The 281821-nt window shown below is 40.7% G+C and overlaps 20 protein-coding genes and 1 pseudogene across 53 annotated transcripts; 8 read left to right on the top strand and 13 right to left on the bottom strand.

The window, feature by feature from the left end:
• The first annotated feature begins 2853 nt into the window (after positions 1-2853).
• Positions 2854-22877, top strand: rorc (RAR-related orphan receptor C). 2 transcript variants are annotated; one of them, XM_085177014.1, is made up of 13 exons: positions 2854-3135; positions 3245-3373; positions 7841-7870; positions 16712-16797; positions 18001-18142; positions 18238-18588; positions 18683-18784; positions 18872-18993; positions 19424-19556; positions 19657-19764; positions 19845-19955; positions 21086-21195; positions 21331-22877. In XM_085177014.1, exons 2-13 carry the CDS (start codon positions 3322-3324, stop codon positions 21493-21495), a joined length of 1512 nt encoding a protein of 503 aa, XP_085033140.1. In that variant the 5' UTR covers positions 2854-3135; positions 3245-3321; the 3' UTR covers positions 21496-22877. The 2 variants fall into 2 exon arrangements, with proteins under 2 accessions (XP_085033140.1, XP_085033142.1); XM_085177016.1 differs by lacking the exons at positions 2854-3135; positions 3245-3373; positions 7841-7870 and adding an exon at positions 8967-9476.
• A 5391-nt stretch (positions 22878-28268) lies between these two features.
• ecm1b (extracellular matrix protein 1b) lies at positions 28269-33784 on the top strand. Of its 3 annotated transcripts, none has more exons than XM_085177018.1 (11): positions 28269-28460; positions 28971-29027; positions 29459-29494; positions 29627-29665; positions 30215-30238; positions 30334-30602; positions 31299-31507; positions 32180-32453; positions 32541-32734; positions 32929-33016; positions 33169-33784. In XM_085177018.1, the coding sequence occupies exons 1-11, from the start codon at positions 28391-28393 to the stop codon at positions 33349-33351; spliced, it is 1443 nt and encodes a 480-aa protein (XP_085033144.1). In that variant the 5' UTR covers positions 28269-28390; the 3' UTR covers positions 33352-33784. The 3 variants fall into 3 exon arrangements, with proteins under 3 accessions (XP_085033144.1, XP_085033143.1, XP_085033145.1); XM_085177017.1 differs by having other exon boundaries at positions 28271-28460; positions 32171-32453; XM_085177019.1 differs by lacking the exon at positions 30215-30238 and having other exon boundaries at positions 28271-28460; positions 32171-32453.
• Positions 33785-37180: 3396 nt separating this feature from the next.
• pip5k1ab (phosphatidylinositol-4-phosphate 5-kinase, type I, alpha, b) lies at positions 37181-50545 on the top strand. 3 transcript variants are annotated; one of them, XM_085177013.1, is made up of 16 exons: positions 37181-37312; positions 40656-40690; positions 41282-41368; positions 41621-41751; positions 41845-41962; positions 42441-42593; positions 42731-43030; positions 44431-44666; positions 44777-44860; positions 44982-45030; positions 45226-45310; positions 45402-45572; positions 46171-46303; positions 46384-46446; positions 46571-46670; positions 46749-50545. In XM_085177013.1, the coding sequence occupies exons 1-16, from the start codon at positions 37267-37269 to the stop codon at positions 46749-46751; spliced, it is 1794 nt and encodes a 597-aa protein (XP_085033139.1). In that variant the 5' UTR covers positions 37181-37266; the 3' UTR covers positions 46752-50545. The 3 variants fall into 3 exon arrangements, with proteins under 3 accessions (XP_085033139.1, XP_085033138.1, XP_085033137.1); XM_085177012.1 differs by lacking the exon at positions 37181-37312 and adding an exon at positions 37319-39337; XM_085177011.1 differs by lacking the exon at positions 37181-37312 and adding an exon at positions 37319-39166.
• A 1392-nt stretch (positions 50546-51937) lies between these two features.
• On the top strand, positions 51938-57948 carry LOC146508278 (26S proteasome non-ATPase regulatory subunit 4-like). The gene is made up of 10 exons (XM_085177021.1): positions 51938-52132; positions 53012-53152; positions 53237-53351; positions 54532-54618; positions 55957-56025; positions 56134-56349; positions 56573-56681; positions 56787-56924; positions 57357-57412; positions 57506-57948. Exons 1-10 carry the CDS (start codon positions 52107-52109, stop codon positions 57674-57676), a joined length of 1128 nt encoding a protein of 375 aa, XP_085033147.1. The 5' UTR covers positions 51938-52106; the 3' UTR covers positions 57677-57948.
• A 96-nt stretch (positions 57949-58044) lies between these two features.
• znf687a (zinc finger protein 687a) lies at positions 58045-68914 on the top strand. The gene is made up of 11 exons (XM_085176997.1): positions 58045-58979; positions 61208-63162; positions 64069-64324; positions 64422-64585; positions 64697-64881; positions 64985-65161; positions 65250-65412; positions 65514-65738; positions 66498-66610; positions 67669-67771; positions 67852-68914. Exons 2-11 carry the CDS (start codon positions 61213-61215, stop codon positions 68482-68484), a joined length of 3969 nt encoding a protein of 1322 aa, XP_085033123.1. The 5' UTR covers positions 58045-58979; positions 61208-61212; the 3' UTR covers positions 68485-68914.
• otoa (otoancorin) lies at positions 66921-94871 on the bottom strand. 10 transcript variants are annotated; one of them, XM_085177008.1, is made up of 32 exons: positions 94457-94871; positions 94299-94375; positions 93331-93362; positions 89235-89261; positions 88412-88486; positions 88182-88249; positions 83819-83834; positions 82385-82433; positions 81295-81436; positions 80933-81010; positions 80638-80831; positions 80426-80559; positions 79904-80022; positions 79670-79806; positions 79207-79312; positions 78865-79080; positions 78615-78785; positions 78349-78489; positions 78136-78185; positions 75661-75781; positions 75454-75572; positions 75225-75366; positions 74935-75128; positions 74514-74604; positions 74228-74348; positions 73822-74003; positions 73169-73318; positions 72952-73094; positions 72352-72488; positions 72130-72227; positions 71523-71676; positions 66921-71220 (listed from the first exon to the last, which is right to left on the bottom strand). In XM_085177008.1, exons 1-32 carry the CDS (start codon positions 94538-94540, stop codon positions 71138-71140), a joined length of 3651 nt encoding a protein of 1216 aa, XP_085033134.1. In that variant the 5' UTR covers positions 94541-94871; the 3' UTR covers positions 66921-71137. The 10 variants fall into 10 exon arrangements, with proteins under 10 accessions (XP_085033134.1, XP_085033133.1, XP_085033127.1 ...); XM_085177007.1 differs by lacking the exons at positions 93331-93362; positions 94299-94375; positions 94457-94871 and adding an exon at positions 92305-93067; XM_085177001.1 differs by lacking the exons at positions 93331-93362; positions 94299-94375; positions 94457-94871 and adding an exon at positions 92212-93067.
• Positions 94872-94992: 121 nt separating this feature from the next.
• On the bottom strand, positions 94993-104460 carry il6r (interleukin 6 receptor). 2 transcript variants are annotated; one of them, XM_085177010.1, is made up of 11 exons: positions 104120-104460; positions 101422-102054; positions 100714-100837; positions 100145-100323; positions 99873-100042; positions 99592-99736; positions 98708-98880; positions 98470-98608; positions 97566-97595; positions 97072-97180; positions 94993-96915 (listed from the first exon to the last, which is right to left on the bottom strand). In XM_085177010.1, the coding sequence occupies exons 1-11, from the start codon at positions 104325-104327 to the stop codon at positions 96654-96656; spliced, it is 2172 nt and encodes a 723-aa protein (XP_085033136.1). In that variant the 5' UTR covers positions 104328-104460; the 3' UTR covers positions 94993-96653. The 2 variants fall into 2 exon arrangements, with proteins under 2 accessions (XP_085033136.1, XP_085033135.1); XM_085177009.1 differs by having other exon boundaries at positions 98470-98611; positions 104120-104455.
• Positions 104461-104755: 295 nt separating this feature from the next.
• atp8b2 (ATPase phospholipid transporting 8B2) lies at positions 104756-133733 on the bottom strand. Of its 2 annotated transcripts, XM_085177279.1 has the most exons (31): positions 133324-133733; positions 130610-130677; positions 127340-129782; positions 123596-123654; positions 123384-123497; positions 121553-121651; positions 121414-121475; positions 121210-121282; positions 120774-120844; positions 120581-120660; positions 120003-120161; positions 119836-119924; positions 119445-119641; positions 117661-117781; positions 117487-117574; positions 117361-117395; positions 117113-117272; positions 116811-116999; positions 115715-115830; positions 115315-115479; positions 114800-114911; positions 114163-114268; positions 113078-113342; positions 112738-112921; positions 110270-110493; positions 110101-110184; positions 109420-109665; positions 108124-108262; positions 107659-107789; positions 106271-106873; positions 104756-106129 (listed from the first exon to the last, which is right to left on the bottom strand). In XM_085177279.1, exons 3-31 carry the CDS (start codon positions 127449-127451, stop codon positions 106031-106033), a joined length of 4182 nt encoding a protein of 1393 aa, XP_085033405.1. In that variant the 5' UTR covers positions 127452-129782; positions 130610-130677; positions 133324-133733; the 3' UTR covers positions 104756-106030. The 2 variants fall into 2 exon arrangements, with proteins under 2 accessions (XP_085033405.1, XP_085033406.1); XM_085177280.1 differs by lacking the exon at positions 127340-129782 and having other exon boundaries at positions 133324-133732.
• A 2567-nt stretch (positions 133734-136300) lies between these two features.
• Positions 136301-142114, bottom strand: aqp10a (aquaporin 10a). Its single transcript, XM_085177288.1, has 6 exons — positions 141925-142114; positions 139726-139852; positions 139221-139358; positions 139020-139138; positions 138727-138944; positions 136301-137139 (listed from the first exon to the last, which is right to left on the bottom strand). The coding sequence occupies exons 1-6, from the start codon at positions 142006-142008 to the stop codon at positions 136956-136958; spliced, it is 870 nt and encodes a 289-aa protein (XP_085033414.1). The 5' UTR covers positions 142009-142114; the 3' UTR covers positions 136301-136955.
• A 1133-nt stretch (positions 142115-143247) lies between these two features.
• Positions 143248-150990, bottom strand: LOC146508284 (uncharacterized). Of its 5 annotated transcripts, XM_085177284.1 has the most exons (8): positions 149226-150667; positions 149040-149127; positions 146046-148831; positions 145753-145948; positions 145389-145487; positions 145040-145286; positions 144823-144939; positions 143248-143903 (listed from the first exon to the last, which is right to left on the bottom strand). In XM_085177284.1, the coding sequence occupies exons 3-8, from the start codon at positions 148469-148471 to the stop codon at positions 143740-143742; spliced, it is 3249 nt and encodes a 1082-aa protein (XP_085033410.1). In that variant the 5' UTR covers positions 148472-148831; positions 149040-149127; positions 149226-150667; the 3' UTR covers positions 143248-143739. The 5 variants fall into 5 exon arrangements, with proteins under 5 accessions (XP_085033410.1, XP_085033411.1, XP_085033407.1 ...); XM_085177285.1 differs by lacking the exons at positions 149040-149127; positions 149226-150667 and adding an exon at positions 150710-150990; XM_085177281.1 differs by lacking the exon at positions 149040-149127 and having other exon boundaries at positions 149839-150667.
• Positions 150991-151722: 732 nt separating this feature from the next.
• Positions 151723-156388, top strand: ltap1 (lipid transport auxiliary protein 1). The gene is made up of 7 exons (XM_085177289.1): positions 151723-152020; positions 153954-154055; positions 154135-154243; positions 154357-154410; positions 154506-154672; positions 155658-155716; positions 155829-156388. The coding sequence occupies exons 1-7, from the start codon at positions 151958-151960 to the stop codon at positions 156043-156045; spliced, it is 771 nt and encodes a 256-aa protein (XP_085033415.1). The 5' UTR covers positions 151723-151957; the 3' UTR covers positions 156046-156388.
• Positions 156389-157385: 997 nt separating this feature from the next.
• tuft1a (tuftelin 1a) lies at positions 157386-168078 on the bottom strand. The gene is made up of 12 exons (XM_085177287.1): positions 167891-168078; positions 162341-162421; positions 161015-161116; positions 160841-160927; positions 160543-160593; positions 160350-160433; positions 159538-159648; positions 159199-159422; positions 158996-159101; positions 158812-158895; positions 158545-158639; positions 157386-158431 (listed from the first exon to the last, which is right to left on the bottom strand). The coding sequence occupies exons 1-12, from the start codon at positions 167948-167950 to the stop codon at positions 158359-158361; spliced, it is 1158 nt and encodes a 385-aa protein (XP_085033413.1). The 5' UTR covers positions 167951-168078; the 3' UTR covers positions 157386-158358.
• Positions 168079-177938: 9860 nt separating this feature from the next.
• cgna (cingulin a) lies at positions 177939-196924 on the bottom strand. 4 transcript variants are annotated; one of them, XM_085176097.1, is made up of 21 exons: positions 196718-196924; positions 189931-190816; positions 189723-189793; positions 189535-189604; positions 189345-189440; positions 188199-188320; positions 187900-188011; positions 187461-187673; positions 185825-185973; positions 185589-185615; positions 183331-183451; positions 183033-183245; positions 182639-182860; positions 182294-182542; positions 181988-182158; positions 181558-181719; positions 181092-181265; positions 180819-180937; positions 179984-180092; positions 179709-179872; positions 177939-178265 (listed from the first exon to the last, which is right to left on the bottom strand). In XM_085176097.1, exons 2-21 carry the CDS (start codon positions 190813-190815, stop codon positions 178130-178132), a joined length of 3585 nt encoding a protein of 1194 aa, XP_085032223.1. In that variant the 5' UTR covers position 190816; positions 196718-196924; the 3' UTR covers positions 177939-178129. The 4 variants fall into 4 exon arrangements, with proteins under 4 accessions (XP_085032223.1, XP_085032221.1, XP_085032224.1 ...); XM_085176095.1 differs by having other exon boundaries at positions 189723-189820; XM_085176098.1 differs by lacking the exon at positions 185589-185615 and having other exon boundaries at positions 196718-196923.
• A 1420-nt stretch (positions 196925-198344) lies between these two features.
• she (Src homology 2 domain containing E) lies at positions 198345-205917 on the top strand. Its single transcript, XM_085176114.1, has 6 exons — positions 198345-199270; positions 199676-199802; positions 201122-201376; positions 201618-201993; positions 203515-203634; positions 204315-205917. Exons 1-6 carry the CDS (start codon positions 198824-198826, stop codon positions 204505-204507), a joined length of 1518 nt encoding a protein of 505 aa, XP_085032240.1. The 5' UTR covers positions 198345-198823; the 3' UTR covers positions 204508-205917.
• Positions 205918-209965: 4048 nt separating this feature from the next.
• chrnb2 (cholinergic receptor, nicotinic, beta 2) lies at positions 209966-238016 on the top strand. Of its 2 annotated transcripts, none has more exons than XM_085176110.1 (6): positions 209966-210310; positions 221190-221335; positions 222060-222104; positions 224969-225078; positions 226702-227827; positions 231186-238016. In XM_085176110.1, the coding sequence occupies exons 1-6, from the start codon at positions 210259-210261 to the stop codon at positions 231333-231335; spliced, it is 1629 nt and encodes a 542-aa protein (XP_085032236.1). In that variant the 5' UTR covers positions 209966-210258; the 3' UTR covers positions 231336-238016. The 2 variants fall into 2 exon arrangements, with proteins under 2 accessions (XP_085032236.1, XP_085032235.1); XM_085176109.1 differs by lacking the exon at positions 209966-210310 and adding an exon at positions 217127-221058.
• s100t (S100 calcium binding protein T) lies at positions 234387-234812 on the bottom strand. Its single transcript, XM_085176117.1, has 2 exons — positions 234651-234812; positions 234387-234551 (listed from the first exon to the last, which is right to left on the bottom strand). Exons 1-2 carry the CDS (start codon positions 234810-234812, stop codon positions 234387-234389), a joined length of 327 nt encoding a protein of 108 aa, XP_085032243.1.
• On the bottom strand, positions 237316-244633 carry LOC146508291 (protein S100-A16). Of its 2 annotated transcripts, XM_085176120.1 has the most exons (4): positions 244492-244568; positions 244279-244334; positions 237882-238003; positions 237316-237771 (listed from the first exon to the last, which is right to left on the bottom strand). In XM_085176120.1, the coding sequence occupies exons 3-4, from the start codon at positions 237999-238001 to the stop codon at positions 237616-237618; spliced, it is 276 nt and encodes a 91-aa protein (XP_085032246.1). In that variant the 5' UTR covers positions 238002-238003; positions 244279-244334; positions 244492-244568; the 3' UTR covers positions 237316-237615. The 2 variants fall into 2 exon arrangements, with proteins under 2 accessions (XP_085032246.1, XP_085032244.1); XM_085176118.1 differs by lacking the exon at positions 244279-244334 and having other exon boundaries at positions 244492-244633.
• Positions 244634-244798: 165 nt separating this feature from the next.
• On the bottom strand, positions 244799-247883 carry LOC146508292 (protein S100-A11-like; annotated as a pseudogene). The gene is made up of 3 exons (XR_014876947.1): positions 247863-247883; positions 246660-246818; positions 244799-245740 (listed from the first exon to the last, which is right to left on the bottom strand). The product of XR_014876947.1 is annotated as a protein S100-A11-like (transcript).
• Positions 247884-249910: 2027 nt separating this feature from the next.
• On the bottom strand, positions 249911-260958 carry pbxip1b (pre-B-cell leukemia homeobox interacting protein 1b). Of its 7 annotated transcripts, none has more exons than XM_085176106.1 (12): positions 260493-260958; positions 258649-258727; positions 256948-257023; positions 255940-256010; positions 255051-255444; positions 254069-254311; positions 253866-253889; positions 253198-253250; positions 252865-252978; positions 252625-252715; positions 250430-252281; positions 249911-250297 (listed from the first exon to the last, which is right to left on the bottom strand). In XM_085176106.1, exons 2-11 carry the CDS (start codon positions 258697-258699, stop codon positions 250753-250755), a joined length of 2646 nt encoding a protein of 881 aa, XP_085032232.1. In that variant the 5' UTR covers positions 258700-258727; positions 260493-260958; the 3' UTR covers positions 249911-250297; positions 250430-250752. The 7 variants fall into 7 exon arrangements, with proteins under 7 accessions (XP_085032232.1, XP_085032231.1, XP_085032229.1 ...); XM_085176105.1 differs by having other exon boundaries at positions 250430-252284; XM_085176103.1 differs by having other exon boundaries at positions 252481-252715.
• Positions 260959-261056: 98 nt separating this feature from the next.
• Positions 261057-262103, bottom strand: lenep (lens epithelial protein). Its single transcript, XM_085176121.1, has 2 exons — positions 261401-262103; positions 261057-261253 (listed from the first exon to the last, which is right to left on the bottom strand). Exon 1 carries the CDS (start codon positions 261728-261730, stop codon positions 261536-261538), a length of 195 nt encoding a protein of 64 aa, XP_085032247.1. The 5' UTR covers positions 261731-262103; the 3' UTR covers positions 261057-261253; positions 261401-261535.
• A 2282-nt stretch (positions 262104-264385) lies between these two features.
• shc1 (SHC (Src homology 2 domain containing) transforming protein 1) lies at positions 264386-278590 on the bottom strand. Of its 2 annotated transcripts, XM_085176107.1 has the most exons (12): positions 271677-278588; positions 271380-271450; positions 270826-270886; positions 269250-269369; positions 268136-268189; positions 267709-267760; positions 266885-267011; positions 266648-266795; positions 266365-266422; positions 266012-266128; positions 265200-265456; positions 264386-265098 (listed from the first exon to the last, which is right to left on the bottom strand). In XM_085176107.1, the coding sequence occupies exons 1-12, from the start codon at positions 272283-272285 to the stop codon at positions 264970-264972; spliced, it is 1803 nt and encodes a 600-aa protein (XP_085032233.1). In that variant the 5' UTR covers positions 272286-278588; the 3' UTR covers positions 264386-264969. The 2 variants fall into 2 exon arrangements, with proteins under 2 accessions (XP_085032233.1, XP_085032234.1); XM_085176108.1 differs by lacking the exon at positions 268136-268189 and having other exon boundaries at positions 271677-278590.
• Between the last annotated feature and the right edge of the window lie 3231 nt (positions 278591-281821).

Genomic DNA, 281821 nt, shown 5'->3' on the forward strand with positions numbered 1-281821 from the left:
GTATGTATATATATATATATATATATATATATATATATATAATATATATATATATATATATATATATATATATATATACTATACACACATATATATGAAGAACCACAGGTCATGAATCTTAAAATTCTTGGTCATTTTGGAGAATATTTTTAAACCTTTAAACAGAGTGCCTCTGTTGTAAAGAGGTTTTATGCACGACTGCAAAAAGTGACTGTTTAAAGGTAATATGAGAATAATTATTTTCAAGAAAACTTTTTTTTCTGTTCTGCTTTTTAGTAGATCCTGTCAAGTAAGTTTTTATGCAGCAGTCAATTAGTGGTTTAAGGTCTACAAGCCATACAGACTTTCAACTGCCTTTAACTTTAGTTCTCACACAGTTTGGTCGAATGTGTGGTTTCTGAGTGTATGGGCTCATCACAGTACAGGCCTGGTGGTCTTTTCAGGGCCCCTCATAGCTTTAACCTCAGTAAAATTGAGATGGAAATGCTACCAAAGTTTTTTAAAACCTTAATGGTGTGTGAGCATCTGTGTGTTTGTGTGTACGTGCGTATGTATGAGTGAGTACAGGACAAGTGAGCACCAGCAGTGTTTTTTTTTCCTTTCCCCTGAAGAGCCATGTGGTCAAGTTGGGTATGAGGAAGCGGGTGGAGGTGTTTCCACTTTCAGTTAAAAACCACCTGCAGCATGCTCTGTCCAGTAGCATTTTAGTCTTCAGTGCTTTTTTTTTGAGGGGCCACAGTTTCACAATCCCACGGCCTTGTCATGAAATGTTTTGGTAGCTCTGAAGAGGATTCAGTGTTTTAGTTCTCTAGTTCACAGGTAGATTCTCAAATACTTAGACATTAACACGTTTTCTCATAATTTAGTTTCAGCACACCCCCAACAATAGATTTTAGATCAAAGGTCAGTTCAGTTTTTATCTGCAATAAATAAAAAGCATGGCCCTGTTGGGTTGAGATCAGGTCATCAGGACATGGCCACTGAAGAATATCCCACTTCTGTGCTTGGAGAAACTCTTAGGGATGTTTCCTGGAAAAGTCTAATCTGGAAGTGGCTTGCACCTTGTGAAGCTGTTTTTCTTAATGATGGAAAGAATATTTTGATCATCCAGTCTTTCAGGTTTCTTGGTATTACTGAGCTGGCCAATGCATTCCTGCTGTTTGAGAATGAACCGGGGTTTTGATTTGGACAGCTAAAGATTTTTTTGTTTGCCCTCTTTTACTAGCATGGCATCTCTTTGTTCCAATGAGCAGCTATCAAAGCTAACAAAGTGACTTCAACACATGGGATCAACTCCAGATCCTGCCGAATCTGTTCATGGAATGACAAGGAACAGGCCTCACCTGGCCATGCAACTGCTGGTCAGTCAATTACCCCGTTGCTTTTGAGGCAAATGGGGGACTGTGTATAAAAATAAACAATTAATTCAAAAATTGCAGTTAAACCCCTTCAGTTAAAGTCTGCACATCGATTAAATCTTGATTGTTTGATTCAAAATAATCCACTGTGGTGGAGCACAGAGGCAAAACTAAAAATAAAAAAAAGAACAGTACAAAATTAAACCAAAAACAAACAAATCAAAATCCAAAAACGTAAGCATTTAAAGATGCTTTGTATTGTTCTTTGCTGCAGTTATTAGCAACATTTGAAATGAAAATACTCACGTCACAGGTTAGCTAGCCAACACATCACTTAACTGTTTTTACAGCACGTGTGTTTGTTTGCCTATTAGTTAAAGCGAGCCATGCAGCATTCACTCCCTCATTGCACCTCTGAATTATTTTTTTAAGTACTTTTAGCATAAAAGAATCAGAATCAGAGTCAACTTTAAACACAGGAACTTTAACCCCAACAGCCTTTGAGACTTAATCTGTAAATGCTGGTAAAAGTGAAAGGACTTGATAAGACCCTGAAGTGATTCTTGGTGACTTAGATGAACTCCAGTGTTTTGAGTGAGTGTTGGATTATGAGGATTATGATTTATTATTGCGAGTTAATTTTTGTAGTAAAATGAGTTTAAAATATAGCTGAACAAATGATTAGTAGTTTGACACGCATTTATTTATTTATTTTGATAATTAATATAATTAATATAATTAATAATATTAATAATTAGCAGCTCAGTTGTTGTGTACATAATAGTTCAACTTAGTTGTTAAAGTAGTTAGAACAAATTATAATTGACTGCTCAAAGACATGCTGATCTAAGGACATACTAAGATTTTTTTATTGACGTTTAAAAACATAGTTGTCGTGAAAGAAGTACGTCCTTACGAAGAATGAAAAGTGTCACTATCACGTGGCAAACATTAAATCAAGATAAGATTTTGCAGCCTGGGTTCATATGAGTTGTCTGCTACAGGCTACTTGAGTAAATGCACTCGGTTACAGTCTGTTTCCCTCCTGCCATGCACGTGTGTCTGCACCATGTCTGCAACCACTGTACGAGCCATGTCTTAGAGGAGGATTTACCACAATGATGTAAACCGAGAAGACGTATCGATTATTCATCGTTTTCTTTTTGTCCTCCCACCCGTGTTAAAATGGGGCATAAAATAACCCCTCCGTGTATGCCATACTGTATGGGCAGGGCCCTGCGAGTAATTCTAACAAAAATGACACCAACCCACGAAAAGGGATTTTTAATTTAAGGATGTTCCATTTCCATACAGACTGAAATCCAGCGTTTCCACCGCGCATTTTATTTTCTCGATTGGTGTGGCGGAAATTTGTGGCAGCAACATGGGATTATATTTCTCAACCGAGCACTTCAAAGCAAAACCCGATCCGGTGCTATTACGTAAGAGCCAGTGACATAACTCTCTCCAGCCTGGGACGGCTAGGGCGCACTGTGAGCGCAAAGGGAGGGGGGTGGCGGGCGCACGGCCGGCCGGTCCAGCTGCACTCTCCGCACTGCTGCTGCCACAGGGGGGAACGGGATTATTTCAAAAACAACCACACAAGAGGAGGAGTGCTGTTGAATAAGGGACCCTGACACACACAGAGAGAAAGAAAGAAGCCAAGGAAGATGACTGCCGATTTTGGGGAGCCACTGTGAAGACTCTTGAAGGAGGCGAGATGGCAGTGCACGTTTTCAAATGCCTGCGCCGGCCTGGGCGCTAGAGCGACCAACAGGTAGTATGAGTCTCGAGTTTTGCTTCGTCTCTTTCTGAGCACTGCAGTGTCAGCAGATAGAGTTGAAAACTGACTGACCTTACAGGAATTTGTGGTTTTTGTGCGCCAGAGTGCGTGAGTGAGAGAGCGAGTGAGTGAGGGGAGAGTGTGTGCAGGCCCACCCACTGGTGTTTTGACAGGAGAGTTATGGAATATGAAGAACCCGACGTGCCCTCCGCTGACACCCACATCAAGAGAGGTGAGATTTTCCCTCTCCAGGTTACATTTACACTGTGGCAGGTGCAGGAAAACTGAACTTTAAAGTCACAGCAAGAAAAATACAATTTGTTTGAATAGTTTCAGCTCACTAAACAGTGTGCCTTGACATTTTATGCCCTCATGTCCCTCGCTTATTTCCCAGCATGCCTTTGTGTGCCCACTCACTCCCATCCCCTCCTTTCCTCCTCACTTTTATCTCATCCTGTTGGCCTCTAGTGCACCAGCTGACTCCCTATCTCTCACTCTCTGTTCACTCTTAACTTCTCCCCCTTCACTCTCATCCATCTTTACCCTAATAAACCTCCTCATCCCTTTAACTGGGGTATGGTTAAGGTGCTGTGAGTGTGTAAGAATGGCAGTAAGCCGGAGTAATCCATGGGAATTAGCTCTAATTTTTGCCTCTATTACTGGCCAATGCCTTTCTGTTCAAAGCCTCTCCCAGGCCATAATCAAACTATTGGCAGTGACTGGAGATAAGACTGCCCCTCTGTCACAGAAACCCATAGCACACCTTTCCTACAGGATAGCAACACAGCTTGTCTGAAGTGCTGCAAAATTTATTTGTGTGTGTGTATGTGTGTGCCTCCATTTAATGCATGTAAGGAGCAAAGCAAATAAATAGATTCTTATTTCTAAAGAGGTGAAACAATAATGAGGCCTGACCCCTTTTCTCCAGTAAATGTATTAGGATCATAGCAGCAACAGTTTACATTCAAAGTCCTGAACTTTGTATTTTACCTGTGAAAATTTCACCACATATATATATATAGTTTTTGATTTTCTTGACTCAATATTTGCCACTAACATTGACAGATTGATACTTTTATCTACCCCCCAAACTCCCCCAGAAACATAACATAAACAATTTGCTGGTTACCCTAGATTACCTTTAGACCGCAATGCCAACAGTTTTAATTTGGAACCATTAGTGATTTAATAGCATTATGTAACCATTAGAAAGAAAGCGACCAGCAGGCAGGTCAGAGAGGAAACAGGCACAATTTAGTGTTCATTATAGATGTATTATAGATACACAATTATAATTTAAAATGTGTTTTCTTTATGTTGCAAAGTGTCAATGGTAATGGTAATCAAGGAAGGAAAATAGGGTAAGATTAAAGCTGAAAAAAGAAATGCCAGTATCAACAGGGACACTGAAACGGCTCTTAAAAGTTTTATGTCCTTCTGTTCTTCTTCTTCTTCTGGTTTTTATTTGCAAGTGACAATACAAACAAATAATTCCAGAGTGGTTTCCTTTGGAGATAGCTTGCCTTGGGTAAGTTAAAGTCATGTTGTGCAGAATTTAGTGTAAAAATGACAACGTTTGGGGTAAATTTGTTAAAATGATGCACAGCTGAAGCTTGAACATTATGTGCAGGATACCTAATGCATCTGGCCCTGGAGCTGATGCTTTATTCAGGTTAAACTAGAGTGTGGTTGCACTGTTTTATTTTCATATTTAGTTTCCGTACTGCTGAGACGGCTCTTCTTGACTTGATGAGAGTCTTGGTTTTAGCGGCTGTTGTGGGCGTCACTCACTTTTCTCAAGCAGTAGTTTTAGTCTTGCTCCACATTTGGGTTTTTTTCTCCTGTCTGTACAGTATAGGAAAAGAAAAAAACGAAACAAAACAATCTCCTTTTCATTATCCAATAAACGCCCATTTGTGGTGTCCCTCAGGGATCTATTGTAGGTCCGATTCATTTCACCGTAAATCATTCTGCAGCCATTTATGAACCAAAAACTGTCTTCACAGCAATGACAGTATATTATTCTTTTAACCAAAATGCATCTGGCCTTCTTCAGCCGTCTGCTATTTTCTTGGAAATCAATGCAGACAAGTCAAGAAATACTTTCTGTTCTAAAAGAACACTACCCTTGCAGCCGTCCTACTGATGTTTTCAGAAACTCTTTGAAGCCAACATGTTCAGATGACTCTTTTTACAGAGAGATTATCCACAATTTGTGACACTGTGAGTGCTACTCCTTTTTTGTCACTCTATACCTTACTTTTCTTAAACTCCTGCAAAGGTTTGCTTCACCAAATTGGTAGCGACTTTTATTTACAGACTTGTGATGAATTACTTACGGTGTACTTCTGAGCTACACGACTGTCCTAAAATTTTCAGCTGTGTAGATGTTTTGGGTTTAAGATTTTAGAGGAACTGCACGTGTTGGCACATTCCTCTTGAAACCTGGCGAACAGCTTAACCATCCAAATCAGACTTGCTTTTAACTTGATTTGTACATATTTCTTTTTGTTTCAGCATCTAGCATATATTCCTTTTCATATTTTATAGTTGTTATAGTACTATATGTTGTAATTTCTTTTACTTGTTTCAGTAATCTTCTTCTCAAATGTATGCTTTTCTTTTGCTTACTGATTAATCATTCTACCTAAACCTAATTTTTAAAAAGCCCTTTTTTAATCTTGTTTACTGTATTTGGCACCGGTCTTGGATGTTCACATGTTTTGTATGTTTTCTGTGCTAGATGGGTCGTGGTTTCTATTCAGACAAAATTGTCGCCTCCTCTCTGGGTTCAGTGGTCTTCGGTGCTGTTATGTAACACAGCAACTGTCACTTCAGCAGTGAGCTTAGATGTCAGTGCAGAGAGTGAGATTTTGCCTGATGGGTGGTGTTGATTTTTGTGCCTCCGCTGTCACTTTTGGGTGTGTGTAGATGGTTCATGGCCTGGCTAACAGGTGTGCCTTGCTAAATATGTACGTGCTGTGTCACATTTAGTTTTCACAGGTGCCATCGACCGCATGTTTATTTAATTCTGCTGCAGCAATATTTTAAACATTTAATACCATTGGTGACACATTTCAGGAATAACAGCGGTGCAAATAGGTGACGTCAATTCTCGCTAATTTCCGATCAGCGTGTCGGGGTTCAGCATTTTATTTATTTTTTTAAATCAGATTAGTCGCCCTTAAAATCATCTCCGTAAGGCGAGAAGCTGCTGTGCGTTTCTGTAAATGACTATTTAAGGAACGCAGGGGAAAGCATTGATGTAACACTAGTGTAAAAAACACTGAAAAAATTCAGGCCGTCCTCATTTGGAAATGATGCTCTAATAAATGTAGCTGATTTTTTTGTGTGTAATTAATCAGCCTTTTTTTAATCGATCACCTTTAAAACAGTTACTCTGTGAGTGTTGAAATTTTCTTTTCATTTTCCGTGCGTGCAGTGCTGCGCTTTCATTCCATATATTCTGCTTATGAAGCAAAACTGATTTGATGAGGGTAGGAAAACAGAGGAAACCACAAAGGGCCTGATCTGGCGCCAGACAAAGACCGGCTAGCTCTACGTCTTCCATTGATACTTATCTGCCCTGCATTCAAACCTCTGTCTAACACACACAGCCTCTCACACGCAAATACACAGAGAAAACGCACACATACCCTCACACACATGCGTATACATACACCCACAGCAGTAAACCCCCTGCTTAAGAACTGACCCTTAGTCGCTCTATCTGCACTTCAGACTTTCTCACAATTGCGGTCACAAAGGCAGACAAGAAAGAGGACCTATTGCTTCACAGACACCCACCTTCCTCTACCTTTATGTCCTGTGTGTGCGTGCGCTGAAACACCACACAAACATATCATAGACCCACACTAGTGTAAATAGGAATCCTCTAATTTAGCCTCTCCGCTCTCACTGAGGCTTCTTATCTGTCCACATGCTATTGTACACTAGAAAAGAAGCCAAAGAAAGTGCTGCCTTCTGCAAACCCCGTATCAAACTGCCATTTAGGAGCTGACAATGGCTACAGTGTAATTTTACTTTCCCTCTCATTTCAGTCTATTTGAAAGTCAGGATTTTACTTGTTGTTACAGTAGTAACATGCTCATTTGGATATTTGATTATGATTGGTGAGTACGATATGTATTTGAATGTCAAACGTGCTTTTGTAATCCATTCATTGCACTACGAATAGCTCCTATGTAGGTTTCAGTGGTATTTAAATTGTTCGCTTAAGTAAAAGTAGAGATACCGCACTCTAAACATGATCACTTCTTTTTTTAGTAGCAGATGTAAAGGGAACAATAAGCTAAGGTATCAAAGGTATTCATCAGCAATCAAAGAGTGTCTCATCTAACTTTTGTGATGTGGTTAGCTGTCATTTGTAACTCTTTTTTCTTAAAATGTTATACTGTACAACATTTATCTCAAAAATGAAGTAAATCAAATGCCTAATTTATTTTCCAGCGGCTATCACATTTTCAATTCAAAGAGATGGAAAACTATTGGTAAATGTTTACTCCTGGATTCAATATGAAGCTTAGACGCCACTGTGTAACGCCCACCATGTATTCATATGAGTAAACAGCAGGTTGAGTTTCTTTCACTAAAATGCGCTTTAGGATGCTCGTACAAAGCATAGACTCACAAAGTTGTTTAGTTTGAATCCACTAACTGCCTCTTTTCCTCCCTTTAGGAGGTGCCGTGTCCAAGAAGAGTCATTTGAGTAAGTTGTCTACATTTGTGTGTGTGTGTGTGTGCAGTAATAACTTTGCTTGTGTTTGTGCTAGATATTTGTGCATGCAATGTGGTTAACTTCATAGTTAGTGAACATGCAGCATGCACCTGTACAGCAAAACACACATACACACAGTGGTGTCGACGGGGACGGGGCCATTAGCAACACACTCTGCGCGCGGCGTGTCGCACCTGTGCTACCCCCCCTCACACAAACACACTCGCAGACAAACAGTGATGAAAATACCAACCACTTTGGCATCTGAATGCAGATGAAAGCGATAACATCTCGTCTTTTTTTAACTTTTTTGGTTTAACACCTTCTGCCACAACTTTAGCACACCTGTGGATGTTATCGAGAGTGAAGGTGCTGTGTGTAACACACCACCGACCTTCATATTAGGTGGCGTGATGATAAACCAACTGAGACTAAATAATAATGGTTTTCATTCATCACACGTACCCAAAACCAGAGAAGACAAGAAAGGAAGGGCAACGTTTGGGGGTCTTCTGTGGTTCTGTGTGGCGGGATGGAAGTGGAGGGAAATATGAGTGGAGAATGAAGAAGCTGCGGTGGATTGCAGCTGCGAGTGTTTACTTAAACGCAGCACTGAAGACATAAAATAGTCTGAAATACATTTTTCAGTTAAGTTGAAGATCTCACATAAAAAAAGAACAGATCTCAAAATACGTACTTTTTTTTTAGCTACATCATCCGAACAATTTTTAATAAAATGCAAACCTAACATTGAAACACATGCAGCATAATAATTAATTAATGTAATATTTAACTCGCAGGTACTTTTGAAACCTAATTGCTAATTGTATGAAAATGATAAATATGTAGATTTTTACTTGGAGCATTCTTCAGTGGAGGAGATCTGTAAGCTAACTCAGATAACCTGAATCAAGTGTGGTAAATATGCTACATGGAAAAATAAATAATTCTTTTAAAATGATTTTCTCTCTCTCTCTCTCATATACATATATATATATATATATATATGCATTATTTGAAAATATTTGAAATCTCCAAACTGAGTTTCACAATAACAGAAATGTAAGTTTGTGTGACTTACATATTTTTTTAAGTTCATCTCCAGTGATTCCTGTCTGCTGGTTTGACTTAAACTCTCTCATGGACAGTCTCAAAGGTGCTAGACATTATAAAGCATTTTTTGACATATGATACAGAGTGAGGGGGTGAAGGATAACAACAAAGGTATGAAGAAAAAGTACCTTGAGAAAAACGACAGGGCAGGGGACGGTCCCCCCTTCTTTGTCTTGATCTCTCTCTCTCTCTCACACACACACACACACACACACACACACAATCATGCACACGCAAACAAGGAAGGTGAGGCGGTGACTGACACTCAAAAGTCTGAATATGTATGCTGAAGCTGCAGTGAGCACCCGACCCAGCTTGATAAAGGACGAGCAAAAAAAGGAGCAAGATTAAAAGATATAGGTGGTTCCAAAAAAACGAGTGTGTGTCAAAAGAAAGACTATTCTTAGACAAAGTGAGAGGACAAGTGAGTTTGTGAAAGTGGGACAAACGTCTGACACAAGTGGAGGAGTGAGGATGATGCGAGGTAGGGATGAAGCTCTTCAGCGTGTGTGTGTGTGTGTGTGGGCACTTCAATCAAAGATATTTTTATCAATTAAATCAGTTACATGCTTTTTGATGACGTTTTTCTCCAAGCCTCCCATATTTCAAACTTTACGATTTTAAGGTAACGTTGCGACTGATGCCTCTGATGGTGCGCGAAATCGGTACCGTTCGATAATAACGTCACCTTTTGGTTAAAAGTAGCTGTGTCTTTTTAAACCTTCACCAAGTCGCCCTGAAATATCTGTGCTTTCATGCAGACTCAGACACCTGTGGCTTCAAACACATCAACTTTCTCAGGGTGTGTCATTAAGCTTTTTGTTCAGGTTTGCACTTTAGTTTCTGGTGTAATACTTCGTTGAACAGGAAAACGCCGCTCAAGTTTCAAGTGCCTTTATATTTCACAATTTTTGCTCGTGTGCTAACTAGAATTTTACAGCTTTACAAGTTTTATTGAATCCCACCGATGGATGTTTTTAGCAGCCTTGTAGAAAGCATGAAAACATACACGGGTGTTCCTGTGCTTATGGTTTTCAGCGAGTAAAGATTATCTAATCTGAGTCCCTCCATTGGCTGAATTTTGAGTACCTTCACACTGATTGATGTGTTTCAGTTTTACGGTTTGGCAATATGACTCAATTTTGAGCTTTCTTTGATGATTTTAAGATTTGAATCATGTCTCAGATATTTCTGCCCTCTGATACTCCCACATATACAGTATACCTCAGGCTAGGCTAATTCTGTAGAGTGAAAGGTTGTATAAAATGTATATTTCTGGAAATAATACCCATTCATAACATTGTAGTAACACCTTTTGTCAAGTCAAGTTTCCATTGTAAGTAATTCTTTTAATGAAGCCAGTGATTGGTGGAAGACCAGTGTGACCAGGTTATAATATAATATTTAAGATGTTGAGTTTTTATTTATTTTTAAAATCATATACACACACACACACACACACACACACACACAAACACATATATATATATATCATAATCAATCATCATAGTCTTGCACTTGAGTGCGGAAAACAGGATGTTTCACTACCGCAGTGCGTTGCTTTTAAATGGACCGACTCCAAGCACGTACAGGATGCAGAGGAAATGCTAAAAGTGTGATACTGAAAATGATTTCTCACACAAATAAGTCCCAGGTTACCTGAATAAAAATGGACAAAATACACAAAGAAGTGACAAGGGAGAAAAGGCAAAGGGAACAATGAAAATTGATTAATTTGTTTTTGCTGCTTACACACTTTTGCCGTTGCAACCTGCAAACACTTATAGACACACCAGCACATGCAAGCACAAACACGCACACACAGATGCGCAGCTGCTTTTTAGATGGCGGCTAGATGCAGCATATCTCTGCCCTGCAGCTGTGCTGTGGATACTGCCTGTGTGAACAAAACGAGAGCAGCCTCTGATGAAAAATAACTAACTAAATATATTTGTGTTATGACCACAACTGGGAGACAATGAATTATCTCTGGTGTTACACACTTGATTCCATCAGGCACACTTGAGATGGCTTTGTTGCTGTGTTTGGGGGGATTCCTGTGTAGATTGTTACACAGTTTCTTTATCAGAAAGGATTTCCTTGTTCCTCTGGGTGCAGAAGCCTGCAAAAGCACTTCCAAAGCAGCAGAAGCGGTTGGCTACAGATCAAAGCAGACATGAAAATGGCAGGTGACACATTCCCCCCCAAAATTTGGTAAATGAAATACTCAAGTCGAGCTGATTCATACCCTTTGCTACTGTCAAAACATTACCTCTTTCAGACACCTCCGAATTCAGGAGCAACTTCAAAGTCAAATATGTGAAATCTGATGCTAATTGGTGTTCAGATCTGCTTTGAAAAATTCCTCAGATAATCATCTCTCAGTAGGTTTTTCCATCTGTTTTTGTGTTATTGCAAATTAAGGAAACTCAGCGAGTTCTCGCATTTATTAAACAACCACAGTCTGGCTCTGAAACCTAAAAATACATTAGCAGAGAACTATTTCTGAGTGAAAATGTTTAGTCCAAAAAAGCTGTTAATTAATTTTATTCAGTTCCTGCTTATTTTGTATTTTCTTCTAAATCTTGGTTTCTTTTAATGGAAAAAAAAGTAACCTGATATTTTATTTTTATTTGTTTGGATTTGCGCTGCAAAGTATCGTGTGATAGGATGTGTAGCAAAACATTCATCTTTTATCTAATGTATTTAAATGCAGTACTACACATGCAGTTATTTGTTTAAAAAAAAAAAGCTGTGACAATCTGCTTTTTTTGTCATTTACAATTAGTTTTAAATGCAGCAGAAAAATAGTGGTTTTAAGCTAAAGTTCCAGAAGTCTCAAATTTTACTTCAGGACGACCTTAAATTAAAATCATTAAGTGTGTTTTTATGTATTAGAGATAATAACAGTACAAATAAAATTTAATTTAATTCGCCATGAGTCATATTAAAGTAAGCTGTTAAAGAATTTGTCTTCACTGGTGTTGTAAACTCAAAAAATGATCCTACATTAGGTCCAGCCCTCCTGTGCTGAGTGTTAATGTGCTGTATGAGGATAAACAATCTGTGCAAGTGTGTTTGTTTGTGGATGCAGTCTATATACAAAGCTTGTTTGCACTTTTGCTTGCGTATGTCTCAAAGGTAAGCTTCTGTCAGAGGAAAGATTGAGGTTTTTTTTTTTGTCCGTTTACAGTTCATAGAAAAAGCTGCTGACAAGGTAATTTCAGGCACAGAGAAGAAAGTGGCTGGTTAAACGCTGCAACAGTGGAGCTAGTACAGTTTTCACCCGTGAGTCTGTCTGCCTGTACGTATCATCATGGTAAAATGTGATTCTTTGCCCATAGTGTCACAACCGTGAGAGACACGGTCTCAGAACTGGCGTCTTTGTGAGGTCAAACTGAAGGCCGAGTTCAGAGATTTGGGGCAGTCCAATGTACTAGTTCGCTGATAGCGGCGATGTGAAAAAGGACGTGAGTTTCCACGATAAACCCCTGTCAAAAAGTCTTTTTAAATACCTGCAGTGACAGCGGTGCCGTTAGTGTTTTGACTTTACAAGTCCGTTTCTCTGTCTGTGTCACAGCATCGTGATTGAAAACCTTTACAGGTGAGAGCTCAGTTCAGAAGAAAGGCCTCGATTGATGGTGGTTATAGTCTGACTCAGGAGTGCTGACTAAAGGGAACTAAGAGTCGAGGGGCTACTCCCCATTGTCCCTCTTTTAGAACAATTTTATATCACAGTTGTTCTGATCCCATCATAAAACTGGTGCTGGTTCGCATCAGTATTCACACACACACACACACACACACACACACACACACACACACACACACACACACAAAAACAAAAAAAACTTGTGTCAGTTTTCACTTAAAACGTTGTGAGAGGACTAATTAATCTTTTTTTGATTTGAAATCCAGGAATAAAAAACTGTCCTTGATCTTTTCTTAATCCTTTTTATTTTTTCTAAATGATTTTGAAAACGTTCCTCATTTTGCAGTTTACTTTATAGCTTTGGAAATGTTTGAGAGTTTATTAATTTCATTATTATTATTTCTTTTTTTGGGGGGGGGGGGGGGGGGGGGGGGGAGGGGGTGGGGGGGGGGGGGGGGGGGGGGGGGGGGGGGGAGGCTTTTTTGCTTTTTCAGTTTCCCTAAAAAGAGATTTAATGCTTGCACCATTATTATTTTCTTTAATGACTGATATTTATTATCCAAATTTCACTGAAAAAGCCATTACAACTACCTTTGGTCGTCTCTGCTTACAGCTCTAAATGAAAGCCTATATATTATATTATATTTAATATATGATTTTTTATACTTTGACAGTAATCCTGCTTTGTCATTTAAGTTCTCAGTGAAAGATCTCAATACTGTTTTAAAGATCATCAGATCATCTCTGTGTGGCGGCATTTAGGTGTACAGTGCACTGTGTGCGGAAGCGTGGGAGGTGGCACGCTGTTGTTTGTACTGACAAATCAAAATATCTCCACCACTAGTGTACTTAAACCCCTACACTTGCAACAGCATGTGTTCAGGCAGTTTTTGAATAACCTTTCAGCAAACGGTTTTGTGTAAATGATCTCATTTCATTGTTCTCCATCATTAAGTGGTTGGTATAGGATTAGTTTCGCACTGTATGTCGTCACTTGTAGTTTTGTGATTGCTTACGTAAGGTGTTGCAGCCATGACTATCAAAAGAGACTTTTTTGAGTGGAAAAAATCTGTGTGGACTGCAGAAACATGTTTTAAAAGAAAACAGTAAAGTAAAGTAAATAGTACCAGGTTTAATTCTGACTAAACTTCGGCTAGATATGCTAATTATTTTTATTTTTTAAAATTTGGACCTCCACAACTAGGAGGACTCAGGTCATGACATTTATGTGTTTGAGGTGCTAAGTGATAGACAAAGACTAGGTATTAAAACATTTCTTTTTTTATTGGGTCTTTTTGGCTGCGCCGTGTTTTTACAGCTGGAGAATGTAAAGAATCGCTAACAACACTGATAAATAAAAAAACAAAATGCCAAAAAAAAAAATTAAAAATCAGATCAAACTGAAAAAGGTTACTGTTGCACCCAAAGGCCTTGTGGTTGCTTTACTGTTGCCAGTTGTGACAGCATTTTAGCATTTTTCTTTTTAACATACGTGTATTTGTAAAATCTTATTCAGTAGTGCAGATTCCCAGCAACAGTCGCCTCAAACCGCTTTATATTGCAAGGCAAAGACCAAAAAACCATTAGAGAGAAACCCAGATAATCACAAAACCCCCCTGTGAGCAAGCACTTGTTGAAAGGAAAAACTCCCTTTTAACAGGAAGAAACCTCTGGCAGGACCAAGATCAGGCAGGCGCAGCCATCTGCAGCGACTGGTGAAGGGTGATGGAAAAGAAATGAAGAGAAAGAGATAGGACAAAAGGCAAAATAACTATAGTTTAATTCCGTATTAGCATCTGTTGTAGCGACCCCTGAAGGGAATGATCAAAAGAAAAAGAAGAAGTCATCTAGTTTTTAATAAGGCCATCGAGAGTCACTGGAGCTTAAACAGATCAAACTGAAAAGGTTACTATTGCACCCGAAGGCCTTCCTGTTGTTTCACTGTTGCCAGTTGTGACAGCATTTTGGCATTTTTCTATTTAACAACATGTATTTGTAAAACAAGTGCTGTGTGTAGCTACAATTCGCACCAGAACGCAATCGCCTCGTGACTGGAAAAGACACGAATGGAAGAAATAATGGTGGCGCAGTATTTTTATCACTCTATCTCACACAACCATACAAACCATGCAAGCACGCACACCAGGAGATGCTGGGTTTGATTGTCTGTGCCTGTGGCTGGAGATAACCAGGTGAGACAAAAATGGCTATAAATCTGCTGATAGAGGGCTGTTTGGTGGCTGCCTGGTGTTTATTTCTGTTTGGCAGTCGGGCTTTTAAAGGCAGATTGATACTTGTTTCTCTGTGGCAACCAATAAAGATGTCCACAGTTGTGTTGGGCTCATTTAAGGTGAGCGCAGGTACGACTACATGGAAAGCTGTTGGAGGAGCGGTGTGCGTGATTGCCATGAGTTTGAGTATGAGATTGCATGTGTGAGATTGCATGTGTGAACAGCGAAAAGCTTGTGGGCCACGGTGGGATTTCCTGTTGTTTGAGGTTGACAATCAGAACTGAAATAACTAAAAAAACAGAGACCACTGATGTTCTCTCTGACTATCCAGCACTACCAACAGGAACACAATTTTAGTCACACAGCTCGGTCTCTTTTCTTCGTTCTCTTTTTTTTTACATGTGATATTCAGCTGGTGGCAAAGGCTGCTGTCAAGCCTTAATGGTTAATTTAAAGGGACAGAATAATGTGAAATGTTAAGCATCAGAGTTAACTGGTGAAATATTCTTATCATGGTCAATCATGAGGTTAATCAGACAGTTCCATTAGTAGAAGCTGCAGTCTTATCAGATTTGTGGCTCTATTATTTCAGCTCGATCGTACATGCCTTTTGCTCTGTGTCTATATTTATTTTATCTCCAGACTGGCTGTTCTCAGAAACCTTCTAGTGATCCCTGTGGCACCAAATAAAGAGGGCACACACTGACACACTAACACACACTCGTGAAAACAAATCTGACACAGTTATGCACGGAAACGTAAATACTCCCGTATATTGTCAAGTTGCAGCTATAAGAGCTCGTCTCGAAGAATGCAGGCACACTTTCTAATGAGAGACGATGGCGGGAAGAGATAGCAGCCTACATTATTTTAGGTTATTTGAGGCTGGCAATGCCTCTGCATCACCACACGGCCATAATGTGAAAGAAAAAAAGCGCACTTCCTTATGAGCTTCTCAAAAATATTTTGTCAAGGATCCGTGATACAATTCATCTTTTTTAATGAATCAAATGACATCCTGATTGTGACAGAAATCGCCACTAATCAAAAGACTGGGGGGGTGTGAGAGAGTTTCACAGTGCAGTGGCATGGGGGGAGGTGAGAGGGGATGGCCATTACTGGCAGTGATCAAGGAGAGTGCATTACTGGCAGCGATGTCCTTTATGAGCGAGATTAGAGAAGGATTCACAAAGAAAGAAATGACATGAAAGCAGGAAAGTCAGAGTGAAAGAGAAGTCACGCAACCACTTGAAAGCACTCTGAGGTTGACACCTTCATATTCGCCGCTTTTCTCCATTTGCAAATATTCCATGTCCTCAGAAGTCTCTCGGCTTATTGCATTTGAAGGTATTTTGTTCATTATTATTAAGGCAAGAGGTGCTTGAGAGGAAAATACCTTTGGTCTACTATGGTCACACAACAACTGATAGATGCTTAAGGGAAAGTACAGAATAAAGCAAAAGTTGTGGGAATCACTTTGCAGTTTAATTGTTTAGATAAAAATGTGCAGTGTCATTAGAATGACAGTTGGTATAGTTTTACTTACTGCGATGAGCTCTGTGCTGCAAATGTTATAAATGAATGATTAAAAATGCTTGCTTTTAATATTAATAACTCTTTATTCTGCTATTTTTTTGTTTTGTTTCCATCTATACTGTAGATGTGTGTGCATATACAAAGTCTGAACTACTGAGCTGACATTAGAGCAACAAAGGTCACGTTAAACTACACTGATCAAACTTAAAAAGTGCTGCATTTAAGAACTGTATTTTATTTTTTATAAAGTTAAAGGTTTTGGATTTAACAAACTTTTTCTGTCCTTCTGTGTTTGTTCAGCCCAGATTGAAGTTATCCCATGTAAAATCTGTGGTGATAAGTCCTCTGGAGTTCATTATGGAGTCATCACTTGTGAGGGCTGCAAGGTGAGATGGGCCACAGCAACCTCATTCCCACATCATACTGATCCTGACCTCATATCACTCCACTCATTATGAACCTACAGCCAGAAGCCTTTAAGGTTTATGCCACAGCTGCCTTAAATTAACAATGTCTGTAATTTACAAAAAAATCAGTTGTTATATTTCTGTAATGGTTCATCCATCAGTATGTGCAAGCTCTTTGATCAAAATTATATTTTTAATGCAAAAATATAATGAATGAACTTTATTACAAATAAGCAGAAAGGAAATGCACGTTCTTATTTTGTGATGAAGATGTCAAATTACAGTTTTTAACTTCCTAAACAGAAAGATTAGTTTTAGCAGTTGAACATTACTCTTGATTAACTTCTGACTTTCAGTGTGTTTATATCCACATTTGGATATAAAATCATGAATTCAGTCATTTGAGCTTTTTAAAATTTCTAATACATTTTTGTTTTTATAACACTTGGTTTAAATAATTTGTCAAGCAATGTGCAGGAAACAGGAAACACTTAGCTATGCTAGCATAAAACAAATCTAGTTATCAGTGTCTCTTAAGCGTAATAATTTAATATGTATTCATGTTATATGTTTAACTCATTAAAAAGTGTCTTGAAAATTTAGCCATGTGAATCTACAGAGTTACTTTTCTCGTCCAGGTGATTTTTATCTTTGAAGTTCTTGCTAGCAGGCTAACTGGTTTCAATCAATGAACATTTCATCTGTTTTTCTACAAGAAAGCAAGTCAATATTTCCCAATACTCTAGTTCCTAGAAGAATTCCTTTGACGATCGGTGACCAATAAATTTTCCCAATAGGAAAAAAAAATCTGGGACTGTTGTGGAGGGCCGCACCAAAAAACTGTTGAGCAAAACTAAGTTAATCTTATCGGTGCGGCCCTCCACAGCAGTCCCAGTTTCTCACTAACCTTTCACTATTACAGTTGGACTGTTGAATAGCAAGTTTTAGCTTATTTTAGATATTTTGTATCACTTATACCTGACAGACAACAGGAAATATGAGTTATACTGATTTAATTTAGAACTTGTCAGATGATAATAAAATAATTTGGCCACCAGAGAACATTTCTGCTCATTAACAAGAGCAAATAAAAAAAATTTCTCTTCTGACTTATGTGTAACTCAAAAATCACTATTTCCCAGTCAAAAATTGAGCTTTTGTTGGACTCTGCTAATCCCTCAGGGATTTTTCCGGCGCAGCCAGCTGCCTACCGTATCTTACTCCTGCTCCAGGCAAAGTAACTGCCAGATCGACCGGGCCAGCCGCAACCGCTGCCAGCACTGCCGTCTACAGAAGTGCCTGGCACAGGGCATGAGCAGAGATGGTGAGAGAAAGCACACATGTACTGGCAGGCAGACAAATCTATTTACTGTTAATTCGCAGCAGCTACTTAGTCATTTGTTGATTGTTTATTTCCAGCGGTGAAGTTTGGACGGATGTCCAAGCGTCAGCGCGACTCTCTGATCGCTGAAGTGGAAAGGCACCGACAGCAGCAGCAACAGCAGCTTCAGGGAGACGCCCAGACCGTGTTGTCCTACCCCACCAAGAACCGCCAGGACCGCTCCCCCCAGCTTCTTCAGCCCATGGCCCCGACCTACTCATACAGCGGAGATGCCGAGCTGTTGACCTACGCCGCTGATATTCACCCTTACCTGATGTGCTCCCCGAACGACTCACAGGTGCCTGCTATGATCTACCGCACCTCTGGGATCTCTCCCACCTCAAGATCCCAAGGGAGGGGAGACAACGCTGGTCATGCTGATATAAGAGGTGAGGCTCAGATGTGGGAACTCACTTCACCATGCAGGACAAATCCTCCTTTCTTTGTTACTTATTTGTCTCTCTTCTCTGTTCTTTATGCAAGGATTTGACTCCAGGCAGTCGTCTCACGATATGATGGGGATTCATCCTTATAGTGGTCTGGAGGATCCATACAGCCTGTATCCTCACTCCCTGCGAAACATAGGTGAGAAAATGAGCACAGTGAGCCAAACTAAACATGTAACTTTATCATATTTATAGTATTTATAAGTGCGTCTTCTTCTTTTTTTAGATGAACTGTGTGCCAGCATTGTGCGTTCCCACAGAGAGACCAGTCAGTACAGAGTGGAAGAGCTCCAAGCTCTCAGGTGGAAACTCTTCAGTAGAGAGGAGATCCAAGCATACCAGAGCAAAGTATGTGCACTGTTTTCTCTTCATTTTTTATTTTTATTTTTTAATTTTGCGATTTCTCCTTCATGTGTGCGAGCTTACTCAGACAGTCTCAAAACAAAACATGTCATTTCACATGCTTTACGTCTGAGGCTAGTTTTGTTTGATGAATCAAACAGGAAACTGAGAAAACGTCTTTCATCGCTTCCCCCTCCTCTTCTTTCTTTGATCTTTTTTTCAGTTGATCAGAGAGAAAACAGCAGGGTAAATTGAGTGATAAAATACAGTAACTTGAGCAGCAGACTGAATTGTTGGGACACTGAGGATGAGTTTTTATGAGACGAGTGAAATGTTTTGCCCTTTAGAGCCCATTTTAAACAATCTATGGTGAAAGAAAAGGATTAATGAGAAACAAACTGAGCTAACAGTCTTTCTGTCTGACTCTCTTTCCCAGTCAGTAGATGAAATGTGGCAGCACTGCGCTATCCGACTTACTGATGCCGTCCAGTTTGTGGTGGAGTTTGCAAAACACATCCCGGGTTTCCGTATGCTGAGCCAGAACGACCAGATCGCCCTTTTAAAGACTGGTGATTTTCCCTTTTCTAGAAGGATGTGCTTAAAACACAATATATATAACTGAACAGGTTTGATCTTATCTCTTCTGACCTGCCTTCCTACTCTTTTCAGGCTCCATGGAGGTGGTTCTGGTCAGAATGAGCCGGTTCTTTAACACAGAGAACAACACTGTGTTCTTTGATGGGAAGTTTGCTGGAACTGAGGTCTTCAAATCTTTGGGTGAGGATTTATCTGAAGGTGTGAAACCGTCTATCTAAACACCATAACTTATCAATGCTCAGTGGTTTCTTGTCTTGCAGCTTGTGGTGATTTAATCGCAGCAGTATTTGACTTCGCACATGGCATGTGTGCCCTAAAGCTGACTGAGCAACAGATTGCTCTCTTCAGTGCCCTGGTGCTCATCAACGCAGGTAAGCCCAGCTCGGTCTGTCTCACTCGTACTGCGTTTATTTTAAGCACATCAGGAAGGAAGCGGTCTTTTCTTTTCTCGTCCTCCATGATGGCGACACATGGTGCGGTCTTGGGTTCGGCCTTTATGTGTTCATTTGGCGTTCTCCCTGTGCCTGTGGGGACTTTGCCTTGATACTCTGACTTCTTCTCAAAGACATGACTGTTAGGGTTAATTGGCAATGGCGTCTATGAGTTAGTGTCATAAGTACCTTGAACTGGAAATGCAGTTACAAAAATGGGTGGATGTCATAGATGAATAAGCTTGACCTTACTGTCAGATGTGCATGAATAAATCTTGTAGGTTTATCATATTACTGCCCAAATATAGATGACAGATATGTTTTGTGTCTGTGTCTTATCCAGTTTGCCTCTTTTCCATTTTGTCTTGTGTAATTTTAATTCATTCTGTCCCATTAAGTTAACCTTTCTGCCTCCTAGTGGCCGTGAATAGACATAATTCAGTTAATAGGCCGCAGTGAATGAGGATGAACTGATGAATGAAGGAAAAGACACAGAAAAGGAAAAAACAAAAAAGACAAAGAGCACTTTACAAAAAGTGTTCTTAGGTGTTGTTGGGAAGGTGTGACAATGTTTCTGGCCTTTGAATGAAGTCCTTTCCTGTCTCGTTGTTGTTGTGTGAATTTTAGACCGAAATTAAAAGGAATCAAAGAGAATATTTTAACAATGTCCATTCAGAATAAGGGCATGATAAATATCTGGATCCTATCACCTCATCGCTTCAGTCCTTATTTTTACTGCTGTGCTTTATGGGTTCCACTGAAGATTTTAATGTCATTATATGTCTAAAGTATAGTATTGAAACAAACTTCTGAATGTATTTGTTAAAAAACTCTTTTATGATTTCAACCCTGCTATTTTTGCCTGCCAACACTGACTAAAGTTCACTGCTGAGAGCATCAGCCTGCTGCCAGGGACTTAACTTCCATGCAGCAAGTAATGCTGTCTACCCTGTTCTGCAAAATGCTTTACTTTATGATTTTTGTTATGTTTTTCACCTTTAAAGGGAACAACCTAATAAACAGCTTGAAAAAAACTCAATCCTTCTTTCATAAAACATCTTTGTGTTCAGATCGTCCGTGTCTGGAGGACAGGAGCAAAGTTCAAAGAGTTCAAAGAAGCGTGGAGTCGGGACTGATGCACATTCTGCACCGAGACAATCAAGAAAGTTTGATGCACAAGGTAAATTTCAGTCACCTGGCTGTTCAAACACTAAAATTAAAGGCTTGTGTGCTCCATGTTTCATATCTGTGAGTGCGCAAGCTTTCCTCGCTGCTGTAGAAAGCTGACGTCTAAATGCTTGTGTCCACCCTGCAGCTGCACCAGAGGATGGCGGTGTTGCGCTCGCTGTGCAGTCTGCACATGGAGAAGCTTCGCTGGTTTAGTCAGCGGTACCCGCTCACAGCTCACTCTCTGTTTCCTCCGCTCTACAAGGAGCTGTTCGCATCAGAGGCAGAGCTTCTGCCGGGGACCACTCACTGATGATCTACGAGAATATGCAAAAACAGTCGCGCACCAACGTACCGAGACTCCTATTAGTTTGAGTCTCATTACTTTCTGGCAGATTCTATTTTTCTAATAATAAAAAAACACACAATAATTGTAGCGTGTGTTAAGTGTTATATGACTTCCAGCAGAGCTTTTCTTTGTTAGATGATGTCAAGAAGAATTTTTTTTTTTGATAGCTTAAAATTATTTTGATGATGCCAGAGAAACATATATTTTGATGTTCTTCGAGAGCACATTGTCGGTGGAGTAAGAGCTTCATTTTCTCTCAGGTTGTGCTGTTGTGATTCTGTACAGTTGTAGCTTCTGTGTGTCATGGTGTCTTTCAGACATACAAATTCAAAAAGGCAGACCACTGTTCATCATTAGTTCAAACTTTTAAGTGTTAGTCCACAGAAAGTCTGTATTTCAAGCAGAAAACACCAAACTTCAGAGGGATTCAAATGTGACTTTATAAAGTTTGTATCTTCACCTTGTAGTGATTTCAAGTGGATTCTTGCTTGACTTTGTCAAAAAAAAAAAAAATACAATTTGCGCTATACAAGTTAAAGCTAAAGCCAACCAATGTGCTTTCAACAAACAACAATATCAAGCACTAAAAGCAATCATATGCAACTACAGATGTTGGTCTAAAAACAGAAATCCACTTTGTTTTTAGCTTCCATACTCATAATAGGGTTTAAGTTTTGCAATGCTCCTTAAGGATCATGCAATGCCCTGCTGAGCCTGTGCATGCTAGCTTGCACAAATTACATCCTGTTCCTGTTTCTTCTCGGTTGTTTTTGCCCTCAGGAGTATTTAATGCAGTACTGGTTTAATGCACCTGGATGCTGAGAAAGTCAATCATCTTGTCTCTTCACATCAGCAGCTTCAGTCACACCCGCCGGCCATGAAGAGCGGAAAGTGTCATTTAGATGCTGAATACTAAATTAAAAACTTGCCTCTTTGCGTCTGTATGTCTCCAGAGAAGTTTCTCCTCCTCAGGCTGGTGTCTGTCATAGACTGACCAATAAATACTACAAGGGCAGCAGTACCACTGATATGGTTCCCTTTAAATGAATCCTCACATGCTTTTATATTGTGTGAGCTGTTGCATTAAGTGTAGAGATAATACAAAAAGGTGCAAGCGTGTAAAGTAGAAATCTCGTCCCGTGTGTGCTAACTCTTCCTCCTTTTCCCCAGATGAACTTGTTTTGTTTTCTCTACATATCTTTGAATAAAGCGGCGGGTGAATGAGAAATGTTGAGATGTTTCTGCATTAAGTATGTCTGTATGTAATCCTCTCTGTCCCTGGAACAGCTGGCATTTCCCTCAAGATAATTTGCTGTAAACCTTCTAATAAACTGCTGAAGCTGTGACACCAAGCAGATGTTTCACTTTATTTGACTGCTTGTGAAATCACCATAAATATTTATGCAAAGAAAAATTAACCGAATTATAGGGAAATCCCTATCAAGTCAAACACCACAGTTTATTTGTTGCAGTCAAAGCTCTATAGCGAATATACTGAAAAACATCCAAATAAGTTGTCTCCAGCAAATTTTGGTAAATTTGCAGCTGCAGCAAAACAGAGGAAATATTAGTCATTGTGGGTGACTACCAGTGGTCTGTGGAAAGTTTTTTTGAGGTTGTCACACATCGACACACGCACACAACGGTTGCTAGCCAAGTTAGAGAGGAAGCAAATTAAAAGCTTCTAAATCCGTGGGATGTGATTAACCCAGCAAACAGATTTTATATTAAAGACAGCTCCAATCAAAGCTGCTCATGTTTTCTTTAATCACCTCCTGCATGCAGGTTTGGGCAACGAAACTACTTTTGTATGTAGTGGTCTTTGGTTTCTTTTAATATTCTGTTATGCAGAACAAAAGAATAAAAGGGTCCTTTTTGCCTTTGCTTAAATACCATTTCCACTCTTTTTCTTTTTTGCTTAGATGTTTGTAAGAAAACTGACTGTGTGGCTGGATTTTAGTAAGCGGAAGGAGAGTGGTTTAGTAGTTTATTACCTTAAAGGAATTTCCAGTTTCCACCAAGTTATTTCACTATTACAGATGAGTGGTACACATGACTCGAGGTCATGGGAAATAGGAATATTTGGTCCTAACTACTGTAAATCAAAACACTAGTTTACCATTAAACATAAAGGCAGTATTAATTATAGCAAAGATGTGCATGCTTACTCAAATAATTAACACAACAAAATACACTGCTCACAGGCTGCAACAAACAAAATAGATAACTGGGTGTCAGAGTTTGCAGAATTAAAGAAAACACGAGACGCTGACAACAGACTTCAAACTAATGGCGAACTGCTTTATTACTTCAAACATCAAAATCCAGAAATGCAAATCATGAGTGCCGCTATAGCTCACCAGGCTGTGCTGCAAAGTCTTGCAGAAGCCAAGTGGGTTCATACCCACACTTGGCCATTTGTTGCATATCATCTCCTAGTTTTTCTGTCCACTCACAACTGTAACATTATAATAAAAACCTAAAAGACCCCCCCAAAAAATACTCACATGGAGAGGATGCTGCAACAAAGGCCGAGGGGAAAGGAGGACTATTCACACAAAGTGGGTAATGAGGGAAGTGGAAATAGCTGAGCAAATGAGATACAGGTGTAGACAGTCCCGTGGGGGGAGTAACCTGAAATAACCGAAAGATAACTACTAAACACAGAGATGTGAACTCACACTGAAACACAATACAGAAAAAACACAAGGGAGGCTTCGAACACAAAGTCAAAGACAGAAATCCAAACACAAGAATATTACAAAAAAAAACCCTCATAACACACAAAACTTAAAACTCAAGTATTACCAAACCAAAGTTAAGAGGAACAAGCAGGACACTAAAAATGTAACAAACACAAAAATCTCCACACAGGGGAATAACTAAAGAACCAAAATAGAAACTCAAACTCGAAGACTTCAAAACAGAAAGCTGTCAGATAGACACCGACTCAGCTTATCAGCTAACATCAGCTGGCTGTTAAATCAGAATGAATAATGATTACTTTGATTTGTGTTATTTCTTACTCAGGTTTTCTCATTTTATCTTTTCTTTCTTAAATTCTACCATCTTGTCCTATGTTTTTATATCATTTGATTATTTTTGTTGCGCTTTGGTCGGCAGCCGTTGTTTTAAATGTGCTACAGAAATAACTTTGACTGACTGGATAAAGTCCCACTCCCAAGTCTTGGAAAGCAGATGGGTTTTTCAAATGTAGTAAAGCATCTAAGAAATAAACATTATCAGTCTGGGTATGTCTCTGTCTTTTTTTGCAAATGATAACATGTGAATCTGCCTGTGGAAGGGAGACATCTAGTTGCCCAAAGAGGAGCAGATTTGGGGTCATGAGTCTACGATTAGCGAGGTTTAATGACATGTTCCAGGAAATTTGAGTTGAGTATGTGTTCAGTAGTTATCAAAACAGCACCAAGAATGTCTGCAGTAGCTATTTGACCATAATTATTCTGGAAAACGGACAAATGAGTGATTTGGTGAAAGAGAAGAGTTATCTTCCTTGATGGAAGATAAAGTTGTGGGAATTCTGAAGTTTCATATGGGTAAGCTCGAGAATTATTTTGCCAGGTATTACACTGACTTACTGGTTTAGTAGATGTGAGTGCTTATAGGTTTGAGGACTCAAAACAAAGGATTTATTAAGTCAGGAAAAGGAGCGTGAGGTGGCCACAGATTAAAAAGCAGAGGCAGGAATGCTGAGCATCTGTTCCATCTGCACCATTTGGTCCCATCTTTCACGGCCTCCCTATCCTGTTTGGATCAATGATTCTTGTTCTTGGGGGGAAGAATGTGCATTTAGTTCTATGAGTACTGGGATGATAACACATTTGTTCTTTTTATACTTTTTCCTCTATACACATCAGTTAAAGACCTGAGTGTATACTTGGTAGTTGGCATGCACCATGTACACACTGGCTTTATGTGGAATTAGTAGCTTCATAGTCTGCCTCACATAACTTGAGTGATAAAACAGCAGGAAACTGTAATTTAGTCATTTGGATTATGTGTTGTGGGTGGGCTGGAGAGTCTTTTGTTCATGGGCACAGCTGCGTGAGAATGTTCTTGGAGGTGAAGAAGGATAAGAGACTTTATAATACTAACAGTCCTGTGTGCATGAGGGCATTTTTCTCAACTGAGCTCCCCTCCTAGGTCTCTTTTTTATTATTGTGAACTCTCTGATCTGCATCCAGTGTCTAAGTGCTCCAACTCCAGGAACCATGCAGAAAACAGACTGACCTGGTGTCTAGGCCTTAGTAAGCACCTCTGCACTGACACACCAGTGAAACAATGAGAGTGAGCAGTTAAGTGGTTTGGATGAGGTAACTGACTGGTACAGAGGACTGCTGTAGAGGACTAAAACAGAACATTTAAGAGTCAAATTAAAAAAGGAGGGCTGTTCTTTAATAAGGAACTAATTTAACTTTGAAATAATGCAGAAACAAACATAAGATAAATGCGACACCTTACTTAGAAAACATATCAAACACATTTTAGTGTCATTTAAAAAAAGACATCATAGCATGCTTGCTTGCAGGCTGCAGCACGCAAGACAGAACAGATGTCTGATCCAGGCTTCTGATTGGGTCCAGTGCCAACCCCAAAGGCTGGGCAGGGCGTGGGATTTTCAACAATATTATGATGTTTTTGCAGTGCTGTATATCTCATTTCCACTGACACATGACTTACCAAAAACTCCTTTTTACCAGAGAACCATTTACTGTTAGAGGCTGTCAAAGCAAAAAAAAGAAAGAAAATTGTTGCCTTTAATTTTCTTAAACATCCATGACAGGCTGTGATTTATCAGCGGGGTTTGTTTATTTTTCCATAACCCTGACCTCCAAGAGGAATTTCAGCTTTTTCGTATAGCTCCCGGCACTCACCAGCACCACCTTTAATACTCGTATTTGTTTGACTCAACAAAGCTGCAGCCAAAGCAGCAAAAGAAAAATACTCCTCCTGGGTAAACAACATATGTCCAATAGTCAGTATTAAAGTTTATTTGGACTGCAAAGGAGAACTGAAGGAGAATTGAACTGGCTGGAGAAGCTGTGTTACAGTCATTCTTTCATACACTGAGGCCATGATGACCCTGGACCTAATCTCTACAAATTACAGACATAACAAGGACAGCAAGGCTTTTCATATCTCTGTCATATAAAGTTAACCATCACATCACTGCATTACCTTGATACTGAATCCTGGTGTTATTTTATGAAGTGTCTATAATCATATTCCAACTTCTTTGATTTGATTCAATGCAATTCGATTTTGCAGCACCAAATCTAAACAGCAGCTGCCTCAACACACTTTATATTGTAAGGTAGAGATCCTACAGTAAGAGATTGAAAACGTCAACAATTAAATGCCTCCCTGTGAGCAAGTACTTGGCGATAGTGGGAAGGGAAAACTTCCATTTTACAGGAAGAAATATCTGGCAGGATTCTGGCTCAGGGAGAGGCCATGATCGTTTGGGGGTGAGGTGTGGGAGACGGGACAAGAATACACACTGTAACACAAAGTGAATGACAATGAAACACTCAGCAGCCTAGACCTACTGCATCTTAACTAAGGGAGGAGTCAGGGTCGCCTGATCCAGCCCGAACTATATGCTTTATTAAAAAGGAAAGTTTTAAGCCTAAGCTTAAAAGCAGAGAAGGTGTCTTTCTCCCAAATCTAGTGGGTGGTTCCACAGAAGAGGGACCCGAAAGCTGAAATCTCTTCCACCGAATCCTCTTGTAAATATGCCTCTAGTTGAGGAACTTTCTAAAAATGGTTGACTAAAAAGCAAACTCACACATCTATTACAATAAAACAAAAGTTGTGATGATCAGTTTAATCATCACAGAGATACATATTTAGCATTGTGTGTCTAGACAGGTCTCCACAAAGTCTGACAAATAAGCCTGATGACTGTGTTTGTGGTGTCGATGACAGCTATGAAAACTCATTCTCATGAGGCAGGAAGTCGCCATAATCCAGAGAATAAACTCTGGATGGAATTTGTCATTTATCAGGCAATAAGCAACACAATTACTGAGCTAGGAATGATTCACCTATTATTAAAATAAGGGTTACTCAGGCTCTGCTGCTTTCTAAAAAAAATAATTAAAAATATTTATTTTCAGTCAGCCAGCTTTAATGGGAGTATTGGCATTTATGGTCTCACACTGTGGTATTTCAATATAAACACAGTATATAGGTCAAGATAACATCAAGGCCAAGTAAACATCTGATACATGATGAGGACAAGCTTCTGATCCTTAAGAAAAACAGACTGTGTTGCATTAAGTTCTCGGTAGCCTTGAGAAATAGGACAGCATAAACATATTTTGTTTTAACACTTTCTAATTAACAAACTGTATTTTATACGTTATTTTACAAGACATATTTGTATTGTTATTCCAAGATTGCCTATGTTTTTGTTTGGTTTATTTTCGTTGAAAAGTTTTCTCTTTTCCTCTCCATGTTACGTTTTTAAGCAGGAAAAATGTTAAAGCTGAGCTTTTCCACATAAGGGTTCCATACATTCCCATTAAACAGCACCAGGAATTTGAACGCATCACCAATAGGTCATGTCAAAAAACTTCCTTCCCTCCCACCTTTTTTTCCGCTCCCTTAAATCCCACAACAATTGTAAAAAGTGTTTGTCCTGTTGCGGGCTTTTGCTCCTCAGACAGACAGCGCAGCGGCTTCTGTTGGACCAATTAACGGGCCCGTCTGTGCGCTGCCCCGCGGAGCGTGTTTTCCTGGGCGGCCTCTGCGCACTCTGCCAGGACAGTCAGCTGCAGCTGCAGAACATAAAGCACGCATAGCACGGCACGGCACGGACACGATCAGGTCCAAAATGGGTCCGACTTGGGCGCTAATCTGTTCCACCGCTTTGCTCTTGGTTTTACTGAGCTCAGCATCCGAAGGTTGGTACACTACTTTTTTGTTGCTTCCAACTAGAAATCCACGCAGGGAATTCTTGTTTGCTTCATGGCCGATTGCCCAGCTCCATGTTTGATCGCTCATGCTGCAGTGGGAACGTCTATTTTGCAGTGATCTGGTGCCAGGTAGACTTTTATACAAAGCAGTCTGCTCTGAGCACTTTGATTCAAGTTCTTCATTTCAGACATGTCTCACGTGTATTTCTATAGATTACACACAGATGCACGTATAAAATAACATTTTATTTATTTGTTTGTTTATAAAACTTCCAAAACTTCTCTTATTTTGTCCCACTCTACCTTTTACAGCACTTTACAGTTTTTTCCGATGAAGGATCTGACTTCTTCAATACTTCCATCATTTTTCGCTCTCAGTAGTAATAAACAAACAAACAAACAAACAAAAAAACATGCGTAGTTATGGTTATGTAACTTTGTCTCACTCTTTTTTCTCTCTCTCCGTCTCTCCTTTGTGTGCCGCCTGAAACATTATAGATGAGCGCTTTTTTGAGCAGCGCGAGGTCACCTTTGACATTCCCCAACTGATGCCAGGTGTGTGCGCGCGCATTCACATATTAGCGCAGCATCTCCACAGCTACCAATTATAACGTCACATGCTCATACTTGTATTTGGCCAGCTCTCACTTCAAGAGGAATGTTAGGGCTTTGAGATGAAAGTCTTTTTTTAACCGGTTTGTTTTATGATTGCAGTGAAATGTCTTCCGTGGTTAGAAGGTTAGAAAATGTACTGATAGTCTTGTTTTTCTTCTCTCTTTAGTGACATTCTAAACCCTGAAAGAGCCCACCACTCTTGTTTTAAGGTTATTTGTTGCCAGGTTGAGTTAGTTGTGGCCCAGTTTGAGTACAGAACTAAAATATAATTAAAAAAATATATAAAGCTGTGTCTTTCTGTCTGTTTTTGGTGTTTTACTTCATTTAAAATAATGTATATAAAAATTTGGTATTATGTTTTGTATCTTTAGAGATGCAGAAAGAGATGGACTTGAGAGATTACTTTGGTATGGGCACCGTTTATCTTCTTACCTCTAGTTATAATGTTTTGGCATAAATGCACTACATACCCCCCCCCCCCCCCCCCCCCCCCCCCCCAATTAAATTAATATATTTTGTGTTTTTTTCTGTTTTCCCAGATTCACAGCGGCCAGTGCAGCCTCAACCAAGGCAGAGAGGTGAGCAGATATTCACAGTAGTGTGCAATACCATGGAATGTCTTTAAGTAGTCTTCAGGAATACTTTTCCAGGCTTCTTAAAAGCACACTCAAAGCTTTTCTTTGTATTTTGGCTGCCTTTGGTCCATTCTCTGTTAAGAGTTTCTTCCAATTCTTTAAGGACACACTGCACACCATGCTGAGATATAGCTCCAGTTTTCAGCTATAGCTCTTTGTGAATCAGCTTATTAATGTAAAAATACAATTTTATGCCTTTTGAACTTTGTAATCTTTGTCATTTTTTGTAGAGCCTGTTTATACTTGAATGATTCCCAGGTCAATGATTAGTGGCATAATTTAAAATAAAAAAAGACTGGATTGTAATTGAGCGAAAAAGGCAGCTATGGTCCTAAGAAAAACTTCAGAAGGTCTGCAATTTGTTTTTCAAGTGGCTCAAAACTTTTGCACAGTACTGTACTTACCTACTCATAAGTACCACCTGGGTCAGGGAATCTTTTTTGCCTTCTCTTGTTTGATTTTAAAAAAAAAAATGTTATTTGTTTTTCTTAGGTTTCAGACCAAGACCAAGAGGACGTATGCATCTACTTTACTTACATTTTTTTAAAAACTTGCTCCTTCTGTACTACGTTCTACTGCTAAAAGTGCCGACTGTGGTCTTTCCCCTGTAGGCCCACCAACTGTTGGTCCCCGTTCTCTTCCGACAACTTATAACGTTCAGTTTCCTCTCGGTCGGCCAACGTCAGAGAATCTCCAAGCCATCTGTGGCTATAGCGACCTTCGTCCACGCTACCCATCATCCTACTTTCCTGACTCAGGCTACGGAGTTGACAAGTTGAGGGCCTCTGCTGTGAATAATGCAGAGGCCTGGCTGAGCACATGCTGCAAAGACAACCAGACGTGGGAGAGAGAAGTGACCCTGTGTTGCGCCACACAGGCTGTATGTTTTCACAATAGCTCTTATAGCTAATTCAGCAATACTTTTTTAGCTCTGCGTAAATATAAAGTGATGTCATGTTGACCTGTGTTTGTTGCTCAAGTTCCCCTTCTCTTACTTTTGCTGATGATTCATTTTTTTCAGAATAGGGAAGTAGTGTTTTCTTACTTCCATGTAATAAAAAACACAATTTGTGCTGTTTAGGAACAATGCACTAATAATATACAGTAACATATACAGTTTTTTATTGCACTCATATTCTTTTCATTTTTGAGTCTGTAAATGTAGAAAAAGCAGCATTTTGTTTTTCAACCACTTTATGAATTGGACCTGAACATAGTTGGAGCATGAAACATTCTTCATATTGCAGAGGTGATGGTACTTGGGTTTTGTTTTTTTAAAAACAAAGTTGAAAACCTTGAGCACTTTCAGTCGATAAGCCCGTTTAATCAGCCCAGGCAGACATAACAGGCGGGCAGGCCTTGGCACGAGCATCAGAACTATGTTGAATTCCTCAGTCAGCGTTACCTTAGCAGCTTCTTGTTTGTTTTCTAATTTGTCTCTTGACAACATAACTTCAGGTGGTGAATTTACTCAATAAGTAGCAGACAAGGTGCAGACTTCATGGTATTATTGAAGAATTTCATTCACACTGTGCACCATGACTGTCTGTGTTACTCTGTTTTGTGCTTACTCAAGTGGGAGCTGTCAGTTGAAAAGTACTGTGAGGAGGACCTTTCAATAAAGCATCCTTGGTATCACTGCTGTAAAATAAACGACAACAACAAAAGGCTCAACTGCTTCAGCAATGATGCTCCAAACCCAAACTACGGGCCAACACAGGAGCTGCCAGTGGAACCTCTTCCCTCTACCGCTGAATTCACCTTTAACCCGAACACTTGCCAGAGGTGTGTAGAAAAGCAAAAAAAAAAAAAAAATGATTATCAATATTTTTGCTCACTGGGATTAAAGAGGATAATACACTTGTTCTCCGTCAGTGTCAATAAACAGTACCAAGGTTAAACCATAAATACTTTGCTGCCTCAGCCACTAAAGGCAGTACTTTAAAGGTACATTAAGTAATTTTTTAGATCATTTAATAGAAAGAAAATATTGTACTCATAAATGTATATTGATTTGTGTGTAATTATGCCTTTCAACAAATTAATAATTCTTATAAACTTAGAATGAATCCATTAAAAATGCATAGCAGCAGGCACCATTTTTAATACAGCAGCTGAGATGGTTATCGCTACATTGCATTTATGTTTATGTATTAATCTAACAATACACTTTACAGCACATGATAGTACTAATGATTTTATTACTGTGGAAAGATGTTATTGTGCACTTGCTTATATTGATTTTGTTGGGCGTGCATCATCTGTCAAGTTCAAAAGTTTAATTGCAATGAAGAGAAGAGTCCTGTAGAAGAAGTAATGTCAGGGTTATCATTTAAGACAAAGAGAAAAAGTAGCTTCATATTGCAAAACACATTTCTGTTATGCTGAATGCATCCTGAGCCCGTAGGAGGCATGTCTGTGTCTGACCTTATGCCTCATGCATTGCAGGACACACAGCCCTGTTCCCATAGCCCTCATAGAAGGGAAGCCCAAGGAACTATCTACTCCCCGAGCTGCTGACATCAGCTTTCCTCCTGGACGACCCACCGCAGATACCATTGAATCCGTGTGTCACAACCAGAGGCTTCGCCCCGTCTACAGCATCAAGTGCCTCCCACGTTCAGGCTATGAAATGGTGGCTCTTCAGGCGAAGACCATTAATCTTATAGAGAAGGGATTCAAAAGTTGCTGCAAAAATAAGAAGACTAAACTCAACTGTGCTGACCAGAAGGTAAAGGAATAGCAGCTAAAAATACAAATTTTTGCTTAACTGAGTAGTTTCCATGTCGTGACACTTCATTCTTGCTCTTCATTTCAGTGGAGTGAGGAGCTGAACAAGTTCTGCTTGCGTGAGAACGGAGGACGGGTGAATTACCCCTGCTGTTTGAACCAAAGCGATAAATACAGCTGTTTCCAGCAGTTGTCTCCAGACCCGTATTATAATGTGACTTCTGCTCATGAGGAAGTGTCACTGAACAAGATATGTGACACTCACAAAACCATCAAGAAGAAGTAAGACACTATTTATTGCATTTTTTTCTTTGATCTGATCTTCCTATAATTTCTTTTTGTTTCTTTTGATGTTTTTTTTTTTTTCATTTTTTCTATTCATTTTTCTCTGTGAAATGTCAACACATTTGTTTAAGTATATAATCTGTGGGCAGTTTAACATGAGATGCATTGTCATCAATGTGACTGTGTTTTAGATTCCCTGTTGGGTTTCCTCTGAAGGACTTTGTGACACAATGCTGCCCCCTGCAGGAAGAAGAGAAGACCGCTTGCTCTGCGCGACTGGTAAGTCCCATTAAAAGCCATTAAAAGAGGAAGTTTATCTGCAAAAATAAGACAAATTGCAAAAAAAAAAGTTTGGCCTGGCAACATTTAAAATTTGAACAGAGTTCTGATTTCCCGCTGCTGTTCTGCCTTTGATCTCTCCATGACATCAGCTTGAAGAAATGTCACAGAAGCTGTGCGCATCAAAGAGGGCTGTTCCCACTACTGTCCGCCGCTGCTGCAAATCGTCCTCACAAGAGACTCCACAGTGCATCTCCAAAATTATCATGAGTGCCATCACCAAAGCAACCAACTTCTCAAGCCAGAAGAAGAGGAAAAGGTGCCCTATCTCCTAAGCTTGTATGGCCTTTCGCTGCTGACCACTGTCGCTGGGCTGTTCAGGATATTGGTGAGATAGCAGCAGACATGGCATTCGGTCACTGAACAGAAACGATTCATGCAACGCTTAAATGTTTGTAAGACAAAATGAAATGTAAAATGTTGACCGAGTTTTCTAGCTTCAACTACTGCCGGCATTCTGAGACCAAATGAGTATTTCTACCATTTATACTACACATACTTAAACAAGCATACTGTTACATGCATAGTTGCTAAAACAGACTATTGTCTAGGACACTGTACCACTATTTTTAGAGGCTGCTCTTTGCATACTTGATTATTAATTTCTTAATTCTTTTGGAAATTCAAGATCTTTTTTTTTCTCTTTTATGTGGTTTCTAGTTAAGATCTTCTCTGAAAAAGTGATAATAAACACATTTTTAAAATCTTCCTTTCTGTGTGGTTTACTGTGTGACACCTTGGATACAAGTCCATGCTGCTTTAACCACAGCCTTTATTTAACCCACACTGTGAAAATTCCCTTGTAACAGCAGCACAAGGTAGAAGTTGAAAGGATAAATTAGGGATGTATTAGAAAACAATAAAAAATAGAAAAAAAGACAAATGGTTTACAACAACAACAAAAAAAAACCTGCCTGGCCTGAGGATGAAGCCTGCCCTGCCTTCTCCTTCTAAATGAAGGTGGAAAAAAAACATTCTGTCCTGTGAATAGGGGTCTTGTTCCCTAGAATAGACCCCTCCCCTCGGGAACAATTATTTTTCACAGGACAGAGGTGGGTGCTCTGGTTTCATTTGCAGTTAATCTTTCCCTATAAAAGAGCAAATTACTATGCCAGCTGTCATCTGGACAGGTTGCCAGTCCATCACAGGGTTCATGCAGAAAGGCCCCAGCTGACCAAGAGGTTCATAAACTGCTTGAAAAAATTAAATACATAGACTGGATCATATGTTAGTGAAAAGATGCCACATTGTTTCATGAAAATTGTCAAACTTTAAACGGCTAATTTAAAGACTCCCCAGAAATACTGCAGGCCGTTTGCTGAAGTTTTGTCTCAGCAGCTCAAAATGGTGCTCAGTAGTTTGTATGGCTGATCCCAGGACTCCCTGCACCAACTGTAGGGTCTGACAGTTGGTCCAAGGATAGGTCAGACCCTGGAAGTGGTCTGAGGTCAGACCACTTCCAGGGTAACCACAGAAGCTCAGTGACCCTGAGACAAAGTGCATACACAGAAGAGGAACAATTTAACACCTTTAAACTCCGTCGAAGGTATACTTCAGTTCCAGTGGGTAGGTTAGGTTCAGAGTGTACATAAGTCCAAACAGCATAGCAGCTGCTAAGGCATAGTTATCCAAGTCCTGCAAGACTCTCTGGCCTTCAAAGACTATCCGGATGTCCTCGGGGCTGCCACTGGCATCTCTTGACTTTATGATGTAGATTCCCATGGTTATTTCCTCAATACAGTGGCTAGTATTCGGCCCCTTGAACCTTTCCACATTTTGTCACATTACAGCCACAAAGAGCCACAAACATGAATCAATTTTATTGTAATTCCACGTGAAAGACCAATACAAAGTGGTGTACATGTAAGAAGTGGAACGAAAATCATACATAATTCCAAACATTTTTTACAAATAAATAACTGAAAAGTGGGGTGTGCGTAATTATTCAGTCCCCTGAGTCAATACTTTGTAGAACCACCTTTTGCTGCAATTACAGCTGCCAGTCTTTTGGGGTATGTCTCTACCAGCTTTGCACATCTAGAGACTGAAATTCTTGCCCATTCTTCTTTGCAAAACAGCTCCAGCTCAGTCAGATTAGATGGACAGCGTTTGTGAACAGCAGTTTTCAGATCTTGCCACAGATTCTCGATTGGCTTTAGATCTGGACTTTGACTGGGCCATTCTAACACATGGATATGTTTAGTTTTAAACCATTTCATTGTTGCCCTGGCTTTATGTTTAGGGTCGTTGTCCTGCTGGAAGCTGAACCTCCGCCCCAGTCTCAAGTCTTTTGCAGACTCCAAGAGGTTTTCTTCCAAGATTGGCCTGTATTCGGCTCCATCCATCTTCCCATCAACTCTGACCAGCTTCCCTGTCCCTGCTGAAGAGAAGCACCCCCAGAGCATGATGCTGCCTCCACCATACTTGACAGTGGGGATGGTGTGTTCAGAGTGATGTGCAGTGTTAGTTTTCCGAGCTAAAACTCAGCGGAGATTTCAGCTGTGTGCTGGTGATTGGACATCAGCCGCTGATAAAGTGGGTTCACCTACAAAGTGCTCTGTAGGGAAACAAGCTCCAGCAGCTCTGCGCTCAGGAATCAAAGTATATTTACTTATCTTGTGCAGAATAATGCGCCGGCATTGCGTTATATCGAGCACCGGCTGTCCAGTTAAACTGTGACTATCACCAGGAAACGTGGGCGTGTTTCTTGAATTAGCAGCAGGTGTTAAACAGCTGACAGCTGACAGGTGAGCAGGGTGTATGCAGGTAACTCGAGGGCCCGTTGAGCTGATTGCTGGTGTCCTGAGGAAAATGTCAGCTCGTTATTTAACACAGAGACACAGCCAAAATCATCTAAGCCTTAGATGATTAAAAAGGTTTTTTTAAACCTAAGAACAAGAAATGGCAGATTCCCCAAAACTGCTGTAAAAAAACTATGTAATAATGTTTTTTTCCACTTTAAATCACTCAGTCTCACTCAGTCTTTTAAAAATACTTCAGCCTGAACAGTATATATTAAATATTAATTACAGTTTGGGGATTTTAACCCTTTAAAGGCCAGTATGTTTACATATCTCCATTGATTTTTATTTAATCCCCCCAGCCAAACAAAAACAATTTCCATAAAAAAAATTTCAAGATGCATTTGATCATTGTTTTTATTAGGCCCTGAGATGGGCCAATGATTAGCAGCGACATTCATTTTCATGCATTTCTATTTTTTCTGCAGTGTCAGATTTTCGTTTTACAAAAACCGATACTCCAGGTCCTAACAACAAAAAATTCCACCTTCCCAAAAACTATTATATAGTAATAATTTTTTTCCACTGACACAGTCTTTTAAAACTACTTCAGCCTGAATTATACGTTTAAAATATTAATTACAGATTTTGGATTTTAACCCTTTATAGAAGAATTTTAAATTTAAAAGAAATTCTCTGGCAAATATGGGATATATTCATTTAGCACAGCCAAATAGCATGAAATGGTTTCCCAATGTTGTCCCGATTCATTGTTTCATCCATTTTTCTTCTTATCAACAGAAAGTTTGCAGACATTGAAGCAGCAAACCACCAGCTTTGGCATCCGCTCTTTATTTTAAGGATGAGGACAAAGGCATGTCCTCTCTGTCATCACACAAGCCAGATTCACCTGACCAGTCTGGTAATCCATCTAAAAGTGGTGGTCCACAGGATGCCGATAAAAGCAGCCTTCGAACAGGTACAGATGGCACCTCAAAGTCTATCAGTGTCACCACCTGACTTACATGAAAGTCAAGTAAATACAAAAAGGAAGCAGACTGAATCAGGGCATCTTTGGAAACATCACTCCAAATCGCAGTCCTCCACCTGCAGAGCTACAGCGAACAAACAGAGCAAGAGGAGGCAGGAAAAGGGAAGCAGAGGTCATAAACCGGTGGAAATTAAACCTATTAGCTCCCCAAGAGGTTTTGACTTGTACCACGGGGCGGAGCTGTTTTATTTTAACAACAAGAGTCAGTCGAAGCCAGCCGACAACTTCTTTTTTGAGTAGTGTATATATTCAATTGCGGGCGCCTTTCTGTCGCACTACAGCAAACTGAAACCGTCCCACGTCCCTCCACTGGAGGCGCTGTGGTGCTGCTGCAGCAGCAACACGAGCATCAAAATTCAAGTGTCGGCTCTGTCTATGATGTTAACAGTCAGATCGTAATGGCGACTGCTGGAACAGCAGACATGGGATCAGCAGCCCCGACAGGTATCTAGCTATCAAATCTCATTCCTTCCGCGTCTCAAAACTAGCGTAAAAAGCTATATCTACAGTGTTTTAAAGCATTGAAAATGATGCAACGCTGGAGCTCTGGCTGTAATTGAGCCTTCGTTAGCCGTTAGCTAATTAGCATCGAGGTTTTCCACCAAAGAAATGAACCAATTTGTGGTTTGCTTGTTTAGCTGGCTCTTTAATAAATCCTTCTCGTGTTAAAACACAAGAAGATTTTGTGTGCAGGCCACTTGTAAATATGAGGAACAATCTATTGATTTTATAGCGCGCTATAAAGTAATTCCCGACACCACGTTGACCAAACTGTTTTGTTATCAAGCCGGCTGTCCTGTTGACGCTTTATGGTGTTTACACGCAAACGAAGCAGGTGAAGGCGAGTTGAGATTTTATAAATAAAGATCGCCGTTGCTTGGTAAATGAATGGGACGTGTGTAATATTCCGGGTGTTAAAAAAAAAAACCCTCCCCCCCCAAAAAAAAAATCAAGCATCTATGGGAAGTTAACGGTAACTGCTCTCACTCACGTCTTCCTCGCCTGTTAGATCCCGTTTCCTCTTCCTCTGAACGTTTTGTGATGTACATGGATAAAAGAAATCCGCTTTCACTTACCTAAAGGCTTCATTAAACACCTCCCAACTGTTACTGTACAAATATTTTCAGTTTAGGTGGTGTATTGTCTGTGTATTGATTTTCTGCATTCCTTTGTCACGCTTATCTAAGTCAATAAAGCAGCCTTAATTTATTTAACCACCTTTGTTTAGGATCACCGATATCAGACCTGTGCACTGCACATGAACTGGTTCCACTTGCTTCACGGATATAGATTGATCATGTGCTTTCAGAGACTTCTTTTTCCCCAAGATAATGCACGCAATGGGGAAGATGCATCTCTCTAATCCAGTTAGTTGTGCATCACTCATTAGCTTCCCTGTATATGTTGGAGTTGCGCTGCTCCTGGTAACCACCCAGTCTGAATCAGTGAATAAAAATAGTTGCTTTTTAAAGCGCTCCTGTGGCTCCCAGATGGCTGAAATCCAGGGACAGCACAAGCACAAGATGTAGCATTCAGGCTCACAGACACTTGAGTGACAGTAACTCACTGTGGTTTCCCTAATAGCTTTTATCAGCGTCGTTTCCAAATCAGGTCAAGAAACAGTATATTTGTGGACTCTTCAGAAATTACCTTAAAGAGTGTGTCCATGGTTCATGGTATTGCCGTGCAGGCTGTGGGCTGTGTGTAAACAAGGCTGGCAGGGACTTGTTTGGTACACAGAGAGGAACAGATGGTTTGCCTATTGTAGTGAGGCCTGCCGCTGATGAGCTAAAGTCATTGTTAGGGAACTGACTTAGTCTAATTACTATCCATAGTCTGCTGCACAATATATGCCATTAACTGGTTGTATATTGGCCTTAATAAATACAGATGGTAGTAATAATAACAATCATAGCTAAAACTGGGCCATCTGGGGTTACTACACATGCAAGTACGCATGATCCAAATTTAGTAACAGTCTATGTTATCTACCTTGAACAAAATTGTCCATTTCTAAGTTATTTTTGGCCTTTTTTAAACAATATTCTATTTTACATGTTGAGCACATTTAATCATGTTTGTTTTGTAAACGGTCCTGATGGTTTTCTTTTTACAATCAAAGAAAAGTAGTAGTTGCTTAACTGACGTAATTATTTAGGCCATGCTTCCTTTACTTCTGTGCACACCTACTTTAAATGAGTGTAGTGTGGCGCATGTACTCGGTTAAGCCAGTTAGCCTGACCTTGTCCTGCTCCGCAGATATCAGGACTCAGTTCTGGAGGAGAGCGTTGCGGCGAGGTATTCGCATGGGTGTGCTGTGTTTGTGACTGTGAGCAGCAACTGCATGAGTAGTGATGATATAGTGTGTTGTTTTACATAATGAGAGGGAATGTGGGCAGAGCGATGCTCATTGTTTCCCAGCAGATTGCAGTGTGTCCCTGCTAACTCAGGAGAGATGCATGGCATTCAGTGAGTCTGTGTAATTATACATACTCCTGCATTTCTTTGGTTGAAAATGTTCATTTTCTGTGTATTGCCAGGTTTAGATTTGATGGGCGTAGAAAGACAAATTTTCAGACTCACACTTGTTACTACAGGTGTAAAATCTAGTAGCCTTCAGTCTTTTTTGTGTGTATATTGACCTATGGTACTGCAGTGGAGGAGATGTTGCCATTGGTTACAGGCTAGAGGTGATTGCAGAGTGGGCGATGTAGTAAGTGTATACACCAAGTTTATATAAGGACAGGACACAGGAACTCATTCGCTTATTTTGTTGCACTTGAGTGCCTTTCTTACCAAACATCTGTATGCTGGGGTTTAATGACTTATCTTTGTTTAGCAATTAAGCAAAGGTCTTGGCTTGGTGCTTGCATTATTATTTTACAGGCATACAAACAGAAGCTGTTGTGTTTGGGGTTTCATGCAGGCATGAAAACCCTCCAGTGTTCCTTCATGTCTCCATGCTGCATTAGCTTGTTACATGGTGAAATAAACATTGAATTACACAGAATTGAACAGAATATCAGTCTCATAGATCTCTAGTCGGATAACAGAGTTTACTAAATGGCCTAATTTAAAGGGGACCTGTTACCTCATTTCCTGCTTCATATTTCATTCTTGGGCTACAAGAGTAGCTTTGCATGATTCACTGTTCAAAAACAAATCCCTATTTATCTTATACCAGGCCTTTGTGCAGCCCCTCAGTCCATCACCGTTCGAAACAAAGCATTTAAAGAGTTGTTAGGTTGCCGTTAGGAAACATCTGAGCATTCATGAGCATGCTGGAGTGGATCTCAGTTATAAAATCAAAGTTAGTTTGAGGCTTAAAGTAGGCTGGGACAGCAACAGCTAGAAATTGCACCATTTTTTGAAAGGAGGTGGTGATGTTGACACACATCCTGGGGGAACAGATGAATGTGGAGCAGCTAGCTCATGGGAGAAGTAGTTCCAGTTCACATACTGGGTGCAGCCGGTAGTAACTGTGGCCACATTTAGGTTTGGGTTCATCATCGGTCTTATAGTCATCCACCAGTGCTGGAAATAGCCTAATTAACCAGCACAGGGATTCATAAACAGTCCCTAACAAATTCGTCATTGGTCAAAGCCTTTCCAACTCAAACCCTTCAAATTTATTTCAAGCCTTGACTTTGAGTACTGACTGCATGGGTTGGGTTTCAGAGTCTCAACAAAGGAACTATACAGAGTTCTTACTCTATGTAGGATTTTCCTTGCAGGTTTTCGAGCACTTATCTTCCTCTCAATTTAACTTTTTCTGTTTTCTTTTTAGGGACCAGCAGCATTCGAAAAATGGCCCCCGCCGAGGTAACTATGGCAGATACTGTAAATGTAACTATTCTCAGCTCTAAGGGGAAAAGGAGAGCAGAGCAGGCTTATAGGGCTGAACTTTTTTTCATCCAGACATTTGCAGCTTGAGGCATCGGTCACTAAAAGTTTATTATGGAAGTGAGAGAGTGGCTCTTGTAACGCAGGAGAGCCACATTGTTGTTCCACAAAGCTCTACATAGATTAATGTTTATAAGTTTTCTTACTTTGAAATATGAATAGTTACTCATAATAATACTGTAGGTTCAGAAACAATTATGACATTTTTTTAGCGCCAATATCAATAAAAGGAGGAAGTGCAGAGGTAGTTTTTTGGTCAGGAATAGTAACATCAGGCTGATTGCTGTTTCATTAGTTTCCTGCCTTACAATTTGACCTTCCTCTGCAAGTTCAGTTACTTGTGAGCCCAGTTGATCGCTTGGTTAAGGTTGTCATGTGAAGCTGTTTATTCATCTGGCCTAAAGCTTGCATACTACAACAGCTAGCTCATTGTTTTCTGCGTTTACCAGCATAAACACACATCAAACTGTGTTTGATTTTCCTTTGACAGCTTTCTGCCTCTCTCCTCAGATGCCCGGCTCTTCAGGCATGAGTATGAAGAAGACCATTGGACACCGGGGCGTTGAGACTACCACAGGAGAAACTACTTACAAAAAAGTAAGGGCAGGGGTCGGGGTCAGTGACAACAGTGATTTGTTGACACCCGCAGCACTGAGCCGGAGGTGTTTACATCCAAGGTGTTTACAGTTCAGTGGGTTGGCCTGCATGTTTTGGTGTCTGTATTCTAAAATTAGTTTGGAAGTTCCTCTTGCTGGAAACCCAAGAATAGTGAGTGAAACAGCAGAAGTCACAGGGGTAAAATGCTGTTTGTTCCAGTGCTTACTCTCTTTTCCTCACTGACCTCCCTAGACTACGTCATCTGCCCTAAAGGGAGCAATCCAATTGGGCATCGCTCACACAGTTGGCAGCTTAAGTCAAAAGGCGGAGAGGGATGTTCTCATGCAGGACTTTGTAGTTGTTGAAAGCATCTTCTTCCCGAGGTTTGTGATACGAGTTGTTTGAATGCATGAGGTGAACGGTTATTTTTCCATTTTGCATAGTTTAATGGTTTATCTGTTTCTTGCTTTTTCCAGCGAAGGCAGTAACCTGACCCCTGCTCATCACTACAGTGACTTTCGCTTTAAGACCTATGCTCCTATCGCCTTTCGTTACTTCAGGGAACTGTTTGGCATTCGGCCAGATGACTACCTGGTCAGTATTAACCCCAAGGCTTATTCTGCCATGTTCACCACAGCTGTGTGTGAATCTCTACATGCTGCATATATATTCAGTGGTTTAAGCAAACACGATCCCCTTTTGGAGAAATAATCAACAATAGCTGAAGGTTTTCTCCTTCTTTTTTTTTTCTTCTCAAAAATGATGATGCTTTTGTCTGCATCTTCACCACATTTGCTGACACAGTGGGCATGGAGCTGCGCCATCTCAGACAGAATGATAAGCCGTGGTCCAAGTGCTTTTTGGCTCTGTTTTATTTTCCTCCTGACACTTTCTCTGCTGTCTGTTTTTACAGTCAGCACTAGAAATGCTGATAATCATGTCTCTGTAGTTTAAATCGATCAATTGTGCAATCAGGAGCCAGTGACCCATATATCTTACTTCAGAAACACAACATCTGTTTTATTTTTTTGCATTTCATATTAATGCGGGTTCATCTGTCTCTTTCTGGAAGTATTCTCTGTGTAATGAGCCGCTGATCGAGCTGTCGAACCCCGGAGCCAGCGGTTCCCTCTTCTACGTCTCCAGTGACGATGAGTTTATCATCAAGACTGTCCAACACAAAGAGGCAGAGTTTCTCCAGAAACTGCTGCCTGGATACTTCATGGTGAGTCTGGATAGAGTGGGAGGTAGGAGTTTGTTTAGAATGAGTGACTATTACTGCAACAATTCTCAGGTAAGGGGAGGTTTTTCTACTAATTTCAGTGTCTAATTTTGTTTTTGTCTGTTCCCTCTCCCTTTCAGAATATAAACCAAAACAAGCGCACCCTGCTGCCCAAGTTTTATGGACTGTATTGCGTTCAGGCAGGCGGTAAGAATATCCGTATTGTTGTGATGAACAATCTCCTGCCCAGAATCATCCCCATGCACCTCAAGTATGACCTGAAAGGCTCCACCTATAAGAGACGGGCTTCCCCTAAGGAGAGAGAGAAGGCCGTCCCCACTCACAAAGACCTGGACTTCATCCAGGACATGCCTGATGGCCTGCTGCTGGAAGCAGAAAACTACAATGCTCTGTGCAAGACTATACAGAGGGACTGCCTGGTGAGTTACAGAGATGTGGCGGTTTTGTATAGATTGTTTATTGAAGTACTGAGCACTAAAGTGTATGGAGAATGGCTTGGCAAGCTCAAATAGTACACCACCACTTTATATTGTTGTTATCCTCTTGCATAAAAGATACAAAAAATGATATTTCTCTACATACAGCATAAATGTGAAGAAATATCAAAGACTTTTTAGATTCATTTAGTTATTTTAGGCTATTTTTCCATATAATGAAAAGTCCTTACATTCTAAATGGCTTGACAGATTGTTCAGTACATGTAATGTCGACATGTAGCGCACTGGCACTTCATTAAACTTAATTTCCAATTTCTCCGAAGTCGATTAGTGGTTGTTGATAGTTGGTATTGGTTGTTGTTTGCTGTCAAGCTCCAGGATCATCAACAGACAAGTGTGTAGTGCTGGAAAAATGACTCAAGCTTGCATGACTCTGCAAACTAATACCTTATTTACTTTGAGGGATGGTATCTTTTGAAATGATGGGAGTAGACTGGTGCCAATCTGCACAGAATACCAGAATGTTCTGTATCATTTTTCCTTTTAATCAGCAGCTGCACATGGTTTATTGATTCGATCCATTTCCATTACCTCATTGTTCCGGGGTTTTCAGCCACCAGAGGTTCTGGCTTTCCACCAAAGAAAAATCATTAGGACTGTCATTTGTATTTTTGTTTGTTTGTTTTTTGCTTTTTTGATTTGGGTGTGTTATTTAGTTAAGTTTAAAATAGATTTTCTGATCAGATGACTTTTTTGTTGTGTCATGTAAAGCAGATTATTTGAGTTATATCTTTTCACCAAATGACTGTGACTAACATCTAAATATTTGAATGCAGTTTGAAAGTAAATCACAAAACCCAACTCAAAAGACTTTTAAGGATTCCAAAATAATTTTTAAATATTTTTTTATGTAAGAAATTACCTCTTGTGGTAAATACGTTGGAAAAAACTGTATTAGAGGGTTACCTAGGCAACTGGAGCCTTGAAAAATCTCACTTTGATCCCTGTGTAGATGGGATGTATTTCAACTTTGGGCTCAAACTTTGTTTCCAGGATCAAGATTAAATCAGAATCAGTCAATCAAATCAAAATTACAAATATTTTTGTTCTTAACTGTTGCTGGATTGAACACTTAGACCTGTTTTGTCATATTTTAAAACCCTGCTGCTGTAGCGTAAGGAAACAGCAGCAGGGTTTTTAAATGAGCATAATATACATGACAGCATGTCACATTTATTATTGTACACTCATATCATGTTTTATTGTAGTGTTGCCAAAGTCTTTGGCGCCTGTTGTGAAACAGTGTGTTTTTACGTTGATTTACAGTTGGTTGTTCCAGTCGTTGCCAGACGATTCTCATTGCACCTGTTTCTTTGTTGCAGCTCCTGCAGAGTTTCAAGATCATGGATTACAGTCTGTTGATGGGCATCCACAACATGGACCAGGCCAGCAGAGAAAAGGAGCGTAGTGGAGGCAGTTTGGTCGACAATACGGGGTCCGAAGGAGCAGTGACCCCAGATCAGCGGCGACCACAAGCCCAGAAAAGTCTGTATTGCACCGCCATGGAGTCCATCCAGGGGGAGGCTCGAGGGAAGGGAGCTTTGGATTCAGAAGATCAGTGAGTGTGACCATCAGCACACCTGTATCAGCCTGTATTTGCTTGCTGGGGAAATTGTAGCTGTGAAATAATGGTGAATGAAGCAGTGTGTTCTTTCTGTGACCTTGCAGCATGGGTGGTATTCCTGCTCGCAATAGCAAAGGAGAGAGGTTGCTGATCTACATCGGCATCATCGATATTCTCCAATCTTACAGGTATGTGTGTCAGAGCAGCAAAATCCACTCTTTATATATGCATTTGATGCTAATTCATAAGCAAGATTCACGCCACTTATGTAAGTTGCACTAAATAGTTTCATTATGTGATATTATTTAGGTTTATTAAGAAGTTGGAGCACTCCTGGAAGGCGCTGGTCCATGATGGGGTAAGTCGTACACTATACATCACAATATGTATTAATAGACTTTGATTGTAATTGTAGCTTGCATATTAACTGATTAGCTTGGACTACAAAGAATTATGACTGCTTTTTTTTCACTTTTAAGAGTTGGTGAATTAAAACAGAAATGCTGCTTTTTAAGGTCTGTCAGGTTTTAATGATCCTTTTCCTGTTACTTAGGACACAGTTTCAGTTCACAGACCTGGCTTCTATGCAGAGCGCTTCCAACAATTCATGTGCAACACAGTGTTCAAGAAAATTCCACGTATGTCTGTCTTTGTAATTTTACTGCATTGAGAGCAGAGGTGTGAAAAGTCCTGATGATTGCACTGATCATTTCCTGTTGTCCTCTTCAGTTAAACCATCACCATCCAAGAAAAGCCGTGGTGGAGGTCAGGCAGGGCTTAGGAGGGCGCCCACTCTTGGAGCACCCACACCGCTCTCCCACGTGACAGGACAGTCATCTGTGGATTCCAGACTAGTTTACCACTCCCATTTTAAAAGCACAGAGTCCGAGGCGGACAGCGGTAAGAGCCAAGAAGATGAGGTCACATTAAGTAGATCTGTGGTTAAGTAGAGTGGTCACTGATGTGGGAACAAGTTCAGGCCCCACATTTTTATCAAGAATTAAAAATGAAAGTGGTGGGGAAAAAAGTGAGATAAAGGTCAGCAGATAGCATCAGCAAACTACACATTGTAGTGACAATCAGTGACATTTGAAACACTAAAATTATGCTTCAAATGTCACTGAAATGTTTGGCGCTTTGTGTCATCTGACGTCACGCACACACACGTGCAAAGTCAGACCTGTTAGTTGTAGTTAACGTGAGCAGTGAGAGTCCATGTGTCTGTGCAGAATGTGATTGAGCCAATGTACAGTCACAGAGTCCTGCAGAAGCACACAGCTGTCGTGTGCTTTACTTCCCATCATAGAAGGCAAGAGAAAGGCAGTGCACAGCGTCAGCCTTGAAAAGACTAGTCAACTAGTTGCGCTCATCCCTATACTGTATCTGCAGCAGCTCCTTGCATTCCCAACAGGCTTAATTTTATTCTAAACTGCACTCAGCTTTGGATAAGATTGTTAAACTCTCTGTAATTACCATATTAATATCTTTTTTTCCTCAGGTGTGCAGTCAGGAAGGCCGGATCTGGTTCCTAGGACTCCTCCGCTGGTAGACAACCCTGCAGACTGTGAGGCCAATCTGTCCACCTCATCACAAGGCAGCACAGGAGTTGTCTCCACCTCTCCTCCCCTGCGGTAAAACCTCTCATCTTCCTTCTCGTGCTCACGCTGTATTTTTTCATCTCTTCTGGTCTGACTCTGACTTTCCTCTGCAGCTCTGTAGGCGTGGAAGTGCACAAATCGGCAAACACGGACTGTGACCAGGCTGTTTCCCACAGGTACAGAGCATAGCCAATGATAAGTCTGTTTAAAAAAACAAAATCAATAAATATGTTTGTTTGTTTTTTTTTAACTCCTTATGTTAGTCATTGTGTCTCATTGATTGCTTTTTCTGCTTTGCAGTTTGGGAGTAGAAGGGGCTGCAGATAATTCAGGAAACCTGTCTGGAAATGAAGATGTAGTCTCTCTGTCGGACATCGTCCCTGAGACCAACATCTGTTTCGTAAGTGTGTTCATTCGCTAGTATTTATGCATGGTGTCAGAAATACAAAACAGTCTGAATTACATTTTTTCTTTGCAGTAAAAACACTCCCAGCAATGAGAGACTTCTGGAAACGGCGAGGTGGGTAGAAGAAAGGCAAAATGAACTGGGGTCATCCACCGCAGACCCTCCATCGCTCCTCTGCTGTTTTGTGACCTCTGCAGTTTATACAGTAGCCCCCGAATAAAACAGCATGGTTTGCGACCGTGAGGAAAGCAGTGATTTGGACCATGTTGTGCGGTAGGCTCCAGACTTCCCCAGCCATCAGCACTGTCACTGTGTGTACATATTTGTCCACACCTATCCAAAACTGTCCGATACACACTCAGAAAAAGGCTTTCGGCCCTGAATTGAAGATTTCCCTTCATGTCCGTCTGCAGCGATGATATAATAAACAATATAATGAGTTGTATATTGTATTGAAAGAGAAATAACAAAAAAAGAGGTCATCTTCACTATCACCAGTTGATCGTGGAAGGCAGTCAAATTATCCCTTGAAGAGCCAGTCATCCTGCCCACTATCCACAGCATGAGGAGATGTGGGTAGGAGTGGGCAGGGACGGTTCAGCAGGAACACACACACACAAAAGCACATGAAGGGCATAGCCTACATAGGAGGAATGAATGTTACTGTGCGTTCGTGCACAGTCTAGGTGGGTTCACATTTCCGTGACTCCCACTCCGGCGTACCTGTTATTGCACATCCATCTCCCCTCAGCACTCTAAGCTATCCATGGCTCTCTCACCGCCATCGATAGAAATCCTTCAAATCAACACCTGCTGCTGTCGACTCTGTAGTCGTGTTTGCGTTTTTCTTTACTGATTGTACAGTATTCATTTAAAACAGCAGAGCGATGGGGTTTTAACCTGACCTGTATGGTCATTTTTTTCTTATAAGTTATTTTTCTGGAAGCCTCAGTGGTGCCACATAGATCTTCCCACTGCTGAATGTACATTGTAGTGTTTTTCCGCATATAAAAAAAAAAGTGTCTTATTTAGGGATGGGTATTGATAAGATTTTCACGATTCCGATTCCATTTTCGATTCTGTTTAACGATTCGATTCTTTATCAATTCTTTTTAAAAAAGGAGAACACTAAGGTCGATCAGCTTAGAACTTTGTTTTATATCTTCTCTTTGAACAAGATAGAAATTTAGGAGTAACATGGCCTTACAAACCCAGCAGTGAGATCTTAAGAGATCCACAGCCTACGGCTCTTCCATGGGGTGTCACAGGGTCCCCAGGAAAAGAAATTTAAAATTTAAAATAAATATTCTTCTGTAGCAATAACAAAGTATAACATAAATTATTCTGTAGCAATTACACAAGAATATCCAGTAATGTCCCTGCCTACAAATAAACACATTCACTTACCAAAACCGGTAGACTGCAGCGAGAACTGCCAGCGAGCTCCAGCCAGACTCTGTCTGTCTCTCTCCTCATGGTCACCTAAATGCACAGGTGGCAGGTTTTGTAATAAGGCAGATCGCGCTAACATAATATGCACTGTTAATGTACTCTGCCGCATTAACGGGAGAGGACGTGCAAACGTTACCGCTGCTGCTGGGTTGAGATTCACGAGTCCGGAGCGGAATTAAAAACACGACATTCATTTAAGGTCATCGCATGTTTTGTGAGCAAATGCTTTTGCATATTCGTAGTGTTTCCTCCCTTAAATGAAATATCTACTTTGCAAGTATTGCAAGTTGCCCTGTAGTCATCCGTTCTCGTAAAGTATAACCAAACCTTTGAGCGTTTGAGCCGCCATGTTTCCTGCTCCGCAACGTGGTGACGTCATTCGGGGCGACTGGAATCGATCAGGGAATCGTTTGCAAAAAAGGCAAACAATTCCAAGGAATTGAAACAGTGGGAACCGGTTCTCAACAAGAACCGGGTTTCGATACCCATCCCTAGGCTTATTACCATGGCACATCACATTTATACTAACCTGAACATCTCCCCTCTCTGTTTATGGCCGTATGTGCTGAAGTATAAGTGTAACAGCATTGCTAACCAGTAGATGCTGTTGAATTTAATTTAAAGTAGCCGTGCGTCATGTCTGTGCCTTTCCATGTTTGTCCCCTCCCCTTACATGCGATGAAAACTGACACTTTTTACAGGTGAGTGCACTGGTTACACAGAAACCTGCCTTATCACTACAGCGGAAGTCCTCAAACTGCCATTTATACGTCCCAACCAACCAGTGAGTCAGTTTTCAGACTTTCAGTTTTAAACTATTACAATCTCCTTTTTTTGGTTACGTCGGTCACTGCGGTTTTTCATCTCAGCCAATCACATCGCTCCCTGTCACATCATACATTGAAGGATATACCGGCCTCCTCATTTCTGCTGGTTACAGAAATGACACTTGCTCACGTCCACTCAGACCAATATTGTTAACGATAAGTAATTTTTGTATCGTGTTTTTATGAAGTCTTGCTCAGCTTCAATGTGGCTGTGTTTATTCTAAAAAAGTGATTTTTTTTTTTCTAACCCCAAGAGATATTTCTGATAGAGAAATCACTACAAAGTGACTGAAGGAAAACTTGAGACATCTCATTTAAAGAATCGTTATTTATGTTTGTTGAGCACATGTGGTCTATGCAGCAGAGAGGCTTGGGAAGAAATATGAGCTATGAATAGAGAAAGAAGGAAAATTACTCATGTTCATCAATGCACAGCTGACGATTTAAGTCTTTTTGTATTATAAGCAAGTCACCAAAGAGAAGAGCAGAGTAGACTGAAGATTTAGTGCAGTTAACGTGAGGCTGAGGGCGAGGGCTTTAGATTACTGCATGGACTGATGGTTTCTGTATGGTAATAACACTGGGCTGACCTGTGTTTAAGGATTTATTATTAAACTGGATGTATTTTGTTTTTCCTGACGTTGAAAGTTTTATCTGACGTAAAAACCAGAGCCTGATAACATTTCTTTGTCAATTATGTCTTCATTTCAAGATTTATCTCCACATTCCTGCGAAATTCATTAATTTGTGGTAGCGTTTAGAACCTTTTAGTTGTACTTGAAATGAAATAGTTCTGGTAGTTTGCTGAAATGTAAACTAATCACAGTTATAATACAAAAATGAAATGCCACAGCCAACAGAGTAAACACTCTGACAGTGTCTTCAGATCAGAATGAGTCCGGGTTTGATTTTGTGAGAGCTGCATTTTGATGTTTTTATGTGATGACTTCTTTAAATTGGTTGCACTGGTTAATTGCTGGCTGCGCACCAGTTTTGCTGGAGTAATGTACTACACCGTGACAAAAGGAAAAACCTCTTTTGGTGCTTCTAAGGCAGTATACTCAGTAGTAGACACTACAATGAATTTGAAGTAATGCAATATGAACCACAATCTGCCACTTTTCAGCTCTAAGAAGCATATTTATTGATACGACTGATTGCTGTAGGTTGAAGTGATGTGTTATGTACCTTTTTAGATGATTGTAAGTAAAGTGTATACTGACAGAAGGATGTCTGAAACTTTATAGCATGTGTTGCCTATAAAGGGAGACTGTTTGACAATTTCACTTTTTATATTTCATGTTTGGATTGTGATACGATAGATATATTCTCTCCATGATGATTTTCTCCATGCTTTTTTCTACATGAATGTGTTATACGGCTCCTGAGCCTCCGTTGCTGGTTGTCCTATATGCTTCGATTACTATATTTTTACTGTGTACAAAATGTGTATATGTACATATGAGTCACGGAAATGCCTTCTCATGCGATATGTGCTGCCTGTCCCTCCGGCCATGTTTCAGTTATGTGGTGGTGGTGGTGATGTTTTCATGTCTGATTTTAAATGAATAAACACATTTTGTAAGTCTTCATTTTGGTTGGTTGTTGTTGTTTTTAAATCTGAGCATCGCAGTGAATGCTGCAGTTACTAAAATTGATTTCCTGTTTTGCACCCTATTATATCACTTCCTGCATGAAAATATGCACTTTGGTTTCATACTGAGCTGGAAAGGATTAACTTCACTTTTTCCACTTTTTGCCATGTTACAGTTTATCCCAAAATGAAGATGAAGTGAAGATTTAATCTGTTTTGGGGAATTCATATGACTGAAAGTCCTACTGGTGTCACACTGCCCGCTGGTGGGGTGCGGGATGCTCCTTGAGTGGATCCTGATGGTAGGTGAATCTCATTAAAATTAGCTTGCCATCCATCCTCAGGTGAAATAACCTGCTGTCAGAGCTCCAGGTGATGCTTACAGAGTAACTAGTGTTTGGAGGTAATGACAGCAACAGGAACTGGCTTTATCTTTCCAGTTTGCACCTGGATGACGTCGACTGACTTGATGTTAAAGACCAAAAGTTCATTTATTGTTTTGCTCCAAATTGGGCCAAGAGCACATTGCTCTTGAAACACTGAAATGAACAAACTTTGTTTGCACTGTCTGATTGCAGACAGGAACTCAGAGAATTGCAACTGTTTTTAGATGTAAGGAGTTTCACATGACCTGTGTTGGTCTTTTTTGGGAAGACCAAAACTTTCCCTTAGAGATCTGCACAAGTGGAAGATGAAATAAGTCACAAATGTGTGTGTGTAGCATGTTGCAGACATTAAGAGTACAGTTATTTTCACCTAAAGGTTGAACCGTTTAGTATCAGTGAAGATAGTGAGTTCTTTTGATATCATTTCATGGTCATTCAGTCACTGTCAGGTGAATAATGTCAAGGTTTCGAGCTTCGAAGTTTTTTACAGAGAAATGCATATCTCATACCTTGCATTCCAGTTGTGAAATCTTCTGCCTCTGGATGATTTGGACCCCACTTTAGGATGTTTAACCCACTTTTATTTGCAAGGCCAACATCGGTTGACCTGCTTTCTTTCCACTGGACTGTGGACGGTTTCTTTTTCTTTTTTTAAACTGGAAATATGAACTAATAGGGGCTTTGATGTGTGAGTGTGTGTGTGTGTGTGTGTGTGTGTGTGTGTGAATTTTTTCATATTACATATTAAGTGCAATTAAGAAAACCACAGCAAGCTGTTGCAGCATGTACAATGAAATATGAACAATGTAAAACCATTATTTCTTCTTACATCTTTTCTAAATTGTATGCAATGTAAAGATTTTAATTATTTCGGTATAATTTAGCCTGTTTTCCTTTAGTTTATAACAGCTTATAACAGTCGGGCATTCCAGCTCACTGTACCAGCAATTGAAATTGAAATTTTGAGATAATAGCTTAAAATTTCTTTCTGACTGGCAATTTTATGTATTTTTTTTCTGAATCGAAAACAAGCTCCTATACGCTATGGAATCCGTAGATTGTACACAGCAAGAAATATAAAATTTAAAGATTTGGCTTTAACGGACAAATTTCGATTTAACTTCATTACCCACAAAGCATCACGATGACGTAGTAGACGGCAGACGCCAAGATGGTGCTTGAAAGCACTATGGTCTGGTAAGGAATTTGAATTATGTTGAAAATGAACACTTTTGAGTGCTAGCTTTGTTTAAATGAACCCGTGACATGAAAAGCTGAATGTGTTTCATTTTGGCGCTGTTTATATAAATTATTTTGGACGTGTTTTTCTCGCTTTGTTTAGGAATTAATGAACTCCGTCTATTCCCTGAGTCACTGCACAACCTAACGTTAGCCAGCAGCTCAAAGCAATCATCGTTAGCTGAACAGCAGCTCTATAATCAGGACCTGGCCATGCTACTGCTTGTATAGTTGTAGTTTAATTCATATCATTTCTACCCAACTTGAATTTAATCTAGCTGTAATTTTTAGGTTGCTTCTGGCGGTAGATTAAAAGCAGTTTAATACGTTAGCATTAGCCCGCTAACAAATCAAAAGGCTACTGTCAATATGAAAACATACATTTCACCAACGCAGTAAACAAAAATGAATGCTATCGCTGCCTTAAATTAGACCTCTATCTTTTAACGTAACATAACTCATCCTTTGAGACCATAAAAGGCTTTCAAACATTGTTATTAAAACATTGTATTTATTTCTATATGAAGTCGGTAAAATCCTAATTTTACAAAGCCCAAATTGTAAACATTTCTATAGTAGCTGCTATGTCCAAGAAGCTGCCTAAAAATTTTGTTTTTATTTTTTTTAAGGCATTTTTTTTCTTTAAATAATTTGAGTGGTTTTAGATTCGTTTATTTGCATAATCAACCTTTAAATGCCAATTTTGAGCAGGAAAAATCCTGATGATATTGTTTTTGGCCTCTTTTCACAAGCAATATTTATGTTATTTGACTTATATCATTCATTTACATTGAACAAGTGCTTTTATTTTAAATAATCTACTTTACATTTCCTTAGTGTGGACAACAGTGAGTACATGCGAAATGGAGACTTTCTACCCACTCGGCTGCAGGCTCAGCAGGATGCTGTTAACATCGTATGTCACTCAAAGACTCGAAGCAACCCTGAAAACAATGTGGGCCTCATCTCCATGGCAAAGTAAGCAGCAATCCACTTCAGTATACTGAGGTTTAAGATGGGATAAAACCTATGATAACACAAGTGTTGTGATTCGCTCTGCAGCAACTGTGAGGTGCTGACCACGCTGACTCCGGATACGGGGAGGATACTGTCGAAGCTGCATGCTGTGCAGCCATGTGGAAACATTAGCTTCTGCACCGGTATCAGGGTGGCGCATGTGAGTTTGATTTTTATCATACAACAACTGCTATCTTGGTCTTATTGCTGGACACACAATATACAAGTAGAAATGCTTGAATGCAGTGAAGTTTTAAGACATGTGGATGGATCATTAGTCCAGAGTTTGATTAAAAACTCTGGACTAATAGTGTTGTTGTTGCTCTCTGCAGCTTTAGTGAGGTCCTTTTAAATTAATGGATACAGTAGCAAATTTTGTTGTCTAAGTGAGGAGCTGCTGGGTTTGCAGAATTGCAGAATATTATGAAGTAAAGGTTCTTAAGCCCAGTTAGTGTAGTAAATAGACAAAACAGAGCCTAGTGTTTCAAAAAAAGGAGGCGGATGTGGCCATTGCAGAAGAAGTTGTGGGTTCGACAGTGCAGGAAAGGCTAAGTTGTACTCTGTTATTTAATTTGTACGAGCAAGAAAGCAATCAGGAAGAACGGACGTAAGGAGTGAGTTGGAAAGGCTAAAAGTAACAAGAAGATTGTGAGAGGAGCAAAACAAACAAACTGGGGATTTGTGTTAATCTACGTTGTAGCTACGTCATAATGACAAACCCTCCTGAAACCCTGATGTGCAGCTCCCTAGAAATTCCAGCCCACACACAATTATTGTGATTAGCCTGTTCAGCATTCTCGATTCCTCCTGTGCATTTATGGCTACTTTTGGTCACAGTCTTTGAACTTATTAGTGAGAGAATAACGATAATCGTCTCAATATAAGGAATAATAATCATAGCATCAGTATAAGTATCAGCAAAAACGTGGGCCACTTATTTAGGTTATGCCACAAACCTCACCTGACTCAGTGCCGAAGTCTGAATCCAGCATAAGTGTTACAGACTTGTGAAAAAGGGCAGCTTTCCACAGGTTTCCTTGAAATTCCATTTGATACTTTAAGTGTAGTTTGCAACTTGAAATTGTTCCCTAAATTTAACGAAAGCAATTTGGATATTTCAAAAGGTTTTTTGTGTGTTTGGTTGTTGTTTTTTTTAAACACATTTGGCTGTATTGCTAAAAGTTCATGCAGTTGTTATCCGTGGTACTGATTGTATTGATGTTGGTAAATGCTATTCTGCCATTTCTGTTTTTATGTTCACACACAGAAAATCACAAAGATGCATTTTATTTTGTATGTGTTCGTTTCTCTTTTTTAATGTTCTGTCTTTCTGTCTGTAGTTGGCACTGAAGCACAGACAGGGCAAAAACCACAAGATGCGTATAATTGCATTTGTTGGCAGCCCAGTGTGTGACAACGAAAAAGAAGTAAGCCAAACTCTTGTTATTAGTTATTATTATCTTATTAGGGTTCATGTATTGCTCAAAAAGTGTTGCTTTCCCCCACCTTGGTTAAGATAACCAGTGAGAAGACTTGCAGCTGTTTCAGACTAGCATCTGGAAAGCAATCAGTTTATATTACAGTTAACTGAGTTTACTCTGAAATCACTAGTTGGACGGCAGTATCGTATTCAATTCAATTCAATTCAATTTTATTTATATAGCGCCAAATCACAACAAATGTCGCCTCAAGGCGCTTCATAGATACAGAGAAAAGCCCAACAATCATATGACCCCCTATGAGCAAGCACTTTGGCGACAGTGGGAAGGAAAAACTCCCTTTTAACAGGAAGAAACCTCCGGCAGAACCAGGCTCAGGGAGGGGCGGCCATCTGCTGCGACCGGTTGGGGTGAGAGAAGGAAGACAGGATAAAAGACATGCTGTGGAAGAGAGACAGAGATTAATAACAGATATGATTCAATACAGAGAGGTCTGTTAACACATAGTGAGTGAGAAAGGTGACTGGAAAGGAAAAACTCAATGCATCATGGGAATCCCCGGCAGCCTACATCTATTGCAGCATAACTAAGGGAGGATTCAGGGTCACCTGGTCCAGCCCTAACTATATGCTTTAGCAAAAAGGAAAGTTTTAAGCCTAATCTTAAAAGTAGAGATAGTGTCTGTCTCCCGAATCCAAACTGGAAGCTGGTTCCACAGAAGAGGGGCCTGAAAACTGAAGGCTCTCCCTCCCATTCTACTTTTAAATACTCTAGGAACAACAAGTAGGCCTGCAGAGCGAGAGCGAAGTGCTCTAATAGGGTGATATGGTACTACAAGGTCATTAAGATAAGATGGGGCCTGATTATTTAAGACCTTGTATGTGAGGAGCAGGATTTTGAATTCAATTCTGGATTTAACAGGAAGCCAATGAAGGGAAGCCAAAACAGGAGAAATATGCTCTCTCTTTCTATCTATCTATCTATCTATCGTATCTTAAGGTTACGAAAGACGTGACAAACTTGACATCAAACATTACTATCTCACAGCATGCAGGCCACAATCTCAACGTCACAGCATCGGTTGAATTGTTTACAAAGGAAATGTACCTCACAGAGCGATTCTGTTGCTTTAAAGAACATAAAGTCTTCAAATCTTGGCCTGGGAGCTGAAGCTGCTTCAACAGCTTCTTTAATGTTGCTGTTTCCTTAAACAGACACCAGTTTGTTAGCTAAGTGGTCTCTGATGTCAATGTTGAACTTATAAATGAATGACGCGCCTGATAAATTAGTGTTTGTTTTAACTCAAGTGTTTCTCTCTTTTTGTAGTTGATTAAAATGGCAAAGCGTTTGAAGAAAGAAAAGGTCAATGTTGATGTCATTAACTTTGGAGAGGAGGTATTTTAATTTTTTTTAACCTTCTGAGCTTATAACCCACTCAAACATTTTAGTGTATATATTGTCGTCAGAACCACATGCACCTCTTAACTTCTGCTCTGCCCGCAGGCGATGAACACAGAGAAGCTGACAGCCTTCATCAACACGCTGAATGGCAAAGAGGGAGCAGGTTCCCATCTGGTCACAGTACCCCCGGGTCCCAGTCTTGCCGATGCCCTGCTGTCCTCACCCATTCTGGCAGGAGAGGGTGGTGCCATGTTGGGTCTGGGTGCCAGTGACTTTGAGTTTGGAGTAGATCCCAGTGCAGACCCTGAGCTGGCTTTGGTGAGTGAACACAGGACATAAATTTTGTTTTTGTTTGTATAGTTTGTGCAGTTTAATATAGCCACAACTTTTTGTGACTACATTAAAAGTTGTTTAAATGATCTATTTTAGTCTTTCTTCATTATATTTTCTGCCTTTTCTTTGCTTTTTTCTGCACAGTTGTAAGACTCAACGTGTTTCATTAGGATGTAATTTTTGTTTTGTCTCCTGCTCTTCTCACTAGGCTCTGCGTGTGTCCATGGAGGAGCAGAGACAGCGACAGGAGGATGAAGCTCGCAGAGCCACTGTTGCATCAGCTGCTGAAGCTGGCATTTCCTCCCCAGCTGCAGATGGTGAGAAAACATGGCATTCATGGATGCCCATTGCTGCCCGTTTTCCCTCAGTGACGAGTGATCTGAGTGTATACATGCAACATATTCTTTTTTTGTCTGCTTCAGAGTCTGAGGATGCCTTGCTGAAGATGTCTGTTCCACATACAGACTCAGCCACACCTGCCCTACCAGACTTTAGCCGCATGACAGAGGATGAGCAGATTGCCTATGCTCTGCAGATGTCCATGCAGGGAGCAGGAGCAGGTTTACCTACATTTTTTTTTCTTCTTCTTTTACTACAGCCAGTCAGCAAATTATTATAGAGGGTTCATAACTTATAAGTGCTCTGTATATGTTATGTGCATAATTTGTATTAACCTGTATCTAGAGTTCACCTGTAAATTTGGGGTGAAAAAATGACTACAGCGCTGGATTACTGTACGAAAATACCAAAATACCAGATTTGGCTTGTAGGTCATCAAGTCCCCAAAGAGTTTTAGTTAGATATTTATGAAGGTAGTGTTAATGTACAACTTGTGTATAACTTGAGCTAACTGGGGGGAAAAAAATTCAAATTTTAGACCTTTTTTAAAAATTGTATTTTCCTATTAAAGATTTCAGGTTAAAACGACTACAATTACTTTCAGTCCCCTTTTTTGTTATGCACAGACATCACTGTTTTCATTTGTTCTGCAGAGTTTGGTGCTGAGGACATGGATACAGGTGCTGACATCGACTCCAGTGAAGCTAAGGTGAATATAAGCAACTGTGGTTTGAAATCAAAGTTTTCATCACACTAAAAACAAAAACCTTATATATTTATTTATTTAAAAACCTCTGCTCAGGATGAAGAGGATTATGATGTTATGCAGGATCCGGAGTTCCTCCAGAGTGTTTTAGAAAACCTTCCTGGGGTCGACCCCAACAACGAGGCCATTCGTAATGCCATGGGCTCTCTAGCTTCCCAAACGGGCTCTAAACCTGACGCCAAGAAGGACGAGGAGAAAAAGAAATGAGCATAATGCACAGTGTTATAAATAAAGGATGAGAATTGCTCTGTGTGTGTTATTCACCATAGCGTCATTATTCTCCTCAGAACAGGAAACAGTTTGTTCACCTTTTGTTTATATAGCTGTGTAAACTCTAAACATTTGCCTTTTTTATGTACTCTTCTGATGTTAACCCTTCTGTGTTCAGGACTTGTGTTATCTTGATTTTTTGTTTGTAATGTAACTAAGTTACATGGTTACATGGACAGAGTTCCTCAATAAATTTCCAGAATTCAAAAGTTTATTTACAGTTTTTAATGTCCTTGCACAAACTAGAAATAAATGTTTGCCTGATACTTGCATACACTTCCATTTAAAAATATAATTGAAATATTTATTTATTTATTGTACAACTTAGTAGTACAGGTTGGAATCCCTTTTGCAGGAAACATTCCTCAGAGATTTTGGTCCATATCAAAATGATCACACAATTGCTGCAGACTTGTCAGCTTCACATCCATGATCTCAATGGTGTATTTCCCTGCTGGAAGCAATCATCAGAATGGAAATGTTGGGGTCATTAAGAAAATATCCAGCTCATCAGACCAGGCAACGTTTTTGAATCTGGGCTTCAATTTTAGTGAACCTGTATGAATTGAAGCCTCAGTTTTTTGCTCTTAGCGGACAGGAGTGGCGCCCAGTGTTGCTGCTGTTGCCCATCTGCTTTAAGCTTTGGCATGTTCTGTCTTTAGAGGTACTCTTCTACATATCTTAGTTCTAAGGATTGATCATTTCTGGTGGTGTTGCTTTCCTACAATCCCAAAGAAGTCTGGGCACTCTGACATCAACAAGACATTTTCACTCAGAACAGCGGCCCACTGTGAACCCTATGATTGTGCGGTAAATCTTAGTAGGTCAGCAGTTTCTGAAATAACATTACATTTCTTCCCCAACCTGATGGTGGGGTCGAACTCCAGCGGGTCGTCTTGAACCTGTCTACGTGCCTACATGCATTTAGCCGCCGCCATATGATTGGCTGATTCGATATTTACGATAACAATTACCTGAACAAGCACCTAATGGACTGATGATATTGAATGTTAAAATGCTGTGAATCACATCATAGTGTGTAAATAAGACGAAGTCGATAACCGAATTATTTTTTGGTTTTCTTTTGTGGGAGATAAGATAGTAAAGGTACGTGGAGATAACAGAGGGCACTTTCTGACGTCTGAGTTTTATTTGGTGCAGTAGCTCACCGTCGCATTTGATGACGCAAACACGTATGAGACCAAGTGCAAAGTGAGGAACCAACTTCGCTAACTTGCAGGTAACATAATTAAATTACAGTTCTGGTGTCCTCTTTAATGCTAGCACGCTTAACACGCAGCGGATAAGATGGATTAGAGCCCGCATACCCGAGTACTGCACTGCTCCAGTTATTTGGACTGCTTAAGGAGAGTTGGTGTGTTTTCATTAGGAAGGCCAGCTAGCAGGTAACTGCTAAAGTAGCTAGCTGTTAGCAGTAGCACACACTTGTTGCAAAAACGACTGTGAAGTTTGACTTGACGGTGTGAGAATTGTGCAGTAGTTTCCGTGTTTTTCTTTTTTAAATGTGCTGTTCTGCACCGGTAGAGTCTCTCCTCTTGGAGTTTTGCTTTGACTAACCCCTTTTCATGCCAACTGTTTTCGATTTTAGTCAGCGTAAACCTGCAAGCTGTTATGGACAAAAACAGAAGTTTGCGTGTTTAAAGCAAGTAGAAATAGTATCCCAAATATTTAACCTAAAGTTTAACGCTGTTTTGGATTTAATTGCTTTATACTTTTGAGAGTCTGAAGTGAATAGGTACAGTCAAACCATGCATTGATATAAATGTGGTAATTTGGACATGGTGATATTGAGATATGTGAAGTACAGGTAAGTGTTTATACGCGTTTTATTGTCTAGAAGAGCAAATAATTCATTCATTAAAAATTGCAATCAAACTTTGGTCAATACTTTAAGCGCATACACTTCGACCACTTCATTAGGTACATCCGTTCTACTGCTCTTTTATGCAAATAGCCATCTAGCCTCTCACGTGACAGCACTCGGCACATAGAGGCACGCGGACATGTTCAGTACGACCTGCTGAAATTCAAACTGAGCATCAGAATGAATTGATTTAATAAGTGACCTAGCATGTAGCGTGGTTGATGGTGTTAGACAGCATGCTCTGAGTATTTTAGATGATCTGATTTGCTAGGATTTTTCCACGCCACCATCTCTAGGGTTTACAGAGAATCTTCCAGAAAAGAGAACATAATCAGTGAGCAGCAGTTCTCTGTGTGAAAATGTCTTGTTGATGTCAGAGGAGAATGGCCAGACTGCTTTGAGCTGATAGGTAGGGCACAGTAACCAAAAATAACTGGTTAATACAACGAAGGTATGCGGAAGAGCATCTCTGAGTGCACAACAAACTGAACCTTGAAGCAGGTAGGCTACAGCAGCAGAAGACCACTCTGAGTGCTACTCTGTCGGCTAAGAACAGGAAACTGAGGCTAAAATCGACCACCGAAAATGGACAACACATTAGAAAAATGCTGTCTGCGTTGATATTTAGTTGGTTAGGTAGGAATTTGAGCTAAACAACATGAAAGCATGGACCCATCCTGTCCTGTATCAGCAATTTAAGCTACTGGTAGTGGTTTAACGTAATGGGGGATATTTTCTTTAAGCCCATCTGTTGATGGCTGCCTCCAGTAGGACAACCACTCAGATCACCTCAAACTGGTTATTGAGCAGGATGGGGAGTTCAGTGCTCAAGTGAGTGACCTCCACAGCCAATCTCAATCTAATAAAGCAACTTTGGGATGTGGTGGAACAGGAGATTCACATCATGGATGTGCAGCTGACGAATCTGCAGCAACTGTGCGGATTTCTTTTCTTTTTTTTCTTTTTTTTTACTTTACTGGTGAAACAAATATCACATATGGGATTTTTCTGGTGGCAGTGCATTTGGTGGCTGAGATTTAAAAACAATAAAAATTCCAGAGAGTATTACACATAATCTGTAGCTTTTACATGGACATTATACAACCAACAGAAAGACCTTAGAGACATCGAAGCACTGCCAACAACCAATTTCCTTTTTTTTCTCCTTTTTTGGTAAAGAATTCTGCGTAAATTGTTCAAAAAGGGTACAGAAAACAAAGAAATCTTCAGTATTAAAAAAACAAGCTGTATTAGTTTTTTCAGCTGAAATGCTTTGAAATGCTACATTTAAATGCTTTGAATTTTCATTTTACCAGCATTATAGTTACAGTTTAATGTGGGTTAGGGTTATATGTGTAATCTAACAAACACTAAGGGATTCTCTTCTGATTAGTAAATAAAGAACATGTAGTTTATTGGAATTTTATAAGGAGCAGCTTTATCAGTGTATATTAACATTGTATATTAATATATATTCATCTTCATAAACGTGTAACCTTTGTAGTTTATCTGTGTCAGCTTGTCCTGACTAAATTAATCAGTTGTTCCAACTCATTTGTTGCTTTAATTGGTTTTGCTTGCAGTGGCAATGGGGGATATGAAGACCCCAGACTTTGATGATTTGCTGGCAGCGTTCGACATTCCTGACATTGATGCCAAAGAGGCCATTCAGTCCAGTCCAGACGAGGAACGGGATGAGGCCCGGACTAACGTGCATGGGAGAGAGAGTGGATCTCCTTCAAGGTTTGCCGACCCTCCTGCCCCTCAAAGTGAGCCTCCTGTGGTCAGTGTTATTGTTAAGAACACAGTGCGGTCAGAGTCTTTTGAAGAGGAAGAGAAGTCTGCCAGGGATAAAACAGACAATCCTTCAAGCAGTGCCTTAGCCTCTCCTGTGCACGTTAAGTTGGATGACATCACTTCACAGCTTTGTCCCAGACTCGGAGGGGAGTCTGGGACAAAGGGCGAGACGACTAATGGCTTTGAGGAATCTCCCTCCAGCCGGCAGGGACAGTCTAGCACAGAAGCATGGCACCAGGCTTCACCTCTGAGGTCCACACTGAGTGAAAGTGACAGTGAAACCGATAAAAGGCCTGAGCCTGGATCTTCCCAGCATGCGGTTGATGTTATGAACAGTTTAAGGCCCCTTCTCCACCTCAAGTCACCAACCACTGGTGTTCCCACCCCATTATCTCCTCCTTCCCCAGCCTCTGTCAGTGATCACCTTTCTCCTCACTCCCCTCAGCAGGATGAAACCTGTCTCAGAGATAATACACTATCATCACCGTCACTACAAAATGACAGCATGGAAACTGGAATCAAGCATGTTATGCACACAGATGAAGATGACTCAGAACCAGAGCTGGTGATCCAGGAGAGCCCAGAATCTGTAATGGCCCCACCTCCTAAGTTTAAATACAGAGCAAAATTACCACCTACTTTTCTTGGGTCTCCTGAAACAAGACCTTCTGATCCTCCTAAGCTCACTTTTTCCAGAAAACCAAAACCCCAACACGAGGAGGATGGGCTGCCTACCACACCAAGCTCTCCACCCTCACCTCAAAGTTCCCAGGACCGCCTCCCACATGTTAGCACCAGCTCTGCATCAGTCCAAGAGGAGAAATACCCAGAACATGTGATTGATGAGAGGGAGTCGCCTGAGAGCCCACCACCCAGTGAGACAGGGTTTTTACTCCAAAATAGAAGCAGCAGCCCTGATCCCGGCTCAACAGCAGCTCTAACTGCAAACCATGATGAATTCCACCATCAGGAGGAGCACATGGAGAGTGAGGACTGCCAGCAAGACAAGCCGGGTAACTGTGAAGGAATGGGTGAAAATGTGGATGGAGATGGGGAAAATTTAGATACGGAGAAGTGTGATGCTGACACTGAGGATGCTGCAAGTGTCACAGAGACGGTTTCACCTCCACTGCGACCACTCAAAGTTAAAATCAAAATGCCCACAGGCAGCATCACAAGGACTGTCACTGGTGTGGCGCCTAAAAGAAGCGGAAGAGCCACCAGTAAGGGTGTGACTGCTCCAAAACCATCACCACAGCGTCATAACACAAGAGCCAAAAGGGAGTTACCGCAAGAAAGTCAGCTGACTGCAGTGGAGATGCTGCAGGATGCCTGCGCTGCCACACTAGAAGGTGCGAGTACAGTTAGAGAGAAAACCCCCGCTGACGCCAGGCCTAAAGTTTCCCCCACAGCAGTGAACATCACAAAAACTGCAGCTCTGCCCTCTATTACTACCTCCTCCTCCAGAGTCAGTGCGAGTACAGGCAACCTGCGCACCCTGGGCCAAAAAACTCTCAACAGTGGGGTGACACTACCTGCTTCTTTACCTCTGCTGCCCCCTCAAAGCAGCAGCAGGCCAGCATCTATAGTCAACAGCACTGGGGCCATCATATCAAAGAGCCAGACCAACTTAGTGGAAGCCTTCAACAAAATCCTGAATAACAAGAACCTGCTGCCCAGTTATAAACCAAATCTGAGCGCCCCTCTTCCTGCAGAGTGGGGCATTTCTCTACCTGCGCAGGTAAGCTCTCTTAGAAATTAAAGAAATAGTTGGTCAGCAGCTAAATGAAGCATTTGATATTTTTGTAAATCATTCGAGGTCAATAAGCTAAGCCTAAAAGCAAAACTCAGTTCTGCACAGTATTAATTTGATCTCTTTTATAAACAGCTACTGGTAAGAGTAGATGTTACAATTAAGCAGTGAAAGTGTCAAAAAAGTGGAAATTCAACAGAAACAACTGAAGGTTTTTGAAATTTTGCAAAAACATGAACATTTTATTCACAAAGTAGTAATGCTGTTTGCTTGTAGTTGAATCACTACATCTGCAGTTTTTCAGCTTCTTTTTCTTGTTCAAGCCCAAAACAGATTCGATTTTTCTCATTGAAGTGCATTAAAGTCAGATTAAATGTCTGAGGTGGAAATGCAAACAACAACAGAGAGGTGATTGTCATTGATAGAGGATCTGGAGTTAAATGTCGTCACTGACTGTTCACATATGAGAGTAGATCTTCTGAGGATGTGGAAAGTTCTTCTCTGTGAGGGAAGACTAAAAATCCAGCAGGGACATTGACCTAGAGTGCTCTGCCAGCAGTTAATCAGAAGTGTAGCAAACTCTTATTCAGTGGTTTTACCCTGAAGAAGTTACCAACTTTAGTTACTAATCAGCTGGTCTTGAATGTTCCCTAGATGTGTAAAACTTGATGCTTGTGACATCTGGTTTCAATACAAAAACAAGGCAGTGCTAAGCGATTAGATTAGAAAAAAAAAAGGAAAGAAAATGTGGGCAGTATATCTCGCAATGCATTATTTTTCATGCTCTGACATGTAATGCAAAGTGAGTATTTTTTCATTAGAACAAAGCTGTAGCATTGTTTAATATTTTAGCTCTATGTCAGTTTGAGAAAGAGGATGTTTGATCCCCTGCAGGGTTACCGGTGTCTGGAGTGCGGTGACGCCTTTGCCCTGGAGCAGAGTTTAGCACAGCACTACGACCGGCGCTCGCTCAGAATCGAGGTGACCTGCAATCACTGCGCCAAACGGCTGGCCTTCTTCAACAAGTGCAGCTTGCTGTTACACGCCAGAGAGCACAAGGACAGAGGCCTGATCATGCAGTGTTCACACTTGGTCATGAAACCAGTGCCGGTGGATCAGATGATCAGCCAGCAGGAACCAACAGCAGCTGGTATGGGAATGTTTTTCTTTTTTGTCTCCACTCCACTGTTTTGATTTTTGGATGTGCTTCAACTGCCTCTTCCATCCTTTCAACACCATGCTTTTAGGCCAGACCAACCCAAAGGCAGCACCCCAGGCACATCATTCAGTAGCTAAGAAAGCAGAAGCAGTGCAGTACACAGGTAACAAATGTCCTGAGTGTCAGGCTCAGTTCTGCAGCAAAGAAGAGGTAGCCGAACATTTCCAGGAAATCAAGCCAGCACAGAGCACCGTAAGTCTCCATCGTGTATGGAAGAGGGTCAAGTAATTGAATTTAAATTTCTCTGACTTGCTAAATGGACTCAAACTTAATTCTTTCCTTTTTGGCTTCTCCTGTTTCCAGTCGTGCTCCGAGTGCTCGCCTCCCATGCTGCTACCCAACAGCTGCAGTGCAGCAGCTCATCAGCGCATCCATCAAGGCTCCTCTCCACATGTGTGTCCAGAGTGTGGGGGCATAGCCAAGCAGGCACAGTTCAGAACACATGTGGACGAGACCTGCTTGCACTTTTCCCGCCGTATTGGCTACAGGTGTGACGTCTCCCCATGTGATTGGTTTATTAAACCACTGCTACACCAGTCATGATTCCACTCTGCTGATTTTTATTTTTTTTAAAACTTTTCTCTTTTCCAGATGTTCTAGCTGCCTGGTGGTGTTTGGAGGGCTGAACTCAGTGAAGTCTCACATCCAGCAGGCTCACTGCGACATGTTCCATAAGTGTCCCAGCTGCCCCATGGCTTTCAAATCTGCCCCCAGCATTCAGAACCACATCACTGCCCAGCATCCGGGGCTCCCTGAAGGACAGCCAATGTATGTGCAGTACACAGAGTCTGAGTGTTCACGCTCGGATTTATTGCATCACTTTCTGTTTGTTTACCCCGAATTTCTTCCTTCACAGGCTGATCTATAAGTGTGTCATGTGTGACACAGTGTTTACCCACAAACCCCTGTTGCATGCCCACTTTGACACTCATTTAACCAATCAAAAGGTCCACGTGTTTAAATGCCCCGCGTGCACCAAGCTGTTTTCTCAGAGGAACTCCCTGCTGGACCATTTCAAGGTATAACTGTTATAGTTGAGGTAGTGCTAAAATCTCGTCCTCTACTTACTCATTTAAAAAAAAATCTTTTTAAAATTAAACTTTATTCTTGTTTCCATCAGACCCACAAGACTCCCAAATCAAAAGGAGAGCTACCTTTGCTTCCAGGTGGTGCTTCTCTGAAATTAGAGAGCTCTGATGGAGATGAATGGATGCGTAAAGACAAAGAAGAGAAGGTGAAGCCAGAAAAGATGAAGACCCCTTCAGGGTGGAGGTGTTCATCTTGTAACACGCGCTACACGGACCGGGAGGACTATATTACCCATATGGGTGAACTGCACAGCAAGGTTTGGAAGCCTCAAAAATCACAGCACAGTGTGCTGATAAATGTGCAGATGAGTTCATTTATAATCACATCTGAAATGGTTACAGATTCAACATCAGTTAAGCATTTATAAGTTGTTGTTAGCTTTGTGGTGCAGTGGTTACCGCTGTTGCCTCACAGCAGGAAGGTTGTGGCTTGAAAGCTGCTGGGGGACTGAGGGTGTGGGTGCTATGCTTTCCTTCAGCAGTCCAAAGATATGCATGTTAGGTTAATCTAAACTGACCATAAGTGTGAACGTGAGAGTGTGTCTGAGCCCCTAATTTGTTTATCCACACTCCTGGATACAAAGTACTGATTCATACACGAGCACATTATTTTGACAGTTTTTGGTTTTACATATGTACTTGATTGACATAATAAAACCTTTCAGCTTTTCATGTATTTTCAAACTGGGTTTTTGGAGACCTTGAACCTTTCTGTGTTGACTGTCACATCTATTTTATCTATAGCACATTTAAACAATAGAAGCTGATCCAGAGGTTTTTCACAGTTAATTTTTTTTGGAAAGGAAGAAAAAAAACATAATTAACACAGTTCAGTGGGATGCATACTGAACCAGTGTTGACATTAATACGATCGATATTTGAATCGATCAGCACGCCTCTGTCCATGGCCATTACTCATTTATTTAAAACATTTCTGCATTCTCTCTGTCTCTGCACCCCTGGCTCACTGGTTTAAAATGTCTGATTTAATCAAATCCTTTAATCTTTTTGTGTAGATTTTGAAGAAGTTTCCCTGCAACAAATGTGAGAGCTCCTTCACAACCACCTCCAGTCTGAGGCGTCACATCAGAGATAAGCACAAAGCCATGAACCGCAGCTTTCGCTGCCAGTGAGTAACTTCCCCACCCAACCTCTACTTACAGGGAATTTTTTCTTTTGTGTTAAATGTACATTATAGGTATGGAAAACCCTGCTGTTCAGTACCAGTGAATCCTATGCATTTCTGGTTATTTTCTGACCACAGCTTTTGGATTTATTAGTGAAAGAATAACAATCATCACAAGGAATAATAATCACAACCTCAAAATAAGGAGTCACAGATATCAAAAAATTAGTTTGCCATAGCCTTCCTGTTTTGTTTGTACTTGCTCTGCATGTTAGACTGGGAACAACCAACAACTTTTACCCCACAACGTTGGTTCTTTTTTTCTTTTTTTTTGAAGGATTAACTAGCATTTTATTGATTTCTATTGTGGTGCACATCAAACACACCCCCACTAGCTGGTAACAGTGTTGGTTATGTTGTAGGCTTTATAAAGATTCACCATAGCCATTACTCCCTAATGTGGGATTTATATACTTATATAATGTCCACTGTAGGTTCATCCTAACTGTAAACTCTACACTGCTTAATGTTTAATTTATGGTACGGCAGTTGTGTCCATTAGTGTACGTATTTGCAAAGGCAAGTGTGCTTCCCTGCAGACTCCCAAATTCCCAACTGCATCCTGCTTGATGTGAATGAGGCTGACTTGTTGAAGTAGGCTGCAATGGGGAAGGAAGCAGGTGAACAGCAGAGTTCACCAGGAATTGGATAAGCATGAACACAGACTCATTTCAAATAATGTTGCCATTGTACTTTTTCCAGATGTTGAATCTAAAGGTGGTATGTGTATGAAGCAATGTGATTTCATGTGGTGACACAAAAATTGTTGAGAAGAAAGTTTAATTGTTCCACAATTATGAAAGCTTACAAGCCTGTAAGCTTTCATGTTTTTGGGCACCTCATATACTTTTGTCAGACCCTGGTCCCCAGTGCAAGGTTTGGGAAGCTCGTTGTAAATCCTGAATACTAACTTTAAGAACTCTTAAATGTATGAAGTAATAACAGAGGTACCAGTGAATCGATGACTGTAATTTGGTGTGTGTGTGTGTGTGCGCGCGCAGGTTTTGCACGGAAGGCAAGAAAACCTTCAGCAGCAGAACGATGTTGGAGAGGCACCTTCAGCTGAGGCACAGCACAGAAACTGCAAGCCAGAAAACCACAATGGTAAGCCAGCGGTAATCCGATCGCACAAGAAGTCAAACAGTAAGTATTTTTTTACTAAAGTTTGTATCTCAATATCTCAGAGTGGTGAAGATGAAGCTGACAGTTCATCGGAACAGGACAGCAGTTTGGGGGCTCGCAAGAGACGGAGAGGAGCCGTGAAGGTGGAGCAGAATGAAGAGTCCACAGACAGAGTTAGTCCGGGGAAGAAGCTACGGTCCTCTTCCTCCTCAGCTCTCGCTCCGTCCTCTCTTCCCGAGTCTGGGTTTCGGTGTGCCGTCTGTGGCTTCACCTCAGAGGAGCAGGTGGCGTTCCTGGAGCACATCAGCCAGCACAGGCGCGGAGGCACGGACGACGGCGGCCTGCAGTGTCTCCAGTGTGGCGCCTGTTTCGCATCCACCTTCTCACTGTCACGCCATCGCTTCATCACCCACAAAGTGAGAGATGTGGTCAATGACACCCAACAAGCACCTAGTGTGCACCTGTCACCCTCCATTGGAAATAGTAGGCACCACGAGGATAAGAGTTCTCTTAATGGCTCTGCACCAGCATCACCCTCCACTCAGCCCTCCACAGGAGAGGGGAAAGAGGAGGAGGGAGCACTGGCCTGTAAGGTGTGTGGTAAACACTTTGACAAGGTCACAGATCTGAATACACACTTCAGAACTCACGGTATGGCTTTTATCAATGCGAGGAATGCAGGAAAAACGATCTGAGATGGCAAACATGAAGAATATGTCATGATTAAGAGTACTCACAAGTGCCTTTCTGTTACCGAGTACCGGTTAAAGTGCGAGTTCTGCTCTGATTTTACCAAAGATTACCAATATAGTCTGAAAACGTGAAATGTTCAGATGCGATTCTCATTGTTCCAGACGAGCTTTTGTGACACTCAGGATCTAATGCTGTGCTTCTGTGCTTAGTTAATGTAATGAAATTAGAGTTTAGTCTGTTTCCCTCACAATCATGTGCCTGCAGAGGCCGGTGAACACTGTTCTAACCGTGCTGTGATAACGATGGCCGTTTAATGAATATGCTTTTTTTTTTTTTTTTTTTACTTCAATACTTTCCTCCTACTTTGAGGTTTTTCTTCTTCTGTAAAATCTTTTTTCTTTGTAATGCTTTTTTTTTTTTTTTTTTTTTTTTTTTTTAAAGCAAATTGTTGCAGTGATTTTGATGCGTTTCTTTGAATTTATTGCCAGTCATTCTCCAAAGCATGCTGTCTCTTTCAGTTCATTCCCAGCTTAAGCTGCAGCCGCTGGCTTCTCTACATTTTAGTTTCAAATTACAGATACTTAAATTTCGCTTTTCTTGACTATTTTCACTGACTATTTCTGCACTGAGCTGAAATGGAAAAGTACACGTTTGTACTTTTAGAAGACTCCCCCTGAATTTTGCTTTGAGTCACACTGCTGAAAGTTTTTCATTAGCTTTCGCTTAACTTTGCAATATATGCTTGCATATAGTAGAATCATGGTGGTGTCATCACTGAATGAAAGCAGCAGCAGATGCATATTGCACTGAAATAAATGCGGACCAAAGATTTCTGGAAATTTTTCTAAGAACTTTTGACTGTGCTTTGGAAAATGTTAAGCAATAATCTGACTCACAGACACACTATTTGTAGGGGTGCAACTTTCTGATGCATTGAAATCACGTTTAATTCCTTATAAATTTAATGTATTTATATCAGATTGAGTAATTTATTCAGTGAGCAAGAGGTGGAAAGTGAAATTGTTATTTTTTTGGTATGCAGGCCATATGTTTACCTAAATCTTGCTTTATGGAATTACTGTAAATGGAGGATTGTTATATATGTATTTTGTCTAAAATCCTTGGAACTGCTAAAAGATTAAAACTATTGTTCCCCATAACCGACTACATGTTCTCTCATGGTTCTTTCACCTATAGGTGTCAACGTAGCATCCTCATCAGTTCAGAGAAACTGCGAAATCAGACATGTTTAACACAAGTGTTCTAAAAAAAAAAAATCTGAAAGGAGGAATAAGTGCCAGTTTCATCGAGACACCTGATATCCTGTTTTAAAGAAAAAAAAAAACCTTATCACCCATTTAGAGGATGTTTATTCAGTACAGATGTAATGCAGATTTATTAATTTGGTAGCTCAACAAATGTTGCACCTCCTCAGGTTTTGTCACTTCTGAAGAATACTCTCAATAAATGTAATCCTACCTTAATCAAATAGAGTTCACAGCTGAGGTCTGTAGGGTGGATTTATGAACTTTCATGTAATAAAACCATAAACCATAGATGGATGTTTGTATTTTCTGTCCTGATGTTTTGGTGTCTTCTGTTGACCTAATGGTTTCCTTTCACAGCCTTCCCATTTTGTTTGTACTTGCTCTTCATGTTAGACTGGGAACAACCAACAACCTTTACCCCATAATGTTGGATTTCTTTTTTTTCTTTTTCTTTTTTTTTTTGAAGGAGCTGTTATACTTTTTCAGCTGACCACTCTCTTGTTGAGGCTGACTGACAGGCAGCTGACAAAGATCAAACACTTGCTTTTAACTGCAGACTATTTTGCATATTTACATTTGCAAAGGTATTTTTATTTCTAAAACATGGGTATTTTTTGTTTTAGGTTTTTCATTTTTTTCACTTTCTCGAAAAAATACAAATAACTGAATTTAATTGGTTTTGGAAAGGTTGAAGCCAAGATGTTCAGCCATAAAACAAAATTGTCTTCAAATTAGAAAGGCTGAATGAACGTCTACATGTGGTGATTTCATAATGTGAGCCTCAGTTGTAACTTTGCATTAACATTCTGACAGGCTGCAAGTTCTGAGATATTTCTCACCACCATACATGAATAATATCAATAGACAGCTAACAGTTTGTTTAAAAAAAAAAAACTGTCAAAGTTAGCTCTCCCCTGTGCGTGTTTAGCATTGATAAAACAATTTCAAACCAACCATTTCAGAGAAAGAGGGAAAAAAGTCACTTGTAACTTGGTCATTTCTTTCAACAAACTTCACTGTTGGCTGCTGGCGTAACAATAAGGTTTATTAAGTTGAATCATTCTTCAGTTTTTGTCAGTAAATATCAACTTTTCAAAAAACAGACTCATACCGAGAACATCTGAAAATTAAACATGAAATATTTCTCTGCAATTAATAAAATATATTTTCTTATTAACACATAACAAAGTAAAGGAACTCTAACACATCTCAGAAGGTCATCTAATCGTGTGAGCTACAGTCACAAACATGTATAGATTATCATAAAACATCAATCTGTGCAAATGTCTTCAACGCTAAATAAACCTGAAGAATTGCGGAACTGTTGTTTATTATTATTATTATTATTCTAGGTCTGTAATTAGCTTAAGCAGATGGATGTGATGACTCACAGCAGGAGAAACCCAATGAGAAGCAAGAGAAGGGGCTTCATGAAGGCTGAGAGCCCCTCTGCACCCAGCGATGGAGCTCCTGTACATAGCAGTGAAATATAAAAGATTTCTCAGTGATAATATTCAAAGGCCATTAAAACCAAAGTCTAATATTTACATATTGATATATAAATATATCATAATAATTGTTATTATATTGTTAATAAACAATTTAAGTCATATTTATGTTGAAAACACTCTGAAATTAGGTTTTTCAGAATAAGCCAAGCCTTCATGGCAGGGTTTAATGGCAGGATGAAATTTAACTTGTTCCAAATACTTCAAAATATTTAGATGACGAAGAACGTGTGAATTAAATGCTGTGCAAATTTGTGTTTTTACCTGATTGAACAGCTCCTTGTGCCTGGCTACGAAAACCAGTTAGAGCCGTTTCAAGTGTGTCAAGTTGATCATTATTCAACAGATTTCGCTGTTCAGTGGTCACCATTGCTGCAATGTCAGGCCCAAGGGCCTCCAGCTGAGCAGCAGAGAGTGCCTGCAGGGAAAACAGTCAGGCATACAACATTTAATAAAATAAAAGTCCTGCATTCAAAATTTGTACTGACATATATTCACACACGTAGAACAAGCGAACTTTAATTTCAGTGTTATTAGTGATGCATTTATCCTCTTCATAATGACAATATTTGTTGTCTTTCACTGTACCCTGTGAAAACCTTTTTCTGCCTTATTGTAACCAATTACGTTTTTATGATCTGCTTTGAAATGAAGTGAGCCTAATAAAAGTAAAACATAGTATACATTTGAGCTCAGTCCACCTGAGCTCATTTTTCTCTTATAAAATATTGGTAAAAATATAAATTAAGGGTTTTTGTATGTAGGACTATTTTGGCATGGCCCGACACTCGAGTGAATGTATTTGTTAAATCTGGTCTCTAGGTTTGGCTTCTAGCTTAAAAACAATAGTAGGAAATAAAAAGCTGCTTACAGCAAAATTGTTTGGAGGGATGAGTGGGATACACGTCCTGCTGACAAATGGAAAGACAGATGGGTCCAAAGAAGCCAGCTCCGATGCATCCAGCCCAGCTTAGGGACACGGATGAAAACATTACCAAAAGTGAAAGCTAATTTCTCTCCCAGGTGACACTTTACAGGTAATTTATGAAATATTCCAATGGGTTATTTTTTGTTGTTGTAGATATTATCTTACCAAGTATGTTGCCCAAGTCTGCAACCTGTGGTTCTGTCCAGGTGCTGGGTTTCCCAAACGCAGCCACAGCTAGAGTTTTTAATTGCTGTAAAACCTGAAAGGAGCACTTAATACCATCCATTGAGCCCACAGCCCTCCTGTGACAAACACAAACTTTCACACATCGTGCAATTGTGACTCTGTATCATTGTGCAGCTCTTTAAAGTTAAAATAATCTTAGCATCACTACCTGTGAACAAATCTACTCTAAAAAAAGGTTTGTTTATGCACCTGACCAGAAAGAAAGTATTTATGAACTATTTATGATCACTGCTTTAGAAATAAGAAGACATCACAGCTAAAACTTTTAAAAAATAAACTTTTAAAAAGTCTTGAATGGGTGGCAGAGGTTAAGATTTCTTTTATCTTCATATGACAGGATATCACTTGAATTTTCACTTCTCAAAAGTACAATAAGTACTTTCACTACTGTTACAGAGGTGGGAGGAGTTGTGGGCAGTCATGGATCATTAGATTAACAAAAAACAATCTGTGAAAATAAGAGCCTGGAAAAATGGGTGACATAAATAAAATGAAAAGTGAGATGTGCGGTGGACAAACTTGAAAGCGCTGATGTTGAGCTGTCTGATCTCGCCGGAGCTCAGGCCACAGATGAGCCGGTTCAGTGATACCATCTCTGCAGCTCCCAGCTGCTGCGCTTTCAGATTGTTATATTTGGCAATTCCCCTCCACAACGACTCCATCTATTGGCACATGAGTTATGTCATGTGTGTAATCGATATAGCGGTGAGCATGCAATGCTGTTTCTATGCTTCACCTGTGATTGAGTCCACCCACAGCGGGAAATTCCCTCTACAATATCCATTGGCAAGGGGAGATTCTCCAGGTCAGAATTAGAAAAACCCTGATTTATACATTCAAGCTGTAGGACCACGCCCTCGTTCATCTGTGACACGGGGCCAAAGGCCTAAAGAAATATACAGAAATATTCACACTAACACAAAATAACTAAATATAGGATTTCTACATACAGGCCAGCAAATGCAACCTTAAGAAGTTACAGATTGCATTTTAATTTTGACACCAGAAGAGTGTAGCGTTTTATTTGTTTGGATATTTACACAGACGTTATTCCTCAGCTGCGGAGCAAATTATACCTAGGTCAGTTTATCACTTAAGACAAACAGGGATAATAACGGCTCAATTGGATCTTGGTTCAATAATATTAAAATATTGATAATTCAAAATGTACACCTTAACTTTCATTAGTGAAGCTGTATTAATTATTATTAATTGTGGGAAAGTGGGAAAAACCTTTTATGTTCCACCTTGATTTACAATAATTTTTTATTACTGTGGCAATCTCACTGTGAGTGCCCTAATCAAAGCCAACTGTTAAAACTAGATATGCTGGAAAGAAAAAACAGACTGGCGAATGAACGAAACCAAGATGACTGTGTCTCACTGTACCTCAGTAGCTTTTTTGCTGAGCACAGCCAGTTGATCTGCGCTGTAGTTCGGGATTTCTCCAAGTATTTCTACAGTGGCCAGGAAAGTGCTGTTTGACATCTTATCCAGCTCTCCTGCTGACCAGTACACATTATCCATTCCCAGTTCTTGAATCAAATTCTCAGTGGGTTCTCTCAGGATCTCTACAGGTATAGACAATATAATCATAAGGCTTTTTAAAAACCACTTTAAATAAAATGTATTTTTATTTAAACTAAAAACTAAACTGTGGCAGAGATTCAAATAAAAAGTTACGCTGCTATTACCATGATCAGTGTTGCTCTTTCTGTTAGAGACACAAGAACTACAAAAACAGAAACCTAAAACTGAATTGATGCAAAACAGATAAAGCGTGCCTCCTTCTCACCCCTCTTTTTACGTGTTGCATTTGGTCTAGTGGTGGTAAGAGCAAAGATTTTCTTTTTCAGGGCATCTGAAGGATCAGAGGACAGTGACTTCATGTAATGAAGAACATCCTTCATCCAAGGCTAACGGAGATACAGAGAGGGACAACATCAAGAAAAACTGAAAATATATATCCATTTTTAATCACAAGCAGGAGAGTCACTTCTGAGTTCTGAGTGACTTAATAATGAACATGACAAAAACAAACACAAGATGAGCTGCATGTAATGGACAAGGCAGATACGCACTTTGTTGGGTAGAGCAGACATGGCAACCTTATCACAAAGAAGAAGGGGACCGACTGATTCCACAGTGTCCTCGGTCCAATCAGAAGAATTTCTACAGATGTTTAAAAAAAGTACACAAGACTACTACTTTAGCCTTTTTGTTTGGCTCTATACAAAACACGTATGTATGTAAGCTGGATGTCACTCACACAAAGCACACTGGCTTTGTTCCCCTTATTCACTCAAACAGAAGCATATATATATATATATATATATATATATATATATATATATATATACACACACACACACACACACACATATAACTTCATGTTATATTCAGTAAGAACCATAACTTTTCTGGAAGCCTTGTGCATCTTTTATATACAGTCTATGGTCTTTCTTTGTACTAACTTTAATGCTCATTAGGAGGGTGTCCTACCCAAAGGTCTGGTGAACCATCTTAATGATATCTGCCCTGTATTGTTGAGGAATATGTTTGCAGGAAGCCATCTCCTGGAAAGCGGACTTGAGGACATCAGGGTTCATTAGACACAGCTGGGAAGGCTGCAGCTCACATATGAGGGGTCCTAGCTTGGGCAGATCACCACAGGTGAGGCTGGATAAATCTGTCCCCTACAAAAACACGGCAGACATCTCTAACTGCTGTTGAACAAGCGGATCAATTTATCAGATAATACTTATTGTTACTATGTGTATCCTTGAGTGTACATTGGTTAGGCAGAACAGGGCTTTCTTGGTGAGTGCAGGACGAGACGGGGAATTAAGAGGCAAAGAGCTGATGTTGGCTTCTTCCATCTTGTCAAGGAAAATAGGACAGACAGAACTAGGCAAATCGTCCACATGTGAAGGGCTACGATAAAAGGAATGAGAAAACAGATTTCAACACAAACTTAAAAAAATCTAAAACTTTAAACTAGTAAATACACCATTTGCTTACAGCAGGTGAAGAAGCAAAGCTGAAGGAATCTTATCCAGTTCCTGTTCAGTGATGGTTTTGAAATAGTCTGCTCTCTTTTTCACCAAAGTTGTGAAAAGTTTTTTGGCAGCACATCCTGCCTGGAAACATGTTTGTTATAATAGTTATTCTGTGCGGACTGCACACACTATATAAAGACAAGATGTTTATGTGTGAGTAAATACCTACCTGAACTTTGGAGAGCCACTCTGGATACTCTGCCATGGACGAAGCCATTTCCATTACACCGCTGTCAGGAACTTCATTAATCATCTTACAAGTTATGCCCTGAAGGACCGAACGCATCTTCCTGTGTTAGACAACAATGTTTCAGATGTAGGAGCAACAAACACAGTAACAAGAACATGACAGTAACTTAAGCACCAAAGAAAATTGTAAACCTGCATTAAAGCCTTTGGTAAAGATCACACGATAATCTTAAAGAGCTTCACAGAAACAACTAAATGAATAAAATTAAGTAGTAATAAAAATTATGGTGCAGTGAATTTGATTTTATAGTAGTCTGCAGAAAAAAAAAAAAAAACATCAGTACTGCGGGCTCTTGGTCTTAATGTGGTTGTACTTTGCATTCACACAGGTGCTCCTAGATATGATCAAATAAGTCACAAATGTAAGTGAAACACTTGCGTTTACATGGCAGAAAGTGAGTGCCAAAGAGCTGTAGACTAATGCGTTAATGAGCTAACTGCGCTAACACACTGATGCTGTGCAGCCCCACGCACAGGGCGATCCGCAATAATTCGCTAACGGAGATTTGCCGCAATAATGCAGTTATTTTAACGAGATTAACGCTGACAGCACTTATATATATACATACATACAGTGGGGCAAAAAAGTATTTAGTCAGCCACCGATTGTGCAAGTTCCCCCACTTAAAATGATGACAGAGGTCAGTAATTTGCACCAGAGGTACACTTCAACTGTGAGAGACAGAATGTGAAAAAAAAAAATCCATGAATTCACATGGTAGGATTTGTAAAGAATTTATTCGTAAATCAGGGTGGAAAATAAGTATTTGGTCATTAACAAAAATACAACTCAATACTTTGTAACATAACCTTTGTTGGCAATAACAGAGGTCAAACATTTACTATAGGTCTTTACCAGATTTGCACACACAGTAGCTGGTATTTTGGCCCATTCCTCCATGCAGATCTTCTCAAGAGCAGTGATGTTTTGGGGCTGTCGCCGACCAACACGGACTTTCAACTCCCGCCACAGATTTTCTATGGGGTTGAGGTCTGGAGACTGGCTAGGCCACTCCAGGACTTTCAAATGCTTCTTACGGAGCCACTCCTTTGTCGCCCGGGCGGTGTGTTTTGGATCATTGTCATGTTGGAAGACCCAGCCTCGTTTCATCTTCAAAGTTCTCACTGATGGAAGGAGGTTTTGGCTCAAAATCTCACGATACTTGGCCCCATTCATTCTGTCCTTAACACGGATCAGTTGTCCTGTCCCCTTGGCAGAAAAACAGCCCCATAGCATGATGTTTCCACCCCCATGCTTCACAGTAGGTATGGTGTTCTTGGGATGCAACTCAGTATTCTTCTTCCTCCAAACACGACGAGTTGAGTTTATACCAAAAAGTTCTACTTTGGTTTCATCTGACCACATGACATTCTCCCAATCCTCTGCTGTATCATCCATGTGCTCTCTGGCAAACTTCAGACGGGCCTGGACATGCACTGGCTTCAGCAGCGGAACACGTCTGGCACTGCGGGATTTGATTCCCTGCCGTTGTAGTGTGTTACTGATGGTGACCTTTGTTACTTTGGTCCCAGCTCTCTGCAGGTCATTCACCAGGTCCCCCCGTGTGGTTCTGGGATCTTTGCTCACCGTTCTCATGATCATTTTGACCCCACGGGATGAGATCTTGCGTGGTGCCCCAGATCGAGGGAGATTATCAGTGGTCTTGTATGTCTTCCATTTTCTGATGATTGCTCCCACAGTTGATTTTTTTCACACCAAGCTGCTTGCCTATTGTAGATTCACTCTTCCCAGTCTGGTGCAGGTCTACAATTCTTTTCCTGGTGTCCTTCGAAAGCTCTTTGGTCTTGGCCATGGCGGAGTTTGGAGTCTGACTGGTTGAGGCTGTGGACAGGTGTCTTTTATACAGATGATGAGGTCAAACAGGTGCCATTCATACAGGTAACGAGTGGGGGACAGAAAAGCTTCTTACAGAAGACGTTACAGGTCTGTGAGAGCCAGGGATTTTCCTTGTTTGAGGTGACCAAATACTTATTTTCCACCCTGATTTACGAATAAATTCTTTATAAATCCTACCATGTGAATTCATGGATTTTTTTTTCACATTCTGTCTCTCACAGTTGAAGTGTACCTCTGGTGCAAATTACTGACCTCTGTCATCATTTTAAGTGGGGGAACTTGCACAATCGGTGGCTGACTAAATACTTTTTTGCCCCACTGTATATATATAAATATATATATATATATTCTATGAACCATTTCTGTGTAGAAATATTTGTCAGACTTTGCATAAACATAAAAACTTGGGTCTATTCTTATATTTGCAGTGACAATCTCAGCAGCATATTTGTACTATTTATAAGCTCTGCAATCTGTTCTGTTTTTTTTTGGCCAAAAAGAGTTTCAGATATTTTGTCAGCAGCATACTTCTCTCACCTAAATTGAAGCTGTTTTAGGTCAGCCATCTTCTTTGCCAGGTATGCTGCCTGAATAAGAACACACCACAAGTGGCACCATTTTTTGAGTAAAAAAGAAAATCACAAAATCAGTCATATACTTACTACAGCAATGCATGGTAACAGTAAATAAATTAGGAAACTCAACAAAATAATACAATGAAGCTGCCTAAGGCATACTTAGCATCACTACCTGTGACCGAGTCCAAGTTTTGTTTGTTACTTGGTCCAAAGAGGTGACATTTGCATCGGCCAAAATGTTAATAGAAACGACGTTAAGTAACTGGGAAGACAACATTGGCACCAGCGCAGGAGGATGCATTTCCTTAAGCATCTACAGGAAAACATTTAATTATTTTAAGAATATGTTTAGAAATTAAATCAAAGAAAGAATACATACTTTTTGTTTAAGACACAATGTATTTGGTGTGATGAAATGAAGAAACATGAAGAACTCACCCCCGCCAGCATGGCCATTAGCTGTCCCCTGCTCAGTCGTTTGGAGATGTTCTTTAGGCCCTCTGGCTCATTCAGGACCTCTACAGCTTTTACCTGTTTCAGTATACAGTTTGGCAAACCTTCTGCAACGGGCTGAAGTTTCATCAGCTCCATCCCGGATATCTGTTTACACTGAGGCGGAGCAGAATGAGGTAAGTATCAAGCAATGAGGACAGCTATCTGACACAAGCTGTCAGCTGAATCCACCCACTTTCTTTTCACCCAAATGTTTCTCGATAAGAGCATGCAGCTGGCTCCTTGTCCATCGGATGTTGGGTCCCAGATTTTTGAGAGCCTGTGTGAGATTGGTGGCAGGGATTGCAGCAATTTCTTTGGCAGACAATGCAGTAACAGTACTGCTTAAGTCTCGTATTATTTGAGCAGGGCTTGACAGTGACCTCAGAGAACTGAGAAGCCGTGTCTTCAGCTTGTGTGGGGGAAGGATAAAAGAGAGAACGAGTATTTATGACACTATTGAGATTCAAGAAACAATTCAAATCTTTGATCAAAGAAGATAAATGTGAAAGTTTGGGTAAGCGTAAGTGAAAAATACCCCTTTGATTTGGAAGCTGTCACACTGGTCCAGTTGAGAGAGGAGTTTCCCACTGAAGTTAGCATTCAACTCTGGGGGATCATAATAGCAAGCCAGTGGGCCAAGTCTGTGGAGATTCACATACCAGACAACGTAGTGATTATTTCAAATCCTTCACACATTTTTGTGTGAAACCTTGTGTTTCTTTCTGTCCCTATAAGATCTAAGATCAGAAACCTCAGTGATATTGTGTTATTTTGGTATGTAGCGGGTAAAGTAAAACCACTCGGCAGTCTTTTAAAAAATGACATGACATGTTATGTACAGCTAGATCCTTTTCCTGAAATGCTTCCTATCACTTCTTTCACAGCAGACATGAGCAGAAAAAGAAGAAGACTCTGGGCTTTCCCCATAGTGACAAATCAATATTTTTACTGTTAACACCTGCACCTGCTAATGTACATCAATATACGTGTATACACACTTTTCCACATGTTCTGGAAACTCCTGTGAACTGAAGCACTCTTGGATTCTATGGAGCAACTTCTTACTCAGAGTGGGGTTCATCGTGGTTACCTTCATGATGGATTTGAACTTAGCTGAAGAGAAAAAGTTGCATAGCTAGAAGACAAAGCAAAGCAGACCAACCAGGAAAAAATTATAACCTTGTTGTTTTTTTTCTCTTCCATGTCTTATTTCTTCTTTATCCTTCTCTTACCTCTACTTGAGAAGAATAATTAACATCACTTGGTGGTAAATAGGACAGGTAGGGTCCCAAAATAGTCAGTGCTTCCAAATTCAGCCATTGCAGTGAAGGGGAGCAGATATCCACATGCTCTATTAATAAATCAAGGTTTTACAATGCACATTTATACTTATCAGAAAAGCAACGAGAGAAATGAGGCAGAAAACAAAGCATCTTAATAGCCTCTTAAAATGTATTTGTGAGACTGTGGTGTGTTGGTGGATCTGTCTGTATGGTCATTTAAATTTTACTAAATTGAAATAGAAATTGTTCAAATGGGATAAAACTACAAATTAAGGTTTAACATAGATCAGAGTCAGGGTTTTGCAGGTTCTGGGTATAATGGAAGTCCCAACGTAAGTAACATGAGTCAATTTACAGTTTTTCTCACATCAAAAATGCCATCATGAAAAACTGTAATAGCCTCTGAAGTTATGCTAACAAAACTGTATGTGTGTACATAGATTTTATCAATTGATTTCTGACTTTTCTTACTTAATGTTGCGTTAACCCATGGCTTTATTGAACAGCTGAAGTAGTTTCGGGTGATCTGATCTTTCGCCCATTGAGCCACACAAGTCCTTTGACCAGGAGCTATGCGATCATACATACTCTTCAACATGTCCATCCTGGAACCAACAACAGGTTTAGTTATAGGAAAGGTTATGAAAAAGCCAGACAATATTATTGCATAAAAGCATACTCACATGTTTTTTAGCTTTGGGATATCTACGTTCATCAGAAGTTTTGTTTTTAGGAAGGGCATAAGCCCCGTCATAGGTGTAACAGCCCACATCAGTTTTCTGTAGTCATTTGAGTCCATGCTGTTTTTATCCTGTGTGGTCAATGTTGCCCAGGAAAGAGGGGCTGCAAATGCTTGCATATAACATCCAGAATCCTCCTAGGGAAAAAGGATAGATGGCAGACATGATGAGACTGTTAAAAAACAGTAACAATTTATCCATTGCATTTATTTTTTTGGGGGGGGAGGGTTTCCCTTGCCTTTGATATACCACCAGAATAGTTTCTCATCACCTCAATCATGCCTGGAAGATTGCTGCAATTCCACATCTGGTTAGTCTAATAACAGACAGACAGAAAAAACATTAACGGTCAGAACTCAACAACAAAAAATTCATACTGACTATTAATAAGACAATAAGCGCTGCTTTAAATAATCAGTGACTTTAATGACTAACCTGGTACTCATAGTTATAAAAAAAAATGAATTACATGTTTCAGTTAATATAGAGTCCATCAAAAAGAATCATCCGATTTCAAAAGGCTATATTTTTTAAGGAAATGGAGATAGATTATACAGTATGTGTGATTATGGGTGTATTGATGTTTATATTATATTATACCATTTTTTGCGAAATATCCACGGGGAGTTGACCAAATGACTTCATGTTTGTTCCTGTAGTGACTGAGGTCAGGAGATGACGAAAAGTGGAAAGGAGGGCGTTCGACTGGTTAGCATCTCTGTTCTGCACAGAACCACTAAGGCTAATGAGAGAGGAAATAAAAGCTGATGAGAAGAAATGTTTTCACATATGAAATACACCAAATATCCTTTGATTAACTAGACATTTTTGACCAGGCAAAACCATATTCTTAAGATGGAGTTAAATACCAATGTCATAGCTTATCAATAACTTATTTACTAACATTTTGTAGCAAAAAGCAAAAGCAAATCTTTTTCTTTACACTTACAAAATACTGGCAACCATCAGTTTTACCCCTCAGCCTCCTCGTAGACACATGTATGGTACCAATTTTAAAATCTTATGTCACCTTGTTCTGAAGTTCACTAGCTGGGACCAAATCCTCATTTTTAGGTTTAACGGCAGATAAGCATTGAAGGAGTATGTTTCCAAGTTTTAGACTAGTTGGTTAGTTACATTTCCTTTCCTTGTTTATGCACAAAAATTGATAAAGAATAACTTGAGGGTCAAAATAGACAAGAGAACTAAATTATTCCCAATTATCACGTTCAAAAGACTTTCAGAAACCTTACTCTGACCTCGGGTTGAGATCACTCAGATTCAAACTTGTCCAAGATTTATAGTAGATGTACCTATGGTATCAGTTTAAAAATCCCACATTGCCTCGTTCTTGAGTTATTGCATTCACAACATTTTCAGAAAACTTGACCTCTGGCCTTTGACCTTTAAAGGCTAGAGGTCGAGCTTGTCCACAATTTTTAGTAGATGCATCTATGGTATCAATTTGAAAATCTACGGAGACTTTTTTCTTGAGTTATGGAAATCACAAGAGTTTCAGTGGGGTGACGACAAAAAGTGGATAAGCATAAAGAAAAATATTACACAACAGTCCAAATAAAGATATTTCAAATGGATCCATGGACATTATTTGACAAAATGTATGGCTCACTGTTAACTGAAGTGACCACTTGATTCTTCAGGACAGCAACAAAATACAAAAACGAATTACCTGGAGTTGAAGACACTGTTGACCTGCATCAAATTAGGCTCTGGGTATCCTGTAAAATCAAACCATTTGCCACATATCAGTTGTGGCTCATATTACAGAATGTGGTCAGGGTACTCACACTCTCACATTGACTCAGTATGGTGACTGGAGTTACATTACAATTATTCCAACAAAACATTTTAAGGTTCAGCTTCAGTACACCCTGTGTCAGTTCCAAGATTTTATACATGTCAATTTTTTAATGAAGCTATTCATTTTGCAGGGGAATTCACTCCTGGGACTGGCAACTATGTTGAACGTACAGTGGTCCCTCGCTATAATGCGATTCACTATTCGCGGATCTTTTTTTGGCATGATTTTTTTGTTGTTGTTGTTAACAGCACTTTGTGTTCTGTGTCCTGGTCGGCTGTAGACCATTGTCAATCAATCTCCTCCGTGCTGTGTCTCCTGTACAGTACAGAATGTGTTCGGCTTGTCAAATTTATATAAATCTTCTATCTCTACCAGTGTGACTGTGAAGTGCTGTACTGTATGTTTGTAAGTTTTCTCCCTCACAAACACAACAATGTCGACAAAACGTTTTTTCACTATCAAAGGCACCTGCGCTAGCACCCAAAAGGCAGAGGACGATGCTAACCATCGCACAAAAGGTTAGATTTCTAGACATGCTAAAGGAAGGTAGAAGTTAGCGTATTTCTCAGACCGTAAGGCACACCGCAGTATGAGCAACAAAATAGTCAGATCAGTCAAACTTTACTCAACTCATTCTTCTTGCTTCCTCAACGTCCGTATCATTGATTTGTTAATGTTGAATTCTCTCACAGCTGCTCTATTCCCATGTTCTGGACCTGAAAACAGGGTTTGATTTTTGGTTTCATTCTATAATACTGGAGTTATTTTTCTACGAAGACTTAAACTGTATGGTCTTTAAACAAGAGAGAAAAGTGTGAAAATCTTCATGCTTGTCTGAGAAAACTGTATAAAGTGTGTAGTGAGGGGTTTTAATGTAAAAAATAAAGTTGGGATTTCACAGATCGCGGGTTATTTTTAGAACGTACATCTTGCGATAAACGAGGGACCACTGTATTACACTTGTGAACAATGTTTTTCACAGAAGAATGATAGGTTTGCTGGTTCGATTCCAGTCGGAGACACGAATCCCTTTTTGGGGGTTGCGTCAGTAAGGGCAGCTGAAGCACCAGGCTGGTACTTATCCTCTTTATTCCTATGGAAGCACTAAGGGTGTACTTTTGTAATTAATGTGTCATGCGTTGCTGTACATTTGAGGTTGTGTTTGCCTAATTTAAAGACTTCATTAAAGACTAATGAACAGATTATTTTTATTACGCAGTGATGTATAAAAATGTGAAAGAGGGTGTACTTTACACACATACACATTCTTCTCTTTAAAAAGTGTATTGAAAGTTTTCTTACCCCTATAGTAGCACTTCTTCATCTGATAAAGAAAAAAAAATTAAAATTAAAATCACTGGCCCCAAACTGAATATGAACACATTTTATTCGCTTTGATGCTCTGTTTAATGCATGACTCTATGCGTTCAATTGTCACTATGTAAATGCCAGTGTTTCACCCGCTCCATTAAAGGCTTTACTGGGAAAAAGCTGATGGGAGGTTGACCAAACCTCAGCCCTCAGAATGTTGATATGCGCGCTTTTCTTAATGCTCTTTTAAAGGCTTACAGACACACACACACACACACACACACACACACTCATTTATTAGCACACTAAAAAATCAGACCAGGAGTGACATGTTTAGCCGCATGTTCTCCTTAAATTGCTGGCTGTCTGAGTGGTGTCCCAGAAACGATGTGGGCTTCATAGATAATTGGCAAACCTTCTGGAGGAAACCTGGTCTTGTTAGGAGAGATGGCATCCATCCCACTTTGGATGGAGCAGCTCTCATTTCTAGAAATATCGACAAATTTATTAAACCCCTCAAAACATGACTATCCAGAGTTGGGACCAGGAAGCAGAGTTGCAGTCTTACACGCCTCTCTGCAGCTTCTCTCCTCCTGCTACCCCCCCAAAAACCCATCTCCATAGAGACTGTGTCTGCTTCCAAAAAGACAAAAAACAAACTAAAAACCAGCAACAAACAACTTAAACAATCACAAAGAAAGAACAATACAGTATCCACATCTGAACCAAAGAGTAAAACAGTGAAATGTGGATTATTAAATATTAGGTCTCTCTCCTCCAAGTCTCTGTTAGTACATGACTTAATAATTGATCAACAAATTGATTTACTCTGCCTTACAGAAACCTGGTTGCAGCAGGATGATTATGTTAGTTTAAATGAATCAACACCCCCGAGTCATTCTAACTACCAGAAATCTCGAAGCACAGGTCGAGGGGGCGGTGTGGCAGCAATTTTTCACACCAGTCTATTAATTAATGAAAGACCAAGACAGACTTTTAATTCATTTGAAAGCCTGATGCTTAACATTGTCCACCCCAGCTGTGAAACTCAGAAACCAGTCTTACTTGTTATCATCTATCGTCCACCTGGGCCTTACACAGAGTTTCTGTCTGATTTCTCAGACTTTATATCTAATTAGTTCTGAGCTCAGATAAAATAATTATTGTGGGTGATTTAACATCCATGTAGATGCTAAAAATGACAGCCTCAACATGGCATTTAATCTGTTGTTAGACTCAATTGGTTTCTCTCAAAATGTAAAAGAACCCACCCACCACTTAATCACACTCTAGATCTTGTTTTAACATATGGCATAGAAACTGAACATTTAACAGTGTTTCCTGAAAACCCTCTCCTGTCTGATCATTTCTTGATAACATTACATTTACAATAATTGATTACGCAGCAGTAGAGAGTGGACTTTATCAAGTAGATGTCTTTCTGAAAGCGCTGTAACTAAGTTTAAGAATATAATCCAGCCACTGTTATCATCGTCAATGCCCTGTACCAACACAGAGCAGAGGCAGCTATCTGAACGCTACCCCAACAGAGGTCGATTATCTTGTTAATAATTTCACCTCCTCACTACGTACGACTCTGGATACTGTAGCTCCAGTGAAAACTAAGGTCTCTAATCAGAAGTACCTGACCCCGTGGTATAATTCTCAAACACGTACCCTAAAGCAGATGACTCGTAATCTGGAGAGGAAATGGCGTGTCACAAATTTAGAGGATCATCATTTAGCCTGGAGAAATAGTTTGTTGCTTTATAAGAAAGCCCTCCGCAAAGCCAGAACAGCTTACTACTCATCACTGATTGAAGAAAATAAGAACAACCCCAGGTTTCTCTTCAGCACTGTAGCCAGGCTGACAAAAAGTCAGAGCTCTTTTGAGCCAACCATCCCTTTAACGTTAACTAGTGATGACTTCATGAACTTCTTCACAAATAAAATTTTTATCATTAGAGAAAAAATTACCAATAATCATCCCACAGATCTAAATATTATCTACAGCTACTCTTAGTTCCATTGATGTTAAGTTAGAACTCTTTTTTTCCAATCGATCTTTCTGAGTTAACTTCAATAATTACTTCCTCCAAACCATCAACGTGTCTTTTAGACCCCATTCCTACAAAACTGCTCAAAGAAGTCCTGCCATTGATTAATTCTTCGATCTTATATATGATCAACCTATCTCTAATAATCGGCTATGTACCACAGGCCTTCAAGGTGGCTGCAGTTAAACCTTTACCTCAAAAAGCCATCTCTAGACCAGCAGTCTTAGCTAATTATAGGCCAATCTCCAACCTTCCTTTCATATCAAAAATCCTTGAAAGAGTAGTTGTCAAACAGCTAACAGATCATCTGCAGAGGAATGGTTTATTTGAAGAGTTTCAGTCAGGTTTCAGAGTTCATCACAGCACAGAAACAGCTTTATTGAAGGTTACAAATGATCTTCTTATGGCCTCTGACAGTGGACTCATCTCTGTGCTTGTCCTTCTTGACCTTAGTGCAGCATTCGATATGTTGACCATAATATTCTATTAGAGCGATTAGAACATGCTGTAGGTATTACAGGTATTGCACTGCAGTGGTTTGTATCATATCTATCTAATAGACTCCAATTTGTGCATGTAAATGGAGAGTCCTCTTCACACACTGAGGTTAATTATGGAGTTCCACAGGGTTCGGTGCTAGGACCAATTCTGTTTACATTATACATGCTTCCCCTAGGCAGCATCATTAGAAGACATAGCATACATTTTCACTGCTATGCAGATGACACCCAGCTCTATCTGTCCATAGAGCCAGATAACACACACCAATTAGTTAAACTGCAGGAATGTCTTAAAGACATAAAGACTTGGATGGCCACTAACTTTCTGCTTCTTAACTCAGATAAAACTGAGGTCATTGTACTCGGCGCTGAAAAGCTTAGAAATATGGTATCTAACCAGATTCTTACTCTGGATGGCATTACCTTGGCCTCCAGTAACACTGTGAGGAACCTTGGAGTCATTTTTGACCAGGATATGTCCTTCAACGCACATATTAAACAAATATGTAAGACTGCGTTCTTCCATTTGCGCAACATCTCTAAAATTAGAAATATCCTGTCTCAGAGTGACGCTGAAAAACTAGTTCATGCATTTATTACTTCCAGGCTAGACTACTGCAATTCATTATTATCAGGATTTCCAAAAAACTCACTGAAAAGCCTTCAGTTAATCCAAAATGCTGCAGCAAGAGTACTGACAGGGACTAGAAAGAGAGAGCATATTTCTCCTGTTTTGGCTTCCCTTCAATTGCTTCCTGTTAAATCCAGAATTGAATTCAAAATCCTGCTCCTCACATACAAGGTCTTAAATAATCAGGCCCCATCTTATCTTAATGACCTTGTAGTACCATATCACCCTATTAGAGCACTTCGCTCTCGCTCTGCAGGCCTACTTGTTGTTCCTAGAGTATTTAAAAGTAGAATGGGAGGGAGAGCCTTCAGTTTTCAGGCCCCTCTTCTGTGGAACCAGCTTCCAGTTTGGATTCAGGAGACAGACACTATCTCTACTTTTAAGATTAGGCTTAAAACCTTCCTTTTTGCTAAAGCATATAGTTAGGGCCTGGACCAGGTGACCCTGAATCCTCCCTTAGTTATGCTGCATAGATGTAGGCTGCCGGGGGATTCCCATGATTGCATTGAGTTTTTCCTTTCCAGTCACCTTTCTCACTCACTATGTATTAACAGACCTCTCTGTATTGAATCGTATCTGTTATTAATCTCTGTCTCTCTTCCACAGCATGTCTTTATCCTGTCTTCCTTCTCTCACCCCAACCGGTCGCAGCAGATGGCCGCCCCTCCCTGAGCCTGATTCTGCCGGAGGTTTCTTCCTGTTAAAAGGGAGTTTTTCCTTCCCACTGTCGCCAAAGTGCTTGCTCATAGGGGGTCATATGATTGTTGGGCTTTTCTCTGTATCTATGAAGCGCCTTGAGGCGACATTTGTTGTGATTTGGCGCTATATAAATAAAATTGAATTGAAATTGAATTAAAAAAATACAGGCACAAAAAAAAATACACATGAAGCCTCCTACTAATGTAAGAAAGATCTCTAAGAAGACAGCGTAAAGGCTCTTTCACTTTTTTTTTACCTTAGCTTCGGCTGCATGTATACCTTATTTTTTTTACCGTGATTATTTATTTATTTTGGGATTTAAGAAAATGTTTTCTTTATAAAAAATATTCAATATCGGATTACTCTATAAATTGATGAGAATACTTAATTATTTATTAATTGACAGCTGCAGCCCTACTCTTAAGCCTGAAAAATAAATTTCTACTGACGAGAAATTCTGAAAACACCTTACCAGTTTTTTCAGTCACTTTTTCTAACTCAGCTTTTTCTTGAGGCCCCATATGTGGAAGTTGAGCTAGGTAGACACGTAAAGGTGTGTATTAATGAACACACACTTTTAATAGCATTTATACATGCATGTTTATGTGCCTATGAGAACACATATTTACATTAACAAACATATAGTATAAAAAAGGGGTAAAACGGGTATACTGAGTGTGATGTTTTTGGAGCTTACCGAAAACTGCAGAGGCCAAGATGAGCAGAACCAAACAGGCTCCCCCCTTCGGAGCCATGTGGATAGGCTGTGCGTCTGTTCGACAGGATGGTATTACATAATGTGTTAACATGAACACAAATTACATGTTTGGCACAGATCTTCTAGTTGCATGCAGTTAATCCTCATTGGTCTTCACTTGTTGTTGAAACTGTCTCTATGTGAGCCACCTCCAGTTTTGTGATATACTTCCTCCAGTGAGGATTTATGATCACACTTCCCTAGTAACCATCTGAGCTATTCATCCTTTGGGAATCTCTGAGGACTTTGGAGGATAACTTGCAGTGAAAAACAGGTTTGGTAATGCACACAATGTACTGTGGAACAATATTTTAGCACCTTGTTTTTGTCTTCTCTTCTTTTTTTTTGTCCTATCATTTTTACCTTTTTGTAATGTATTTGGTTCACATTCATTAGGATTTCCCTTCACCAACATTTGGATACTGTTATGTTGCATTCACTGTTTACTTTACAGAGATTTTGCTTCTCATTTAAATATTTCAGCAGATTATGAATAATAAAGAATGAAAAGAGTATTAGAACAAAAATGAGTGTTTTAACCACGCAGTCTCAACAGTGTGTATGTAAGAGCAGGATTTAGAGCATATCTTTTCTTTACTATTATATCATCTATTAGCGAGAAAAACAAAATATTAAAGTATAAATGTTCATCTGTGCCAGATCTGTACAGGTTTACAGTTAAATTTAAATAATAGTATTACAAGAACTGAGAAAAAAAAATAACTTATGCAACTTATGAATATATAAATTAGTTGTTACTTACAGATTACCTGTCTTCTCCTTGGTAGATCTGAGAAAAAACAGGATGCATAAGCATAAGAGTGTTCGTCCTCTGTGCCTGTACTTCGTGACTAATGTGATCTGGGAGGATGTTCACCTGTAACTGACGCAGTCAAAGCAGGCAGATGGCATTAATACAGCACTGTGAGTGGAGTGTGTGTGTGTGTGTGTGTGAGTATTTGCTTTTTTAACAATCAAAATAAGCTTCACGTTGAATTCACAAAATTTCTGATTCTTCAGGCAAAACCTCAGTAATAAGTCAAAACAGTTTTGTCTTTACTCATTGCTAACACCGCTGAGCATTCATTATTACATTCATGTAACCCAGATTTTTCCAATCAATCATATCTGTATTGCAGTTCTATAAAAAATAAGAAAACATTAAGCAAAATTAGAACTGTCACCCCACAGCTACTACCTCCTAACTATTTTACAACGTGCTACAGAGGGTCTGGTGCGATTAAGCTCTTAAGTTCCTCCAATCACACAAGAAAAAGAAACATCAACTTTCACATTTTATATATACACGGTATATCTCATAATTCAATCCTATATCACAGCAAAGCGTCTAATAGACATGCTGGTCCACCATGTCCATTTCACGCTTTGCCTATTCTAAGTGTGAAATGGACACACATGCAGAAATTGCAGTACCAGCAGGGGGAGATACTATATTCAAAGCCAAGAAGTCGCTGGCGAGCAAGGAAGGTATGATTCCAGGGTCCTTGAACAATTAAGCTAGGCTACTAGTATGTATTTACATGTAACTGTTGGTAATGTCTGTTTAAACACTTTCCTGTGATATTTTCATGTTTAAAATTAAATATCTCTCTCTGCTGATAATGCAGCTTACTGAAACTTACTACAACTTTTGCATGTGTGTCTATTATTGTTTACTTTGCCATTATATTGAGTTGCATAGTTATTATCAAGTATGAATCAAACAAACATCGTGCTACATAAGAAAAACCTTGAAAGAGGACACTTCAATGGGTAAATTGTGAAGTGACATATAAATCTGGTCTTATAAAATTCTGTTATTTGTTTGCATAAACTATATAGAAAACCGTATGTGGACAAAATCAAGCATTTAAACACTCTGCTTTAACAAACATTTGTTTAAGAATGGGTAATTAAAAAGAGCTCATTGAATTTGTGCGTGGCATTATAATACAATGCCAACATTACAACAAGTTTGTGAAATTTTCTCTCTCCTAGATACTCCTCGATTAACGATATGTGACATTGCAAAGTGGAAGCATTTAGGAACCACAGTAGCTCAACCATAAAGAAGCAAAGTTGCTGCTGAGGAGACTTAAAGTTTCAGAGCAGGGCTAACAAGTGTGTGCCTATTGCCTGACTGCAGACCTCCAAACTTCCTCTGGAGTAAGTCTAATGTGTGAGTGGTCCAGGAGATTTGATCATATCATGTATGGGCATGTATGTATATCATGTAATTCTCATCTGCTGTGCACGTATACTAGTTAAACTACATTAGTAGCAAGTGTCAACAAAAATTAAGTGCTGTAATTGCGTATAAGGTCTGGTGAAGAGAACATTAATTCACAGAATTCACCTAAAAGTTATGAATAAAATCATTCACAAATCATTAATAAAAGTAATAATTGGTAACTCTGAAGCTGTTATTCTAATAAATTCAGTGAAGCACAATGTTTATTTAGAGTTTATGTCATGATAATATCTCAGTTAAATTGTATTTAAGATAAACATACCACAGCCCAAATACAAGTATTATTCATATAAAAGTGTGAAGTCAAAACAAAAAAAGACTATTTACATTTTCCAGGGCGAAAGCACATAAATATGAAACAATTGCCACTGGTGGGTAAGGCTACTATTAAAAAAAAAACAGTCAATAGCTCACCCATCGTACTATTAAGTAAATAAAGTATCTGACAGGACATTAGACCAATAATATTCTTTAAAATTCATCATAATATCTAGAGCACTGAGCACTGTGCAGTTGCCTCACTAGTTCCTAACAAGCAGTATTTAAAGAAGTCCATGTGGCTGAGCTTATATAGCTCAAATGGGATTAAAGCAAATCACACGTGGGGCACAATAAAATCCTTGTCTCTTTACAATACATCAGATGGACATCCTTTTTTCGTTAAAATATAATTACACCATTACCTAACTGTTATGTTAAAATCAATAAAGAAATTAAATTGAATTCCTTCTTAACTCTTCTTCAAATTAGACCAAACTAGAAACGGAAATACACATCAAAATAAAAACACACCCCAACCAAGTAATCGCACTCATGTCAGTTTAAGTCTGGTCAAGTGTTAAGCTCAAATTTTTTAATTTAATATTTACTAATATTAAATATTTACTTACTAATATTTCCAAACATAACATAAGCTAAATGAGCTAATAGTTAAGGGTTAGCAAACGTTTACTCATTAGCCTACTATTACCATTAGCCGTTTTTCACATACACCTAAAAAGACTGAAATGGTTACAAGAAGAATAAAGAACTTATACGGATGTTTTTATTTAATGTGTTTTCAGCTCACATTGATCCATTTACCTTCACTATTTCTGTGTCACCAGCTCCTTGCCCTATGTTAAAACAAATTTCTGTTAACTTAGCTAAGTAAGCTAACGAGCTATCTTTTACTTATTAGCCTATTGTTACACATTAAAAAAATGCCTGTAAGGATTATAGGAAGGTGAAAAAAGTTAATAATGCAAATATTCTTGCTTAATATCTTTTACCTTCAGCTGTCCAACTTTTTTCTGCTTATGGCTGCCGAATTAATTCTTTACTTTGCTTGTTGTTTTTAAGTTAGCTAATATTGCCTTTATTTATTAGTTTACTGTTACTGGCAGTACCATTCAAACAATAGAAAATCTGTCTATAAAGATTTACATAATCACAGAGAATAGTTGCCAAAAAGAAGACAAATGCAGTAAGTTGGCCTATACCTTTTTACCTTCTGTAATTTTGTCGTTTAGCCAAGTCGATCCTATTTTCACTGTAAAAGGATTATTAGTTTATGTCCACCTCCTATGCACATGGAACTTACACTGTGAAGGAGGAAAAAGTGATTCTTTAAATTTAAAAATGGTTTAGGTGTCTGTGTTTGATTCGTAATATCCACGACCACTTGCTTAAAAAAAAAGAAAAAAAGAAAAAAAAAGAACCGTTTACATTAATTATATTAGTGGTCTGGAGATAAAATTGGGCTCTATAAAGTAAAGTTAGTTGAATGCTTTCTTTCTGCTTTCTAGTCTAATAAACAACCAAAAAACTAAAATTAAACTAATTTAAACTTATGCTACAGCTGTAAAATTTAGTTAGTTAGGCATCTAAAGATACTTATATTTAAACACTTTTTTGTACATTTTTTATGATGTTATTGTTAGGCAGGTTGTGCTAGATCTGTGTATTCTGCTAACAACTATATGAAAAGCTTATCTTAAATTGTCTTCAAGGGTTAGACTGATAAATAATTCCTGTATATCAGCCAGGTTAACCAATAATTTGCATTTTCTTGTCAGTATGGCTTTCTAGAGTGTGGATCGTGGCTTTAAAAAACATTTTATTGTGTAATCTATATAAATACTTGTGGTGTTGTGACAAAATATTTAATACCACTCAAGGTATATCAAGGTAATTATACATTTAAGGATTTTGATTAATAAATAAGCATAAAACCCTTTAGGACCCTTGTCCACAAACTGGACAATGGAGCAACTGAAGCAGCATCATTGTTCCAAAAAACATCGTCCATATTTTTTTTTTATCAATATAGAGAAAACATAGGTGAAGTTGTTGGAAGTGTTTCAGGTTGTCTCGCTGTTTCCTTCCATTTTGGGGAGAATAGTTTCTTCAAGGTTTGGGTTTGAGAAGTGATCTAAAAAAGTCCAACAAAAGAGAGAAATTGTAAAAAACCGTGGCAGACTTTAAATATGTATTTATATTTATTTACTAACTAAACACTGGGCACTGTTCAAAGAAAAAGGATGAATGTGAAAACAAATAATAGTGACCAACTGGCCATTTTTGGTGTTGATGCACACCGCAGACAACTTACCTGCAGCAAACTCACGGATGTCAGCTGGCTGTTTATGAAGCACATCCCTGTGAGGAGAGGTGGGAAATGACAAATTATTGCTCAAGTAGACTTGAGTGATGGTGCTTTAAGCTTTCGGCTGGAGACCTTTTAAAATTATTCTTTGGACTTGGGCTCATTGTCAGCCCATCAAAAGAATGGTCATTTTAAGGTTGTTTGTTTGTTTATTTGTTAGTTGCAAAGGCAGACAATATCTGAAGTAGAGCTCTGGGATGTCCTTTTCAGAACTATCAGAACTATTCCTGAATACTACTTAACAAAATTACAAGAAAACTTTTGTAAAATCGTTTGTATTTTGCTCCATACTGTATCCACATGCATGTTTGCACAAGTTTAAATAAATCACTGCACATATTTCCCATTTCCCCAGACAAATATAAAGATATGAGACACAAGACTATTGCACTGTATAAGATGATGATATATTGCTCAGATATTAGATTAATTATTCCAGAATTATTTTTTATTTTTTTTATTTTTTGAGGCTGTTAAAACCTTTTTTGGCAGCTCCAAAATCAATTTAAGCAGGGAAAACTCAGATTTTAATACTAATGTTGTAACATATGTTAAAAATATGATAGAGAGACTAAGCTTGAATAGCAGAAACCATATTGCAGTACATTTATTGGTGTAAATCCTTTTCAGGGTATACATATATTGTATTATTATATTGTAAAATACATTGTAATCTTTCATACATTTCTTTGAAATGGTGGCTGGTTCCACTGAATGTACAGAGGTTATTAACATAATATGTTATACACAGTGAAAATAAAATGAAAGTTTGCATATTACCCTAGAAATGTAACATTTGCTGTAAGATAAACAAATACAAACAAAATGAAACTTAAAGCAGACAGTGTTAAGTTCAACAATAAAACATTACAAACATTTTTCCCCATTCAGCATGTATTTTTGTGATATTAATGTGAACTTGAGCAGACCTTAGAAAGTCGCCTATGAGTACGTCTACTTCGGGATGCGACCTCAAATACCTCTCGTTGTCGATTCTCGTCTTGATCTGGGTCAATGCGAAAAGCATTTCAGGACATAGCTTACAAATAAAGGTGGTATTTTAGCGTTGAGAAATGCAACACGTTACCTTAAACTGTCGCAGTTTCTCTTGCTGCTCAGCGTTTAGTACAGAGACGTCTAGCTTGGTCACACCGCCTGTCTCAGCCATCATTTCTCTAAGAAAAAGCTATTTTTCTGTCTAAGTGCGAACCCTGCAGTGTGCACTGACTGCAAATCTACAGCGAACCCTGAAGTCACGATAAGCACGAGTCAACCGTTACTAACACAGTGGTTTGGCAGTAACGGTTGCTATGGAAACGAAGTACCGTACACAATGAACGGCAGTGTCCGCGAGGTGGCGGCATACGTCAATACCACGTTTGAGTCGTTGCTGTGCAAAAAAAGTGATTGACTACCAAATAACGATTTAATTCTCTCTCTCTCTCTCGCTTTTGAAATTGTTGATCTATTTGCTTAAATGGGCTGAAGTAAACATGATTTACAAAGGGGTTATATATTAAATGAAGACATATCCTGCTTTGAAACCATCTTTATTACAATTCATTTTTATTTTATTTATTTATTTTATTTCATTATTATTTCTTTATTCCAGCCCTTTTTGGCCACGTTACAGAACAGTGACACTATGTATGTATACCTTGCAATTTCTGTAGCCTTCTTGGCCAGATTTCTCTTGAAAAATATATATTTTTTTTAATGTCAGTGACACTTTTAATTTGGAGCCCCCTGCAAAACCGATTACATCTTCTATCTTGTGACGACAATGTTTTCTTCTCAAAACGAGTTAGTATCATTCTTGACAGATCGATATGCTTGACATATTATATAGCCATCACGTGGATAGGAAGTCACCAAAACTGCCCCACTGCTCCTTGGCCATCTCATTCTCACAATTACGCCTTCACAACATCTTCTGACAGCCAACAGTTTTCATCAACTGTTTATACATTTGTTAAGCACTGTATGTGTTGGCATTGCCTACATATTACATATATATATGTAAATATTTATATCTCTTGGCATGTTACTGGGGTTACAGAAAATAATATATGTGGTAAAATGTAAATAAGGATTTGTGGTTGGACAGAATAAAAAACAAAAACGAATCCACACATGTCCTCCTCCTCCTCACTTTATAAAAATGTCACACTATTAAGCATTAGTAAGGTATTAGCAAGTGCGTGATTTATCATTTATATATCATTACTCCCCCTTAGTATGACATTTAGACTTGCTATTAATTCTTAATAGTGTGACTTATTAAGAAGTGCTACTAATGTTATTTATTCTTATGTTTTATTGTTGTTTTTATACTATTTTAACATGTTTAAAAATCTATCTATGCTGGTCTAGAAACATACAGCTTATTCAAAAGTAGCTCACATTTGTTTATTTGAAAGGTTCCCTTGCATTCTTATAACAGCAGGTGAACCATTTAAAGTCCACCACGTCACTGAAAAACTATACAAAATAAGTTGTTGTTTTTTCACTGTGCAATAACTACAAAAATCAAAAGCATGTTGGGGACTATGACTGTCCCAGTCTAAAATCCCAGGCAAACAGATGAAGTATTTACAAGACCTCAACCACTACTTCTGCAAACCCTGCATGCATTATGAACACCCTGAAAAGAAACAATGTGATATATTTGATAACCTTTAGCAATATATACAAAATTCAGACAGGTCAGGTTGCTCAAAAATTGTAAATTATTTGACCTGCATAACACATATTTCAGTTGCTCTGATGCAGGACAGTAAACTCTACATAGCTTCAAACCTGGGACCTTCTTGATACGAGGTGATGGTGCTAACCATCAGACCACCATGCTGTGTCTGTGTGTGTTCTCTGACATGCATGGCAGGCTAGGTGGTGATTCTAAATTGGCCGTAGGTGTCAATGGTTGTCTGTCTCTCTGTGTTAGCTCTGAGACACAATGACCACCTGTAAAAATGTAGCCTGCCTCTTGCTCTGTTTCATCTAGAAAATGGATGGTTGGATGGATGATGTAGAAAAGAGAAGGTAAAGGGCAACTCTTTGGACCAGTCACACAAAAAAAGTGTTTAAGAGGTATTTTAGGTATGAGATAAAGTTAGATAGATAAAGACAGATAGAAGCAAAGTCAGAAAGCTGCCTCTGACTTTGCTTCTTAAAGTTCAGTGGAGAACATCGCGCCATCTATAAAACTGGCACGGAACTGGAAAACAGTCCAACAGTGTAAGTTGCCACATTTTCTGCCTATAATTCTTCTTTCTGCACGGCTCTCATTCCCTCTGGAGGAAGAAATAACTTGTGTTGTTGAAGTGCTTGGCGTCTGTCATCTCTCTCAAAGACTTTTGTTCCTCATTTTCTTCACTTTCGTTTTCATCACTTGGTGGGTGCTCTTTGTTGCTCTTTGTAGGGACAAAGGTCACCAAAGCTACTCCTTCTGGGGCAACCGGGACAGAGGGCGAAGGTTGAGATGAGTCATCACAGAGGGTGGTGAAATAAAGACTGTGCAGTTTAGAGATAAATCTGTCCTTGTGCCTGAATGACAATTAAAAAAAAAAAAAGAAATATGAAAATGAAGGAGCTGACCGTGCATAAAATCTACGACGTACATCACATCTTAGAAATGACTAATGTTATGTCATAAATCTGCCCTTTTTTGGAGAGATGCATTTAAAGTGCCAATGTCAGTACCCGAAAGTGTAGATGGCCAAAATGACAGACAAGATAGCGAATAAACCAAATATCCACAGCAAATGATGTGGCCACTCTTCAGGTCTGTCTGGTGGAGGTTTTGTGGGATCTGTGGTAAAAAGAGGGGTAGACTGTGATAAATCTTAACCGAGCAAGACAGCATCCATCTAAATACATCTGAGTGCAACTGAACGTCTCTGTTTGCGTGTAGGTGTGAGGAACCAAAATGCCTGAGGCCTGTTTTTGTTGCAAGCCTGAGTTGTTATGATGACATGGTTTCCTGTTAAAACCCAGGGGGCAGAGGGGATTTTCAGCACTAACAGCATTTAAGAGTTCCCTCTCTTCTTTTGGCTCTCTCGCACACACACACGCACACACACACACACACACACACACACACACACACACACACACACACACACACACACACACACACACACCACACACACACGCATAAGTAACTGTAATATTTCACAGTTTGCATGCCAACTCACCATCATCTGGATCTGAACCTGAACCTGAACCTATGGGGTAAATAATATATTTTAAAAACATATTAGTAAGATAAACCTGAGATAACAAGACAAAGTTTTATAAGGCAATTTTAAAAAAGACTGAAATTGTCCATTTCCTAAAGAACTATCTGTCAGACTGCAATAGGTAAGACATAGTTTAAGTGGTCCCAATAAGCAGACAGGGAGGTGTTACAACAGGGAGGAATAACTCCTGGAGGAAAATTATTCTAAACTGAATTCTGCAAACTTTTCAGGTGTTTATAGCTATGTTAGTTGATAGTTGCCAAACAGCAAGACTTGCTTCTTTGGTTGTAAGAAGTTTTGGGTAATTTAGCAGACAAATTCTTTACCAATTAAAAGTCAATACGGCCTAACACTTGCTTTCAAAATAAAAAAGACTATAAAGAATCCAACGTGATAGTGCCTAATCCAGCAGAATCTTCTTTCTCTCTTTCTCTCTCTCTTTTTTTGGAGGGCTGTTTCTTCCTTATTTTAAAAACAGGCAGGAAAGAATTGACCATTAAAGAGAACAGAGAGTTGGACTGATGTTTAAAAAAAAAAGGGTTTTTTCACCTCAACGAGGGGAAATGCACTAATGGTACACGGCCAGTATCTTGAACCCCTAAGCCACTGAAAAACTTCTTAAACATCTTGATACTTGGGTTTCACTTCATCTCAAAAACTGAGCACATGTCACAGGATTTAAAGTTTAATTTCATTCAGCAAACATCATCAGCACAAATAAAGTCCACTCAGCTACTTCTGTGAAAACTTACACTCCTGTACTTTAAGTGCTTTAATTGAGCATATAGAATACTTACTGATAAACTTAAATATACTTATTTATTTTATTTTTTAGAGGTGTGTGCACGTATTTATTTACCCGTTGGGGTGGTCACAGGATAAAGTATACTCCACTCACTCCACTGACCATCATGTTCTGCCTTATACCTCAGCTGTATCAGGAAGTCAACGTCAGGTGTAGGAGTCACTACGATGGTGTAGGAGCACTCCCCTTCAAACTGCTGTACCAACATGGACACATACAGGCAAAAGTCTCCATTTACTGACACAACAGAGTGTTCAACTTTTCACAACTAAGTAAAACCTTGTCTACTTACGTTTTCGCTGTGAAAGGAGAGGTTTGTTTCCCCGTATTTGATCTCACAGATGAGTCTAAAATTGTGTGGTTCCTCGAAGTTTGTCGGTAAACTCCAGACCACCGTCATCATCGTCGTCATATCCTGTCCTTCCTCCAACGTCGCTGACACGATTGATGGACGCTGAGGCTTCTCTGAGGGATCAGGGATGAACATGTAAAGGTCTTGTATGTGGAATAATATGACTAGTTTAAAAGATGCCGAATTTGTCTGTAATTTACTTGAATATGAAATATTAGTCAGATTCACAATTAAATGTTTTGCAATTAGGAGCATTACAACTTATCCAAAGGTACAATAATAAGTCTTTAAATCATTACTAATGTGTTTAATATAAACCAGAAGACTTTCCTAAAAATGAAAATATGCTTATTTGTTTTCTTCTTGGGAAATTAGCTAGTATTCCTCTTTCATGTCTGTAGAGCAATTGTGAAAATCAATCAGAAGGCATCTTAACTTACAGACTGGCAAGATTAACCGATAAAAACAGAACAAAACAAAACATAGACCACAAAGTGGTTTCACTTTCATGTCTAAACTTCGACTTTAAAGGGAATTTGAAGTATTTAATCTGGGAAGGTGCAACAGGACACTGTTACTCATAAACTTTTTCAACCACTTCATCAACTGGTATCCTGAATGCTGAGCCAATCTGCACATATTTAAGTCATTCATAGAGGAAGAAAAATTGGAGGCTGTATAAATGTACATGAGAGGATGTTTATGCAAAGATTTTAATGAGAAGTTCTAATCATATGGCACAGAAACAGAAACACTACCTCGTCATGACTCTGTGTCTAGGATGGATCATTTTTCTGATTTTTTTTTTCTTAGTGTAAATTTACCTGTCCAGCTCTTAGCATAGGTGGATGGACTCCATTCACTCCATTGTCCATCAAATTCCTCTTTAGCTCTGACTTGTATCAGGTACTCAACACCAGGCATTATATCAGTGATGGTTGCTCGACGCTGGCCATTAACCGGCAGTACCTGAATACATAAATAAAAGACAAAAATCTCTGAAACAAAACTGTGTTTTCTGTTTCATGCTAGCGTAATGAACATTGAAAAAAAAACAAAAAACATACACACTTAGTAGTTTGACAACAGGTGTCTCAGCACTGACCTGTTCGTTACCAATTGACGGTTTGACAGGGTTGTATTTAACTTCATAGATCAATTTATAGAAGTAATCTTGCACCTTCCAGGATGTCGGTAAATTCCAGGAGACCGTCAGCCTGTTCTTCTTTCCTTTCTCCTGTCGGACTGACACATTTGACGGAGGGTCTGGTTTTACTGAGGAGTGGGAACAAACACAGTGAGCACAACTTTAAAGCACTTCAGAAGGCCAATACTCAGTCCTGTCATGGACACATGTACTTTGACTTGAGCACTTACAAATTTTTAATGGTGTAAAGTACTTAAGGGGGCTGGTGACATTGCCTGTGATGCTTGTAACACACATGTAGACCAGGTGAGGGGTTCTCCGATCATCCTCAATGTGGTCCAGAGCACACCAACAGCGAGAGAGCCGAGATGAGTATGAGCATGACACTCGCTTGAATTTCTCTCTTGGACTGAGAGAAGGAAAGGAAAAGAACAGTCAGTCAAAGATGAATAGGGAAAAGAGAAAGTGGCCTACAACAACATTTCTACTACATTAGGCCCATTTACAACTTTCATACCTTTTTTTCTTTTTACTTTTTGATCTCAAGTTGTTTACTGGAAATAATATTTATTTATGTAACAGCAATGTTAGCATTTTGACTGCACAAGATTACAGATGTTTTACAACATACTCCAATATTGATCGAAAACACACCACAGTATGCACATTTTTTTATCCATGGCTTGCACACATCAGTTTTCCTGGATGTATGTAAATACAGGGGCAAAATATTACTTGATTATCCTTTTAAAACACAACACAAAGCACTCATGGGGGACTTCTAGTGCAATGAACTTACATTTTACTCAGTATGAGGTAACAACTAGGCTGCTTTATGGCGGCTTTCTGAGGCATTCCTTCACAGCGGATTTTACTACTGGGCGACTTTTTGTAGCAGAACAGACTGGGAGGCTCAGGAGAATCTAAGAGATAAAGAAGACATGTAAACACACTGTTCACCCATCTATTTTTAAAAATCAATTATCCAAATAGGGTCCTCTCAGGCTCTACAGCCCTCAGGTAGCTTGTTATATTGTTGGCCTTCATGACAGCACGATTAGAAAAAGACTGAACTATGTCTTGTTTTAAGGGCTGCCAGGAGAAAGCCTGTACTCTCTTAAAAAGATCATGGCAGCATGACTTAGATTTACAAAGTGGCATGTAAACAAACAGGAAGAATTTGGGAACAATGAACTTTGGACAGACGATAGTCACAGCACCACGTTTGGTGATGCATATCAGCAACAGTCTGGCACAACAGTGGAGGCGTGATGATCTGGGCTTGTTATTTAGCCACAGGACCTGGGTGCCTTACAGATATTGAGTCAACCGTGAATACTTCTATGTAAAAAAAAAAAAGTATTCTAGAGTCAAATGTGAGGCCTTCTGTTTTACAGCCAAATGTTGACCCATACTGGCTCATGCAACAGGATGACGAGCAAGCACAGCAGCAAAGCTATAACATATCTTCCTCCTCCATCACAAAGTCCTCACTATGAGAACTCACCCGCAACGATCACCTTTACGCTAAACTTTTCTTTGCCTTTGTGATGACAACTGTATTTTCCAGAGTCTTCCATTCTCACTGAGGCCAGAGTTAGCGTTGTCCCACTCCTTCCAAATTTAATTTCACCCCAGTCCCTGTCTTCTGTCCCCACTGTCATTGTGTTCCACTTCCACTCAGGCATCACTTTTATCCCCCTTGTTACCCGGTTCACTCCTTCCCCCCCTTCATCCTCTTCATCCTCCTCATAGTCATCCTCAACATCTGTTTCTCCAGTGGTCCAATGAGATTCGTCCTTCAGCGATCGAGTGGCCCTGGTTGGCTGGACGATGTGAGGAGAAGTTGTGTATCCTGCATCTGAATATATGAGGCTTCTGTTTCCTCCTGCCTCCATGAAATGAGGGCTGTAGCCCTCACTTACATTCTTCAGAGAACTGTCATCACTTTTAACTGAAACTGCACTGTTTTGTATATCATTTGGAGTGGCTGGTGTCCCGTTCGAAGAACCATCCCTTTTGTTGATGTTTAAGCTGCTTCCCTTCAGACTGATCTTTACACCATCCACCCTCACATGACCGCCACAGGTCAGAAACAGCTTACTGCCCGGCGATAAGACCAACACACCTGGAGGAGGGTCTGCAGAAAAACACACAAACACAGAATCTGTAGAACTAATAAGAACTAGTGCTTATGGTGGCTGTCATTTTTTATGTGTGTGTGTGTGTGAAAATGATAGCTTCTCATTATTTTCAGTACTGGTTGTAATCGACTAGGCACAACACAGAGCGACACATTGCATAACCTCCACCCCAACTTCCTCTTTTAACGTGTCTCTCATCTTCATCATTTCTTTTCAGTCTTGTATTATACGTGCTTTGTAACATCTGTCAGTTATTTAGTTTTCTAACATTCCCTGTGATGTTTCAGATTTTATGATTCTGCTCAGACCTCACACAGTCACTTATAACCTGACATGTTTTGGTTTAGTATGACTTGCCTGAACTTGACTGGGTTGAAGTCATAGTTTCATTCCCCTTAGTCTTTAGTAAAACAAATCTTTTTGCTCTTGCCCAGTTAACCGTTGTGTCTTTTTAAACATCTGATAAGACTTTATCTGATAAATCTGATAAAATGGAGACTGAAGCTGATGCTGATAAGGGCCTGATGTAGAGTCAACAGCCACTATGTTATATGCTGGTACTGGGTTCGTCCTTCTCTGTTCATACTGACATGATAACATCACGCAGTCGCTCCAGAAAGTTATGCTTAATTCAAACTTAAAAATAAAAATAAAACTAGATGTGAAAAAAATAGTTACTAAAAAAAAGTAGACTTTGAATTGAAATGAGCTTAAATGATTTTGTAAACTTGGAAAACTAACTAAAATAAAGTAAAAATAGAGAGAAAATATCCTTTTAACAGTTGTTAGTTTTGTGAAATTTGTTGTCACAAGTTTCCTAATGAGGCTTTGACTGACTTTTTTTTTTTTTCTTTTTAAAAAACAACAACAACAACTTGTTACTTGTTACTTTTAAAAAGCTCTCTCTGTCTCTGGTATATGGTTTCCAGACAACAGTCAATAAAGAAACTAAAACTGACATTGAAACTAATAAAAACTAAATTAAAACAAAACATTTTCAATAAACTGAATTAAAAACAAGAGGTCAAAATAAGATCCAAATAAAAACTAAGCTTTCATGCTGTTTATGTCTAATCCTACCATCCACATGTGCAGCAGAAATTGACGCATCACAGCAGCCAATATTTTCTGTCCAGTTTTGATGAGCCCTGTTAATTACAGCTTCACTTTCCTCTTTTTAGCTGACAGGTGTGCTGCTGCTATAGCCTATATACTTCAACGTTCAATGTGTTGTGCATTCAGAGACCTATACACCTTCATGCTTCTGTTGTAACTAGTGAATATTTGAGTTGCTGTTTCCTTCCAATCAACCTGAAGCAGTCTGGTCATCCTCCTCTGACCTCTGGCATCAACCAGACATGTTCACCCAGAGCACTGTCGCTCACCTGATATCTTCTTATTTGAACCATTCTCTGTTTACCCTAGAGATAGATGTGTGGGAAAATCCAGGCAGATTCTGAGATACTCAAATCAACCTTTCAAGAATCACGCCACATTCAAAGTCAGCTACATCATCATCTCACATTCGGATGCTCAGTTTGAACTTCGGCAGGTCGTCTTGACCACGTCTACACGCGTAAATCCGCTCAGCTGATAAGACTGGCATACTTGAACAGGTGTACCTAATGAAGTGGCCGATTAATTTTTGTTTGTTTGTTTTTATATGATTTTTCCTGACTCTGTGCCTATAATATTTATAAAATGTAAAGTTTACAACAAAATAAAATAAAAAAAGCTTGTAAAATTAGCTGCTATAACGCGTCACAACATTTCCCAACAGGATAAAAACGCATTTTTCGCCGAAAGAACAAAAGCGGAAAGAGCAAGAAAAAAAGCTTACTTTATATATTATCCTGTAATAATACAGTGAACTTCGATGAAGTAAATATTTTTAAACGCTGTGATTTTCAGTTAACTCCAAAACTAGACTCCAAAAAAATCCTAAATTATAATAACTTTAACTTTGTCACTAAATTAGCCTAAGTTTTTGTTATTCTTAATAACAAAGTAAACAGATGAAGAAAAAAATTTACATTTACACAGTATGAGAGGAGAGGTTACCTTTTCTGGGACATGTTCCTTCAAAAACTCCGCTGACCGGAGCGAAGAACAGCAAAAGGAGAAAAATCCCCATTTTTACCCAGAGATCCTCCTTCCAGCGGCGGCTCCTCACACCATCGCCGCCGGCAGCAACTGTACACTGACCCCACTCAAACCTTTTACACCGTGAAAACAAGATCGAGCTATTTACACCACGAAAACCGCTCATGCAACACCAAAACTCCCTGTGCAGACAGCAAAGTTAAAGGCGGCTCTCTCTGGTTGGCTCAGTCTGCTGTCCATGAGACCCGTTATTGTGAAATCCCTGCGCTCTTCCCCTTGTTCAGCGCCGTTACACAGAGGAAATCCTCCTCAGCATCAAAATAAGCCCCCCAACCCAGCGAAAGCTGAATATAGCTCTGCTACATTAATATTCATTTATGAAAAATCTCTTAACTTAGAAAGTTCCTTAAAAATATTTTCACATATCCTGTTTTCTTACTGTAATGTTTTTAGCACATACACCATGGCGCAGGAAAGGAAAGTGGCAAATGTGGCAATACAGACTGAAGCTTTTAATATTTCATTATATATATATATATATATATATATATATATATATATATATATATATATATATATATATATATGACTGGGAGTCATTTCCACCTGAAACTTCGTTTCATGTGTAAATCATTTGCACAGACACAGCATGTTTCCCTCATGTCAAAGAGAAATCAGATTTTTATTCAATATCATTCACATCCACACTTCCACAGAGACCTGTCTCCTGCTAAAACTGTACAGTACATTCATTTAGACCAGATTTTGCAGATCACGTGAACTGTGTTTCAACTGCCTGTTGCTGACCGTAGTACAGAGAGATGTCCAAGAGCAGGTCAGTGTTCCTTTGGTTACCCTATTTAATGATTATCCAAGTCTGAGGTGCATCAACACTTGGATTAGTGGAGGGGTGGAAAAAAGAAAAGAAAAAAGGGGGCGATATTTTGGCTTTGTTAAGGCATGATAGTCCACAAACAACTTCCTTTCTTTAATTCATGAACAAAAATTAATATAAAGCACTTTACTGGAGTATATGTTTACAGTACAGATAAGCACTACTGTTCACAATGACAACAATTATGATTAGGAATTTAACAAATCACTTTTAAATTTTTTTTTTATTTTTCTTCTACCTTTTCTTTTCTGCAGAACTGGTCTAAAGTGAAGTCTTTCCATTCTGTTCTTACGTCTGCGTTACATCAGAGGCACATTAACATGATCTGGCCTTTGTTAGACCAAAAAAAAGGCCTAGCTTTAAATCACACATAAACACATCAATGTGATGCAAAAAAAGCAAATGTGGGAAGAGTTACAGTATAACAAGTAAGAACTAAAGAAAACAGACCTTTGGGAGAATACTTTAAATTAAAATACCATTCTCATTGAGAACCTTTGCAGATAATACAGCTTGCACTTCACTGGTTAAAACTGTTATGATTCTGCTTGCTCATTCGTCTCATTACTGAGAGGTGCTGAGTGGCTTAGTTGTGAGTGAGGCTTGTGAAATAAGCAGAAACAATCTTTCAAAGGCTACTTTGACATTTGCTTCTGCACCTGCTTCTGTCCCTCAGTTATGTACTGTAAATCTCAAGCATTCATTAACATAACCACCACACACTGTGCGCTCAAATATCTCACCAGTAAATCTTAATTTATGGCTGAGAAAGTTCATGTCATAAGACGATATGTCGCTTCCTGCAGAGATCCGGATGTAACTGATGCATTTTGAGACAAGAACACTGTGCGGGTAAAGTTTTTTTTTTTAAATAACAGTCTTTGTGTTCTCTCCAGAAAAGCACACAGTGTGTACAGTTTGTGTGTCTGGTAGACAGCAGTAAATATAGAATTCATCCATCAGATGTTTACGTTTCACTTAATCTGGTTGGTTTCCTTGGCAATAGAGGTTGGGCCCGGACTGTTGGATGAACTGGCACGAGATGCAATACCCTTCCAACCAAACAGAGCTTCCTGTTGGACAAAGAAAGAAAGGTTATGTTTTAGCTTGGTGTTAGAAGAGTTGCATCACACAGATATAAAAGTGCTAGTGTGTATTGTTGCATGTGTTATATAACTGTTGTGTTACTGCTACATCATAAAACCCCAAATGACCTGCACGGTCCCCAGAGAAAGGGTCCAGCCTCCAGGCGAGTCTCCCCCCTGGGACCTTGCTGCTGTGGGGGTTAAAACGCCAGAACTGGTGGCCTGAGCTGAAACTTGAGACGCAGGAGCTTCTGCATCTGGTGCCAAAGCCGGTAAGGTTTGTGTGACTGAAGCAGGGATCATCTGTGTGTTCTGAGCTGGTGCCGCAACCGTTTCCTCTTCGATCGGTGTTTCTTGAGAGCCGCCCAGAACAGACGAAGAGTTTGAAAGTGGTGGAACCGACACAGAGATGAAACTGGGTGCTGGGCTGCACTCCCCTGAGGTGCTGGGGGGAGTGTTAGTATGCTTCTTCCTGCGGAGCGTGTCAATCCAGCTGGAGCTATGTCTGGAGGCAAAGGATGCCAGGGCCAGAGACGAGAGCCTCATATTTTTCCCTGATGTGATTAGCTCTCCAAAGCCTTCCTGATGCGCGAAGGCATAGCCGGATCTCCTTGAACCACCACGGGCGCCCAGACGGCCCTCTGACACACTGCCGGTACCACGCCAAGCACTTCCAGTGTTACGACCTGGCGGCTTTCGTCTCTTCTGCCGCACCAGCTGAGTGTAACGAACCTGGAGAACGATGAGACAGGAAATGGGACATTGTTTCAGCTTATAGGAACACGGCTAGTTCACCATAGCCACACAAATAAGATCATCCAAAAACAAAAAACAAAAAATAAATCCCCCCAAAACAAAACAAAAACTCAAAGTAATATTTGCACCATTTGACAACAAAATTAAAACTGAAAGTTTCAGCGAAACTTTCAGTTTTAGGACTTCTAAACCATCACATTTTTTCAAACTTTTATGCATCCTGCCTTATTTTTAGTCTTTGTAGGCACTACATCTATCCAGCAGTTCATCAAACTATTTCTGCTGCTTTTAAACTCATGTTTTAGATCATCGAAACCCAGAACATTTTGCACTTAACTCAAAATTAACCTCATCATAAAAAAATCTGTAATAGTGACTGTTGAGAAACTACATGCAAATCAAAGCAGGAACTTCTTCACAACATCTTGACATCGGCTTCGGTTGGACGCACGGCTAAGCTCAAGACATAACGTCTGATAAAGCCACACACTTATCTTGGATGAATTTACTGAAAGCAAGTCATGACATTAGGGGAAACTGATTAGGTCAATATTTGCAGGGTATTAAAGTGCACTGTGTCGGTTAGCAATAAGTCCCGACCACCCCACACAAAGACACACAAAGATAAAATGTTTTTACACATGCAGTTAATCATTGCACAGAGTTCAAACTGACGTTCTAGAAAGACTGTAAAGCATGTTGCAAGGAAGAAGATGGAGACATCAGTGTTAGAAACGCTGTGTTTTTGTGTGTTTTCTCACCGTGTCTGAGAGCTGAGGTTTGAGGTCCAGCTTGAGGAAGCGGAACGCCAAAACTGGAACTATGCATATTGCTGTTGCCAGTGCAATCGTTAACCACACGACTGGCTGCAATAATGTGCTCTGGGCACTACCTGCACTTGCAAACAGACAGAGAACAGACAAATGTGTTTTAGACACGTCTTGCTTTTCACTGCGTACACATGATTATTATTATTATCTCCAACAGTAATGCATGTGGTGCAATGAAGTGATATCAGATTATACAAAATCAATCTATTCTCAGTACTGAAACTTACTTGTGTTTAGTTTTTAGACTCACAAAATAGATTTTCATTACAAAAAACAGAAGTATGTAAATTATCGATGAAAAGAAATCGGTGTTGGCAGAATGATATCGGCTAAGAAGAATTACAGTATTTGATTTGCTGGTACACATGTGGCTGAGAAATGGGAGCAGGGACGAACCTACAAAGTGGAACTGATTAGGAAAGATCCTGAAGAGGGTCTGACTGTGCAGAGCAAACATGATGATGAAATAGGAGCCCAGAGAGCCCCACACAAACACATGGTTGAACACTGTCCAGAAGCCGGTATCGAGAACAATCTACAAACACAGACATGCAAACAAAACAAAACAAAAAGAATAAACCCCAGAAAACAGCAGATGCTCACAGTTAATATGCCACTCCTGAACAATTAATTGTTATACAACACTGAGCTTGCCACTTCCCTGCATTTCTTTATATTTTGCTAGTAAAATGGGAAACAGGTGCAGCGGTTTATTGAAATCTGTGCAAATATACATGGAAATACAGGATATAAGCATTAATACACAATTCTAATGAGTTTGAAAATTAATATTGTGTATGACCATCTTTAATCTTCATCTCAGCCTGAGCTCTCTTATACAAGCTTTCTTGTAATTTCTTTAAGTAGTCTTCAGGAATATTTCTCCAGGCTTCTTTAAGTAGAGCCTCAAAGCTCTACTTTGGATCTTGGCTTCCTTTTGTTCTGTTCTCTGTCGACATGATCCCACAATCCTTCAGTAATGTTGAGATCTGAGCTCTGGGGAGGCCAGTCCATGACTCATAGTGTTTTTTTAGGTGCACCTTTACTGCATTCCCAGTGTCTTTGGGATCACTGTCATGCTGAAAAATGAAGCTGTTGCCAATCAGATGCTTTCCCGATGGTACTGCATGGCGGGTCAAAATCTGATGGCACTTTTCTGTGTTTCATCAATTTTGACAAGTTCTCCAACACCACTGGTTGAAATGCTGCTATAAACCATGACGGAGTCTCCACCATGTTTTATAGATGACTCACTGTTCTCCGTACGTATTGATGATGATTTGAAACAAAAATTTCACATTTGGATTCATCCTTCCATAAAGCCTGATGCCACTGATTATTTAAGTTCAGTTCATGTGTAATTTGGCAGACTTCTTCTTAAGGAAGAGAGAGTTTCTCATCCACTGAGACCACTTTTGATGAACAGTAGATGGCTAAACTGCAGCGCTAGATGCATCTCTATTTCTTCACGATGTTATTTTCAATACAAATGAAAAAAAAAAAAAAGAACCTTCTCTAGACCAGATGAGAAGAAACTGGGAATGTAATTTAAAGAAAAACCTTGCAAGACCAGAAATGACAGAAAGTCTGGCTCCTTTGAAGTAAAATATAAAGAAATGAGGGGTGGCTCAACACTTTTGCACAGCACTCTGTGAGGCAGTCGCCTGCTTAAAGCACTCTACAGTTCCTCACCTGTACACTGACCACAATAACCAGGGCTGTCGCTGTGGTGACTGCAAAGGTCTGGTAGTCAGCGAGGGGTACTCCGTTGCTCTGAGTGGCACTGGACAGGACAGCATATGGAACAAAAAACAGCACCACTGATGTGTAGATGCCCTGGGCAATGCAGATGAAGAACTCTCTCTTGTTGAAGAGGAGGTTGAGCTGCCCGGGCTCATACAACTTTGGATATTCCAAACTTCTGTGATCAGGAACATCCTGCATTCATAGAGGAAGTGAGACGCTGCGTTTACTAAAATAACATTATATAGAAACTACAGCCAAAACTTGTGGCTTGGTGTTCTGAGCAAAATGCTAACATCAGCATGTGAAAACAGTTCCATATTTCATGCTAATCCTGAGTACTGTCACCTCAATTAAAAGGATGTGGTGTTGAACTTGATTGTCTGGGACCTTTTGTGTCTGTTCTGGTTTTCTCCCACAATGTGTGCAGTATTTTTAGCCATGGTCCAACGTGATAGACTCTGGCCAAAAACGTGTCTTATATACATTTTTTTTTAAAATTCATGAGGCAGATTTCAAATGCAAAAGAAAATTATTTTCTGATTCATGAAACTTCATGGAGTTTTATAAAAATGAAATGTAAAATAAAATCTTATGAGAGCTCAATACAAAGGAATAAATGTGAAAGACCTGGTCAAATATCCCCATGGCCAGCACAGGGAGGGAGGTGTAGACAATGTTGAAGAGTGTGATGAAGTACTGATCGTATACGGTCTACAAAAAAACACACACAGACAGGGTTATAATCATGACTGTAACTCTTTATAGTATGCTTTTATCATAACCTCTACTCTCTGACCTGGGCAGAAAAACCACAGAAGAAGCCAAACCAGAAGTGCACCATGGTGAAGGCAAAGTTCTTGTAGAAGAAGTAGCAAAGGAAACGGCACATACGCAGGTAGGACCAGCGGCCGTGGACCAGCAGGAGGCGCTGTAGAAAGCGGAACTGGGAAAAGGAGTAGTCACTGGCTAGCACAGCCTGGATGCCCTCCTGACCTGAGATACCAACTCCAATATGAGCACCTGGAAGCGTGCAGATGAAATGAAAAGACAAATTCAAGAGATTTTTCCCCCCCAGTTTTCTATACAGACAGTGCTGGGAAAAAGGATTTGACCCCTTCCTGATGTCTTAGTTTTTATACATATTTGTCACACTTACACGTTTCAGATGATCAAAGAAATTTTACTTTCACTAGACAACTCTAAATCTTTTATTTTGTGTGTTTTTTGAGCCACTCAGAGGTGGACTTGCTGTGTGTTAATTGTCCTGGTGCATAACCCAAGTGAGCCTGAGCTTCAGGGCACGAACTGATGGCTGGAGATTCTTCTTCATTAGAGAGCAGAATTTAAGCTTCCATGAATTATGGTAAGTTGTCCTGAAGCAGCAAATCAACCCCAGATCACAGTACAACCACCATGTATGATTATTGGTATGATGTCCTTTTTATGAAAAGCTGTGTTAGTTTTATGCCAAAGGTACTCAAACCTTTAAAAAAGTTCAACTTTTGTCTCATCAGTCCACAGAATATTTTCACAAAAGAGATCATCAAGATGTTTTTGATAATTGATGTTTGTGAAACAAGCCTTTGTGTTCTTTTTGGTCACTAGTGGTTTTTTAACTTTTGAATTCACCCATTGATGCCATTTTTGTTGAATCTCTTTCTTGTTGTTGACTCACAAACTCTGATCTTAACTAAAGCAAATGAGGCCTGCAGTCTCATATTGAAATTTCTTTGATCCTCTGAAACACGATGAGTGTGACAAATATGCAAAGAACTAAGAAACCAGAATGGGGCAAACACTTATTTGCCCCAGTGTAGACAATGGTAAAAGTTTCACACTGTCTTTTTCTCAGATGTGTATGATATCAATGAGAGGGGAAAACCAAAATGGTCATCCAAAGCACTCAGCTTTGACACCTCACACACCTACTGTTCAAACCTTCTGTTTATCAAGGGCAGACAGTCAGAAGAAAGACTGAAATAAAACAACTGTTGCATAAAGGACTAGAGCATAATAATAAATAAATAGGATTATTATAAACTGTGAATAATATAAAGCTACTTGCAGAGTCCAAGAGTAAAGAAATAGAGTACAGGGACATATGGACACAACAGGTTACCTTTAGGCCCTGCTGTCTGTATTTTACACAATCTAATAAGTGAAAACTGTGGCAAAAGCTAACTTTAGCTAATAAAACTTTATCATTTTCTAACGGAGAACCTTTCCTCTCGGTTATGAGCTATAGTTAATGCCATGTTGAATAACTTAGCAACGTTAGCATGCTCATTACCTTCCTGTCCAGTCCAGAAGACTAATGGCACACAACATTATGTGGAGGAAGAAAGCGGTAGCCAGAAAATGTTTTCACAACTTGGGAACCCAAGGTTCCCACAAACTTCCCACTAACTGCTGGTAACTGTTTGGGTAACCAGCATTACCATCAGAAAAACCATAATTCTCAGTTTAACTGGAGTATGTGTTCCATTTTCAATAGCTGGACAAAAAGAGCACAGAAGGGGCAAAAACGTTTGATTGTTTCGAGATTTTTAAATCAGAAATTACAGGAAGTGAACCAATCCTCCTCCATGCAATGCTGCACTGATTGCATTTCTGTTTTGCACTTGCATGCAGATATGTAGACATGATATACATCCACAGACAAACACACACAGGCTGATGCACTTACAACACACTGATTACAAGACATGCAGAGAAACAGAGCGCTGAGGTATTAATAGTTTTCTCTTTTAGTTTGCCTTTAAGCTTAGAAATAAATATTATGAAGCAATGATTGACAGTATAGTTCAGTCTTAGTACAATTATTTGTACAGTGAACAGTTCAAACACAAGCCTCCTTTCCATTAAACACAAATACGTTTTCTTCTAAACATCTTTTCAAAGCTTAACAGGACATATTTGGTGTTTTGGGATTTTAGGAGTGACACTAAAATTAAATGTGACTTCTGTCAATTTGTTTTGTTTGTCGGCGTCACATCCATCTATAAGCAGTGAACAAATAATTTTTAATAAGGCCTAAAAGAACACTGACAACCAAACCTTTACCTCAGGAGGAGTCCTGCAACACAGATTTCCACATGACCTACATCACTACTAGGAACAGCGTGCAGATAAACAACTTCTACAGCCGTACTTCTGCTTAGGATTTCCATTGCTTAAAAGTAGACAAGCCACCCAAATGGCTAAACCCAACTTCTCTCTTCTTTTCTGAAAACAATATTTCAGTTACACTTTTGCACAACTCACTTTTGATCATGCTGATGTCATTAGCACCGTCTCCTATAGCCAGCGTGACGGCCTTCTTGTGCTTTTTGATGAGCTCCACCACCTGAGCTTTTTGCAGTGGCGTGACTCTGCAGCAGATGACCGCTTTGCACGCGCACGCTGTCGACACAAACTCTGCCTCCATGTCTGCTTCGAGAGCGTGGGCCTACCACAAGACAACAGAGAGAGGTTTTAGACGTTCAGGCGGTAAAAGGAGTCCAAGTTGCTGCTTTGAAGAAAAGTACTTAATGAGAAAGAATTGTTTTTATGTAACTAAGCTTAAATTTCCATGACAGATATCATGCAGGAGTGTTATTCATACCAGACTGTGACCGTTGATTACGAGGGCAAACTCTCCTGAGATGTTGTCCATTAAGGTAGAGAGAGGCAGAGGAGGAGGAAGGGGAGAGCCATGCAGCTGCTTCCCCACTCCTCCTCCTCCTCCTCTTCCGCCTGCCGTATCACCTCCTTCTTGTCCTTCTTTGAATCCATTTCCATTGACACATGGCTCCCTCCATCCCTGCATTCCCTCCTCTTTAACTCCATCTCTGGTACGGGACAACTCAATCATCCTTTCCCTCGCTCTTCTAGAGAGGAAGACAAACAAAGCCCACATCAACAGTGTCTATCTGCATCACAGAGACATAATTACATGACAACATGATCATGCACAACGAAAAAAAAGAGATCTGAGTGTGGGATAAGGAATATAGACTCAAAAAAGCAAGTACATAGGGGATAGTTGGAAAAGTAACATGGATGTGAAGAAGATTAGTGATAATGGCAGGTTTTATCCTGAGCCTGATATTCCAATATAGGCTCTTTATAACTTGAATAATTGCACTTTCCAAGTGAATTTGAACATTGCACAAAGAACATCAAAATACCAATTTAGAGTTCTTCTGTCTTTGAAAGATAATTTTATTCTTTTGCACCATTACACTGGATTTGCTCACTTTCTAAAAAACCAAAAAAAAAAAACGACTGACTTCATAGTTAAGGGGTATGTTGCAATGCTGCTCATATTTAACCTTGTGAGTTCTCAGCCATAATCAGTGATGACTGGAACTCTAACCCTTTGCTATCAGTTCATGTCATGATGATCACTGAAGTCTGATAAAAAATCTCTTTCAATTATTCCTTTTTGCTTTTATCTAAAATGTCAGGGTCAGGGTCATGAATCAGTCCTCACAGGGTGAGCTGGATGATTTGACTAGAAATGAGTCAAGAAGCTCTGGTCACTGTCGAGTGATTCTCACAGAGTAGTTGGAACATTTTGCTACCACACCTACCGACTTCAATCATGCATACATTTCTTAGTTTCTGCCCGCCCGTCATCTGGAGTTTGGCATTTATCTAGATCCCACAGTGTACAGTCTAGTACAGTGTGCACATAACCAGACTGACCTGAGTTCTTGCCGTACACTCTGGACGGTGTGGCCACTGATGATGAAAACCTCGGTCATATCATCTGTCAGCATCTTGCAGGAGTAGCCTATGTTTACAGCCGTTTCTGTGTGAAGGAACGGGAGAGGATCTAACAAATACAAGTGCTGCTTCAGTTAAAAGCTATTTGCTAATGTACTGCTCGTCGTTTCGGCTACTTCTCCCTTTGCAGGCATGCCTCTGGCCTTAAACTATAATAGCTGCTGCAGGCATGTCAGTCAACATGTCCCTTTATTTTTCATTCACTGCACTCATTCCTACAGCCTACGGTCCTTTGGTGATGACAGAATACATAATAAACTTCCAGAAATAAATTTTTCCAGTGCTAGCCCAGTAATTAGGTTCAGACTACAAAATCAAGAGGGGTGTAGCAGTACTGTATGTTTACATGAATGACAATACACCCACAAAGTCAAGGTGCAAATAGATGCACTGATGCTTAAAGTTTTCAGTTTCAACAACCTCCTCATCACAAGGATGCTGCTCTATAATTACTTTAAATTTTGCAGATTCTTTTGCGTTTTAAACCCTTGTCTAAGTATGTTTTAAACATGCACACTAAGTTCTGAAAGCTGGTGCAAAACTGTGTGCATCTCACCCTGTTTATCTCCAGTAAGAACCCAGATTTTAATGTTAGCCAAAGAGAGGACAGCGATGGTCTCTGGAACGCCTTCCTGCAGCTTGTCCTCTATAGCAGTGGCACCCAGAAGCTAGAACCACAGGCCGAGAGAGAGAGAAACACAAACAAATAAATGTCATATTTAAGGAAATTTAGGACGGGCTTAAATGCAATTTTTGTGTTAACACTATGAGTAGAAAATCCAAACTCAAAAGCATATGTGTGCTCCAAATATAGAAAGTAAAAGAAAGGAATTTCCCTCAAACTGCTTAAGTTTCAGTGATCCCAACAAGTTCCCCTTGCTCATTGCAACATTTTTACTTTATTTGAACTTTTTACATTAAGGGCAAACGGGCCCACACACACACACACACACACACACACACACACACACACACACACACACACACACACACACACACACACACGCGCAATAAATAAGACACATTATCTTGTAACAGATTCATACATTATCTGAAAATAAACTCACTGACCATCATATTTTGTTCTATTTCCTCATAAGCTGCTGCCAGTCTATCCTCCCTGCAGTCTGCGGCCTTATCAGCGAAGCGGTGGCTCTCTGACCAGGCCTCCCATTCATCCTCTGACAGGTCCCTGTAGGCCAGAGCCAGGGTCCGCAACCCATCTGCTGCATATTCCTAGCACCAAAAATATACAGCAGGGACATTAAGAATCACATGACTAAGCATTAAGTAGTGTTGTTTGATGATTTTTAACTTGTACTTAATCTAAGAAATGTGTCCTGCCATTATGAGGTTGACTGTCTCATTAGGAGAAGGTAAATAAAAAGGAAATGCTGTTAAAAGTTGTTTTAAAGTGTGGAGACTCTAGATGGCAGTGCAGTTCAAGCCATCCGTCCAAGAGCTGACTTACATTGAGGTGGTCTGAAGTAATACTCATCACTTCCTGGTTACAAGGGTGGAGTCTTTCCAACAGAACAGTGTCAGCTCCTTTACAGTAGAGACGAATCCTGCCCTCTGGGTTACGTACTGAAAATAAAAAAGAGAGAAATGAAGAAAAAAACAATCTCAGCAATTCAGACAATTTTTCCATCACCTTTACAATAACGGAAGAACTCTTCAACAAAGGCCACCGGTAGTCTTTATAATTATGGGTGTATGTGTGTGTCCTCAGAGCCTGGCAGCAGAGGTAAAAGTAATTTATGACCAGAGGTCAAATTTACAGCATATTCATCCATCTATTCATCCAATTCAGGTTCACTTGTTTTGGGGTGGAGCATATTTCAGCTGTAATGGGTCTAGAGGTGAGATACACCCTACACAGGTCACCAGGTTATTGCAGGGCTGCCACAGAGAGACAGACAATCATACATGTTCACAGGCAGTCCAGAATCACCAGTTAACCTAACATGCACGTCTTTGGACTGTGGGAGGAAGCCAGAGTAACCCACTTCACACAGAAATACCAAAAAAAAAAAAGCCGAAAACAAAGGTTAAAACCCAGAACTTTTATGCAACAATGTGGCAACAAAGATAAAGATTGCACCACAATGCCATCCTGTACAACAGCACTGTACAGCCATACCAGTTTCTGCTATGGCAAGCTGTTAAGTGATTGTCTTGTGACATTGCACAGATACACGTGGCCCTGAAAGGTCAAATGCACTGCAACTTACGAAAACACAAATAGAAAAATGCTGCAAAAGCACACAATGCACAATGAAAGTTAAAAAAAAAAACCAAATCTCACAAAACAAGACAATAATGTGACGTAAGTGACAGAAACCAAAATATGTGGAGGATTGCACTGAGACACGCTTGAAAGAAGCCACTGATTTATAAGTGTTGTTTTTGCATAATTGTTTCCTTTTCCATTGTGTGCTTTTGTAGAATTTTTCTATTTACTGGTGTTTTCTTATGTTGCTGTGCATTTGACCTCTCGGGGCCACCATACACAGGTCATCCAGGAAAGTTAAAAACATGAAGAAAAAGCACGGATTGCTGCATACCTATAACAGACATTCGCTTGCGTATGTTGTTGAAGTCCAGTATGGCGAGCAGCGAGTAGGTGACGGTGCGTCCCATTTCTGTGGTGGTTATCGTCCCAGGTGTTCGGGAGCGAAACACAAAGCCAAAGTTTCGAGCCGCCGTCACTAAAGCGCCCTCGTCTGGAGACTGAGCCTTATAAACCAGCTCTCCTGTGCAGGCAGGTAAAACAGTCGTTAAATATTATATGATAACGAATGAGCAGATGTTGAGTTTTGATGTCATTATTTGCTGTTTTGCAGCTTCTCTCTTTTTTTAAGCTCACCCTCACTTTTCTCCTCACTCATAACGGTGTGACAGAGGGAGAGCAAGCGGAAAAACTCATGAGTGCACGAGTCTCCCACTTTCACTGATTCCAGCAGCTTGTCATCATAGAAGCAGAAGTCTGGGTCCGCCAGCGGGTTGAAGGGACTGAAGTCCAGCCTCTGAAGACAAATGAGTGATAAATAAAATCACAGGTGATAACAGACATGCATGTGATCTATGATTTATCAAAAAAATACTCATACGCACCTTTGGCTGAGTTTCCAGTGGGTCTGTTAGATCACCTGACAAACACATTGGCACCACATGTATGAGGTCTGATATACATGTACATACGGTCTCTGCTACATGCACATGTATTGTGTGTGTCCTTACCGTAACTCTGTCCATTGATGGAGCACTTATTGAACGTCATGATGTTCTGAGTGAGCGTTCCAGTCTTGTCACTGAAGATGTATTCAACCTAGGATCATTTTAGGAGTATATAACTACTCAAAGCAAAGCACGATGGATGGATTTGCAGAGTACAGAGTGAGTCTGGACACTTACTTGTCCCAGTTCCTCGTTCAGAGTGGTGGTCCTGGCCTCAGCTGCTGTGTTACATTGTGAGCAGAACATCTGTTGGTCCCAGTTAATGAAGTAGCTGTGACCGAGCCTGATCACCTCCACACTGAAGCAGGCGAGGAAGGGGAGAGATTACAAACTCCGAGCCGTTCACAGTTTAAAATAAATGTAACTAAGTAAGTAACAGAACAAGTAAGCACAGAACAATCCAAAGATTTTCTGGCCAAATACATTTGGCATGCAGTCAGTGCAGTTCACTGACTTACTGATTACCAAGGACCAGATCTCTTTGCATACACAGTAAGATTGTATGCATGTAAAGACAGAAAAGCATGTAGCAATTTTTTAAAATCACGTTTACACAGCTGTGTGCATGTTCCTCTTTTCTAAATCTCAGTCATTATAAAATTTACACATGTGCACAACTCTCATTTCCACTTCTCTGACTGGATATAGACACCAATACTTTCAATACTTGTACTCCTATTTGCACCTGAAGCTCTCTGGAAAACAAAAGTCTACAACTGGCTTGACCAGAGGAATGAAGAGAACAAGAAAAAAGAAATGTGGGTTTTGTTTGCCTCACTTCTGGAGACACAAACAGAAGAAAAACTCTCGTAAATGAAAAATAATTGGGGCCATTGTACCACTAGGCACCACCTTTTTGCAGCACTAATATTACCAATGAATGACTGTGATAAGAGGACTGATAAAACCAAGTACACGATAAATTTTCAATGATGTTTGCAAATGGCAAACACTATCTCCAACTGCTGCTTTATATTAATCGCTGTCTAATCTTTATCTCTACTTCCGAGTATTGTGGTTGACTTTCTATGTAAAGTTGGGAACATGCATGGTCACAAGTCCAGTATTATGCAAATTGTTGTGCAACCCATCATTTCTTGATATTTTGAAGTACAGCAATCTATTGACACACAGATTGCAAGATATAAGGAAGAAGTAAAGTTTATAAATGTTTATGTGTGTGTGTGTGTGTATGTGTGTGTGTGTGTGTTTAAATCCAGGTATGCTTTAACTGCTTTGGCAGTGTGTTTGGGATCACCGAAATGCTGAAACCAAGACAGAGCCTCGACTGTGTTTTACAGATGGCTGTAGACGCTGTTGTATCTCTCTCTTTACCTCCTGTGAACATCTTGATTTGAACGGTCACTGTGAAAATTTCATATGGATTCATCACTCCATCAGACTTGTTGCCACTTCTTAAAAATGGCTTCTTAACAGCTGCACTACTATTGAGGCCATTTCTGATGAAGCTTCAAGGAACAGCAGATGCATCTTTTAGGTCCTGCGTCAGGTCTTTGCTTTGTCTTTTCCAATTCCCTAAGGACTTTCAGATGCTATTTATCTGTTGTAGATTGTTCATTTTAGTTGTTGAGGTGTTAGGTTTTGAGTTAGTCGTCATTTTTATGTTTTAATGATTAACAAACACACAAAAACAAGCACTCCTATGAACATTGTCAGGTACACGGACTGGACTGAAAATGAGTGAAAAAGAAGCTAATGTCCAAAGAAACACTATAAATGATTTTCAGAAAGTCAGAAGCAAAAAAGTATGAAGTAAGCCTGAAGTAAGCAAAATATGAGGAAATAAGGGTTGGCTTAAGACTTTTGCACAGTATTCTATCCATGAGGTCCACACATTCTTTCTTTATAAATACCAGTTTATATGTGGGAAGGGCAAACACAGGGTTTTTGTCTGTAAGCATCATTTATATATTCTTATAGAACTATTGTTTTCCTCCTACCTGACATATAGAGAGATAGGCACAACGGTATTAAGAATGATGACGTAGGACCAAAAGGAGAGGAAGGCCGAGAACAGGAAGTTATTCACAGGAGTGTCCCAAGCCAGGTAGCTCTGGAACAAGGACCCCACCTCTTTCTCCCACCCTGCATTACCCACAGCCAGGATCATACCCATGCACACCAGGAAGCCAAATATCTGACAGAAAATGGACACAGACGAAAAAGTAGAGAGTAAATAAATGGATTTTACAGTAAGATCTGTAGTCATTTAAGCCTAAGTTAGAACAGAATACATTACTAGTGTAGATATATGAAACTAAATTCAAGCCAGTGAGATCATCTCCTGAAATAGTTATGAGCTATGAAAATGAGAAGTGTGGGATGTCCTACCCAGAGGACCAGTGTGTTCATCAATCGATCGATACTCGTACGCTTAAACTTGGTGCGACCGCTGTTCTGCATTAGCTTGGTGTCTGGGCCTGGCAAACAGAAACAGGGTAAGACTTGCAACATACAGCAAATGCATTATTTTTCTGTGCAAACATGCACACACCTACCTGCAAAGATGACCAGGCCATAGCAAGCCTCTGTGTTGCGGAGCACACATCCTCGGAGGAGCATGTTCTGATTGGTCAGGCTGTATTTCTTCTCTCTCCAGTACAGAGTCCCGGAAAAACGATCCAGCTTGTTGTTGGGAGGCTCACACACCACCTCGCCTTCACACAAAGAAGAGTGTGGACAAGCAAAAATACAAAAATGTAAATTAGATGCTCATTCATAGTCATCTGAATCCAGTCACTGCTATGTTTTCAGAATTGAATTAATCACCCGGATGACATCACGCTGTTGTCGTGCACCTGAACACGTGCACAGAGGGAGGATCACACACCTTTTGTAAGCTGATGTGAGGCAAAACGTGAGCAGATTTGCTGCAGTAATGCATTTTCCCGAGCAGGTGAGGAGTGTGTGGGTGTGATGTGCTGACACAGTGATGCGGTGGCTGTGTGATAGGCTGCCATTCACTGGTGGTGGAGCAGTACAGAAAGTGTGTGTCTCTGTTTGTGTGTATGTGTGAATTTTAGTGTGCATTTTGTTATCAGAAATGTGCATTAGCATGATTCTCCTCCTAACTCACCGTCAAATGAAGCCAAGTTGTTCGGGTCTCCAAGTTCAGATGTCACTGACACAGACTGACGCACCTTCATATTGGTCTCTCTGCAAGATAAAACCACACACAGCAGTTTAGATGTAGTGTTGCGTTCCTTCTGCAGATTTTAGGGTTTTTTTGGTCACGCGAACAGATGTTGAGGTGCAGTGTGTTTTCTGACCCGTCTAGCTCGGCTGTCTCGATGTAACAGAGACCATGAGGTTCAGTGCTAGACAACAGGAGCAGGTCAGCCTGAAAATGGATACAACAGCTGAGATTAGCATCAGCACGGTCAACATGGACTGAACTAGAAAAGCGCTGATGACAGAGCAACGACTGTTTGCATCTATTACAGCTACAAGAAAAGGCAGAATAATTGCAACTGAAAGCATGTTAGTGATTAAATGTAGCACTTCTAATGAGGCACATAATGCATTACAATCCATTTAGCATCAGAGCTTGTGGTCTACTGAAAGCTATTATGATCAAACAGAGGTCTAAAAACATGAGGAGATGCTGGTGCTCAACACTAAGCTGTTGTAATGGTAGATAAATGGGCCTTTTCGGACTACTGATCACTATGTTTTCTTTTGTTTCTGTGCTGGGTGCACACTTACTGCCACAAACTGGTTGTTTTCCAGTTTAATAATATCACCCACTCGAACATTCATCCACTTTTCATTTTGAAGCCTGGAAGAGCAAAACGAAGAGAAACAGTAAAAAAAAAAAGAAGTAACGGATGCTGCTCTATTTTAAGAAACCTCTTAAATAAAGAGATAGGTAAAATCTGAACAGGTAAGTTGTCAGATGTAATGACTCACGAGCCATGGATGAGGACCTGAGACTGACGATTGTTCACTTGGTTGTCACTCTTGTGACGAAACTGGAGATGACAAAAGGCAACGTGTAGTAGAAATACAGATTCGTATCTGTGCCTGTGGTGCATGAAAACATACTCACGTAGTCATCCGTGGCATCCTTTACTGCAGTGATGCTCAGCACCAGAGCTAAAGGCACGATGGTGGTGAACCAGGAGAGGGAGGAGATCTGAGGTATCAACTAAATTCAGGGAGACAAAGCTTATTATGCAAATTACTTTTAAAAAGGAACACAAAGGCAGTGGAAGATACAGAGATAGCTACGTCTAACCCCAGCCACATCAAAGACAGCTTGTTATGATGGTGAGTGTACCTGATGGTACAAATCGTGGTAAGACAGTACCAAGGAGGCAAAAAGGAGGCTACAGTACACTGGTTTGTTTGGGTAGTTTTAAAATAAGCTTTTGTTCAATAATAGACCCCCAACTTCACCAGAGTGTTAGGAACCAAACCTTGCTTTTAGTTTAACTATAAAATAATATAACATTTTGGGGCTTTGAAATGAGTTTAAAGGAGCTGAGGGGGTATGATTTCATTTTATCTAGCAAGGTTTGAGATTGCAACTAACTCAATATCTCTAGCCTAATGAACAGGAGAACTTACAGTGGCTTCTCAACAAATCAGCTCTGGATCACCTTCAGTTTGTACAGAATGCAGCGGCAAGACTTTTAACTGGTACAAACAAGAGGTCACACATTACTCCAGTATTGGCTTCTCTTCATTGGTTGCCTGTAAATTTTAGGGTTCATTTTAAAATTTTAGTTGTAACTTTTAGAGCTCTGCACGGTGAAGCTCCCCAGTATATCTCTGACCTGTTGAAACCTCATGCTTCATCCCGAGCACTTAGGTCTTCAGGTCAGAGGCTGCTGGTGGTCCCACGTACTAGGTTTAAAACACGTGGGGATTGAGCTTTTCAGGCACTGGCACCTAGGCTGTGAAACTCTCTGCCATTGTCTTTACGCTGTCTAGACTCTACTGACTCCTTTAAAAAGCAGCTGAAGACATTTTTATACAAACGGGCTTTTAATTAATTTTAACTTGTATGTCTGATCTTATTGTAAAGCACTTTGTGATTTTTATCTGTGAAATGTGCTATATAAATAAATTTTACTTACTTACTTACTTACTAAAAATGCAAAAACATAAAAGATTTAACAGCAGCTCTGTTAGCCTGGACTTAAAATCAGCATCCTCACTGCCCCACAGTCACGTGCTAATGATGTGCAGGTTTCCCTGCATATCATTTGATTACACACTCATTTACTGTTATTTAAAATATTGATAATTGATAACATGCCATCACTACAATCATACAGTAGAGTGCCAAAGTACTGCACGTAATGAAATTTTGCTGCTGGTGTGCAGAAAAAGTTCCAAGGATCAGCGGGGTTCAGCCTCTGGTGCGTGTGTTTTTCTGGCTTTATTATGACAGGAAAGCTAGAGGAGAGAACAGGGGGAAAAGGCGCAGCAAGTGGCCTTGGGCCTCTGGTCTGGCCTTACAGCATATAGTTTGCCTCATTCACACAATGAGCTAACTGTGTATATGAATTTTCATGTTACTCCATCCACCAGACATTATGACATAATCAAGAGGCATTTGTTGCCAGTGAAATGTGTTTGAAATGATTTGTTATGAAATAACTGATCTCATATTCCGCATTGATGTTTTTTTCATCATATTCTCAAGTGCAGGAAACTGTGCGGCTCACTACTTCCCTGAAAGTCTTTTATTAATAGCTTATTTTCAATTTCTACAACAGATTAGATCAGCCATTTGGAATTTGAATGTACCAATATTCATCTAATTTTGTACCACCAAACTTTAACTAACAGTTACTGATCACGGTCCTTTAAGGGCGTTAACTAGAAAATCATGTACCCCTTATGCCGCCTGTCTGTCTTTGATTTCTCACCTGTAGTATGAGCAGGAAAAGAAAGTAGGTGTTGGCTACTTCCTGGAACTGCTCAAACAGATTGACGGGCAGAAACGTGATGATGTTGTACTTGGATGTCATGATGCAGTTACTCTGGAGGATTAGGAGGGAAGAAAATACCTCTCCATTAAATTGCTTTACGAGTATAAATATTTTGAATATGTAAAATAGAAAACAGCAAACTCTCTTACGGCATACTGAAACTTTTCGTTGTACTCTCTGTCATTGGCTCTGACCCTTCTCTCCTCCTCTGTGGAAACACAGCACACAAGATGAGTCATTAAGTCATCAAAACAAACACATGCAGTAAGTCTGCATAAGAACAAATTTTTAGCATGTCTGGCAAACTGCAGAGTTTAAAAATGTCGGCACTATTCACAGCTTCCTAAAACCTGGAAACAAAAGAGAGGGAATCAAGCAGTGCAATCAAGACGTTCATTGTCATATACACCCCAAAACACAGTGGTTACACTGAGCAATGATTGTTTTACTTTGTGAGTTGCCCTCACAGTAAAATAAATAACTACACTAAAAGAAAAGAAAAGAGTAATAAGCATAGAAAAACAAATAAGATAAATGAAGTAGTATGTACAGAAGGCTCGATTGTGGTTAGAATATAAAGTACAAGATACTTATGGATGCTATCTTACTTACTAATGGTAATGGACATTCAGAATGTATGAGTGTTATTATATAAAACTGTATTATATTGTGTGCAATTGCAGTTGTACAGGTCAGTATGGAAGAAAACAGCCGGCAGTGTTGAAGCATGTATTCATACTTTTGTGCACCCCTCCTCCTGACCTTGCACTTTATCCTATTGCTGTTTTAAGCTTTCTGTTATGCTGATGCAAAGTAGGTTGGGAGTTCCCCTCCTCATCTTCCTCCAACACCAGTCAGTTCTCTTCTAATATTAATGAAATGGCTTTTAAAATGAAATGACTGGTCATTTTGAACAGGGCTGCACACACACACATGCACACCAAAGTAATAATATCCAAGACCAAGCGCATGTTTTGTGCACAAAAGCACAGTCCTTAGCATACTTTTGACAGATTTGTGAAAGGCAGTGAGGTGCCACAGGAAGGGACATCACACAACAGAAACCGATAGGCTAGAATCAAATGCCGGCACATAAACAAAGACACTGTGGTTTCCTGTGTTTCTGCAGCACGGTGAAGCTTTCGCACTGCTCATAACCTACATCTTTGTCCCTGCTGCATTCAGCTTCACCAAAAGAGACAGAGGCCACTTAAAGTGATCCCATTAGAGCTGCACTTTACCGTCAGGTTATAAGACAGATCTGATGTGACAGATTAGCTCTGGTCGGCTTTAGACCAGCTGCGCCTTTGTCAGGGTGGTTTTAGTCAATTTAGAAAAACACGTTACGTCCACTTATTGCTGATGGTGTTGAGTGAGACTGACAATGAGTGGGACAATAGCAGAAATGATTACATCATTGTTTGTTATGTTGATAAAATATTGGCATATTTAAATGTATTTTGCTCCGGTTTATTAAAGAGGTCAGTTCACAACTACGGTCACCTCATGGTGCTTTACACTGTAAAGCAAAGACCATACAACATTATAGAAATAACCCCAACAATGCATTAATTTCCGGTAAAGTGCTTGTTAGGCTGGCAACTCCCTGTTACCACATAGAGACCTCAAGCAGAACCACGCTCAGTGAAGAGTAACTATCTGTCAGGACCGGAAAAAGAAGGCCGAGAAAACAAAAGCATGGTCAAAATTTGTTGCACAGTGCCCTGAAAAAGTATTTGCCCCTTCCCGATTTCTTTTTAAATATATTTGTCAATCTAACATTCAACAATTTGGGCGTTCAGTATCTCACCCAAGGACACTCTGGCATGCAGACAGAAAAAGTGCAGGATTGAACCACTGCCCTTCTGATTAATAGATAACCTGCACTACCTCCTGAGCCAAAGCCACAAAACCAGATTGAGATATTTTTGCGTGACTTGTAAAAGATTGCCCATGCTGGAAAACCATCCAGTGCGACTAAATTAAAACAATTCTACGAAGAAGAGTGGACCAAAATTTCTCCACAGTGATGTTAACGCAAGTAAATACAAAACTGTAGTCTTTAACTTTGTTCATTATTAAAATTTGTTTGTATGATCCAAAGCATGTAAGTGTGACAAAGCCCCCAGGAAGAGGCAAATTGTTTTTCATTGTTTCCAAAAGCAAGTGAGTTACTTTTGTTTTTAATATTCCTATCTGTCACTGCGGCTGTTGTTGAGTAGCACGATTTATTAGAAAAAATTCTAAATAGTTACATATGAAAAAATGTTTTAGGCATCAACTTCCCTTTCTTGGAGTTTCTATCTGAGAGATGTGAGATTTCTGGGTGCATGCAAAAAAGCTGCGAATGTGATTGTGCACAATCCACAAACTTTTCCAATCCCTCTGGCATTTCTCCTCCTAAGATGAAGGTCATCGTGCTGTTTTCTGAGACAAATGTCCACCAGAGAGATCTGTCTGACGTGCAGTGCCAAGCCTGCTGGGAAAAGCCAAGATCCTTGTGCCAGCTAAGCACCAATGTGAAGTCAGGACCAGCCTGTGTCTGTCCCAGCCACTGCTGTGCAAGCTGAACACCTCAGCCTAAATGCATGAGCATCTTTAACAAACTGCTCAGTAAGTGTTTAATGTCACTGACAACTTCAAGGGCATTAGAAGCCCTGACGCAAGCTGCACACCATACAGTAAACCAGCGTGAATCTATAAAGCTCCATTACGGAGAAACTTTCAGTGGCAGCCTTACTCCCAGCATAAGGTTTCCATAAAGGGCTGAGACACAAACGAGTTAATATATATTGATTTAAACTAAAATAACTAATGTCATATAGAAAGAGTAACTGTAACCTAATACAAAAGCACTAATTTTGTTTCATCTACCTTCCTGTAGATGAAACAAAATTAACACTTTAACACTGTCTCTGCTCATGTATGGACATGTGAGGACACAATCTCCTTACGTCTCCACAAGCAACACACTCGCACAACAGAGTTAGTGCAGATTGAATTCAGAACAATAACGACTACAGTCATTCAATGTGAATTGCAGTACGGGAAGCGCTAATGTCCCTGCCACGACTAAAACTAAGTCAGGGTCAGATCAGACTGCGGAGAAGTGAGCATCACTCACAGTGGCTGATCTAATTAGGTGAAAAGGGGATAGCGGAGTCGTGTGCAGCCCAGCACGCGCATACGGTGATCTAATTTGCTGGAAAACAATGCTAGTGACACAGTGAGAGAATGATGGAGTGGAGGTCAAATGAAGGTGCACATCCAGGGTGATTTGAGATAGTTAACCTAAGGAATAAGAATACAGATGGAGCAGTGCAGAGGAGGGCTGGCGCCTGAAAGATTGATCAGGGACTCACGCAGCAGAGACATGAACATCAGCCACATATTTAGACCGGATCCAAGCAAAACTCTGGTGTTTGGCATAATTCACTGACTAACAGAGATTCACTGTCAGCACGAAACACCGGAAAACAGCTGAGATTATGCAACTAGTTTAAGGCTGTTGGGGTCAACTCCAAAAGATACAGACTGAAGTGTGAAATCAGAAGAACAACAGATATCTCTCTGTTATCAAATCTTAGGAGAATGCTGATGTGTAAAAACGTGAACAGTCACTGATGACACAAAGTGCTACAGTGCAAAAAGCCCCAAACAAACCAACTAGGTCTGTGATACAGAGATGTAATATGACACATATGCAAAAGAGAGTGAGACAGAGATGAAGCAGCAGGAATGAGACTTGGACTCAGATGGGATGAAGATGAGAGATGATATTTATTAGGAAACAAATAAATAAATAGTTTGCACGATGAACAGGCTCCTGGCGGTGAAGACAGTAAAAACTTCTTCCCAACTTCAGCCTTAATTTTCCCCGCACAGACTCGTACCTGTCCGCCTCTTTTTCGATTTTCTTCCATCCAGTCCTCTCTTTTTCTTTCCTTGCAGGGGGAAAAAAACGACTGGAAACCATTTCTCCGGGATGTCTTTGAGCACTGTCATCTTAAATTTCTTTAAGTCACAGTGTGATTTTTTTTCCTTTTTAAGTCGCTGGATATGCGCTGTTTCAGTAACAAGTCACAGCCACATCTGACCGTCACGTCTCCGCAAGGACGCGCGCACGAAGCTCCGGCCCCAGCTCAGTCAAGTTAGATTAGAGACTCAGTCCCAGTTCCAGCCTCTGTTGCTTATTGCTCCATCCCCTCCCCCAAAATATACACACGTGCACGCGATGTCCACCCCTTGCTGATTTGTTTTCCTCCTTCCGCGGGATCAGTGATGTCATCTTTTTTTTCTAATTAGGAAAATAAAGCGCAGGGCTCGGACCTGTATTTTCTGTGAACATCGTGCTTTATGTGAAGTTTGCAGGAACGATGTCAAACAGTGCAGCGTCATCAAACCAAGTATCCTCACTGCATCCTCACTGTCAGCCTCATCCGAAACATAAACACTGATGCTCATGTAGGCATTACGCAATCTCAAAGGCGAGAGGCGTTACCATGGAAGCCGCATTACCACGGGTCCTACAGCCGAAACTGGTCGCCATTTTGGATCCAAAGTCGTTTTTTCGTGTGTGGAGTCCAATTGTCGTTTGGCGCCAAAATGTCCGGTGCAGGAGTTCAGTGTCCTGCGTGATCCTAACGTTAGGTGTGCCGCAGTGGGAAGGGCCAGACAGGTGCCCGGGCACGTGCTGAGCGGCGATCCTCGTGTTGAGGCTCAGGCTCTCCCTGATCTATATGTGAAGCATGCGCCTAAGAAACCAAAACAAAGCACCGCGGGGGGCGAACAGGCAACTTCCTCTACAAACAGCAGGTTGTTTTGGCACATGAAGAGTTAGTTTACACCTATCAGAACTGATTTGACGGGGCAGGAATTATGGATGGGGACTGATGACGGCAAGGTACAACAATTACATAATGGCAGTCTCTTTAATGACCTGCAATGCATCACTGATGAAACCACTTCACTTTGATCAGCATCTGCAGGCGTCTTGTATTCAGAGATCATGAGCTCTGATTTGACTTTTTCTTTTCAGAGATGAGCGCACACAGATCGTGTGAAGGCTTAGGGATAGATAGATAAAAGCACGGCTGATACTTCTGTATGACTCTGAGTGTGATTGGGTGAATGAGACTGCAGTAGAAAGTGATTTGAGAGCTCAAAGGCAGTATATAAATACCATAGGCCACTTACCACCTAATCAATGATGGCAATTCATTCATTCATTCATTCAACATTAGTCAGGTTTTTACCGTGCATAAACCTCGTGTTTCACCTGTACCTAATCTCTATTCTTTTCTTGTATTCTAATAATTAGCATTTTCTGCTTACACCAGTGCCTCTTCTCCAAACGAGCATCAACTGCAGTCAAAACACCCGCTTTACGAAACCGTCAGACTGTGAGAACAGAGAACTTTTCTCATTTCTCACTTTCTATAATCTGTGCCTCCTAGTCTCCCCTTTCCTCTGTTGTCTTGCTTCTGGCCCTGAAATCCATGTCAGTGCGCTTCACTGAAGGACGTCTCAGCTCCTAAAAAGCATCTGGAGGACTGAGGAGAGAGGAGGCTTGCCAGAAAAGATGTATCCTTTGCAGGAGCGTGTTTAATTTAACACAAAGCAGTGTCACACAGCTGGAATATATGCAACAAACTCTACAGTCCTTTCAGTCCATACGCTGTTCAGTTATTTAACTGTGTGATCAAACTTTCAGCTCTTCACAGTTTGTGTGGGTTTGATTAAAAATCTTTTCACATTGGGTTACGGCTCGAGGATGTCTCATTTTGTTAGAGTGCTCTCTCTCCCTCGCCTCCTCTGTTCATCTTTCTGATGGGAAGGACCAAGATGAGAGGAATTGAGAATGCAGGAAATGAGAAATGAGAAAGGGGACAGTATGACTTGTTTGGAGATCCTTTGTTAGTGTTCACTAGCTTGAACTAGTACTCTGGTTCTGTGCGGACTTAGCACACACCTGAGACACTTGGCCTTTTCCCAATTATTTTTGGGACTGAAAAGGGACTTCTCATGGCTAAAATGCCTCTCGGTGCTTGGAGCCTGAGTCAGGCATTACCATACATCTACATCAATGCCACATCTATCCAGTTCAGGGTCGCAGAGAGGCTGGGAGCCTATCCCAGCTGATGCAGGGCAAGGTATACCCTGGACAGGTTGCTAGTCTATTGCAGGGCTAACAACCATTCACACCTACAGCCATATTTATAATCCCAGAGTAACCAAACAAGAACATTACTAGTATATAGATTCTTTATTGTCATTGTGCAGCTTGTACAATGAAAGTCTTTTCGATGGCAGTCTTTCTCACAGCAGCGTATAGAACTAATAAAATAAAAAGAATAAAAAGGAAAATTACTAGACAACAAGACAATAAATACCAGGAGAGAGTCCGCACTGGTACAGCGATAACATGCAAAGTCCACACACAAAGCAACCAATGTGCTGCCCCATTGGGTTTAAGAGCAAGCAGTGAGCTATAAATAACTTATATAGTTAATTTAATAATAATTCGGGAACTTCCTTTGTTTTATTAACCACAGAAGCATTTAATGATACTGTCAAACTATGTAAAATAAGTTGTGGCAGATGGATCCCCCAATCTGAGCCTGGTTCTGCTGCAGGTTTCTTCCTGTTTAAAGGGAGTTTTTCCTTCCCACTGTCTCCAAGTACTTGCTCAGAAGGGGTTGTCTGGCTGTTGGGATTTCTCTCTATTATTTTAGGGTCCTTATCTTACAATATAAAGTCATTTGAGTCAAATGTTATTGTGATTTGGTGAAATATAAATAAAATTGAATTGAACTGAAGGCTAAAGGTGTGTTCGGCCAGGGTTTGTGAAAACTTCTTCTATCTTTCAGTCATTTCCGTTTGGTTGTTTTAGAGCCCCCCCACCCTCCCCTCCAGAGAACTGGTGTCATAATACATTGTCTGTCTGGGAATCTGCAGATGAGCTTCAATAATAAGTGCTGTTGAATGTTTGTTTTCCAGCATATTGTTTCTGCCTGTAGATAAATATGTGAATGCATTCTTGCTATTGTGCAGCATGCATCACACCTTCCATGTCTACGTTGTCATTTGGTTAACTGCATTTCTCATTGTCAAGCCACACTGGATGAAACTAGTTTAACTGCAGATGTGATTAATGTACTGACCTGGGGGAGGCCTCTTTCTGAACATCTCCACTCTGCTGGTGTCCTTCTGCTCTGGCCCATGGGACTGTCTGCCAAGGGAAAGAAGGGAGGTGGGTGAGACTGAGGAGGATACAGGGGAGACTACGGAGCTGACTGTCTACAGAGCACGAGCAGGAAAAAAAGTGAAATGAGAGCCATAAAAATGTGATTGTGCATGGAAGGTAAATAGCTTTTTCAGTTTCAAGCCAAACCACGGCCAGGTGATGCAACCTACTTACTGTAATGTTTATTTTTTTCTTTTCACAGCTTTGCCCTCCTAGTTAGACAGTGAAAATCTGTCAAGCATTAAAACCACTGCACAACACGACACATGCGCGCGCGCGCGCACACACACACACACACACACACACACACACACACACACACACACACACACACACACACACACCAGGCTCTCTCTGGTCTCTTTTGAGCCATAACGAGGATATGACATTCAACAGAGAGCAGCATCTGTCTCTGTAGCACACTGTCTCTGGTGGCTGGGGCCAGATCCACTGTCAGCCTCTCCCTATAGTGGATCAAAGTAATGGAGCAGCATTTTTTGCATGCATAGCACAGTTAAGCATCTTCTCTTCTCTCCTGTCATCATTTATGCTGACCTATTAATATCACACACCTCACTGCTTTTATTCACTCTTTTACCACAGCTAAGTACATGGGCTAAAAGGCATGACAGGTGAGGCATTATAATCTTTGCCTTGCCTTTGTTGTGGATACTACAAGATACACACAATATGACAGTCAGGGGTAGCTGACTGGGAGCCAGCATCCAATCAATACTCCTGAGAAAGAGCTGCTTTGTTTTTCTCCATGTGAGCTGAGCTGATCAGTTTTCAGCTAGAGTTCCCAACATTATCTCTCAGTCTGACGTACAGTCCCCTTTTTCCATGTCCTCTGCTCACTTTCCACCCTATATATACCACCCATTTATAATTCTAACAGGTACTAATGAGTGAGAGTGTTTGCCATGTGCTTGCACATCTCTCCACACACACGCACACACACACACTCTCCATCTGTGAGTGGCATCTTCTATAACCCACAGGACCCAAGAAATGCCATTATGAAATAACGCTGGCAGCCAGGGGAGTGAGGGCACAGTAAATATCCAAACACCTTTCTTGGCCTCTGAGCAGGATTCCTTTCTTTTCTCCTGCTGGATTTAGGCTGATGTATTAGAGGATTTGAAGCTCGAAAATTCATTATTACGCTATTTTACAGTGTTGTTAATCACCTAAAAAGCTAAAACTTGAGATACAGCAGGATAATAACTCAGCCTGCTGGGATGTAATTAGGGAAATGGTCAGAAGGGACCTGCTAGGTTCAATTTGATCCATGCTATAGAACAGATTTTACAGTTCTTTTCAATAATGTATTGCAATCACTTATTTTTCTATAGCTGCATGCAAGCCTGCTGAAATAAATCTCAAGATCACCACTTTCATGTCAAAACTTTCGTAAGGAAGCACAGAACATGAAACCGAAACAACAAAAGATTAAAAGATAACTAACAAAGTTAGGTTATTATGCAATGAGCCTGCTAACAGACCAGGCTATGTATTTCCTGAGGCAAAATTAAATGACTTGGTTTTTCCTCGTGTCTTGTAGGCGGTGCATCGCTTTGAAATGATCTGCTCCCAGTATGTGCTATAGTCCCCGTGCTTCCTCTACACATGGTCACATCAAAGCATTCTGCAGGCAGAGCACTGGCACCTATAGCACACCTTACGTACATGAAATCTGCATTATGTTCTATCACAGTAATGTTACAAACGCCACAAAACTGCCTTTTATTAACAATGTCATCAGGAAGCCAACAAAGTGGAACACTTTCAGAGTTAAACCAGCATACACTTGATGTTCTGCTAACAGGCTGTGCAGGCTGTAACCTTCTTTTACACAATGCCTGTCTGATTCAACACCTTTCAAACCATGCACTCCATTACAAGACTAATCTGTTTGATACCATAATAAATACTAACTTGCTAACAACATGTTGCGCTGTCTGCTGACAATGCAACCCATTCAAAGAAAAAGCAACAACACTGCTGTATGCCACTGAGGCAACTTCCAGAAGGAATAAAAAGCACAGCATTGGTTTAATGTTCTCCACTGTATGCTTACGCACTCAGGACATTATCTGTGTGCTTTAGGATATTTGCTCCTCTCCACAAGTATGTAAATAAACACTGATGTAGCTTTAAGTATAGCTGCACAGCATCCCATTAAAAATAATGCTATCATAGGTAAAAGCCATCAGGCTCTGCCTTGGATGTAGTCATTTATTAAGTAAGCTTACTGTACCACAAAGCTCACGGCCCTGGTTTAAGTAACCTTAAGAGCGAATGCTTTCAGTCTAGTGATGCTCGCCACAGTGGCGGGACTGAGTTTCAGTTTGAGTTTGGAAATGTTATTATGACTAATACCGACATACAGGAACTCTGTGCCTACTGCAGAGGTGTGAGGGTGAAACTAGCCGTACCTACTGTACAGGATGAGCCTGGTCACACTGGAGCAGCAATAAGAGCTGAACGCTTCACAAGCAAAGCGAGACTCGCGTCAATATTTGCAGAGGATAGAGAGACTGCATAGCAAATCCTCATGACCATGTTAGAAGAAGAAGATGATAGGGAGCAGCTACCCAAAGCTATGAGAGAACAGCATAGGGATCTTACCTTGGCAACTTTGCGTTATAAACAGGGTTTTGGAGACGTCCTCGCTGCTCCTGTCGCTGAGGTCATGATGAGGTCTAGGGGATGAAAAGGCGACGCTATGTGATATATGATAAAGGACAGTGAGGTGGGAGGGGGGAGACAGGCACCGTGCAGAGGTAAGGGAGGGTTTGGCTTCAGCTGCCGGAGAGGAGAAGAAGGAGCAGGAGGAGGGGTTGCACCTCCTTCACTTTCTCCTCTCTCTGAACTTCCTGCAATCAGGAAGCCAACATCACACCGGACAACCCATAGGTGTTTTACTTCTGTATTTAATGTGGCAGCACAGTCTTGCGACATTTCACCCATGCTGTTTGCACGTGCTGACGGCACGCTACCCGTTTTTAACACTTTAAACTTGATAAACAGTCGCTCCTTCCCTCAGCAGCCTGAACACACCTCATCGCCTTTCAAGCGTTTTATTTGGTCTCTGTGTTATATCGCCCTCTACAGGTCTGTCAGCGCCATCTCCTCCAACATCTTTGTAAGCCTCCATTCATTTCATACAACCAGGTGTGGGAAGTCTGATTTTCTGATTAATTATTTATAGTGAACTTAACTGATGAAGATTTGTGGCTGCTTTGCTACAAGTTGCTCCAACTTATTTTGGAAAACTCTGGTCAACATTACTGAGACTTTGCCTCGGGTTTAATAATTTAAGGGTTCAGCCTAAAAGTGGTGCATTACATTGAAACTTATAACTATTCATTCTGAATTATTCTTGGACACTTTTGAAGGTAACATTGTAATGTGTGCCCAACTCAGTTGAGTTTCACAAAGGCGAAAAGAACAGCATATTCCATTAATATCATTGCGAGGCGTGAAATAATACAGAACAAAGTCTGCAGAGGTGTGAGGCTGTTTGATCCCAGAATCCCTCTCTGCTGATCACAAAACAGCGTTACCCTTTGCCCAGTGAGCTTTGGCCCAAAGAACATGCTGGATCATGTTCAGACAGCTTCTTTGCAGTTATTGAGCTGTAACCTGCACTTGTGGACAGGAGGGTGAACTGCGTTCACAGACAGCGATTTTTGGAAGTGTACCTGAGGCCCTGCAGGGATTCTCATGACAAAAAAAAAAAAAAAAGAATCACAGCCAAAAGGGCCTGAAGATTACAGTCATCTAGTACTGAGCTTCACACTGTCACAATCCTGCGTCTCTGACCCAGCATGTTCAGTTTGAGTTCTTAAGTTATCCCTTTATATGTTGAGTAAATTTGATTATTTTTTGGTTGCCTTTAGTCTATGTTTCACTTAGGTCTTCTGTGTTAGTCTGTCATGTTTCTTGTCTATGTTGTGAAATTGTATTGTCATGTCTGCTTTACCATCTTGTTTCTTGCTTTATTTTGAAGGTCTGCATCCTATGTCAGTGTAGCTAGCTTTGCTTCCTTTGTGTTATGTCAGATTAGTGTCAGCTGTTTCCCCATGTGTTTCCACTTCCCCTAATCACCCTTGTGTGTATTTAGTCTTTCTCTTCATTCTTTGTCAGGTTGTTTGTTGTCCTTTGTGCCACATTTCTGTGTTTCATGCTCCAGATTCCACGTTTGGTTTTTTAATGTTTATCTTTAGTTTCCCTAGTTTATTTTTTAGCTTCATCTCCACCTTTTGTTTTGTGTAGTTTTTACCAGCCTTAAATGGCTCACTTTCTGTTAACATTCAAGTTTTGTCCACGTTCCTTGATGTCTGCATTTTGGGTCCTCTTCGCAAATTCATACAGTGTGCTGCCGCATACTGTGACTGGGCAGAGGTTTCTCTGGATTTTTTGATATTACAAATAAAAACCTAAAGTGGAGCATTGTTCTTCCACAAATTAATTGTTTTGCAGGTTGGTAAATCTCTGCCCAACTTTGCTCCTAAGAAATTCTCCAAGATGCTCTTTTTTATATATCACTCAAGTTACTGACCTCTTTCCATTTAAACCAATTAGTTACATGAGGTTGTAAGCATTATTGTGAGTCCACTGAACTAAATTAAAACCAAGTAATTATTTTAAAAGTGACATTTACTTTAAATAAACGCCCGCAAAAAAACAAACCATCTACTCCGATGATATCCTGCCCCCCAGAAAGGAAAAACAAAACATAAAAACGATACCCCCCAAAATAAGTTAAAACATTCCACCGCACTGCTGCCAATAGTCAGTTTAATTCATTCACATGTGGGTACATACACTGCAAGCAAGTTGGGTGTCAGTCCTGCTAAGAATTAAAGATACGAGTCACCTGTAGCAGATTTAGGGAAAGACAAGTGTCAGAAAAAAAAGTTGGTTTGTCCTCACAATTGGCAATCCAAGTTTTTTTGTAGTACAACTCAAAAAAGAAAGAAAGAAAATTCAAAAGACAAGTAAAAAAAAAAAGTGTTTAAAAAAAACAAACATTTGAAACGGACATCAGTTTAATTTTTAAATTTTTAAATCTTAACAAACAACCAAACCCTTAATCTCACCACCCAAACGCCCAAAGACATGTTTAAAAAAAATAAACACTTGTCATCATTTGATCCAGCTCTAAAAGTCCTTTACCGTAGCACAAACTCACTCATGCCAGAGCGAGTCCATCGTCTCTTGGAGCTTCCACAGATGAGAGCTGCCTTGCCCTCCTCAGTGTGCTTTCAAGACTTCTCTGCCAATCACACAACAGAGAGCAGCAAACTTCCAGGTGGCACTCGTTACAAGATTTACAAATCACTGCACTCTATTCATTTTGCACAGAATCCCAACATGTTTTGGGAATGAGGGTTGTTTTCAATGCCATCAGCAAAAAACATTGAGGTAGCATAATTAATACACAACAGAACAAAGTGAAATGGAGAAGCAGCACAGACCATGAAGATTGTTCATGCTTTTTCCTCTGATCTCCTCCTAGATCCCTCAGTAGTTTGAAATGAGAATATATATATATATATATATATATATATATATATATATATATATATATATATATATATATATATATATATATTCTCTCTCTCTATGTATATAGATATCTCCTTTATGAGAGCACAGAAACCTAAACACACTGAAAAAAAACTTATCTACAGTGTCCCTCAAATACTACATGCATCTCTTGACAGACTAATGTATAACATTCATAATTATCATCAAGGGGAAACAGGACACGGGTTAAACAAAAAAAAACATAAAACAGGGGACTAAAACATAACAGAAAAAAAAATAAAAGTAAAACCTTTTCACAAATATTAAGTCATAGCTAAGCATGAATGTTTGGTGTTGTTTTCTATAAAAGTGAAATATTTGCAGGCTGAAATGCCAAAATGTGAATGCGTTAAAACAACAGAGGGGAGTAAAAATAGACCAGCCAGTGGACTAAGATGGATTTCACTGTTTAAATCTACATAGTCCTCTATATCTGATTTACAAAGAGGTGAACATGCTAGCAGTTTTCCCAGCTACAAAGTCAAAAAAGGACACACAGTGATTATTATACTAAACACACATTTCATTGTAAACAAACAGCTTTATCTTATGACTGACACATATCTCTGCTGGCTGTGTTTAAGGAGCAAACAGCTACATCATTTGAAAGAAGCTATTCCTTTTTGTTTTTTCTAACAGTAGAAAAGTAGTTTCAGCATTAAACTTTAAAAATTCACAGCCTTTAACTCATCTCCTTTTTTTCCAAGTTTTTCACTGATGGTGGAAATCCTCTCAAGTTGGTCTGGGTCAGGCAGCTGCCAGTCGATAAAGATGTGATACATCAAACTACCGAAAACGCCTCCAACAAGCGGAGCCACCAATGGTACCCAGAACCAGTAGTTGTAACACCTGCAGAACAAAGAGCAGCAGGACATCACGGTTAAAGAGTGAAGATTCATTATTTTTAACAGGTTTTACTTCGATAGAAGAATTTATCACAGTGAAAAAAAACCCAGAGAGTAGTATATTAAATATTTAAATATTAAACTTCACTCAGGGTTCTTTAGTCTAAGATCAGCGGTTTTTGTTTTGTAGGTCAACACCTTCCATCAAGATCATTTCCATAGAAAACCAGATCCGATTAATCTATCTGCAGCCATCAGCAGTGTTGTTCAAGTTACTTGAAAAAAGTAATTAGTGATTACTTCTCCAAAAAAAGTAATCCCGTTACTTTAATGATTACTTATTTTCAGAATTAATTAGTTACTTTTTAAAAAACATGATAAACAACCTGAATAGGTAATAAAGCAATAGGCCTTTCAGCCCAATTCTAGTTTTTTCTGCATACTCCATCATATAAAATGTAATCAAATGAAAGTCTCTTTATAAAAAATGTTTTAATCTTTTAACTTTATGCACATTGCATCTAGCAAGAATTAAATTATATGCAACAGTCTTTGACTTGAAGAAATTTGTTTAACATTTAAACTTATTTTCTGCATATTCCAGCATATAAGTAAAACTATTTTTTGTGTTTACACTCACTCTTTCAAAGAGATGCAAGTAAAACATAGCAGAAAATAAATAAAATCAAAGACTCAGTCGTCCTGTTGCTCTTTTTTCACCTGTTTAGCAGGAGCGGAGCAGGCGGAGGTTTGCCCGGTGCCACAGCGGTCATGCCAGTGGGAGGATCCGGGGGTTTCTCTGTGAATTTCACATTCCCGTGGCAGCGTGCTAGGGTACTTGCTCAGAAGTTTAGGGGGTTTTTTTCTTCTCACGCATTGTACAGCGGACGCTAATGTTTTTGTCACTTTTTACGTAATCAAACTCAAAGTAATGTCAGTGCTTCCACCCTCTATATATTATCCATGGTTGATCATTGATCTGCACACGTCCGTTACCACGAACATCGCACGCGCTTACATCATTGTCATGAGACACTCTCGCAAAAAAAAAAAAAAAAAAAAAATCACAGTCTAGTAACGCAGTGTGCTTATGGGAAAGTAACAGTAATCCAATTCCTTTTTTACAATAGTAATCCCTTCCTTTACTTGTTACTTGAAAGGGTAATCGCGTTATTGCGATCAGTAACATTTATTTCTGATACAGCTGAACAATAAGCTGAAAGGCCTGATAATAATTAATCAAGAAGCTATTAACTCAACTCAGATGAGATGAATTCCTCTTTGTCTGTTTAATAAAAGCCTTACATGTTGATCTTATGTTAAATTTGTGTTTCTCTTGGCCTGTTTTGGTGTTTTTCTGCCCATAGTGTTAAAACGCAGCTTTAAGTGTTTAAGACACTGCGCACTGAGCATTTGTGGAACCACACAGGTCACACAGGATCATAAGATTATAAAGAGAAAACAGCTGTTTCAAGGAAAAACCCTCAGGATAACTCTTCCATTGTCCAACAATCTTTGACATACTTTTGTGAAATTAAGACATAAACAAAGTTTAAATAAAACCAATAACTTAAGCAGATAAGATACTTACGTGAAGACCTCAGTCCCCCAGCCTGCAGCTAGGGTAAAGAGGCGAGGCCCCAGGTCCCGAGCAGGATTTATGGCAGCACCACAGTTAGCTGACATTGAAATGGAGATCCCCAGAACGACAGCTGCCACTACAACAGGAACCAGCTCAGAGGGAGCCGGGGTGTTCCTCTTTTCCTCCAAACCCAGGATACACAACAGCAACATGCCGGTGCCCACTACCTGAAATGTCAACTCATTACGTTAGGTACGGGAGCAGCTGTTAAAAGATCCAATCCTGATAATAATTATACTCACTTGGTCAAAGAAACTTCTGCCCACAGAAAGGTAGTCAGAGGGGTATGTGGCAAATATCGAGGCAGTCTCATTCTTGCCGTACACAGTCAACACTCCTCCACTAAAAGTCATTATGGCATCTGCGACCGAAACAGAGGTGTTGCAGGAAACAAAACAAACTAATTTTTTTATTTATATGTCACAAAAATTAAAAAGACAAACCATAGTAGACGAGATAGACAACCCCCGACGCCACGAAAGCCCCCACCACCTGGGAGAGGGAATAGGGCACGAGCCTCGACCAGGACACCTTCCCCAAAACACAGAAACTCAGGGTCACCGCTGGGTTCAGATGGGCACCTGCAGGGACGTAGGGTACATATTTAGAGAAGGATACAGGAAGGTGAAAGTTAAAAATGAAGGTAATTAGACACACTGGCAGGTGATCGTGTCTCTGATTATCTGTGTTATTGGTGCCATATAGTATCATATAACAGTGGATTGTCAAAGGTATAAGCCAAAGCAAACACTTTGCAAAAGAAAGTGGCTAATGCTTATTTGTAGAGAGCTCTGGTGATAAATTATGTGTACTCATTTAATAACTGCAATAAAAGTCATAATTACCTGAGGGATTTTAGACTGTGCAGAGCATATTGTAATGAGTTTAAATGTAATACTATGTAAAAAAAAATGTTAGTGCCCATTATGGATATCTTTAAATTCTTACCTGAGATGCCCTTGGTGAGATACATGGCTGACATAACACCCACAGAGAAGGCCATGTTGCCAGATAGAAACTGGCCTTTAGTCTCATTGCTGGTTTTTACTTGCGCAGCAGCAGCGCAGCCAAAGAACTTTATTGCAGATAAAGAGGACAGAGAAGGTGGAAGGTGCATGAGAAGTCAGAAGTTACTGCAAAACTCAGGTGAACAAAGAAACAAGATTTTCCACAGCTAAAAATCCCGACATCAAAACTAACTTAAATAGACGTAGAGGAAAGCACATGAGCAAATTTCAGTATATCTTTCTTGACTAACTTATTGATAAACAGAGACAAATTTGTTCTTGTTAAAGTGTAATTTAATGCCCTCCTCTTTAGACTTTGTAATGACCCGTGTTATCTGACGAGTTATCTGAATGACCATGTAAGGGACAGTATGGCTGTTACATTGGGATCTCACACACACACACACACACACACACACACACACACACACACACACACACACACACACACACACACACACACACACACACACACACACACACACACACACACACACACACACACACACACACACACACACACACACACGCACAGCTGTGTAAACCAACTATAAATAACTAATCTAAACTTATATACATAAAATACAGAAATGAAATGAGGTGGAATGAATACTACAGAATGTACATAAGGTGCAGTTGCAGTCTGGCAGTGGGAGCAGTGTGACAGGTCAACTGTTTAGAAGGGAGATGGTGAGGGGAAAGAAACTGTTCCTATGTCCGGTGGTCCTGGTCTGCAGGCTTCTGTACCGTCTGCCAGATGGCAGCAGATAAAAAAGTCTGTGTCCAGGGTGTGAGGGGTCTGTGATGATTTTCCCTGCCCGTTTCCTTGGTTCTTGAGATGAGAAGATGTAGATAATTGTGTAAGCTGCAAAATCTATATAACTTATTTTTAATATTTTTCTTAATTTTAATCTTTTTAATATTTGATATACAAGCATAAATTATTGTAATCTGTTCTAACTATAGGCAAAGTTCCCAATAAAATCTCAGTAGAGATTCTGCAGTCAGGTGAAAGCTGTTTTAGACATGTGGCACAATTAAGGGTTATTAATTTCAACTCATATGGATTGTGCTTTCTTTAAATGCATTACGTCAATTTATGTATCTAACTTCATACGCCTACATTTTTCAGATTAGTTCATTTATGTCTTGCAGAGCTGACTTTGATTCTTACAGAAAACAAACATGCTTGAGATAAGACTGAGAACACCTTATAAATCCCATTCTAGGAAGCAATTTTTTTTTTATTTTTAAGAAAATTACCTTCACTTGGTTTCAGCCTTAGTTTTAGTGATACATGTAAAGTCATGTGACAAGTTTTCACAGAACAGGTTCTGCAGTACTGTGTAAAACTGAAAGCTCCCAGTCTTTCAGTAGCGTGTGAGCCAGCTTTATCAGCAATAACTTGAAGTAATAATTTTCCATGACTATTGGTCATCAGTTTATGAGTCTCCCACATCATTGTGGAGGATTTTTCCCCAGCCATTAAAATATTGCTTCAGCTCATTGTGATTTGTGGGTATTTGTTTATGCACAGCTCTCTTAAGGTCTCACAACAGCTTGAGGTCTGCACTTTGATTTGAAATTGCAGCATGTTGATCATTTTGATTTTCAGTCATTCTGCTGTAGATTTGCTGCTGTGCTGGGATCATTGCCCATTTGCTTGAACTGTTGAGCAGGTGGCCTCACATTTGACTCTAGAATACTTTGGTATACACAGGACCTTGTGATCTACTCATTGACTGTAGGTGCTCAGGTCCTGTGCCTGCAAAATAACCCAAATCATCCGATACAGTGGCAAAAACAATTTTAATCTGATGCTATTATGTAATTTCATTTTTTTTCTTGAGTTGTTTGATTCCGTAAACATTTAGTCAATGTGAGGGTATAAAATCAAACTCAAGCTACTTACACGTTTTTCGCATAAATTTAGAAAATTAAAAAATAATAAACCTGAAAATTAAATTCTTAGACTGGATCTGGAAAAAATGTCCAGGGTTTGGGATATGCATATACACATTTCAACTCTTCTTTCTCTAAACTGTTTTCCAGCTTTGATTTTTTTTTTAAAACCCCCGTTTGATTGATTCATTTTCTCCTTTTGATTTTGAAAATTACAATCCAACTCAAAGTTACTCACCATTAAGACGAAAGTTCCCAAAAATTCGGCCATGCACTCTCGCACGAGGGGACACCTCACCCTCATTGCACGTAGCTTCAACATAGCCGGAGTGAAATGAAAGGCCTCCTCTTATCTCCCCCCGCTGAGCACAGTGGCAACTGAGTGCTTCTGTCACTGTATCCCACAGCCCCCCTACCCTCTACCTACAGCTCTCTATTCACAGCTGGACAAACACTAGTCGTTTACTCGGTCGTCTCACCTCACGATTGGCCAGCGCAGTGAGCGTAATTGGCCCAGCTGGTAAAGACTGATACATAAACAGACACCATAAAGCCAAGAGATATTACTTAATACAGATACCAGTTGACTACTCGGAAGAAGCCACCGAGATAGTTTTATGACAAAGTGTGTGTGTATAAAATGTGTGTGTATGTGTGTGTGTGAATAGTGTTTTACGCATTTCCCTAACAAAGGAAAGCTCCTCGAGGCTCGACTCTTAGGGGGTTGGTAAAAAAGGCATCCAACCTGAATAAAGCGACCAAATTAAGCGAAGCTGTCCGCTGTGGCGACTCCACGTGAATAAGGGAGCAGATAAAAGTCGCTTCTGTGTACTGAAGCACTGCTTTAATTTGGCTTTTAACCTTTAGAAATACCATAAAAATTAAAAACAAACAAAAAAATATATAAATATGCTTTGTGCACGAACGTAAAGTAATGAGGAATATTCTTTTGGAGAAGAAAGCTTCGTGTTTACATTCAGCTAAAGCAAGTTTCTAAGTGTGTTTATATACAAGAAAACCAAGTATCGTTAAAGGGAACATTATCAGTTAGCATGAAATGACGGCTAAAATCGGTCTCCAAAATATGTCAAATGGTTATTTATCAGGATTGGGATTGGATTGTCAAATCTATTAATTTATTCTATCACGGATTTCCACAATAAAAGCACAAATTGTTGACGATAGAAGCCCCTCTCATCATCGCTGTGATGCATGTCACTTTAACCTGTGTTACTGAACTCTGGACTCTCAGAAGATTATATAAGCTAAATATTTGCTGTATTATTGCTGATAATATCCAGAGTGGCACGTATTCAAGGCAGTAACATGGGATGAGGATTTGATAAGATATAAAACATATAACTGCCATGAGAGATTGTCGTGTTAACCTTTTCTTATCAAATTATCTGAGAAATCTCTCCAAAACAGAAACCTTGACTTTGTGATGGGAGGCTGTAAAAGACACATAGGGATGAGGTATTATCTTGTGTTCACTTTTATTAATGTTTAAAAGGAAAGATACCTTTAACCCCGATCTAAATGAAGACGAATTACTCCCTCTGCTGGTTGTAATAATAACAAACATCAATTTGTTAGCTTTTATTAAAAACAAATATAAAGTCTCAATGGAAAAGTTATTAACTATTAACAGTATAGTACAACATCGTTTTTCACTTACAGGTACCAAATGATCTGTTTTGAACTGATCGATCTATCTGTTACAAATGTTGGTTGATTTGATGCATGTAGGAGCCACAATTACTCAATGATTCAGCTGATATAGAGGTTTGCCAGGCCTTGAGGTAGATGTAATCCTGTTAAAAAAGAGCATGTAAGAAAAATATACACCCTTGACCTGGTCTCCAAGCTTATTTTTCTTTTTCTTTAGGATATTATAGTTATTATACTGCCTGTACATAAACACATTTTGAACTATATCATGTCCAGATTTCAAGTTCTTGCCCACTGAAGGAGATACGGTCTCTCATAGATAGCGTTTATGTTTTTGGTCCATCCCCTTAATCTTACAAGGAGTAAACTGCTTCCTTAATCTTCATGTTTCTGGATGCTTATGGGAGCGACGTAGCACCACATCCACAGGCCCAGGAGGAAGTGCTCTGATCAAAGTCCAGGCTTCTAAGCGCCTCATCCCCACCACGCTTGTCCCTTGGACTTCTAGGACCTCATCACCGGGATATACCATGTCAACAGGACCTCCTGAGGGTGGAAAGAGGGAAAACAAGTAATCAGTAACGGTTTCTCTGAATGGGAACATTCTCCCTCCCATCATCCCCAACCAGGTGGATATCTGCCTCTCCCTGACACCTGCTCTGCTGGAGGTTTCTTCCTGTTAAAAGGAAGTTTTTCTTTCCCTCTGTCCCCAAGTACTTGCTCATAGAAGGTCGTCTGCTATAATTGTCTGCGGTTTCTCTGTATTATTGTAAAATGTTTAACTTACAATGTATAACAAGAATCTTAAGATGACTGTTATTGTGATTTGGCCCTATATAAATAAAAATGAACTGAATTAAATAAATAGCCGAAAATCTACATTAATGTCAAATTTTAACTTTATGCTGCCATAAAAGTTCATATAGTAAACATATAATATTTAGAACTGAATCTTAAATGGTTCTTTATGATGCTGTTTTCTTTAGTTATGAAGAAATAATGCACCACATCAGATCACCAAGTACTGTATAACTTTAAGGTATTTGAGTATTTCTGTATTGTTTTCATTTATTGTATTTATTCTACAACTCATGTCAAGAGTAAATACTGCATTTCATACACTACAGCCAAGGTAAAAAAAATATTTTGACTTTAAATACAGTAAATTAGTTAGTTATTTCCGATATGAAAAGCCAAAGTTTTAACAGTCAAATTGTGTAACAATATAACCCTATATATGGTCATGCTCTATTGTGAGTGCTTTTCTTCTGCTGGAGTTGGACCTTCTCCCTCCTGTCACAAGGCAAGAGATGGGGTAGACCCTGCACAGGTTGCCAGTCAGTCTAACACACAGAGAGTGATAACTATCATTACCTATGATCAATTTTTGAAGGCCAATAACCCTAACATCCATGACTTGGGGCAGAGTTTCATGCATGACTTTGGGCAGAGGTTTGGTTTTTACCTTGGAAGATTTTCTGGACGGTGAGTGGTCTGTTCCCCAGACTGGAGCCTTCACCTCCCTCCAGACTGAAGCCCAGATCCCGGCTGTTTTTCTGCAGTTGCACACATACTGTTTGACCTAAGAGGAGGGGAAAACACAAATAAAATATCTCATTTTCAGTTCAAGATTAGGAACATCATTACCAGATCTTTGTTAAAGCAGTACCTCTAATACTGACCTGTCTCATACTGTTCCGGTGTTTGTCCCTGACTATTTCCCTCTTCTCCTTTCTTAGAGCTGTCTATGATGCCCCCCCTCCTCACCACCACAACTACCATATCCTTCGCCTTTGCCCTTCTTAAAACCCTCAAGGCTTCCCAGTGGGCACTCCCAGATAGTGCTGTGCCATTGATGGATAAAACCTGGTCACCTTCCTTTATAGAGCCTTGCTTGGCTGCAACACCGGAGTGAAATACTTTGTGAACCTGAGCAGAGGACAAAAGAAAAGAAGAAGAAAAAACATAAAAATACTGCAGACACACATTTGAATATTTGCCAAGTCGAAGCAGGAAGTAGAATTTTCTCACAGTGATGGGCTTGTTTTGGTCCTCGCCTCCTGCCAAACTGAAGCCTAGTCCGACTCCCACGTCTTTATGGAGAACCACTACCTGCACATCATCATAGTCCTGAGGGAAACAAAAGGATGTCAAAATGTTCTTGGTATATTGGGCTTCAGGTGCTCAGAATTGAACATTTTTTGTCCTTTTTAAACTCAATTCAGTCGGTACATGACCTACAATATTAACATTACATGTAAAGTGCCTAGGGAAAGCCTTATCTAGATGGAGGTTACTGGACCAGTGAACTGACCACCGCAACCACAGCCACAAAAATATCAAACAACTGATCATTAAAACCTTTCAAAAGGTTTTAACTTCATGCTGTTTTTACCTGCAGGGCATCGTCCCCCAGGTTCCTCACTTCCTCTACAAGCTTGTCGAGCTCCTCAGCGGGCATCACAGACACACAGGAAAACACTGACATATCTGAGCTCATTGAAGCGGTACGCTGGTTTGTTGACTGCCAGTCATCGCTGTCATTCTCTGAATCGTAGTCAGCTCCAGCAAAGTTACACAGGTCCGAAAGACTACAAGAAGGAAAATAAAATGTTTTAGGGGTAAAATTAATTATCTGCTTCAATGAGCAACTCCATTAAACCAGAAATAAACAAGCACGGTACGCACGTGACAGAGAAGCTCCTGCGATCTGACTGACTCATATTGCTGGTGATGGTAACCGAGGACTCTCCTGAGTCTGAATCATAGTTTGAATCGTCATCTTTTTGGGTGCTTTCATCATCATCAACATCCTCATCATCACTAAAGACTTTCAAATCTGGGTTCAAACCAGCTATCCAAGCATTCAGGTCCAATAACCGTTTCTTGCCTTTCTGGGGTGTTGTTTGGATGTCTGGGGAGATGACATCTTGAAGGTTGTTGTCAGAAGATGTGGGAAGAGCACGAGGAGAAGAGTCTGGATCTTTTGCTGGACATGTGAAGACGGGAGGGCTTTTGTTGTCACTGTCGGCAGTGGGAGTGACATCCCCCAGCTGTGCCACAGGTGAAGTAGTCAGTAAATAGCTAGGGCTGTTTGTTGGAGTCTGTTCATCATCACTAACTGGTGAAGTAATATCAGAGTGTGACCTTTCCTTGTGTGAAGGGTCACAGGGTGGTAGTAGGGTTGGTGTACTGCTGCCTGTCACGTCTCTCTCACTTGCCTCTTCAGGGCTTGAGGCTTTGGAGAAATCTGTCTCGTCTGTGCCAAGCTTTCCACTTACAGCTCTGTCACTTTTGTGAGGCATTTCTTGGGTAGTCTTGAGTCCGGACAATTTTAAATCATCAGTAGAGTCTGTTTTTCTTTTCTGATCCAAGTCATTTAGTCCTGTCTGTTCCTTCTCTATTCTTAGTCCAATTTCATCCACTGATAAATTTCTGTCAGGCCAAACCTTCTTTACTGTTCCCATAATTTTGTCTTCACTTTTATCTTGTGCCTCCCCTTCATCTTGGAGTCCTGCCCACTTTTTCCTTAGCTCATTTATTTCTTTTGCAGACCCGCTCTTCTTCACTCCTTCATGTCCCCTGCTGACTTGTGCTGGTACAGAAAAGGTACGTCTGGGTATTTGGACTTGGCCTGTCGCAAAACTCTGAGTTCGCTGTGTCAGAGCCTCAAACTGGTTGATCTTATTTCTAACACTGGCTGCTGAGGAGACAGACAGAGCCTTCTTTCTCTCTGCTGTTTTCACATTGGTTTTCTGCGGATTCGTCTCAAATACATCCTCATAAGCATTGCCACCCTTCAATTCCATTATTTGATCTGGTCCATCAACATTTCTAGTCCTGTCTCTCAACATCCCACTTATTACATTAGTTTCACTCTTTTCCTCTCCGTTGTTTGCAGAGCTCTCATCTTTGCTTTTGTCTCTGAGTTCAGATGTCTCTCTGAAAGAATCTGGTGTCTCTTCTAACAAAGTTTTTGGCTGTGCGTTTGCCCTTGCAGATCTAATCTGTGCAGCTATACTGGACCTACTCCTGGCTCTATCCAGGGACCTTGTACCTGTTTCCACAAAACCCTTGCCCCAATTAACTCCACTTTCCTCTGAATACCTTCCCTGCATCCACCCTCCTGGTGAGCTATCTCTGGTTATGCTTGCCCCAGATGAAAATGAAGTCTCAAACCCTGAGGCATTGGCATCTTTTTGTGTCCAGAGTGAAAGTCCACTTTTCACCCCACTATCGCTGTCCTTCGAGAAGAAACTCATAGGGAAGGTGCCCCCTGCTGTCTTCTCATGAGGCTTTTGCTGCTGTGAAATGAGGGATTCTGTTGATGATTCAGAGTTATTAGAGGAATCCCTATTTTTGTAGTCATCCGTTTTACCAAAACCAGTAGGTCCAAAGAGTTTCTCTATCCGCTCCGTTATACTTTGGCCACTTTTGGGCCCCAATGAAGCAGATGTCTCCGTGTACCTAGAGTTAGATCCAGACAGGGATCTTAACCTGGTAGGGAGAGTCTTACCCCTACTGCTCCTTTCCAAAAGCTCGCTTCTCTCTTGAAGATTACTTACACCTACAGAATTAAAGGCCTTTAGTGATGAAATCCTGTCCATGACGCTGCCTTCAATTTGTGTCCTCCTTCCCTCCAAAGCTCCAGCATATTTACTGGTGTCCCCCTTATTGTTGTTGGACAGCTGAGAAAAGTCAGCTATGGTATTGGGATCAGGTGTTCTAGCGCCTGTTTTGAAATCTAAACTCTTACTTCTGCTTGTAAGGTTGGATCCCCTCCACGCCGATCTTCCCTGGCTTTCAAATGCAGGGTTTTCTCTTCTGTCAGTGCCAAACTCTGGGATCGTTCTGTTTGTGCTGACGCTGCTGCCACTCCTAGTCCTGGTTTCACATCCAGTGACTGTGTCGTCATCCTTATTTGTACCGTTTGTGTTGGTGTGTGTCCTATATCGTTCTCTTTCTGCAACTTCTCCTATGCCCTCCCGTTTCCTGACACCTGAGCTGCGAGAGAGACTGTATGTGGGAGAGTTAGCTGAGCGGATGGTGAATTTCACCCCTGTCCTCTGCTTGCCATACTCACTCTGTGAAGCGGGCAGCAGAGACGAGTCCATTGTCTGAGAGTAAACAAAGTTAATGACCTCCTGTCAAATGCCAGATCCCAAAAAAAGAGCGGAAGAGTGAACTTGATATTTTCTGGGAGTCCAAGCGACTGTCTTTTAGATTGCACTCTGGAAGCGGTTCATCTAGGAGGCTCTCGTTTTGGGCGTGTAAAAAACAAATAGTGTCACAGTTACAATCCTCTCATTAGATTCTTCCATAGACAGACATCCTCAGTGCAGTGCAGTTTGATATTCCTAATTGTGCTCTGGTTTTTGCGGCCTGGAAGTGGTGACTCCACTGGCTCTTCTTCTTGTTTTGACCACAGGAGACTCCAGTTCCCCAGCTCGACCTCACTGAACAGCTCCCATTGCCTGCCAAGCATAAAAATGCACAAAATTTTATTCTCAGAATGGATTGGACTGGAATGTAGAGATGTGGATTGTGGTCACTTTGGCCACTTGGAATGGTCAACAATATCTCACAGTGTTAGAGGACAGGAAACAGAAAATGTGGAGACTGATTCGGGTAGAAAGCATTAACAAATGTTAGAAATTGGATCAAAACTAAACAACAACTCACTTAAAAACCTCTGCCACCAAGCTCATTTTGCAACATGTTCTTGCTGTCCTCTCCCTGACGCACAGTATGACTCAGATAGTGTTCTCTGCTGTACACACGTATGAGACACCATGTTTACATAGGCAACATACTTGAAGTTACCTGTCAGCATCAGCTAAACCTGAACCAAAAACTGGTAAAACTCACCTAACAGCAATCCACTCAGCAAAAGCAATCTCTGCAGCATGTATCGGTCTCGTGGTCAAAGAGAGACAGCAGCTTGTTCAAATCGAACGGTCATAAGAGCACACATTTACTTTGATTTAAATACAGCCTGCAGATAACATTACTGAGGGGTAATGACTCATCATGGTTATCTGTGTGTACAGCCAATGAAAACAATGATAACCGTCTTTGATCGCTAATCAAGTCTGAATGAAGATCTAATCATTCATAATGTCATTAAGGATAAATTCTGCAAGCTGATGGTTTCCTGTAATTATATATCATAAGAGTAGATTTACAGTATGCAGTGCTTTGTTTAGTTTAGGCTACAGCATGGCACTTCCAGGCAGTCACTGGAGGTGCTTTCCAGTGCAGGTGAGCCTGAGAGTCAGTTTACAGAAACACCTGTTATATTTTGCCCCATCTGCGTAACCAGGGCAACACATAGTCATTCACTTTAAACTCCCCTTTGAACCGAAAGAAGGAAACAATTGCACCCTTACATCAAATGAAAATACACACATTTACTCAATGACACAGTTACAAATTAGCCAACTAAAAGTCCGCTCCTATATTCACAAAACAGGTACCTTACCTCCTTTAAGTGTGTTTTCTGTACTTGTCCTGGGTCATTGTGTTAACTCGGATTCGTAATGAAGACATCGCCATGTAATGACATCAGCTCCTCACTCCTGACTGCCCTTCTCTCACTCTTTGTCTGCTTCTCTTTCCATCAGCTTTGCATGATAGAGTGTGTACAGTGACGCAAACCTGCCACACTGGTTTGTCCTCTCTCCTTTTCTTCCTCCCTGTGTCTCTCTGTCTTTCTCTCTCCTCCCCCTCCTATTGTTGTTCTCTCCCTCTTTTCCTTATTCTCACAGGGTAACATTCCTGACTGAGGTTCAATGTGTCACCCTTCAAACGCCTCGATAGGGAATGCACACACACACACACATTTACCTACGTTTAAACACACACCCCACTAATCATTTGATATGAACATCTTTTATAGCTTTAGGGAGATGAGATACAGATATTGTGTGAAACGGTACAAGCATGACATTTCCTAAAACAAGGCTGTAATGTCACCCCACCTCAGGCAAACCCGAGTCCAATCATCTGGGCTGAGCAGGTATCAAAATACATAATAACAGAGCACCTTTAATTGGGTCCAGAGATTACAAAGAGCCAGGAATACTAGCAGGGATAAATATTGCCATAAGAACACATCTCATATGTCATCTGTTCAACAAAACAGAGCTTCACTCCACACACACACACACTTGGTGAGAGTCAGTGGGTTTGTAATGCTGACTAAAGGGAAAAATATCTGCAATTGCTGATAATTTTTGTTCTCACAGAACAAGCTGTTTGTGGGAACAAAAAGCCTTTTTATTACAAATTTTAAAACAAAGGGAAGCATACATAAATGTATAAAATCATTAAAAAAAAACGCAGCTACTTACAGTTTTGTTTTTCATGAAGAGGCTATCTACTTACTGCCGCCTTTTTGCATGCACCTGTGACTGTTACTTGTCTTCCGTTGAGACAGAGGAAACTGTGGTTACCACGCTAGCTTGCTGCACAACTAAATAAGAGAAGTCTTGATGTTTATGTGTGCCTGCTGAAATAAATAACTTACATACACAGACCCTGGGATAAGAATTAGGACCATAATGATCCAATCAATTACCAGCCTTCCGGACAGAGGGCTGGTAGCTTGCATAGTGCCTCTCAGGACAAAGATAAGTGTGTGAGTAGGGGTAAATAGCCCCATGCAACTCCACAGACACCCACCCTTGTTCCAGACAGAAGAATAGCACCCACTGTCTCTGCAGGATGGATGCAAATAACAGTTCAGCTCACACAGACACACACTAGTGCTTGAAATTCATTCTTTAGGGTGTAGGACTGACAGACTGTGTGTTGCAGAAGCATTGTGGGAAAGGACAATGTATTTTATAAGTAGGTCATACGACGTTTAGTGTCAGGGAAGATAGAAATGTAATATGAAGAAGGAGAAAAATCTAGAAGCTGAAAGCTGGAGATGGAGATGACTTGAATTGACAAAGCATTTCAGTTTTTATTTTTATTTTTATGATTTGTCTGATATTGAGTTCCTTTCAAAAAAGTAAATTTTAGTGAAGAAATAATGAAGGTAACAAAGAAGAGGGTATTTTTTCAAACAGAAGAGGACAGAGAAAAAGGGGAGAAGATGACAATAAAGACTTTAAATATCCAGTCTTATAAGTTTTTGTTTTTGGGGAAGAAAAATAGAAACACATTGCTGAACTTCCTTTATTATAAAAGAAGAACAGGCGTTTTTTTCTCCTATTTACATGTGTGAAGCAATGACTCTGTTATACAGTCATTGCAGTAAAGTAGCATCCGTAAATATATAGTTTAAAAAATTAATAAATACATGCACACACAATAGGGGCAACGTCAGACCTGACGTCACCCCTGTCCGTACCGGTCACGTGACTACCGCGGAAGTCAACAAATCAGGCAGCGAAATGTAGCAACAAGCACTTTAGTCCGCTCAACTTCCCCGTTTTTGTCTTTTGTTCCTTTAATGTCGGCTGCTTGCGGTTTGAAAACGCCTTCTTAAATGAGACACGTACCGGGCACTGGACGCACTTTGAATCGACATTTATCCAGTTAGTTCAGTTAAAATAACAACAAAGTAAAAAGAAAACCGGCAGATCTTCAAAATGTTTAACGACTCGCTTCCTTCGAGAATTAACGTGGTGCTTGTGATGGCCTATGGCAGTCTGGTGAGTTTGTTTAACGTTGTTTGTGCTGGTTTAATTCAAACTGGTCCCGGGTTACAGAGGTAATCGCGATGCTTGGACAGGTGCCTCATTCCTCATCAGAGGCTTGCAGTGGTTGATACTTTATCCAAAGACTCATTTCTACTTGATAATCTGCTGTTAAACACAAATAAAGCTGTTATTACAAGTTTGAACACCTGGATCCCTCAACCATGTTGTACTCAACTGAAAGGTACTAATAGTGTGTAAAATCTGTTTAATAAATATCACTGCAACCCAATTTCTCCTCTGGTGCCTGTAGTTGGGCGATTAATCATAATAACATTCATAATTATTGTAATGTTTAAAAAATGTCGACACTACACTGTGTGATTTAACGATTTAGAGTGATGACTGACAACATTTACCCTTTGGAGGTGTCACAACCTGGCTCAGGGACTGTGGCAAAGAAATGAAGACAACAAAAAACAAACAAAACAATTTATTTATAAAACCACAATTAACCAATGGAGCATACTGCAGGGCCCAGGCGTGACTCATGTTAATGGAATTTAATTTATATAGCATGTTTAAGTTAAACATAAAAACATATGTCGGTTTAAGATGTCTTAAGGCAGTGAAAACAGCAAAATAAATGTTTACAATGAGGTAAAATACAAGTTAATGTACATGTGCATGCACACACTCACACACACACAGCTATTGAGTGGAAGCGTCTGAGAATAAAAAGATTTTGTGTCTGTTGTTGACTGTATGCACAGATGTCATTCACCTCAGATCAGCAGGCAGCTTGTTCCAAAGAACAGCGTGATAGTAACTCAAAGCACCCTCATGTTCTCAGCACACTTAGATCTAATTCTGGGAACATTTAAAAGATCTGCACCTGATGACCTGAGAGGTCTTTTTTTTAACTGACTTTATTTGAAAAGGCACCATGTACAATATTAACATAAATGTTACCATGTGATGCATTGTTCCAGAAATATCCTAAAGCTAATTTGCATCTGCTGTCCCTTCAGTGGTTTAGTGACTGTTTCCCAAGCTTGTTTCTAACATATAGTTTAACATATGACAAAGAATCATGGCATGCATGAAGGTCTTACCAGCTTCTACTGAGAGGCAGACTCTAATGTCCCTCGGGCTTTATCAGATTATATGTAATAGTTTTGATCAATTGCTTTATATTAGACTTAAAACTGAAATTTAAATCATACCCAGATATTCAAACTCACTCACAATTTCAGTCTTCTAACCCTTAGTGAAAGTTTCTGGTCTGAAAAGACCTTCCTTTATTCTTACTTGTATTAAGAGTAAGACAGGACTTGTCAAACCCCTCCATGATCCTTTGCATTGCGATTGTTAATTTATTCGCCAAAAGCTTTGCAGTTTTTGCATGTGTATATGTGACAGTATCATCTGCATACATTTGCATATTACTGACATGAGCCACTTGTAGAAGGTCACTGATGTAGATAAAAAAAACCAGTACAAACCATATCCACGCTGCAGACTGTGCCATTATTGTCCTCTTCAAACACATAAAATGAAATCACCTGATTGCAGCACAAGTGCAAGTGGAACCGGTAAGAGGGAGTGATAGGCAGGCAGACTAACAATTCCAAGGAGTTGGACTACTGGGTCATTAATCGAGAACGGGTTATTGTAGAAAACTGGTTCTTGATATTGATATTCTCGATATTGGTCCAAACCAAATATTTCTGTTTAGTTCTAAAGAATATGCTGCCATTTACCCTCAATTTAGCCCCTACACAACAAAACAATGAAACAAAGACACATTTAACCCTAGGACTTGCATTTATTTACACTATATGGACAAAAAACAGTGCCACCTACAGGAGCTGCTTGGCCATGGAAATAATGTTTTTTTAAAAAAAGGGAAACTCAGACATCCATCTAACATTTAACTTTCTTTCAGATTTTTGTCTTGCTGTTCATCTTTGTCAAAAGACAAATTATGCGACTTGCCATGAAGTCTCGAAGAGGACCACATGTACCCCTTGGCCACAACGCACCAAAGGTTAAACGCACACTGTTATAATGCAAGTGTGTTCCGATGTTTTTTGTGTTTGTGCTGAAGAATTGTGTCTTTGTTCCAGGAGCTGAGACAAGAAATTGAAGCCAAGCTGAACCTGGTCCAGAAAATCCACTTTGAGCCTCGTCTGCTGTCTCCAGATGATGACCGGTTAATGCAGAGAGAACAGTCTGGTAAGAGGAGCAAACAAACACACACATAACACGCACCACTCCTGAAGCTATTCATGTAAATAGTTTCCATGCCCGTGCACTAAGTAGTCTGTGTGTGTGTGCACATGTTCCAGGTTCCTGTGACTATTTGTATAGAATGAAAGCACTTGATGCCATCAGAGATGCCGGTAAGCTTCTCTGTTACAGTTTGTTTTGTTTTGCCATGAATCCAGATTAATTCCTCCTGACTGCTACAGCAACATCTTCAACTGTTTGTCATTAGATTTTCCTTTTCGTGAACTTGGAGGAACGTCCACCGCTGTTACTGGAAAAAGATTTCGGACCTGGCTTCTGCAGCTACGAAATTCCCACTGCATATTCAGAGAAAACCAGAGCTCTGTCATCGACATGGTGCTAGATGGCTACAATAAAGCTCGTCATGGGGCAGAGGTCAGCATTTTCTCAGACCGTCCACAGCTCAGTCCTCTCTTATTTACTCACTGACTCAAGTACCAGGTTGGACCCCCTTTGTCTTCAGAACTGCCTTCATTAGTTCTTTATGGCTCAGATTCAACAAGGTGCTGGAAACATTCCCCAGAGACTTTGGTCCAGTTTGACAAAATAGCATCACAGAGTTGCTGCAGATTTGTTGGCTGCACATCCATTACAGCACGTTCTAACCTTGCCATTCAAATGTCACAGGAGAAACAGAGGCTTATCAGACCAGGCAACATTTTATGTTCTGTTTTCTGATATTAATGAGCATGTGGGAGTTGTAGTCTCAGTTTCCTGTTCTTAGCTGACAGCAGGGAGACCCAATCCGGTTTTCTGCTTGACAGTTTCAACGTGTTTTGCTTTCAGAGATGCTTCTCTGCATACTTTGGCTTGTAACAACAGCTTATTTGAGTTCTCCTCTGACATAATTTGCTCAGAGAACTGCCGCTCTCTAGATATTTTCTCTTTTTCAGACGATTCTCTGTAAAACCTACAGATAGTCATGTGGGTACATAATTAGAGTTTCTGCCATGTAATTTGATGATGAGAGTTGTCTTGACATGTAGCTGAATGGATGTACCCAATAAACTGCCTGGTGAGTGTATATCATCATCATCATCACATGAACAAACAGTTCCATATTGACCTTCCAGTGGGCTCCCAGTTTGTGTTGTAGTTCCAATGCACTTGATGTCATTTTGTTTGCTAATTCTTGTGCTTTTTCTTAAATAAAAAATGTATGGGGTCTTTAACAGTAGTGCTTTTTGTAACATACTGTGAAGCCCAAGGTATAAAGCTATATTATCCATAAGATTTAAGTTTTCTCCGTATTGCCCAGCATGGCAGTGAAAATTTGACAAATCTTTAGGGCACTTAAAGATTTTATTCTGGTTTCAGTATCAAATCACTGATCTTGATGTTTTCCTGCTTTTGTCTTCAGGCTTTTGGTGAAGCAGAATTTTTGAAGTACCAGGAAGCCCTAACAAAACTGGCCTCCATGTAAGAAAACACAGCCAAGCCTCACGCTGCTCCCTTACAGCTTTTCCTTTAATCCCAGCATGGAATGTTAATAAGGCAGCGGGAACAATTGGTTCTCCTTGTATTGTTTCAGAGTGAAGTCTCAGAGCAGCAGCACTTTAAGTCAGCACCATCAGTCTGCAGCCAGAGACCTGACCGGCACCACAGAACCTGCAAGCACCTCCTCTCCCTCTCCGACCCAACCCACCTACCTCTCATCTACAATGCAGCAGCGCAGCAAGAGGTCCAGACACTTCCTGGAGCTGAAGAACTTCAAAGACAACTACAACACTCTAGACAGTACGCTCTGAAAATGAGCCCGTCCAACAGAAGGTCAAGGACAAGGCAGCGCTGCCAGTGATTACGGAGCCTGAAGTCTCAGAGTGAAAAGACAAAAACACTGCCTTCATACTCTAACATGTATTGCCTTGTTTACACTGTAGTGCATATCAGATTACTGTTACAGTGCTCTTTACCAAGTGTAGCTTATGCATATTATTGCATGTATGTATTATTGCATGTATGCGTGCTATATGCGTGGGTAGAATGACTCTAACCGACTATAGTAAGTAGGTTTGATTTGACCAAAACAAATCCAGAGCTATTAGGCTATGCAACAGCATAAGACAATCAGTATTTATTGCACAATGTAAACACCTATGCAGACTTGCTGAAAATAACCAACTGTTTTAAAATGTTAATAGTTACATTTTCAGAGAAAACCAGCATTAATTGTTGCTTAGTGAGAAAGAAATCTGCTGTTGATGTCACTTATGTTTACACGTACATCTTTGCTGTCTTTTGTTGCAGTGAATTTGGCAACTTTGTTTTTTAAGTCTTGATCATTTTTTTACAGAAGCCATAGTGCTACTTGTTTTCAGGAACTGTGATTAATAAGTGCATTTTTAAAAAAAAATCAGTTATCTCAGCGCAATGTGAATTAACAGTATTTTCAGTGTATTGATGTATTTTAAATGTGGGAACTCTGTTCCTTGACTCTTAATGGTATACTGATATGAGAGCTGTGTTTCATTTTCATCTGCTTTTATGGTTTCCCAGGGAGGCTTTTTAATGCCTGAATAATTTATTTTATGTGGTGCCTACTATACAATTTACCATCCAAATAAAACTGTGACATACAGTTGATTCTTGAGTCATTGGGAATTTTCTTTGACAAGAAAATTGCAAAATCAAACATGCAAACCTACCCACTGTGGCGACCCCTTGTGGCAAAGGGAGCAGCTGAAACTAGCTGTATTAGGCACACCGTGATAGTACTGCGTTAGACCCTCTTTCCCCTTCTGCTGCCTTTAAATTCTTCGTGGCATAAATTCCACAAGGTGCTGGCGTCCATACTGACATGATAGTGTCACACAATTGCTGCAGATTTGTTGGCTGCACACACAAAACTAATAGTTATGCTGTCGTGATTAAACAATTGGATTTCATCAGGTTGTATTGACCATGCATTCACATGCCTAGATGTACTGCATTGCTAAATTATTTAAATTAAATGTATGCGTTAGTGAGTAGTTGATGTACCCAATAAAGTGTATCATTATATCATTTTGTAATGCAACTAGCGTCCAGCAGAAGGAGCCCGCGTCACCTTATTTCACTTGTGCTCTCTGCGCAAGAACTGAAAGGAAACTCATTGATTTTATTCTAAAACAAACACAGATAGCAGATTAACAGGTACGTCGTACAAAAGCTTCTCTATTAAACAATCTCTCTAGGCATTTCATTTAACATTAATAAATATAGAGGAAAAAGCTGTTAGGTAGAAATCAAAACATCAAAATCACATTGATATGTACAAGAAGGTGACTGTCTGCACAGTGACTGAAACGCTTTACAAGAAATATTAAGAAAAAAGGACGCCTCTCACGTGTCTGACTTCCCAAACATCTTCATTTTTCTTTCCGCATCCTCACAGTTTCATAAAGTGCCATACTTTTCGTTGGAGGCTTGACAACCATATATTTACTTACAAACAGCTCAGAGAAAAAAATAAATAGCCCATAGAAATAATCACAGGGTGTCGCCCTTATAGAGGCTACAGTCAGTATTTACACTCTAAAGCATTACACCGCTCACACAGAAAGGGAGCGGAGTCACGGAGGAGTCAGCAACGAAGACAAAGACACAATTCAGATAAACGTGTTAATGATTCTTCACATCGTGTGTCCCGACGGTGGCGTTAGCTACAGTTTATTGGCGCTGCATTGCTGTATGTGAATTTTATAATGTTGTTAGGAATTATTACCCCTGCTCTTACAGTTAATCATCATTAGAAACTTAAAGCAGGGCAAGCAAAAACACTTGCATACAGTTTGCAGTACTACACGTAAACTTAGACACACATCGCTCTCTCTAATGCACCTACATTAAAGCGGACATTCTTTATGCATATGCGCAGACACGCAAGTGTGTGTGTGTTTGTATGTGTGCTGATAATCCCCTCCCACCCCCTTTTTTCCTTCAATATTGTTTGGTTTGGTAGTTGTGGTCTCTGATGTTCAGCACGCACATCGGAACCGTTCACTTCAGTCGGCATCGAACAGGCAGTTGGTGCTTCTGAGCCCTTCTCAGCAGTAACTGATTAATTCATCTGCCCAGCTGGTTCATGACTTGATCTCGATGACTTTGATGAAAGGAAGCGGTTTGTTGGATGAGGTGGACAGCTTGATTGGTTTGCTGTAGTGATGAGAGGAGGATAAATTACTTTTTAGGTGGAAAACAGCATTTAACGAACCTAAATGTGTTGTTTATAGGTAATATATTGTAAGAGCGCTGGCAAAATAAGTCACCTGTAGACAATCTGAGCGTTGCGTTCTGATGAAAGGTAGGAATTTGACCTTTGTCCTCCCAGAAAGTAGTCCACCTGGTCGTGCATTTCTCGGTTCTGTAAACACAGGGAGATTTCAAAGGGTGCAAATTATAATCACAGAACAGACACTGGCTTCAGCTTTTCTCCTTTCGTCTTCTCTCTAATTGCGGAGGCTGGTCTACGTTTACCCTGACCCTTCAATTTAAATTCCTCAGACATATTTTCTCACAGGAGAAGCTGTCCTCACCTCAGCCTCCAAAAATGCCACTTTCTCCTCCAGCTCTTTGATCACGCGGTCCCGCTCCTGGATCACCATGCGAGAGTTCTGGAGCTAAAGACGAGCAAACACGGAGACAGACAGTGAGCGATCCCTACGCAAAGAAGACGGAGACAATGTGTTTGCTTTATAGAGCCGCACATGCTCATCCCACCTGCTCGATCATGTGTCTGACTTTCCTCTGTTGGCTTTTCAGCATGTCATCCAGATGGTGGATCTTTTCTTTGAGTATGGCCACCTCCTTCTCCAACTGCTCAGTCCTAAAAACACACACAGTAAGTTACAGCACGCTATTGACAGATGATTGATAAGTGGAAAATTTAACACTTATATGTGTGTGTGTGCTTATTAGCTGACCTTTCCGCCCCTCTGTGGCCCTCCTCTCTGATCTTTCGCAGTTCCCGCAGTTCATCCTCACGGTTGCGGATGGCCTCCCGCAGCGTGGCGCTCTCCTGCTCCATTCCTCCCAGCAGCCTCTGGAGCTCATCAATGCGCTGGTCTTTCTTCTCATTGGCTTCTTCTGTACTCCTCAGCTTCTCCTCCTGGTCACTCAGACACTCTCTAAGCCTGCTGCCTTCAGCCTGGATTGGTCAAAAAGTTTTGTTCTAAATATCGCTTTCATGCAAATTATATAAATATGTATGTGTTTACTTTGTATGTAATATGCCCGATGAATGCAAAGCCAGTGTAGGTTACCTGCAGTCTCTCTTTATCCTCCAGGTGTTTCTTTTCTGCTTCCTGCATCTGTGCATATAAGCGCTTACTGACTTCTCTCAGCTTGCTTCTCTCTGCTTCGTCATCCACGTCCTAACAGAAAATAAAGCGCTGGATTACCCTAATAGTACTCAGATGTTTTTATAATGATGTAATCAATACAATGATGGCCGAGTCTCGTAAGAGCTCTGTTGGTGTTGCCGCTATAAAGAAAACAGGCGTGTCCACGTGCGTCAGTGGCGCAGCTGGAACCTGACCTGCGTTTCCCTCCTAGTTGTGCCTCCCACACCTAGAGCGAGTAAGCTGTCGTGTGAGTCACAAATGCTGCTATAAGTGGCGCAAAAACAGTAAAAACCAAACACAACAGTGTCAGCTTCTTTGTTGTGCATGTCTGCAAAACACTGCTGACACGCACAACAAGAGGATGCAACAAATGTCTGGCTTAGAGTCAGCGAGGATGAAGCATGCGTGGAATGAAGGGGGCCTGAAAACAATAACATACGCAGGCAGCGGTACATAGTGTGCCGGAACAGCTCTTCCGCACATTTTCTTACACCCTGGGGTGCTGTAAACGTAGCTGCTTTTTGTCTGCCATTTTAATCCTCTCTTTTTCCCCCCATGACGACTTCGCTGTTTAACTTTACACCACACTCTATCTGTGAGCCTCCGGGAGGTGATCGCTTTACAGGAATCTTATAGAAAACGCAAACTGACGCAGATAGCCCGTTGAAAAAAAAAACCCAACAAGACACCACAGGACTGAAGCTATGATGTGCATACGTGTGTTTGCTCACCTGCCCGTCATCTTTAGTTCCTGGTTTAGTGGATGAAGTGCTCTTTCTGAAGGGGATTCCAACCTTCCACCCATTTGTGTGCGGCTGGACAGATAAAAGGAGGAAGTGCAGATGGAAAATGTTAAAGACAGTGAGGGGAGAGTTAAAGGAAATGCCATCAAGAGCTCAGGATGCAAGGCTAACAATGGCTTACCTTGTTTTTGGCTGCCATCTGCTCCCTCAGAGTCTTCAGGCAGTATCTCACCTGTGTGACACAAACACACAAAAAAGATATTATCTGAACATGTATGTTTTCTACTTGAGCAAATAACCAACACAGGAAAGTCAGGAGCTGAAGGGAATCACGAGAGAAAAGAGGCGTATGAGTGAGGATGATTTTACAAGATGCAAATTCTTACATAAGCTATAAAACAGGGACGACAGACTGTAGAGTTACTGTGTGCATTTGTGTGTTAGTGAAACAGCCAGTTAGATGCTGTCCAGACACTGACCTCCTGTATCTGTGAAACTTCATCTGACAGCATCTTCAGGCTCTCTTGGTGTTTCTGCTGCTCTTTTTTGCGGGCCTCTAGATACACCTGAAACAAGGACATACATGAATGTATATACTGGTTTAAAACCAACAGAAGAAAAAAACAAAACAAAGAAAATACGAAGAAGCCTACCTTGATGATTTCTACCTGCTCCTCTGTGGATTTGACTGGTTCAGAGGTCAAAGCAGTCCTCTCGTTGGCTGGCTGCACCAGTGCAAAAGCTCGTCCGATTGGCTGGAGATTAGCAGACATAAGAGGAGTTCACGATAGAGATTGACAGACCATGTGACTTTCGCGCATTGAATACCGGGAACTCGTGGCAAAACAATCCAAGTACCGCATCAAATGCAAGCATTTGCAGCACCGCAAAACATTCATTCTCCGGTTCCAATAAATTCTTGGTTTTTCTTTGCCCCCCAAAAAAGGAATGTACAAAACGAAGGAGAACAATGCCGGTCCGTACAAAGACAGACTTGATGAAAAGTCAAAGAAAAGATACGAGGAAAAAAATCAAAGGAGTGAAAGGGTTAGACCCTTACGAGCACACAGAGTGGACAAAATACGTTAGCGTGCTGCCCAACTTTCACCACGCTCATATAAATATGAGGTTTTGCGCAAATAGATGGGTGTGATAAATTTCTAAATAAAATGTCAAACTAAATGCAGATGATCCAGAAAGGGTTTGGTCATATTTACAATCAATGCTGCAATACAGGATTCGTGAGAACTGGCAGAATGAATCTGACTGATAATTAATACAAAACTTTTTGCCAGGACCGTCTGCATGCTTGGTCAAATTAAACTGTTAACAGGCAAAAATGAAAAATTTCTTTCTGCGTGGGTGTGAAAGACCGAGAGCCTCTGTAATCAGGAGCCAGAGACTTTGAGCACTAATCGCAATGGAGACTAACCCATAAACATCTGGTCAAAACCACAATACGCAGAGAGGGAGTGAGAGAGCGAGGGGGGGGGGGGGGGGGGGGACATGCAGATAAAGGTGGAGACACGTTATGCAACTGTGCTGCTCTGGTGGTCCCACTGGTATTGGTATAACAATGGTTGTCTTGAGACACTGAGTGTGGGAACCCCACTAATGAAAAGCTGATGGCATCTTTATCCGCGGCTGGTGTCTTTTCTTTTTCCTTTTTTGAAAGCGCAGCTGTTCTGAGCTAATTACTGAGGATCGTAGAGAAGATTAAGCAACTGTCAGCAACTGTCTGAACCTTCAGATCCAAAAATGGGGTGAACAAACCTTCAGCACTTTTCTCATCCGATAACATTTTAAAATCAATTCTCTCAGGCTAGTCTAATAGGTGACAAATCTATTCAAATATGGAAGACTCGTATTTTAAAACTCTAAACACCAAACAGTCTCCATCTGCTGCTGATCTAATGCCCAGGATCTGCTCTGTTCTCCCTTCTGGTGGTCAGAAGTTATCAGGTACAGGAAGTGCTTACCTTGTCCCTGTGCTGCTCTGTGCTCCGAGCCGCCGTCTGGTTCTGGTCGTGAAGTGTGAGCCGCAGCCGCCTACACCCCTCCTGGAAAAGGCAGCGAAAGTAAGAGGTTGATGAAGTGAAGCCACAAAGAGACGGTTATGTGATGGAGAGGCTGACTGGGGACTATTTTGAGGAGGAGAGTGGGGGAAAAAAAAGAGGAGGAGAGACTGAGTCATACTCACAGAGTGAAACAGAGAAGGAGGGACAGAGGGGTGGGGGGGGGGGGGGGGGAGTATCCAGTAAGAAAGTGTGCTGTAGGAGCATCAGAACGAAAGAAAAAGTTTTCTCCCTGCTGCACAGGGACAGATTGTTTGATTTAAACCAAGTGCTACAGACGTCAGAGGGACTTAGGCGGAAACCCTCCAGATGCTCGCAGCCAACTGAAGACAGTGGCTGGATTTCTGGGAAAGAACTCAGCAAATGTAATGTCAAGCAAGACGGAATATTTCCATGGCAACATAACCTCACAGTAGCCATAAACTGTCTGGCAAACTAACAATACAAGAGGGTGGAGTAAGATGGAGGCAAAACAATGCACAGAATCAACGCTCGAGCAAAACGCACAGATATTTTCTTTCACAGGATAAAAGTCCCAAGGACAGGACTCCGTGTGTGTCTTCCTGTACACGGCGGCCTCTAATAAATAGTGACCAGTCAGCGTCTATGCTAATGCAAGTATGCGGATGTTTGGGAGGAGGTCGGAGACATTATATAACTCGTTCCAGCCAACACAACTTGTTCTGTTCATTTTCCCGTGGGTATTCACTGTGTCCTCCTCAAGTCACCGCCAAACAACTCAAAACAGAAACTAATGTATGAACGAGTAATACTTCCAATCAGATTAATTGGTGGTTGGTTAAATCGTAAACAAAATGAGCATATCTGTGTGTGCTTGCTCTCTGGTGCATTTGAGTGGGAGTGTCTGGTCATGTTTAGCCACTTGCACATTAATAGTTTATTCCTTTGTTTTCTTTTGATGCTCATCATGCACCACAGCAGCCCTACCTACATTTTGTTACCTTGCTTTTCCTTTCATAGACACTGCTTTAGGCGGTGTCACAGCAATCTCGCCTAAATGTCAGTTTAACTGGCGTTACAGAACACCGATCAAGTCGCATGATCTTCATCTGCAGAGGGACTTCGCCCTGCTGTCAGACAGTTATAGATGCATGTTGTTCTCTGAGCCTTTAATACAACTCGGTGAAAGTGCGGCTAGAATGAACATTCGTGTGCGATTGCCTTTATCGACAGCTGTCTCTGTTTTGGCCAACAACTAGAAGGGAACCCAGTGAGCCCATCCTCCACTAAGGTCAATGCCAGTTTTTAAGGCATTTTGTCTGGATTGACACTTTAATGGGTCTTTCCCTCCCAACAAGCTTCATAATCTTCAGCTTGGTAGTTTCAGCCAAAACTTTCCCTGTTCTCCCCCCGTAATTATAAGGAAGTGTAGATAAATGAAATGCAAAATCAACTGTCTTCAAGTGATTTTTGAATGTAGATGAAATGCCACTTACCAAGCAACTAATTTTAAAAAAAATGTATCAATGATGGATAATAAAAACAAACAAATAACCAATTCTAATCTTTCTAATCTCAGCTTCTGTCCAGAGACCCTGTCTGATGTGCAGAGTGCGTCTCGATTCTGACCAGACGAGGGGAAATGAACTCGCTCGTGTTGCGTAATGCCACCATAAAAAGCTGCTGTAAAAGAAAAGCTTTGTGTTTAGAGAAGGTCTAGGGCTAGATTAGCTGGTTATCTTTTCAGGATGCAGTGAAAGGGAAAAGGCAGACAGCGAGACGTGTGGGACTGATATTCAGGAGACATAATAATAGAAAATGAATGTAAAAAAGGAAATAGAGTAATAGTCTTGGTGGAGGTCCAACCACAATGAAGAAAACTCAGAGAAATGAAAGCAAAAAAAAAAAAAAAAATCCCCTCTCTTTCTTCATGCTCTCCACTCAGATTGCAAATGTCTGTAAGCTCTAACAGGGTGCACGACTGGGGGAGGACCAAAGGGGAACAGTGGGATAGTTGTTAAGAAGGAATCCATCATTACACGACTTTTCCGGACTTCCACAGACAGCCAAACAAAGACTCCACTAATCCCAGCTCTGAGCTATTCAGTCTCTCTGCTGGTTTGCTCTTTTATGTCCGCGGACACACAAAAATGCGGTCCTTTCCACCTTCAGCAACAACTTGTAATACTACACTTCCCGGGAACACGGACAAAAGGACCAGTTGGATGAGCTTATAGACAGTGACCCACGCATGGCCACTGACACGCAGCAAAACACACATACGAGGTTAAGTGCACACTGCCTTTATAATGGCAGAAACATGACACTGAGCCTTATGCACAGAGTCCACACAGCTGGGTGCACGACAATGGACACAAAAGATCACGGGGTACCTGCAGGCAGAAAGGCTGAAAGGATACGAGGATGCTTTTCATCTCAGACTTTGGCATCAGGAGGCTGTAACTGAGGGTTGACTAGCAGTTTAGGAATGTTGCTGTTAAACATGCAGAGTTTCTGGATTTGTCCCTTAGAAATTGATCCCGCTTAAAGAGGAAAGAGTTTATGTTTCCGAATGGAGGCAGGAGCAGGTATCGTGCCCTTTAATGGTAAAGCATCCCCTTGTCTCTACAAGTGTACTTCCTGCATTCCACAAACACAAAATCCTCTAATGTGTGTGTGTTTGAACAAACGTCTTTGAATTAAATGACATTCCTCCTCTCTTGCACTGCTTTCCCACACGCTGCACAGGTGTCACTTTATCGTTTGTCCAACTGCATCATAAACCTCAGCCTTTAAAACGACAGGTGCAATCCGAGCACGGCCGCCAGCGCTTCCTGTGTGATTTCAGGTAGTTTAGTAACAATGTTCACACTGTTATTAAGTTTCAGTGTCTTGCTTGCATAAAGGAAATGGGAATATAAAGACATTTGTATAGAAAACCTTTATTTCAATAGGCGTAACCCAATAAACCTCTTACTGCATCATGTGCTCTCTTGACACAACTGATTGGCTGAACAGCAAGCACTAACACAGGGAACTATGTGATCAAAGATTAGGTAAACAAAACTACGACTCGAAGCTTCAACACCAACTTATCGGTAATAGAAAATGGATTTTATGACCACCTTTATATTCTGCTCCACCCAGCTTTGGCAAGCACATGGAGTTTTACACAAAACCACAGAGATGAATCAAAGTTAATCAAAATAGGACTGATGCACAGTTAAACTGGTAACTTATTTATCGTTTCAGGGTTTCTTCATGTGACTAACCTGGTGCTTGCAAACCTCCAGAGAGGCTGCTTTTCTTTGTCACATAAGAGAATAAATTAAACACCCACTTTTGGATTTTGGAATGTGCTGAGAAGCTATGATGATTGTTATTCAATTAATCATTTAATCTTAGACAATTACTGGACGATTAGCTGATAATTATAGTGCTGAGCCCTAGTTTATGCATCTGTAGCTCCTGCGGCAGTGAAAAGGTGTCACTGTCCCACTGACTCAGCAGGCTGCGCCAATTAATGGGTTAAATTAGGTTAAGTCCATTTTAAAGAGGACAGAGGAGCTGATTGTTGCGAGAAATATCATCATGTGAGAACCTGAACAGGTGATGATAAACAAGCAGTCCAGGATCAGAGTTCACAGCGACAGAGGACACTAGAATCCCTATAATCAGTCGTTTTTCTGGTCTGTGTGGCAGGTAAAAAAAGGTGTTTGCGGGCATATTGCAATCATGTCTCAACACAAATGTGCCAGTAAGTCATGTCTGGCCCATTCCCAGCTGGTGATGTCAGACTCTCCTGACTAAGATGACTGATGATGAGAAGAGACGCTGGGAATGCGTTCAACAACATGCAATTGTGACATCACTCCTAAACATTGCCTGAGCTGAAAATAATACCTTGATAAATCCTGCTGTGCAGGAAAGAGAAAGCGCTACAGTTTCGAACAATAGATTAAAAAACCCTGGGATTTCTGGTCACTAGTACTAACCTTAGAGCACTCTTTGTTTCAGAGTCAGTGCTTCTTGTTCCTTCTATTTTATTTTTATCACAGGATCCCAGTTCCCGAAAACATACTTAACAAATGAGCTGCTGAAGGCCTCTCTGTGCTACATCAGGCACATTCCTCCTCCTCTTGTATCCTTACAGACGTGTCACTGATAACTGTGTCATTAACTAATCTTTCAGTACCCTGCAGTCGCTACAGTACGCCGAGGTGAAAGTTCCTCGGCTGCTTTTTTAACTAGGAACAGCCATATCAGATGCAAATACTGCAGGTGGGTGACTATTTGACTGCTGAATTTGACTTTGTTAAAGATAAATTTATGTTCTCTGTGAAGCTGACGCAAATGTGCTATCAGCCTCATGTTCAAACGTCATGTATGATTAGATAAAACAAAGACTGGACAAACAAAGTTTCATATATTCCCCCATAACACATTCCTGAGAGCTGTTAATCAGTGTGTGTGTAAGTGGCCCTTTGTACACGTTGACGTTTATGTCTGCTTTGTAGTTACACAACAGAAGATCTAGATCAGTGGGTCCCAAATGGAGCGGGACTTTGTGCCAACCATAGATTTTCATCACAAATGGACAAAAAAATAATGAATTTGATAGAACTTTAATACATTCATACACATCAAAGGGTCTGATTCGTTGTAAGTAAAATAGTTTGCCTTCCCGTCGAGCTCAGTCAGACAATATCTAATTAAATTAAGAATTTCGACGACCTTACGGTTATTTTCAAACAAATATGAACGTGTGTGTCTTGAAAATTGTACATGTTTCTATAATATGATTTGATATGAGCTCAGCAGGAGAGCGCTGAGGTGGAAGGTGGAGGGTATCATGTTGCCCCGCAACCTCATAAACCACAGCGCAGGTCAATAGTTTGTTTTTTCAGGTGAGGTAAATGATTAATGCTTTTGCTGTCACGCAAGCAAATAAAGCCTATTCAAGGGATATAAAGTATAGCTTAGGACTACTTTCTTTACAGGTTTGCAGCAAAGCACACACATAGTGAGCTGATTATTTCTGGTGATCAAACCTTCACATGGGCAGGTGGCACACATACTGCACAGCCTTTAGTTCCTGAGCTGCCTTCACTCTCTGTAACTGTAAGCCTTTAAATGATGTGTCCAGAAGGTACTTGTGACAGACACAGATGTTATTTGGATTAATACTGAGCTGCCACCTTGTCTCTGTGGGTAAGAGGGGTTAATACCTTAATTGCAACAAAGCCAGGGACAGTAAATGCACCATTTAAAGTAGGTGAAGCCACAAAATCGGAGGGCAGAGTACAGACAAAAAATGAAAAATTAAAGAAATAGTAAATAACGTAAATAAATTAATTACAATGAATGAACAGGAAATTATCCACCCTGATTTATTTCTGGTTGGGTCATCCATTGATTAGACCTACTTCAGTTAAGTACAGCAAACGCACAAAGACACAAAAATCCACGTAAGCTATCGTATAAGTAACTTACCCCATATTCTTGACTTCTGATGTCCTCAAAGGTGCACAGACTTCTCGTCACTCCGTTCATCTCTCACAGAAATAAATACTCCACACACAATAAATAAAGAATTTAAAGCTTCGTCACGGTGTCTCTCTGCTGACCGCACACAGCAGGTCAGTCACTTTATCAGTCCTCGGCCCGGTAAGTGTGTGGGGAGCTACTTTTCTCTGCACGTCACAGTGGGAGTGAGCCACAAAAGCATGCGACCCGCCCACAAGGAGACCGAAACGGCCAAATAGGGAACTAGGGGAATCGGGAATAGCTGAGAGGGGAGGGTCAGCACTGGTATGACAACTTCTGGCACAGTGACTTCTAGAAATTTTACATCCCGATTTTCACACGATGTTCAGAGAGCCATGAAAAAGTAGTAAACAGAGGAATGTGATGGCCCCTTGCTGAGCAGCGGAAGGCAACACCTACTGACTGCTGTCCAGTCAGCACACTGCTCAATGAATTATTGAGTGAGCTTGAACTCCTGACTGAGCCTGTTTAAGAAGACTCTCTCCTAAGATTACAACGCAATGGAAACCAAAAGACCGAGTTCAGTGATTTGAGGCATTTATTCTTATTCTTATTGATGTTGTTGTTGAACTTTTCTCACCAAATTCGACATGTAACTGCAAACACAATTGTTAATATAATACATCTGCCAAATGTTAACAAATCCCAGATACTGTAGAAACCCATCCAGCCACAGCAGGTTACTCTGCAAACATATCATGGTGGAAGCAGGCTAATTAATCTTCTGCAATGCATACACACTGTTACTATGGTGATGGCCATATTCAGAATATACAAGTAATACCTGTGGCCTATAGCACACTGGCCCCACCCACCTGCCATTCAAAGCTTCTGTTTACAAGGGGCAGCCAATCAGAAGGGACGAAACTTAAAGCAGTGGTTCCCAAACCTTTTTTGCTGGGCCCCCCTTGTTTTACAGGAAAAATGTTCGCGCCCCCCTCGCGCGCACGCACGCACGCACACACGAACACATCCTCCAACCACACACCCATATTTTGCTCCATTGCGGTTTATTTCACACCTCAAACATTTAGTAAACAATTAAGCAAATACAAGTAATCTGCAATAAATTACAGGCAGTAATAAAATAAACTACTAACTCTTTTACTCTACGTCCACACCTACACGGGTATTTTTGAAAACGCAGCTGTTTCGTCCACGTAAACGGCGTTTTGAATCACCGAGAACGGAGATTTTTTAAAAGTCCTTTTTTGCATTTACATGTGGACAGGAATACAGAGTTCAAAGGTGCCTTTTTTCACGTCACGTTGTGTGCACGTTATTGTTTACATGAGATGAATTGCAGAATGGCAGATAGAGACGAAATACTGTTAATCTGACTATCTGCAGGTTTTATACGCAGTTACTGTCCCTCCATTTAGAAAGGCAGAGGCTCATGGTGTGATTATTTTACATGTAGTTGTTTTTTTCCCCCTGTGTAATAATATTCAACATTGCTATCAATACATTTTTCAAAAAATTCCTCTGCAAAATGGGTTCAAAAACATAAACAACTGTTGGCTACGTGATTTGAACCGGGGAATAAGTCGTGGCAGGATCAGCCTGATGTTATTTGTATCCCGCTGTAACTTTACTGTATAAAGAGCAAACATCTCCAAAATGTCAGGAGTAGTTAGTCATTACAACAAGTGTTTGTGAACTAAAAATCAAGAATGTGGGATACTGTTTGTCCGTGATTTAAACAGCCCAGCGCTGCTCCAAGGGAAAACCAATTCTGCAGGGAGACCTACCTCGGCACTTGTGCAGGTGAAGCCAAAGGGAAGATTTGCTTCACCATATTTTCTAGTCTTTGGCTTAGAATGAAGTTGGTTTGGAAACATATTCAGCTATGCTTCATCTCCTGCTTTGCGTTTGTGTGGGCGCCCGTGCTAGCAGTGTCCAAGCGTTGTTTTTTGTTTTTTTTTTTCCTTTTCATGCCGCGCCCCCCCTGCAATGGCTCTGCGCCCCCCCTAGGGGGCGGGCCCCACACTTTGGGAAGGTCTGACTTAAAGCAAGGTATTGGCCTTAAAGGGAGAGTACGTATAAAAAAATAAAGAAGCAGATTATCTCAATTAAACGGACAAAAATGCGGTAATATGGGGAAAAATACTCAGTACTCAGTAAGTAAAAATCTGCAATACTACAAGTTGCTATGTAAAAAGCAAAAATATAAGGCAATAAGATTGCTCTAAAAGTAAAACAATCAAATAAAGCTAAAGAAAACAGAGTGTAATTAAAAGGAGAAAAGAAGCTGTCACAGTGAACATGTGTTACTTATTTATGTCAAAGCTACTTATTTAATGTGTTGCCATCGCCTGAATGTTTTAGTAATTGTATTAATGTGTTTTTGACTCCATGTATGAGTCTGAAGAATTGGTTATACTGTTTGATGTTTAATATCATTATAGTTATGCTTTTCGGTTGCCAGTCATATCCTTCACAGGCTGCATCCATGGCTTTCCCTTATTGTCTGTAAATGACATCAGCGTGCCAGGGACTGGGGGTGAAAATGAACGTATATGGCCAAATATAAACCCATTCCTGTGAGGTCAGCACAGCTCATTCACCATATTACTCAACTGCAATACCAAGATAAGTTTGTTTTCACTACCAGGTAAATGGCTGATTTACTTTAACTGAATTGTGAAATTGTTTATTCTTTGAAAGCAAAGCATAACCACATGTCCTCACATAACAGTTAACAGTTCAGTTCAAAGCCTAAAAATGATTTACAGCATTTCAAAACAGAACACATGAAGTATTAAAATGTTCCCTTTTATCCCTTTAATGTTGACTTTACATAAAACAGCACAAAAAGCTGTCCTCCAGTCACAAAACAAATCAGTCGCGTCCAAAAGCTTGACAAAAAAGGTTACTTCTTTATTTTCTTTATGTCTTTATTAATTTGTTGGTGCCAGGCAGATTTTTTCAGCAGTAATGTAAAACTCGCAATCCAAAGCTTACAAAACATTTATTGTTCCTGCAGAGTTCCTACTGTTGCACGACCTGGGCTGCATATTTCTACAGGCCACCCCGAAGGCACAAAGGTGACAGAACAAATGAGTAACAGAGCGAGCGTTCCTCTGCTGGCATGTAGCTGATGCAGCAGCAGCTGATCCAGCTCTGCACAGACCTCAAATTGGATAACGACTTTAGCGGCGTTTAGGAGCAAACAACAGCTCAGAGCGACACACAAAAGGATGATGTTAAGTGAATTCGAACCAGGAGCAGAAACAGACTCGAGCACAAAAGCAGGAAAAGCCTAACCAGACATTAGCAAAATTGTCTACATGACCCGCATTTTTAATAAGTAATCACTTCAGGGTAACCAGTCACTAACCAAGAATGTAACCTTTATATCAGAGTGGTTGCTTTTCACTAATGGTTGATTTATCACTGGGAATGAAGTTCCTCCACAAACTTGAAGACCAGCACATGTACACCTAATGCACACACCAAGCAACAATCCTAGTCCTGATTATGAGTTTACATCATGCCATTGGTCGCATGCAGACGCACTGATCCAGAGATCAGACAGCAGACTGTTATGAGAGTCTATGTTTTCATACATGCACGTATTAGACTGAGATCACAGAGTGAGTCAGACTCCTGCTCGTCACATTCAGTTGCCCTTCTTATCTGTTTGGAAGAGTATGTCTTAAGTTGTGCCAACTTCAAATATGCACATAGCCCGGACGAGCTTTGTGTTTTCAGATCCTCAAGAATCTGACAAGCCTGTCTGGACTAAAGTCTTTGTAGACGACTAAATGGAAATGTCTCATTGGCTACCTTAAAAAGTCTAACACAAGTGAGTCAGGAAAAGTGCTGCTCTGTGAACGTGTCCCTGCTGAAGCCCAAACATAACCAGATAACAGTTTCAACAAACGCTGTGACAGAAAAAAGGTAAACGCAAATATAACAAAAGACCATAAAACAACCTTCATTTTATACTTACTGGAAGTACTTGGTGAGGGAGAAGGAAAATCACACTCAAATAAAATACAGTATTTATCTTTCACATACTTGATGTCAAATCTGGAACCACTCTGTATTCGTGTGTGTGTGTTTCTTAACTTAGATACTTCTAGCTTATTGGGATTTGTTCATCTCACTCCCCAGTGAGCCAGTGTGCATGTCTGATATGGTTCAACAGAAATTCCACCAATACTGTAGGATTTTTTTTTTTTTAACTTTATGCACTCATCCTTTAACTCATTCCCACTTACAGACAACATTTGATAAACCTATTTTGCACCTTGGTATATATCCATAAAGATGTGGCTTTCAGCTTTTTCCAAGGGTAGCTGCACAGGCACAGATCACACTCACTACTGATGCACATCCAGTTGTTTTGAGGGTTAATTCTAGTCGGCTTTCAAGGTGTAACGAGTTAAAAATAAGTCGACATTTTATGCATTTCTTGAGTTGTACACATTGTTCTGGGGCATTAAAAAATGAGTTTAAGCCAAAATTCAAATATAAAAGATTGCATTAAGTTTTTCCTAAATTGAGACATTAAAATATTGACCTGAACAAGAACACAACATTGTCTGACCTGCTGTAACTGGGTTAAAAGTGCACTTCTGTGTAATGCAGAGAGGAGCTGACAAACTGATGAAAATAATAATGACGCTATAAGTGTGGTCACATACTTTAGATTATCAAAGTGAAGCTTACAGAAAACAATGGCTCATTTCCTGTCATGAGGGCTGCGGTTACCACTGAGGATGCACAGGTCATGTCCTTACACACAGATAAAAAGGATGAGTCCCTCTGGAGTGACTCTTTTTAATTATGTTTACTTCTAGGGAACAAAATCACAAGCTAATCATCTACTAAATTATAACAAGCAAAAATATGGGAGGTGGGTTTGAGCAGTTAGTTAGAAAAGTTGAATTTGGGCACTGTTGTCAGTTTCCTTGTAAAAAAAAAGAAGAAAACTTACATAACACGCTTTAGTGGAATCATGATATCAGAATCTGGACACAGCCCTCATTTAGTGTTGAACACAAGAAAAGTTATTTTTAAAGCACTGCATGATGACAGTCTTTGCTCCACTCCTTATCTTTTTATTAATTGTGCAATGCAATTACAACAGAACAACTGAAAACATTAGTCACAATGTGTGGGTAATTTCACTGCTTGTGTTTTTATTGTGTTTCTACATGTGAAACCCCTGAAGGCAGACAGAAATATTTTTACACCTTCGGCAGGGCTGTTTCTCAACAACAGGAGCCATACGTAACAACAAACACGCCACGATTTCTAAAGCCAACACACCCAGCTCTTTGGCAAATCAGCTCTCAGGTTTAATGCTGTGTCCTGGAAAACAGGAATCATATGGAAACCCAATCCCACCCATGGAAAGTATGTTCTAGTCTAGCAAAACAGGTATTGTGCAAACATTAAAGGTGTGACTTCATGCCAATAAGTTTGTTCCAAGAAAATATTTTAAAGTTCAACTCCCAGTGAGAAGGAAAGGAAAGGCGCATTTTACTTCTTTTGTAGATCAATCGCACAATAGCTCCATGGGAGGTAAAATAACTTCAGCAAGACTTAAAGTCTGTCTGTGTGTGCCAATGTGCCAAAAAGGATGTAAACACATGAATAACCCAGGGAGTTGGTGAAGTGTTCCCTCCAGGGTGCTGACTTTGATATCTTTTTTAAAAATGCAGCAAAAAAAACCCTAAAGTCATAAAATGTTGTGTCTTAAAGAGCAAAAGCCACAGATTTGTTCCCAGTATAGTGAGGAGAGTTTGCTGATTGTCTCCTTTCATTATTTCACTCATTTGCACTTCTGTAGAAGCTTCCTTGAACTTGTTTTCACGTGGACTCGGTACATTCCTGGAACGCTTCACCCAGTGGTGCTTCTGACACCAACAAACCATCCATCACTGGGCATCACTGGGAGATTTGCGGTGCCGGCTCAAACACACTGGCCTATTTGTAGTAACCTGCATTGCACGCCCTAATCCTATTTACACAGTTAGAGCTTTGACAAACAGACGTTTTTAATTCGTCTTAAGTCTGTCAGGGTGTTGCACAGGTTGGTTTCGGGCTTTTCACGCTCTCTGCTGTGTGAATGTCCACTTTTAACAGTGTAATGTCTGCAGTGAGCCTACCAGTTAATTATGATGATGATAATAATCGTGCAACTGTTTCTTTAAAAAAAAATTATGATTCCAGTCACACAATAAACAAAGTTAGAGGCAGATTTGGCTTAGAGCATTATTGTCATTTTTGTTCCAGAAATGTAAAAACATGATGATAACAGTGTACTGAGCGCGCGGGAGCCCATCACACGGTTGATTTCTGCTCTTCTTCTGATGTCTCTTTGTGAAATGTCAGATTTAACTGAGAAAAGTGTCTTCCAGTTTAATGTTACTAAGTCTTGTTTGCTTGTTGCCTCATCTTTTGTTCTCTAACTGGCCTCATCAATGTGCCAGCATGTCAGCATTTGTTCTGGGGTGTTGGAGAATGTATGAGCTTAGTCACAAAGCTGAAATATAACAGACAAGAAAGAAAAATATTCATCCAGATTTGACTGACCCCTGCAATCACATGGATGTGTGCCTGTGTTGATAAAATCTTTTATCAGCACAGCAGCTGTGGTTGATTCTGCTCTGCTTGATGGATATCACAGGCGTGATGAGCAGAAACAGTTATGCAACAGGAGACACCCGGAGTCAAAACAACACTCATTTGTGGCCTCTACAACAAGCAAAAGGTGCAGTTTTAAAACAATTTATAGCTTGTTGTTCTATTCTGCCACAGAGCGGAACATCAGGGGTGTACTTTGGATCTCGCCCCATGACAGCTTGGACAGACTCCTGCCTCCTGACAACTCTGAAATGGATAAATGGCAGAAGATGGATGTTGTTCTGTTTGTTATTTAATCTACAAAGTGCCAAGCTAAAATCTGTGTGAATCTGCTGTCTTTCTCTCAAGTGTTCATGCAGGATGTATAAGCTACTTCACTCACTTAAGGAAAGATGGGCATTTAAGGACTCTTGAACCTGTGTGATAAAAAAGCCACAGAAGACTTTTTTACCACAGAATAAAAGTACAGCTATGTTAAAATATTTATGAATGAAGTGTAAGTCATGCCACTGTGTTAGAGTCTTGGGGCAAGTAAACTGAAATAAACAAACTGTGTTATCAGAGTTATTAATTACACCTGTGGTTTTCTGTGCACACTGGCAACATGTCATTAAAAAAAAAAAAAACCAAAACAAAAAACATTCCTCCAAAAGAGCTGGAAGCAGACAGGAATAAAACTGCTTAGAAATCATAGCCAGATCCAAATACGCGCTTATCAAACAGTAATAGGAAACAGACTTCAGTGGAACTCACCTTTAATTCCTGAGAAGTTTGGTGCTGCTGCCAAAACAAACATGAGCAATCTTTGCGATATTGTGTCTTTGGAAGTGATACTATACAGACACAGACAGGAACGGTGGCCGACAGTATTTATCAACTGCAGGTTTAGATTAGAACTGCCAAATGTTAGTTTGTAGATTTCTGTGTTATATGTGGCAGCTGAGGGTTAATGTCTAGGTGTCTGTGAAGGTTCTGTCATCCAGGTCATGGTAATGTAAGGAGCTTGGAAAGAAAAGTGACTCGACGTCTGTAAGTTATTTTCAAGAAACGTAAAAATTCGTCCAGTTGCTTTTCTTTCCAAGCTCCTTAGGCTAACGTCTGTGGTTACAAATTCCTTCCTTGTATCAACAGTTTAGGCTGCTGCTGGTGTAATGGTGTGGGGGATATTTTCTTGGAACACTGTGAGTGCTTGGTACCAACCGAGCATCATTTAGAGCGTATCTGAATATTGTTCTTCATCATGTACGTACTTTTATGACCACACTGTGCTCTTCTGATGGCTGATTCCAGCAGGATAACGTGTCATGTCACAAAACTCAAATAATTTCAAACTGTTTTCTTGAACATGAGTTCACTGTATTCAAATAGCATCCACTGTCACCAGATCCCAATCCAAACCAACAGAGCGCCTTTGGGATGTGGTGGAACGGGAGAATCTCTTCATGGCTGTGCAGCAACACTATGATGCCATCATGACAATATGGACCCTGCTGTCTCAGTCAATGAGAGAGACACAGAAAGGGAGGCAGGCTAGGGTACAAAATTCTATCAAGTAAAAACTAAAAGTAATATCTAAAAGATTTTTCACTGTGAAGTAGGGCTCTGGGTTTGTGCACTTTGGGAAACTCTTCCTCGTACCACAAGTCATACGCTACTCCCAATCAAGTGCATGTTCTGATGTAAATTTTTGTGCAGGTTTTCTTAAAGCTATAAGACCATTTTAGGCAGAATATAATAACAACAAGGAGAAATTTGACAAATAATTAATAGCATAGTTAATGCTACTGCAATGGTATACCCAAAAGGAAGATGTCTATTCTTAAATGTGCAAAAACAACCCGCACAGGAAACTCAGCTCATTAAAAGCGATCAAGTAAAACATGTCTTATTTAAATTAATAGATTTAATGTGGCTTAATTATTGCAATACAAAAAAACCCCAAACAAACTTAATTACAGACAGCTTTAAATGTTTCCAGCCAACAATGACAGTGTACCAGCGTCTTTTGATTCAACATGTTTATCTGCATTTAATAAATCATATTCATTACCATTTTCCAGTTTCTCTAAAAACACTACGGAAAAAAGTGATTTTAACTTCAACTGATTTTTCAAAATGTTTACAAAATTAAAAAAAAAAAAAAAATCTACAAATGTTAAATACACTTTACAAAACTCATTGTTAAGTGAATTACAGATGATTCTTTAACAACTTCAAAGCATTATAATTACATACAAAGTAGATACAGCATAAGTTTAACTGGTTTGATATAAGGGAATGCACAGGAGCTGCGCAGCTTTAATTTTCTGACTAATTGAAAATTTTGGCCACTACTTTTGCTCTAAAAGTGAAAACGCTTTTTCATTTCATATTCAGAACAGTTGTTAAGTGAAAAGACTGTTTCCTGTCTGGATGGACCACAAAACCAAAACACTGGAAATCCTGGAAAACCAGGAATCTTCTTCAGATGCAGAAAAGACTCACCAGGTAAGTCTAACCTGAACTTTCACACATTCTTCCCATTTCTCCCATCACACCACAAACAGAATTTGTGTCTCTCCCCAAAACAATAAATATAAGATGCCAATTTTGCTATAATTGTACAATTCAGCTTCCCTGTGTATTATTTGACATTGAATTCAGTCATTGAATGTCTCAAATGTATCGGACATATTCCATAGCTAAAAATTTAAACAAAAACTAAATATTTTTGTTTTCAGTGAAAAAAAATCACTTTTTATTCAGAAACAACAATGTGCAATCCACATAAGGTTGTGTTAGTAATTTAACTTTCAGAAAATGTAAGATTTTTCTATGCGAGGTTGTTTGTATCTACAATTAATGCTCGCAGTGTCAACATTTGGTCCACGTTTGTTAGTAAATCTACGTCATTTCTTTGCATTGTGTAGAACAACAGCAGAGGAAAAAAGTCCAACATGTAAATAAGGAAATGATGAGGATTTCGCTCAAGGCAAGACGATCAGCTTTAAGTGCTTGACCAGAGGCTTCATCCCTGAAAAAGGCATGAACTTGTACCAAAAACAGACAAAAAAAAAAAAAAATGCAAATCATAACCTGCTTGTTTTTTGTTTTGTTTCAGATTGTATTTCTTCTCATGCAGTTAACATACTGACTTGGTTAGTGATAAGTTTTTGTATGCTGGAGGTTTTTGACTAGTCCCCAATGTCTGCTGGTGTACAATGTGCATCAAGTGGAGGCATTTCAACTGTACCCTGGAGGACACGTGTGTATACTGAATGCTGAAGGAAATTCCCTCAAATGTTGAGGATGTTTCGTTTCCTTCAATTCATACTGGTATGAAAAAAAAATTATATATATATATATATATATATATATATATATATATATATATATATATATATATATATATATATATATATATATATATATATCTATCTATCTCCTGTTAACCCACAATATGTCATTACCTCCCCAGGTTCCCCTGCCTCATTGTCTGTAGTGCCTTTTGGCTTTACTCCAAGCCTATAAACTGCACACTCTCCTCCATAATCGTCTTGGCAGAGTTTTATTTTCCCACCTTCGACCTGCTCCCAGAGCGTTGCTTTAACAGGAGCTGGTCTGAAGGTTGCTCTCTGTGAGGATGGAGGTGATGGTGGAGGAATCGTAAAGACTGTCGTCATCGTCTGAGCTGAGAGCTGATGAATCCAAAGCTGGGCGTATTGCTGCCTGAGTTTTCCTCCTGTGAGACATAATAATCACTATCAGTAACCACATTCACAAAATCAGCTGTCGTCAGTCTTTTTTCCCTTATCAAACCTGTCTACACAGCTACAGTTATGGCAGGAAGTTTACATACACTTATCAGGAATCCACACAGCCTTTAGGCATTAGTGTAAAAATCTTTCAATACAGTTGAGGTCAGGGTTTTGGGAATGCCATTCCAGAAGCTTAATGTTTGTCTTTTTTATCCATTTCAAAAAACAATTTTGATTTATGTTTGGGATCATTGTCCTGTTAAAACAAACAACTGTGTCCAAGTTTATACCATCTAGGTGTTTACATGCTTGACAGCTTGTGCAGTGTTTTTACGTTTGAAAGCTTCACCTTTAATCATCCAAACATACCTCATGTCATTGTGGTTAAATAACAAAATCTTGGTGTCATCTGAGGTTAACCGTTTGGGTCTTCTTGGAAAACTGGTGACAGAGCTGAATAACTTGTGCTTACATTATGATTGGTGTAAGCATTATGATTGATTGATCAACTGTAGTTAACCACGATCACTAATGAGTGTTAATAGGCCTTGGCCTTACCAAATTTTAGTACGTTCAGGATCATATATTAAAAGATTTGAGTGAGTGTATGTGTACATTTGAGCCTGTGTGGATTAGAGAAAATCCCAAAGTCAATTTAAACCTAATTCTAGTTTTTTATTAGTCATTGAAGATGCTTGCTGTACAATCAATTCACCATTGAAGACAGAACAATTCAAAGAAATCTTTAAAAGTCCAAAATGTCCATGTCCATGATGAGTGTCAACTTCTGAGCACGAGTCTGATCATCCTTAAAGTGGTTGTGATACCCCGCCCTCTGCTGGTAAAACCAAAGAACTACATGCAATTCATTGGAACTCGTTAGAGGATGTTTGTAATTTAATTTCCCCTGTGGTATATGAGTAATGTACCGTTTTAGTTTAATGAAACCAACGATCCACATGTGGCTGATTGCTGGAATGTTTTACACACATCAGACTGTGTAATGCTGCACCTCAGGGAGGCTGTGTGAATCTTTACCATGTGTCTGTATCAATGTGTCACAGCTAAACAATGTGGGTTCACTGATTATTACATCATGTGAATGCAGTTTTTTTTCATTCTGTGACGCAAGTAGGAGGAGATGGTGTCTCTCTCACTTAATCACACACACACACACACACACACACACACACACACACACACACACACACACACACACACACACACACACACACACACACACACACACACACACACACACACACACACACACACACACACACACACACACACACACACACACACACACACTGCTGTGATAATCTGGCTGCCAAGAAGAGCCTTGCATAATCGTTACCAGAAGCTCACATTGAGTAACAAATTGGAAGAGAAACAAAAGGAATGGGACGGGAAAAGGAAGCGCTTACTTAAGCTCAGTCTCCAGTGCTGTGACTCTGGTCTGCAGAGCCTCTTTCTGCTCCATTTGTTCCTCCAGGTCTCTCTGAGCTTTTCTTCTTATTCCGTCTAACCTTTCCAGCTCTGTCTCTCCTTCATCCACCTGCCTCTTCAGAGCCTTCACTCTCAGAGCAAGCTGCAACACCAGTTGACATTTAAGCATGGTTTGCCAGTATGTGTTTCAACTTTTCCACTTTCTGTGAGTGGATTTCTGTATTTACATTCAGCACATGGCAAATATTTATACCTGGTCTCTCTGTTCAGTGTGTGTTTGTCTTTCCTCATCCAGTGTCATATTGAGGTCTTTTAGCTTCCTCTCCAAACGACGTTGTGTTGCCAACACAGCGTTCTTCTCTCTTGAAGTCAGAAAAAGAAAGCAAGACTTCTCAGCTACTGAGCAAAACCGCTTACCAACTCACTGCTGTTACATGTTACAACTAGAAACAGTGACTCAATCACTTGACAGGAAAACGAGTACAACCTAGATAACCTACAAAACCAATTTAATGAAACGTTTAATTTACTATTTTAGGATTGTCCTGAACAACAACTCATGATCATCATCAATTAATACCTGTGATGCCATCTGGAACAAAACAGTAGCATACTCTATTTGGACAAAAGCCACATCTCCTAATCGTTTAAATCAGATGTTCTCGGTCACAGGTATAATTTCAAGCACCTAACCATACAGTCTGCCTTTACAAACATTTGTGAACAAATGAGTTGTTCAAATGAGCTCACTGACACTGAGTGTGGTACTGTAATGGTCTGTGACATTTCATCATTTCTGCAAAGTGGAAGCATCTAGGAACCACAGGAATGAAGTGGCAGACTACATAAAATTATAGAGCAGGGTCGCTGAATGCTGAGGCACATTAAGCATAAACGTCACCAGTGCTCTGGTGGCTCACTAATAACAATGCATAATAATCACTTTTGTGAGTAAGAGGAATGTCAGACTCATTCTTTACATTTCTATACACAAATCTACAAAAACGTTCTCAAACACAGCAATAAATAAATAAATAGTTCTACTATATAGATCAACATGAGTGCAGTAGTTGCTGTTTTCACTGAACCTCTCTTCGCTCCGCAGACGGTCTTCCAGCTCCTGGATTTTGCTTTCCAGCTGGGAGACTCCTACAGAGGAACGCGACTGACCCTCCATGTCAACCACACGACTCCTCAGCTCCTTCAGCTGCAGGGACAGACATGAGCAAATATGACGTTAAAAAGTATAGATATGTTGGATGTAACCCCAAAGGCTTTATTTGTAATTAAATCGATAATACATGAGTTAAACAATACTTTGGTTAACTTAGCAAACACAAATTTGGTGCATGTGCACATACATGTCTCTCCATTGCATTCTTGTCCAGTTCCAGGTCCTGCTTCGAGGATCTCTCCTGCATGAGCTCAGAGCGGAGCTGATCGATCTGGTCTCTGCTGCGAGCCACACGATCAGTCAGCATATCCACACTGCTTCTCTCCTCCTCCACCTCCACCTCCAAACGCTTTAGTTTGTCCTGATAGAAACAAGAAGAGATCAGTTTAATAAGCTGCTCAGAGGAGACACCGCTGGAAAAAACACAAACTAATAAATAAATCACACTACTTGTGTTTATTAAAATAATCAGGATTTATCATATTTTGATAGCTATGCTACCCTTGATTTATAAATGTAATAGATGTGCAGACTGTCACAGAGTCAGTGCATGCAGAGCACAACTATTAAAAGCTGTGAGCACAGTATCCATGGGTTACACTCCCAAATGATTCATTCTCCCAAACCAGGAGAAGAGCAGATGAGCCGCTTACCTCCAGGATGCGAATCTCTCGGGTTTTCTCATTGTGGCTGTTTTTACTGGCCTCCAGCTCTCCCTCCAGGTGGCGCAGCCTGTTGGCGAGCAGCTCTTTATCCAGCTGGTGGTTGTCTCTCTCCTCACATGCAAGAAGCAGCTCCTTCTTCTGCCGTGATATCTAGTTAGAGCGATCAGATTTTTTTTTAGAAATGTCATGCATGTGCTAGAGGAAGTAGAATTAAACCCTTGATTATTATTCAGACAGGATATAGTGCCGTAACAGCTTGGGTTGATTCCCTTTGAAATGAAGGATCATCACACCATGCAGGGCCTTAATCAGACAGTTTTTTTCTTCTTTGTTACCTGTCTATACATGAATACAATGAAAAAAAAAGAAAATCAGTCAAAAGGTTAAAAACACAAGTCCTTAAACCACAGGCACACACCTCTTCCTCCAGTTTCCTTATATTCATCTGGCTTTTTTCCAGCTCAGAGTGAGCATCGTTTTCGTGACGCTGCACCTCCTGCACTTCCTTGCGTGCTCGCTCTTTCTGTTCTTCCAGTTGAACCCTGAGAGCCTGCGTTTCTTCTCTTAAGGACGCGTTTAGAGAGTCATACTGACAGAAGGACGGGGGCAGACAGGACAAAACAAAAACAGAATGAATTGTGCTGTGTATCCTCCAGTGAGCAGAGAGGACAAGATATAGACTTTTTTCATTTGCACAGGTATAAAAATGATCCATCCTTCTTACGTCTTTGTTGAGTTTCTCTAGAGCTCTCTCCTGCTGTTGTTTAGTGTCCTCAAGCTGGCTGATGGTCTGTTTGAGGGCCTCCTTGTCCTTTTCTGTATCCTCCAAACGCTGGCTGAGTTCACGGTGCTCCTGGCTCAGCCTGGAGGCTTTCCTCTTAGCCTCATCGAGCTCAGATCTCAGGCCTCTAACCTCAGTGTGGAGTGTGAGCTCTGCCTCTGAGCTCTCTGTAGCACTGCTTTGTAGCTGAGCCTGAGGAAACCAAAGAGGACATCCAAATAAGCCTGAATGTGAACAGTTTCCCAGGCATCACTAAGCTGGGTGGTGCTGTAAGGGATGCAAACTTACCTCTAATCTTGAGATTTTCTCTTTTAGACGAGCAGTCGCCTCCTCCTGCTCCTGCTGGGCATCTTGGAGCGAGTTAATGTCCAGGTGAGCTCTGCTTAGCTGTGCCTTACTGGTGTCCAGTTCCTCTTCAGTCAATGAGAGCTTCTTTTTGAGCTGGGCAACTTCACCCTGGGCCTCATTAAGCTTCTGCTCTAGCTCTGAGATGGTTGCTGGGTCTGGCAGCTATAGGCAGGAAGACAAAAGATAAACCAGAAGATAAACCAGAGTCATTTAAACAGATGATTTTAATACCAAAACTACCACATTCAGAGAAATGTGTCGACCAAGCTGGCTAGTTTTTATGATTAAAACAGGAGTTTAAATTATTATTTTTTTGCTGGGAGATTAAACCTACCCGTTTATTTTTCTCTTGTGCTTTAGCAAAGTCCTCCTTGGCTTTCTGTAACTGGCCCTTCAACCTGTCAATCTCATACTTCAGTTCAGCCTCTTGGTTCTGGTGAGATTTTTTCAAAGAGATGACCTCCATGACCTTCTTGTCAAACTCCACCCTCATTTTCTCTACCTCAGACTTGCCCTTCTGCAAATCAGCTTTGCACTGCCGGAGCTCCTAAACAAAAATGTAACATCTTGTTAAACAGATCATTCAGCAATGCCTCCATAATCAGATGGAGTATAGCGTTTGTCTACTGCACCTGGCTGAGAGTCTGTGTGTGGCTGGGGTCTGGTGTCTGTTGTTTCATGGTAGTCATTTTGTCTTGGAGTTCCTTTAATTCTTCCTCAAATTCCTCCTTCTCCAGACGGGTTTGCAGGAGTCTAAAAAATGTGCACGTGCATCTGATCTTAACCAATCAATCCATATATAATTGTTTTAAATAATGTTTTATTATCTGATCAAGAGCAGTTTGATTGTATTCGTTAATCATTCTGATATATCAGAATTTGCTTTGGTGTTTTCATGGAGCCAAAAGATTATTTTTAAGTGACACAATAAATTGATTTCCAGCTACCACATTGCAGTCAAATAAATTCACAAGAAAAAAAAGTCTATATTATAGTTTTTGCTAAACACACACAAATAAGGCCATCCACACCACTCTTCAGCATCTTAAAATGGACAGTTTATGCCAAAATCTAATTTACACATTTTTCCTCTGTAGTGCTTTTTTTTCTTCTTTTTTTTTTTTTTTTTTTTTTTTTTTTTTTTTAAATACAGATTGTGCACGTGAAAAGTGAAAATAGTTATTATGGGTTGCATTTATATAGCGCGAGACCCTCAAAGCGCTTTACAATTCCACTATTGATTCACTCTCACATTCACACACTGGTGGAGGCAGCTACAGTTGTAGCCACAGCTGCCCTGGGGCAGACTGACAGAAGCGAGGCTGCCATATCGCGCCATCGGCCCCTCTGGCCAACACCAGTAGGCAGTAGGTGAAGTGTCTTGCCCAAGGACACAACGGCTGAGACTGTCCGAGTCGGGGCTCGAACCGGCAAGCTTCCGATTACAAGACGAACTGCCAACTCTTGAGCCACGATCACCCCAGTTCTTAGATTAAACTGCTGACTGAGTTTTTAAAAAAGTTTTATGGTTATGATTTCTCCATAGACATTAGCAAATAAAATAGATGGATATATACTCTATTATTATTTTACTAGGTACACCCGTTTAACTACTCATTAACACAAATATCCAATCACATGGCTGTAACTCAATGCATTTAGGCTCACAGCTTTAGACATGGTCAAAACTGAGGGTGAAACAGCATCAGAACGGGGAAGAAAGATGATTTAAGTTACTTTGAATGTAGCATGGTTGTTCGTGCCTAATGGACTGGTCTGAGTATTTCACAAACTGCTGATCTATTAGGATTTTCCACACTGTGTCTCTATGGTTTACAGAGAATGGTCTAAAAAAGAGAAAATATCCAGTGAGCGGCTGTTCTCTGGGGAAAATGCCCTGCTGATGCCAGCGGTTAGAGGAGAATAGCCAGAATTTCTTAGGCTGGTGGGAAGGGGGCAGTAACTCAGATAATCTCGTATTACAACTGAGATGAGCCTCTAACACACAAAATATTGATCCTTAAAGTAGACGGGCTATTGTATAAAGAAGACCACACCTGGTGCCTCTGCTGCCAGCTAAGAACAGAAAACTGAAGCTAAAATTCACACTGGCTCACTAAAAATGGACAACAGAAAAGGATGCCTGGTCTGAGAAGTGTCGATTTCTGCTGTGACATTCAAATGTTGGGGTCCAACACGAAAAGCATGGATCCAGCTTGCCTTGTATCAAAGGCTTAGGTTGCTGGTGTAATAGTGTGGCCTCCACTGTTACAAGAACTCAATTCAGCAGAGCACCTTTGGAATGTGGAGAACAGGTGATTCACATCACGGATGGACAGCTGACAAATCTGCAGCAACTGTGTGATGCTATCATGTCGACATGGACCAAAATGTCTGAGGAATGTTTCAGCGCTTTGATCAATCTGTGCTACAAAGGATTCAAAAGTGTTTTGTTATTAGCAAGGTGTATCTAATGGACACGGACAAAAGATGTAAATTTGATTTTGGAGTTAACTGTCCGTTTAAAGGTTTATGCTTAGATACTGTTTTACAGTAACTCAGCCCACTATATCAACACAACGAAGAACAGGAAAATAGAATTTTTTAAGGTTCAAATTGTGACTAGACAATCATCTACATTAAAAGTAGAACTAGAACAAATATGATCCATATTTGATTGTTGGTTTTAGACACACACACACACACACACACACACCCACACACACCCACACACACACACACACACACACGGATTTGGGCTAAAAATAAAATCATGAAATACGTTTATTGAGAGCGAATGGCCTTGACACTATAGACAGTTGTTAGCACAGTTCAGCACATCTACAGCTCAGTAAAGCTAAACAAACACTGTTTAGTTTGCGACTCTCACTGTGTTTCAGGGTGGCTGGGTGTCTCTCTGACAGAGAGGGTGAGAAACATTTACCAGGTAGAATGAGAGAGAAAGAATGGAAACACATTAGTAAAGAGAGTGCAAAGGAAAACATGACAAGATGATGACAAAAATCCATGTCCACGTGAACACTGGAAATGTCAAAGTCAGGTCAGCAATGATGACTAAACACTGCGAATGATACGACTGTTACATCAGATTGTATTAAGACTCACTCTTGTTTAGTTGTTCGAAGTTCGTCTCTGGTCGAATGAAACTGCTCCATCCAGTGGCTGCTGTCATCTCGACAGTCCTCCAGCTGCTGCTGCAAGGAGCGAACTGACGCATTTACACGCAAGCGCTCTGCTTCAATCCCTGCATGAGACTTAAGTAGGAGACAGAAAAACTGATCACCTGTTGTGTCATTTCTCTTTCGTAGCGTGTGTTAAATCGCTCTTTTTGCATTTGAATGGCTTTTCCTTTCAAATATTCAAGTAAAACTCAACAAATGCTGCACTTTCAAAAACACCTTTGTGTCACAGAAAAGCTTTCATCTCAGTCCTTGGAAAGGCTATTGAAATTAAATTATTTTCTGTTGTATGTATGAACCATTTTCAGTTTTAAAATCCTTCAACTTGTTTTAGAAATATAAAGAAGCAGCAGTATGGCTTCATACTGAGAAAGAGCTCTACAGATGTGATGTTTGCTTTCAAAGTGTTGGTGAAGAAGTATAGAGAAGGTCAGAAGGAGCTGTGCTGTGTCTTATGGATCGAGAGCGAGGATATGATAGTAGCAAAGAGTCAGGAGTAGCAGAGAAGTATGTGAGGCTTGTGCAGGACATGTATGAGGACAGCGAGACAGTGGTGAAAGGCTGGAGTGACAGATGGGTTTACATCAGGGATCAGCATTGAGCCCATTCTTGTTTGCGATGGGGACAGGTTAACAGATGAGGTCAGCCAGAAATCACTGTGGACTGTGATGTTTGCAGTCGACACTGATCTGTAGTAAGAGTAGCGAGCAGGTGGAGGTATGCTCTGGAGAGAAGAGGAACGAAGGCTCGCGGAATCAAGACAGAGTACATGTGTGTGAATGAGAAAGAGGCAGGTATAACAGCGAATATGCGAGGAGTAAATATAGTGAAGGCAGACGAGTTTAAATACCTGGGGTCAAAGCAGCAGACAGTGCACAAGAGAGGAAAAAGAGTGCTGGAAAGGTGGAGCGGATAGCAGTAAGAGTGAAAGGAAAAGGTTACAAGATAGTGAGATCTGTTTTAATGTATGATTTGGAGACTGTGGCACTGACATTGAGATTTTCATTAGGAGTGACCAGAATGGACAAAATTAGAAACGAGTACATTAATGGAAGCGCTCGGGTCAAGCGGTTTCGAGACAAAGAGAGGCTACGCTGAGATGGTTTGCATATGTGCAGAGGAGGAATATAGTGGTACAAAGGATGCTGAAGATGGAGCTACCAGGCAGGAGGAGGAAGGAGAAGACCACAGAAAGGGTTCATGGATGTAGTGAAGGAGGACATGCAGAAGGTTGGTGTGATAGAAAAGGAGGCAGATGATCCAATGTGGTGACCCTTAAACCAAGCAGCTGAAAGAATGAGACAACCTCCTTGCTGCTGTTTCTTAAGAATTACAGGCTGTTTGACCAATTTCAGTTTTTTAACTTATTTTTCTTCTTTATTTTTAACATGGTTGTACATATAAAATGTTTTGTACCTACATAACTTTTATTCTTTATCCCGCTGCATTAGCGTGGCAGGATAATGATGACAGAATAGAATTTCCTGGATCAATAAAGTATTTATCCATCTTTCTACATGCCAACTGTAAGTGATGCTCAGTTTGCTACTGTGAGTGCACACCTGAGACACCTGCTCCATGCTGCTGCGGAGCTTGTCCATATCCGCACTGTACTGCTCTCGCAGCGCCTCAATCTCTTTGTCATGTGATGCCACCTCTTCCTTCAGAGCTCCCTTCAAAGCTGTAAGCTCCCTCTCTCTCTGTCGCAGTGTCTCCTCCAGCTTCTTTTTTAGTTGCAAAACTTCCATCAGCTGCGCCTGACAAGAAACCAGATCCTGCACATGCAAGGGAAATACAGCATTAACCTGATAACTCTGACCACTCGCTCATAAAAATGTCTTAAATGAACATCAACTTCCTGTTTCAGAGTGAAGTATTTTTCAAAAGAGTGTAAAAAAAATAGAAGCTACACAGCAGTTTATTTAAAAAGTGGGGTGAGATAAACTATCCCGGTGCATCAGTGCTTGTGTGTGTGTGTGAGAGGCCAAATGTCTGAGATACCGTCTTGTTGCTGCTCTCTCTTCTCAGCTCATCTTGAAACTCAGCCATCTGGTCCTCCATATCTCTGACCCGCTTCTCAGCGTTTTCTCGATCCATACGCAAATGAGTCAGCCTTCAAGGAAATAAGAATAAAAACACGCCTGTGAGGGATTCTTTGAATATAACCGGCACATTTGTTTTGTGAATAAGCTACAGTAGCTGCTTGTGTCATCCAACTGTCTAGCATGTAGCAGTACTATGCCCTTTGCTGCTTTCCCTTGTAAATGTGTTTGCGTGTGTGCATGCTATTGTGGTCTTACTCCGATTGTGTTTCGTTTAATTCATTTTTCTTCCGGTCCAGCATCTCCTGGAGTTGCAGATTTTCATCCAGACAACTCTCCAGCTCTGCTTTCAGAGCAGGATCAGAATTGCTAACAGAGTCCTACACACAGACAGACATGATGAATAAATGAGGGCAGTGAAACATAACACCGTCTGCTCTGCTGGCATAAACAATGGGCTTTTAGGAAATGTTGAAGCAGGGTTGCATTTGTGCACCAATCAATATGCGTAAGAGATTTAAGTTATAAAGAGCTATTAGAGATTAAGACTTGCCCAGCTTCCTTAAGACAACATATAATGGGTAATTATTTAGATTATTGTGTGTGTGTGTGTGTGTGTGTGTTGCTGACCCGACAAGAGAGCTTAAGGGATTAATCTGAGGATTAATCTGAAGCACACTCCAAGCTAAGGAACCCCCCAGTCCTCCTGGTAAGATTTGTTAAAAAGGCACAAAAACTCAGGGGACAGTTTCTGAGTTGATTTGGTTGGTGGAGTACCTGCTCTCATTCCAAGAAGAGTGGCTTGAGTGTTTATGTGTAGCACTAGATGTGATCCGTGTAATCAGAAACGAGTTACTCTGGTAGGATACTCTGAATGTTAACACCTTCTCGAGGCTGATTTGAGAAAAACTAGTCAGGTCCCACAAGACACCGAAACTACAGGAACCGTCTTAAAATCTAGTGCACAGTTTCCACTGAAACTGAAGATAATGTGACTACAGATACGGTTCAAAGTTCACATTATGGCTCAATTTGTCCTACTCATTATTATCATAATGTGTCACTTTAACACTGCTGAAGTTTTAGTTTAGTGTAAATTTACTTACTCAGTGCCAGTTTACTGAAACAGTCAGCTCAAGGTATTTATATTGAACTGCAAAGGATTGTTGGGACTACCCCAACAATCAGATGATAAAGCACTTAGCAACGTTTACGAGAAAGAACTCCCTTTTAACACAAAGAAAACTCGACCGATTGGAGGGTGAGGGGACCAAAAAGAGAGCAAAGAGGAGCACAGTGAGACCAAAAAACAATAAATAGGACAAAATACAAGCTACAAGAAATACATGAAAGTATAGATATCAATATCTCTGTTTTACTTCTCTTTTTCTATGCTCCACTTACCTTCCTTTCTTCCAGCAGTGCAGTTTGTAGTGTAACCACCTTTTCCTCAAGCTTTCTTTTCTCACTCATCCACTCCTCCCTCATGCTTTGTTTGGGCTGTCAACATAGTGGACATAGATGAAAACGTCTCTTCAGTGGAGAGCAAAAGAAAAACTCCTTATAGAATTTGACACTTTCAAAACAAGCAAACCTTAAGGTGCTGAATGTTCTGGAAGATGAGCTTTACTTTGTGCCTCACGATGACATCGGTTTCACTACTCCTGTGAAAATGAGAAACTGGTCAAATGACGAATTTGAAAAACACGTAACTATTTGCTTTTCTACCATTTTATTTAATTAACTGAATGCGAGCAAAGCTAATAACATGGAAGCACGTACCCTTGTCTCAGGATGTTGTATATGGTTTTCATGGCCTGCTCCTCCTCGCTGCTCAGCTCTGCACTCTGACCCTGGTCCAGCAAAAGGTCAGGGGTCACCTTAAGATATAGATCAGAAAACTACTCTTGCAATAGTGCACGGTTTACGGTGGTCAAAGCTCACTGAAAATCTACTTCATTGTGCAACCACAAATGAAACCAATTCTTACTTGTGCCTCAGTCAGATTTGGTCGTTGTGGCTCCAGTGAGGCCCACTGATTCGCTGGCTGTCCAGGAATTTTGGTGACATTGCCCTGGCTGCGCCTCAAGCTGCTGTGAGTTGGCGATGGGGGTGAGGTGTAGGGATTGGCGGTGGTGAGAGGAGATGTAGCTCCTGGGCGTTGCTGGGCAGGGGGGAGTCCTCTCTGCTGGCCTCCAGCATTAACACTATCAAACCTGTTTATTAGCTTGTTGACAGACATCTGTCTCTTGTTAGAGTGTAGCTCGTTTGGCTGAGGAGGGGGCTCGGGACTGTCCCTCACTGACCCCAGTGACCTGTTAAGCCCTGCCTGATAAGAACCGTGCCAGATATTTCTTTCAGTGCCCCTCTCTCTATCACTGACATGCCATCCCTGCTCTCGATCTCCCCTTACTCCAATTCCTCCATCCAGATTCCCATAACTACCAGACTTCCCATCTCCTGGTGGTCTAGATAACTGATACTCCTCGTTACTCGGCCCTCCATCCCTGTCGAGAAGCGACCCATGAGACTGAGCCCGGCGTAGTAGCCCTCCCTGCTCTCCTCCTCCTATGTAACCTCCCTCTGTTCCTGGCTCTGCCTTCCCTCTGTTCCGAGGAAGGCTATTATAGCCAGAGGAGTACTCGGTCTTGAGCTGAACCCCATATGAATCTCCTTTTTGTCCATCCTTCAGAACCACATATGGTTGGCCAGCAATTCCCTGCACTCTGACTGCTACACCATATTTAGATGTGGTCTGAGTCTTGGTCTTGGGCTGGGGTGCCGGCTGCCCTCCACCATTCTGATAGTCATTGATGAAGCGGATCTGGACACCATAGTCCACCGGGGTCGTCTGACCTGAAGATGGTGTGGTCATACTGGCAATAGTAGAATAAGAAGAATAAGAAGTAGTTAGATATATTTTTGTAATTAAAAACAATAAATTCTGGTTTGAGACTTATTGTACTGTGCCAAGTATTAAGCGCGCCCTCATTTCTTTATATTTTTCTTCCAGTGAGCCAGACATTCTTGTGTTTTCTTAACATGCCCTTGAACAATAGTGCTCCAGGCTTTCTGAAGGTCTTTCAAATTTTGTCTTTGAGCACCAACTACTTTTTCACTCAAGTCCTTGACATTTTCTTTTTTTCCCAAGCAGCAGCCCCCCCAAAAAAACAATCATGGGAAGCTGAACAGTACCTGAAATTCATGTCCTTAAGAAAGGAAGAAATGTGTCAGCAAAGACCTGATACAGGACCTAAAAGATGCATCTGACCCCTTCAGTTGATCCATCTACTGCTTTCCAAAGCCTCGTCAGACTGATGAGGCTTCATGCAATACCATCTAGAATTACTCTGACTGGCAGCAGCTTTATTTTTCAGCTTGAAACACACTGCCAATGTAGTTAAAGCATACCTGGATGGAAAAAAAAACCCCCACATTGGAACACTATTGGTTATGGATTGACCTCCCAGAGCCTAGACCTCAACATTATTGAAGCAATGTGGAATCATCTTAACAGAGAAAAGAACAAAAGAGCTTTGAATGTCTGTTAAGAATCCTGGAGAACATTGCAAAAAAGCTCACCTAACAGAGTTAAAGCTATGAATGAAGATGTACATGATTTTCAACATGCAAACTCTGTTTCTGATATTTTGATTTCTATATGCTGTATTTCCATTAATGTTTTTACCTGTAATATTAAATGTCTGCACCAAATTTTCTTCATTCAAATCACATTTTAGGTAAAACCCCCTCATGACACACAGATCTTGTTTCATTTGATTTTTTTGGCTCAGTTTTTTTTGCCAGTTTCTCTCTTGTATGTTTTTATATTTCATCTATATGATTTAAAAGTGCAGGTACAACAATATATACCTTATATGAATGTTTTTTGTTTTTTTTTTTAAAAAAGGGAAATGATCAAAGATACTTGTACTTTGCTTTCCATGAGGACATTGACTTCTGGACCACCAATAACGGACAACCTGCTTTGTTACAACCACCCTCTAGATAAAATTCTGTGACTCTACCAAAGTATGACTACATAACAATATTGCACATCAAGCTTTTATTCTGATAAGATGGTTACTTCTATCAGCTGTATTACTGTATTGAAGCAGGGAGGGAAAAACTTAGAGGAATTTGTGCATGTGTCAGATTTTTCCCAGAATAGAAAGAGATTTCTACATGCAGGGTTTAGCTGAGGCATGCGTGTGTAAGTGTTCCCACACCTCAAATAGAAAATGAGTAATGCTGAAAAATATATGGCGAGAGCCACACCTCAAACATCAGCTGATAATAACTTTGAGTAAATAGCAGTCTTTGATGTCATTAAGATACTGTGACTCATCGTTTATCCACCTGACCTGCACACATGAGATTATTTTTCACTGTAAACTGTAAGGCCATTTTTTAGTGTCTCAAAAAAAAAAAAAAAAAAAAAAAATCTCATGGTTCTATAACAAGACTGATTGTTTATTAAAAACATATCTTCATATAAATAGTTATTTACCGTTTGTCAAGTATAATATTGGTGTCAGCTTTAAAATTCCTCAAATTGTGAAAACAAATGTATAGACAGTAGACTTTAATTAACAGGTAATTCTGAAAAGTAAAAAATAAGAGACACAGACTTCCTTTTAAAATACGTGTTCTGAGATTTATAGGCACTTTCTGGCTCTTTACTGCTTATGTGGACTTTAACCTCAGTGCGCTCCATTAGTCATTAACCTGAGAGCACACACCAACATATCACTTTCCCCTGTGAGGACCAACTAAGCCTTCTGAAGCTCTTCAAAGTTTCCAAATCTAAAGCTAATTCCCTCAACTGAACTTTGACACCTTGAACACAGACAGCTACTACAGCAACTAGTCAAGTGTCACTACTGCTTTCATTAACTATATCTGAAATTTCTCAATTTGTCTTTTTCTTGACTGCCTAATCCTAACTTTTTACACTTCCTGAATACACAAAATGGGGATTTCTAAAATAATGCTTCCATTCATCGTACTTGTTTAAGCTTAGTCACTGCCATCCTTTTTCATCACTACTGATAATAACTTGTTTTAGGTCGCCCAGTAAACCCCATCCCCCAGGACAGCACAATAGTATGGTTCATTCAACTCTCTCCCAAACTATTACAAAACTATCCCCCAACCTCTGCGCTCTGCACCTTCCATTTCCTGTCTGCAGCCTTTGGAGGTGACAGACAGAAAGTGGGCTGGGAAACAGAGAGGGAGGGTGAAGTGAGAGAGAAAAAAACAAAACAAAACACTCCACTTTTCTCTTCTTATCAGTGCTGAGTGTGATAAAATCCAAAGTCAAGCTGTTCCTCCGAAACAACCCTCCCTCTCCTCCAGTCCTTACAAAGGACTGGCTACAAAAGTAGCCATCGAATAGATAACTCTATTTCCACAGACACATACTTCCATAAATTATTGCAAAAATTTCTATACTAACTTTTTAATCTGTATGACAAGACAAACCAGCCAAGCTCCTCTGAGATAGAAGTGAGGCAAGCAGGAGTGGTCACTATGAAAAGGGGTTTTATATATGAAACAGTTTCGGAGCAAGATAAGAAGGTAACGACTGGCCCAGCAATGAATGGAGTGACGTCACTGAGAATGACCTTCGAAGGTATCTGTGTGCAGCTGGTTGATTTTTTTTTCCACCCTTTGGGAACCACAGAAGAAGCGCCGTGTGTCACAACAAGTTTGTGAAGCCGAGCATAAAGTTTTCAGCCCACTCTTGTAAACCAAGGTCAACCAAAAGTGTGGTCCACTGACGACTGCAGCACAGACACGCAAGATAGTGCACTAACTAGTAATCTTTGATTTAATGGGACATACTCATCTAAACTGGTGTGACCCGTAAAGCAACAAGTGAGCCAAACTGATGTAAAGAAACCAAACTGTAAAGCAGAAACATGTCTGTCTGAGAATATTTGTTTATTTGTCACAGAGGAGCGAGGCACTTCCAGCTCCGACAGCGGGACGAGGTTGAAGGAGAACTCATCCCATTGTCCAGCTGATGTGGGGCGGAAAATGAGGGCAGCAATTCTGGAATGCTATAACTACCCCTGCTGCTCCTGCCCCTTTCTCTTCTGTCACACTGTCCATCTGATTAAAAGAAGTCATTTTCAATACTTAAATTTTGCTTTTAGGCTTCACTCCAAAGTTTTTTTTTCTCCACAGCACTCTAAATAAACATGCTTTCTATACTGAGAGTAGGATGGCAAACAAGCTCTCCTTTGATCTTAAACTCGTGATGTGAAACTAACATGTCACACCTAAGGTGATTGTTTCAGGTCTGTAAAACACAGAAATTATTTTTTTTAAATACAGAAAGCAATCCATTACCCAATAAGCGACTAAACAGTGTTCACTCTGGAGATCCAGAATCTTAACTATGAGTATTGCAACTTTAATAACAGACCAGCTTTGCTTGCACAGCTATATCTGGAGCTTTTGTAATTTCATGAGAGTCGTGCTACCCTGCAGTTATGCTGACGAGCCTGCGGCCTCAAACTCAATTCTCAAAAAGTAAATTGAATTGAAGCCGCTTTTGTTTTAAGACCTAAGGTGGAAAGGAAAAGGAAAAAAGAATTAGGACATCAGAATGGGTGAGGAGAAAAATTAAACAACGGCAACGTGTGAAATCACATGCCTCTGCTGACTCAGAATCCACATGGCTAATGTGATAGCATCATCTCTAGACTGGCCCAAAAATGACACAACTGGAGATGGCAGACAAGGGTGATGGCAACATGTGCCAAAAACATACCCTTAGAGTGTAAAAACAACCCTTCATGCCAAAACTTGAGCACTACAAATACGTAAGCATGTGCTATGTTTTTAAGTAAAGCCAGTCTTCTCTCGTTCTTGTACGAGAACAGCTTTGCATGAGTCACAGTTCAAAACAAACCTTGTTTATCCTATACTGGTCTTTGGTTTGACTCCTCAATTAATAAACACCCGAAACAATTCATTTAGCTGCTCTCCCTTTAAATTTTCTTTTTATTGGCTACCAAAAGCAAACAGAAGGTTTGAAGAGCAAGTGGGCGGAGCTTCTGTCCTCATAAAGCCACAAAACTAGACTAGGCAGAAAAGGTTTTTCTAATTACACATCTTAAGCAGAAAAATAATGTGCTTTACTACTTCTATAAAAAATAAAAAAAATAAAAATTAAGATTTTTGCATCCAAAACAGAATTTTGATTAAAGAACTTTTAAAGAACAGAAACATAAAAATGATTTTGGTTACCAATACTGTTAATTTAGGGCAGATGTGCCATAAACCCTACAATGCGCGGGGGTCTAATAAATTTGGTAAGCATTGTATAAATGTCGTAAGAATGAAAATGTAAACGTCTGTGTGCTGAATGAGGTTGAAAGCGATGGAAAACAGCCGGACACTAAACAAGGAAAAATCAAAAAACCACATCTGAAAATATTTGCCTTTAAAAAACCCCAAACAAAACAAATCAATTCAAACTGTCATCAACTCATTGCTAGTTGGACTATTTGAGAGCTAGTTTACAGCATGCTATAAAGCTGGCATATGGATGCTGTAAAAACACATTTAATCCTCCTTTTCTTCCAAGTGAATCATAAAGTTTTACAGGACTGTCCTGCAAATCACAAATGTGATCATGTAAGCAACAGAGATGCAAGTGCTGTACTCTCTTCTGCTTTTAATGGACAGTCAGGTACTCAGAGTATACTCCCTCTCCATTACATTCTTGACATAACACCAAGCCCTCATCCTCTTTCACCCTCAAACAAACACCCATTTATTCCTCTTCTCAGGCCAAAGGAGTTCATTGGCATAACAATGTACAAAAAATGACACAAAAGTAGGAGCACATAAATACACCCCTCCCTTTTCCAAATTCCTGACACTGGTCTCTCTGTCCTTTACACTTACAGGGGCGGAAAGTGTGTCAGTGTGGGAGACTCACTTTATGGCGTTTTATCTGCACACTTGAGTGTATCAGCTGCTTGTACGTGTAACACGGCACAGGTCTTTATCTGTTAGTCCAATGTGAGGCATTCCCACCACATTACGAGTTCTGAAACTGTACCCGAAGCTTTGCAGGCTCAATGCTATAATTAGTGACATTCATGACCCAATCCATGAGCGTTTCCCCACCTCAAAACTATAATCTGCTATTCCTTCTTGCCCGTGTCATCAGTTTCACATGAGCTGTGAAGAGAACAAAAGCAGGTGTACTTTAAATGCATGTTTATCCATTGTTTACCCGGGTTCAATCCTTTAATGGTTTCCCTACAGTTGCATTTATCCCTTTGAGCTATGTGCTAAAAACGTTTCTCCTGTACCCTTGTTCCAGTGACAGATCGCCTGGTCCCACAGGTGTACACAGAAACACCTGGCTCATTTCTAAACAACTTAATGGTTTTAAAAGTTAAACCTCTGACATTAAGCCTACCTTCGCTATTCTTACATTTGTCTTAAAGAGACGTATTATTCTGTTTTATTTGTCATTTGGTTCCCCTCATTAACGGGCAAATCCAAAAGTTATCTTGGAGTAACGTTAGCTGGTAGCGCTGTTTCTCTCGAACCATCGTTAGCTGCTCAGCTACACTGGCTCACAGTGACACACTACCAAATAAACTATTAGATAACTGCCATAAATCAAAAACAAGTGCCGTTAGGCAGCACCAGAAACCCACAAAGCGTCAAAGTAACTGTCCGAGGAGCGGCGCCTGTCTGGTTTAGCTGTCTCGCTATGAGAAGTCCCAAACCCAGCGTGAACTTACCTCTTTTTTCTGAACTTAATCTTCTGCTCCTCTCGTATCCTCTCGCCTCCTGTATGCCGATAATAATTCAGATATATTGACTGACATCCATTAAAGCCCACACAGAAACGTGAACAGAAATACCTAACTCCTGCGGAAATTACCACAGCAATAAGTTCATTATGCTGCTGCTGGGACTGCAACCTGTTACCTTTTTGTCAGGGATGTAAGCGTTCCGCCCAGCCCCGCCAAGCACGGCGCTGTGATTGGACCGTTTCGCTGGCTTGGGCGGGGCTATTGATACTGTCTAGGTTTGTAATTGGTGAAACCTCCATGCCACTCATTCCTTGTTTCTGTACCATTTTTTCCACCTTTTTTGCTGAAAATGGAACTTGTATTTTTTTCTCCAAATAATGACCCGTGTAACCTAGATAAACAAAAATCTTCAAGGATTACTGATTGATGCAGGTGCCTCAAAACGTTTATTTCTCCTCTTGACCAGTAGATGGCGCAGCCGTACACCAGCTGGTTCTCAAGGGTGGCAGTTTGCTAGATAGCGTGTGTGAAAAACACACCTATATATTTAGAATATGTCTGTTCAGAAGATGGTCGCTTAGGTTTAAGTTGCTATTTTTTTATTATAATTTATAGTTTCTTTCTTTCTTTCTTTCTTTCTTTCTTTCTTTCTTTTTATACTAAGTTAGTATTGATAGTATCGATACCAACGCTGGTATTTGTATCAGATTGATATTAGTGCAAAGGACTGACACATTTTGATTTGTTTCTATCCTGTAAGTTCAGTGTGTAGCCCACGAAATTTTGTTAAACACTTTTTCTTAAATGTTTGTTAAATAGTTTTTCAACTTACACTGGGCTGTAGCACTTTGCTATCATAGCAACAATATTGTAGATGGCATCGGTTGGTGTCTTCCAACCAAAATTGTGATTTTTTTTCCTTCCCACTGTCACCAAGTGCTTGCTCATAAGGGGTCATGTGATTCTTGGGATTTTTCTTACTAATACTGTTGAGTCTTTATATAAATATAAATCACATTGAGTTAATTATTGTTGAGAATTTACACTATATAACAAAAGTACATTGGAAATTGAGAGCTTGAAAAGAAGGCAACAAGACTTCTTTAGATTTATGAGCATGTTTCGCCTCTCATCGAAAGGGCAGAACTGAAGAAGCCTCGTGCACAAGAGGGGAAACATCTTCATGAACCTAACGAAGTCCAGTCTACTATGACCTGGATAACTGAGAACCTACAGACATATTCAGACATTCACTTTTCCATTTTAAGCACAATGCTTGACATTGTAATAGGTTACCCGTGTAACTTTCCATTTAAGAAATCCTGGGAACATCCCTGAGTGTAAAAAACATATAAATAAATATAACTTTTATGTCCTTTGTTATCTTTTGCTGTTGCAACGTTATGTGTGTAGAGCTGAGCTGAACACAGTTATTAAACTTATTGTGTGTTGAATAAAAAAAAAATGTTTTAGAGGTTGGGTTCTGGAAATAAAAAGTTTTCATGAGATTTACAATCTTCCTTGCTGAGTAAAACTGCCACTCCGCCCTGTGCGCGCAGCTCCTCCCCAGAAACCAGCGACATCCCCCAGTCTGCTCACTCCAACTTTCCTCTCCTTTCACTCTTCTCATCACTTCGCCTGGTCGACAGACTGGACGCACCATCTCACGCTCCGGGAATGGGATCTTTACTGGGTTCAAAGAAAAACTTCCAATTCTTTCGAGTTTATGCTCTGCAAAAGTTACTTTTCAAATTGCAGGGATAGTTGTTACTGCAGGTGCAGGGTGACAGCAACACAGAGCAGCTGGCTAATGATCTCCAAGACGCACCAGAAGCTGTGAGAGAGTCGCAGGAGCTAGGAATCCGCATAGAATCATAAAGTGGGCTCTGCTTAAAGTGATTAGTCAGATACCCTTGCATACCAAAGTTACTTCAGTCGAAGTGTGAACAAAGTGAGTGTGCGTAAAGTTGGAGCTGTTGAGAACGGCTAAAAGTAACTTTTAGGGGGAGGCTAATGCAAGGAGGTGGGAAAAAATCCAGTAACTTTTAGTAACTTTTAAAATCAGTAAGAAGTGTCATCAACTTAACAACCATGGCAAAATGGTTCAGAGATTTCCCCATCAACCTCAAGAACGGAAATGAAAGAGTGCGCTCAGCCTCCGAATCTGGTCCACAAACTCGACCCAAACCTTCATTTTCACGAGACAGTTTGAAAGGAAATCAGCGCAGAGATGGGGGAGTGGGGGGTTTGCTGGCAGGGAGAAATAGGAAGAATTCGGCTACAGAACTGGGTCGTAACAATGCTGGTTCTGGTGGAACAGTCTGGGACAGTCTCACGGCTGGAAAAGGTCGCAAGAACACCAAGAGCGACACCGGGTCATCGGATGAGAACCGCCAGGTCAGGACCTCTAGTGTGGCTCAAGCGTACATTAGCAGGATGATCAAAGTAGACAAACAAGAAAAGACCCCGAAACTCAATGGGATATGTCAACAGAAGCTACCCGAGAACGAGAAAGGACGATCTGACATTAAAACAACGGTGAGTAACTTATAGAAATTATATAACATGCACATATAACATGTCTTCATATTTCAGCAGCTATTTATTTATGAATTAGGTAATTAAAACATCATTATAGTACAGGGCTTAAGGTCAGTGCTTTCCTTTGTGTTTTCCGTCCATGTCTCAGATCACAACACTGTATTCAGTTTCCATCGTTCTCAAAAGAATACAATACAGTTTCACTTCATTGTTTCAGATCACACAGGCAAACACAATGCGCTGACCTCCTTGCACAAGTATTTCCGCTTGTCCCTCCATTACTTGTCACTCAGTCATGGACACCACACACATACACACACGCACACACACGCACACTGCTTGTTGTCTCTGTGACTTTTGAATAGGTAGCAGCCCGGCATTGTGCTTTTCCCTTTTCAACAGCTGATTATCCTGGAGGACTATGCAGATCCTTTTGATGCGGAGAAAACCAAGGAGCAGAGAGAAGCCGAGAGAGCAGGAGTGAATGATGGGTACATGGAGCCTTATGACGCCCAAGTCATCATCACAGGTGAGGTCAGGGTCGCATGATCTCGTATCTCAGCAGCCAAAATTTTATTATGAAGGTGCTTCTTGGCTTTCCAGAGTTTTGGACTGTTTTCTCAGCAGTTGAGCAAAAATGTGAACGACATATTTTTGTGAATTTAGCAGAAGAATTCAGTCATGAACTTAGGCCTACAGCACATCTTTAAAGAGAATGGCAGAGTCGCTTATAGAAACACAACAATAACACTAGCAATGTCCATTCCTACACCTTCACCTTGTATTTTTTTCTTTTATTTGACCATCTTTTGTTTTTCTGAGAACTTAATTCCACTTTTTTAACATTTTGCCTCACTTTGTATATCATGCTTGATAAGCCAAATCTATTCTGAGCACATAAAGGAACACTAATAATACATCTTATTTAAGTTTCTCAGCACTTAGACCACATCACATTCTTGTTAACTTATAATTTTAAAGGGACTGAGAGCCGAGCTAGATCCTCAGTCTCTCTATTGACTTCCCTCCCCACTGGCGGTGGCTATAGTAACAGTGTTGTGCAGGGACAATGGGTGCAGCTTCCTCTTCCAGCTTCCTGTCTCCTGCCTCTGTTTCCTTTGCCCCATTCTCTCGATAGGACATTGGCCCTAATGCCCTCCTGCCTCCCCTTCCACACATACACAAACACACAGAGACAGACACCAGCTACTCTATGGTCCCCTGCATGTGACAAGAATCGAAAGCCCCCCTCTCACCCCTCCCTAAAAACCTACAGGTTTCCCCCCGGTCTCACCCAATCACTTCCCAACAGTCAGGAAGCGGTCCGGTTAGTCAGCCAATCAACGGCTGTGTTGACCTTTTCTTCCTGTAAATCCATTGTTTGGTCACACAATAGTGTAGACACACAGGCTACCTGCCGGGCACCAAATGAAAAAAACAAAAAGGAACATAACAATTAAAATTCCCCGAAAATGTTAAAAAAAGACAATATTCAAACAATACTTGATTTATTTAAAAGAAACGAGCAAATGAAGGACAGAACAGTGGAGTCTATATATGTAATCGGCACAATGTTGCTTTATAGACTGTGTGGTGTAAACTCCTAATTTGTGCACTTGAGTGAAAGCTTGTAATAAACTAAGGATGTTTCTAAACTTCAGTTTTGTTGTTTATTTTGTCCAAAATATCTGATTTGGACTATAGTTGTTATGTTTGAAATGGCACGTAAATTATTTCACTAAAAGTACATTTGTAATTTCTTTCTACTGTAATTTAGTTGTTTTTCTGTGCCTTTAGCTGATCAAATCTTATATACAGTTAGCTAATCACATATCCATTTTGCTGTAGAGGTTCGTAGACGGGGCTCCAAAGACCTCCTGAAAGTGTGTGTCCTGTTGGATCGAGGCCAGAGCGAGGGGAAGGCAGAAGAGGGAATGCCTGCACCCCCAAACATCTATGACATACCCTACGAAGGAGGACTGGAAGGCGACAGTGAGGGCGTGTGGATCCCTGTCACACGACCGGAGTCTGATGTCCGTCCAGCTGGAGAGTACGAGCTGCCGTGGGAGTGGAGAAAGGAGGACATTGTTAGAGCACTGTCAGGTAGAGAAAAGGAGGGAGGGATCACGGGAAGGGTGGGGGTTTAGTGTTTAGGGTGTGGAGGAATAACGTGGGTTTTGTTTGTACAGCACACACATAACAGCAATTTTGTGTTTACTTTATTGAGGAAACAAAACAATCCTTCTGAATTAATTTCCAGAGATATGTTTACTTTGGTATCACTGGCATGCTTTGATAGAACTTTTTTATGAAAGGTTGATATTGTCTCTCCTGCTTCTTTTAGCTCAGTTTGAAGCGGTGGATTGTTCTCTCAGTAAAGAGAACAATTCAACCCCTGGTCGCCAGCAGCAGCAGCAGCAGCAGCAGCAGCAACAGCAGCAGCAGCAGCAGCAGCAGCAGCAGACCCTGAGGCAGAGAAACTGGAGCCATAAAACACTTGTTTCCTCTTCTCCTTCATCTTCCTCCTCCTCTTCCTTTCCATCTTCTCCTATTCTTAAACTTGCCCCTCTTACACAGCCATCTTCCTCCTTTCCCACCCTCAAGCTCTCACCCTCGTCCAGCCCTACCAAACTTTCCCCTCCATCTCCTACCTCTCCCATTCCCCCACTGGATGGGGAGGCGAACAAAATGGACCCCAGCGTGCCCCTGGAGAAGCAGAGGTAAGGAAGGGGGGAAAAGGCATATTTGTGTCCATAAGTAAGGACTGAAACAAGTAACGTTTTGAGTAACAAATGAAGAATACGATGACTGCAAGCCACCAGATTTATTACATGGTGGTGTTGTGAGGTTCAAAAATAGTACATGCATTAACAGAGACATTTAAGACAGGTTTTTGAAACACAAAATATACTTAAAATCAATTACATTGAATAAAAAGTCAAATAAACAAATCTGCAGTACTTAAAAAAAATTACATAACTGTATAAAATTTATTAGACCTTCATCTCCAGAAGGAAATTCCCTGTAAAATATACATATACAGTGATATAGATACCTTATTTGTCAGCTAGCATGGTGTTAAGTGAATATGTCCAGGGTTTAAATCCAACCTGTTAAGCCTAAAATATTCCCCAGGGAAGAGTCTTTTCTTTAGATGTATCATTTCTTTGATAGACCTGTGACCTACCTCTCACCTCTGCATGCTGAAATCAAATTTAGCACCCACTACAACATCCCTGAACAGATTTAGTGGTTGAAAGGGATTAAACAAATGAGACGACAGGTTAAGAAATCTGCTCACCTTTATCTCAGATCTGTGCATTGTAGGTCTTTATTTAAATTAATTACATTTCCCAAAGCATCATCAGGGTAAAGAGCACCTCATATTTGCTTGCTCTGTAGCTCCACGCTGCATTTTTAAATTTATTTATGATAAGCCTACAATTTTTAGAAGAGCCCTCCCCTCCCACCTCCATCTACCCAATTGTTTGGCTGAAAATCAGTTTGACTTTGTAAAGGTTAAAAGAAATCAAGGAAATTTCCATCACGAAGAGCCGCAAAGCCAGATACAGTACAGTACAAATACAGGGATACATAATATATTACACATGGAAGTGCAGGTAATTCTTAGTGAAACTAAGCTTTTGATACCAGATGGGTAAGTCAGCAACAAACCTCCCGATGAGACGCTGAGCATAAATGTTGGATGAGAGGTGCAACCTTAAGGTGAGACAGAGAAGTCTCACTGTAACTCTAAACTTTCCTTCCCCGTAATATTAAAGCATGGCGTTTCTTTTTAGATGGGACTTAGCATTTGTTCTTCTCACGTTGTGGTTGAATGTCAGTGTGTTTTGGCTCCTGGCATCCTGTTTATGTATGGTTCCTGCCCGTGGCCACTGTCAACACCACCTTGTGTCCTAATAGGCCTTTCTGGACACCCTACAGAGTCACATACACGTTCATTTTATTTACCTTGGCGTCTCCAGTTTACCTTTGACTTTGTTGACTCATTCCTTCTGCAGTACATACCTGTCAGTCTAATTTGCACTGACTGTAATTTATTGTCAGCGAGTTTTTTTCCTCCTGTCAATCTGTCTCTTTTTTTTCCTCTTTCAGTGATATCATGAACTTGGCATCTCTCTTAACTCCATATGTCACAATGCTATATGTCACTGATCTGTTGTGTTTCTCTCTGCACCCTGATCCCCGCTATCTCCCTCCTCCATCGCCTCAATGCCAAGCTGGTACCATGGCAGTGTGAGTCGGCAGCAGGCTGAGGCTCAGCTGCAGCGCTGCAGGGAAGCCAGCTTCTTGGTGAGAGACAGCGAATCAGGAACCAGCAAATACTCTATTGCTCTGAAGTGAGTGCACGCTGTCATACAGCATTGTCATGAATGCGCATAGATTTCATAATCAAATCCGTCTTTCTGATTTCCTTCCTTTGACTGTACGCAAAAAATTGTAAAAATTGACACAGCACATTTATCCTCTGCTGTCACATATATTTTACAGCTTAAAATTGTATGCTCTCATTTGCCATTAAATACATTTAGGCGTTGTTTCTCACTGACATTTTACCCAGGACCGATTAAGCCAGATTTTAGCCTTTTTTTTTAGGCACTGCTGAGGAGCTACAATAGCTGCCATTGTAGTGGAAACCTCTAAGGTGTTAATGCATGAGAATGTGTGTCATTTGTAGAGTAGACGCTTCCAACAAGCGTGCCAGGAACAGGTTCTCCAGGATAAAGACTGAAATCCTGTGGTGCCATTGTGTGTGGGAGTGTGTGCGTGCGTGTGCTCATGCGCCTCAGTGCACATTTGTTGTACGCTGCTCATTCATTTGAGAGTCCACATCATTAACCCCATTTAAACATCCACTGAACTCAGAGAATGCACAGCCTCGTTTGGAGAGAGATAATATTTCCATTTTTTTTTCATCTCCTCCGGTTGTGTCATCTGTGTGCAGGACTTTCTCTTCGGAGAAAACTGATGATAAATACACATTTTAAAATGCATCTTTCTCTCTGTCTCGTTCCACTAGGACCAGCCAAAGCTGCGTGCACATCATTGTGGCCCAGACTAAGAGCAGTAAGGGCTTGTGCTACACGCTGGATCAAAGCAGCTGCGTTTTCTCCAGTATCCCTGAGCTGGTCTACCACTACTGCACACACAGACTGCCTTTCACTGGAGCAGAGCACATGACCCTGCAGCATCCTGTGCCCAGGCCACACTGAAGATACACAAAGAAAGACACACTCAGACACAAACACACATACTCGCACACATGCGCAGACATTTAGACACAACTCTGCACAGGCACGTACATAAATATGTTGATATATGTGCACACACACACTCAAAGACATGCTGCTTTGGATTCTCTTTTCTGCCCTTATAGTTTATAGTTTTTGTCACCAACATGCGCTACCTAGTGGTCGAAATCAGACACTACAAGTAAAGCAACTAAAGACCTGAATATTTTTACCATTTAAACCAACAAGGCTTTGATTCCTGAAATCACCACCTGAAATGATATGTGTATCTATAAATAAGATTTCAGGTGGACTCCCCTTTGCCTTCAAATCTGCCTTAATTCTTCATGGCAAAGATTCAACAAGGTGCTGGTAACATACCTCATAGGTTTGGGTCCATACTGACCTGATTGCAGTACAGAGTTGCAACAGAGTTGTCATTTCTAGTGGTTTGAACAATGCTCAGTTAGTACTAAGTGGGCCAAAGCATGCCAGTAAATACCATTACACCAACACCACCAGCCTCAACTGTTGATATAAGGCAGGATAGATGCATTCTTTATCCCACTGTTTTGCTATATTCTGACACTACCATCAGAAATTGAGACTAATCAGACCAGGCAACATTATTCAACCCGTTGTCCAGTTGTGGTGAGCTTCTGCAAACTGTATCCTCAGGTTCCTGTTGTTAGCTGACAGGAACACTAGGACCAGCCCACCAAGCACCAATATTTGAGCCACAACCAAAGTCACCCTTTTAAGTCACCTATTTCCCCGATTCTGATGCTCAGTTTGAACTTCAGCAGCTTATGTTGACTATGTGTACAAGCCTAAATGCATTTGGTCGGTGCTACGCAATTGGATGATAAGATACATTAACAAGCAGTTGGACAGTTGTACCTAATAAAATGGCCGACTCTTGTTAGTCTCTCAGTGACATTCACTCATCCATCTGACATGTCAATCAGCCTATTGGTCTATTCTTAAAACTGGGCACATTTGCCGACCACTCCTAATGTCAAGAGAAAGAGCTTTATTGATTGGATGATTAGACCTGGTGTAGCGAGAGGAGTCTTATCACATTAAAGTGCCCTGTCAGCAAAAATGGTTTTAAGTATGTATAAGTGTTCTCTACTGCAAATATGTGAATATCAGCCTTTATTTACCTTCCTTCACAATCAATTAAATACTGTATGAAGCCTTTATGACTTAAAATCTGTCTTCCTTTGCTGTGAATGACCTGCACCTGTGCATAAACACTACATGTATGGAGCGATTGTTGGCCATCCACTGTTTTTTTTGCATCCCTGTTGCAATGTTGTGATCTGTATATTAATGTTGTAAAACATTTATTCGGTAAATAAAGTACAATTCATTTTGAGTGAAGAAAAACAGTGTTATTCATAGACACAGAGATTGCCAGGAGCAAAAAGTCAAAGGAGGGGGGGGGGGGGGGGGGGGGTTCAAGGAAAAAGGCAATATGACAGAGATGAGAAGCTAACCAGAGTAAATCTGCTGGCTGTTCTTCTGTAGCTAGAAAACCCATTGACCTGAGTGTCAAATCAAAACAACACACACACACATGCATGCATGCACATATTTGTCATAAACAAATTACTGACAAACCTGAGCACACATACACCCAGAATGCATATGTAACTAGTGCACACATAAATAGCATTTACTCACACAACCCCAAAGGTGCCATATTTAAATCCTTGCCAACACACGCGAAGCTACTCACAAAACAGGAAAAAGCTTTACCCTCGCAGTGACGCATGGAAGCGTGTGTTTGTGCTAAGATATGTCTTACCAGCAAACACCAGTGTGCTGAGTTGTATGAGCATCTCTTACAGAATGTGTGTGCATGACTGCATGTGCAAGCATGAGCGTGTGCACCCATGTGTACACACAGTTCCGCTCTGTCTCTGTGTGTGCGTATTTGCGTGTGTGTGAGAGAGACATTTTTCTGTTCAGGGATTACCATGTTGCCATGGTGATTAGTTAGAGTGAGGTAGTGCTGTCCCTACAGGGAATGATGAGAGGGAGGAGAGAGGAAGAGGGAGGAGAGACAGGCTGCAATATATATAAGAAAGCTATGAATAATTGTAGCCATAGTAGCATCGAAGGTCCCCCACAGAACAGACTGCCTGGTTTGTGAATGGAAAGCTGCAACATGTAACGTCGCAGAAGTTAAAAACTAATTAACTCCATTTACTGCTAGCTCATAAATAAAATTTATTGATTGTGTGACTCCTCCTTAACTGGCCAAAGTCTGTGGTCTGCTCTAAAACAAAACATCTAGCACTCGCTGATACTTCAGCAACTCAGATGCTCAGTTTTGCACAGGCTTTATTTAACCTAGACATTCCGGTTCAAGGGCTGTCCCTAATCTTGGCTATCCTGCTACCCAGTGTGTCACAAATGGCAATGTTACACAACAGACAGCACTAACTATTTTGCCCTTCCTGCCATCCATGTGATCTGTCGTGGTTAGTCCTGTATGTCCTCTTAATTAAATCACAGAGCGGGTCAAAATATACAAGAGGCCTGGGGTGCTGGATGCAGGATTCTGGGGAGTCTGTTTTGGGGAAAGTTGTTTCTGGTATTCATCCAGCTTAACATCTTAGATGCTTGTTTGCCTTTTGTTGGCCTTTAATATCATTGGTACCCAGTGAAAAGCATATGTGCATCTGTGATCATGAGCATGTTTTATCGTGCACTGCTCAGTTTAAGATCTTTGCTGTTTGCATATAAGATGTCTTCTTTAACAGTGGTGGAAATTAAATGTGCAAAATAAACAGGTTTGTGATTATTTTACAGTGCAGTCTTTATTCTGGACATCAAAGATTATCTCTGAGTGAAGGTCTAAAGCCACACCTCTGTATATTTGGCTAAAAATGGGAAATATGTGGAGTGATTTATTGAAACATGTGCAAACACAGTATATTAGGAGTATATAAAGTTTGGGATCATTCTCATGCTAGAAAATGAAACTGTTGCCCATCAAATGCTTTCTAGATAGTAGTGCAAAGTGGATCAAAACCTTATGGTACTTTTTTACCTTCATGATTTCATACATTTTTACAAGATCTCCAAGATCACTGGCTGAAATGCAGGTCCAAACCATGACAGAGCCTCCGCCGTGTATTACAGATTGCTGTAGTTGTACCTGTTGTACCTCTCTGCTGACCTCCTCCGTAGATACTGATGATTTGAACCAAATATTTCCAATTTATGATTCATCACTTCCATAAGCATTGTGGTGCCGTGGTTAGCACTGTTGCCTCAGAGCATTTCTGTGTGGAGTTTGCATATCTGTAACTTAACCCCACAGCCCACAGGGGTACCCCTCCTCTAGTATCCTCTTAAGTATTCTGCTATTCATAATTTCTAAATTATACAGAATTTAATTCCTCTCGTGGCTAATGACAGAATTATCTTGTGTTTGTAGTGATAATAATACATTTCCCAAATCCTCCCGGAAAAAATAAATATCAACTCAAATAGTATCTATCCATCATCTACCCATTGCTCTTACCCACTTTTCTAGTTTGGGGTAGTGAGGGGCTCAAACACATCTCAGCTGTCACAGGGAAAGAAGCAGGGCACACTTTGGACTGGTTGCCAGTCCATCACACGGCCAACACAGAGAGAGGCAGATAACCATTCATGCTCACATTCACACCAATTAGCCTAACAAGCATGCCTTCGGACTGTGGGAGGAAGCCAGGGTACCAGGGGAGAACCCACAGGCACAGGGAGAACATTCAAACTCAAACAGAAGGGCCACAGCTGGCCGGTGGTTTCTATAACCATGAACCCTCTAATTTACTACAGAATATTGTAAGCAAAAAAATATTTTGAGTGAATTAACCATATTTATTTCTACTTGTTAAATTTCTCAGTGTGAAAAAAAAATGACAAGAACCGGCTTATGTTAATGACAAGACCTGATGCATAAATTTAGAAAGTAAATTAAACGCAGGAGGAGATTTTTGGTTTATAAAACTCAGACACCTAGGGAGATACAACAGTTTAGTAAGAGTACAATAAACTTATAGCAAAGAAAAATAATATTAATTAGAAATACTACAGGTTTTTATAAGCGCAGTCACATTTCCGTACTGTAATTTCTTAGACTTTGTTGAGTCTTGTTCCGGTAATCACTGTGTGATTCATAGTTCTGATTTGTGTTTCCCAGACATGACAGAAGCACAGGAAGTAACTGCAGCCACTAGAAGACGGAATGACAGCAGGAGAGGTAGGGACAGAGAAAAGAAGCGAGAGAGAGGGAGCGTGAGGTGGTGTTAAGGGAAGACAAGCACTCGTGGGGGTCCCAGCTTTTAAATAATTCAGAGAGAGACTCACAGCACTCAGTGAGGGGAGGAGCACTGTCAGGTCAGCTCATTTCGCTGCAAAGCAGAGGTGTGGGGGGGGGGGGGGGGACGGAGACGACTGTACAGCAGGGGGAGGGAGGAAGAGTGTATAAAGATAGCATGAGAGAGAAAGACATGCAGAGGACTGTGGTAGAGTTTGCTATTGTGTGCATTTATGCATGAGTGTGTGTTTTGTGCACGTGTGTTCACCTGTGTGTATGTGTGCTTCAGTGACAAAAATAGACAAAACGAAGGAGAAACAGGTCGCTTCCTCCTGGAGCTTTCTGGTTTCTCTGAGTCACTATGGCAACCGCCTCCTCCCTCCATCCCATACTTCTGTTTACTTGGCTTTTTTGTTCTCCCACGCTCTTTTGACTTCCTTCCTATACCCCTCCTATTTTTTTTTATTATTTGCTGGAGTCCCATTGCCCTTCATCGCCCAATTCAGCTATCATCAGATTGTGAGTCTTTCTCAATGCCTGGACGCATTTGTTTCTTAACTTCCATTTCCAACTTCATTATGTGCAGCTCAAACATGTAAGATTAGGAATCAGAGGTCACTTTAGTGGCCTAAAGGGTAGAGGAGAAGGGCACACAGAAGCTTCAACTTTCAGACTACAGACCATCCTGGGGAGCCTGTGTGAGGCTAGGGATAGATGTGGGGTGTGGCAGATAACAGAGCATCAAATTAACACACACACACACACACATACACCAGCCATATTTCTTATGATTTATATTTACAGTTAATATTTTCAATATAAGCAAAGCCAATGTAATCACATTTATAGCTTATGTTTAATTATCACAGCTACCACCTCCACAAATATTTGACCTGCAACTTTAATTAAACATAAAAATCCCATTAAGTTTGACAAGGTTACTATAAAGTCAGACTGAGCAGCGCTCACACCCTAGGAGTGCTTATTATTACATTATGGTGACGTGTGACTTTGTGCGGGGAACACACTGGCATCTCTAACTGAGATACGGAGTCTCAGAGGTATGCCACATCCTCTCCTCCCGTCTCCCCCACCCTGCTCCTCTGCGCTCCCCCCCGCCCCCGCCTTTCCAGCGCGTCGCATCGCTGAGCAACGTTCAGCACGGACAGCCAACACAACTCAACCGAGCGCAGAGCTTACCTGGCTCCGCCGAGATATTTATATTTTCCCCTGAAAAGGAAGGAGTGTGGACCGCCGGAAAGCCCTGACGTCACCATGACAGGTAGACAGTAAAGAAAGGTTTGGGTCGTGAGGAGGAGAGGGAGTTAACACTGCGGGCGTGCTTGAGGTGGCCTCTCCATCCCAGTGAACACCTTTCCGGGCTCGGAGCGCGCTCGGACGCACGTTTGACGATGGACGGCTGGCCGCCGCTGCTGCTGCTGGCTCTCCTCGCCATTGCGGGAGGTGAGTAGCCTACCTTGTCCACATAATGGCTCCATCGAAGCTCTTGTGCGTCACCCTCATAGGGCAATAAAACACCGCGCGTCTGTGCATTAAGGGAATCCGAAAAGGTTTCTTCCAAGTAATGAAGGAGTGAATGCAATAAAAAAAAAGGGACTGATTAGACGCTAGGGAGAGGCAGAGGTGGAGAAAGCGACTCTTTCAGTGCTGTGTCACCATCTTTCTTTAAAACAGCAGCGAGCGCGACGGAATGATGTAGTGGAGAAATATTACCCACTCCATAGAGCACAATGAAAATACATTAGCAAGTGTAAAGGGGGAAAACACTTGCATCGTAAGCATATAAAATACAAGATATATTTAACCTGAGATTCTGTTGGGGTTCATATAATGCGTTTAGGGACGTGTGTGATGTTCTTCTATGGAATTACTGCTATTTCAGTGTTGAGTGTGCGGGAGTTAGTCACATTTTGGTAGATCAGATGAAAATGATACGTATTAAAAGACTTAAACCAAACTTATAATCTTTTCTACTGAAAATAAAACATGTGATAAACATACACATGAGAAATTTACCAGCCTACTGCAACAGCTAAACCACTGTGGCATCAGTTAGCATATTCCTTCTAATTAATTGAGAGAGAAATAAATTATCTTATCACTCACTCGCCTCTCTCTCCTTCTCTCTCATTAACACTGAGGTCTTGCATTGAGTGGGCAGGTTAATAAGAGACATGTTGGGCTAAAACAACTTCTTCTTCCTGTCATCAAAGGGCAAATGATGTGTCATCAGGCTGCACAGGGAAAGCCTTCTGTTTTTGCACAACAGCTTAGATGGATAAACTTATTGTTATGGGGCGCATGCATTGGGTGGTTATCTTATTTATGACTCTCGCAGCACATTTAAAGTAAATACTGTAAGCTGTTAGGTTGTTTGGACATATTTTACCTCTGTAAGTTGGCTTTATTTTGGTGTCGCTCCAACACATCCGCTCAGTGGCTGAATTATGACTGCCTTAAGATTTTGTAACCTATCTACAGTAGAGGCCAGCTCAGCAGCTCAGAGCAAGACTGCCTGTGCAGCAACACACACAGCACACACCTCAGTCCACTCGCGCGCATGCACACGCTTGGCCATCTGCCTTGCACTGACTAACCGTTCATCATCACCAAGGGCGAAAACATGCTGCTTTGACTCCTCTTTTACACCCTCCCCCCAAAAAAGACAGCTTTACACCCATAGTTCATCACGCTGCATCCAGAGGAAATGACGAAGACAGATAGTACGAGATAAAGTGCTTCAACCAACATTAACCTGCCACTTATCACATCAAGCACCGGTTGCAGACGTCCCCACCGCACACACAGCAAACATACATCGTATTTGGTTTTGGTAAAAAGAGCAGCTGTATACTAGTTAAAGCATCAGTTTAAGATTATATGGAAACAACATTTAATGCTAGATTTTGTTAGCAAAAATATAAAATCTAAAGTCTTTAGAGACATACAATAAAATGAAGATAACTAAAGAACATGAAAATAATCAAAAAATATCAGGAGTAACATTCATTTAATAACAGACTTTGTTTTACAGTGAAAATAATGAGTTCCAGTGAAAATCTAACAAGCTAAATGCCAATAAAAGCCTGAATAGAGCTAATTATTAAAATATCAAATGTCAAAGGACACGCTTTTTTGTATGAAGCTGGTGTAAATTTGCACAATATTCAATTCTTGCCCTATATTCGGTTCAAATAGAGGTGTTTGCACTAAAAAGGAAATGCCAACATGAAATATCACTTTAAGGAGCCTCATAAGCTGTGGAGTACTAATGAGTCATCTTCCCTTAAGGGAGAAAATCTGATTAGCATCATCCTCAGAGACTATAAACTCTGTCCACACACAAGCACACGCAAACACATGTTTGAAGAAAAATGCACACTGGGCACATATAAACACACACACACACACACACCTGGAGCATATAAGGCGTTTAAGAAGTTTCCTACAAGCGAGCAAGCAAAAACACACAAATGTTAAATATTTAGGAAACACAACCTTTGCCTAGTTTGAGGCTTACGTGTTGATTTCGGTGTTCTTATTTAGTCATGTTTGTGCTTGATTGTAATGTTCACGTCATATAAGAGGCGAAGAAGGCAAGAGACATGTGAGAGAATCCATGCATTTCCCACAACAAAAATAGCCGGCATAAAAAAAAAGGTGGTGATCGAATGAAGAGGAGAAAAGTCATAGGTTTACACCTCCAGAGCCACGGCATCATTTACTTACATAAGCATCCACACACACACACACACACACACACACACGGAGGAGCCTTGTATTGAGTGGCTGTGCAAGGACGCTCAAGGACATTTCACCACCTGTCTAAGAGGCTGCCGTGAGGATTTGGCCATCTCGCTGTGTGAGGAGGATGTCTCTTGTCATTTCCCCAACAGGCCATGCATAATAAAAAGAGTCTGTGGGGCTGAGCTGACCTAATGCAGGGGTTACTGGATATGGAGCAGAGTCTGCGACACTCTCATCAGCCAGAGATGTAAAGTGTACTTAAATTAGTTTTTCTACAACACCCCCAGTCTCTGCATCTTAAAAGATATTTTAATGAGTGCATGCATACGCTGGAACAGCAGTCCTCTGCTATGTGTGAATGCACATCAGCAAATCATCTCTGTGCTAGCGCTACAGTCTAGAAAGTTCTGCTCCTTTACTTTAGTCTGTCATCACTTTTTTTCGGTGCACTGATTTTCCTCATCTGATCTTTGCAGAATCTCATTGTTCACATGACAGCAGCCCTCCTATCGTCTCGCGCAACCTCGCTTTCTCTTTCCGCGCTTTATCTCGCTTGCTTATTTTCTCTGTCTCTATCTCGTTGGACCGACTCCCAAAACACAGCAGCAACAGGATCAGATCAGCGGGTAGGGGCAGCATCTGTGATTAAAAAATGTGCAGCGGATTCACCGCACAGGCCTGCACTCGCATGTGAGAGTGTGTGTGATTCCATGTGTAAAACCCTGTGCTCTCATGTGTGATTTGTGCAAGATTGTGTGTGTGTGTGTGTTTATGTGAATGAATGTGCAGCAGTAGTAGCAAGAGCAGCAGCAGCACACAGCAGTGTGGCCCGGGAGATTAAAGGGAAGCAAAGGGAGAGCACAGAGGTTTAATAGAAACTTAAGCAGCAGAGAAGAAGAGGCAGATAAGAGACGTTTGGAAAGTTAAGAGTTTTAAATCTGACCTTGTCTAAGAATATTTAAAAAAATAAAGGTGGACTTAAATCGAGGCAGGTCTGTGTTTACCTTGCACTGATACAGCTTTTTGTAGAAGTGCATTCAAGATAACGCACACCTTTCAATAAAATCAAGTATAAGAGATGAAAAAGACTTTCTAACTTCAACAAAATGCGACATCAAGAGTTATGTGGAATCATTTTTGCAGTCAGTCCTCTTGTTGTTATCTATTCATGGGCACATTTTCGCTGCAGGCACTGACCTGGTGCAAGCGTGGCCTCGCGATTTATGAGTATCTAAACGACAGTGCAAATAATAGCTGCGACGAGAGGCATAATGCATTTCAAGTGATGCATTTTATTGCTGCCCCTGAAATAGGCACCGCTGTTAGAAGGCCATATCCTGTCATCCAGCAGCTGAGCTCCATGCGTTTTAATAAACAAATGAAAGCTATTACTGCTTATTTACAGTATGATTTCTGGATGAGTTAAACTGCAGCCTCTGATGGCGATGCTTTTCAGCCTTCATTATTCTAAACTATTTTAGCATATTCTCCTCAAATTTCCCTTGATGTGACTTCAAAATGAATGAAACACTTTCCACAGCAGCAATATATTCTGTTTTGTCCCAGTGATTCACTGAGCTAATATCACTCATGCACCTATATATTAGAAAAATTAGAACCTAAGATGTCATTTTAATAGCTCTAGTATATAGCTAGAATATTTATGGCATTTGTAGCAACAACAGTCTATCTATAAATCTAAATATGGGCGTATATCTATGTATCCATGATACATGGACACATTTGTTTTAAATGTGTCAACAAATTAAATAGCTGTGTTGATCTGTGCATGGTTTTCTCTTAGTATTCATCCAGGTTCCAACTAATTTGTTTAAAAATTAATGTTTAAAAATGAACTCAGATTAAAAAAATGGTTCTTGGGTAAATAATTGAATTTATGTCAGATTATCATTTTGGCTTCCAGTGATTATAAAAACAAAATAAATGAAAGAAAACAGCTGTTATTGTGTTCCTGTTTTTGTTTTGTGACATGCACTCACCTCTTTATTGGGCACACCTGTTCAGCTCCTTGCTATAGCTCGCATGGAGACGACCTGCTGAAGTTCAAACTGAGCATCAGAAGGAGGAAGAAAGGTGATTTGGCATGGTTGTTGGTGTCAGACAGGCTCGTCTCAGTGCTTCAGAAACAACAACAACAATCTGCTGGGATTTTCCCACATAACTATCTCTAGACTTTACAGAGGAAGTTCTATAAAGAAAATATACCATGAGCTGCAGTTTTCTGCGTGAAAATGTCTTCTTGATGTCAGAGGAGAATGACCAGACTGGTTTGAACTGATGGGAAGGCAACAGTAACTCAAATAAATACTTTTTGATTAAATTAAATTCAGTTTTATTATATATAGTGCCTCAAGCCACTTTATATTCTAATGTAAAGACCCTACAATAACACAATATAAGCTTGTAATGCAATTACCACCAAGATACGCAGGAGAATATCTCTGAACTCACAACACATCAAACTTAAACAGATTGGCTACACCAGCAGGAGACCACACCATGTGCCACTCCAGTCAGCTAAAGACAAAAATCAGGTGTGATGCATCTCACTTTCTGCTGCAACGCTCAGATGTTCAGATGTTAAGGTCACAAACAATATGAAGACATGTTGTTTACACCAAATCCTGCCGTGTAGTAATGGCTTGTTATAGTGGTGCATTGTTGCCCCTCCCTAAAATCCAAACACGCTCGCAGCCAAGTCCTGGCAGGTTTCATTTAGCTCAAGCCAGGATCCTGCAAAGAAAAGTTTTGGTCAAATTAAATCATCTCTAGAAATTTTGATTTCAAGACGTCACACCATGAAGCAACAGCAAATACTGTGCATGGTCTGTCATTTGTTTTAAAACAGGTCTTTATTCATTACTGCATGTTTACAAAGTCAGTTACTGATCTAACCATATAACTAAGATCTAAACGCTGGTCAAAAATAAATCATGATTATGATCTTTGCCATATCTGTGGATCTATTAAATAAAAGGTTGAAAAAAAAATTCCTTTAAAAAAAGCTGTTTTTTTAAATTAACAACGTGATGATCAAAGATTTAATGTATCAACTAATGTTTCAGCTCTAATAATAGAACAACATGCTGGATTGATTTGTCAGTGCTTTCTCCAAAAAAAAGAAAAACCTCTGTGGTTATTAAAACACAACAAACTCGACTGACTTTACATCTTTGTGCGCAGCGTGGAAAGACAATAAAGCTTCAGGCTGCAGTTAGCCCACAGTGGAATGCCTCTGTTTTTGTGCTCTGATATTGCAACTAGATGGAGGATCAATATTAATATCTCAGTTCTATGGCTACTACAGAGCCAATTGGGTGTTGCCAGTACATCAGTGGATCTCTCCATTATTGACTTAAGAATATTTCAGCATAAAAGGTTTCAGCTGCAGCCAAAAAACCTCTTTAGCCGTCGACAGAAAGGAGGGCAGAAAATGACCCCAGTTTCCCTCCAACCTTTTCTCATTTGAGCGAGCTGTATAAATAGAGATCATCACTGTAACAGTCTTAGTGGGATAATTCAATTTAGATCTCGCCTCGCCTTCATTTTCTCCACGTTTGTCTTTACAGCGTGTACTCTAGTCTCTAAGCAGCATTAGAAATTATTACCCGATGCTGTCAAAAGTAAAGCTTTTATAAACAAGTTGTTGGGGACACAAAAGGTCCGTCAGCACGCTAAGATTAATGGCTATTTTTAAGGACGAACGGATTGAAGGGGCAGACATAGCTATAAAGCAATCTGACCTAATGGCTACCATCTTGTCTCTTCCGGTCCTCCTGTCACGGAAGCGTGTGCGTGTTTGCATGTGCATGGTGATGTGTAACTTCCCTAGCTTACGGGTCTAATGGGGAGCCCTGCTGAAATATTCATAATGTCACATTAAGTTTGCAATATCTGCTCTGGAAAACAAATATAAAGCCACCTGAACTACCAACAACATTAGAGCCCCTCAGTTCAGCCTTTAGCATGTGGAGACAGAGGCACATCAGTCTGTGGTTAGCAGTGTTGGGTAAGTTACTTTAAAATAGTAACTAAGTTACATTACTAGTTACTTCTATCAAAAGTAACTCAGTTACTTCAAGTTACTCGTTACTTTCAAAGTAACTAGTTACTAGGGAAAGTAACTTTGGTTTTACTCAGAATTCTCTTGTTAATGTGTTGCTTCCATAACTTTGCCAGTCTTCTAGCTTGCTTACTTGCCACAAGTGCACTGTGCCACCTACCAATAGAAAGGAAAAGATAATGTGCATATTTCCACGAGAGAAATCCCACGCCTGGACCGTCATTGACTGCTGCCATGATTCTAGCCTACGTCACAGTGTCATGTGCGCCTTTTACATCCAACACAAAAACTGCAGTCGTGGTGCTTTGATTGTACTCAGAACTCGGAAATTCTGCCTTCTGAATAGGAAGATGTAAGCAACACCAGACTGCAGATGAGCTGCATAGAGGGCTGGACTGGGACAGAAAATTGGCCCGGGCATTTTGACTAGAGACTGGCCCGCCATTATAGGAAAACTCATAAAGCCTTTGAATGAAAACAAACGCTGTTGTGACAGTGATGTACACTGTCTTGATGGTATATATGCATCAATCTATCAATCGTTTGTTGTAAGATTCAGATAATTATTTTTTAAAAGCTAGATATTTTAAATGAGAATAAGAAAGAAAAGTATTTCCTTGTGCCCACCTATCCCTGTTAATGCCCTACCTGGCCCCCCTGGCAAAAACTTTGCTAGATCCGCCCCTGCACAGTTACCAGCTGTCAGCTACATAAAAAAAGGATCCTGGTGTTATTTGTCTCTCAGAAACAGTTCATAACTTCCCTTCAACTCGTTCATGTCACCTAAAAGGTAAACCTGTTTCTCCATCACCTGTTCAGCTCTGATGATTCAGTAAGGACATCTCCTGGTTTCATCTTCATGTTTCCCTCTCACCAGATAACCAAACCGATATCATGACCAGCAGCTTTTTTGCAGCTGTGGCTCCAGCAAACATCAGCTGATAGTAGAAATTAATATTAAATAAATTATAACAACACCTGATCAAGCTTAAACGTGCTGCTGTTGTTTAACGCGACATCGGCTGGTTTCCTCTCTCTGGCGCAAAGTGACCGATAAACAAACAAGAGAGAAAAGCCGATCAGCTGATCACTGATCAGTTTTCATGATTGAAGTAGAAAGAGGAGAGGGAGGGGGAGAATGAAAGAAGAAGAGGCAGCTGTGCAGCAAAGACAGAATAACTCAAGCTTTGTGTCTTTTTCATTGTAGCTGAATTACGGGACAAACTGTTCCTTTTCACCTCAAAACGCTTAATATTTTCTCTTAATACCAGACGGGACGGTTGGCAACTCTAATAACTTATGAACAAAATAAAGTTCAACATGATTAACTTCATAGCACCCACCCAGCTGTATAGAAACTCCGTCATGCTAGCTAGTACGCAGTACGGAAAAAGTCAGAATAACGAAAATAAACTCCACCTAAACTTGGTTTATATCTGACCCAGATAGACTGCAGGTCATAACTTCTTACCTGAAGTTCAGTTCACACTTGGACCGGCGGCCGCCTCGGGTCTCTTTTCCTTCTGCGTCCCCTTTCTCTCATCCACCTGCTGCCTCCACCACTTGCTAATGTTACTGAATCTGTCGAAGCTCCGCGATAGCCACCACACGAAGTAACGAGTAACGACCCTATCTAAATCCCAGTAACGACTAACGCGTTCCTGATTTTGGCATAATAACTAGTTACCGTGCTCGTTACCACAAAAATAACGTAGTTACTGTAACGCGTTACTTAATAACGCGTTAGTCCCAACACTGGTGGTTAGTAGCATTATTTGAGTGTTGAAGATGAGCGGCCGAGTTAATGTGTTTGCACAGTGAGCAGGCTCGAGTGTGTGCGTAGTTTTACATTTAAAAAAAAAAAAAACGAGATAAGAAAAAATGAATCTTTCTGCCTGATTAGTTGCAGTGCCATAAAATATTGGTGTATCCTGAGCCCATGCTCATTTTTGTTTAGTTATTTTAAGCTATTTCTGTAGTATATGCTCTAGTTCATGAAGAAGTGGTAAAACATGGCGTGCTGAAAGTTTTGTGGTATCTATCTATCTAAATTAAGTACATGAGGCAAAAACAGAGTTTGTACAAATCAATATTTGGTATGAATACCTTTATTCTTAAACACAGCCTGAAGTCTCTTAGCCAATCTTCAGGAAAAGTTCTCCAGGCTTCTTGAAAGACCTTCAAAGCTCCTCTGCACATAGTGATGATCATTTTAGGTCAGTGTTAAGTGGCTTAATAAATGTAAAAAAACATCTTCTAAAAATGCTCAGGTATAAGGACTGGACTTAACCTCTTAAGCCCCAAGCCTACCTGATCTCCTGCTTTTTGCCCCCGTATCAGGGGGCGTTGGGGCTTAAGAGGTTAAATGAATAAAAAAGAGAAACTTTGAAAGATCTTCAGAAAGCCTGGAGGACTTTTGCTCATGAGTGCTTTAAAAATTACGAGAAAGTCTGGCTCTACTGAAGCAAAATACAAAGAAATGAGGGAGTTAAGACTTTTGCATTTTTAAGTGCAAAGATGCTTTAAGATAATTAATTACATTTTGTCTATTTTACTACATAGTACTTTTATAGTAAGCAGAAATCTTTCATTTACACCTATGAGCATGGTTGAATGAACCGTGCTCTTCTTTTTGTTCCTCTGCCAGTCTGGCTTCCTGTCTCATCCAACAGTGTTATTGCCTTGTGCTTCCGGGAATAATATACGTTACTCATATGGTTCTGACACAGACAGCAATGCTTATTTCCCTGCTGAATGTGTGTCCACAAAATGGCACACATGCACACATAGAAAAAAAAGCCAGCACTTGTGCACAATAAAGTACAACACTCATGCTGACAGGACTTGTATTGATGATGCTGATTTAGTGAAGGAAATGGCAATAAATGTACACTAGCTGTCAGCGACAGAGAGATGGAGATAACAAACAGGATGGGAGAAGAAACGGGCTGACTGGGATGATGAAAAAGATGGTAAAAGTGTTAAGGAAAATGTGATGACAGAGAAAGAGCAGAAGATTAAAAAATAGGGGATGTGGGAGCGAGGGATTGCATTGAGAGGTCACAGGGTATGAATAGAGTCCTTATTGATCCAGAGATAGAGGCTATCATTCCTGTTCAGTGAACACAGCAGCGCTACAGGGCAAAATGGGAGGGGAGGGTGGCGGCAGGGGATAAATAGAGGAGGAGGACAGAGTGTCACAGAGGAGCTCGGAAACATTCAGAAGAAGTTTGGTACGTCTTCTTTCCATTTCTGTATTTTAATTTACCTTTTGAGCTCTCATGTTGCATTGCAAGCATCAAAATCAGACCAAATAAATATTGTTTTAAAGTTTTCTAAATACAGTTTTTGTGGTATTTTTATGTTATCTCTATTGGCAGTGACTTTCATTCCTCCATAGCCCTGTATAAAACAGTTCTTTTATTTTCGCTGATTCTTGCTATGGGTAATAAACAGTATCCTGTCTGGGAAAATGTTTATCTCTATCTGCGCTAAAGTACAATTTTTTAAAACAAAAAGACTGAAATCTTTTAAGCTGTACCAACTGAACTCTAACAGTTGTTAATTAATTCAAATTTGATTTATTTTTGTGCCGATTCATGGAGAAATTGAGAGTCTAAGCTCTTTGTATACTTTTTAATATCATTGTGTTCATTAAAAAGAAATAATTTTACCTACATCAGCTTTCACGCGTTTGTTTTCCTGCAATGTTAACGGCCTTTAAAAGAGAGTATGACAACATCGGTACAGTTAGCAGCCTGTGTTTATCTTCAGGGGTGGAGCGTGAGGGTGAAAAGACGCAGCGCAGGGATGAGCAGATGCCAGAGAGACAGGGAGTGAAAAGCAGGAGGGAATGAGGAAGGAAGCAGGAGGTGCAGAACAGTTGTTTTTCTCAGTGCATCACTCTCTCAGTGAAAAAAAACCCCGGAAAACCCTCCCCTCCTGTGTGTGGTGTTGTGACAGCTCTGCCTAAATTCAACCACTCACACAGATAAGACTACAGTCTGCTACAGATGGAGGGATGGGAGGGGGAAGAGACAGGGGAAAGGGCGCGAGAGACTGAGTGAAAATAACCCAGAGCTACAAAAGAGTGGCAGTTGGGGAGAAGTGCAGCAGGGCAGAGGAGAATACATAGAGACAGAGCAGCGGGACGAAGTGTGTGATAGAGACAGGAAGGAGAGCGATAGAGACATACAGAGTGGTTGACTCATTCTCGTGATGTCAGATCTCGTAAGATCTATGCATTGAGGTGTGCTGACGTCCTCCAGCCGCCGGTGATGAGCAATGTCACGGCTCAGGCCGCGCGGCTCTCAACAGAAGCGCCTACGAGAAACAGTGGCACCACAGACTTCAAGCTCCAGTATGTTTGTATTGCAAATCCAATTTGATAAAACACCTTTTAAATAAGGCCAAGTGAGACACTGATGCCTGCAACTTTGGTGCTTCCTGATAGAGCCACACGATGATGGTGATGATGCGCTTTCATTACAGGCGGCCTTGGGGCAGACACAGAGGAGCGGTTGGTGGAGCATCTCCTAAACCCAGCGCATTATAACAAACTGATCCGTCCTGCGACTAACGGCTCTGAGCTGGTTACTGTGCAGCTGATGGTGTCTTTGGCCCAACTCATTAGTGTTGTGAGTATGGACACGTCTGGGATTGAATCTGTGTGCATGATTTAATGTGATTTTTAGAATTTAATTTGGATAATAGAACAAACAACATAAACACAAATGGTGATTCATTTAGATTTCTGTTTTTCCTCCTGGTAACCTAAACGCCAGAATCTTGATTTAAAACTCAAATTAAACATAATCACAGACAAACCAGCGACACTGAGCAGTATTTTAATATTGTGGCATTGTTTACTTGTACTTGTTACTCTCCACGACTGCAAACAAGCCTCAGACAAAGGGTAACGTTGCTTTTGTCTCGAGGCTGAAATTCTCTGCTCAGGTTTATTTGTTTTTTTTTATTTTTTTGTTGTAAATTTAATGGCTGCACGGCCGATGTTGCACATAAAGATGATTTATGGTGATGAGTTCTAGCCAGCATATATAAAAGCAGTTACAGGATTCCTTCTGTGGCGCGGGAGGAGCTCTCTAAAGAGAAATTAATCTTGAAGACATCATTAGGGTTATCTTTGGCCTCAGCTTGAAAACAACATTTATTTCCCCCTATTACAAAACTGGGACATGGAGTTTGAAGGATGTTTTCTGAAGCTTGACCCTGTTTAAACATACTACAAATCAGGACACCTCATCCTCACTGAGGCTTTTACATACAAATAACAATGAGCCGCTTCTGAATAATTTCATGCAATAAAACTACAGCTTTTAATGTGAATGTGTTCCATTGCAGCATGAACGAGAGCAGGTGATGACCACCAATGTCTGGCTAACACAGGTGAGACTTTTGACTCCCCATCTGATCTAATCACTGCGTACCCAACATTCTGCTACATGGAAAAAGAGAAGGCAGAAAGCTTAGTGAAATGCAGAGAAAACAATGAGTAAATATTTATTTTTAGGTGTGTTTTTTTCTTAGATTTCACAGTGTCGCAGCTAGGTCAGTGGACGTGAATCACAAACCGCGAGGGACTTGGACGGTAGTCATAAATGTGACTTAGATAAACACAAACACACACACACATTGAAGGTTCCTCTCTCTAAAATATACTACTGTACGTGATGAATTTCATTGGATAATCAAATTCCTGAAGTGTTATCACACCAATAGTACACGATTCACGAGTTACGGATGCAGTTACTGGGGTGGAAAGATGCATTTTTCTTTTCCGTGTTGTTGCTGTTTCTGGATAGCTGAGTATGACCCTGCCAGCAATCATGTAGAGCTTCAGTTCAGACAAAAGTCGACAGGACTGGTGAAGAGAGACATCAAAAAAGAGAGTCATGCTCGTCCTCAAACAAAATCCAGAAGAAGAAAAATAAGAGATGGGAATTTACCAGAGAGTGAGAAATGTACAGAAAGACATTTCTGAAGCTGAACTCATGTTTCTGCGCTAATGTTGTGATTTTTGATGATGTTCTGTAAAGTCATACGTGACCTCTTATAGCTGAGGTATATAGATATTTGGGCTTAATACTTAATAATTTATTCAACAACATAAACATATTCTAGATATTCAGACAAATGACCAAAGACTGGCTTAAGCTGAGATTCACAAACCTAAAAACTTTGAAAAAAAAAACCAACAACAAAAAAAAACCCCAGCAAAGATGGGATGTAAATAAATAATAAAAAAAATCCAAGGATTTAAACTCTTTGTTTCTCTACAAAATTGTAACTGTGATGAGCTGATAAGCAGCAGGACTGTAATCTATTTCTATAGCTCTAAGGATGCACATTCATTTCCCAAAAGTTTTTTTTTTAAGATCACAGGATATTTTTCTTTAGTCTTACTCTTCTTATCTTTAGTGAGCTCTTGTCCAGAGAAGCCATCTTTGTTTCTGGATCTTTTTTAAATATGTCTGCAGTGGAGTCAGTGCAGTGAATATTACATAATACTGTTTTTTGTCCTTGTCCCCTGAGTATAGAGATTTCCCTCAGATTCTCTGAATCGTTCATTGATTTGATCTGCTGTAGACGATGAATTCCACAAATTATTTCCAATTCTGCACAAAAATATTTTATATTGTAAAACTCTTTGGCCACATAGTCTTACTAGGAGTTGTGAACCCCTTCCCATCTTTCCTTCAGAAAGACTCAGCCACGCTAGGATGATTTTGTATACTCAATGAAATTCTTCTGTTTAGAAAACTGTATAATGTGGCCATTGTTGATGGTGTATATATTCTGAACAAAAGGTCAAGTTTTGAATACCTGGTCAGGGCATGCAAGGCAGATAGCTAAAGCCATACGTCAGGTGTTGAAGGACGAGGACATATTGATGAGAAGTGGGCATGTGGACATGGAATATATGGGACAGCATACACTGAAAGACACAAACAAGTGGCTGGGATAGTGTGTAGGAACATCTGTTTCCCAAGTCCCAATGGGAGACACCACCAAAGGTGGGTAAAAAAAACCCAAAAAACCAACAGGCTAAGGTCCTTAGGGATTTCAAGTTCCAGTCAGACAAGCAGCTGCTGGCTAACCAACTAGACGTAGTGCTGGTTGACATGGAGCAGAAGACCACAGTTGTGATAGGTGTGGTGTTCCCACCGGACAGCAACATCAGAAAGAAGGAGCCAGAGAATAGAGAAGTGCCAAGGGCTGGAGGAACAACTGGAGCAGATGTGGAAGGTAAAGGCCAAAGTGGTCCCAGTTTTAATAGAAGGATTAGGAACTTCAAGCCAGAAACTGCAAGACTGGCTCCAACAAATTCCAGGCACAACATCAGAGGTCTCTGTCCAGAAGAGCGCAGTCCTAGGAACAGCTAAATACTGCACACAACAACTCCCAGGTCTCCGGTGCTTAAGGAACACATGCATACCACACCGTCAGGGAGTGAGAGGGCTATATATATATATATATATATATATATATATATATATATATATATATGTGTGTGTGTGTGTGTGTGTGTGTGTGTGTGTGTGTGTGTGTGTGTGTGTGTGTGCCAGTATGTTGTCACACACTGGCACATAGACAGACACACACATGGGCCAGATTAAGATTTATGACGTGTAACGGAGCATAGAATCACTCCAATCACTAGGAGTGCCAAGGACAGCTGTCGTGAGCCGAGACAAACTGTAATGACCACAATGCATCACAGTTACAGAGGACAGTCTAGCATGAGCAATACAGCTCCAACCTGGTTATACCACACACAGAACTGCGGTAACGGGTCACAGAGGCTTCAGTGTGGCAATGTCAAAGTCTGATCCACAACATGGAAAACAAGATAATGTTTGTCTTTTACACAAAGTTGCACAGAGGACTCAGATGTCTGCTGATGCATTCACATGCACCCACACACACATACCTGGGAACAGCTGCTGCATTATAATCATGCTGAGTGGTTTGCGGCCGGGTGTGTTTTAAAGACCATTCAGGGTCAGGACAGACACGAGTGTTACTCTGGCTAATGGTAGAAGTGTGATGAAGGTGCAGGTTGGGCAGATAGCACATACTGTACCTTAGGCTTATCTTTATTGCAACATGTCATGTTGACCAGTGACTGAGTGACGAACACAAAAAGACAAACGGACAAACCTTCTCCTCTCTGCTTCTCTCAAGATGTCATTTCCTGCTGTGTGGTTGGCAGATGAGTGACTAAGCGTTGTGTTTTTATTGGCCTTTAGGAGTGGCAGGACTATCGTCTGACTTGGGTCCCCGAGGAGTTTGATGGAATGCTGAAGGTCAGGCTGCCCTCCAAACACATCTGGCTGCCTGACGTGGTGCTTTACAACAAGTGAGTCACTCTCTCGTCCACCTGTCCTCACTTTGTAAAGCCTTCACAAGATACAAACTGATAGTGCATACACTGCACCATGAAAGTACAGAAAAAGTCACCTGCACTGCATACATCGGCAAATGCAGTGATGAGTCGGTGCACACAGTTCCACAAGAATGCAAACTTCTGTCGTCTTGTCTTTTCCACTTGTAAAATATATGAAGCTTATTTGATGTGCTCGCTGAGAGTCTAGATAATTACCATTGCCTCTCTTTTAATGTGGCACTTCTATCTAGGACCAATGGAAGGATTTGAAATTACTTCTACACTGTCATACAAATATGCAGCCATCACTTTTAATTCTGCTATTGAGAACAGATTACCTTATGAAAAGTCTTCAGGGTGTGCATGGTTGACTTAGCCTATTATGCACCTCCAGACCAAAACTTTTCTGCTGGGAATTTAATGACTTTCAGCCTTATTCCTGTCCCTACCATCAGTGCATAGTTCATATCCCATCAGCTGCATTCCAGAAACCATCCAGTACTCCTGTGCCAACATCATACATTTTTATGTGTTGATTAATTTGTGGTTTGTGGTAACTAAATACAAATTTACAACATTTAACAAGTTGGCAAGATGAGCGGTAGGAATCACTCATGTGCAAATGAGTGTACTATCACATACATAGTACATAAATGATAACATCCCAAATAAGCTTCGCTGTAATGTATTACACAAAATGATTAACGTGTAAACTTCATCCGCATGTTTTGTTAATTAGAATTCTCCTGCATGTCTGAGAGAGAATGGGGATGTTGCGGACCACTGGTCTTAATGTAATGGAAACTGAGTGTCAGCATACAGTATGTAAATCAGCTCATCAGAGCACAGCGATCTGTCTGGCCTTCTCCTCTTTCCCTGCTTCAGGCCTTACTTGACTAAAGATTATAAGATCCCTGACCCAACTAACTCTGGAAAAGTGATCCCGTTAATCCCGTGTACCCCAGGTTGGGGTGTTATCCTCCATGACTCCGATGAGTCCAACTGTCAGTCCTTTAAACTGGAGGATTAACTCAGCTTATGCCACTACCACACCACTTGTTATATTATTATTTCATTTGGAGAAAAGATGAAGCATGTCGTAGTGCACTGAAAATGTGCAGCTATGTGTTCGTGCAGGTTCCTCTTTTGTATGTTAAAAATATTCTTGCTGCATGTATGTTTCTGCCATTATCGTAAGATGACATGAAATTCATACAGCTCACAGCTGGTAGCTTACATGTGCTGTTTAATCGAGCCTAGATTACCTTAAAAATTATGTCTTCTGCCTGGACTTCACATTCATTTGGTTCCTTATCCTTCTTCTGTGTGTTAATATAAGAAGGAGTCTGTGACTCTGCTAACCAGAGAAACCTCAAAAAGTCACACCCATAACTTCAAGATTCGTTAGTGTGTCGTTGAGGTCTAATGAAGTTGCTGCATAATAAGATAAAGCACTACCACATTACCCTATTCAAGAGGCCTGGAAGAAACATGGCTCCTCATGATACTCTTTTATTATTTAAATCATCACACCAGCATCTGGATTTATGTCTGACTCCTGTTTTTGTCTTTATCCTCTCTGACCTTGTCTCTTAGTGCTGATGGGGTGTACGAGGTGTCGTTCTACTCTAATGCAGTGGTGTCTTACGATGGCAGCATCTTTTGGTTGCCCCCGGCAATCTATAAATCAGCCTGTAAGATTGAGGTCAAGCACTTTCCCTTTGACCAGCAGAACTGCACGCTGCGCTTCCGCTCCTGGACCTACGACCGCACTGAAATCGATCTGGTGCTTCGCGCTGATGTAGCCAGCATGGATGACTTCACCCCCAGTGGAGAGTGGGACATCATCGCCCTGCCGGGCAGACGAAATGAAAACCCAGCTGACCCTACTTACGTGGACATCACATATGACTTCATCATTCGCAGGAAGCCTCTTTTTTATACTATCAACCTCATCATCCCGTGTGTGCTCATCACCTCGCTGGCGATCCTGGTCTTCTACCTGCCCTCTGACTGTGGCGAGAAGATGACACTCTGCATCTCAGTGCTGCTGGCTCTCACTGTGTTCCTGCTGCTAATCTCCAAGATCGTCCCACCAACTTCACTGGATGTTCCTCTGGTCGGAAAGTATCTGATGTTCACCATGGTTCTGGTCACTTTCTCTATCGTCACCAGTGTATGTGTCCTGAATGTGCACCATCGTTCTCCCACCACACACACCATGCCCCCTTGGGTTAAACTAGTGTTCCTCAACAAGCTTCCTGCCCTGCTCTTCATGCGCCAGCCGAGAAACAGCTGCGAGCGTCAGCGGCTGCGTCAAAGGAGGAGGGCGCAGGAGCAGAGCGAGGGTGGTCGAAGTGGAGAGGCAGGGGCCTTGATGGTGGGGCTTGGGCTGGGAAATGCTGGTGGGAATGGAGGGGGGACCTCCACAGTGTTTGGTACGGAGGACAGTGACCCTTGTACGTGCTATGTGAACCGCGCGTCTGTTAAACAGTTTGGAGGGGATCTGGGAGGTGCAGGAGGGGGATCCATCGATGGTCTAAACAGAGTCAGAGAAGGTCGAGAAGGGGGCTCTGGAAACCTTCCAAGAGGGAAGCAAGCAGCTGCAGGTCCTGCTTTGACCCAGGCCCTGCTGGCTCAAGCCTGTCCAGGCTTTGAAGAAGCTGTGGAAGGAGTACGCTTCATCGCAAATCACATGAAGAGCGAGGATGATGATCAGAGTGTGAGTATTATCTGTTGCTTCATATCAGAGCCTGGAGCTGATAGTGTTGCACTACATTTGTTTATGTTTTATAGCTGGTTAATAAACTTCATTATCATAGTAACTGCAAAAATAACATTTGACAGCTGCTCAAAATAGATTTTTATGTTGACAACAGATTAAATAAGTTGGGACCAGATTAGCTAACTGTCTGCATCACTGCAAACGCCTCTTTTGGGATCAAAAATCTTCTCTTTGCTGCTGAAATGTGTGGACAACAGTTTTTGAGGAGCTCTTATTCTATATAAATTTATGGGAAAATTACTCAGAGTGGAAAATTGAACTAAACATATTTCTGGAATTTCAGTATTTCAGTAATGCAGAATGCATAAAGGCTATGTTTGTGTTACAGGAAATATGTCTTTACTTTAAGATGTAATTTGCAGTATTTTAGAGAATTTGGGCCACAATGAGAACTGCAGAGGACACAAGAGCCTCTCAGCACTGTGCACACAGAGTTGTGCAACATAAAAAATAATGTGAATTAATGAATTTATTTTAAACTCTCTTTAGCATCGGCTCTATTATAGAATAAACAGACATGTCTGCCAAGCTATTCATGGGACTCAGATTTCCCTCATATTAGAAAAATATCAGAATTTTACAAACTGCTGTTCAGGATTTTGAAGAAACATGTTTTTTGCCCACTAAACTCTTTGATTCCACAGAGGGGAAAAAAGAATAAAAATTAGAGGCATTTTTAAAATAAAAATCTTAAAGAATAAAAATAATAATGCCAATGACAACAATGTTTTGCCCAACATAGGTACTTTACAGTAACATAACTGAGCAAAACACACCTGGCACCATATTTTAATTGTATTTATATATCAAAAATAAAATTTAAATATAACATAATGAAAATATAATTGAGCTGTTAAGGTGGGTGCCACTGCTGGTAGATTTGTCTTTGCTTCAATGTCTGCCTTTAAGAAAAAGAACAATTCTGTTATACTTTTAAATTATTCATATTCTTATCAGCCATAGCTGTTAGCTACCAACTGAGTTATTATTATTTCTTTAAATGATAACTTAACTCATGGCTAATGTAGCTATCCAATATTTGCTAGTAGTTAAAGAGCTAACATTCATGTGTTCACTGGCCAAGTTGACTTTTGTAATAATTGTTTAACACTTAAGTGTTGTTGAAGCAGGAGCTTTACCAACTTCACGTTTTTCATAAAGTGTTGTTCAGATTTATGAAAATCAATTCAGCTGCTAGTGAGGTGAGGGGTTGTATGCTAGCTGTGTAAAGTTGTGTGCCATCTGGAGGAGGCAAAGACTGCCCTGATGGGATCAATACTTTTGCAAATGAGTATCTAATCCAACCAATCCCGTTTTTAATATCTGAGCCTATTTTTTTAACAACCTGATTGCCCACAGCTGCCGCTGAGTCAGTCTTTCCTTTGACTTTAATAAACACTTGTAGGCTTATATGTCACATAGAAAAAGCAAGAGTAATGTGCATTTACACACATGACACAGTAACAATAACTTAAAATGTGCATCGGTCAGGACAAGAGACAATGTTGTGTTTTCTTTGAGGAAGCTGTGGAAGAAGTCCGCTAAATCGCTAACAAACCTGTGCAAACCTGAAATCTGTCATACACAGGTTTCAGGTTTGCACACTGACCCATTTTGTAATAAAGCAGCTCTTCTCTGCATAAATCCTGCAGTCAACTTGAGCCTTGCTGTACAATGTTTGTAGATTATTCACTGACTAATCATTTCTACTCTGTTTTGAGCTGTGAATTTGCCCTCCTCCTCATAGACCGTCCTGGGCATTATTGATGTCAAAAAGCTTTCTCTTTGCTTATAAAACTGGAAAAATGTTATTTTTAGATAGTTTAGACAGTTAGTTTTGATTACCTGATAACGGTCCACTCACACCTGTGCTGTTTTCTGTGATTGCAACACTACACTAATTTATTCCTCTCAGTAAATCTGTCTTTTTTTGTGTAATCACAGACTCAGAGATAGCTTTTATCCCACTGTAGCTGCCCTGCTTTTAAAGACTGCGATTTTACTGTTTGTGCGGACCTTAGCACTTTAATCAGACACTTTCTTTGACTGATAGAGCCTTTTAGCAGTGAAAGAAAAATATTTTACCTTATATTGTAAAATTATATTGTATTGTAAAATTGGTCATTGGGTTATTTTGGGGGGATGGGGCTTAAATTATCTAGTATTTGCTCACTGTCTCCTTATGAAAAGAAACACAGCTCCAAATTAATGCTTTGGTGCTTCTTGTCTACTTTATTTGTTGAGCAGCAGCTTTTAACTTAGTGCTATTCAACTAGCTTAAAAAATGTAATACTGTAAATTTAAACAGCAATTTTAGCAAAAACAAATGACATTAAAAAAGTGTATTTGATGTGGTGCTGCAGTTTACAGCTCTGACACCATGCATGCTAATATAGCCTGTGATAATGTGAGATGAGCAGCAATAGTATCGGCTGATAATACATACCTCCATATTTATTACTCAGATTCAACTGTGTATTAACATAAAAAAATTATCATGTCTCCGTGCGTGTGAAATCCTGCCATAAATAATCTTCTTTTATGCGCATATGTTACCAGCCATAAAAAGTATCCAGAGCAGCACAGATCAGTGCCATATCATGTTATAGTCAAGACCGAGCTGTGCGACTCTGCTGTTTAGTACTGCCATTTAAAATGCAGGGGTTAGTACAAAAGGCCAGAAGCAAAGGAGACAGATCTGGTGATGCAATCGCAACCCTCTGAATATTCGACACAGACATGTAATTATAGCAGCAGCGGCAGCATGACGTGTGCATAGAGAAAGAGTACAACTGGTAAAGAGCTGGAATAGAAGAAGCGAGTCAGCAGAGTGAGGGTGTTATTTTTTATGTCTTATCCTGACCGCATCTTATTGGAGCGTGCGTCTGACATGGGAATTAATAAACCGCAGTAATTCTGTCTATCACTGATATAGTTACCATCCCATCACCTTTAAAATCCTCCCATTCCCAGCGCAGTGCATGGCTCATCATTCATTCACCTCTCTCTTTAAGTTATCATCACAGGGGTCACAGTTTCAGAACACCCTCTGTTTCTCTCCGTCCTCCATCTCTCTCCAGTCTCTTACATCCTTCTCCTCCTCCTTGACTCGTGTCAGACCTCATCAGAGCTGTGTAGCTGAACGAGTCTCCATTCACATTAACACTTCACCTCCATTAACGTTGCGTCTAGTTAAAGGAAGACGGGTAGGTCGAATGATAATGAGCATGCCTGGACTTGAGAGTGGGATTCTGCTCACCTTAATCTTTCTCTTCACCCTGTTCCACAACCACAGGTGAGCGAGGACTGGAAGTATGTTGCCATGGTGATCGACCGCCTCTTCCTGTGGATCTTTGTGTTTGTATGCGTGTTCGGCACGATGGGCATGTTCCTGCAGCCGCTCTTCCAGAACTACACAGCCAAGACCATCAACATGCCAGGTTGACCATTTTTCCCGAGCCACAAGCACGCTGACAGACAGCTCCCCGACCAATCAGCACAGCAGGACATGGGCCGGAGGCGGGGGGTGGGTCTGGGTTTTAATGTGTCTATGGTACAGGAACCGGAACTGGAATAAACAACAATCACATCCATTACCTTTATAGTAACAGTTTTTGCAACAAACAATTTTTCTCCTATGAAGATAAAGAAAAACACCATCTTACTCTTACCTGCAGGTTTTTGGTTGTTGTTTTTTTTGTCCAGATGCTTAATGGTGTGACCTCTTTCTGGTGGAAAGGTCTCTCCCTGCTTCCCTCTTCAGCCAGCCAGGGAGTGAGGATTCTCCGAATTATTCCTTGTTGAACCTTAAGCCAGCTAGTTAACACTTTCCGCATTACACTGACTGCTTAACTGACACGTGACATACCTGCCTTCAGCTACGACAGACATTACATATTCACTATGTTGATTGATGTCAGTATCAGAGAGGAAAGGGAAGTTTATATCAACGTTCTTATACTCCCCCCCACGAAAAAAAACCCCTAACAAATCCACTCTGTCAGTAAACTGATTCAGTATATTTTATCATAGCATAGCTGCTTACCACAGTATAGCATTGAGTATATATTATTAAGATTTCTCTATGTTCATTAGATCATGCAAGGATATGACGCTAATGGAGAGACTATGGTGTGTTGTATGATTGTATAGATATAACCAGAATGTGATATAAACTGTAATACACAGCCTGTGATGCGCACACTAACACAATTTGTGTAAAAGCAACAGATTGTGAAGGAAAAATATATAGAAGGCAGTTGTACTTCGAAAAGAGCCAGGGTGCATTATTACATAAAAGTCAAAGGGATGAAGTAATAGATTATGCATGGACGGTTTTCTGCTCAGACTGTTGTGCACAGTAAGTAGAGAACAGCCGCAGCCTGCTGTGCCAGAGTGCACAGCTGCACTGAGACGAGTCTAGCTCCTGAGAAATTGAGGAAGCTGAGCCAAGAGTGTGGATATGGGCTCCTATATGATGGGCGGTGGAACATGGTGTATTGATGGGAGGTGTATCATGGATATTAAGTCATGTCACAACTGTTCATTTTCTGTTATCAGAGCAGGACAAAGCCTCATTTGCTCGTCATTTTCTCCTCTCCTCTCCTCTCCTCTCCTCTCCTCTCCTCTCCTCTCCTCTCCTCTCCTCTCCTCTCCTCTCCTCTCCTGAATATATAATTCTGCAGTGGATTTTGTTCATGTATGTAATGTCCAGAACATATGTACACATGTACATCTGTGAGATGCAGTGTTCAGAGGAGCATAACACATGTATGTATCCCTCCCACCCTTCCACCCTTTCAATTAATCTCTGCTGTCCTCTCTCCAGTCCCGCTCTGTTTATCTGGTCTTCCACGGGCGCTCACTTCTGACATTTAGTCCACTTAGAACAACAGCTAACTTCCAGTCATTAGTGCCATATTCTTTTGTGGCAGATTTCCACAATCTTCACAGGATCCCTGACAACAAAGAAGATGCAAAAGGTCTTTTCAGGCACACATGCAGTTGGGTGGGGGTGGGGGGAATTAAATTTTTAGTAAACAAGAGCGAAATGCCAACAGGAGCAACAATGAAGCAGCATCACAAGCAGAAAGGATGAATGCCGAGGAGGAAAAAAAAGCAGGATAGGCAGAGAAAAAAGACTCTTGTTATTAGTGCAATGGAAAGGTACAATAAACCTCTGGAAAAAGGCCATCTCCCCAGTCACTGTCATTTGCTACAGGTTTCCTGGCTTTATGCAGTCGTGTGACCAACTCTGCAGCTCAACTCAGTTTTGGACTGGAAGGCGTCTCTTGCTGTGTCTAGGGCGGATGGGATTACCCGCGGGGGTTCCCGGGCAGATCCCGAACAAGTGTGAAAAGCCTATCAGAGACCTGTGAAAACTGTAGGCTGCATGTCTCCACACGGAGAAAGTGCTGCTGTCCACTCTCTTCTCTTTCTCTTTTTGACCTTTCCACTCTCCTTCCTTTCTCTCTCACTTCCTCTCTCATTATGCTCTCCCATCTTTCACCTTCCCCTTCCTGACTCTAAAATCTGCTCCTGTGCACACCTTAACCAGTCCAATAAAGGTTGTAGGTTCAGATTAATCAAAGTATGTCTGCGTGACATGTTTTCACATGAAAGAAGGAAACATTTCCTGGCTTTCTAACACTGATGCTGGCAACTTCCTTTTTTATATGAACAAAAATGCACACACACTCGGTCACACAGTACTTTTTTTCTCTTAGGAAGCAGGGCTTTTAAACAATAATGTGTTTAAAGCCCTGTCAAGGTCACTCTGGGTTCTGATTATTCTACTGTGAAAACAGGACTGTAGGTAGTTCTTATCTACACATATAAACCTGACATTTTTAGTGCAGAGAACCAGTTTGAATAATTCACACCACAGCAGGAATAACTGTCTCTCATATCTTACGCTTAGCAAGACTTAAAGACAGCATCTTAGAATGTGTATTTCGTAAATACCACATAGTATCTCCGGTCTGCATCCATCCACCTCTGGCACAAACTGCTGTACCCATGTGGCAATGCAAATTAGAAGTAATGCACCAAAACCGCTGGATTCAGAGGACCACTTGCTGCCACCTGGTGCTCGTTGTTTGTTCATTCTCGTTCTCTTCTGTAATAATGCATAGCCAACTTGTTTGAGTAAAGGTCACATTTATTTTTTTCCGGGAAGGGGAGCATCCCTTACTTAAACATGTGACAAGATGCACAAAAAGAGCAGAAAGAGACATATTCAAGAATGACAGCTCTTGAAACACTAAAGATGTTCACTTTGCAGTAATATTACAGTTTGAATGAATTCAAGAGACATTGAAGACAAAACACAACATTTATTTCTCTATTAGAGGTTTGTTTGTGTGTGTGTGTCTGTGTGTTTGTGAACTTGAGGTCCATGACAGGATGTCCCAAACGGGCCTTCTCTCTCTCCTTAAGTGCTTCCTCCCTGGAACATGTGGGATTTTTAAGTGGAGACTCTGGGCGATGGGTGTGTTCACTTCTTCTTCTCTTGCTTGTCATTGTACTCCAGGAAGAAGTCGTTACAGGCCACAGTGAGAGCTCCAACCAAAATGATGAACTCTGTAAAATCTACCTCCCCATCATTGTTGGAATCCAGGTCTCCCATAATCTTCTCCACAGCTTCCTTATCCTGGGCATTCTGCACGTATCAAGATACAAAAAAAAAGCAATGTCTTTTCTGTACACATAATCTACATTTGCATCTTCTCTTCCTAAGTATGAACATGTGCTTTCTTACCCCCAGATAGCTGCCAAGCTCTTTGGTAAGCATTTCTTTGAGCTCAACCTTGCTCAGTGTATATTTGTCCCCCTCATTTCCAGAGTACTTGTGGAAGGTCTGGATCATGAGCTGCATGGCATTCTCCAGGGTGGTAGCATTCTCGGAGTTAGGCAAAGACATTCTGTAGAGGAACAGAAGGGTGGGTTGAAGATACAGTAAGAACAGTTCATGTCAGTACATGTGCTCTGTCAAGCATTGGGGGAAGCATGGAAGTCTAATGCAGAAAAAAAATCAGGTGAGAAAAGCCTGTCTGTCGTTCTGTTTTGCACTTAAATGTGTTTGCAAATATGCATTCAAGTAAGATGAGATTTGCACACAGTATTTGGACAGAAACTTTATCTAGCTTAACAGTTTCTTCATCGTGTCCTGCCCCTGGCTCTGATAAGATTTTGCCACAGATAAAAGGATCCTGCTCTGCCAAGGTCTGGGAGTCCGGACATAGTCAGCAGCAACCGGACATGTGAGCCAGCTGATAAGAGTGAAACTCTAAGCTGGTTAAAAAGCCCATCCACTGGAGAAGATGTAACGGGGACACACAGTGGCAACCTGATCTGGCTTTTACTTTAGCTTTACCGGATAGCAAAAAAAACACCACAAACAGGTGTAGGTCCTTACCTTTCTTGAACCTGTATCACCTGTGAACTGTGAAGACTTTTCCTAATTGTCAATCACAGCTTATAGTAGTTTTCACGTAGATTTTATTTCCCAAAACAAATCAGCAGGATGTAAAAATGACTAGAAATGCATTTTTGGCACGCTATGTCTTTCCGATGTCTAGTTAACCAGTGAAATTGATTTTTATAACTTATCAGTGAATCAACTGAAAGTTCTCCCTGTCTTTATTGCTCTACACGAAGGTACTCGACAAGTGATGAACTAACAGTCATGCACTAGCAGCATCAGCACCAGTATGCAATCATAATTAGAAAAAAAGACAACAGAGAAATGTGGAGACAGTTGAAATCTGTCCCTCTGTTTCTTACCTGAGTGGAAGATTAGTGCTGGCCTGCTGTTCAGGTGCAAAGAGAGGAGGTAAAAGCAACTGTTAAGGAGGATGAGGACTACACCGTCTTAAATACATCCCTTACTCCACCCATCCCACTTACCCCTTCCTCCTCCTTCTCTACCCCCTCCACCTGTTGCCCCTCTCCTCTCTACCTTCTCTGTTTACGCCAGAGACACCTGCTATCCGCTAATTGGACATACACAAGAGCCGGATGCAGCTACAGAAAGACTTAAGGTAAATTGAGGTATTCACAATAAGTCCACAAGCCAAACCTGCCCTAATGTGCTGAAATAAGAAAACTCACTAAAAAGAGAAGAAGTGCTGGAGAAAAGATCTATTTGTTTCCAAATATTCATACGTTGTCTAAACTCACTCGACCAACTGCGCGCTCCAAGCACAATGGGCTGTTGTGCAGTGACAGTGACATATTGCTTACCATGTCACAGGTTGCTATTGCAATAGTGGATTACCCTGCTCCTCTGTTGTGCAACCGCTTTGTACTTCATGTCAAAACAAAGGAAAGGCTTGCAGGAAGTGCTTAAAATACTGCTATACCAAGGCAAAGATTAATAACTCCATAGCTTTCCAAAAGCACCCGGTTTCAAGCAGCAAAAACATTGTTAGGTTAATTGTAGGGGTAGGATGTTCACTGGATGAGGGGGGTGCGGCGGGGGCTCATGCTTGTTATATTATCCGAAGGATCAGAGTAGCACCGATGAATGGAGCCATCGCACCTGGCAGTCATGCAGAGGAATCCCCATACAAAGGAGAACATGACAATGCGAGGACACACACACACGAGCACTTTCACAAGCCTATTCACACCTTTGGCTTCAAAACACACCATACATGCAAAAAAAAAAAAAAAAGTACAAATAAAGACATATTTGAACAGGAACAGAAAAAAATCTTGAAATAGTTCAAGACACACCTTTAAAGCTGCACACCACCCTTGCACAAACCACGTGAAGAAAACCGAGAAGCAAGAACAGAGAACTGGAACAGAAACATACTTTAAATAGTTCGTGTGAGGCATCCACCGGACTTGGAGACATCTGGATAATGGTGAGAGCGAGAGCCAAAGACCATGAAAGTAATTGCGTTTCTGAATGAATGATAGACAGGCTTGTGCTTAAAATTAAACATTAAAGCTTTTCATATGAAGAGATCATGTTTTAAAGTGCAGTGATGGTAAAGCATCTTCTCATTAATTAGTCTTTGGAGCATCATACTGTGCCAGTAAGGGGGGTAGCACGGAGTGTGTGTGCACATTCGTATACGCCGAATGTATAGAGTTGCTGAGTGAAGGGTGGTGCACAATAGGAAGTGTAGACTGTATATCAGGATCAGGTTGCAATAAGTGATACATCTAAAGGGTGCTGAGTTTGACTAGTCAGGGATGTCACAGCTATATTTAGCAAGTGCTGCTGGTATCTGTGGAAAGGAGCGGGCATGATTCAATTAGTGTCAAATCATGACAGAGAAACTACTGCACTTATAAAGTACTTCCGCATATGTAGAAAGAAAGGAAATGTATATGAGAAAGGGAGGTTCAAAGGTGAAATCTTAAAAGACTGACAAATGTGCAACAGCAGCAACCACAAACCAAAAAAACAATTACATTTTAATATAAAGCTTTTATTTTGAAAACATTGGTATAAAATGTAGGATTGGTATAAAAAAGACCAGCTCAGAATCCTTCAGTGACAGTGTTACTACATAAAGGTTCATTTGGACAGACATTAAGATCTAGTATAGCCGGTTAACTATCTCAGAAAAAAATATTATGATCTGATGTATACATGGTGGCTGGAATGTTTGGAAATGAAAAAAAAAAAAAAGACATTTAATAAGCTCAAAAAGAAAAAAAAATGGCTGAATGCAGATCCTCTCCAAATACTGCAACTTCAAGAGTATCTACGATGAATCTGGATTGCTTTCAGTCTTGCGCTGACTCATGGAGTTAGCCAAGTAACCTATCAGGGCAAGGTATTCCTCAAAGCTGACCTTTCCATCGCTGTTTTCATCCAGTCCCCTCTGCATCTCCTTAACAGCAGAGGAGTTGCCTGCATCCTGAGTTTAAAAACAAAAAAACAAATATCAAAGAGATTAGAGATTACAACTGCTTTTAAATTCATGTTCTAATATACTGGCACCATGACGGACAACTACAAAACACTTACTTCCATGACACCACTGAGGTTTTTCTCCACCAGTTTCTGGAAGGATTTGCTGTCTAGGTTCTCCTTCCCCCTGGAAGATTTAACAAACGTGGTCACCAACGTCTTAATGGCGGACTCCATATCTGTATAAGAGAGTGAGACAAGGACAAAGCATAAATGAGAATTTAGGACAGATAAGGACATATCTTAGAAGACTCTCAGACTCTCAAACATTGTGCCATGAGATACTTTTCCTGTGAACTTTAATAATATCATAATGCAAAAAACTAAACAGGGCATGGAGTGGATGAGACGCTTATTTCATATTGAACATTTCATGCTTTGTTTGGTTCTGATTGTGAAAAAGAGTAATGTCAGCTGTGAGTTTGTGGAAGGCTTGTGCACAACTATGTGACCTTTAACTCTATACAACCAAATTATAAAGCATATTATGATGTATTTAAATTGACAAACATGTCATTTATAATACCTGATGATTTTAAAAAGGCAAAGCCCAGACAGAAAAAATCCTAAGACCCTCTTGTCCTCTGTGGGAAGAACAGAAGTGAAGAGGAAATCCTGGGATTTCTTCTGACACCACATTTGTAATAGTTTGACAAACAGATAACATGTGCTTTCTTTTCAAAGTGGTGGAGATTGCAGCTTCCACATTTTCTAGGGACAAGGGAACTTAAGTGATCATTCATTTATTCGTGTATTTTTTGCAGATAATATCATAATATTGCTAAAAATCTAATTGTTTCTTCAATGTCCGATTCTTAACTTCACATTAGTAGGATTGCAGAAATGTACAGTATTTTCTAACCCCCTAAAAACAAACCTTTTACTCAGTGTCCTTTGCAGTGGACAGCAAGACTTACTAACTCCCATTTTTAACCATTTGTCCCATTCAGAAAGCAGAGGACCAAGTGAGGCAGGAAGGACTTTACTCATACTTGTAGAAGCGAAGTCAGACTTACAGATGTCAGCGGACGAGGTGGACAAGGTTGAGACATTAGGGCGGGAAGGCGAGAGCTCAGAGGAGATACCAGCTTCTGAGGAGCCTGAGCTGGGATTAAGTGACCCATGGTCATGAAAAGCAATGTGTAATGTGGAAATGTAACAATTTATTCATTTAACAAACAGGGGCCTTAGTAGCATACGGAAGAACCATACACAGCCACGACAGCCTGGCACCTCCTCCTCATGCTGCTCATAAACTTGGTCCAGCTTGGTCTGGGATGACATCTCATTCTTCAACCAGCAATTGTCACAAGTCAGCCAGTGTGGTTGTGTTGGACGCTATGGCCCAAACAGCAAGCACAAGCTGATCACACAAGTGTTTAACGGTGTTGAGGTCAGGGCTGCAGGTAGGTTCTTCCATCCTCTCCACACCCAAATTCTTCAGATAGTCGTTGATAAACCCTGCTCTGTGGGAGCGAGCATTGTCATGTTCGAGCACAGAGGTCAGTTGCTAAACCTCATCTTGATATCTTTGTATTGCGAGTGCCTCCAACGACGACAATCCTTGTTTATCCAGTGAGGGAGATGCTGCCTCACAAAATCACACCTCCTCTACCCTATTGGTGCAACAATCAGAATGGGTGCTGCACCAGTGGTGAAGGATGGTCATATCAGGCCTCCTGGCAGTTCTATGAGACCAGCGACTGGCTGTGTGCTGTCTTTTCTGGATTGTTTGGGTAGAGACCCCTCGGCCATACCGTTCTGCAAACCTTGACTGCAAATCTGTTAAAGGCTGCCTCTGGTTCCTAAGTGCTAATAGGGTGAGGAAATGATCTTCTTATGTAGTAGCCTTCTTGGGACGTCTATTTCGCGGCCTGTCTCTGACATACCTTGTTAGATGGAGCTTGGCCTTCAGTTTGGAGATGGCACTGAAGAACAGTCCAAATGATACTGCAAGTTGGGTTTGTGCAACACCCACTTGAAGTTGTCCTATAGAACAAGCCTAATTCAGATCAGTCAAACATGGCGTGCTTGGAGTAGACACCAGTTGACCGCTATAGCAAGGACTGATAATCACAGACAGTTAGACACTTGATAGCCAGAACTGGAGTACCAACAGTTCAAAACAAGAGTCAGTAGCAGAACAAGCTATTTGGCATTAGCAGAGAAGATTTGGCAACTTTTTCATGGGCGCAACCCATGTCAACAAATGTGGTACCATTTAAGAGGAAATGAACAGACTTTAATGGTATAGGATTTCCCAAGAAGCATTGTTACAACAAATAAATAATGGACTAATCCATGACTTGGATCCGGATACACCGAGTCCTTATTATAGCTAATTTAATAAGTTGAGGCATATTCTTCAAGACTGGGCAGTCCATTGAAGTAACAAATGAGATAATTTTCTCCTCTGATGTTGAAAAAGAATGATGTGAGATTTCTGTTAAACAGCGTGCAAGAAGGCTGCCTCAATCTGCTGAGACCAGTGAAGGTCTGTGCACTGTAGATGAGCTGATGTTTCCTTTCCCACAACTTCAGAGCCCCGCCTTGTTGTCATCTTGCTTGAGGTCAGGCTCCTTAAAAGCCTGGATATCATCCTCTGAGCGTTTGCCTTGCTTTTTTAATCAAAAAGTTCAACGATGTGAGTTTTTTTAATTTAAAAACAGTGTTTATGTGTTCAGTCGTAACTGTTTTAATGTTAAATAAAAGGAACTTTTTTAGCAGAAATCTACACAAAAATGAAACCAATATCATTCCATCACATCATTCTGTCATCACGCAAGACGCCATGTTCATGACAAGGGACAAACAATTAAACAAAGAAAAACAAAAAAATTAATGAATAACAATTTTTACAAGGATTTCTAAATATCAAATCCTTGTTTGATATTTAGAGATTTAGAAAATTCTTGTTCAAGTGGATTTTGAAAGTGCATTCAAATTGGTTTATGTAAGTGTCAAAAATGTGAGAAATGTGAGACACACAATTGACGTCAGCACGGAAGGGGAAGAGGGGGAATGGGGAGCGATGAGGGGACCCAGGCTGGATGCTGGTGGAGGTAAACAGAGCAAAAGAGAGGGAGTGAGGGGAGGCTGAAGAGATGGGGAGTCTCTAAAGGTAAACACAATGGGAGCTGTGATCTCTGACGGTGGACATCTGATCCCCAAAAGCGAACAGGAGGCTGCGAGATCAGATTACTGCCTAATGCCCGACTGCAGCAGCACACACTACCGCGCATTGTAGGGACACAAGTATGCACTGAAATATGTCACCCAACTAGTCAGCCAAACACTAACAAATAACCTGAATGCCAACGTCACATCCTGCACTCACTGAGCAAACCAAAAGCAAACCATTTACAATCTCACTGGATGCCAAATCTGGTAGCTCTAATAAATAAAAAACAGCAACATCAACACAGCACACACTGGAAATATGACAGAAAGCTAAAAAAACAAAACTCCACTGATCTATTTTAAGCATGCAACTAATTAATTCCATTAGTCTGTTTTTAAAAGCAGGCACAATAATAAAAGCAACTATTTAAAATACTGTAATTAATTATGATAAAAAATAACATTTAGACACTGCAGTTACAGGGTCCCGGCTTACTGTCACGCTGTCAGGGTTTTCTGAGACATTTCAACATAGCCGTGCCATTATTAGGAACACTGGTGCTTTCCCCACTGTGACAGATATCTGCTGCAAAAATGTCTGTGGTTTCATAAGTGACGCAGAGATGATATATATACATATATCTATATATATGTATATATATTCTCAAATGAGCTGGTGGTGCATGCTTTTTATTTAAAATGCAAAGCACCAAGAAAATGCAGGAACTGCTCACAGCTGCAAAGGATTACAAGTAATTGTGGTAAAAAAAGAAAAAAGAAAAAAAAAGAGAAAGAGCTGGGGCCACGTCAGAGCCCTGTACCTCTAACAAATAAACAACTAACAACAACAAAAAAACCCTGTAAAAAAAACAGCACAAAGAAATAACCATAGTAATTTGACTGAAGTACACAATTACTATGCAGATTAATCAGAGAGATTTTCAGTTATTTTCTGTTGCATGTACACATTATGTTTCCAAGCGCAATTTGACTAACACAGGAGTCTTTTAAGATCACTCCCATGTAGTTTTCTCTTGTCTCAACAAAGTAGAATTCCAAGGCAATGGCTCGCAGAAAACAAAAGCCCTGAATGAAAGCTGAAGATACTTGAGCAGCATTGATAAGTATCTCAGCAGCGTGGGGGCGAGGCCTTGCTGCAGGATTTCCAGTGTGTATTGGAAACTACCACAAAGCAGCAGTGGACACTGGATGGGTAATAATCATTGGTGCCTGGAGTGATGTCGCTGAGGTAACTTTAGAAGCTGGTAAATCTCCCATCTGACACTGATGTCACGCCTCACCGGTCACACTACTCAGCTACTCTGGCCCACACGAGAACACATAGACATGCAGAAAGACGGAAAAGCACACACACATATGCAGAAACACACTCATCTAAAGAAGGACAATGCCAATTAGGACGTCTGTTGCATTAACCTAATTACTGGGTGAATGAGAGCAGGCACCCAAACCCTGGATTTTGTTTCATGTCTCCCTGCCATGCCAGCACACACTGACACACACACACAACTCTTTTCAACATTCAAGTTAGCATCTGTCATCAGCCTGCTGCTCATTATTATTTAATACGTTACTATAATTGTCTTAACACCTTCCTAACATCCTCCACAAGTCAAACAGCTCAGGAGCAGGCTGTTTACAGGCCATATATCAAAATGCTCAACAGGCCACAATCCATTAGCATCTCTCATGAATGTAACAAGATTAGCAGGAAACCAAGAAGGCTCCAGTATGAACCGGAGACATCAGGGCCACAAAAATACAAAATGAGTAGAAAGGAACATGTGGCAGGGCAGTAGCGTTTGTCTGATGAGGGCAGGGAGCGTGTAATGACGACAATCGTGGCTCTTGTACAAGCTCTTAGTGCATACACATTCCAACTCTGAGTGTGGAGATGGTGATTAGAGAGACTGATGGCAGCTCAGTAGTTGCCAAACACAAGCAATGCGTTTTCTAGTGATTTGTCATTTGCAACTGTAATGATTAAATGGAGATTGAAAAACAAAACAAGATCTGATACAGACATTTGAACAGGAATATACTTTTTAAAAGTTTACCTCATGTGTCCACCAAACTTTGATAAGAGATGGTGAGAGTAAAAATTAAAAAAGCTGCAAAGAGCAAAACTAAAAGCCAGGAATACATTTGAATAAATGCTCTATATTTGTCTGTTTGTGTGCAAAATAATAATGAAAGTAAGTGGAATGAAAGCCTGAGTGGAGCCCAGTTCATATTGTTGGTATGAGGGTTTTTTTTTAATGACACTTTTTTGCATTTCACACAGAGTGGTTCAGCAGCTGCTAATGTGCTTGTGAGCATCATGGATTATTACCAGTAAGATAAGAGAAGGGCTAGATTTTCCTGTTTTAAACATCTTTAGAAGCCTAAAGTTACAAAATCATCCAGCACTCACAAAAGAAAAAAGAAGAAGAATTCGAGTTTTAAACAATAAATATTAAATAAATTAATAATGACAGTTATTTTTTTTATGTCACCGGTGTATTATAACATGCAGCCCATTAAGCTCCCTTAAAATTATACACACTATAGCTACATGAACTCCTGAATTAACGGAATAACATGAATATTGAGCAGACCTAGCAAAAGAGAGGGAGGTAATGTGAGGTAATGTGAGGTAATGAGCGCTGAAACTAGATGAGACTTGTCATGTGCAAACCAGTTTTAACCCAGTATGTCCATCTAACCCACCCCTCACTACTCCACTAAAGAAGACAAACTGAGAACGCGAAAACCGAGAAAGTTTGAGCATGCTTCCCATCTCAGACCAAACGGATCTCTCTCTCTTTTTTTCTGTCTTCTTCTGCGATGGCAACCGACGTGAGCAACCATTGATCCTTGTGGGTGACCAGCTCCACCCTGGTCGTGTTGTTTGCACTAGGTCTGACTGACTCACTTCCCCCGTGAGCATACCTGTCATCGCCCAGGTCGCTATTTCTCCTCCGCTTCATTAACTACACCGGGTCGAAGCCATTCGAGTCTCACTACCGGAGTCTTATCATAACGTTAATAATTCACAGTGATGAGAGCCAAATCTGACTGTCGGTACAACGGTCACATTATGATTGACTAACGGGGCGATAACAGCCTCGGCTCACACGCCAAAATTAGTAAGCGCCGCGCGTAACGGAGATGTTAGGGGCTTGCCCACGTCGCACATTTACATTTAGCCCTAACTAATCCTCACAATTTGTAGAGTGACCACAGGCAGGAGTGACACACAGCAGATAAATAAGTAAACGCGACTCGAGACTCCGGTTTCTGTGTAAGTGTAAAGGGATTGGGGTTACATTACCAAGAAGATGAACCCGATCCCTGTGGCCACCAAGCTGGGTAATGACAATAGAGAGGCTGGCAAGTAATAGAAAATTGATGACACGGTGCAGAAAATAAGTTCAAGTTTTCAATTTTTTGTGTTGAGTAGAAAAGTTTGAACTCGTAATTTAAAAAAGAAACAGCTGAATTTATTAATGAAGAGAACTTGTAATGGAGAGAAAAAAGCACTCACCTTTGAGAGCGAGAACAAAAGCCTATATAAACTGTCTCAGCAAATGCTCTGCTTCTTTCTTTCAGATCCTCCTCGCAAGGCTTCCTCTAGATTAAGCAGCTACACATATCTTTTCCGTGATTTAACTTCTGACTCAAGCCAGTTTTTTTTCACAGTTTTAGGGCGTGTGCCTGGGAGAGGAGGAATGTGGAAAGAGGCGCAGCTTGAGCAACGCAGCAATATTTTCTTAACAAAGATTTCCGTTGTTCCACAAAAGAGTCTAAAAAAGCGTTTTTGATTACAAAAAACTTTCGGCCTTTCTGCTTCTGTTTTATACTCACACCCGCAACTTTGCTATTTTTTAAATATATACATGTATTATATTATATTGTTCTTTTTTTTCCTGGCACAACACAGTTTCTCTCAACAAGTAGGGACAAGAGCGCGCGCATGTTTTAAGCGCGTGTGTGTTCAAAGCCTTAAGAACAGACAGATGCAGTCAAGCCACACCCTGAAAGTGGTTCAAAGAGTGGAAAGATGGAGTTATGTAGCAAAAAAGAAGACCCCCCCCCCCCCCCCCACACACACACACACACACACACATACAGAGTAACGAATGAAAGACTGGACAGCAGAGAACACAGAACTATCCTGTTACATTTTATTCAGATTTCTTTTATAAGTTGAGATTTTTCCCTAAACACCACCTCTGTTGGCGTCCGGAGGGGAGATGATGATTTCCAGGAATTAGGAGGCCAGGAATGCGCACACAGAAACACACACACACACACACGGTTGTAACACACTACATTCCTATTCTGCAGTTTCATCATAGGACTGTGAGCACGCGGGGCTTAAAGCGTGTGTGTCTTCGCTGCGGGCTGGGATTTGTTCTAAAACCACCGAAACCGTGTAGTGTTATGTAAAAGTGACTGAATCTACCTGACAGCCTCTTGAAACATGTGAGGTGGAAATGAAACACAAAGTATTGACTAAAAAGCACAGAACTGTGAAACTGAAACGGGCTTTAGGGTGTTTTTCATCTGGCTGAAATCCCGTTTTTTTTTAACTGCATGGCACACAGGCGACACAGTAACACACAGAACTGCGAAAGAAAGAGTATTCGAGGACACTCTTATTGGCTAAACCTCCCAGGCTTGCTCGCAAGTTGCCCAATCAGCTGCCAGAATTCCAAGAAGTTGAGCTCTCCATCATTGTTCTTGTCCAATGAGCTCACAAGTTAGTCAATGGCAGCAGGGTCATCAGCTTTCTGCAGGAAAACAGGAAATCACATGTATCCAATATTAAAAAGAACCGTCTCAGTCCGTGGATAATGCAAAAATTCGGTTAACACTGGTCATGTGTATGGAGCGAGAGATCAGAGGCAAGCAGAACACACTGGCATGCAAACGAGTTTAAAAAAAAATCATGCTTCATCAGCAGAAGTGGTTTGGCACAGAACTCTATTGACTCTGTCCCCATCTAGTGGTCATTGCGATTATTACAACTATTCAAACAAGAAGAAGCATGTGGAATTTTCCACACTGGGGGTAAAGCAGACCTTTATCCTTCGAACACGTAGAGCACAGACAAGACAGTCTCAACAACACAAGACTTTGTTTTTGAGGGGGGGGACATTTAGCGTGAAACATTAAATGGAGATTAATATCCTGTCCCAATATGAGATGATGCAACTGCTCATTCATGGTCAAGATCACAGGCAGGAGAGCTGTTAAATGACTCAAAACTCCAGTAAGACTGCAACTGTTGATGAGAGCTCACATAGATGATGACTAACGCTTAATAACATCAGCTTCCCCCTTATGATTAATTTCGTGAGAAACAAAACTCAGTTTGAGCAAATTGAGTCTCCCTGATTATACTTTAATAATGAAACTGCGGGCCTTCAAACTGACATCTAAGTATGGTACTTTGTGTTGCATCTGGTCTTTTTTTCAGCGTAGTCAGCGTACAAGAAGTGCTAACAGTTAGTAGCCTGCAGCCTAAATCCGCATATTAACTGTCTGTAAGTACAGAACATTTTTGAACCAATAGTCAATACAAAAAAGAAAACAGGCATCTATAGAAATAGAAAATGTAATAGATACTTAAGTAAAGCCACCAACCTGCTGTGACTATTAGATCAATGAATAAGAGGTACAAATGAAACTACTGTGCACTGATTTTACCTTGACGAAGTTAAGGAGCTCTGATGACACCAGTCTGTAAAACTCATCTCTCCTCAGCGTGTCAGAGGAACCATCCCTGCCAGCATAGGCCTTGAACCCAGACACCAGCGCATGAATGGCCGACTCTTTTAAAAGAATATACTGAAGTTCAACAGGATTCTAACATTGATTTGGAATAAAAGACAGTGGAAACTCACCAGCTGTGTGTGTGTGTAGGTATTTGGTGAGTACAAACGTCTTTCTTCTCCCTTTGTACACTGCTGTTGACGGGTTAAGTAGATAAATCATTGGAATTGGTAAAAGTGTAAACCATATTTCCAAAGAAACCACAAATGTTTTTCCATGACGCAGCTGTGTTTTCAGATGCACGCACAGCATGTAGCCAATCTTTGAAGAAGGATGGATTACTAGATACATCATCTCATTCAGGAAAACCACCACAAGACTGAGAAGTGAAGTTAAGCGAGGTTAACATTAACATTCTGCACTGCCTGTGAACTATTTTTAATCATTTTTGCGGGTCATCCCAGTGCACAGACAGTTTATTTCCGTTGTTTCTTGTGAGTATGAAAATGTGGGCAGAATGCTGTGGAGAGCAAAAAGTAGAGCAGTACATCAGGTATATAATTATACTGTCTGTATATGGAAACTTTTGAATGAGGATGAGAATGAGGCACTTGGGTTTTACCTCATAAAACAATTTTTTTAAACTCTAAAGCTCTGACAGGATGTGCACAATTGGCATATTAGGGAGGCAGTTAGCACTAACAAGCACATCGGCTTTATCATCCAAATATCCCCTCTTCTAGTTTTTGTTTCTCTCCTGTATGACACACACACCCAGACACACACATCTTTATCCCCTTATACTCGAAAAAGCAGTATTTAGTTCTCCTCCTTCCATTCCCTTGGCTGTCATTGGGGAAGGAGAGTGTGGCAACTAACTCAAAATAAATGGCTTAGTGAGGGGGCTGGAAATTGCTTCCCTACACACAGTCTTAGAAAAGCATTGGTGCTTTCAGTGGGCCAATGCTTCTAGTTGTTTTAAGATTGATATCCTGGGACTGTAGCTGCAGGTGTATCTCTGTCTGAGGACTTGTCTTAAAGTTCTCAATTGCTATTTAAGTCTACAACACCAGCATTTGGCCTTGAGGCAAACATCATAGGCCTAAAGGTTTCAAGCTAAATATAAACTTAAATTACTGCCTTGGGGTTGTAGGCCATTCCCAACCAATCAATTTAGGCCCACATGTACCCACATTTATTATTAAATGAAGTGAATTCAGTAGATTAGTGTCACCAGTTCAGTTTCTGACCAAATTTAAGTAAATACATTCACAGCCTGTTATTTTGTAAAAGACTGTCCTGAAACATGTTCTCTAGAAAAATGACATGTAGTGGTGAAGCTGACCTTTGACCCTTAGGACATGAAATTTCACAGCTTAATTCATTTATCCTATTAGACATTGGTGAGAAATATAGTCACAATTATTGACTTTTGTTTAAGGTCACAGTGAAGGTCAAAGTGTTAGTATCCCATCTGAAGAAATTATGAGATATGTTGCTCTTGAGAGTACGACCTCTGCAGGGTTGTACAGACAATGCGCTGAACCATGACTGTTTCTGACGCAGGAAGGATACATGTGGAAAACTGTAATATTCAACCAGGTCCATCATCCACTCTCCTGTCTGAAACAAAGTGAGTGCTTGACTGACATGACAGACTCCGTGACTGAATAACATGAAATCACAGTAATCTATATGTCACTATCTACTGCGCTATTCTTTCTCACATTTGTTCCCAAGGGTGCAGGTAGTTATGCAGTGGTTGGCCTCACAGTAAGAAGGTCCTGTGTTTAAATCCACAGCTATTTTGGGCCCCATGCTGAGCCTGCACAGATACTCTGACTTCTTCCAAACCTAGACATGGGGTGAGGGTACTCGTGGTGGTGCATTCCAGTGTGCTCATAGTGCCAGTCCCAAGCCAGGATAAATTGGGAGGGTTGTGTCAGGAAGGACATTCTTTGCCAACTCAAACATCAAGAATGAGATTTCCATACCAGATTGGGTGCAGCTCAGGGCTACTAACGATCGCCTCTGGTGCTGTTGGCCAAGATCATGCCACCGGAAACTATGCTTCTGTTGGCTGAAGACAAAGGAAGAAATGCGTATATCAGACAAGGAGATGACTCAGCTGGATAAAGTTAAGAAAAATGGATGGATGGATGCACACAATAGGAAGGGACAATAGATTTAAAAAATATCCTAATTTCTTCTCTATTTAAGATTAACTTAAAATAACCAGGTATAAAGGCTGCTGATCTCTCTTTGCTGAAGCAAAGTTAATGAAACAGTTGATGTACACACTACATTAGGATAAATGTTCACTAACAAACAACTTCTTGTTCTCAACCTTGTAGAATTGTCTGTATCAGTGTGGCACAGCAAGAAAGGCACCAGAGCTCAATGCATCGAATAAGATGCGTTTGGCAATGTGGTGTGGTTTAATGGCTTGAACAAAGAGGTGGAGCAGGCTGGTTAAGGTTGGCACACAGCTACTAATCATGATCCCTCCTTTATAGTAGGTGTGGGCCCAGAGGAGTGACGCACGAATGAAATGCACTGAAAAGGCAGTGACGCTGCAGCTGGGGTAAAGTGTCGGAGCTGTTTGAGTCTGTAAATAGTGTAGAAAAAATACTGTGTGTGGCAAGAGCCCGTGGCTTATCTGTCATCACTATGGAGAACTTGTTACAGCGAGCATACACTTCAGGAAGTATTCTTTAAAGACTAAACAGGTGAGTTAAAGGAAGACAAAAAGTATTATTCATCACAGAGAGGAATTACATTTATTATTTTTAAATGCCAAGAACATGGGAAAACACAACTGTAATGACATTTAAAGTTCTCTGTGCCACTACACGCTGTGTGGCAACCTTTGAAAAAACAATCGCTATGGTGCTGAAGGCCTTTAAATCTGCTACATTTCACAAGTTTATCCACACGTAAAGAGATACAGAAAGTGTTTTTGAAAACAAATCTCTGAAGTACCATCACCAACCACAAACAAATGTTACAGTCATCACAAAGCAATAACTTAAGGACATCTGCACAAGCTCCACACCTGAACAGCAATAAACATGCTCAACATGTCAAAATCTCATGTGCCCATCAAGTCTCTATATTACACCTATAAAATAAGTTAATTAGACATTTGTAGATTTAAGCAAGTTCCTAAACACAAGCATAATGTATGTACAAACACAAGTGTCATGACTACAGACCCTCGCTCAATTCGTTCAGCAGTCCATGCTTAATTAACAAAAACAGCCATGATCAGCGAATAAGCAGATTTTAAAAGTGCACAGTGCCGCTTGCAGAAAATAGTGAAAGTGTAGTGTTTGAATAAGACTGTGCAGCATCTTTTAGAAATCTTATTGAGAGCAACAGTGTAAGAGAATTGTGAATAGCAATGACTTTCACACTAACGGACATTCACAGTAGCTGCAGGTGGTCGGTCCCAAATAAACAGCTGTAAGTAAATGTTCATAAATTTAGTGGGACTGTTTTAGGCTAGCAATATTTGTCTGTCACCATCTCTAAGATGTATCACACAGATTCTTAAAATATCAGACTCAGCACTTCACACACACACACACACACACACACACACACACACACACACACACACACACACACACACACACACACACACACACACACACACACACACACACACACACACACACACACACACACACACACACACACACACACACACACACACACGACGTACGTTCAAGCCCTTCCTATGTAACAGTGCATTAAGTGTTTGCATATGAGCACTCAAAAAAACAACAACAAACAAACGAAAAAAAAACAAAAAAAACAAAAAAAAAACCAAAAAAAAAAACCCCGCAAGTGGACAGCAGATGGAGGTAAAACACAAAAGGCCGTCCTGCAAAAACATGACAGGTTGATAAATGTATACTTTAAGCCTTTGTGGTCCAATAAGAAATGTTCCCTTTGAGTAAACCCTCGCTCGCTCCGACTCCTTTTAGCCACTTTTGACAGATCCATCAATTCTATCATTTCATCAGCCACGTCCTTGTCCGCTCTCCTTTCTCCAGTCCCCTTTGATTCTCTCCTCTTTCTCTCCAGCTCCTCCCAATGAAAACTTTCTCATGACTTCTCTCTCAAACTCCTCCATTTCATCCTCTATGGCGCTATCTTGTTCCCCATCCTCGTCCTCTTCCACCATGTCTTCTAAAATATCGCTCAAATCTTCAACAAAATCTTGAAAGCTCATCTGATCATGAACAAAAACTCCATCCTTAAAAAACTGCGTGGCCAGCTTTTTGAGCTCCTCTCTTTTGGAATCATCGACACCTGCCTGCTCTGCCTTAGCTAGATAGGTTTGGAGGATGGCCTCAAACTCGGGTAAGTGGACAGGGAGCAGCTGCTCAGCCTTTGCACAGGACTCCAATGAGTCGCACTCCTGTGGAGGTTTAGGACTGTGCTGGAGACGCTCTCTCTGCTGGACCCAGTACTCAGGCTGCCCCATGGAGGGTTTGCGGTGTGTATGAGGCTGCTGGTCTCCGAACTGATGTTCTTCCTTTTTGCCATGATTATTTTTAACCTTGTATACATCTTTGCTTTTCTGGAATTGCGATTTGTCTTTTTTCCAGTCTTCATTAGGCTTCTTCTCCTTCCTCCCGTCTCTCTCTTTTGATTGCTCCCGTTTCGACTGTTCCCACTTCTTGTCCTTGCTCTTCCATTCCTTATCGTGTTTCCCATTTTGACTCTTCCGCTCATATTCATTCCATCGCTTCCTGTCATCTTCCCTTGATCCGTCTTTGCCATGATTTTTACTGCCTTCCCACCGTTTCCTTTCATCCTTTTCTTTCCGTGCTTTACCCTGAAGTTTGGCATTTTTATCATTCCTCTCAGTGCCTCTTCTCCACTCTCTCTCTCCTTTCTCCTTCCACTCTTTATCTTCCCACTGCACTTTGCCACTTTCTTTAAAGCCGTCTTTCAGCTTTTTCCATTCCTTTTGTTCTTTTTGTCTCCCCCCATGATCCTTTCCTTCCTTCCAGTGCTTGTTCTCCTCCTTACCTCCCAATTGTTTACCCTCATTCACTTTCTCATGCTTTGGTCTTTTCCTATCGACATCTTCATTCCATTCTTTTTTCTCCCTCTTTTCTGTCCGCTCTCTTTTTCCTTTCCCATCTTTCCATGGCTTTCCTTCATCACCTCTGCTAGTCTTCTCTTTCTTCCAGTCTTTCTCCTTCCACTGTTTTTCCCCTTCACTATGCCTCTTCTGTCTACCTTCCTTATCAAACATTCCTTGCTCATGTTTTTCCTTCTTCCATTCTTTTTTACCACCATCTTTATGGCCCTTTTTCTCTCCTTCCATCACTACAGATTTTTTTCTCTCTTTTCCCTCTTTCTGCTCGCCCAAGTCATAACGATCTCTCTTCACATCTTTCTTTTTCTGCTTTGGGTCATCCCGTGGATGCTTTGTCTGTCTCCCTGTGGATCCAACCGTTTCCTGCTTGCTGTCCTCTGGCTGACCAGGTGGGGGCAATGTAGAGAGCTTCACGGAGGCTTGAGTTGTCTGACTGCCTGCTGGAGCAACCACAAAAAGTCAAAGTTAGAAAAAGAAAAAAAGATACATGTGTGCATTGTGTTTCAAAAACAGAGAGAAGAAAGCAAATCACTAAATGACTAATCTACTCCCAAGATCTCTTATAACTCTCATCCTTCTACATCTCCTACTCTCCTCCACATCCCCTCCCTTCTTCCTCCCTTGCTCCCTTTGTACCTGAGGAGACTTTTAATTCTGTCACAGTGGATCTCAGAGTTTCTAGTTCTTTCTGTAGGGCCGGGAATGACTCCAGCTCTTTCTTCATCCTCTCATTCTCTTTCTGAAGGACAGGAAGAGAAGCAATCTCTGTCTTCAACCTACTGTTTTCCTTCTCCACCGCCTCCCACCTCAGCCGCTCCTTTGCTCCCTCTGCTGCCTGTCCCTGGGCTACTTTTAGCTCCTCGTTCTGTGCCTGTTTAAAGAAGAACAGAAAAAGAGGGTCCTTAGAGAATACCACACACTCACTGACACCTTTATCCACAGACGCACATTTGTATAAATACATGTGTATTACTGTACACACGCAGAGGAGACGAGGTGAGAGACAGAATGGAGTCACACCTGAAGTTGGGCTTGGAGCACAGAAATCTGCTCATTCCCTTTGGCTAGCTTGTTTAAAAGCTCTGAATTGTCAGCATCTAGTGGGGACGGAGGAGCCTCTGGGTTAAGCCACTCCTGTCAACAAACAGAATTACACATCTTCTCAAATAACTATTGTCAGGTGGAGGAGTGGAGAAGAAAAAGAGGTGTTAATGGAACGGGAAAGAACAAGTCACTGTACAGTAAAAAAAAGTTTTGTTTTTTTTTTAAATTGCCATACTCATTATACAGTAAATAAAGGTTGGACTAGAAGAAACAGAGACACAGTGGAGAGAGAGTAGACATTACACTGACCCGTTTTCTTGGTAGCTCTGTATCTTTCAGATCCCTTGTACTATAGTCGCTCTCTGCAACGCAAATATTAGTTTCAATGCGAGTAATAAATTAAAAATAGCATGCAAAACAAACACACACACACACACACACACACACACACACGTTACTTTTCATAAAAAAAAAAAAAAAATGCAATTACCCAGAAACAACATGCATAAGGTTTCTGACAGTAAAATGAAATTCAGCTGAACAGAAAAGAAGCATTCATAATACACTTCATTACAAATGCATTTGTAAATGCAATAGAAAAAAAAAAAATGTATGGATTCCTTGGTGAAGTCCTCATGAATCCTGTTTTCAGCTTTACCTCATTCTCACGCCTTTGCTTTTCAAACTGTACGTCAAAAATCAGGTGACTGAGCTTACAGGCTTCTAAAGCTAATATTTACCAACTGTCGTTCTTGGTCCCTTCAAAGCAACAAGGTTGTCTTTTGACAACACCTACACCAAGTATCAGGACAAAACCCCACATTTAACAGCGTAAAGAACTTTGAAAGCTTTTTTTCTGCAAAGTATTACATGCAAAGGCTTTTTTCCTGCATGCATCCTCACACATGCAAACATGCTGTGGCCAACAAAGACTTAATTAGATCAGTGACCCACACATACACACAGAAAGAACCTACCCTCATCCAGATCCATGAAGATACCTGCATGTATAATACACCTCAGTCTCGGAGCATCCTTCATCTAATCCAGTGTTAGTTACTTTCTATTCTTTTAAGCTTTTACCTTTACAATATAATTTTAAAACAGGCAAACAGCTTCCCAAAAAAATCTAATGAAAAAAAAAGAAAGAAAGAAACGTTAACCTTCGTAACATGCCTACCTGAGAAAAAAATGGTGCCAAGGCCTAACAGAATGAGAGCACCTAGGATGCACTTGTTCACGGAAAACCCGCTGTCGTCTTCTCGCTGGGGGAGCTGAAATTCTTCCACTTCCTCTTCCTCTTCTCTTCTTCCAATCTGCTCCAGAGATGCTAAAAGGGACCTTCTCTTCCTCACCTCTGACTCTCCCTCCTCACCAGCCTTCTCGGTCCTCTCCTGACTCACTTCTGAATCTGCAGGGGGGTCTGAAGGGGTGAAAGACAACAGTATTAAGGTGCAGTTCTACAATAATTAAGTTACAGGAACACCTCAAATATAAACTGAAAACACCACAACAATATGCAATCAGAAATTTCAGCCCCCAGCAGAGTAATTATTTTAAGCACAAAGTTGCAGTACAGATATTTCTTGCTTTTATATAGCTGATATAAGATAGCACTGCAGCTAAGCAGAGTATGCTGGTTAATTTGCTCCACTTTCTTATATTTAAACTCAACAAATCAGTCTGGCTTTGAAAGAAAAGAGCAATAATGATATAACTGGCTCTGTAAAGACATCACTAATGCTGAACTTTACTTTTTAAACACAAATTGTTAGGGAAAAAAAAAGTGCAGAACAGAGTAAAAGAAGACCAATCATTTGATGGTGCAGCAGTAAAAAGTGACAAAAACCAAAACCACTACACTGCAAAATATTTTAAGTGGTTCCTGTCCCTCTGAAGCCAATTTACTTCTGCAGGGTGTCATGTAACTAAAGGTTTCTGTCACATCATGCTCCCCTCCACACACAGCCTCTCCAGACAACCTCCTGGCCCAGATACTGAAAAAGTCCATAACCAGGTGTTCCAACAAATACACTTCAAACACAAATAGAACATGCGGCTTAGTCTCCAATAGCAGAAGAGAAAGGCTGCATGCCATGTATACAGTGACATACACATAAAGTTTTTCAGTAATAATGACCCTACTTTCGCCCTGTTCATACCCGTTTCTTTTTCCAAGTCAGTTGTCTTTAGATACGCATCTGGCACCTCCCCTTCTTGTTTTAGCTCCTCCCCATTTCGCAGATGCTGCGTTCCTTCCACCTGCACACACTCTGCACCTCCAAGAGTCTCTGTGCTCAACGGTAAGCGTGGGGGCTCATCAGGGGAAGGAGCTACATGAGTGTAGGAGTCAGAGTATGAATCGGGGTCAGAGCTGCTTTGCGCCGGGCCCTCAGGTAGGCCCCCTGCCTGGCTGACTTCATCACTGCCATGGTTCAAGTTGCTGGAGACTTCCAAAGAGGAAGGAATGGGGTTATCCATGACAGAAGTGGGCACAGAGGTGGGCTGATCTGCACTCAAGCCTCCACTTAGCTCTGCTGTTTTTTCTTTTGGTACCTGGATATAAGAATAAGGTCATAAAAAAAAAAAAAAAAAGTAGTTGAAAGTTTTTGCACTTCTTATAGTTTGGCACTTTTGGTTAAAAGCCAAGCAATACAAGTTTGGTCTTAAAGGTTTAAATGTTATTTAAAACAGAAATATTGTGTTGTGTTATCTTTAGCATGAAGAACGCCATCTCTAAGCTACAGCTGAAATGAGTCACTTTCCAAATCTGAGGAACAAATGAGAAGGATAATGCTGCTACCTGAAAAAAAAAAAAAGGCAAATTCTGTCCAATCAGAATCAAGCATTCTCACTACACTATAAATAGTTTTAGTATTTATTCTCTGAGCATTCAAAAATTAGCAATCATTCAAGCCCCGGGATTATTAGAAAATTAAAACGTGGGAGAGGAGAATGCTTTCTTTGGCCAATCAAGGCTACACATTCAGCAAAGCCGCGTGACAAATGGTACTGTTACAGAACAGAACATTGCATGTATTGCTGCCTTACTAGGTAGTTCTCCACAGGGAGCCCTTCTGCAGACTTTGCACCATTTGCAGGCTGGTTGTTGTCCCCAGAACCTGGATCAAACACAGACACAGGAGGGAGGAGCCATTTAGGGCAGCAGTTCAACATTTTTCAATCCTGACTCTTTGAAGTGGAGCAATTCCTACTCGTGACACCAACACCTGCCACCAGTAAGCACAGGCAAGGTGAAAAGCAGTGGTGATGAGGTGTATTTTTTCTACTTTACCAGTTGTTTTCTTTGATTACAGTCGTTTCTGATTGCTTAGGTAATAACTTTGCAATAATAGCTGGAAGGCTCAAAGCTCTAATGCACTAACTGCAGAATATTACATCAAGCCAGTAAAACTATTTTTGAGACACTCTTGTAAAAATTGAATTTATACGTTAAACCCAAACCATCGTTTAAAGAACCTCTTGAAGCACCAACTACACACTGATGTAGTGAAACACACACTTGCTTTATGTTTTCTGTGTGCAAGGCATAGCAGCTCGCATTAATCAACTGACATGTGTGTGTAAGTACCCATGTTTGCATGTATGCATTTTCAGAACCTTACTTACCTTTATTTCTGCACACTATCAACAGAAATAAAGGTAAAAAAAAAAAAAAAAGGAAAAAAAAAGAAAAAAAAAAGTATAATTTTGCATTTTAAATATGCAAACACTCCTCAAAAGACATTAGCAGTAGAAAAAAACAAAACATTTCCAAGGAAAATACAAGAAAGCCAGCCAAATGTCATTCTCTGTGTCAATCCAGACTCACAACTTTATCCACATCTCATGGAAAGCATCAAATGAGTGCAAAGCAATCACTTGCTTTAAGTTCTGCAAAAACATTACTATAAATTTACAAACTGCCTGTAAAGCAGAGAAAGCACATTCAGTTTGCCAAACTTGGTAAATGCACTTGCTACAAAAGTTAGTATTTTCAGGTATACTCCGATCCTAATGTGGATATGCGATTGAGAAAATGAATGGATGTGAAGGCACCTGGTGCGGTTGTATGGCTTTCTCCATGGTACTCCGTCCCCATTATCACAGGCTTCAGGGTTTCAGCAGCAGTTTCCTAAGAAAGACAAACACCCAGTCAGAGAACAATCCAATGCTGTGCAAAATATTAAGCCACCCATCAGGGTGCAGTCATTTACTGCAATGTACAAAACACACATTATATAAAACCAAAAGCAGTCTTCTTGAAGGACATTCAAAGCTCTTCTTTGGGTGTTGGCTGCCTTTTGTTTTGTTCTCTGTCCACATGATACCACACTGCTTTAAAAATGTCTGGACTCAAGTATCCTACTATTACCCGGTGGCTTAAAGATGTCATGTTTTTTTTTAAAACTTGAAAAAATTAAATATACGTTGAGAGGTTGCACAGCCAAATTTTTTCACAAGTGGCAACCCTTTATCTCTTATTTTGCTAGTCTAGAGGTATTGCCTGTTTAAATGTACTTCTGCTACTGTTATATTCCTCTAATATGTTTGATGGTTGTGTTGATCTGTGTGGGACGGGGGGGGGGGGGGGGGGGGGGTTGTCTTTCTTTTAGAATGCGTTGTCTTTTTTTTTTTCATATATAAGTTTATTTACTTAGAAAAATGAAGAAAGGTTGATTGTATTTCGGTAACTGCAAGTACTGTTGTTTTCTTTTTTCAATAAAAATATTTTCAAAAAAAAAAAAAAAAAAAAAAAAAAATGTCTGGACTCTGGAGGCCAATTCATAGCTGAGTGTTCCACTGTGTGTTTTTCTATGCAAATATGCCTTTACTGCTCCATCAGTGTGTTTGGGATTGATTACTGCTGTTTTGATGTGACCCATAAAATTTTACATTTGGATTTATCACTCCATAAGACTTGCTGCCATAAGTTTCAGTCCAGTTCTTGTGTAATCCAGCAAATCTCGACCTTTTCTCTGCGTTTTCATCTCTTAAGAATGGCCTCTTGACAGCTACCCTTTCACTGAGGCTTCAGTGATCAAGTGAAGAAAAAGATGCTCTCAGGTCCTATGTCAGGATACACTGCACACCATGTCAAGATCTGCCAATTTTTTCCCCTAATAGCTCTCTGGAAATCATGTTGGTGCAATAATGATTCAGTGGTAAGTGGCTTAACAAATAAACAAAAAAGAAAATCATTAAATTACAAAAACTGGACTGAAAATGAGTGAAAAGGCAGCCAGTGTCTGAAAGAGCTTCAGAAAGCTTGAAAAACTTTTAAGACCACTTGAAAATCAAAGAAACCTCCCAGGTGTTTCATTTTCAACACCAATACCAATTTTGATATTTAGCGAATTAAAAAATCTAATATTACATTGTATTTTTTTCTTTCAGACTTATGAAGCATAACTAAATTTCCCACAACATGTGTTATCTGTAGTTATGGACGAGTCCTTACTGAGAAAATATGGCAACTTTTAAAGATAAAACAAGATTCTTTATATATTCATTTAGATATTGTTACTGGAATAATAATGAGTGACTGAGCATTTAACAGGCTCACAAATGAGAAGATCTTATAATAGTTTGCCTTCCTGAATACTAGTCAAATCAGAAAGATCAAGACAGACTTAGCACAGAAAACAAACTTCATATTTAGGTAACCGAAAGAAAATAAACTGAGACCAGTAATTTTTTTAAATAAAGCATTTTGTTTAAAGCCTGTGTATTCCAGTGCTCTATACAGAGCGATGATACCTCAGGAGTTAGGATGGTCCAGCTGTTATTAGCACTCCCAGTGCCAGACATGGCCCCCAACAGACTTTGCGGTTCTCTCCTGCAACACAAGAACAACATAGAGAACAATGTGAAGAGCGTATATACGTACACCCTGAATCAAAGCCATGCATATTTTACAGTTTCACTTACAGAAGAGACAACTAACAATGTGTCACTAGCTTACAATTACAGCAACAACATGAGGACTGCAGCTTTAAGAAATTTACGCTCAATGTTTACCCGATTTGAATACAAGCCTCTACTACTCAGCCTCACCCATTTTGCCAATAAAGGTCTGACTGTAATGTGTTACTGAGGTCTTTGTGCGAGTGTGTGCATTTTGTATGTGAGCAGGAAGTCTAATTCCCTGGGAGCATTCAGTTCTTCATTAGTAGTTTATGTGTGTTGTGAGCCTTTTGGCCAGCCTGGCTTTTGACTAGCTGGGAAATGTTTTGGCAGAGACATGGGTAACTAAGGCCGGCACTACAATGGGCTGTCCATTTCAAAGGTACTGGTGTCTTAAACAGAGGTCTACAAATGAGCACATTTGTGGTGTACACTATATCTGCCCACTGCTTTGGAATCACTGATTTTACAGTAAGATCATTCATCTTAGCTGCCACCACAGTAGTTGAGAAAATTATCTCCCATGTAACCACTTCAGTGTCACCCCCTTGTTAGGTGGAAGTGTCAGATATTAGATTTTTATAAAGCTTTTCCTTTCAAATTACACAAGGTAGCATAACAGCACGACATATTTATATGCATCCAGTCTAGTTTTGTATGAATGCTGAAAGAACGAGGCACTTAAGTTAATACCACACTGTCTGGGTAATGACACACTTCACTCCCCAAATTCAATTCTCTCCCAGCTCTGCTATTTAGGTCTCCTAATCGAGTGCCTCCCAAGAGAAGCCTACTGAATCTAGCCTGGGGCCCAAGGAGCATTGTGGAGCATATAGTGGAATGGTTTAAATAGATGCCAGCTAAATATAGCTACCATGAGATTGACTAGAGACAGACAGAGGGAGCATGCAGGAGATGGCCATGGGGAATAAAATAGAGGCAGAAATGTATTCTAAGGACAGTTTTAAAAAGGATTATTTTACATGCAACACAAGGGAGGGAGAAAAAAAAATAACATCCTGGTCTGATCTTATTCACTGATCGGTACGAATAGCATTTAATTTAACCTTTAAGCTCTAGCTGTAGGAGTCAGTGCAAGATCATACTTTCACAGTGCACGCGTCTAATCTCAGTTTATCTCTTCAGACATTAATCTGCATGTGTGTGTTATCTTCCAGAGACTAGACTGTTAATCTTTTTCTTTTTTTTCTTTCTTTCTTTTTTGCAGCGTCTTTGCCTCTGCATGGAAAAATTACCAAAAAAGGTCAAGAGATAAACTACAAGACTTTCCATGGGGACAGCCAACGCTGGGCTGCGAGCTAAAGCCAGCTCCACACACAGCATCACCGCTAAAAGCAGACCGCTCTTATCACTATGCAAAAAGGGTCGGGGTTAGTTGGAAGAAGTTCATAACCTGCAACAGGAAATGCCATACGGCCTTAAAGAAGACAACAACATCTGGTTAAACTCAGAAATATCACTTCTCACATGTGGCGAGGGCCGCTGTTGGTAGGCTACTAAAGGCTTCACAAGCCGAAAGTTGTTGACATTAGTCCTTAAAAAAAACGTTTCCACTTCAACGACGTCTGCCGAGCAACCAGGAAAACGTGAACGTTTGCGACACAGAGGGAGAAGAAACGACACTAGAAAAGACGTCGTTATCTTGTAATAAAATCAAAAATACAGGTGAGTCTTACCGTGGTCTGTCACTTTACTTTAGACTTCAGAAGACGCCACAGACGCAAGCTGGGACTTCTTTGATTCTTCCCATCCAACTTGACAACTTATAACGTGCCTCCAAAACTTACTGAGCCATGCTCTTCTCGCCCAATCACAAAACGCGTTTGCTCTAGTCCCGCCTCTCGCTCATCCAATAACATATCGTCGTCGCTTCATTTCGGCTGGAAAGCTTCTAAGTTGATTGACATATATATATGTATAAATATGTAAGTGATGAAGGCTAAATTAATGTAAAATCAATACTACAGGTTACTGCTACTGCTACCCTGACATTAGACATGCTTGAGTTGATGGTTTCCATCATAAATAGAGCCTCCAGTTTAGCGATAATAATAATGCTCTTTTGCACACTCACTTAAGAAATACCAAGAGTCACATTAGATGCAAGCTAAAACTGTTTCATAGAAGGTATATTACTGACACTTAAGCATTTTTCTCCCTTTAAAGGTGCCTGTGCAGAATTACCTAATCATCAAATGACCAAAAGAAAAGAAGCAAAAATTCAGACATGTAGGTAATAATTTTTTCTGTTTATGAATTCCTTTATTTATTGCCACACCACTTTGTGTTGTACAGTGAACATCAGGTGAGCCACAGTCCTGGGAATCTCAGATCATGAGGGCACAATTCAGAAAACTCTAACCCAGTCCGGATATAAAGTCTGTATCATCTTGAAACCTGCTGGCAAGCTTCCTTGAACCCCAAAAGACCTCCCTTCCTATAGAGACACCGAAAAACAAAAAGCAAAAAAATGTTAAAGGGTTGAGTGGTTTTATGATTTTGATATTATTATTGATAGATGTATTAAACACTATAAATTAAAGCATGTAGTTTATACATAACAGTCATTCAAAACAAGTCATACCTGCCAAGGCTTTACCATATAACACTCCCATTTCTGATGAAATAAAAGCTGGTTGAAATTACAATACAGGACCCAGTGGAGAAACAAGGAAAAATCTGTGCTCTACCACTTGATATACCCTTTTCTCTCAGTCTGTCAGTCCAGGATCTCTTTGATGCACCAGCAGCAGAGGAGGAAATAGAGGCACTCCTTAACCGACTGGATAAAACTGTAGGCAAAGTTTCCTCCCAGGAAGTTCTTGCCTCGTCCCAGGCCCATGGCCATGTCCCGCAGGTGCTGTCCCAGAGAGGCGGAAGGCATGGCCTGGGGAAGAGGACGCTGGGGGTGCATGGCTCTGCAGAGAGGGACCACACAAATGCAACGAGGGCAGTCGATGAGAAGAACTGGAAGATGAGCTGTGACAAATGGAATCAGACGAGACCCATGCAACAGCTGAGCTCTGCTCCGTATTCCCGGCACGGTTCACTCCTCTACTTATAACCTCCTATACAAACTGCAAGCGCTCTCCACCCACATCTGGCATTTTCTGGACTGTCCTCTAGTTTCAAACGCCCGCTGACTGATTAAAGACCTTGTTTACCTTTGCTGTACTCAGTTCCCCAGTGTCGTATGATGCCCCCCTGAATAAGCTCCTGCTGTTCCAGCCACAAACAAGAGAGTTCCAGTAGCTCCAACACATTCGCCACGACACCACACTCTTTGTTCGGGTCAGCGTACAACAAACGCTCACATTTTCTCGTAGTGTGTGCTTTGTTTCAGTCTCTGCTGAACTTTTTTGATGTACACAGAGGGAGGCACAGCAAAAGGCAAACTCACAAAGCCAGATAAGTGATATATGTATTTATATATGCAATCTATATTTTTCCAATACAGGTGTAAACAGACACATTTCCCTAAAAACAAAACAAGACAAAAAGTATTAAAACAGAAACATAAAGTAATAAAAATCATTATCTGTGCACACTATTTCAAAAGGAACCTTTGGCTTTTTAAAAACACAAACCAAAAAGTACAACAGCATCATCAACACTACCACCATCACCAACAATAAACAACTAATTTTCTGAAAGGATTTTCATGCAACAAAGGCTACTGTGATGCACAATAATAACACAGAACCAGTTCACTAACGATAAAGAGCATCAAGTGAGCCTGTTCCAGCCCACACACACATACAACAGGCACGCACAGTAATGGCAGAACTTCTCTGCCGTTTTCCTATTTCTGACCTGCATAAAGCTGAACATGCAGACTGACCCGGCAGTCACTCGGGTATGTGTGTGCATACATGTTTTGCAACATGTTAGCCCACTTCAAAGTCTAATAACTAACAGATAGTTAAGGTTTAGGCTGAAAAAAAAAAATCCCTTCTCAAATTTTAAAATTTTAGCTTCAGTCTCTTCGACGTGTTCAAATTCTACATGAGCGACCTCTGTGCTGTGGTTTCTGGCTCTGTTATTTATCAAAGAAGTCATTAAATATACAAAAATGGAAACAATAACCCATCACTTAAGCTTATCAGTCAAAATTTTATGTTATTTACAGATGATCAGGAAAAAACCCCGATCCCATACCACCCCGACCCCCACTCCCCCCCAGATGGTGACATCAAGTATCTGTGACTGTAAGCTGAACGCGAGAACGTGCATCAGAGGAGATTGCCATCACTAGATCTGTTTGCGTGTGTTTACCGGAGTGTCATTTTTGCAAAGTTGTTGATAAACTGAGACTTTTTTTGTAAGATTCTCCTGTAGCTGACTACATTTGAATTAAGTACATAAGGTGACTGCATTGGAGTGACATGACTGCATTGAAGAAACAAGGCACGATCAAAAAGATATAAAACAAAAACAACTACATCATGAAGTGAGGGAGGAGGAAAACAGTAAACAATAACGTGAACGTCTCCCTCCTGATCCTCGAAAGTCTGTGAACATAGCACGCCGAGGAGCAACCTTTGGCTGAACATTTCATTGCTAGCAATATCCGTCTAACCTCGGAGCATAAAAGGTTTGGAAATCGTTCATTATTCTCTCAAACGATTCAATAAAACACAAACATCAAAACTACATAACCAGTTACCATGACATAACTTGCATTGTTTTTGCAGAAGGAAATTCATTGCTTAGACTGTTAAACACTTGTCAAAGGAGTCTCCCGCTAACTGCTCTTTTCAATTAGGATATTCTTTAAAAGATATAACACATAGATTGTCGATGCAAACGCATATTAAGGTGTTTAATGTAAACCAATAGCTCAGTAATATCTCGTCTAAGCTTCTCCAAACTTACTGAATTTTGTGTTGTGGTTGATTTTGATGTATTTTTTAAAAATCTCCTTTATTGCCCCCCCATGCACACAATCGTTCCTCTCCACTCTAAAACGGGCGCGTTTCGAAATGCATTTCTTTCTACACACATTTGCTCCGATGCCGCAAGCGCACAAGATCGATAGTTGTTGTTAATATTCATGGCTTCCTTTTCTGCTTCCTTTTCAACCAAGTTCATGTTCTTTGGCATGACAGGTGGTGCTGACTCAGTTGTGTAAAAGGTGTGTACGTCTGCGTTTAGAAAGGGATTGGGAGGATACAGCTGATTTGATCCTTGCGTACTCAGGGTGTCCTTTGATTGATGAGTGCCAAGATAATAGACAGAAATACAAAAAAAAAAAAAAGAATATGCAGTATATGAAGGTCATTGGCATAGCAGTCCTAGATTTGCATACAGGCCTTCCTCCAGGGGTTTAAAAGTCCTTAAAAGAGGAGAAGTTGGGGTTGGGGGTGGCCCTCTGATGAGATCGGAACCAAACTTGTATACCTGTACACATATTCTCCAGCCGATTTTATTTTATACTAAGGATTGCTGTGAGAGTTTGTGTTTGAGCCTAGTTCAGTCTCGGAAACAAAGAACTCTTGCCATCCAGTTTGTGTTTTATCTAAAATGCTCCAGCAACAGTCTGAGGAGGATTTTTTTCCCTCCTTTCAGAAAAAATAAAAAAAAGCACATGCTTAGAAGTACTGAAGATCTCCCTCCATGTCCCTTAATGTTCCTTTCCACACTCTTCAGTTCTGCCATTTCAGTACACGATTCCATGTAGTATTACGTTTCCATTTTTCTTTCATAATTACACATAAAGATTTTTTTTCTTAAAAAACAAAAAGAAAAAAAGATTGCATTTGTTTTCTGCCCCATTCTGTAATTTGCAAAGGGCTCCTTCCTGGTTCACAGTAGGCTGAGAAATTGCAGCAGTGCTTCTCCGCTTTGGAGGAATGCGCCTGATAGTCGGTGATGTCAGCGAAGGAACCGTAGATCACAGTTTGGACAGGAAATATAGCAACAGCAGCAAGTGAGTGATTTTGCAGAGAAACTGGTGATACTTTTTCTATTTTTTTTTTTTTGGCTTTCTTTGCAATGTGTGTGCATATGTATCATTGTGTGTTAGGTGTAGTGTTTCTGTGTGCATTAAAGGAAATGAGCGTGTGTGTGTGTGTGGTCGTGTATGTTGTGCAGAACTGATATAATAGTAGGAGTGTATGTTTTTGGTGGTGTATTTCATTGGTGTGGGTAAGGTCAGGCCCTGCGCTCTACTGGCTGTTGCAGACACACTTCACTCCCAGCTGACACAATGGGAAGTCTGTTGTCCATGTGGTAACTGATCAGGTGGCTGACACTCGAAAACCGGTGGTCTTTTGTACGGACCTAAAAAAAAGAAAACAGGAATAAATTAGAGTAAGCTTCAACACCAATATAACACTCCACTCTGAAATCTCTGTTATGAATTGGATCGTTTCGTGACGTACCACTCCTTCTGGGTCAACGAGCAGCAGGTGTTTGGGCTGACCACCCTGCTGTCCCGTGAGGACGTACTGCCCAGGTGTGGTTCCAGACTCCCGCACCAGGAAGTCTCCATCTCGGGTCAACAGTTTCTCTGCTTCCTTACGACTTAGGCTCCCGTGGAACCAGATTTCAGACTGTAACTGCTGCACCATAGAGGGCACTGCTGTCACTGAGTTTGAGCCTCCATGCCCAGAAACCCCCAGGGCGTCATCAAGTGGCTCTTGAAAAATAAACACAGAAATGTATTATTTTGTATTTCACTGTGGATAACATGTTGTCCTGTAGGATCCCATAGCACTGTCTGCATTTCTGCACGACCGATAAATAGGGAAGTGAACCACACTGACTCTGACAGATGCTGCACACAGTTGTGGACTCTGCCGTGAAAAGCTTTATGTAGTCAATCAATAATCTTATACAAATTGCCCCTGTAATGGACAAAGACATTCTAATATCCTTATCTTCCTCTGAGGCTGACTTCTGTGGAGAGCTCCACTGCCAATTAGCATCAGTCATATGGAAATGTAAAATACAAACTACTTTACTCATCTCACGAGCCCAATGATTAACCCTCTTTTCTTCTCACACGAAAGAAAAATAGCTGATTGCAATAGCCAGAAATTTTGGTCATCTTGATTACAACCCACACACATCACAAATTAACTTTCTTATTTAGTTTTCTCACAGGCTAACGATTTGCACTAGTGTTCAGGATTCAGTCCATTTGAACTTCACTTAGCAGATTTCCAGCAAAAACGCACAAAAAGACACTTACTCATGTCGAAAGCGTCTTTGTGAGCATTTCCGTTTGCTGCAGCTGGGAGACGAGGTTTATCTACGTTGACGTACGAAGGGTCATCAAACATCTCCCGCCCGCCTTCTTTGGCACCCACTAAGAAAAAACAAAATAAAAAAGGAAATAAGTAAAAGTTGCACAAACACAGGAAGAACTTTGCCACGTATTCTCACTTCCTTGCAATTCTAAGAATTTTATCAGGACTAAACAGGGCAAAAAACAGAGAGAAAGTTTGACCAATTTCTCATGATTTAACAACAAATAATATAAAGGACAGGAACGACAGATAAAGTCCAAAGAGATGCACACATGCAGGCAGCAACAGAGCTCACCTGGTAGTGGTGGCAGAGGCTGTTTATGAATGTCATTCTGACCCGGCTGTCCATAAGGCTGCAAACACAGAAGGGTACAAACAAATGCTGAATGCGTGAACCATGTGGGCATCCTCAAAAAAATGTTCTTTTCTGGCTAGTGAAATGATTACAATCTATTTATCTATCACTTAGGAATGACACAAGTAATTAATTTTTTATTTTATTTTTTTTTTGGGGGGGGGGGGGGGGGGGGGCGGTATGCTTGTCTTCCTTCTTTCATGTTAATATGCACGGTTCTCACCAGCGTGGCACCAGGCCGGGTCCTCATGTCAATCACTCCAGCAGGGGGAGGCTGTTTTCCAGGGAAATTATTATAGTACGGGACATCAGGAGGCGGAGCAGCCTCATCTTCTTCTTCCTCCCATGCAGAGCCATCAAATGGAGCCATTCTGTCACAGAGAACAGATACAGAAACAAATTATACGAGACAATATGCAAATACAAGCTCTTGGTTTGGGTTTGTGCAAGCGACAGTTACCTGTCATGAGGTGTGACCAGTTTCGGAGGGTTTTTTAGATACTGTTTAAAACGCAGTTCGAAGGCCTGACCAATGGTGCTGATGACTTCCTGGGCTAAACCCTCCGAACACTCCAGGATATGACATGCTGCAATAAGGAGGCACAAAAAGCTGATAAGCGGGCTTCTTATGAAGGAAGCATGTGCTCCAACATACAAATACGTTCAGATACAGGTAGAATACAAAAGCACGTATGCATGTACATTTTTATTATGTGCGATGCTGTTGGACACATGTAGCAGCTCTAATACACTTTACACACTCTAGTTTTAACTCAAGAAATTACATAAGCAATAGGATGGCTTCTTTTTTTTTTATAAGCACTGCATGTTAGAACTTTAATGTCAATAATCTAGCCCGAAGATTTTCACTTTCAGTATTAAACAGAGGAGTGTTTTTGCTTTTTCAGCTGAGAAATGAGCCACAAGTTAACTAATTTAGCTTGCAGACAAACTATGGGACTTCAAAAATAGACATTTGGTGGAAAATGTACTTCTGCCTTTTCTCTACACACTGGGTGTGTAATGTCTTAGCTCTAGCGGGGTATTTGGCAAATTCAAAGGGGAATAAACAGCTAATAAAGCTATTTAAGTTTGATTTACTTATATTAAGATTAATTCAGTTCATACATTAATGGAAATGTTTGGTTATATTTGCTGAAAGTAAAAAAAAGAGGACTAGTTGCACAGTGCAATGAAAGCAACTACTCTAACTCGTGTATTAAAGGATCATTTTATCTACACTGGCAGCTGCTACCTTGGTGAGGCTGTCATTTTGCCACTTACCTCTCTGGTTGACTGGATCTTTGGCCACATATGCTACGTACTCAGCTGTATCCTGAGGGAGACCGACAAGGAAGACAGTCAGAATGGGAAAAATCAATAGGAGGGAAAAGTGAAGGGCAGGTTTAGGACAGAAAAGCTAAGAGAAATAAGAAGAAAGAGGTAAAGCGAAGACTTTGGTGTTTAAGCCACAGCAGAAGGTAAAAACTTACAGAGCTTAAAGAAAGGAGAGAGAAGATACGAAGTAAAGAGATAATTTTTTGAAAGAGGGACTGCAGTCCAGGCAATCCAGTAAGGCTGCAATAAAGTGAGTGGTATTCAGAGCAATAGACAATGACAGAAGGCAAGGAGGAAGAGCATGCTGGCTGAAAAAAGATGGAAAAAGGCGAGAGTGAGATTTCAGCTGAGAAACAGGGTTTGGCTGACTCACTGGGTCTCCTCCAGAGGCGAAAGAGATGGACTGCATGTGATGATTGGCGATTATCTGTGGAGAAGGAGAGAGAGAGAAAGAAGGAGAGGGAGAAAGAAGGAGAGGGAGAGCACGTGGGTGACATGAAGTATGTGGGAAGTGAAATGAAAGCATGTGGATGAAAAGACAAATGTGGAATCATTACTGAGAAAAGTGCTCTTTCCTCCACTGAGCGCTATCAATTGCAGCGGAGATAAAAACTAAGTAGGGACAATGGATGGAACACCTTTTTAACAGTCTGCAACAACCACCCATGTTAGATCAATAACAGCATCAACACTTGCTAATGCTTCAAGCACAGAGTGTGGTCTGTGAGTCCTTAATTGTGATTTGGTATATGTTCTGCATGACATGTTTCTTCGTGCTAATGCGAATGCACTACACCACTGTATACCATCTCCCCAAAGATAAACATCGTGCAGCAGCTATTAACTCATTAGAGGTCTAAGAGGAGGATCACATCCTGCCTTGTGGTAAAGCAGGAATCAAGACAATGGTTAAGAGGGATTTGTGCAGCATCCAGAGTAAACGAGGCAAACAATGAGAAGCAGTTCTAAATATATATCGGGGCATCTCCTGAATATTCCAGGAGGTCACAATACATAATACATATGGAAAAATACTGAGAATTTCTTTAAAAAAAATGATATTTATATCACTGAGATTCAACCACCTTTAACATTTTAGTGAACTAAACATGTTTACACCATTAACAAGAAGCTGAAAGCAGTGGGAATGATTACAATGCAACTCCGAAGGCAAAGAATAAAAACATTTAGAATTTTTGAAATAAATCATCTGTAGATTGGTCTTCGAAAGTAAGAAAACATCACAAAATCCACACAAAAATCCCTCAAGCAAAGAGATCCCCAGGTTTACTCTGCTTCGGTAAACTCCACAGGCTAAGTGCACTCAGAGTACCTGAAAACATGCCCCATAGCTACAACAGAGAGCTCAGACAATCAAGTGTATTTCTGACTCAAAAGCGAGATTACTGGCTTTCAAGGACAGCTCAACGAAATGCCTGGGTAGAGTTTGAGAAAACAGCAGCTTGAGGTTAGAGCTTCGTTCTAACCTGTTTGCAGTCAGAGGCCAGCAGATTGAGGCTGCTGGTCGAGATGGTGAGGCTGATTGTCATGCCTGCAAACTGTAAATTACTCTTTCCCAGGATGGACGTTAGACAGCGAGAAGGCGGCTGCAAAAGGAGAGAGAGCAGTTTTAGTAATAATCAAATCAAGGTGCCCAAACCAAAAGCAACAGGACGTTTTGTTTTTTTTTTAAATTCAACAAAGCATGATAGTCCACTGAGTGCTCCCTGCCTCAGCATGACTCTGTGGGCATATGTGTGAAAATGCCTGTGTGTGTGGGAGTGGGGGAACAGCTGCAATTGTGAAAGTGATCCTGTCTCCAAGGCCAACTGCGACCAATTGGGAATAGACAGGACAGTTCGCATACTGTAGCCTGGGCCAAGAGCATCACACAGACCATGCCAGCACTATTGCGCCAGCACTATTGCGCCAGCACGTTTATCCAAATCCTCCTACTGTTCTCATGGCTTTCATCCATATTTGTTCCAAAATGTTTAGAGTGTGCAGCGAGAAAAGCAGGAGCAACAGGACAGGAAGCACATGCTTGGCCACATTAACCTCAGTCCTGCCAAATCAGAGGCACTAGACTAGTTTAATCTATTCTAGTTTATATCCTATAACTATATTTTGTCTGCTGTGCTATACTGTCAGACCCTGACAGTATGGTCAAACCCTGCTACAGCAGCAGGCAGCTGAATATAGCCACCTGTTTTATAGACTGTTTGGGTGGATGTTTTTAGGTTTACAGGAATACTGTGCACAGACACTCGCAGTCTTTAAACAGCAGACTGGCGGCTGTGTGTGCTAATCTGTTGTGCTCCTTTGGCCTGATGCTGGCTCCACACAAGCTTCTACTCCACCTCTCCAGCCTCCCTTGTGACAACAGGGAGGGAAAAGAGAGATCAGAGAGTGACTGGTAATTACCTGTGAGTAGTCGGCTAACCACAGAAGTGTACAATCAGTCCAAATCAAGATTTGTGTGTGTGTATGTGTGTACTTGTAAAACTATATTTGACGGAACCACTGACTTTAAGATCACTGGAGGAAAAGTGGGGACATTTTGGTTGGTCCTGATTTTTGTGTGTAGGTTAAGGTTATAATTAGGTTTAGATTAGGGATAGGCTCTTCTATAACGATAAAGAGGCAAGGGAATGGATTAAGTCAGTGAATGTGCTCATAAAGATAGCCAAACAAACTTTGTATATGTGCATGTGGTCCAGCTATACTCACGTTTTGGGGACCTAAATCAGTTAACAAAGACACATTGTGGAAAAAAAGGAAGTGCCAAATGTGTAATGGTTATAGTTTAGGATCAATGTAATAACAAATAGGAAAAACTCCAGGTTATGAATGCAACTTAATGTAATGTCCTCTAAAATCATGCATACATGGCTCTTTGTGCATTTGTGTGTATACATGAGACTAAATAGCCCACTGACCAAAGGGTGGACAACCGAGCTAAATCTAGCTCTTATCCAAAAAACTCTTCATAACGCTGTCCACTTAAGTCTTATAAATAAATAATGCTCTGTATGGGTGTGTGCTCCTGTATGTAGCGCCTACCTTTCTCCTGCGGGCTCCTTTGGCACCGGGTACTGCCTCACACACCACAGAGATAGCTTCCCTGAAAAATGAAAAACATGCATGTTTGCAAATGGCATGTAATTAACCTAAACACCTTCCCAGATTCACATTTATGGATATTAAATGAGATCTGGCAGCGGGTGATAGAATTTATCGTCCCTGGCGACTGGGCTCGTCTTTGCCACGGAGACAAACAACATTGCGGAAACCAGATGGAAACCACCAGGATTCCAGAACATTCTAATTTGGGGGCTCTGAGAGCGGCAGGCGTGTACATGCAAACACACACGGGCAGATGTAGTCAGATGCTAAAACAGAAAGAAACAAGTCCCGCAAGCAAAATGGAGCGGAAGCAGGACGGAAAGCGAGCGAGCGGGCAAAGGAGTAAATGTGAGGTGAGTGATGTATGTGTGAGCCGCCAACATTTTTCAAAGTGTAACCACACTTTTAACATCTCACCCCCTCAGAAACAAAGCAGAAATGAAACGAGAGAAAGGTCAAACCTGCAGCCGATGAGCTGTGTGTAATCTCACCTGGTGACCTGAGTTCTGGTGTTGAAGTCCAGCGCCCGCATTGATTGTAGCACCTCCACGCATCCCATGTACTGCCCAGGAAACAGGAAGGCAAAACATTAACATTAGACATTTCCTACATCCTGGTCCCATTGGACCAAGGGAACACAACAGAGGAAGAAAGCAACAGTATCCTTTCCTCATTTCTGACTCAGTTTCTAAAAATGAAGGGTTTATATGCACAGAAACAGCTTGGCAAGGGTGACGTGCAACTTTGCATTTAAGCTAGAGGCTACTGAGAATGTGCCACCCACTTACCCGTACACTGTAGGAAACACCAGTGGTGCTGACCACATTGTCTGAGTGCAGCCAGCCACGGGTGGGCTTGTTGACAAAGGAGCCATGGCGCGTCCACTCGTCTCCTCCCAGCTGCCCTCCTTCCACCCGTGCCCTCCTAGACACCCCTCCTAGCCGGTTCATGTCCTGCAGAGGAGGTCGGGGAGGGGGAGAAGGAGCAGTTAGAAGCGAAACAGGGTGATGAAGTGGTGGGGAGGAGCTAGAGTTGCTCCTGTCATCCCCAGAGGACTCAACAGGTGCCTGAGGTGCCTGAGCTCCCTGTGATTTGCTTGAGGCCTTGAGTCCTGGGAGAAGAGTAGTTGAGACACCCAAACGAAGAGAGCCCATTCTGGGGAAGAAGGAGCAGAAGGTGGTGGGGCTGTTCTCAGCTTGTTGGGGAGAGGAGGGGGGCAAAATGGGAGTGAGAGATGAGGAAGAGAGAGAGGAAGGTAAGCCAGGGGAGGGTGTGAGGGGGGTGACAGGACTGGAAGGAGGAAACGATGATGGATTGGAGTTTGTTTCGTCAGTTGAGCTCAGTGATTCACTCCGAAAATGGGTGTACTTTGTTTTCTCCATAATGAATTGAATCATAATGAATCTGCAGTGTCAGTTTTTATATCCGTGCAAGTCCACACAGGCTCTCGTGATTCAAAGTCTCTTTGTCTCAGTATTCAAAGTTTTTCTCTGAAAGGACAAACAGCCATCTGTCTGTCTTGCTCAGTGTAAGAGCTGCATCCATCTGTCTGGTTGTGTGTCCTCCACTTGTTTCCAGGCAGCCAAAACCCAACTGCTTTAAAAACGGCTTTATCCACAATGAAAGCAGTATGAGCAAAAGCACAGAGGAAACGTTGGGTGCCCCAGTTAATGGTAAAACACAGACAAAAAAAGCTTTTTAGTTCACCAGTGCAGCTCATGTTGTCATGAGTTCATTTTGAAATTTACTTGAGTGTTTTCTGAGTTCCCAGGAACTGATGAATAGCTTCTTAGCTGTCCACAGACTGTTGCTCTTGGTGTTTTGCCATGATGTAAAACAATATCTGTGACTATCTTGTCCCAACTTAATAGCCTCTGAGTGAGGCCCAGTAATTCAGCTGTCACCAGCACCATGAAGAATCAGCACAAGTGATTGTCTCTCTGAACACCCCCTCATGTGTATGTCTTACTGCTCTGGGGGTGCGCATTTCTACGTGATGTGTCTACATGCGTGAGGCAGTATAAACCTTGCCGGCCTACAATGCTTCTTTGATTATCTGTGTATGTTCATGTTGGCATGCGCTTGTGCGTGCACGTGTGAAGCAGCTCCCCTTGGCAGCTCTATCCTGCTTGACACGGGCCCATAAAAATCCTATTAGCAGCCAGCGAGGGGATTGCAAGGAGGGCCGTGCACGCTAACGCGGCAGCGACGCACACATTATACACAGCCTCAACTGGTCGATACGACAGCAAGCACCTGCAGAGCTCAATGAAGCCCAGAACTGCTAAAGAAGAGAGAGGAGGCTTACTGATGTATGGCTAGTCTCCAACTCTTGGTAGCAGCACACTTTCTTTAACGCCTACTTTTCACTCCCTCTCTCTCTTCCTCCAAATGCTTTCATGTCCTCTCTGAATGGCCCTCGCTCTCTCTCTCCCTGCTTCTTCTTCTTCTTCTCTTCTCTTCCAGATTACCTCTGGCGCAGGCGCCTTCCCTTTCTCTGAACTCTTTCCTCCCTTCTCTCTGTCTCCTCTCTTATCCTGGAAGTCTTCTCTCTTCCTCCACACTATGTACTCCGCCAGCCTCTGTCTCTCCAACGCCTCCGCCCTCTCCCGCGCCACCACTTCCTCTCTCCTCTTCCAGATGATCTCTCGCTCCCCCTCTCCCCCTCCCTCGTCTGCTCGCCCGTTCTCCAGGCTGTCCCGTTTAACAGTCCCTCAGTCGAAAAAAAATAAATAAAAATAATATTGAGCCCTGTCTTTCTGCTTCCCTTAGCTTTAGGATTATAGATGGTTAAAGGCTAGGCATGGTAACCTTTGACACCAACAGAAACCCTAAAGACGAAAAGTGAAGTACTTAAGACTGCACTGGCAGAGTTGAATCTGTTCCTGACTGATGTTCCTGATATGGCTAAAACAAGTGAGCCTGTCTTGTTTCAAGTGTGTTCCCTAAAACTGGCCACATAGGGTGTTGATTTTTTTCTTCCTGGAGCACCATTAGATAGCGGTAGTTTGAGTCTGAGATGCTGCCTGTGTCTGGTACACTGACACACACTGCAGTAGCACGGTGGTGATGTAACACTGAAGAATGTAGGTCATTGGCTGATAACGACTACCGGTGGTCTTGTTGTGATGGTAATGAGACCTGATTGGTCAGGTTTGAACTCTCAACCCAGGGTTCCCTGAATGGTGCTGGAGGCTCACCAGTGTTGGTGTTGTTAGGCTGATTTCTCTATGCACGGCTGTTCTCACCCTGTAACTTTATTACGGCCTAGTTCAAATAGCAATCGCAGAACAGAGTTATTTACCTGAGAGAAAAATATTGACACTGTCAGATGATATGAACGAGCCAAGAGTTATATTCCTTCCTTATCTAAGGCAGGGCTTATCAAGCAGCAAGTAAGCTCTCTCTACTGTACAGACACCATCTCACATCTCATAGTCTGCATAGTCCAATCTAGAAGGCAAACAACAGTCTGTTTACATTAACAGTCTCTCACAAACCGGAGCCCCACAATTAAAACAGTCTGCAACAGTTTGACCTCAGTAGAAGGCAAAGCTACACCTACAGTCCAGCAGTAAGCTGGCTGGCTGACCTACAACTTAGTGCTGCTGAGGCACTAGTCATACTTACAATCTGTTGACCTTTGCTCACTCAAAGGAGAAGGTTTACACCCACCTTTTTCACAACACATACAAAAGTCTGTAAAAATGGCACCAGCGTTTCAGTAATGCCAAGCAAAAAAGGTTGATTCTTTTTTTTCTCCTCACACTAAGATTTCAGAACTTAATTCTGCCTGAAGGACAGCCCGCAAGCTTGTGGTGGGCGCTCAATGCATGGCAAAGGAACAGTCGCCTACACCAGTCTAGCACCACAGAGGGATTGTCTAGCAATTCTAGCTAGTCATCCATCTGGTCTTGGCCAGAAAGCACCATGGAGGATCCAGTCATACTTATGAACTGCAAGACAGGCTGGGACGATCTCCAGAAAGCTGTAAAGCATCTAATAAAACCAGAACTTAGTCCGTAGAGATGAATAGCACTTAAAAAGGCAAACTATTCAATCTCAGTAGACTTGCTAACACTGGAGAGAAATTCAGGTGCTGTTAAAAAAAAAAAGGGAGCTGCTGAAATGCTCTATGGGCAGAGTTAACCCTGGCTCTTCCCAGGGATGTTTTAGTGCACCGAACACAGTGTAGGTCAGGTGACTGCAGAGGAGATGACCCTCTACAGGAAGAGAAATCCTGAGTCACCTTGAGACAAACAGCAAAAGGAAAAGGCTGTGACAAACACAGCTAATGACTGGTGATTGGTGGCCTTGGGGCCACGCAGCTGTGATATGTACAAGTGAAATCAGTACTGTAATCTAATTCATCCAGTCATTTCTGATAAGAGCTCATCAGTTTGACTGATGGAAATGGTAGTTGTCATTAATAAATGTGAGATCGGGACAGGCTGGACGGAGATGAGTCGTACAAGGCGAACACGGAGAATTGGGAGGGGGAGACAGGTGACCTGAAACAACCCTGATTCCCGGAGCTGGCCGAGCTCCGCAAAGACAAGGACTGTCTAGTAGAGAAGAAGGGAAACAAAAACTCTAAAAACTGACACAAACAATGAACTAATCTTGTTTTATCTAGTAAATATATACAATTACCTAACGGCACAGCACCAGTTTAAAAAGATAGGACAAGGAAAACCAACTTTACATCTTGTTCTGTCTGCAGCTGCTGCCCGTTGCTATGGCAACAGACATTAAAAGAGATGCCTGCAGAGGATATATACTGAGAAGTCCTGACAACAGCAGAAATCTTCAGACAAAGAGATAACCGCTTTGTCAAATCACATTGCAAGCAATTAGTAGCTCCATCAAAGGCTCCCCATTAGAGCTCTTTTTTTTCATCCAACAGGAGAAAAACTACAGACTCCTAGAAAGATCAATATGGTTCAGGAAATGATCAAAGTTTGGCCGGCATCCCGCCAGCCATAAAACCGAATCAATGTTGACATCCGATGTCGGTCGCTTGCACCGACTCCGACTAGGGCATGTAAAACTGACACTGTTTTCAAAGAACAATAATCTCTTTTCTAATTTTCAAAAAGACAACTCATGTTTAGAAAACTTGCATAAAAACAACCTGAATATTCTGTGCAGCAGCTAACAAAGATTAGAATGATTGTATAACATCCTGCAGAGTAGATCCTACGCTCATGAAGGATAGGAAAAGAAAATAGAAAATCACAAAGGGAGTCTGTATTTCCAAAAAGAGAAAAGAAAAAGTAATTAAACTGTTCTGTATAAAGTGAGTCTTATCGATTTCCCTAAGTGTTTTAATGAATGGCAAAAAAACAAAACAAAAAAACAAAACAAAAACCGAAGTAGTTCCTTTTTTGGTTTATAAAGCATGCAATTGATAATCCACGGTGATTCTCCTAAAGCTAGGTTCCGTATTCACATAAGAACCACATTAATGTTTAAACGGCCACAGCTTGTCCGATCATTCGTCCTCTCCTTCCTCTTCCTAGCTTTCCCTTCGTCCACTCCCCGAAAAACGTGCTTCTCCTCTGATCCGCTCTTCCGCTCGATTAATTCACAAAGTCACTGCCGGCAGCTCCTCTCCATCTATCCTCTCCTCCGTTTGGCTGCCTCCTCTTTTCGTCCCTCCTCTCACTCACTCTCTCTCTCTCACACTCTTTCAGCAGATGGTGAAATGGCAGTGTTGCCAGGATGGATGATGGTAGTCCTTCATCGTGCTCCTCTTCTCCCCTCACGTCTGTCTCTCATCCCCACTTTCCTTCCACCTCTGTCTGTCTGTTAGAGGCACAAGCACACTGTCTGTCCTCCCCTCCTCCCAGTCTGGGTGGGTGATGCTGCCTCCCATTCTCAGTCTCTCTCTTTCATACACACACACACGACCGCGCCACAGCCTGTGCCCTCCCCACCTTCTCTTCTCCCATGCTACCTCCTTCCTGTTTCCTTCCCTTCCCCCCACCTCCTCTCTGCAGCCAGAGACATTTAGCAGTATACATGTGTATGCACAGAAAGATGCTGCACTTCTACTCAGAAATGCACACACTCCAAGGGGAGATGGAGATGGGGAAGGAGGAATGAAGGTAAGGGAAGAGAAGGGAAGGGATGGTGGATACATGTGTTTGTGTGTGCATGTGGAGGGTGGGCTGTTCATGTTGGGTATTCAACGCTCCTCCCTTATTCATGTTTGGTAACCTGAGAAACACAGTTAAAGTGAGTGAGGGGAAGAGAGTGAGAGAGAGAGAGGAAGGATGGATATAGATAGCCTCTGTGTGCTGTGACATGAGGTCACTCTATATAACCTTGATAAAAGTGGACAAAGTGAGGGGAAAAAAGAAAGCAGACTGCACTCGCATGATGATAAATATTTCCAATGTTACTTCATGACTACAGCACTCTAGGGGAAAAGACTGGAAGACATAAAGCAGAAATCCCACAGATTGGTCTTGACATTCGAGCGCATCTGATGAGAAGGCAGTGTTGCGGAAAGTAGAGGAAACCACACATAGAGTGACACAGGAACCCGGCAGAGTGGATAGCAGAGAGTCCTCAAATGACACCCCAAAGAGTCCCCGCAGTACCAATTTTCACCACTACACCATCATCGTGAGCTCAAGCAGTGCACTCAAGGATGTGAAGGTTCATAATGAGACAACTGCAGGCATACACGGTGATCTGATTGGTAGTGATGGGCATGATTGGCAAAGAAGACACCCTCCACCCGCAGCCTGCGAGACACCCAGAACCAGCGAAACACACGATACACTGTAGCTTAGGGTTGACCTAATTGAACATTTAGTGCTCCCTTATTAGATTGAGTGAATTAACAGTTCAGGTGCCATCTTGAATTTACATTAAAAAGATAGCAACCACACTGAGCTGACAGCTTATTCAGTACACCCAACTAAAACTTATTGTACGATCTACTGTACAATATAAAGCACCTTGATGCAACTGTTGTTGTGTTTTGGCGCTAGATACATAAAATTGAATTGAGTTTTTAGCTCATAAAGGTAAGATTTATCTCACAGCTTCTAACTGCACTTGTTTTATTTGGGTGCAACTAATAAACTGCAGAGGAAGTAAAGTTAACATCCCATTCAAACCACAATAAATTTACATGCACAGGGCTGTACAATTACTGAAGCACGATTTCAAAATGACTTTAGTTTCCAGTTCTTTCTTGCAGGTGAAAACTTGTGCAATATTAAAGACAGCGAATGAGGAGTAAAAAAGGAGGGGCGTGTGATTTTTCTGCTTCTTAGAAGGCTGCACTTTGTTGAAAAATCTCTTGAATAAGGTTTTTGTTTTATGTTGCATATGCTACTTAGAAACTTTTAAATCGGTCAGAGAACATTCCAGTTTGTTTCATATCAAAGCTTGAAACGTGACACTTTCATAACGCTCGATTATAATTTCATGAAAATGGAAAGGAGGCATCTTAATTGGTGAAATATTGCACACCAACTACAATCACTCTTGTCTCCACAGTATCTTTGAGAGCAATTTTATTTTATTTTTGGTGTAATTGTGCAGCCCTGAAATTACAGTGCTTTAACAAATAAAGCTTATTTTATACATATGCCCACCAGGGCTGGATGTGAGAGTGTGTTCATTTCTATATCATATCAGAAATTTAGAAGCAGCAACTCCTTTGCCACTGTGGCACGATGTGTTTTTTTTGATCAGCTGCTTGTATCATTTTAATGTCTTACCATATATTCCATCGGCCAGCACAGGCAGCGTGTGAGTCTGTAGCCCTAAAAACACCAAGGTGCACATCAGCACACAGTACACAAAAGCATACACAGTCGCAGACAAGCACACAAATCAAAGAGCAAATTACAGCGTGCTCCAACCAGCGCCCTTGCAGCCACTTGACTTCCAGCATGCTTTGCTCCCAGCATCAGCTGTGGAGAGAGTCATGGGACCTTCTTCATATCGAGCACACAGACACACAACACTGACACAGGGCAGAGGCCGGGCGATACTGAGAGGGATAAAGTAACGGAAAGTGAAGGAAGGAGAGAGGAAGAGTGAAAGGAGAAAGGCAGAAATCCGCTGTGCGTGTTGAAACATACCCTGTGGAATGAAAAGAATCAACTCAAAGGACTGCATGTGTAGGTTGTTTGTGTTTCAGCTTGCCCAGCGCGATTTAGCAAGTGTGAGTTTTGGTGTTCTCCGCCTGCAGAAGTCTGTGGAAACTGCAGCTAGTCAGTGTTTATTAGATGAAACAGTCGGAGGCAGACTAAGAAAGAGCTCTGGATCTAATGCACACGCTGCAGGGCCACATCTGCAGTCTGCTCTTACACTGTATAGCTGTGTATGTGTGTGTGTGTGTGTGTGTGTGTGTGTGTGTGTGTGTGTGTGTGTGTGTGTGTGTGTGTGTGTGTATATAATGTGATTTGACCCACCTCACTTATCCTTATTTGAACTAGTCAAAAAAAAAAAATTAGCAAAGATGAGTAAACAGGGCCTCGATGCTGACATTTTCTCTTGGATTCTTGCCAGAGATGCTGACTAACATCAATTCCCATTATCAAGGCAAGACAGACAGTAAAGAGTCGAGTAAAGAATGAACAATAGAAGGGAGAGAGGGAGGAAGCGTAACTCACTCGGGAAAGTCTCAAACGTAAACACAAATAAGCAGGCACACTGGAAAAAGGCAATCAAATTTTCAAAAATTAGGCTGTGGGCGAACATTAGATTAGCCACGGCTTCAGCAGGAGTACTTTTTCTCGGCTTCATAGCTCACTACGCACACAGCAAACATGTGAGCTGGCTATTTTGGGTTGTGCTTCCACCACCACCACCACCCCTCCTCTAACCACACTCCCACATCTCTATCTCCTTCCATCATTCTTTTCCTGCCACCACTTTCTGCTTTGCTCCACTTACGACTTCCACTTACAACTTCCTTCTCGGTTTAACGGCTTACTTGTCAGAAACTGCGGTGTTTCTTCACTGAGGTTCCAGCTGAACCTTTGAACATTGTCTGGCGTAACCTTTAGTTCTCTGTAGCAGCGAGTATCGAAATTCTTCAAGGGTTCAAGTTTGCATGAAATACTTGGGTCAGGGTTGCATGTTGAGGAGCGGATACACAGAATAATCAATGCTACAAAACAATAACAGCTAGGAGATTTTAACTTGACCCCAAAGAGTTACTTCAATACTACTAACACTAAGCTGAAGTAACATGTGGGATCATTCCATCTAAAAATATTATTTCTGCTCAGCCACCTGTGATTTGCCTGAAAATGTTACAGTTTAATTCGGACATAAATGTGTGATTACTGGGAAATGTTAACCTTGCAAAAGATAACTGGTGCACATTTCTAAACGTTATATAGCTGCATTCCACAATAAGATTAAATAAAAGATGCAGAATCCCTTTTAAAATGCAATTACTACTCACCGAAAGGAAGAAAATGCTATTTTTATTCAGATTTTGTGATGATTGATCAAATATGATAATTATGTTAAGTTGTAACCAGCAGAGAGTCTTCCCCAGATAGTACAAAATTCTGGAGTTTCTTGGAGTACAAGAACTTTACTTAAAACTGAGAAAATAACTGTGTTAAATATATACATATTTAGCCTGCTTTGTGGGCATGCACATTCAGGCTTATCATTATTCACTTTAAAATATACTGAAGACCTCCGGTGAAGCAAGCCTGAAGGAATCCTGATCTGCAAGAAGAGATACTGTTTGAAAATGCAATCTCAGCTTTCTGAGTAAAGAGAGACAAACCACAATAAAGACACAAACAGACTTTCAACTTAGATACGTGGCACCACAGAGTCACTCTGCTGTAACGCGCTGCATATAAAAATGCACAATCAGAGTCTCTCATACAGAATTCAGAAAAACCATCAGCAGCCATCACTGCTAATGAAATTCCGCCGAAGATGCACTAACTTCTGTTTTTTAGCATCGCACGGGACGAGATGTTAATCAAGCTGTGGCTCACGCAGTGCGCTGAGCACTGAGCACGTCGCGCTAGACTGAGCACCGCAGGAGGAAACGCAGCTGAGACTCGGCTCTATTGTATGAAGGCAGTGACGGACAACCACATGCTATGGCCTCAAAAACAAACTCCTACAGTTGGTTTCCAGAATGCGCTCATACACACCAGGAAATAGAAAAAAACGCGAACAAACAACCCCTTCCCCACATGGTCGGAGAGACAGACAGAAGAAACCTGTGAAAAACACATCCTCACAGGTCAAGACACCCACACAAAAAGCGTATGTAGTGTCGACAGTCTCGAAGTGTTTATAAGCACCTCAGCACTGTGTTTTGTCAATAGCGATGCACCACAGGCCGAAATCCAAATCTAATATCTGCGGTACTATTTGCACTGCTTACAAAAATCTAATTCTTTATTTTTGAATTAGCTGTGCGTCTGAGACACACGGACTCTGTGCACAGCTGTCAAGCTGAAACCGCTGTAACAATCAAGTGTCACACCTCCCGTCAATCAAGCCGAAGGCTTTTACCGGTGACCGAGGGGTTTGAAGGGAATTGGACAGATCCAATTTTAATCGAGTGGATTTTGGTTTACGTTGGAGTGTGATGGAGTGGTCGAGGCGCTTGACTTTGGCTGACAGTTTGTGTCCCAGACTGTCCTCCTGTCTGTGCTGTGTTTGTTTATGTGGGTCTAAGACGCACACGGCCTATTTGTCAGGCTCCTGACATGTGTCTGAATCTATCGCTTCTTGGGATCAGATGTTGACTGGACCTTCCCTCGGCCTCCATTTCATCGGTGGAGATAACTTGAGTCATATAATATCGTGTCAGCGGCTGCTGGTCTGAGCGGTATGGTTGACCCTGATAACAACACTGAGCCCACTGCTTTCAGCTACCTCAATCACAGCACATAGCCTTGAGTCTGCTTCTATTATA

The sequence above is a fragment of the Neolamprologus multifasciatus genome, chromosome 11, assembly GCF_963576455.1.
Source record: "Neolamprologus multifasciatus chromosome 11, fNeoMul1.2, whole genome shotgun sequence".
Taxonomy (NCBI): Eukaryota; Metazoa; Chordata; class Actinopteri; order Cichliformes; family Cichlidae; genus Neolamprologus; species Neolamprologus multifasciatus.

Excerpts from the sequence above, each read along its gene's own strand:
- cgna (XM_085176095.1), bottom strand. The coding sequence starts at position 190,815 with ATGACCACACCATCTTCAGGTCAGACGACCCCGGTGGACTATGGTGTC. Across the intron at positions 188,321-189,344 it reads CACTGCTGGAAGAAAGGAAG|GACTCTGTTAGCAATTCTGA; the intron begins GTAAGTGGAGCA and ends GTCTGTGTGTAG. Across the intron at positions 181,720-181,987 it reads TAAGGAAACTGGAGGAAGAG|ATATCACGGCAGAAGAAGGA; the intron begins GTGTGTGCCTGT and ends CGCTCTAACTAG.
- znf687a (XM_085176997.1), top strand. The coding sequence starts at position 61,213 with ATGGGGGATATGAAGACCCCAGACTTTGATGATTTGCTGGCAGCGTTC. Across the intron at positions 64,325-64,421 it reads GCAGGAACCAACAGCAGCTG|GCCAGACCAACCCAAAGGCA; the intron begins GTATGGGAATGT and ends CCATGCTTTTAG. Across the intron at positions 65,739-66,497 it reads TGGGTGAACTGCACAGCAAG|ATTTTGAAGAAGTTTCCCTG; the intron begins GTTTGGAAGCCT and ends CTTTTTGTGTAG.
- il6r (XM_085177009.1), bottom strand. The coding sequence starts at position 104,327 with ATGAGCGGTTTTCGTGGTGTAAATAGCTCGATCTTGTTTTCACGGTGT. Across the intron at positions 98,881-99,591 it reads CTATGCTAAGAGCTGGACAG|AGAAGCCTCAGCGTCCATCA; the intron begins GTAAATTTACAC and ends CTGATCCCTCAG. Across the intron at positions 97,596-98,469 it reads TCCTGTGACCACCCCAACGG|GTTCAGGTTCAGGTTCAGAT; the intron begins GTAAATAAATAC and ends TTTACCCCATAG.
- aqp10a (XM_085177288.1), bottom strand. The coding sequence starts at position 142,008 with ATGTTGAAGCTACGTGCAATGAGGGTGAGGTGTCCCCTCGTGCGAGAG. Across the intron at positions 139,139-139,220 it reads TGTCTATCTCGTCTACTATG|ATGCCATAATGACTTTTAGT; the intron begins GTTTGTCTTTTT and ends TTTCGGTCGCAG. Across the intron at positions 138,945-139,019 it reads GCAGAAGTTTCTTTGACCAA|GTAGTGGGCACCGGCATGTT; the intron begins GTGAGTATAATT and ends TTGACATTTCAG.
- pbxip1b (XM_085176099.1), bottom strand. The coding sequence starts at position 258,699 with ATGTCTGGCACTGGGAGTGCTAATAACAGCTGGACCATCCTAACTCCT. Across the intron at positions 254,312-255,050 it reads TGACTTGGAAAAAGAAACGG|ACCCCCCTGCAGATTCAGAA; the intron begins GTATGAACAGGG and ends TCACCCCTTCAG. Across the intron at positions 253,890-254,068 it reads TGGCACCATTTTTTTCTCAG|GTATCTTCATGGATCTGGAT; the intron begins GTAGGCATGTTA and ends TTATACATGCAG.
- lenep (XM_085176121.1), bottom strand. The coding sequence starts at position 261,730 with ATGCACCCCCAGCGTCCTCTTCCCCAGGCCATGCCTTCCGCCTCTCTG.
- tuft1a (XM_085177287.1), bottom strand. The coding sequence starts at position 167,950 with ATGAACGGAGTGACGAGAAGTCTGTGCACCTTTGAGGACATCAGAAGT. Across the intron at positions 159,649-160,349 it reads GAACTAAAGATGACGGGCAG|GACGTGGATGACGAAGCAGA; the intron begins GTGAGCAAACAC and ends ATTTTCTGTTAG. Across the intron at positions 159,102-159,198 it reads GGCCACAGAGGGGCGGAAAG|GACTGAGCAGTTGGAGAAGG; the intron begins GTCAGCTAATAA and ends GTGTGTTTTTAG.
- LOC146508291 (XM_085176118.1), bottom strand. The coding sequence starts at position 238,001 with ATGGAGTCCGCCATTAAGACGTTGGTGACCACGTTTGTTAAATCTTCC. Across the intron at positions 237,772-237,881 it reads ACCTCAGTGGTGTCATGGAA|GATGCAGGCAACTCCTCTGC; the intron begins GTAAGTGTTTTG and ends TTTTAAACTCAG.
- she (XM_085176114.1), top strand. The coding sequence starts at position 198,824 with ATGGCAAAATGGTTCAGAGATTTCCCCATCAACCTCAAGAACGGAAAT. Across the intron at positions 199,803-201,121 it reads CGCCCAAGTCATCATCACAG|AGGTTCGTAGACGGGGCTCC; the intron begins GTGAGGTCAGGG and ends ATTTTGCTGTAG. Across the intron at positions 201,994-203,514 it reads GTGCCCCTGGAGAAGCAGAG|CTGGTACCATGGCAGTGTGA; the intron begins GTAAGGAAGGGG and ends CTCAATGCCAAG.
- s100t (XM_085176117.1), bottom strand. The coding sequence starts at position 234,812 with ATGTCTTTGCCTAACTCCGAGAATGCTACCACCCTGGAGAATGCCATG. Across the intron at positions 234,552-234,650 it reads AGCTTGGCAGCTATCTGGGG|AATGCCCAGGATAAGGAAGC; the intron begins GTAAGAAAGCAC and ends TGATACGTGCAG.
- chrnb2 (XM_085176109.1), top strand. The coding sequence starts at position 220,983 with ATGTCACGGCTCAGGCCGCGCGGCTCTCAACAGAAGCGCCTACGAGAA. Across the intron at positions 221,059-221,189 it reads ACCACAGACTTCAAGCTCCA|GCGGCCTTGGGGCAGACACA; the intron begins GTATGTTTGTAT and ends CTTTCATTACAG. Across the intron at positions 225,079-226,701 it reads GACGTGGTGCTTTACAACAA|TGCTGATGGGGTGTACGAGG; the intron begins GTGAGTCACTCT and ends CTTGTCTCTTAG.
- rorc (XM_085177014.1), top strand. The coding sequence starts at position 3,322 with ATGGAATATGAAGAACCCGACGTGCCCTCCGCTGACACCCACATCAAG. Across the intron at positions 7,871-16,711 it reads GTCCAAGAAGAGTCATTTGA|CCCAGATTGAAGTTATCCCA; the intron begins GTAAGTTGTCTA and ends GTGTTTGTTCAG. Across the intron at positions 18,994-19,423 it reads TCCAAGCATACCAGAGCAAA|TCAGTAGATGAAATGTGGCA; the intron begins GTATGTGCACTG and ends TCTCTTTCCCAG.
- ecm1b (XM_085177017.1), top strand. The coding sequence starts at position 28,391 with ATGGGTCCGACTTGGGCGCTAATCTGTTCCACCGCTTTGCTCTTGGTT. Across the intron at positions 32,454-32,540 it reads TCAACTGTGCTGACCAGAAG|TGGAGTGAGGAGCTGAACAA; the intron begins GTAAAGGAATAG and ends TCTTCATTTCAG. Across the intron at positions 33,017-33,168 it reads CCGCTTGCTCTGCGCGACTG|CTTGAAGAAATGTCACAGAA; the intron begins GTAAGTCCCATT and ends CCATGACATCAG.
- shc1 (XM_085176107.1), bottom strand. The coding sequence starts at position 272,285 with ATGATTCAATTCATTATGGAGAAAACAAAGTACACCCATTTTCGGAGT. Across the intron at positions 269,370-270,825 it reads AAGGAGCCCGCAGGAGAAAG|CCGCCTTCTCGCTGTCTAAC; the intron begins GTAGGCGCTACA and ends CTCCTTTTGCAG. Across the intron at positions 266,796-266,884 it reads CTGGTCACACCTCATGACAG|AATGGCTCCATTTGATGGCT; the intron begins GTAACTGTCGCT and ends TCTCTGTGACAG.
- atp8b2 (XM_085177279.1), bottom strand. The coding sequence starts at position 127,451 with ATGACAGTGCTCAAAGACATCCCGGAGAAATGGTTTCCAGTCGTTTTT. Across the intron at positions 117,782-119,444 it reads CCTATCTCTCTATATGTCAG|TGTGGAGGTGATCAGGCTCG; the intron begins GTAGGAGGAAAA and ends CGCCTGCTTCAG. Across the intron at positions 110,185-110,269 it reads TCTGTGGTTTTTCTGCCCAG|ACCGTATACGATCAGTACTT; the intron begins GTCAGAGAGTAG and ends GTTTTTTTGTAG.
- LOC146508284 (XM_085177285.1), bottom strand. The coding sequence starts at position 148,471 with ATGGACTCGTCTCTGCTGCCCGCTTCACAGAGTGAGTATGGCAAGCAG. Across the intron at positions 145,949-146,045 it reads CGCAGGAGCTTCTCTGTCAC|TCTTTCGGACCTGTGTAACT; the intron begins GTGCGTACCGTG and ends TCCTTCTTGTAG. Across the intron at positions 143,904-144,822 it reads CGTCCAGAAAATCTTCCAAG|GAGGTCCTGTTGACATGGTA; the intron begins GTAAAAACCAAA and ends TTCCACCCTCAG.
- otoa (XM_085177008.1), bottom strand. The coding sequence starts at position 94,540 with ATGATGGCTGAGACAGGCGGTGTGACCAAGCTAGACGTCTCTGTACTA. Across the intron at positions 75,782-78,135 it reads CTAAAACAGCTTCAATTTAG|GAAGATGCGTTCGGTCCTTC; the intron begins GTGAGAGAAGTA and ends TGTCTAACACAG. Across the intron at positions 74,004-74,227 it reads TGCAACACGTAAAAAGAGGG|AGATCCTGAGAGAACCCACT; the intron begins GTGAGAAGGAGG and ends CTATACCTGTAG.
- pip5k1ab (XM_085177011.1), top strand. The coding sequence starts at position 39,064 with ATGAGTGTAGTGTGGCGCATGTACTCGGTTAAGCCAGTTAGCCTGACC. Across the intron at positions 41,752-41,844 it reads GAAAGCATCTTCTTCCCGAG|CGAAGGCAGTAACCTGACCC; the intron begins GTTTGTGATACG and ends TGCTTTTTCCAG. Across the intron at positions 45,031-45,225 it reads AGGCGCTGGTCCATGATGGG|GACACAGTTTCAGTTCACAG; the intron begins GTAAGTCGTACA and ends CCTGTTACTTAG.
- LOC146508278 (XM_085177021.1), top strand. The coding sequence starts at position 52,107 with ATGGTGCTTGAAAGCACTATGGTCTG. Across the intron at positions 56,026-56,133 it reads TCATTAACTTTGGAGAGGAG|GCGATGAACACAGAGAAGCT; the intron begins GTATTTTAATTT and ends CTCTGCCCGCAG. Across the intron at positions 57,413-57,505 it reads TCGACTCCAGTGAAGCTAAG|GATGAAGAGGATTATGATGT; the intron begins GTGAATATAAGC and ends ACCTCTGCTCAG.
- ltap1 (XM_085177289.1), top strand. The coding sequence starts at position 151,958 with ATGTTTAACGACTCGCTTCCTTCGAGAATTAACGTGGTGCTTGTGATG. Across the intron at positions 154,244-154,356 it reads AATGCAGAGAGAACAGTCTG|GTTCCTGTGACTATTTGTAT; the intron begins GTAAGAGGAGCA and ends CACATGTTCCAG. Across the intron at positions 155,717-155,828 it reads CTAACAAAACTGGCCTCCAT|AGTGAAGTCTCAGAGCAGCA; the intron begins GTAAGAAAACAC and ends GTATTGTTTCAG.